The following is a 221,099-nucleotide window of genomic DNA, read 5'->3' as shown; positions in this document are numbered from 1 at the left end:
AGAGGTGTATTGCCATACCTGATTAATGCACATTAACAGCCGAATGGAACTCTGCCCTAAGAGAGGTGTATTGCCATACCTGATTAATGCACATTAACAGCCGAATGGAACTCTGCCCTAAGAGAGGTGTATTGCCATACCTGACTAATGCACATTAACAGCCGAATGGAACTCTGCCCTAAGAGAGGTGTATTGCCATACCTGATTAAAACTTCAATCAAATTTCTTCATATATATATATATATATATATATATTTTTTTTAATATATTTGTAATTTTCCATATCACCCTTCCAAGAATGGAAGAGGTGTAAATTTGATCTCTTAATATAATGAATGCATATAATTAAATAATTGAGGCCAATCAAAGTAAACCTTTGAATGGTTTCTTTCTAGACAGAGAGACATCTGATATTCTGAAGCCCCAGACCAAAGTCAAAAAAACAAACCTCTATTCAACAATGTCTGATGTCAGCTAATGTTACTATTTTGCCATATCCTCCTTGAGCTGACACCTCACAAGTTTAGGCAGAAATGGCAGAACAAAAACTAAACCAAAAAACAGATGGCACCTTTTTAAATGTTGATTCAATGATAATTTAATGTAATCTAAAATGTCCCCTGTAGTTTTCTCCATAATTTCTGTCAAGCACTTTGACCAGTTGGATAGCTCAGCGCCTAGTCTGTCAGCAATACATCTAAATGGTACTGCGATGTAAACTGCAGCTCTCAGCTGTGGGGAGATCAGCAGAACATCACTATGTGACAACATTTCCCACATTGACTCTGCGTGTGTGTGTGTGTGTGTGTGTGTGTGTGTGTGTGTGTGTGTGTGTGTGTGTGTGTGTGTGTGTGTGTGTGTGTGTGTGTGTGTGAATGAGGAAAACTTAGCCACTCAATCTCCTCTTCTTTTCACCTAGTCCTGTGTCAAACCTTGAACTGTCTGAAACAGTGTATTTATGATCTTTCATCTGTAAATAGAGTAATATTTATAAAATGTACATTTGGTATCATTTATATGCACTACCATTACCTGTCAAAACAAGTCAAACATTTGTTCAACTGTATAATTCTCAAGATTTACACGGAACATTCTTAAACAGCCTTTCAGATTCACAATATTCACAATGGTGACATTGTGAATTGTTAAACTGATTGCCAAGAAATGTCAATTGTCAACTTGAATTTCTCAATAAATTGTTTTTGGGAAATACTCTCAAACTAAACAATTCCAGGATTTGAAATTCAAATGGTTGGTTAAGATCTGGAAATCCCTAAATCTACAGTAGTCTATAGTAGTCTACAGTAGTCTACAGTAGTCTATAGTGGTCTTCAGTAGTCTATAGTAGTCTACAGTAGTCTATCGTGGTCTTCAGTAGTCTTCAGTAGTCTACAGTAGTCTATCGTGGTCTTCAGTAGTCTACAGTAGTCTACAGTAGTCTATCGTGGTCTTCAGTAGTCTTCAGTAGTCTATCGTGGTCTTCAGTAGTCTACAGTAGTCTATCGTGGTCGTCAGTAGTCTATAGTGGTCTTCAGTAGTCTACAGTAGTCTATAGTAGTCTTCAGTAGTCTATAGTAGTCTATAGTGGTCTTCAGTAGTCTATAGTAATGTACAGTAGTCTACAGTAGTCTATCGTGGTCTTCAGTAGTCTACAGTAGTCTATAGTGGTCTTCAGTAGTCTACAGTAGTCTATAGTGGTCTTCAGTAGTCTATCGTGGTCTTCAGTAGTCTACAGTAGTCTATAGTGTTCTTCAGTAGTCTAGTAGTCTATATTGGTCTTCAGTAGTCTACAGTAGTCTATAGTGGTCATCAGTAGTCTACAGTAGTGGTCTTCAGTAGTCTATAGTAATGTACAGTAGTCTATAGTAATGTACAGTAGTCTACAGTAGTCTATAGTGGTCTTCAGTAGTCTACAGTAGTCTATAGTGGTCTTCAGTAGTCTATAGTAGTCTACAGTAGTCTATAGTAATGTACAGTAGTCTACAGTAGTCTATAGTGATGTACAGTAGTCTATAGTAATGTACAGTAGTCTATAGTAGTCTACAGTATTCTATAGTGATGTACAGTAGTCTACAGTAGTCTATAGTAGTCTACAGTAATCTATAGTCGTCTATAGATGTCTATAGTAATGTACAGTAGTCCACAATAGTCTATAGTAGTGTACAGTAGTCTACAGTAGTCTATAGTAGTCTTCAGTAGTCTACAATAGTGTACAGTAGTCTTCAGTAGTCTACAGCAGTCTAGTAGTCTACGGTGGTCTATAGTAGTGTACAGTAGTCTACAGTAGTCTATAGTAGTCTACAGTAGTGTTAAGTAGTCTATAGTAGTCTACAGTAGTGTACAGTAGTCTATAGTAGTGTACAGTAGTCTACAGTAGTCTATAGTAGTCTACGGTGATCTATAGTAGTGTACAGTAGTCTATAGTAGTCTACAGTAGTCTACGGTGGTCTATAGTAGTATACAGTAGTCTATAGTAGTCTACAGTAGTCTACAGTAGTCTTCAGTAGTCTATAGTAGTCTACAGTAGTCTATAGTAGTGTACAGTAGTCTACAGTAGTCTACAGTAGTCAAACACATAACATCTCTTGGGCGGTGCTTGGCAGAAACGTAATTCCTTGGTTTTATATTGTCTATAGTAGTCTATAGTAGTCTACGGTGGTCTAAAGTAGTCTATAGTAGTCTATAGTAGTCTACAGTAGTCTATAGTAGTCTATAGTAGTCTACAGTAGTCTATAGTCGTCTACAGTAGTCTACAGTAGTCTATAGTCGTGTACAGTCGTATACAGTAGTGTACAGTAGTCTATAGTAGTCTACAGTAGTCTATAGTAGTCTATAGTAGTCTTCAGTAGTCTATAGTAGTCTATAGCAGTCTACGGTGGTCTATAGTAGTGTACAGTAGTCTATAGTAGTCTACAGTGGTCTACAGTAGTCTATAGTAGTCTACAGTAGTCTATAGTCGTGTACAGTAGTATACAGTAGTCTACAGTAGTCTATAGTAGTCTATAGTAGTCTACAGTAGTCTACAGTAGTCTATAGTAGTCTACAGTAGTCTATAGTCGTGTACAGTAGTATACAGTAGTGTACAGTAGTCTATAGTAGTCTACAGTAGTCTATAGTAGTCTACAGTAGTCTATAGTAGTCTTCAGTAGTCTATAGTAGTCTACGGTGGTCTATAGTAGTGTACAGTAGTCTACAGTAGTCAAACACACAACATCTCTTGGGCGGTGCTTGGCAGAAACGTAATTCCTTGGTTTCTATTGTTTTCCTGTTGTTATCTGGAGCCATATGCATTGTTCCTATATTATGTACGGTGACGGGTCATTGTACAGCTTTATGTTTATTGAAATATTACATTGTTTAAGATGTACTTATATTTCCCATGTATTTCTCAAAAGTCTCACACAATGTATGGTAAGGTATTGTATATTGTGATCATAAATAATTTATATGAAATTATTAAAATGAGCATGAATTTGTCTTGTTTTGTGTCTTAACTTTCTGTAATTGTAGTGTCATATAGGATGTAAGTCAACTTTAGTTTTGAAGTACATTTAAATGAAGTAGACTCTGGTAATAGCATCTAGTCCAGCATTTTTCAAACCTAATCTCCCAGACCTGTGGTTCTGAACTAGCACACCTGATTCACCTATTCAAGGGCTTGAAGTGATTAAGTGACGAGCTGAATCCGGTGTGCTAGGTGATAAATACATAGAGCGTCTCGGGGTTCCCAAGGAGAGGTTTTTTAAATTTATTTGTGTACCTTTATTTAACTAGGCAAGTCAGTTAAGAACAAATTCTTATTTTCAATGACGGCCTAGGAACAGTGGGTTAACTGCCTGTTCAGGGGCAGAACGACAGATTTGTACCTTGTCAGCTCGGGGGTTTGAACTTGCAACCTTCCGGTTACTAGTCCAACGCTCTAACCACTAGGCTACCCTGCCGCCCCAAACAAGGCTTCATTAGTCTACTCAAAAGCCACTGGATCCTTCCTTCCTCCCATCGTTGATGTCATCACAGATCTGACATGACTTGATGGGTAAAAACAACATAGACCAATAGAAACCTTCCTTTCACCTACTATGCGATCATTTGGTGGCAGCGGTGGGGTGTCCCCTGTCCTGCGGTGTCCCCTGTCCTGCAGTGTCCCCTGTCCTGCGGTGTCCCCTGTCCTGCGGTGTCCCCTGTCCTGCAGTGGACTCCAAGGCTCATCCTGTCTAGACCAGAAGTGAGGAGTGCATCACAATGGCTGCAGGAGGCCATCGATGAGCTACACCAGTTGTTGCACGACCTTGGGCAGTATCTGAAATGGCAAAGGCAGGAGCAGAGTATTTGGTGGTTGCATTACACCTCGCCAGTAGCATGATTATACCTCAAGGAAGCAAAGAAGGGAGGATTTATTTTAAAAGTGTTGTGACAAAGGCTTCTCTCCACTGTGATGTTGTTGACTTTGCTGTTAGACTCTGCTGCTGGAAGCAGGAAAGAATGTCAACAGGAACATCGATGCTATGCGTTCGGTCCTGTGGGCGCTAACCTCTCTCACATTGCCACCAGACACAGTATCACAGCCCAGTGAGGCATAGATGGGATCAGGTATACATGGTTGGTAACGTAAGGGCTGAGCCGTTCCCTACAGGGTAGGGTGTCTTTCCAGAGAAACCATCATTATTCATTGTGGTGTTGATGCTGTCACTGTGATACATACTGTAGTAGAACAACTTCCTCTTCTGTTCCTGTAACGTATTGCCTTTCTATTTATTTATCCAGGGAAGTCACATTAACATTTATTCCTCTTTTTATAGTGACTCTCTTCTGCTTTTTCTTCTACTTTCAGAATAATACTAAGAAATAGCTATTCAGTCATCATTTCATTGGGTTAATTTGATGCCTGTCACTCTCTCTTCTACAATAACTATTCATATGTCCTGTAGTCATGGTACCAACTCATCTATTCCTATGTCCTGTAGTCATGGTACCAACTCATCTATTCCTATGTCCTGTAGTCATGGTACCAACTCATCTATTCATATGTACTGTAGTCATGGTACCAACTCATCTATTCATATGTCCTGTAGTCATGGTACCAACTCATCTATTCATATGTACTGTAGTCATGGTACCAACTCATCTATTCATATGTACTGTAGTCATGGTACCAACTCATCTATTATATGTACTGTAGTCATGGTATCAACTCATCTATTCATATGTACTGTAGTCATGGTACCAACTCATCTATTCATATGTACTGTAGTCATGGTACCAACTCGTCTATTCTGTACTGTAGTCATAGTACCAACTCATCTAATCATATGTACTGTAGTCATGGTACCAACTCATCTATTCATATGTACTGTAGTCATGGTACCAACTCATCTATTCATATGTCCTGTAGTCATGGTACCAACTCATCTATTCATATGTACTATAGTAATTTTACCAACTCATCTATTCCTGCTACAATTGTGATATCTTGTTATCGTACTACCTTCCTGCCCTTTGTGCTGTTGTCTGTGCCCAACAATGATTGTACCCTGTTTTGTTCTGCTACCATGTTGTGTTGCTACCATGTTGCTGCCATGCTGTGTTGTCATGTTGTGCTGCTACCTTGTTGTTGTCATGTGTTGTTGCTCATGTTGTGTTGCAACCATGTTGTCATGTTGTTTTGCTTCCATGTTGTCATGTTGTGATGCTACCATGTTGTTGTCATGTTGTGTTGCTACCATGCTGTGTTGTCATGTTGTGTTGCTACCAAGTTGTTGTCATGTTGTGTTGCTACCATGCTGTGTTGTCATGTTGTGTTGCTAACATGATGTTGTCATGTTGTGTTGCTAACATGATGTTGTCATGTGTTTTTGCTACCATGCTGTGTTGTCATGTTGTGTTGCTACCATGTTGTTGTCATATTGTGTTGCTACCATGCTGTGTTGTCATGTTGTGTTGCTACCATGCTGTGTTGTCATGTTGCTACCATGCTGGGTTGTCATGTTGTGTTGCTACCTTGTTGTTGTCATGTGTTGTTTCTACCATGCTGTGTTGTCATGTTGTGTTGCTACCATGTTGTTGTCATGTTGTGTTGCTACCTTGTTGTTGTCATGTGTTGTTTCTACCATGCTGTGTTGTCATGTTGTGTTGTTACCATGTTGTTGTCATGTTGTGTTGCTAACATGCTGTTGTCATGTTGTGCTGCTACCATGTTGTTGTCATGTTGTGTTGCTACCATGCTGTGTTGTCATGTTGTGTTGCTACCATGCTGTGTTGTCATGTGTTGTTTCTACCATGCTGTGTTGTCATGTTGTGTTGCTACCATGTTGTTGTCATGTTGTGTTGCTAACATGCTGTTGTCATGTTGTGTTGCTACCATGTTGTTGTCATGTTGTGTTGCTACCATGCTGTGTTGTCATGTTGTGTTGCTACCATGCTGTGTTGTCATGTTGTGTTGCTATCATGCTGTGTTGCTACCATGTTGTTGTCATGCTGCTACCATGTTGTGTTGCTACCATGCTGTGTTGTCATGTTGTGTTGCTACCATGTTGTGTTGTCATGTTGTGTTGCTACCATGTTGTGTTGTCATGTTGTGTTGCTACCATGCTGTTGTCATGTTGTGTTGCTACCATGTTGTTGTCATGTTGTGTTGCTACCATGTTGTGTTGTCATGTTGTGTTGCTACCATGTTGTTGTCATGTTGTGTTGCTACCGTGTTGTTGTCATGTTGTGTTGCTACCGTGTAGTTGTCATGTTGTGTTGCTACCATGCTGTGTTGTCATGTTGCTGCCATGCTATGTTGTCATCTTAGGTCTCTCTTTATGTAGTGTTGTGTTGTCTCTCTTGTCGTGATGTGTGTGTTTTGTCCTATATTTCTATTAAATGTAATTAAAAATGTAATCCCGTCCCCACAGGGGCCTTTTGCCTTTTGGTAGGCCGTCATTGGAAATAAGAATTTGTTTTTAACTGACTTGCCTAGTTAAATAAAGGTTCAATAAAAAAATGTAATAAATACCAATACACACTATTAAAATGACTGTAGTAGGCCTTTAAATCTGACATGTCTGTTCAGTCTAGTTTGTGTTGTCCCCATCTCAGCAGGATGTATTAGCTGTATCTTGAGACGCTGGAGGAAATTCAAACCCTTTTCCTTTTTCCTGCCGATTCAGAGAAACTCCACTGTTTACCGTACACACGGTCACACAGGCCAGCTTTTTCCATGTTGCCTTGGCAGCGAACTTTGTTTTGAAACTCCCGACAGAGGTCTTGTGGTGTGTGGGTGACTGACGTCAATGGGCTGGGGATGGTCTACTCAACTTCCCAAACCCAGCAGCCAGCCCATCACCAGGGGTTGAAGCATGTGGTGGTGGAGGGGCCTGTGGAGCCAGGGTCCCAGCTGCCAGTCCTCGCGACCCAGGCTTGGGGTCTCAGGGGTCGGGCCAAGGGGGTGGGGATTGGGGGAAGAGAACCACTTCCAGCAAAACAACCTCTGCATTCTCTGGTTCCACATATGAAAATAAATGCATTCATGGAGCTCGCCTTGCGAGTTGAGATGTTAGTTTAGAGTTGGCTTGACAGGAAAGGCTCAAGTCCCCTGTAGTCAGGCAGTGGGACTTCATTGGAATGACTGGTTCAGGAAATGAGTCAGAATTCAAGTCAAGGTTTTGACTCAGAGGAACATCCCTTTCATATCAGGTAGGTGTGTGTACTTTACCCCTCTTTACACTCAGATCCAGGTACAAAGAATAAGATTTCTCCCTCCTCACATCATCAGAGCTATCATGCTGCAATTCCACCTAAGACTTATACCACACCAGTGTGTTGCCAGTGGTTTATGTTAATGTCAGCTCCAGTGTTGTGTTGCCAGTGGTTTATGTTAATGTCAGCTCCAGTGTTGTGTTTCCAGTGGTTTATGTTAATGTCAGCTCCAGTGTTGTGTTTCCAGTGTTTTATGTTAATCAAATCAAATTTATTTATATAGCCCTTCGTACATCAGCTGATATCTCAAAGTGCTGTACAGAAACCCAGCCTAAAACCCCAAACAGAAAGCAATGCAGGTGTAGAAGCACGGTGGCTAGGAAAAACTCCCTAGAAAGGCCAAAACCTAGGAATAAACCTAGAGAGGAACCAGGCTATGTGGGGTGGCCAGTCCTCTTCTGGCTGTGCCGGGTGGAGATTAATGTTCAAATGTTCATAAATGACCAGCATGGTCGAATAATAATAAGGCAGAACAGTTGAAACTGGAGCAGCAGCACGGCCAGGTGGACTGGGGACAGCAAGGAGTCATCATGTCAGGTAGTCCTGGGGCATGGTCCTAGGGCTCAGGTCAGTTAACTGGAGCAGCAGCACGGCCAGGTGGACTGGGGACAGCAAGGAGTCATCATGTCGGGTAGTCCTGGGGCATGGTCCTAGGGCTCAGGTCCTCCGAGAGAGTGAAAGAAAGAGAGAAGGAGAGAATTAGAGAACGCACACTTAGATTCACACAGGACACCGAATAGGACAGGAGAAGTACTCCAGATATAACAAACTGACCCTAGCCCCCCGACACATAAACTACTGCAGCATAAATACTGGAGGCTGAGACAGGAGGGGTCAGGAGACACTGTGGCCCCATCCGAGGACACCCCCGGACAGGGCCAAACAGGAAGCATATAACCCCACCCACTTTGCCAAAGCACAGCCTCCACACCACTAGAGGGACATCTTCAACCACCAACTTACCATCCTGAGACAAGGCTGAGTATAGCCCACAAAGATCTCCGCCATGGCACAACCCAAGGGCGCCAACCCAGACAGGATGACCACATCAGTGAATCAACCCACTCAGGTGACGCACCCCTTCCAGGGACGGCATGAGAGAGCCCCAGTAAGCCAGTGACTCAGCCCCTGTAATAGGGTTAGAGGCAGAGAATCCCAGTGGAAAGAGGGGAACCGGCCAGGCAGAGACAGCAAGGGCGGTTCGTTGCTCCAGAGCCTTTCCGTTCACCTTCCCACTCCTGGGCCAGACTACACTCAATCATATGACCCACTGAAGAGATAAGTCTTCAGTAAAGACTTAAAGGTTGAGACCGAGTTTGCGTCTCTGACATGGGTAGGCAGACCGTTCCATAAAAATGGAGCTCTATAGGAGAAAGCCCTGCCTCCAGCTGTTTGCTTAGAAATTCTAGGGACAATTAGGAGGCCTGCGTCTTGTGACCGTAGTGTACGAGTAGGTATGTACGGCAGGACCAAATCAGAGAGATAGGTAGGAGAAAGCCCATTAATGTCAGCTCCAGTGTTGTGTTTCCAGTGGTTTATGTTTCCAGTGGTTTATGTTAATGTCAGCTCCAGTGTTGTGGTTTATATTAATGTCAGCTCCAGTGTTGTGTTTCCAGTGGTTTATGTTAATATGTTAATGTCAGCTACAGTGTTGTTTCCAGTGTTTTATGTTAATGTCAGCTCCAGTGTTGTGTTGCCAGTGGTTTATGTTAATGTCAGCTCCAGTGTTGTGTTGCCAGTGTTTTATGTTAATGTCAGCTCCAGTGTTGTGTTTCCAGTGGTTTATGTTAATGTCAGCTCCAGTGTTGTGTTTCCAGTGTTTTATGTTAATGTCAGCTCCAGTGTTGTGTTGCCAGTGTTTTATGTTAATGTCAGCTCCAGTGTTGTGTTGCCAGTGGTTTATGTTAATGTCAGCTCCAGTGTTGTGTTTTATGTTAATGTCAGCTCCAGTGTTGTGTTTCCAGTGTTTTATGTTAATAGCAGCTCCAGTGTTGTGTTTCCAGTGGTTTATGTTAATGTCAGCTCCAGTGTTGTGTTTTATGTTAATGTCAGCTCCAGTGTTGTGTTCTATGTTAATGTCAGCTCCAGTGTTGTTTCCAGTGGTTTATGTTAATGTCAGCTCCAGTGTTGTGTTTCCAGTGGTTTATGGTAATGTCAGCTCCAGTGTTGTGTTGCCAGTGGTTTATGTTAATGTCAGCTCCAGTGTTGTGTTGCCAGTGTTTTATGTTAATGTCAGCTCCAGTGTTGTGTTGCCAGTGTTTTATGTTAATGTCAGCTCCAGTGTTGTGTTGCCAGTGGTTTATGTTAATGTCAGCTCCAGTGTTGTGTTTTATGTTAATGTCAGCTCCAGTGTTGTGTTTCCAGTGTTTTATGTTAATGTCAGCTCCAGTGTTGTGTTTCCAGTGGTTTATGTTAATGTCAGCTCCAGTGTTGTGTTTTATGTTAATGTCAGCTCCAGTGTTGTGTTCTATGTTAATGTCAGCTCCAGTGTTGTGTTTCCAGTGGTTTATGTTAATGTCAGCTCCAGTGTTGTGTTTCCAGTGGTTTATGGTAATGTCAGCTCCAGTGTTGTGTTTCCAGTGGTTTATGTTCATGTCAGCTCCAGTGTTGTGTTTCCAGTGGTTTATGTTAATGTCAGCTCCAGTGTTGTGTTTCCAGTGGTTTATGGTATTGTCAGCTCCAGTGTTGTGTTTCCAGTGGTTTATGTTAATGTCAGCTCCAGTGTTGTGTTTTATGTTAATGTCAGCTCCAGTGTTGTGTTTCCAGTGGTTTATGTTATTGTCAGCTCCAGTGTTGCATTTCCAGTGTTTTATGTTAATGTCAGCTCCAGTGTTGTGTTCTATGTTAATGTCAGCTCCAGTGTTGTGTTTCCAGTGGTTTATGTTAATGTCAGCTCCAGTGTTGTGTTTCCAGTGGTTTATGTTAATGTCAGCTCCAGTGTTGTGTTTTATGTTAATGTCAGCTCCAGTGTTGTGTTTCCAGTGGTTTATGTTATTGTCAGCTCCAGTGTTGCATTTCCAGTGTTTTATGTTAATGTCAGCTCCAGTGTTGTGTGTCCAGTGGTTTATGTTAATGTCAGCTCCAGTGTTGTGTTCTATGTTAATGTCAGCTCCAGTGTTGTGTTTCCAGTGGTTTATGTTAATGTCAGCTCCAGTGTTGAGTTTCCAGTGGTTTATGTTAATGTCAGCTCCAGTGTTGTGTTTCCAGTGGTTTATGTTATTGTCAGCTCCAGTGTTGCATTTCCAGTGTTTTATGTTAATGTCAGCTCCAGTGTTGTGTGTCCAGTGGTTTATGTTAATGTCAGCTCCAGTGTTGTGTTTCCAGTGGTTTATGTTAATGTCAGCTCCAGTGTTGTGTTTCCAGTGTTTATGTTATTGTCAGCTCCAGTGTTGCATTTCCAGTGTTTTATGTTAATGTCAGCTCCAGTGTTGTGTTTCCAGTGTTTATGTTAATGTCAGCTCCAGTGTTGTGTTTCCAGTGGTTTATGTTAATGTCAGCTCCAGTGTTGTGTTTCCAGTGTTTTATGTTAATGTCAGCTCCAGTGTTGCGTTTCCAGTGGTTTATGTTAATGTCAGCTCCAGTGTTGTGTTTCCAGTTTTTTATGTTATTGTCAGCTCCAGTGTTGCATTTCCAGTGTTTTATGTTAATGTCAGCTCCAGTGTTGTGTTGCCAGTGGTTTATGTTAATGTCAGCTCCAGTGTTGTGTTTTATGTTAATGTCAGCTCCAGTGTTGCGTTTCCAGTGGTTTATGTTAATGTCAGCTCCAGTGTTGTGTTTCCAGTGGTTTATGTTAATGTCAGCTCCAGTGTTGCGTTTCCAGTGGTTTATGTTAATGTCAGCTCCAGTGTTGTGTTTCCAGTTTTTTATGTTATTGTCAGCTCCAGTGTTGTGTTTTATGTTAATGTCAGCTCCAGTGTTGTGTTTTATGTTCATGTCAGCTCCAGTGTTGCATTTCCAGTGGTTTATGTTAATGTCAGCTCCAGTGTTGTGTTTTATGTTAATGTCAGCTCCAGTGTTGTGTTTCCAGTGTTTTATGTTAATGTCAGCTCCAGTGTTGTGTTTTATGTTAATGTCAGCTCCAGTGTTGTGTTTTATGTTCATGTCAGCTCCAGTGTTGTGTTGCCAGTGTTTTATGTTAATGTCAGCTCCAGTGTTGTGTTTCCAGTGTTTTATGTTAATGTCAGCTCCAGTGTTGTGTTTCCAGTGTTTTATGTTAATGTCAGCTCCAGTGTTGTGTTTCCAGTGTTTTATGTTAATGTCAGCTCCAGTGTTGTGTTTTATGTTAATGTCAGCTCCAGTGTTGTGTTTCCAGTGGTTTATGTTAATGTCAGCTCCAGTGTTGTGTTTCCAGTGTTTTATGTTAATGTCAGCTCCAGTGTTGTGTTTTATGTTAATGTCAGCTCCAGTGTTGTGTTTCCAGTGGTTTATGTTAATGTCAGCTCCAGTGTTGTGTTTCCAGTGGTTTATGTTAATGTCAGCTCCAGTGTTGTGTTTTATGTTAATGTCAGCTCCAGTGTTGTGTTTCCAGTGGTTTATGTTAATGTCAGCTCCAGTGTTGTGTTTCCAGTGGTTTATGTTAATGTCATTAAACAAAGTCGTACCTGCTGGTCTGGTCTGTCTCAGTGTCTATGCTATTGGATAGAGAGCAATCACTGCAGCTGTTCACCCCATGTTAGTTGTCAAATGGACATCCTCAAATCAAAATCCAACCTTCATTTACCAGTTGTGACGCACAGAGGTTTCAAACTCAGTTTTGGACGAGACAGACTTTTATGGCCAAAATTATCCTATTTAGACTTTGTACTCAATTTTGACATTAGAATAAATGTTTCTGACTCATATCGATGCCACAAAGGCTGTTTCTAAAGGGATTAGTTGCTTTTTAAAGGCAGTCCTCTTTAACCCCTAGAGTCGATGACCTGTGCGTCACAAGGTGACATCATTTTGAATATTTAATAGTACCCTATGTGTTTATGGTAGAAGCTTGCCGTTTCTATGGGATACAGCAGTAAATATAAAATTCAATGTTTTATCAAATATATATATTTTTTATACATACTGGTGTCCTATAATTCCAAATCAAATGGCAAAATTATACTTTTTTTATGACCATCTTAAAACAATTGTATATGTTAGCTTAGTAGATATTGCAGTCTAAGGGCTTAAACCTACTTAAAGTTTACATTTAGTTATTGCTTTTGAAATGCCAGCTGAAAAGTATCAGAGGCCTGGCTTTGGCCCCAAGTGAGAGCAGGTCTGTCGGAGCCATGGCCCAGGGAGACACGGGTGCCAGCCCGCGTAGATGGAACAAGAAAAGGTCTGAGCCTTTTGGGTAAAACTCTGGGGAATCTTAGAAAGCTTGTCTGTCTGTAACGAATGTCTCTATGGAATAAAGAGAAGATATCCATGAAAATGACATACAGGGGGATAAAAACGCCAAACAATGAAAACGTACACAAGGCCTGTTCTGTTGCACCAGGCAAAAACACTTGATTAAATGGCTTCGAAGGATAGTCTGTTTGATTCCCATACTAAAGAAACACACAGCTGCAATATAAACAGTCTATCCATCCATCAATGGCTCAAAGCCAGGCTAGATGTAGCTAGCAGTAGCCTGCACTGGAAGTGTGCAGTGTAATCGTTGATTGTGTCATTTCAGTACACTCATTCTTTCAGGTTATTGCACCAGCTTGACAGTTGGAGTTTCTTAGGGGCTTCCTGTCCTCAATCGACAGAGAGTCTGGATGTAGAAGAGAACATCCCTATGAAGATAGAGCAATAGGCACACACACATAGGCGCACACACACACACACACACACACACACACACACACACACACACACACACACACACACTGTCCTGCTCAGTCAACGAGGACTTGACAATGAACATCACCTCTGGGTTTAAGCATATTATGTACACACACACAAACACACACATACAGAACACACACACGTACACACGTACAGAAAACACACAAACACAGACACATACAACTAAAAGGTTGTCAAGGACAACAACCACCCGAGCCACTGCCTGTTCACCCCTCTATCATCCAGAAGGCGAGGTCAGTACAGGTGCATCAAAACTGTGACTGAGAGACTGAAAAACAGCTTCTATCTCAAGGCCGTCAGACTGATAAACACAGAGAGGCTGCTGCCAACATACAGACCTGAAATCATTGGCCACTCTAACAAATGGATCACTAGTCACTTTATTAATGCCACTTTAATAATGATGTTAACATTCCTTGCATTACTCATCTCATATGTATGTATATACTGTATTTTATACCATCTATTGCATCTCGCCTACGCCGCTCGGTCATTGTTCATCCATGTATTTATATGTACATATTCTTATTCCATCCCTTTACTTAGATTTGTGTGTATTAGGTAGATTGTTAGATTACTTGTTAGATATTGCTGCACTGTCAGGAACTAGAAGCTCAAGCATTTCGCTACACTCGCAACAACATCTGCTAACCATGTGTATGTGACCAATAAGATTTGATTTGATTTGACACACACGTACACACACACACACACACGGAAAATGGAGATGATTTGTGACATACGAGGCCGAAGGCCTGTTCTTTAACCTTATAAACTATGGGCAGATTCAGAGAACACAGAGTTTGCTGACAAATGTATACTCAGTAAATTTAAGTGAAAGTATTGTTTTTATAGCACAAAGGCCATGCATTCATGGTAAAATTTTACTTGGAATTGTGATTTCTGCCTACTCAATTTATTTGAAATATGTTATGAAATATTGCCTTGGCTTTGCAGCTAGCCAGACCTGTAAATCGTATAATTTTTTATGACACTATGACGTTTTTTCTATCACTAGCAGATGAATGCTTGGCCTTGTTTCACATTAGAAAAAAAGAGAGAGAGGGGTACTCTGTGTGTGCAGGACATATACATTGCGTGTGTACGCGTGTCTTCGAAAAGTATTCAGACCCCTTGACTTATTCCACATTTTGTTACGTTACATCCTTATTCTACAATGTATTCATTAGTTTTTTTCTCTCATCAAACTACACACAATACCCCACAGGTTTTTAGACAGTTTTGCTAATTTATTAAAAGTTTTAAAAAATGAAATTTTACATTTACATAAGTATTCAGACCCTTTTCTCAGTACTTTGTTGAAGCACCTTTGGGAGCGATCACAGCATCAAATCATCTTGGGTATGATGCTACAAGCTTGGCACACCTGTATTTGGGGAGTTTCTCCCATTCTTCTCTGCAAATTCTCTCAAGCTCTGTCAGGTTGGATGGGGAGCGTTGCTGCACAGCTATTTTCAGGTCTCTCCAGAGATATTCAATATGGTTCAAGTCCAGGCTCTGGCTGGGCCCCTCAAGGACATTCATAGACTTGTCCCGAAGCCACTCCTGCGTTGTCTTGGCTGTGTGCTTATGGTCGTTGTCATTTTGGAAGGGGATCCTTTGCCCCAGTCTGAGGTCCTGAGCTCTCTGGAGCAGGTTTTCATCAAGGATCTCTCTGTACTTTTCTCCGTTCATCTTTCCCTCGATCCTGACTAGTCTCCCGGTCCCTGCCGCTGAAAAACATCCCCACAGCATGATGCTGCATCACCATGCCTCACTGCAGGGATGGTGCCAGGTTTCCTCCAGACTCTTGGCATTCAGGTCAAACTATTTTCAGGCTTGGTTTCATCAGACCAGAGAATCTTGTTTCTCATGTTCTGACAAACTCCAAGCGGGCTGTCATGGCTTGACTGGTGGAGTGCTGCAGAGATGGTTGTCCTTCTGGAAGGTTCTCCCATCTCCACAGAGGAACTCTAGAGCTCTGTTAAAGTTAATATCGGGTTCTTGGTTACCTCCCTGACCAAAACCCTTCTCCCCCAATTGCTCAGTTTGGCCGGTTGGCCAGCTCTAGGAAGAGTCTTGGTGGTTCCAAACATCTTCCATTTAAGAATGATGGAGGCCACTGTGTTCTTGGGGACCTTCAATGCTGCAGACATTTTTGGTACCCTGCACCAGATCTGTGCCTAGACACAATCCTGTCTCGGAGCTCTACTGACAATCCCTTCGACCTCATGGCTTGGTTTTTGCTCTGACATGCACTGTCAACTGTCAGACCTTATATAAACAGGTGTGTGCCTTTCTAAATCATGTCCAATCAATTGAATTTACCACAGGTGGACTCCAATCAAGTTGTAGAAACATGTCAAGAATGATCAATGGAAACAGGATGCACCTGAGCTCAATTTCGAGTCTCATAGCGAAGGGTCTGAATACTTCTGTAAATCAGGTATTTCTGTTTCTAATTCTTAATACATTTTCAAAATGTTCTAAAAGCCTGTTTTTGTTCTGTCATTATGGGGTATTGTGATGTCATTATGGGGTATTGTGATGTCATTATGTGGTATTGTGATGTCATTATAGGGTATTGTGATGTCATTATGTGGTATTGTGATGTCATTATGTGGTATTGTATGTAGATTGCTGAGGATTTTTATTTATTTAATCCATTTTAGAATAAGGTTGTAACTTAACAAAGTGTGGAAAAAGTCAAGGGGTCTGAATACCTTCCAAAGGCATTGTATATGAGGGCTTGTCGCCTATGGAGGCGACTTCACTAGGTAACAGTAAACTTTCTCACTGTTCAACCAGAGTTTCAGCTTTAGTATAAACTTCTGATGCCATCGACATGACAAGCTCCAAAACAAATATGGTATGTAAAATATTATGATGAGATATTGTCTTCTACATGTTCACTGGTGCATTTTCACAGTAAATGATTGAATATGGAGTTACTTCATTGTTTTCTGGTCATACAAAAGATTCACAACATGTTATAAGCCTTTATAATGCCTTGTAATAGAGTACCACAGTATGTGTCATAATACCCATAAAACCTAGCGGTCAAACAGGGAAACGGTTCAATTGTTTTTCCACCATAAAATTTTTCCATAGGGGATTTTTTAGAAACACTTCAAATAAGGGCTGTGTTTTGTGTAGGCTCACCCTGGCATGACGTTTGGATAACCGTGTTAATCTCTCGGACAAGGTGACTTTTCCCCCCCCACGTCACGCCAGGGTGAGCCTACACGAAACACAGCCCTTATTTGAAGTGTTTCTAAAAAATCCCCTATGGAAAAAATGAATGGTGAAAAAAACGATTGGAACCATTTCCCTGTTTGACCGCTAGGTTTTATGGGTATTATGACACCTCCACTGTGGGGCTGTATAAGGCTTATGTTATGTCTCTATGTATTAGAATTTCATCTGATTCAAAATGGCCGTTTTTTTTATTTAATTATGAGATGTATAAGATTAGTTGGGGTTTTCTCATTCTGGTACTTCCCCGTCCACCATCTCTACCAACGTCCATATCCAGCACAGGCTCTAAACGTGGCCCTGGCTGCCCGCTGCTTCCTGGAGTCGATGAGGGATGTAGATTAGATGGTTTGCTGTGACTGGTTCACTCTAAACCCAAACAGATGGAGTCAGATAGCTGTGTGAGTATTCATTCTGTCGTGTGTGTGTGTGTGTGTGTGTGTGTGTGTGTGTGTGTGTGTGTGTGTGTGTGTGTGTGTGTGTGTGTGTGTGTGTGTGTGTGTGTGTATGTGCGTGTGTGTGTATGTGCTTGTATACGTGTGTGTGTGTGTGTGTGTGTGTGTGTGTCAAATCAAATCAAATCAAATTTTATTTGTCACATACACATGGTTAGCAGATGTTAGTGCGAGTGTAGCGAAATGCTTGTGCTTCTAGTTCCGACAATGCAGTAATAACCAACAAGTAATCTAGCTAACAATTCCAAAACTACTACCTTATAGACACAAGTGTAAGGGGATAAAGAATATGTACATAAAGATATATGAATGAGTGATGGTACAGAGCAACATAGGCAAGATACAGTAGATGGTATTGAGTGCAGTATATACATATGAGATGAGTATGTAAACAAAGTGGCATAGTTAAAGTGGCTAGTGATACATGTATTACATAAAGATGCAGTAGATGATATAGAGTACAGTATATACGTATACATATGAGATGAATAATGTAGGGTATGTAAACATTATATTAGGTAGCATTGTTTAAAGTGGCTAGTGATATATTTTACATCATTTCCCATCAATTCCCATTATTAAAGTGGCTGGAGTTGAGTCAGTGTGTTGGCAGCAGCCACTCAATGTTAGTGGTGGCTGTTTAACAGTCTGATGGCCTTGAGATAGAAGCTGTTTTTCAGTCTCTCGGTCCCAGCTTTGATGCACCTGTACTGACCTCGCCTTCTGGATGATAGCGGGTTGAACAGGCAGTGGCTCAGGTGGTTGCTGTCCTTGATGATCTTTATGGCCTTCCTGTGACATCGGGTGGTGTAGGTGTCCTGGAGGGCAGGTAGTTTGCCCCCGGTGATGCGTTGTGCAGACCTCACTACCCTCTGGAGAGCCTTACGGTTGTGGGCGGAGCAGTTGCCGTACCAGGCGGTGATACAGCCCGACAGGATGCTCTCGATTGTGCATCTGTAGAAGTTTGTGAGTGCTTTTGGTGACAAGCCGAATTTCTTCAGCCTCCTGAGGTTGAAGAGGCGCTGCTGCGCCTTCTTCACGATGCTGTCTGTGTGGGTGGACCAATTCAGTTTGTCTGTGATGTGTACGCCGAGGAACTTAAAACTTACTACCCTCTCCACTACTGTTCCATCGATGTGGATAGGGGGGTGTTCCCTCTGCTGTTTCCTGAAGTCCACAATCATCTCCTTAGTTTTGTTGACGTTGAGTGTGAGGTTATTTTCCTGACACCACACTCCTCCCTGTAGGCCGTCTCGTCGTTGTTGGTACTCAAGCCTACCACTGTTGTGTCGTCCGCAAACTTGATGATTGAGTTGGAGGCGTGCGTGGCCATGCAGTCGTGGGTGAACAGGGAGTACAGGAGAGGGCTCAGAACGCACCCTTGTGGGGCCCCAGTGTTGAGGATCAGCGGTGTGGAGATGTTGTTGCCTACCCTCACCACCTGGGGGTGGCCCGTCAGGAAGTCCAGTACCCAGTTGCACAGGGCGGGGTCGATACCCAGGGTCTTGAGCTTGATGACGAGCTTGGAGGGCACTATAGTGTTAAATGCCGAGCTGTAGTTGATGAACAGCATTCTCACATAGGTATTCCTCTTGTCCAGATGGGTTAGGGCAGTGTGCAGTGTGGTTGAGATTGCATCGTCTGTGGACCTATTTGGGCGGTAAGCAAATTGGAGTGGGTCTAGGGCACATATGTCAGAGTCAAGGCCCGCAAGAAGGTTTTTTACGGCCCCTGGGATGATCTTGATTTATTATTAGAACCGGCCCGCAGCAAGCCGGCAGCCCGCAGATCTTTTACACGCACCAATACTACATTTCCCACAATGCAAAGGTGACGCACCGAGCAGTAGGCTGCTTCATTTCAATATTTATTGGCACAGCAGTCGTCAGCATCACAGTAAAATTAACTTTCAGATACCCATCAAAAATGGCAAAACGGAAGGTGGATACTGAGAACCGGGGGTTTCAAACAAGGTGGGAGTCGGAGTATATGTTCACGAAGGTAGCTGGAAAACCTGTGTGTCTTCTGTGTGGAGAAAGTGTGGCGGTACTGAAAGAGTATAATCTGAGACGACATTATGAAACGAAACACGCGGACAAAAACAAGAATATGGACATGGAACAAAGGCTACAAAAGGCAGAGGAATTAAAACGAGGCCTCAAATCTCGACAGGCTCTGTTCAAAAAAGCCAAATCACAAGGCCAGGCTGCTGTCAAGGCCAGTTTTATTTTGGCAGAAGAGATCGCTAAATCAGCCCGGCCATTTACGGAGGGGATTTCATCAAAAACTGCATGATTAAAGTTTGTGACGAAGTTTGCCCAGAAAAAGGCAACTCTTTTTAAATGTGAGTCTGAGCAGAAACACCATTGCCGAGAGAGTAGACCAGTTGTCCATCAATCTAAAAGAGCAGCTTGTGAAAAAGGGAAAAGATTTTATTGCATATTCCTTGGCTGTGGATGAGAGCACCGACATTTCTGACATTGCCCAGTTGTCAATTTTCATCCGGGAGTGGACTCCAACCTAAGCGTGACAGAGGAGTTTTTGGCTTTACGTCCTATGCATGGCACAACTACGGGGCATGATTTGTATGAAGAGGTGTCAAGATGTGTAAATGAGATGGAGCTGCCTTGGGAAAAACTCGTGGGTTTGACAACCGACGGAGCACCTGCGATGTGTGGACACAGGAGCGGACTGGTGGCGAAGATACGGGAAAAGATGCAAGAGGAAAACGCGACAGGTGAGCTGACAGCTTATCATTGTATCATACACCAGGAAGCGTTGTGCGGTAAAGCCTTGAAAATGGAGCATGTAATGAGCATCATCACGCGCACAGTTAACTTTATCAGAGCCAAAGGTTTGAATCACCGCCAGTTCAAGGCATTTCTGACGGAGTTAGAAACGGAGCATGGTGATTTGCCTTATCACACAGAGGTGCGATGGCTAAGCCAGGGAAAGGTGCTTCAAAGATGTTTCGAGCTTCGTGAGGAGATTTGTCTGTTCTTGGACAGCAAAGGAAAGACACAACACAACTCCGAGACGAAATGTTTCTGTGTGAAATGGCTTTTCTGTGTGACATTACGAGTCATCTGAATGCAATAAACTTGCAGCTGCAGGGTCGGGATCGTGTCATCTCTGATATGTACAGTACAGTGAAGGCATTTAAAACCAAACTGACTCTGTGGGAGACGCAGATGCGGAAAGAAAATTTGAGCCACTTTCCCAGCTGCCAGACCATGAAAGAGAAGCTCTCTACCAGTGCGTTCCCGAGCACACAGTTGGCTGATAAAATAGGTATGCTTGCCGCTGACTTTCGACGCCGATTTGCTGACTTTGAAGCACAAAAAAGCAGGTTGGAACTGCTCGGTAACCCATTTGCTGTTGACGTGGAAAGCTCACCACCAAACCTCCAAATGGAGTTGATTGACCTCCAATGCAATGATGCACTGAGGGCAAAATATGCGGCAGTGGGTGCTGCGGAGTTCGCCCGTTCCTCCCCGGCACAATGCCCCAGCTGCGCATCCAGGCTGCTCAAACGTTGTCTATGTTTGGCAGCACATACCTGTGTGAACAACTGTTTTCTTTGATGAACCTGAACAAAACATCACACAGAAGTCGACTTACTGCTGAACACCTCCACTCAATTCTGAGGATTTCTTCAGCTCAGAGCCTTACCCGAACATTGATGAACTTGTGGAAAAGATGGGACACCACCAAGTATCACCCTCAACCTCAAACAAGTGAACATTACTGTGCAATCACATATTTAGAGTTTTTACTCAGTTCAAGTTTAAAAGTTAAAATTTAATATTTGTTTTCACTGCATGTTACTTCTCCTTAAACAAAGTGTTGTTTTTGATTAATAGATTTTTGCACTTTATTTTTTTGTATTTCAATCCAATTATATTTTAAAAATATTTCAGTTGAGTGGATGATAGAAAATTGCTATTATTGTTTTTTCTTTGAAGTAAATTTAGCCCACTTTTGCTAAAATAGAAAATATAGTCTACTGATGGTGCCTTGAATACCGGTTTCTTTCATTTAATGTTCATGTTATGGGGATATTTATATAAAGGAAATTTGTCTTTTGTGTCTGTTGAAAATTAAAGATTACTGACAGAGCCATAAGAAAATATTGCTTTATTTATCTGATCATATTGTAATATATTTGTTAGGTTTTCAGTAGGTTCAATTAGGTTCACTAGACTATATGCGTCATTTAAAAAAATTTCAATGAACATTCGAACAGTCCGGCCCTCGTCTTGTAGCTGATTTTTTTATTTGGCCCTCCGTCCATTTGACTTTGACACCCCTGGTCTAGGGTGTCAGGTAGGGTGGAGGTGATATGGTCCTTGACTAGTCTCTCAAAGCACTTCATGATGACGGAAGTGAGTGCTACGGGGCGGTAGTCGTTTGGCTCAGTTACCTTAGCTTTCTTGGGAACAGGAACAATGGTGGCCCTCTTGAAGCATGTGGGAACAACAGACTGGGATAGAGATTGATGTGTGCTTGTATACGTATGTGTGCGTTGTGTGTTTAAGTGTGTGTGTGTGTGTGTGTGCTTGTATACGTATGTGTGCGTTGTGTGTTTAAGTGTGTGTGTGTGTGCGCACACGTGCACAAATGTATATGTGTGTGTTTGTGCACATATTAATGTGTGTCAGTTGCTGGGTGTCAGTGGGCAGACTGACATACCTGGCAAGCCTATGTGCGGTTCTGAATGCCACTGGAGATGCCCTGTCTCTCCACTCTGCCACAGCAGTCTCATTAGATGACTGACAGCTTACTTTCTCTCTCTCTCTACCTCTCAGTATTTGTAGTGGTTTTTCACAGTAATCACAAGATCTGATGCAGTGGGACCAAGCCCATGTCTGTCAGCTTCTTTGGGAGTCTGGATCACTGGCCCCTGTTCCCTATCCTAATATGTATTACACAAAAATGGTAATTATTATTTTTGGGACGTTCCAAATATTACTTCAATAAGGCCTCAAGTCAAAACAGATATTTGCATTGAATTAATGTAATTATAGTCCAATGAAGTAGACCTGGGGACATATTTTGAGCTTTTTTGTTTCTAGGAGGCCAAAGTGGAACGCATTTTATAATGTCTATTGTGTAATGTTACTGCCCACCAAGTTAATTACAGTCAGCCTTTAATACTGCTGTAACACTCTGTAACTCTCACTGCAGATGACACAAACTACTTTGATCTTGAGGAAATAGTCATATATTTGGTGCCACCTTGTGGCCAATGAAGAAAATGTCATGAAATGGACCCAACGAAGAAAAATGTCCTTCACGCCGCTAAACTTTGCCATTTCTCATTTTCAAATAAGTAATGTAAAATAAACTGTGTTTGAAAGTCACAGCTGAGACGGAAAAGGAATCGTCTCAAAAGTGATAGGACGAAAACAACTGGCCATGTTAGCCAAAGTGGGCACGTTGTCTGCTACCTAAAGCAACCTAATCAAACTGCATCCCCCATCTCTGGCTTACTACAACAGAGTAGACCTATAGGCCTACCTCAATTTGCTAATAAATTATATTCCTTATATATTTACTCAGGGGCGCAACTTTGGTTTTAGAAGTGGGGGGGTTAATATTATATATATATATTTATATTCTTTCCCCAATACATGTTCCTTTATTATTTTTTACCTAACCCTACAATCCCTCCCCTAATTGGAGTAAACTAATGACAACAACACTTAGGCTTCTACTTCCAGCTTATACGTACTATATAAATTTTACGGACAAAGTATATTTTACAATAGTTATCTTTTGTTTGTTTTTTAGTCCCATCCTTCAGCTCCACTCAACCTCTCCCATCTTTTTCTGAACACAAACCAGTTTTGATTTCTGTTTGCCATATATTTTTATAGATAAAAAAAAAAAAAAAAAATTTTTAAACGGAGTTGTGATGTTTCAGAAAAGTTCTGAACCTTTCTATTCTCATAGATTCTACATTTTGTTTTTTTAAAATGGACAAAGGTTTGCTAAGAGTATTATTAAATTATTGATCAATTGACTATGACTTTTTAAAATCACCCAGCAGTGCTATTTGCAGAGGGAGACATAACTTGGCAGGGGGTCTGAGGGTCCTCCCATTTTTGGGGGGCATCTAAAGCACATTTCCTGCATTTCTACACAATCTAATATGACCTATGACCCATGGCCCTTCTAGCCATCTATTTAGAACAACAAAAAGTAAGTAAACATGCCCACAGTCATAAAGCTAGGAAAGAGATGATTAAATATGTTTAAGTGATTGATAAGACTGAACTAGATCCATGATAATTCAATAATCAATATTGTGTTGCACCTTGAACCAATAACCTAACAAAGGAACAAGTCTTACAAATAAAGTACAGACTTAACTTTTGATTGTCTTTAAGTCATCCTCTATTTCAGCCAGACCGCCCAGCCAATCCGAGCCACCTGCACGCCCAAACCCCACAAGTCTAGTCAATAATTAAACTCTCTCCCCAATACAACTTCCTTCCCATCTTTTTTTTTAAATGTCTGATCATTATGAAACCCTTTTGCAATCATATGCACAGCTGAAAACTATTGTTCTGATTAAAGACATAATGAAACTGGCCTTCTTTAGACTAGTTGAGTATCTGGAGTCACAACAAGACCACAACATATGCAAATATGTCTCTTTTTGTGTTTTACACCTCCAGCAGAATAATACCATTTCTGAGTGAATTATATTCAGTTTCACTGGCATATAGTAAATTCTATGGGTGGTCTTAAACTACAGTAATTTATGCCTGAGATTATATGAACCTGGCTGGGCATTCAAACACCTATATTCATTCATCATCATTAATAGCGTCTCCCAGGTCTTCCTCACATTTTTGTTTTACATGTTTTGTGTCATTGGGAAAAGCCTCTATCAAGTTTGGAAATCAACTTTGGAGGTTTGTCAGACCGCCTTAAAATAGCATCTGTCTTGTCCAGTGTTTGCTGCACAGAGAGATTAAAGTCTTGTATCTGCAAAAATTAACCTCACCTCTGTCACAGACTGGTCTTCCCTGGCTGTCTGACCCTGCTGGGACCCCTGTCACCATCTGACCCTCCTAAAATGAGGCATGACAAATAATTACCTTGGTGTACATTGATACATTATATTATTAAAGAATATAATAAATGGTTCCATAATTGAAAGGACCATTATTCCCAGATCCCAGACTGACGCTTTAAGCTTAAACTGCTGTCTTGTAGCTACTGTAGGTCTAGCCATCAACTCAAGATCATTGTGTCATTCACTGAATCTACTGCAAAATTCACCTGAGCTCCGTAGACTGGTCTTCCAGCTGTCTGGCCCTGCAGGAAATGTTCCCACTCCTAAAAGGTAAACAATGCCATTTTTATATGTTTACATACCATACATTACTCATCTCATATGTATATACTGTACTCGATACCTTCTACTGCATCTTGCCTATGCCGTTCTGTACCATCACTCATTCATATATCTTTATGTACATATTCTTCATCCCTTTACACGTGTGTGTGTATAAGGTAGTTGTTGTGGAATTGTTAGGTTAGATTACTCGTTGGTTATTACTGCATTGTCAGAACTATAAGCACAAGCATTTCGCTACACTCCCATTAACATCTGCTAACCATGTGTGTGACAAATAAAAATTTATTTTATTTTATTTGTTGCTCTAGGACCCCTATAGCCTGCTAATCCTAGAAGATACGATCTATGACCCCAACTTGGACTCATGGATAGACGTAACATAGTCAACTTAAATCCGGGACACTCCAATTAGTATGATATGTTATGTTTTGTATGGTATGTATTCATTTGTGGATGTTACGAATTTGCTAAACGTATGATACGTTACAAATTCCAATTTGTTGTGGAATTAATGTCAGCTAGGTGGCAAGGTGGCTAACGCTAACATTAACTAGGTGGCTAACATTAACTAGGTGGCTAATGTCAGCTAGGTGGCTAGGTGGCTAACGCTAACATTAACTAGGTGGCTAACATTAACTAGGTGGCTAACGCTAACATTAACTAGGTGGCTAACATTAGCTAGGGATTACATTTACATTTACATTTAAGTCATTTAGCAGACGCTCTTATCCAGAGCGACTTACAAATTGGTGCTTTCACCTTATGACATCCAGTGGAACAGCCACTTTACAATAGTGCATCTAGGTCTTTTAAGGGGGAGAAGGATTACTTTATCCTATCCTAGGTATTCCTTAAAGAGGTGGGGTTTCAGGTGTCTCCGGAAGGTGGTGATTGACTCCGCTGTCCTGGCGTCGTGAGGAGTTTGTTCCACCATTGGGGGCCAGAGCAGCGAACAGTTTTGACTGGGCTGAGCGGGAACTGTACTTCCTCAGTGGTAGGGAGGCGAGCAGGCCAGAGGTGGATGAACGCAGTGCCCTTGTTTGGGTGTAGGGCCTGATCAGAGCCTGGAGGTAGTGAGGTGCCGTTCCCCTCACAGCTCCGTAGGCAAGCACCATGGTCTTGTAGCGGATGCGAGCTTCAACTGGAAGCCAGTGGAGAGAGCGGAGGAGCGGGGTGACGTGAGAGAACTTGGGAAGGTTGAACACCAGACGGGCTGCGGCGTTCTGGATGAGTTGTAGGGGTTTAATGGCACAGGCAGGGAGCCCAGCCAACAGCGAGTTGCAGTAATCCAGACGGGAGATGACGAGTGCCTGGATTAGGACCTGCGCCGCTTCCTGTGTGAGGCAGGGTCGTACTCTGCGGATGTTGTAGAGCATGAACCTACAAGAACGGGCCACCGCCTTGATGTTATTTGAGAACGACAGGGTGTTGTCCAGGATCACGCCAAGGTTCTTAGCGCTCTGGGACGAGGACACAATGGAGTTGTCAACCGTGATGGCGAGATCATGGAACGGGCAGTCCTTCCCGGGAGGAAGAGCAGCTCCGTCTTGCCGAGGTTCAGCTTGAGGTGATGATCCGTCATCCACACTGATATGTCTGCCAGACATGCAGAGATGCGATTCGCCACCTGGTCGTCAGAAGGGGGAAAGGAGAAGATTAATTGTGTGTCGTCTGCATAGCAATGATAGGAGAGACCATGTGAGGTTATGACAGAGCCAAGTGACTTGGTGTATAGCGAGAATAGAGAGGGCCTAGAACAGAGCCCTGGGGGACACCAGTGGTGAGAGCACGTGGTGAGGAGACGGATTCTCGCCACGCCACCTGGTAGGAGCGACCTGTCAGGTAGGACGCAATCCAAGCGTGGGCCGCGCCGGAGATGCCCAACTCGGAGAGGGTGGAGAGGAGGATCTGATGGTTCACAGTATCGAAGGCAGCCGATAGGTCTAGAAGGATGAGAGCAGAGGAGAGAGAGTTAGCTTTAGCAGTGCGGAGCGCCTCCGTGATACAGAGAAGAGCAGTCTCAGTTGAATGACTAGTCTTGAAACCTGACTGATTTGGATCAAGAAGGTCATTCTGAGAGAGATAGCGGGAGAGCTGGCCAAGGACGGCACGTTCAAGAGTTTTGGAGAGAAAAGAAAGAAGGGATACTGGTCTGTAGTTGTTGACATCGGAGGGATCGAGTGTAGGTTTTTTCAGAAGGGGTGCAACTCTCGCTCTCTTGAAGACGGGAGGGACGTAGCCAGCGGTCAGGGATGAGTTGATGAGCGAGGTGAGGTAAGGGAGAAGGTCACCGGAGATGGTCTGGGGAAGAGAGGAGGGGATAGGGTCAAGCGGGCAGGTTGTTGGGCGGCCGGCCGTCACAAGACGCGAGATGTCATCTGGAGAGAGAGGGGAGAAAGAGGTCAGAGCACAGGGTAGGGCAGTGAGCAGAACTAGCGGTGTCGTTTGACTTAGCAAACGAGGATCGGATGTCGTTGACCTTCTTTTCAAAATGGTTGACGAAGTCATCTGCAGAGAGGGAGGAGGGGGAGGAGGATTCAAGAGGGAGGAGAAGGTGGCAAAGAGCTTCCTAGGGTTAGAGGCAGATGCTTGGAATTTAGAGTGGTAGAAAGTGGCTTTAGCAGCAGAGACAGAGGAGGAAAATGTAGAGAGGAGGGAGTGAAAGGATGCCAGGTCTGCAGGGAGGCGAGTTTTCCTCCATTTCCGCTCGGCTGCCCGGAGCCCTGTTCTGTGAGCTCGCAATGAGTCGTCGAGCCACGGAGCGGGAGGGGAGGACCGAGCCGGCCTGGAGGATAGGGGACATAGAGAGTCAAAGGATGCAGAAAGGGAGGAGAGGAGGGTTGAGGAGGCAGAATCAGGAGATAGGTTGGAGAAGGTTTGAGCAGAGGGAAGAGATGATAGGATGGAAGAGGAGAGAGAAGCGGGGGAGAGAGAGAGCGAAGGTTGGGACGGCGCGATACCATCCGAGTAGGGGCAGTGTGGGAAGTGTTGGATGAGAGCGAGAGGGAAAAGGATACAAGGTAGTGGTCGGAGACTTGGAGGGGAGTTGCAATGAGGTTAGTGGAGGAACAGCATCTAGTAAAGATGAGGTCGAGCGTATTGCCTGCCTTGTGAGTAGGGGGGAAGGTGAGAGGGTGAGGTCAAAAGAGGAGAGGAGTGGAAAGAAGGAGGCAGAGAGGAATGAGTCAAAGGTAGACGTGGGAGGTTAAAGTCGCCCAGAACTGTGAGAGGTGAGCCGTCCTCAGGAAAGGAGCTTATCAAGGCATCAAGCTCATTGATGAACTCTCCGAGGGAACCTGGAGGGCGATAAATGATAAGGATGTTAAGCTTGAAAGGGCTGGTAACTGTGACAGCATGGAATTCAAAGGAGGCGATAGACAGATGGGTAAGGGGAGAAAGAGAGAATGACCACTTGGGAGAGATGAGGATCCCGGTGCCACCACCCCGCTGACCAGAAGCTCTCGGGGTGTGCGAGAGCACGTGGGCGGACGAAGAGAGAGCAGTAGGAGTAGCGGTGTTGTCTGTGGTGATCCATGTTTCCGCGAGAGCCAAGAAGTCGAGGGACTGGAGGGAGACATAGGCTGAGATGAACTCTGCCTTGTTGGCCGCAGATCGGCAGTTCCAGAGGCTACCGGAGACCTGGAAGTCCACGTGGGTCGTGCGCGCTGGGACCACCAGATTAGGTGGCTGCGGCCATGCGGTGTGGAGCGTTTGTATGGTCTGTGCAGAGAGGAGAGAACAGGGATAGACAGACACATAGTTGACAGGCTAGAGAAGAGGCTACGCTAATGCAGAGGAGATTGGAATGACAAGTGGACTACACGTCTCGAATGTTCAGAAAGTTAAGCTTACGTAGCAAGAATCTAATTGACTAAAATGATTAAAATGATAGAGTACTGCTGGGGTAGGCTAGCTGCGTTGTTGACACTACCCTAATCAAGTCGTACCGTTGAGTGTGAAGTTTCTACAATGCTGCTTATCGGGAGCCAGCTGGCTAGCTAGCAGTGTTGGTTACGTTACGTTGCGTAGGAGAACGACAATAGCTGGCTAGCTAACCTAGAAAATCGCTCTAGACTACACAATTATCTTTGAAACAAAGACGGCTATGTAGCTAGCTATGTAGCTAGCTACGATCAAACAAATCACACCGTTGGGACTGTAATGAAATGAAGTGAAAAAGTGATACTACCTGTGGAGCGACGCGGAATGCGACCGGAATGCGAAAGTTCTATTCAGTAGACGTTGGCTGGCTATTGGCTAGCTAGGAGTGTCTCCTACGTTAAGGACGACAAAATAGCTGGCTAGCTAACCTCGGTGAATTAAGATAATCACTCTAAGACTACACACTCTAAACTACACAATTATCTTGGATACGAAGACAGCAAAGACAACTATGTAGCTATCTAATACTACACTAATCAAGTCGTTCGGTTGAGTGTGATAGTTACTACAGTGCTACGGTAGCCGGTGAACGTATGCTAGCTGCTAGGCAGATAGGAGGGCGACGAAATACGATAATAACGCAATTATCACTCTAAGACTCCACACTCTAAGCTACACAATTATCTTGGATACGAAGACAGCAAGGACAACTATGTAGCTAGCTATGTAGCTAGCTAACACTACACTAATCAATCAGTTGAGTGTGATAGTACTACAGTGCTACGGTAGACGGTGAACGTGTTGGACAGATAGGAGACGACGAAATACGATAATTACGCAATTATCTTTGATACAACGACGACTATGTAGCTAGCTAAGAGGAAATTGCTAAGATTAGACAAATCAGACCGTTGTACTATAATGAAATGTAATGAAATGTAATGAAAAAGTTATACAACCTGCAGACCGAAGCGCGGATGCGACCAGATCGCTCCAACCCGGAAGCACCGGGTTAAGGTTAGGGGATGGGTTAGCTAACATGCTAAGTAGTTAAAAAGTACTAAGTAGTTGGTAATTAACTGAAACGTTAAAGTTGGCCTTTAGGAGATTCGAACGCACAACCTTTGGGCTACTAGACGTTAAAACCCGTTATACACCTCCCCATCCACCCCGATCCAACGACCCAACTTTCCTTTTTGCCTTAAGTAACCTTCTGTCTTATGTAACCATACCAAACGTAACATATCATACTAATTTGAGTCTATGAGCCCAGGCTGGTGACCCAAGGATAGCCTGAGATTATAGCCTGGTCTTCCTTATGTAACCAGGTGGTTACTAACAGAGCAGAACCAGTGGCTCGTTGCCAGTCTGTGATGTCGTACGGCAAATTGAATAATCCCTTTAACATGTTACTGAGAGGCTCAGCTATATCATTGTTTATGACCTGACCTGCCGGTGGTTGAGAGGTGAGTGCTGGGTTATATTATTTATTAAGGCTGTTTTAAAATGTTTCTTAATGGAAAGTGAAAACAATCTGTTCATATTGGACAGGTCCAGGTAGTCTCTTCCTGCTTCAGGTCATTTTCTTCAATTTGGTGCCTAATGAATACCATCTTGGTGGTAGTGAGAGAGAGAGAAATGAGAAATGTCCAGTCCCATCCCAGCAGTTTCTCCCCTAGGGTTCTTCATGGGGTCGTCCCGCTGAGGGGTGGGAAAGAGTCTCCTGCGCGGGAGGGGGGGTGAGGAGGAAGGTCCGTGGATGGGGTCCTCCTATGGGGTCCTCCTATGGCATACATCTATACAAGTGGAGGCTCCACCTCAGAGGAAAGGGAGTGCATTTCCTCAGTGAAGTGAATTTCATAAAAGTTAAAATAGTGAAACATTAAAAAACGACATTTATTCACTTCACCAAATAATTGATTAAAATACAAATACAATTGCAATGAATGTCTACAGTAGTCACAACAGCACGCCTGGGGTAGAACCGTGGTGTAGCCAGAGGACAGCTAGTTTCTGTCCTCCTCTGAGTACATTGACTTCAATACAAAACCTAGGAGGCTCCTGGTTCTCATCCCCTTCCATAGACTTACACAGTAATTATGTGAATGCAGCAAGCTAGTTTAGCCTACTGAAACACCCAGCTCAAACAGAGGGGGATGCTATGTTAGCTAGCTGGCTAAGGCTATCCAACAGAGGGGGATGCTATGTTAGCTAGCTGGCTAAGGCTATCCAACAGAGGGGGATGCTATGTTAGCTAGCTGGCTAAGGCTATCAAACAGAGGGGGATGCTATGTTAGCTAGCTGGCTAAGGCTATCCAAAACTGGAACTCTTCCAAGTCAAGGTATTCATTTATTGCCACCAGGGCCCATCGGTGTAACTGCTAAACTACTTGCTGTACTGCATGATTGTAGTGGGGTTTGCTAACTAGTAGCTATGTTGATTATGACATTAGCTAATATGGTGAAAACGATGTAGACTGTGTGTAGTAGTTAGCGGTTATTATAATTTTTTTATTTTATTTTACCTTTATTTAACTAGGCAAGTCAGTTAAGAACAAATTCTTATTTACAATGATGGCCTAGGAACAGTGGGTTAACTGCCTTGTTCAGGGGCAGAATGACAGATGGTTTGGTTTGGTTATGGCTTGGTTATGATTTGGTTATGGTGGGGTTTTTGCTTGGAAAGGTTTATTCGCCTGGTCACAGACAGCTGTTGTTTTCACAAGTGAAGTTCACAAGTGAAGGGAAAAGGTGAGAGGAGGAGAGCGCGAGGAGAGCGCGTAGATGCGAGAAGGAATCATGCAATGAGGCAGAGGGAGATACCCAACCCCCCAGATACCCAACACCCCAGATGACCTCCTCCATCTGTCTCCTTAACACCGCAGAACAATAACGGTCCCCCCACTCCCCACTCCACACCTGTCATATAGTAGTTGTCTGCTAGGTCCCAGTCAACTGATGATTAGTAAGGTGGGTCTTGGTTAATAGGGCAGGTCTTGGTTAGTGGGGTGGGTCTTGGTTAGTAGGGCAGGTCTTGGTTAATAGGGCAGGTCTTGGTTAGTGGGGTGGGTCTTGGTTAGTAGGGCAGGTCTTGGTTAATAGGGCAGGTCTTGGTTAGTGGGGTGGGTCTTGGTTAGTAGGGAGGCTCTTGGTTAGTAGGGCAGGTCTTGGTTAATAGGTAGGGTCTTGGTTAATAGGGCGGGGCTCTTGGTTAGTAGGGCGGGGCTCTTGGTTAGTGGGGCGGGGCTCTTGGTTAGTAGGGAGAGTCTTGGTTGGTAGGGCAGGTCTTGGTTAGTAGGGCAGGTCTTGGTTAGTAGGGCGGGGCTCTTGGTTAGTAGGGCGGGGCTCTTGGTTAGTGGGGCGGGGCTCTTGGTTAGTAGGGCAGGTCTTGGTTAGTAGGGCAGGGCTCTTGGTTAGTAGGGCGGGGCTCTTGGTTAGTAGGGCAGGGCTTTTGGTTAGTAGGGCAGGGATCTTGGTTAGTAGGGCGGGGCTGTTGGTTAGTAGGGAGGGTCTTGGTTAGTAGTGCGGGGTTCTTGGTTAGTAGGGCGGGGCTCTTGGTTAGTGGGGCGGGGTTCTTGGTTAATAGGGCGGGGCTCTTGGTTAGTAGGGCGGGGCTCTTAGTTAGTAGGGCGGGGCTCTTGGTTAGTGGGGCGGGGTTCTTGATTAGTGCTCAGATGGGAGACCTACTAGACACATTTTAATCCTTCTTCTATAGCACCTAATTTGTCCTATTTAGCTAGCTTGGTGTTGCTAGCTAATTTGTCCTATTTAGCTAGCTTGCTGTTGCTACCTAATTTCCTGGGATATACACATTGAGTTGTTATTTTACTTTAAATGCAAAAGGTCCTCTACTCTGGCAATTAATCCACACATAAACTGGTCAACTGAGTCGTTTTTAGTAATCTCTCCTCCTTCCAGGCTTTTTCTTCTTTGGACGTTATATGGTGATTGGCATCTAACTTTCATAATAAATTAGATGTATTACCACAACCGACCAACCGACCTCAGTTCGTCTTCCAATCACTGTAATGAGTGTGTCCTGGCGGCAGAGAAGTCAGGTGCAGGAGAGTAAAGACTGTGTTACAACGGCGCATTTTAATAATAAAAACCACGTGAACGAAAACAATAAATATATACAATGGGGGAAAAAACCTTCGCACGCCAGACATAACGTGCACAAACACTTAGAATAAACAATACCGGACAAGGACATGGGGGAAACAGAGGGTTAAACACACAACATGTAATTATGGAACTGGAACCAGGTGTGTGGGAAGACAAGACAAAACAAATGGAAAATGAAAGGTGGATCGGCGATGGCTAGAAGGCCGGCAACGCCAACCGCCGAATGCCGCCCAAAAAAGGACAGGGACCGACTTCAGCAGAAGTCGTGACAGTACCCCCCCACCCCCCCTATAACAAACCTTGTTCAGTCTCCTCAGGACTTTAAATGGCCCCACAAACCGCGGACCCAGCTTCCGACAGGGCAGACGGAGGGGCAGGTTTCGGGTCGATGGCGATCTGCGGTGGCGATCTGCGTTTTCCTTTTGGCGCAGCACGGCCCGCTGAAGGTGAACACGGACAGCCTCCCATGTCTCTGCGCGCCTGAACCAGTCGTCCACTGCAGGAACCTCGGTCTGACTCTGATGCCAAGGCGCCACACTGGAAGGGGGAGAGGTTAGTGGAGGAGTGGCGAAGCAAGTTCTGAGCCATCTCTGCCCAGGGTACGAGAGCTGCCCACTCCCCGGTAGGTCCTGGTTTACTCTCTCCACCTGCCCATTATTCTCGGGGTGAAACTGGTAAGGCTGATCGAGACCCCCAGACGTTCCATTAACGCTTTCCAGACCCTAGACGTGAACTGGGGACCTCGATCAAACACTATATCCTCAGGCACCCCGTAGTGCCGGAAGACGTGCGTAAACAAGGCCTCCGCAGTCTGTAGGGCTGTAGGGAGACCGGGCAGAGGGAGGAGATGACAGGACTTAGAGAACCGATCTACAACGACCAGGATCGCTGTGTTACCCTGTGAGGGGGGAAGATCGGTAGGAAAATCTACCGACAGGTGCGACCAAGGCCATTGTGGAACGGGTAAGGGGTGTAGTTTCCCTCTGGGCAGGTGCCTAGGAGCCTTACACTGGGTGCACACCGAGCAGGAGGAAACATAAACCCTCATGTCCTTAGCCAAGGTAGACCACCAGTACCTCCCGCTCAAACAGCGCACTCTCCGACCGATCCCAGGATGACCAGAGGAGGGTGACGTGTGGGCCCAATAGATCAAGCAGTCACGAACAGCAGACGGGACATACAGGTGCCCTGCGGGACATTGGACGGGAGCGGGCTCTGCACATAACGCCTGCTCAATGTTCCTGTCCAGCTCCCACACTACCGGTGCCTCCAGGCAGGAGGTGGGGAGTATGGGAGTGGGATCCATGGGAGCTCCTCTGTGTCATACGGCCGGGACAATGCGTCTGCCTTCACGTTCTGGGAGCCTGGTCTGTAGGAAAGGGTGAACACAAAACGGGTGAAAAACAAGGCCCACCTTGCCTGGAGAGGGTTCAGTCTCCTCGCTGCCCGGATGTACTCCAGATTGTGGTGGTCAGTCCAGATGAGAAAATTATGTTTAGCCCCCTCAAGCCAATGTCTCCACGTCTTCAAGGCCCTGACGACAGCCAACAGCTCCCGGTACCCCACGTCATAGTTTAGCTCCGCCGGGCTGAGCTTCTTCGAGAAGAAAGCACAAGGGCGGAGCTTTGGAGGCGTACCCGAGCGCTGAGAGAGCACAGCTCCTATCCCAGCCTCGGACGTGTCCACCTCCACTATGAACGCCAAAGAGGGATCCGGATGGGCCAGCACGGGAGCCGAGGTAAACAGAGTCCTTTACCGTGGTGGGAATCGGCCAATTACGCACGGCTGAAATGCAGTCACTCTCCATCTCCACCCCTGAGGTGGAAATGCGATACCCTAGGAAGGAGACCGACTGCTGGAAGAACAGGCATTTCTCAGCCTTGACGTACAGGTCATGCTCCAACAGGCGATCCAGCACCCTGCGTACCAGGGACACTTGCTCGGCACGTGTAGCGGAGTGTATCAGAATGTCATCAATATACACTCCTACACCCTGCCCGTGCAGGTCCCTGACAATCTCATCTACAAAGGCTTGGAAGACAGATGGCGCATTCATCAACCCATACGGCATGACGAGGTACTCATAGTGCCCTGAGGTGGTACTGAAAGCCGTCTTCCACTTGTCTCCCTCCCCGGATACGCACCAGGTTGTAAGCGCTCCTGAGATCTAGTTTGGTGATGAAGCGTGCACCGTGCATTGACTCAATCGCTGTGGCTATGAGTGGTAGCGGGAAACTATACCTCACAGTGACCTGGTTCAGACCCCGATAGTCAATACACGGGCACAGACCTCCCTCCTTCTTCTTCACAAAAAAGAAAGTCGAGGAGGCGGGTGACGTGGAGGACCGAATGTACCCCTGACGCAGGGATTCAGGGACATATGTTTCCATAGCCTCCGTCTCCACATGTGATAGGGGATACACGTGATTCCTGGGAAGTGCAGCGTCTACCAGGAGATTTATCGCACAATCACCCCGTCGATGGTCTGGTAATTGAGTCGCCTTCTTTATGGAGAAGGCGAGACCCAAACTGGCATATTCAGGGGGAATGCGCACGGTGGAGACCTGGTCTTGACTTTCCAACGGAAACCCCTAAACATCTCCCCGAGCACTCTTGCGACCACCCTGTGAGAGCCCTCTGTGGCCAAGAAACAGTGGGGTCCTGCCAAACTAACCAGGGTAGGCCTAGCACCACGGGAAACGCAAGAGAGTCAATAAAGAAGAGATTCATTCTCTCCTTGTGACCCCCTGCGTCACCATGCCCAGAGGAGCAGTGGTCTCCCTAATCAACCCTGACCCTAATGGTTGACTATCTAAGGTGTGAACGGGGAAGGGCACAGTCACAGGAACAATATGATTTCCAAAGCTATGGGCGAACGATTTGTCTATAAAATTCCCAGCCGCGCCTGAATCGACGAGCACCTTATGCTGGGAATGCGGGGAAAACTCAGGGAAAGTGACATACACAAGCATATGTGCAAACAGAGGGCTCTGGGTGAGAATGGTACCGGCTCACCTGCTGCCTCGATACCTAGAGGAACCAACCCGGCACCGACCGGCAGTGTGCCCTCTGCGGCCACAGATGGAACCCCCTCCGGTCTCCCTGCGCACCTCCCCTCCCAGCTCCATGGGTATCGAAGAGGGGGTACGGTGGGATCAAACCAACAGACCCCGATCTGAACGTCTGCGGGTAGCCAGCAGGTTATCCAGACGGATGGACAGGTCCACCAGCTGGTCGAACGTGAGGGTGGTGTCTCTGCAGGCCAACTCCCGACGGACATCCTTGCACAGACTGCAATGATAATGGTCAATCAGGGCCCTGTCGTTCCATCCCGCGCCGGCAGCCAGGGTCCGAAACTCCAGGGCGAACTCCTGGGCGCTCCTTGTCTCCTGCCTCAGATGGAAGAGGCGCTCTCCCACCGCTCTAGCCTCGGGCGGGTGAACTCCTCAAACTGGTCCAACGCTGCATCTCCCTCTCGCTCCACGGCGTTGGCCCTCTACAGGGCTTTCCCGGTGAGGCACGAGACGAGGGCGGACACCCTCTCACGGCCCGAAGGAGCCGGGTGGACGGTTGCCAGATATAAGTCCAGTTGTAATAGGAATCCCTGGCAGTCCCATCATATTCCTGTGGAAGAGAGAGAAGAATCCCACTGGGACCAGGAGAAGGAGGGGCGCGTAATGGAGACCCCGGTTATATATACAGTGGGGCAAAAAAGTATTTAGTCAGCCACCAATTGTGCAAGTTCTCCCACTTAAAAATATGAGAGAGGCCTGTAAGTTTCATCATAGGTACACTTCAACTATGACAGACAAAATGAGGAAAAAAATCCAGAAAATCACACAATCATTTGGTCACCTACAAACAAGCAAGATTTCTGGCTCTCACAGACCTTCTTTAAGAGGCTCCTCTGTCCTCCACTCATTACCTGTATTAATGGAACCTGTTTGAACTTGTTATCAGTATAAAAGACACCTGTCCACAACCTCAAACAGTCACACTCCAAACTCCACTATGGCCAAGACCAAAGAGCTGTCAAAGGACACCAGAAACAAAATTGTAGACCTGCATCAGGCTGGGAAGACTGAATCTGCAATAGGTAAGCAGCTTGGTTTGAATAAATCAACTGTGGGAGCAATTATTAGGAAATGGAAGACATACAAGACCACTGATAATCTCCCTCGATCTGGGGCTCCACGCAAGATCTCACCCCGTGGGGTCAACATTTTCACAAGAACGGTGAGTAAAAATCCCAGAACCACACGGGGGGACCTAGTGAATTACCTGCAGAGAGCTGGGACCAAAGTAACAAAGCCTACCATCAGTAACACACTACGCCGCCAGGGACTCAAATCCTGCAGTGCCAGACGTGTCCCCCTGCTTAAGCAAGTACATGTCCAGGCCTGTCTGAAGTTTGCTAGAGAGCATTTGGATGATCCAGAAGAAGATTGGGAGAATGTCATATGGTCAGATGAAACCAAAATAGAACTTTTTGGTAAAAACTCAACTCTTTGTGTTTGGAGGACAAAGAATGCTGAGTTGCATCCAAAGAACACCATACCTACTGTGAAGCATGGGGGTGGAAACATCATTCTTTGGGGCTGTTTTTCTGCAAAGGGACCAGGACAACTGATCCCTGTAAAGGAAAGAATGAATGGGGCCATGTATCGTGAGATTTTGAGTGAAAACCTCCTTCCATCAGCAAGGGCATTGAAGATGAAACGTGGCTGGGTCTTTCAGCATGACAATGATCCCAAACACACCGCCCGGGCAACGAAGGAGTGAAGCATTTCAAGGTCCTGGAGTGGCCTAACCAGTCTCCAGATCTCAACCCCATAGAAAATCTTTGGAGGGAGTTGAAAGTCTGTGTTGCCCAGCAACAGCCCCAAAACATCACTGCTCTAGAGGAGATCTGCATGGAGGAATGGGCCAAAATACCAGCAACAGTGTGTGAAAACCTTGTGAAGACTTACAGAAAACGTTTGACCTCTGTCATTGCCAACAAAGGGTATATAACAAAGTATTGAGATACACTTTTGTTATTGGCCAAATACTTATTTTCCGCCATAATTTGCACTTGAATTCTTTAAAAATCCTACAATGTGATTTTCTGGATTTTTTCCCCCTCATTTTTTCTGTCATAGTTGAAGTGTACCTATGATGAAAATTACAGGCCTCTCTCATCTTTTTAAGTGGGAGAACTTGCACAATTGGTGGCTGACTTAATGCTTTTTTTGCCCCACTGTATATATATATATACCTTGTCAGCTCGAATCCCCGAGCTGACAAGGTAAACATTTGTCATTTTGCCCCTGAACAAGGCAGTTAACCCACTGTTCCCCATTAGGCCGTCATTGTAAATAAAAATGTGTTCTTAACTGACTTGCCTGGTTAAATAAAATAACAAATTCTTATTTACAACAGCGGCCTACACTGGCCAAACCCGGACGATGTGCCTATGGGACTCCCAATCACGTCCGGTTGTGATACAGCCTGGATTGTAAACTGGTTACCAACGTAATTAGAGCAAAAAAATACATGTTTTGTCATACCTGTGGTATACGGTCTGATATACCATGGCTTTCAGCCAATCAGCATTTAGGGCTCGAACCACCCAGTTTATAATTAAGCAATAAGGTCTGAGGAGGTGTCGTATATGGCCATTATACCATGGTAAGGTCCGAGGAGGTGTCGTATATGGCCATTATACCATGGTATATTGGCCATATATCACAAACCCCTGAGGTGCCTAATTGCTATTATAAACGTAATTAGAGACGGTTTGTCATACCCGTGGTCTGATATACCACGGCTGTCAGCCAATCAGCATTCAGGGCTCGAACCACCCAGTTTATAATTGTGTGTATAGTACAGTGTGTCTGCTAACGGACCAATCTGTGTGCACAGAGTTTCTAAACCCAGATGCGCAACTTCACGAAACTTCCGGGATCCCGTGCGAAACGGACCAGGCCAGGTTTTGACAAGTCAATGGGAGAACAATTATTCCTTATTTGTTCATTTTCTTGAAATCTAGAGGCACGGCCTAGATTCGAACCAATGTCTTATGTTGTGGAACACGTTATTACTCCAACCTCGTGAAAGTGACAAACTGACAAGGTTTTCAATTTAATATCGAAGGAGTGCCTTTTTGCACATGCGCAGGTCGGCGCCAGACGACTGTTAGACCCGATGACGTATTTATAAGCATGAGCTTAGCAAGCCAAAGTCGCCATGACATCGCCTAGAAGTGTGATCGGGGATTTCTATTGGAGAAGCAGTTTTAGTCTACCTTCATACTGTACTTTATTTGGTAAAGCTAAGGCATCAGGGTACAGAAGCGATAGGACAAAGCAGATGATTACTGGAGTGCCGGGATTGGCTCTGCTCAGGTGTGACATCAGCAAGCTTCCGACTCCCTCCTCCCTTGCGCGCTCTCTCTCTCTCTCCCTCTCTCTCTCTATTCAACGGGCTGTATTGGCATGGAAAACATATGTTTACATTGCCAAAGCAAGTCTGCCTCTCGCTCTCAGTTTTTTTCTCCTTTACCTTTCCTCCTCAGCATCCACTTCTGATGCCGTGTGTCTGTGCTGTTGGGGCGACCGGAGCCTAACGCGCAGGGCCCTTCACCCGATTCGCTGCACCTTCCCTGGGTCTCTGTCTCTTCCACTTCCCCCTGCCTGTCAGCCTGCTTGGATACCTCCCCCACCCCCCGTAGGGAGAAACGACAGTCTGCTTCACTGGGGAGCCGTTCGGGAATTAGCAATGCCCAATCCCGGCATCCTTTAGCCACTTGGAATATCTCGGATTTCTACATCCGTCCGTCTGTCTCGCTATCCATCTGTCGCCGGTCTCCCTCCATCCGTGGCGGGGGACAGAGGAATGAACATCAGCAACTATGATACAAGGTAATTATTTGTACCCCCACCCCATCCCCTCCTCCTATCCTCCTTTCTATCCTCTACATCCTCCCTCTCTTCTCCTACCCTCATGTCCTTCTGAAAGGCAGTATGTTGGGTGCTAGTGCTTGGTAATACGCTTTTGTGGGTATCAAGGCGGTATGTTGGGTGCTAGTGCTTTATAATAGGCTATCTGGCACATCTGTGTGTTTGTTGCTTAGGCTAGCATGTGGGGTGGTTATCATGTGTGTGTGTGTGTGGGGGGGGGGGGGGGGGGGGTATTTGTAAGGGGAGGATAGATGTTCACTTCACAGCTGTCCGTCTTGGCAGGGTTTCTTTTGTGTGTGTGTGTGTGTGTGTGTGTGTGTTGTGTGTCTGGTGATGGTTGTGTGTCTGGTGATGGTTGTGTGTCTGGTGATGGTTGTGTGTGTACTCAATAGTCGTGTCTCAAGGTTATGCCCATTGTTGTGTCTCAATACTAAATGTTCTGGAATTCGGTGAGCTCTAGTGTTTTCTGTTCTATTCTAATGTGTTGGCTGAAATAATGCATTCTGTGAGCTCTAGTGTTTTCTGTTCTATTCTAATGTGTTGGCTGAAATAATGCATTCTGTGAGCTCTAGTGTTTTCTGTTCTATTCTAATGTGTTGGCTGAAATAATGCATTCGGTGAGCTCTAGTGTTTTCTGTTCTATTCTAATGTGTTGGCTGAAATAATGCATTCTGTGAGCTCTAGTGTTTTCTGTTCTATTCTAATGTGTTGGCTGAAATAATGCATTCTGTGAGCTCTAGTGTTTTCTGTTCTATTCTAATGTGTTGGCTGAAATAATGCATTCGGTGAGCTCTAGTGTTTTCTGTTCTATTCTAATGTGTTGGCTGAAATAATGCATTCTGTGAGCTCTAGTGTTTTCTGTTCTATTCTAATGTGTTGGCTGAAATAATGCATTCTGTGAGCTCTAGTGTTTTCTGTTCTATTCTAATGTGTTGGCTGAAATAATGCATTCTGTGAGCTCTAGTGTTTTCTGTTCTATTCTAATGTGTTGGCTGAAATAACGCATTCTGTGAGCTCTAGTGTTTTCTGTTCTAGTCTAATGTGTTGGCTGAAATAATGCATTCTGTGAGCTCTAGTGTTTTCTGTTCTATTCTAATGTGTTGGCTGAAATAACGCATTCTGTGAGCTCTAGTGTATTCTGTTCTATTCTAATGTGTTGGCTGAAATAATGCATTCTGTGAGCTCTAGTGTTTTCTGTTCTATTCTAATGTGTTGGCTGAAATAATGCATTCTGTGAGCTCTAGTGTTTTCTGTTCTATTCTAATGTGTTGGCTGAAATAACGCATTCTGTGAGCTCTAGTGTATTCTGTTCTATTCTAATGTGTTGGCTGAAATAATGCATTCTGTGAGCTCTAGTGTTTTCTGTTCTATTCTAATGTGTTGGCTGAAATAATGCATTCTGTGAGCTCTAGTGTTTTCTGTTCTATTCTAATGTGTTGGCTGAAATAACGCATTCTGTGAGCTCTAGTGTATTCTGTTCTATTCTAATGTGTTGGCTGAAATAATGCATTCTGTGAGCTCTAGTGTTTTCTGTTCTATTCTAATCTGTTGGCTGAAATAATGCCAGCTCATTTCAGAATGTGTGAATCAGTTACCCATTCACCGATGATCCTACCCATCATATCAAGAGGACATTATCAAACCATTTTTATTTATTAATTTATTCTCCCGAAATTCATGGTATTGAATTGGTAGTTACAGTCTTGTCTCATCGCTGCAACTCCAGTACGGACTCGGGAGAGCCGCACTGCTTCTTGACACAATGCCCTCTTAACCCAGAAGCCAGCCACACCAATGGCTTCCGGGTTAAAAAACAACGTACACCTGGCGACCGTGTCAGCATGCACTGCGCCCGGCCCGCCACAGGAGTCACCAGAGCGTGATGGGACAAGGACATCCCTGCTGGCCAAACCCTCCCCTTACCCGGACGACGCTGGGTCAATTGTGCACTGCCCCATGGGTTTCCCGGTTGCGGCCGGCTGCTACAGAGCCTGGACTCAAACCAGGATCTCTAGTGTTCACAGCTAGCAACTGCGATGCAGTGCCTTAGACCACTGCACCACTTGGGAGGCCCCTAAACCATTTTAATTCGTGTTTTCATTGTGACATTTCTCCATTTGTTAAATTTCTATAACCCAAGCCATCATGGTAATGATAATAAATCATAGATATTGAACAATAGAGTTTCATTCATTTACCATCAACTAATGCTAATACATCCCTTTCAGATCAGACATAATGTCAACATGGTAGGCATTGCTAACAAAACACATACATGGTCTAACATGACTTACGTGCAGGTTGCTTAGGCCTGCTGAATGAATGGCCAAGGAGTGTAAAAGGATTAATTGACAAAGATTATTTGTGAAGCATACCATCGATAACATGACGTGTCAGTGACGACTGAACCATTTGTAGACTTGCATGTCAAGCTGGCAGCTCCTAGGCTCTAATACAATTGAGATTTGAGGCTTTCTCGCCATTCATCAATGAGAGCTATGGTAGTAAGCCTCAGTGCCCATGTGCAAGGTGCAGGTCTTAGGTAACAGATCGGCACAATGGACAGAAATAGAGATGGCTGTGAGATACTACCCCTAGTAGACAGAGGAAGGTCTCATGGCTGTGAGATACTACCCCTAATAGACAGAGGGAGGGGCTCATGGCTGTGAGATACTACCCCTAGTAGACAGAGGGAGGTCTCATGGCTGTGAGATACTACCCCTAGTAGACAGAGGATGGGCTCATGGCTGTGAGATACTACCCCTAGTAGACAGAGGGAGGTCTCATGGCTGTGAGATACTACCCCTAGTAGACAGAGGGAGGGCTCATGGCTGTGAGATACTACCCCTAATAGACAGAGGGAGGGCTCATGGCTGTGAGATACTACCCCTAGTAGACAGAGGAAGGGCTCATGGCTGTGAGATACTACCCCTAGTAGACAGAGGAAGGGCTCATGGCTGTGAGATACTACCCCTAGTAGACAGAGGGAGGGCTCATGGCTGTGAGATACTACCCCTAGTAGACAGAGGAAGGGCTCATGGCTGTGAGATACTACCCCTAGTAGACAGAGGAAGGGCTCATGGCTGTGAGATACTACCCCTAGTAGACAGAGGGAGGGCTCATGGCTGTGAGATACTACCCCTAGTAGACAGAGGAAGGGCTCATGGCTGTGAGATACTACCCCTAATAGACAGAGGGAGGGGCTCATGGCTGTGAGATACTACCCCTAATAGACAGAGGGAGGGGCTCATGGCTGTGAGATACTACCCCTAGTAGACAGAGGGAGGGCTCATGGCTGTGAGATACTACCCCTAATAGACAGAGGGAGGGGCTCATGGCTGTGAGATACTACCCCTAGTAGACAGAGGGAGGGCTCATGGCTGTGAGATACTACCCCTAGTAGACAGATGGAGGGGCTCATGGCTGTGAGATACTACCCCTAATAGACAGAGGGAGGGCTCATGGCTGTGAGATACTACCCCTAGTAGACAGAGGAAGGGCTCATGGCTGTGAGATACTACCCCTAGTAGACAGAGGAAGGGCTCATGGCTGTGAGATACTACCCCTAGTAGACAGAGGGAGGGCTCATGGCTGTGAGATACTACCCCTAATAGACAGAGGGAGGGGCTCATGGCTGTGAGATACTACCCCTAGTAGACAGAGGGAGGGCTCATGGCTGTGAGATACTACCCCTAGTAGACAGAGGAAGGGCTCATGGCTGTGAGATACTACCCCTAGTAGACAGATGGAGGGGCTCATGGCTGTGAGATACTACCCCTAGTAGACAGAGGGAGGGGCGCATGGCTGTGAGATACTACCCCTAATAGACAGAGGAAGGGCTCATGGCTGTGAGATACTACCCCTAGTAGACAGAGGATGGGCTCATGGCTGTGAGATACTACCCCTAGTAGACAGAGGGAGGGGCTCATGGCTGTGAGATACTACCCCTAATAGACAGAGGGAGGGCTCATGGCTGTGAGATACTACCCCTAGTAGACAGAGGGAGGGCTCATGGCTGTGAGATACTACCCCTAGTAGACAGAGGAAGGGCTCATGGCTGTGAGATACTACCCCTAGTAGACAGAGGAAGGGCTCATGGCTGTGAGATACTACCCCTAGTAGACAGAGGGAGGGCTCATGGCTGTGAGATACTACCCCTAGTAGACAGAGGGAGGGGCTCATGGCTGTGAGATACTACCCCTAATAGACAGAGGGAGGGCTCATGGCTGTGAGATACTACCCCTAGTAGACAGAGGGAAGGGCTCATGGCTGTGAGATACTACCCCTAGTAGACAGAGGGAGGGGCTCATGGTTGTGAGATACTACCCCTAGTAGACAGAGGGAGGGGCTCATGGCTGTGAGATACTACCCCTAGTAGACAGAGGATGGGCTCATGGCTGTGAGATACTACCCCTAGTAGACAGAGGAGGGGCTCATGGCTGTGAGATACTACCCCTAGTAGACAGAGGGAGGGGCTCATGGCTGTGAGATACTACCCCTAATAGACAGAGGGAGGGCTCATGGCTGTGAGATACTACCCCTAGTAGACAGAGAGAGGGGCTCATGGCTGTGAGATACTACCCCTAATAGACAGAGGGAGGGCTCATGGCTGTGAGATACTACCCCTAGTAGACAGAGAGAGGGGCTCATGGCTGTGAGATACTACCCCTAGTAGACAGAGGGAGGGCTCATGGCTGTGAGATACTACCCCTAGTAGACAGAGAGAGGGGCTCATGGCTGTGAGATACTACCCCTAGTAGACAGAGGGAGGTCTCATGGCTGTGAGATACTACCCCTAGTAGACAGAGGGAGGGGCTCATGGCTGTGAGATACTACCCCTAGTAGACAGAGGGAGGGGCTCATGGCTGTGAGATACTACCCCTAGTAGACAGAGGAAGGGCTCATGGCTGTGAGATACTACCCCTAGTAGACAGAGGGAGGGCTCATGGCTGTGAGATACTACCCCTAGTAGACAGAGGGAGGGGCTCATGGCTGTGAGATACTACCCCTAATAGACAGAGGGAGGGCTCATGGCTGTGACATACTAACCCTAGTAGACAGAGGGAAGGGCTCATGGCTGTGAGATACTACCCCTAGTAGACAGAGGGAGGGGCTCATGGTTGTGAGATACTACCCCTAGTAGACAGAGGGAGGGGCTCATGGCTGTGAGATACTACCCCTAGTAGACAGAGGATGGGCTCATGGCTGTGAGATACTACCCCTAGTAGACAGAGGAGGGGCTCATGGCTGTGAGATACTACCCCTAGTAGACAGAGGGAGGGGCTCATGGCTGTGAGATACTACCCCTAGTAGACAGAGGGAGGGCTCATGGCTGTGAGATACTACCCCTAGTAGACAGAGGGAGGGCTCATGGCTGTGAGATACTACCCCTAGTAGACAGAGGAAGGGCTCATGGCTGTGAGATACTACCCCTAGTAGACAGAGGATGGGCTCATGGCTGTGAGATACTACCCCTAGTAGACAGAGGGAGGGTTCATGGCTGTGAGATACTACCCCTAGTAGACAGAGGAAGGGCTCATGGCTGTGAGATACTACCCCTAGTAGACAGAGAGAGGGGCTCATGGCTGTGAGATACTACCCCTAGTAGACAGAGGAGGGGCTCATGGCTGTGAGATACTACCCCTAGTAGACAGAGGGAGGGGCTCATGGCTGTGAGATACTACCCCTAGTAGACAGAGGGAGGGCTCATGGCTGTGAGATACTACCCCTAATAGACAGAGGGAGGGGCTCATGGCTGTGAGATACTACCCCTAGTAGACAGAGGATGGGCTCATGGCTGTGAGATACTACCCCTAGTAGACAGAGGAGGGCTCATGGCTGTGAGATACTACCCCTAATAGACAGAGGGAGGGCTCATGGCTGTGAGATACTACCCTAGTAGACAGAGGGAGGGCTCATGGCTGTGAGATACTACCCCTAATAGACAGAGGGAGGGGCTCATGGCTGTGAGATACTACCCCTAGTAGACAGAGGAAGGGCTCATGGCTGTGAGATACTACCCCTAATAGACAGAGGGAGGGCTCATGGCTGTGAGATACTACCCCTAATAGACAGAGGGAGGGCTCATGGCTGTGAGATACTACCCCTAGTAGACAGAGAGAGGGGCTCATGGCTGTGAGATACTACCCCTAGTAGACAGAGTTAGGGCTCATGGCTGTGAGATACTACCCCTAGTAGACAGAGAGAGGGGCTCATGGCTGTGAGATACTACCCCTAGTAGACAGAGGGAGGTCTCATGGCTGTGAGATACTACCCCTAGTAGACAGAGGGAGGGCTCATGGCTGTGAGATACTACCCCTAGTAGACAGAGGGAGGGCTCATGGCTGTGAGATACTACCCCTAATAGACAGAGGGAGGGCTCATGGCTGTGAGATACTACCCCTAGTAGACAGAGGGAGGGCTCATGGCTGTGAGATACTACCCCTAGTAGACAGAGGGAGGGCTCATGGCTGTGAGATACTACCCCTAGTAGACAGAGGGAGGGCTCATGGCTGTGAGATACTACCCCTAGTAGACAGAGGGAGGGCTCATGGCTGTGAGATACTACCCCTAGTAGACAGAGGAGGGGCTCATGGCTGTGAGATACTACCCTAGTAGACAGAGGGAGGGCTCATGGCTGTGAGATACTACCCCTAGTAGACAGAGGAGGGCTCATGGCTGTGAGATACTACCCCTAGTAGACAGAGGAGGGGCTCATGGCTGTGAGATACTACCCTAGTAGACAGAGGAAGGGCTCATGGCTGTGAGATACTACCCCTAGTAGACAGAGGAGGGCTCATGGCTGTGAGATACTACCCCTAGTAGACAGAGGGAGGGCTCATGGCTGTGAGATACTACCCCTAGTAGACAGAGGAGGGCTCATGGCTGTGAGATACTACCCCTAGTAGACAGAGGAGGGGCTCATGGCTGTGAGATACTACCCCTAGTAGACAGAGGAAGGGCTCATGGCTGTGAGATACTACCCCTAGTAGACAGAGGAGGGCTCATGGCTGTGAGATACTACCCCTAGTAGACAGAGGGAGGGCTCATGGCTGTGAGATACTACCCCTAGTAGACAGAGGGAGGGGCTCATGGCTGTGAGATACTACCCCTAGTAGACAGAGGAGGGCTCATGGCTGTGAGATACTACCCCTAATAGACAGAGGGAGGGCTCATGGCTGTGAGATACTACCCCTAGTAGACAGAGGGAGGGCTCATGGCTGTGAGATACTACCCCTAATAGACAGAAGGAGGGCTCATGGCTGTGAGATACTACCCCTAGTAGACAGAGGGAGGGCTCATGGCTGTGAGATACTACCCCTAGTAGACAGAGGGAGGGGCTCATGGCTGTGAGATACTACCCCTAGTAGACAGAGGAGGGCTCATGGCTGTGAGATACTACCCCTAGTAGACAGAGGGAGGGCTCATGGCTGTGAGATACTACCCCTAGTAGACAGAGGGAGGGCTCATGGCTGTGAGATACTACCCCTAGTAGACAGAGGAGGGCTCATGGCTGTGAGATACTACCCCTAGTAGACAGAGGGAGGGCTCATGGCTGTGAGATACTACCCCTAGTAGACAGAGGGAGGGCTCATGGCTGTGAGATACTACCCCTAGTAGACAGAGGAGGGCTCATGGCTGTGAGATACTACCCCTAGTAGACAGAGGAGGGCTCATGGCTGTGAGATACTACCCCTAGTAGACAGAGGAGGGCTCATGGCTGTGAGATACTACCCCTAGTAGACAGAGGGGAGAGGGCTCATGGCTGTGAGATACTACCCCTAGTAGACAGAGGGAGGGCTCATGGCTGTGAGATACTACCCCTAGTAGACAGAGGAGGGGCTCATGGCTGTGAGATACTACCCCTAGTAGACAGAGGGAGGGCTCATGGCTGTGAGATACTACCCTAGTAGACAGAGGGAGGGGCTCATGGCTGTGAGATACTACCCCTAGTAGACAGAGGAGGGCTCATGGCTGTGAGATACTACCCCTAGTAGACAGAGGAGGGCTCATGGCTGTGAGATACTACCCCTAGTAGACAGAGGAGGGCTCATGGCTGTGAGATACTACCCTAGTAGACAGAGGAGGGCTCATGGCTGTGAGATACTACCCCTAGTAGACAGAGGGAGGGCTCATGGCTGTGAGATACTACCCTAGAGACAGAGGGGAGGGCTCATGGCTGTGAGATACTACCCCTAGTAGACAGAGGAGGGCTCATGGCTGTGAGATACTACCCCTAGTAGACAGAGGGAGGGCTCATGGCTGTGAGATACTACCCCTAGTAGACAGAGGAGGGCTCATGGCTGTGAGATACTACCCCTAGTAGACAGAGGAGGGCTCATGGCTGTGAGATACTACCCCTAGTAGACAGAGGGAGGGCTCATGGCTGTGAGATACTACCCCTAGTAGACAGAGGAGGGCTCATGGCTGTGAGATACTACCCCTAGTAGACAGAGGAGGGCTCATGGCTGTGAGATACTACCCCTAGTAGACAGAGGGAGGGGCTCATGGCTGTGAGATACTACCCCTAGTAGACAGAGGAGGGCTCATGGCTGTGAGATACTACCCCTAGTAGACAGAGGGAGGGGCTCATGGCTGTGAGATACTACCCCTAGTAGACAGAGGAGGGCTCATGGCTGTGAGATACTACCCCTAGTAGACAGAGGGAGGGGCTCATGGCTGTGAGATACTACCCCTAGTAGACAGAGGAGGGGCTCATGGCTGTGAGATACTACCCTAGTAGACAGAGGGAGGGCTCATGGCTGTGAGATACTACCCCTAGTAGACAGAGGAGGGGCTCATGGCTGTGAGATACTACCCCTAGTAGACAGAGGAGGGCTCATGGCTGTGAGATACTACCCCTAGTAGACAGAGGAGGGCTCATGGCTGTGAGATACTACCCCTAGTAGACAGAGGAGGGCTCATGGCTGTGAGATACTACCCCTAGTAGACAGAGGAGGGCTCATGGCTGTGAGATACTACCCCTAGTAGACAGAGGGAGGGCTCATGGCTGTGAGATACTACCCCTAGTAGACAGAGGGAGGGCTCATGGCTGTGAGATACTACCCCTAGTAGACAGAGGGAGGGCTCATGGCTGTGAGATACTACCCCTAGTAGACAGAGGAGGGCTCATGGCTGTGAGATACTACCCCTAATAGACAGAGGGAGGGGCTCATGGCTGTGAGATACTACCCCTAATAGACAGAGGGAGGGCTCATGGCTGTGAGATACTACCCCTAGTAGACAGAGGGAGGGCTCATGGCTGTGAGATACTACACCTAGTAGACAGAGGGAGGGCTCATGGCTGTGAGATACTACCCCTAGTAGACAGAGGGAGGGCTCATGGCTGTGAGATACTACCCCTAATAGACAGAGGGAGGGCTCATGGCTGTGAGATACTACCCCTAGTAGACAGAGGGAGGGGCTCATGGCTGTGAGATACTACCCCTAGTAGACAGAGGGAGGGCTCATGGCTGTGAGATACTACCCCTAATAGACAGAGGAGGGCTCATGGCTGTGAGATACTACCCCTAGTAGACAGAGGGAGGGCTCATGGCTGTGAGATACTACCCTAGTAGACAGAGGGAGGGCTCATGGCTGTGAGATACTACCCCTAGTAGACAGAGGAGGGCTCATGGCTGTGAGATACTACCCCTAGTAGACAGAGGGAGGGCTCATGGCTGTGAGATACTACCCCTAGTAGACAGAGGAGGGCTCATGGCTGTGAGATACTACCCCTAGTAGACAGAGGAGGGCTCATGGCTGTGAGATACTACCCTAGTAGACAGAGGAGGGCTCATGGCTGTGAGATACTACCCCTAGTAGACAGAGGAAGGGCTCATGGCTGTGAGATACTACCCCTAGTAGACAGAGGAGGGCTCATGGCTGTGAGATACTACCCCTAGTAGACAGAGGAGGGCTCATGGCTGTGAGATACTACCCCTAGTAGACAGAGGGAGGGCTCATGGCTGTGAGATACTACCCCTAGTAGACAGAGGAAGGGCTCATGGCTGTGAGATACTACCCCTAGTAGACAGAGGAAGGGCTCATGGCTGTGAGATACTACCCTAGTAGACAGAAGGAGGGCTCATGGCTGTGAGATACTACCCCTAGTAGACAGAGGGAGGGCTCATGGCTGTGAGATACTACCCCTAGTAGACAGAGGGAGGGCTCATGGCTGTGAGATACTACCCCTAGTAGACAGAGGAAGGGCTCATGGCTGTGAGATACTACCCCTAGTAGACAGAGGGAGGGCTCATGGCTGTGAGATACTACCCCTAGTAGACAGAGGAGGGGGCTCATGGCTGTGAGATACAGAGGGAGGGCTCACTACCCCTAGTAGACAGAGGAGGGCTCATGGCTGTGAGATACTACCCTAGTAGACAGAGGAGGGCTCATGGCTGTGAGATACTACCCCTAGTAGACAGAGGAGGGCTCATGGCTGTGAGATACTACCCCTAGTAGACAGAGGGAGGGCTCATGGCTGTGAGATACTACCCTAGTAGACAGAGGAAGGGCTCATGGCTGTGAGATACTACCCCTAATAGACAGAGGGAGGGCTCATGGCTGTGAGATACTACCCCCTAGTAGACAGAGGAGGGCTCATGGCTGTGAGATACTACCCCTAGTAGACAGAGGAGAGGCTCATGGCTGTGAGATACTACCCCTAGTAGACAGAGGGAGGGCTCATGGCTGTGAGATACTACCCTAGTAGACAGAGGGAGGGCTCATGGCTGTGAGATACTACCCCTAGTAGACAGAGGAGGGCTCATGGCTGTGAGATACTACCCCTAGTAGACAGAGGGAGGGCTCATGGCTGTGAGATACTACCCTAGTAGACAGAGGGAGGGGCTCATGGCTGTGAGATACTACCCCTAGTAGACAGAGGAGGGCTCATGGCTGTGAGATACTACCCCTAGTAGACAGAGGAGGGCTCATGGCTGTGAGATACTACCCTAGTAGACAGAGGAGGGGCTCATGGCTGTGAGATACTACCCCTAGTAGACAGAGGGAGGGCTCATGGCTGTGAGATACTACCCCTAGTAGACAGAGGGAGGGCTCATGGCTGTGAGATACTACCCCTAGTAGACAGAGGAGGGCTCATGGCTGTGAGATACTACCCCTAGTAGACAGAGGAGGGGCTCATGGCTGTGAGATACTACCCCTAGTAGACAGAGGAGGGCTCATGGCTGTGAGATACTACCCTAGTAGACAGAGGGAGGGCTCATGGCTGTGAGATACTACCCCTAGTAGACAGAGGAGGGCTCATGGCTGTGAGATACTACCCCTAGTAGACAGAGGAGGGCTCATGGCTGTGAGATACTACCCTAGTAGACAGAGGGAGGGCTCATGGCTGTGAGATACTACCCCTAGTAGACAGAGGAAGGGCTCATGGCTGTGAGATACTACCCCTAGTAGACAGAGGAGGGCTCATGGCTGTGAGATACTACCCCTAGTAGACAGAGGGAGGGCTCATGGCTGTGAGATACTACCCTAGTAGACAGAGGAGGGGCTCATGGCTGTGAGATACTACCCTAGTAGACAGAGGAGGGCTCATGGCTGTGAGATACTACCCCTAGTAGACAGAGGAGGGCTCATGGCTGTGAGATACTACCCCTAGTAGACAGAGGGAGGGCTCATGGCTGTGAGATACTACCCCTAGTAGACAGAGGGGAGGGCTCATGGCTGTGAGATACTACCCCTAGTAGACAGAGGAGGGCTCATGGCTGTGAGATACTACCCCTAGTAGACAGAGGAGGGCTCATGGCTGTGAGATACTACCCCTAGTAGACAGAGGGAGGGCTCATGGCTGTGAGATACTACCCCTAGTAGACAGAGGGAGGGCTCATGGCTGTGAGATACTACCCCTAGTAGACAGAGGAGGGCTCATGGCTGTGAGATACTACCCCTAGTAGACAGAGGAGGGCTCATGGCTGTGAGATACTACCCCTAGTAGACAGAGGGAGGGCTCATGGCTGTGAGATACTACCCCTAATAGACAGAGGGAGGGGCTCATGGCTGTGAGATACTACCCCTAGTAGACAGAGGGAGGGCTCATGGCTGTGAGATACTACCCCTAGTAGACAGAGGAGGGCTCATGGCTGTGAGATACTACCCCTAGTAGACAGAGGGAGGGCTCATGGCTGTGAGATACTACCCCTAGTAGACAGAGGAGGGCTCATGGCTGTGAGATACTACCCCTAGTAGACAGAGGAGGGGCTCATGGCTGTGAGATACTACCCCTAGTAGACAGAGGGAGGGCTCATGGCTGTGAGATACTACCCCTAGTAGACAGAGGGAGGGGCTCATGGCTGTGAGATACTACCCCTAGTAGACAGAGGAAGGGCTCATGGCTGTGAGATACTACCCCTAGTAGACAGAGGAGGGCTCATGGCTGTGAGATACTACCCCTAGTAGACAGAGGGAGGGCTCATGGCTGTGAGATACTACCCCTAGTAGACAGAGGAGGGCTCATGGCTGTGAGATACTACCCCCTAGTAGACAGAGGAGGGGCTCATGGCTGTGAGATACTACCCTAGTAGACAGAGGAGGGCTCATGGCTGTGAGATACTACCCCTAGTAGACAGAGGGAGGGCTCATGGCTGTGAGATACTACCCCTAGTAGACAGAGGGGGGGCTCATGGCTGTGAGATACTACCCCTAGTAGACAGAGGGAGGGGCTCATGGCTGTGAGATACTACCCCTAGTAGACAGAGGAAGGGCTCATGGCTGTGAGATACTACCCCTAGTAGACAGAGGGAGGGCTCATGGCTGTGAGATACTACCCCTAGTAGACAGAGGGAGGGGCTCATGGCTGTGAGATACTACCCCTAGTAGACAGAGGGAGGGCTCATGGCTGTGAGATACTACCCCTAGTAGACAGAGGAGGGCTCATGGCTGTGAGATACTACCCCTAGTAGACAGAGGAGGGCTCATGGCTGTGAGATACTACCCCTAGTAGACAGAGGAGGGCTCATGGCTGTGAGATACTACCCCTAGTAGACAGAGGAGGGGCTCATGGCTGTGAGATACTACCCCTAGTAGACAGAGGAGGGCTCATGGCTGTGAGATACTACCCCTAGTAGACAGAGGAGGGGCTCATGGCTGTGAGATACTACCCCTAGTAGACAGAGGAGGGCTCATGGCTGTGAGATACTACCCCTAGTAGACAGAGGAAGGGCTCATGGCTGTGAGATACTACCCCTAGTAGACAGAGGAAGGGCTCATGGCTGTGAGATACTACCCTAGTAGACAGAGGAGGGGCTCATGGCTGTGAGATACTACCCTAGTAGACAGAGGAGGGCTCATGGCTGTGAGATACTACCCCTAGTAGACAGAGGGAGGGCTCATGGCTGTGAGATACTACCCCTAGTAGACAGAGGGAGGGCTCATGGCTGTGAGATACTACCCCTAGTAGACAGAGGAAGGGCTCATGGCTGTGAGATACTACCCCTAGTAGACAGAGGGAGGGCTCATGGCTGTGAGATACTACCCCTAGTAGACAGAGGGAGGGGCTCATGGCTGTGAGATACTACCCTAGTAGACAGAGGAGGGCTCATGGCTGTGAGATACTACCCCTAGTAGACAGAGGGAGGGCTCATGGCTGTGAGATACTACCCCTAGTAGACAGAGGGAGGGGCTCATGGCTGTGAGATACTACCCCTAGTAGACAGAGGGAGGGGCTCATGGCTGTGAGATACTACCCCTAGTAGACAGAGGGAGGGCTCATGGCTGTGAGATACTACCCCTAGTAGACAGAGGAGGCTCATGGCTGTGAGATACTACCCCTAGTAGACAGAGGAGGGCTCATGGCTGTGAGATACTACCCTAGTAGACAGAGGAAGGGCTCATGGCTGTGAGATACTACCCCTAGTAGACAGAGGAGGGCTCATGGCTGTGAGATACTACCCCTAGTAGACAGAGGGAGGGGCTCATGGCTGTGAGATACTACCCCTAGTAGACAGAGGAGGGCTCATGGCTGTGAGATACTACCCCTAGTAGACAGAGGGAGGGGCTCATGGCTGTGAGATACTACCCCTAGTAGACAGAGGAAGGGCTCATGGCTGTGAGATACTACCCCTAGTAGACAGAGGGAGGGCTCATGGCTGTGAGATACTACCCCTAGTAGACAGAGGAGGGCTCATGGCTGTGAGATACTACCCCTAGTAGACAGAGGGAGGGCTCATGGCTGTGAGATACTACCCCTAGTAGACAGAGGGAGGGCTCATGGCTGTGAGATACTACCCCTAGTAGACAGAGGGAGGGCTCATGGCTGTGAGATACTACCCCTAGTAGACAGAGAGAGGGCTCATGGCTGTGAGATACTACCCCTAGTAGACAGAGGAGGGCTCATGGCTGTGAGATACTACCCCTAGTAGACAGAGGGAGGGCTCATGGCTGTGAGATACTACCCCTAGTAGACAGAGGAGGGCTCATGGCTGTGAGATACTACCCCTAGTAGACAGAGGGAGGGCTCATGGCTGTGAGATACTACCCCTAGTAGACAGAGGAGGGCTCATGGCTGTGAGATACTACCCCTAGTAGACAGAGGGAGGGCTCATGGCTGTGAGATACTACCCCTAGTAGACAGAGGGAGGGCTCATGGCTGTGAGATACTACCCCTAGTAGACAGAGGAGGGCTCATGGCTGTGAGATACTACCCCTAGTAGACAGAGGGAGGGGCTCATGGCTGTGAGATACTACCCCTAGTAGACAGAGGGAGGGGCTCATGGCTGTGAGATACTACCCCTAGTAGACAGAGGGAGGGGCTCATGGCTGTGAGATACTACCCCTAGTAGACAGAGGGAGGGGCTCATGGCTGTGAGATACTACCCCTAGTAGACAGAGGAGGGCTCATGGCTGTGAGATACTACCCCTAGTAGACAGAGGAGGGCTCATGGCTGTGAGATACTACCCTAGTAGACAGAGGAGGCTCATGGCTGTGAGATACTACCCCTAGTAGACAGAGGAAGGCCTCATGGCTGTGAGATACTACCCTAGTAGACAGAGGAGGGCTCATGGCTGTGAGATACTACCCCTAGTAGACAGAGGGAGGGGCTCATGGCTGTGAGATACTACCCCTAGTAGACAGAGGGAGGGCTCATGGCTGTGAGATACTACCCCTAGTAGACAGAGGGAGGGGCTCATGGCTGTGAGATACTACCCCTAGTAGACAGAGGAAGGGCTCATGGCTGTGAGATACTACCCCTAGTAGACAGAGGAGGGCCTCATGGCTGTGAGATACTACCCCTAGTAGACCGAGGGAGGGGCTCATGGCTGTGAGATACTACCCCTAGTAGACAGAGGGAGGGCTCATGGCTGTGAGATACTACCCCTAGTAGACAGAGGGAGGGGCTCATGGCTGTGAGATACTACCCCTAGTAGACAGAGGGAGGGGCTCATGGCTGTGAGATACTACCCCTAGTAGACAGAGGGAGGGCTCATGGCTGTGAGATACTACCCCTAGTAGACAGAGGGAGGCCTCATGGCTGTGAGATACTACCCCTAGTAGACAGAGGGAGGGCCTCATGGCTGTGAGATACTACCCCTAGTAGACAGAGGGAGGGGCTCATGGCTGTGAGATACTACCCCTAGTAGACAGAGGGAGGGGCTCATGGCTGTGAGATACTACCCCTAGTAGACAGAGGGAGGGCTCATGGCTGTGAGATACTACCCCTAGTAGACAGAGGGAGGGCTCATGGCTGTGAGATACTACCCCTAGTAGACAGAGGAAGGGCTCATGGCTGTGAGATACTACCCCTAGTAGACAGAGGGAGGGCTCATGGCTGTGAGATACTACCCCTAGTAGACAGAGGAGGGGCTCATGGCTGTGAGATACTACCCCTAGTAGACAGAGGAGGGGCTCATGGCTGTGAGATACTACCCCTAGTAGACAGAGGGAGGGCTCATGGCTGTGAGATACTACCCCTAGTAGACAGAGGGAGGGCTCATGGCTGTGAGATACTACCCCTAGTAGACAGAGGAAGGGCTCATGGCTGTGAGATACTACCCCTAGTAGACAGAGGAAGGGCTCATGGCTGTGAGATACTACCCCTAGTAGACAGAGGGAGGGCTCATGGCTGTGAGATACTACCCCTAGTAGACAGAGGAGGGCTCATGGCTGTGAGATACTACCCCTAGTAGACAGAGGGAGGGCTCATGGCTGTGAGATACTACCCCTAGTAGACAGAGGAGGGCTCATGGCTGTGAGATACTACCCCTAGTAGACAGAGGGAGGGCTCATGGCTGTGAGATACTACCCTAGTAGACAGAGGAGGGCTCATGGCTGTGAGATACTACCCCTAGTAGACAGAGGGAGGGCTCATGGCTGTGAGATACTACCCCTAGTAGACAGAGGAGGGGCTCATGGCTGTGAGATACTACCCCTAGTAGACAGAGGGAGGGCTCATGGCTGTGAGATACTACCCCTAGTAGACAGAGGGAGGGCTCATGGCTGTGAGATACTACCCTAGTAGACAGAGGAGGGGCTCATGGCTGTGAGATACTACCCTAATAGACAGAGGAGAGGGCTCATGGCTGTGAGATACTACCCCTAGTAGACAGAGGGAGGGCTCATGGCTGTGAGATACTACCCCTAGTAGACAGAGGGAGGGCTCATGGCTGTGAGATACTACCCCTAGTAGACAGAGGAGGGCTCATGGCTGTGAGATACTACCCCTAGTAGACAGAGGGAGGGCTCATGGCTGTGAGATACTACCCTAGTAGACAGAGGAGGGCTCATGGCTGTGAGATACTACCCCTAGTAGACAGAGGGAGGGCTCATGGCTGTGAGATACTACCCCTAGTAGACAGAGGGAGGGCTCATGGCTGTGAGATACTACCCCTAGTAGACAGAGGAGGGCTCATGGCTGTGAGATACTACCCCTAGTAGACAGAGGGAGGTCTCATGGCTGTGAGATACTACCCCTAGTAGACAGAGGGAGGGCTCATGGCTGTGAGATACTACCCCTAGTAGACAGAGGAGGGCTCATGGCTGTGAGATACTACCCCTAGTAGACAGAGGAGGGCTCATGGCTGTGAGATACTACCCCTAGTAGACAGAGGGAGGGCTCATGGCTGTGAGATACTACCCCTAGTAGACAGAGGAGGGGCTCATGGCTGTGAGATACTACCCTAGTAGACAGAGGAGGGGCTCATGGCTGTGAGATACTACCCCTAGTAGACAGAGGAGGGCTCATGGCTGTGAGATACTACCCCTAGTAGACAGAGGGAGGGCTCATGGCTGTGAGATACTACCCCTAGTAGACAGAGGAGGGCTCATGGCTGTGAGATACTACCCCTAGTAGACAGAGGGAGGGCTCATGGCTGTGAGATACTACCCCTAGTAGACAGAGGGAGGGCTCATGGCTGTGAGATACTACCCCTAATAGACAGAGGAGGGCTCATGGCTGTGAGATACTACCCCTAATAGACAGAGGAGGGCTCATGGCTGTGAGATACTACCCCTAATAGACAGAGGGAGGGCTCATGGCTGTGAGATACTACCCCTAGTAGACAGAGGGAGGGCTCATGGCTGTGAGATACTACCCCTAGTAGACAGAGGAAGGGCTCATGGCTGTGAGATACTACCCCTAGTAGACAGAGGAGGGCTCATGGCTGTGAGATACTACCCCTAGTAGACAGAGGAGGGCTCATGGCTGTGAGATACTACCCCTAGTAGACAGAGGGAGGGCTCATGGCTGTGAGATACTACCCCTAGTAGACAGAGGGAGGGCTCATGGCTGTGAGATACTACCCCTAGTAGACAGAGGAGGGCTCATGGCTGTGAGATACTACCCCTAGTAGACAGAGGAGGGGCTCATGGCTGTGAGATACTACCCCTAGTAGACAGAGGGGGGGCTCATGGCTGTGAGATACTACCCCTAGTAGACAGAGGGAGGGCTCATGGCTGTGAGATACTACCCTAGTAGACAGAGGAAGGGCTCATGGCTGTGAGATACTACCCCTAGTAGACAGAGGAGGGCTCATGGCTGTGAGATACTACCCCTAGTAGACAGAGGGAGGGCTCATGGCTGTGAGATACTACCCCTAGTAGACAGAGGGAGGGCTCATGGCTGTGAGATACTACCCCTAGTAGACAGAGGGAGGGCTCATGGCTGTGAGATACTACCCCTAGTAGACAGAGGAGGGCTCATGGCTGTGAGATACTACCCCTAGTAGACAGAGGGAGGGGCTCATGGCTGTGAGATACTACCCCTAGTAGACAGAGGGAGGGCTCATGGCTGTGAGATACTACCCCTAGTAGACAGAGGGAGGGCTCATGGCTGTGAGATACTACCCCTAGTAGACAGAGGGAGGGGCTCATGGCTGTGAGATACTACCCCTAGTAGACAGAGGGAGGGCTCATGGCTGTGAGATACTACCCCTAGTAGACAGAGGGAGGGCTCATGGCTGTGAGATACTACCCCTAATAGACAGAGGGAGGGCTCATGGCTGTGAGATACTACCCCTAATAGACAGAGGAAGGGCTCATGGCTGTGAGATACTACCCCTAGTAGACAGAGGGAGGGCTCATGGCTGTGAGATACTACCCCTAGTAGACAGAGGAGGGGCTCATGGCTGTGAGATACTACCCCTAGTAGACAGAGGGAGGGCTCATGGCTGTGAGATACTACCCCTAGTAGACAGAGGAGGGGCTCATGGCTGTGAGATACTACCCCTAGTAGACAGAGGGAGGGCTCATGGCTGTGAGATACTACCCCTAGTAGACAGAGGGAGGGCTCATGGCTGTGAGATACTACCCCTAGTAGACAGAGGGAGGGCTCATGGCTGTGAGATACTACCCCTAGTAGACAGAGGGAGGGCTCATGGCTGTGAGATACTACCCCTAGTAGACAGAGAGAGGGCTCATGGCTGTGAGATACTACCCCTAGTAGACAGAGGGAGGTCTCATGGCTGTGAGATACTACCCCTAGTAGACAGAGGGAGGGGCTCATGGCTGTGAGATACTACCCCTAGTAGACAGAGGAGGGGCTCATGGCTGTGAGATACTACCCCTAGTAGACAGAGGAGGGGCTCATGGCTGTGAGATACTACCCCTAGTAGACAGAGGAGGGCTCATGGCTGTGAGATACTACCCCTAGTAGACAGAGGAGGGGCTCATGGCTGTGAGATACTACCCCTAGTAGACAGAGGAGGGGCTCATGGCTGTGAGATACTACCCCTAGTAGACAGAGGAGGGCTCATGGCTGTGAGATACTACCCTAGTAGACAGAGGGGGGCTCATGGCTGTGAGATACTACCCTAGTAGACAGAGGGAGGGCTCATGGCTGTGAGATACTACCCTAGTAGACAGAAGGAGGGCTCATGGCTGTGAGATACTACCCCTAGTAGACAGAGGGAGGGCTCATGGCTGTGAGATACTACCCCTAGTAGACAGAGGAGGGGCTCATGTCTGTGAGATACTACCCCTAGTAGACAGAGGGAGGCTCATGGCTGTGAGATACTACCCCTAGTAGACAGAGGAGGGCTCATGGCTGTGAGATACTACCCTAGTAGACAGAGGAAGGGCTCATGGCTGTGAGATACTACCCCTAGTAGACAGAGGGAGGGCTCATAGCTGTGAGATACTACCCTAGTAGACAGAGGAGGGCTCATGGCTGTGAGATACTACCCCTAGTAGACAGAGGAGGGCTCATGGCTGTGAGATACTACCCCTAGTAGACAGAGGAGGGCTCATGGCTGTGAGATACTACCCCTAATAGACAGAGGAGGGCTCATGGCTGTGAGATACTACCCTAGTAGACAGAGGGAGGGCTCATGGCTGTGAGATACTACCCCTAGTAGTAGACAGAGGGAGGGCTCATGGCTGTGAGATACTACCCTAGTAGACAGAGGAGGGCTCATGGCTGTGAGATACTACCCTAGTAGACAGAGAGAGGGCTCATGGCTGTGAGATACTACCCCTAGTAGACAGAGGGAGGTCTCATGGCTGTGAGATACTACCCCTAGTAGACAGAGGGAGGGGCTCATGGCTGTGAGATACTACCCCTAGTAGACAGAGGAGGGGCTCATGGCTGTGAGATACTACCCCTAGTAGACAGAGGAGGGGCTCATGGCTGTGAGATACTACCCCTAGTAGACAGAGGGAGGGCTCATGGCTGTGAGATACTACCCCTAGTAGACAGAGGAGGGGCTCATGGCTGTGAGATACTACCCCTAGTAGACAGAGGAGGGCTCATGGCTGTGAGATACTACCCCTAGTAGACAGAGGGAGGGCTCATGGCTGTGAGATACTACCCCTAGTAGACAGAGGGAGGGCTCATGGCTGTGAGATACTACCCCTAGTAGACAGAGGGAGGGCTCATGGCTGTGAGATACTACCCCTAGTAGACAGAAGGAGGGCTCATGGCTGTGAGATACTACCCCTAGTAGACAGAGGGAGGGCTCATGGCTGTGAGATACTACCCCTAGTAGACAGAGGGAGGGGCTCATGTCTGTGAGATACTACCCCTAGTAGACAGAGGGAGGGCTCATGGCTGTGAGATACTACCCCTAGTAGACAGAGGGAGGGCTCATGGCTGTGAGATACTACCCCTAGTAGACAGAGGAAGGGCTCATGGCTGTGAGATACTACCCCTAGTAGACAGAGGGTGGGCTCATAGCTGTGATATACTACCCCTAGTAGACAGAGGGAGGGCTCATGGCTGTGAGATACTACCCCTAGTAGACAGAGGGAGGGCTCATGGCTGTGAGATACTACCCCTAATAGACAGAGGGAGGGCTCATGGCTGTGAGATACTACCCCTAGTAGACAGAGGGAGGGCTCATGGCTGTGAGATACTACCCCTAGTAGACAGAGGGAGGGCTCATGGCTGTGAGATACTACCCCTAATAGACAGAGGGAGGGCTCATGGCTGTGAGATACTACCACTAGTAGACAGAGGGAGGGCTCATGGCTGTGAGATACTACCCCTAGTAGACAGAGGGAGGGGCTCATGGCTGTGAGATACTACCCCTAGTAGACAGAGGGAGGGCTCATGGCTGTGAGATACTACCCCTAACAGACAGAGGGAGGGCTCATGGCTGTGAGATACTACCCTAGTAGACAGAGGGAGGGCTCATGGCTGTGAGATACTACCCCTAGTAGACAGAGGAGGGCTCATGGCTGTGAGATACTACCCCTAGTAGACAGAGGGAGGGCTCATGGCTGTGAGATACTACCCCTAGTAGACAGAGGGAGGGGCTCATGGCTGTGAGATACTACCCCTAGTAGACAGAGGAGGGGCTCATGGCTGTGAGATACTACCCCTAGTAGACAGAGAGAGGGCTCATGGCTGTGAGATACTACCCCTAGTAGACAGAGGGAGGGCTCATGGCTGTGAGATACTACCCCTAGTAGACAGAGGGAGGTCTCATGGCTGTGAGATACTACCCCTAGTAGACAGAGGGAGGGCTCATGGCTGTGAGATACTACCCCTAATAGACAGAGGGAGGGCTCATGGATGTGAGATACTACCCCTAATAGACAGAGGGAGGGCTCATGGCTGTGAGATACTACCCCTAGTAGACAGAGGGAGGGCTCATGGCTGTGAGATACTACCCCTAGTAGACAGAGGGAGGGCTCATGGCTGTGAGATACTAGGAAAAGAGACAAAGAGAGGAAGCCATGGGAGGCTATTGAGATCAAATTCACCCCAAGAGGTTCCCCGGTAAACATCCGGGGCTGCAGCGCACCATAATTACTGCATAGCTAGTTAGTTGGCTAGCAGATAGATAGCTAGTTAGTTGGCTAGCAGATAGATAGTTAGTTGGCTAGCAGATAGCTAGTTAGTTGGCTAGCAGATAGATAGCTAGTTAGTTGGCTAGCAGATAGATAGCTAGTTAGTTGGCTAGCAGATAGATAGCTAGTTAGTTGGCTAGCAGATAGATAGCTAGTTAGTTGGCTAGCAGATAGATAGTTAGTTGGCTAGCAGATAGATAGTTAGTTGGCTAGCAGATAGATAGCTAGTTAGTTGGCTAGCAGATAGATAGTTAGTTGGCTAGCAGATAGATAGCTAGTTAGTTGGCTAGCAGATAGATAGTTAGTTGGCTAGCAGATAGCTAGTTAGTTAGTTGGCTAGCAGATAGATAGCTAGTTAGTTGGTTAGCAGATAGCTAGTTAGTTGGCTAGCAGATAGCTAGTTAGTTGGCTAGCAGATAGATAGCTAGTTAGTGTGGCTCTGGTTGTGTGGCTCTGGTTGTGTTAGCTACATGTGGCTAGCACATCAAATAACCACAGAGCTAGCGTGATGTGAAGGTAGAGAAGGATCAGCTTACCTTGTTCACCAGCTAGATAGATACATTTTTATCACAACAACCAACCATATAACTAAACTAAATGAACTGCCATACGAATCCAGTGTTTGACGGTCACATTGTTTACATGAAAAGTTAGCTAGCAGCAGTAATTACCCTGCTATTAACCTTTCTCCCACCTCACCAATCTGTCTCTCCTAGCTCTTCTACTGTTTCCTCCAAAAGGCAATTATATTTTACCCAGGTGTATTGCCCACTTAGTTTCAATGAAGAAACATACTGTCGTTTTAATGAACCTCCAGCTTGTGCTAGGAATGCATTATGAACCTCACAGTACAAGATCTAGCTAGTGGTTTGTTTATATCTAGTAAAGCTAGACTATAATACAAATGATAGCTTTGACACCTTGTGGTGATCATGTTGAAATGCATATTAATTACACCAGGATGATACATTGACATTTTTGTCATTTAGCAGATGCTCTAATTCAGAGCGATTTACAGTAGAGTGCTTTTTTACCTTTCATACTGGTCAGGAATCCAACCCACAACCCTGGCGTTGCACGTACCACGCTCTACCAACTGAGCCACACGGGGCCAATTCAAAACTTTCAAGCAACATGTATTTTAGAAATGAAATCAAAATAACCATCAACTCCTTTCTGCACAGCCTCATGATAGTGATATTTGCTAATGCTATCTGTCTCCTGGGCTTGTCATCCTTAATAAGGCCTACCTTCATTACAAGGGGTAGGGCTAATCGAACCAAACTCCACTCCATGGTGAAGGAAGGTTATGATGAAAGTGGAGTTTAGTCTACTACGGTAGGGCTTGTACTAATACATTTCATGATGACATGTATAAAGTACTGTAGTGTATCTGGAGAAGGAAATCTGGTATCCTTCAACATGGTTAGTGTCATTAATTGTCTAACGAAAAGGTAAAAACCCACACACTGATCCAGTATCAGCTTTTTGTTTTCTTTCAAGTTATTAGCAAATGATTCCCACACACACAAGTTATCCCAGACGTATTAGTGATTTTCCTATTTCTAATAGTGTCATTTCAAATGGAGAAAACATCTCAACCAAATGTAAACAATGTGGCAGGATTTGCTAATCCTGTTTCAGTATAGAAATGACAGGCCACATGTACAAGTGCATTGAACATGCCCACGAGGCCAATACTAATCCCATCACATGTCTGCATTGGGCATGCATGCCATAAATAATCTCACTTCCACTGTAATCAAGAGGGTAGAGCATGGCCACTGGAGGCAAGAGAAAAATATCCTGAAGAGTGACCACAGTGAAAGGTGGAATAACAGACTGCACACCCACACACGCCCAATGGGTCCCCAGCCCACCCTATGGGTCTCCAGCCCACCCTATGGGTCCCCAGCCCACCCTATGGGTCCCCAGCCCACCCTATGGGTCTCCAGCCCACCCTATGGGTCCCCAGCCCACCCTATGGGTCTCCAGCCCACCCTATGGGTCCCCAGCCCACCCTATGGGTCCCCAGCCCACCCTATGGGTCCCCAGCCCACCCCATAGGTCTCCAGCCCACCCTATAGGTCCCCAGCCCAGCCTATGGGTCCCCAGTACTAGGTTTGTCTACCTCTGCTCCAAAGTCACCTCAAACAGGACTGTACCCAACATGGGTGCCCTCTGATGGACATATCCCCTGAGCTCTGGGCTGTGGCTGTGTCCACACATTAAACTGTTTCAGGGTGTTGGTTTTTCCAGTCACTTTGATTACAACACTGTATGATGCCAACTGCCAACCCTGGAGGGGGCTTGGCCTCAGTTTTGGCACAGAACAGCTAGATTCCCCCACAGCACTGGCTCTATGGGGTGTTTCCATTGATCACTACTGGCTTTTCCATTTTGTCTTTGGTTGTACAAATGTGGTGATTGTGTTCCTGTGTCCCGCACTCTCATATACATCATCCTGACCAACCTGCCCTCTAAATACACCTCTGCTGTCTTCAACCAGGATCTCAGCGATCACTGCCTCATTACCTGCGTCCGTAATGGGTCTGTGGTCAAACAACCTCCACTCATCACTGTCAAACCCTCCCTAAAACACTTTAGCGAGCAGGCCTTTCTAATCGACCTGGAAGGACATTGACCTCATTCCGTCAGTAGAGGATGCCTGGTTATTCTTTAAAAGTGCTTTCCTCACCATCTTAAATCTTAAATAAGCCCCATTCAAAAAATGTAGAACCAGGAACAGATATAGCCTTTGGTTCTCTCCAGACCTGACTGCCCTTGACCAGCACAAAAACATCCTGTGGTGTACTGCATTAGCATTGAATAGCCCCCGCGATATGCAACTTTTCAGGGAGGTTAGTAACCAATATACACAGGCAGTTAGGAAAGCAAAGGCTAGCTTTTTCAAACAGACATTTGCATCATGTAACACAACCTTCATAAAGTTCTGGGACACTGTAAAGTCCATGGAGAATAAGAGCACCACCTCCCAGCTGCCCACTGCTCTGAGGCTAGGAAACACTGTCACCACCGATAAATCCACCATAATTGAGAATTTCAATAAGCATTTTTCTACGACTGGCCATGCTTTCCACCTGGCTACCCCTACCCCGGCCAACAGCTCTGCTCCCCAAACAGCAACTTGCCCAAGTCTCCCCCATTTTTCCCTTCACCCACATCCAGACAGCTGATAATCTGAAAGAGCTGCAAAATCTGGACTCCAACCAATCAGCCGGGCTAGACAATCTGGACCCTCTCTTTCTAAAATTGTCCGCCAAAATGGTTGCAACCCCTATTACTAGCCTGTTCAACCTCTCGTATCGTCTGAGATCCCCAAAGATTGGAAAGCTGCCACGGTCATCCCCCTCTTCAAAGGGGGGAGACACTCTAGACCCAAACTGCTACAGACCTATATCTATCATACCCTGCCTTTCTAAGTTCTTCGAAAGACAAGTTAACAAACAGATCACCGACCATTTCGAATCCCACCGTACCTTCTCCGCTATGCAAAATAGTTTCCGATCTGGTCATGGGTGCACCTCAGCCACTCTCAACGTTCTAAACAATATCATAACCGCTATCGATAAAAGACAATACTGTGCAGCCATCTTCATCGACCTGGCCAAGGCTTTCGACTCTGTCAATCACCGTATTCTTATTGGCAGACTCAACAGCCTTGGCTTCTCAAATAACTACATCGCCTGGTTCACCAACTACTTCTCAGATAGAGTTCAGTGTGTCAAGTCAGAGGGCCTGTTGTCTGGACCTCTGACAGTCTCTATCGGGGTGCCACAGGGTTCAATTCCTGGGCAGACTCTTTTCTCTATATACATCAATGATGTTGGTCTTGCTGCTGGTGCTTCTCTGATCCACCTCTACGCAGACAACACCATTCTGTATACTTCTGGCCCTTTTTTGGACACTGTGTTAACTAACCAGACAAGCTTCAATGCCATACAACTCTCCTTCCATGGCCTCCAACTGCTCTTAAATACAATTAAAACTAAATGCATGCTCTTCAACCGATCGCTGCCTGTACCTGTCCGGCTGTCTAACATCACTACTCTGGACGGTTCTGACTTAGAATATATGGACAATTACAAATAACAAGGTGTCTGGTTAGACTGTAAACTCTCCTTCCAGAATCACATTATTAAGCATCTCCAATCCAAAATTAAAATTGGCTTCCTATTTCGGCTTCCTAGAATCCGCTTCCTATTTCGCAACAAAGCATCCTTCACTCATGCTGCCAAACATACCCTCGTAAATCTGACCATCCTATCGATCCTCGACTTCGGCGATGTCATTTACAAAATAGCCTCCAACATTCTACTGTTTTGTCAACAAAGCCCCATATACTACCCACCACTGCAACCTGTATGCTCTCGTTGGCTGGCCCTCGCTTCATATTCGTTCGTCACCAAACACACTGGCTCCAGGTCATCTATAAGTTTGCTAGATAAAGCCCCGCCTTATCTCAGCTCACTGGTCACCATAGCAACACCTACACGTAGTACGCGCTCCAGCAGGTATATTTCACTGGTCACCCCCAAAGCCAATTCCCGCCTTTCCTTCCAGTTCTCTGCTGCCAATGACTGGATCGAATTGCAAAAATCACTGAAGCTGGAGACTCATATCTCCCTCACTAACTTTAAACATCAGCTGCCAGAGCAGCTCACAGATCACTGCACTTGTACATATCCCATCTGTAAATAGCACATTCAACTATCTCATCCCCATATTATTGTTATTTTTTTGCTCCTTTGCACCCCAGTATCTCTACTTGCACATTAATTTTCTGCACATCTACCATTCCAGTGTTTAATTGCTAAATTGTAATTACTTTGCCACTACGGCCTATTTATTGGCTTACCTCCCTAATCTTACCTCATTTGAACACACTGTATATAGACTTTTCTATTGTGTTATTAATTGTACTTTTGTTTATTCCATATGCCAATCTGTGTTGTTGTTTGTGTCTCACTGCTTTGCTTTATCTTGGCCAGGTCAAGGCCTACCTGGTTAAATAAATGTGAAATAAAAAATACAATCCTGTATTGACTGCAATTTAACCTTCCTCCTTAGTAATTCATTTTCTGCAACTTTGTAATGATTACGTCTGACATGGTTGGTTGTACAACACTCCCTTCCGAATGTATTTGGACAGTGATGCTAAAATTGTAAATAACGGCTCTATACTCCACCATTTTGGATTTGAAATCAAATGTTTCATATGAGGCGACAATCCAGAATATCACCTTTCATTTGAGGGTATTTTCATACATATCTGTTTTACTGTTTACAAATGAAAGCACTTTATGTATCTTGTCCCCACATTTAAAGAAGTCATAAGTATTTGGACAAATTCACTTATAGAATTAGCTCCAAAAGTATTGGATCAGTGACACATTATATTGTTGTTTTGGCTCTGTACTCCAGCACTTTGGATTTGAAATGAAACTATGACTATGATGTTAAAGTGCAGACTGTCAGCTTTAATTTGAGGGTATTTTCATCAACTGCTTAGAAATTACAGAATTTTTCTACATAGTCCCCCCCAATTTTAGGGGACCAAAAGTATTGGAACAAATTCACTTAAAATAGTAAAAAGTGAGGTATTTGGTCCCATATTTATAGCACACAATGACTATATCAAGCTTGTGTCTGATTGCTAATGGTAAATAATGTATTATGTTAGAATGTCTGGGGGTATGATATTTGTGTCTGTAACTTTCTCAATCATTATTATTCACGGTTCATTCAGGATAATCCGTAATCATGGTAGCATCCACATTAATGTAGAAGTGTTTAAAATCATATTCTATTGTCATTAACAATAAAAGTGACTCCAAAATGACACAATACATTTATGCAACTCAATATTAGGAAGGTGTTCTTAATGTTTGGTAATACTCAGTGTATAAGTGAATTTGTCCCAATTCTTTTGGTCCCCTAAAATGCATAATTCTGCCTCAAATTTACTCCCCACCCCCTTCACTGTAAAACATGAGTTATATCAACTGAAATTGAACTAATGTTTTACAGTACTTAATTAGCCTACTCTCTCCAACTCACTTTCTCTCCTGCTACCCTTCATTCCTTCTCTTTTAGGACTGAAGAAACGCACCAGGAAGGCCTTTGGGTTACGAAAGAAAGAGAAGGACACAGACTCCACGTGAGTGATCTCCTGTAGACAGTTTAACGTGAGTGATCTCCTGTAGACAGTTTAACGTGAGTGATCTCCTGTAGACAGTTTACCATGAGTGATCTCCAGCAGACAGTTTAACGTGAGTGATCTCCAGTAGACAGTTTAACGTAAGTGATCTCCAGCAGACAGTTTACCGTGAGTGATCTCCAGCAGACAGTTTAACGTGAGTGATCTCCAGCAGACAGTTTAACGTGAGTGATCTCCAGCAGACAGTTTAACGTGAGTGATCTCCAGCAGACAGTTTAACATTGCAGAATTCAGCAGCTACAGCAGGATTTACTTTGTTGACACTTTGGTTATAAGTCCGTAGACCTGCAGTTGGTATGTTGCTCTATGTAGAACATCAATAGAGAGGACATCTAAATTAGTTAATTTATTTTTATTCGATAACTATTTGAGCTGTCATTCAAAACATATTTTTGATCTTATCGCCCATATTTTCTAAGTAGTCTGGTGATTGTGATCTTTCCTCTCTCGTCTCTCTCTCTCCCCTCTCTTCTCTCTCTCCCCTCTCATACTCTCTCCCCTCGTCTCTCTCTCCCCTTTCATACTCTCTCCCCTTTCATACTCTCTCCCCTCTCATACTCTCTCCCCTCGTCTCTCTCCCCCTCTCTTCTCTCTCTCCCCTCTTCTCTCTCTCCCTTTCATACTCTCTCCCCTCTTCTCTCTCTCCCCCCTCTCATACTCTCTCCCCTCTTCTCTCTCTCCCCTCTCTTCTCTCTCTCCCCCTCTCTTCTCTCTCTCCCCCTCTCATACTCTCTCCCCTCGTCTCTCTCCCCCTCTTCTCTCTCTCTCCCTCTTCTCTCTCTCCCCTCTCATACTCTCTCCCCTCGTCTCTCTCCCCCTCTCTTCTCTCTCTCCCTCTTCTCTCTCTCCCCTTTCATACTCTCTCCCCCTCTCATACTCTCTCCCCTCTTCTCTCTCTCCCCCTCTCTTCTCTCTCTCCCCTCTCATACTCTCTCCTCTCTTCTCTCTCTCTCCCCCTCTCTTTTCTCTTTCCTCTCTCGTCTCTCTGTACAGGGGCTCCCCTGACAAAGATGGAGTAAGTAGGAGAAAGGTAGATGATGGGGTAAATAATCCATGTGATGTCATTGATGCTCTTATCCTCACTCTTCTTTGTTTGTTTACTTCACTGTAGTTGAATGTTTCCCATTCGTCAATAGTGCTGTTTTTGTTGTTGATTCAAGCTGTGGATATGCTGTTGAAGTCGGAAGTTTACACACCTCAGCCAAGTACATTTAAACTCAGTTTTTCCACAACTCCTGACATTTAATACTAGTCAAAATTCCCTGTCTTAGGTCAGTTAAGATCACCACTTTATTTTAAGAATGTGAAATGTCAGAATAATAGTAGAGACAATGATTTTTTTTCAGCTTTTATTTCTTTCATCACATTCCCGGTGGGTCGGAAGTTTACATACACTCAATTAGTATTTTGTAGCATTGCCTTTAAATTGTTTAACTTGGTTCAAATGTTTTGGGTAGCCTTCCACAAGCTTCCCACAATAAGCTGGGTGAATTTTGGCCCATTCCCCCTGACAGAGCCGGTGTAACTGAGTCAGGTTTGTAGGCCTCCTTGCTTGCACAAGCTTTTTCGGTTCTGCCCACACATTTTCTATGGGATTGAGGTCAGGGCTTTGTGATGGCCACTCCAATACCTTGACTTTGCGGTCCTTAAGCCATTTTGCCACAACTTTGGAAGTATGCTCGGGCTCATTGTCCATTTGGAAGACCCATTTGCGACCAAGCTTTAACTTCCTGACTGATGTCTTGAGATGTTGCTTCAATATATCCACATCATTTTCCTGCCTCATGTTGCCATCTATTTTGTGAAGTGCACCAGTCCCTCCTGCAGAAAAGCACCCCCACAACGTGATGCTGCCACCTCCGTGCTTCACGGTTGGGATGGTGTTCTTCGGCTTGCAAGCCTCCCCCTTTTTCCTCCAAACATAATGATGGTCATTATGGCCAAACAGTTCTGTTTTTGATTCATCAGACCAGAGGACATTTCTCCAAAAAGTATGATCTTTGTCCCCATGTGCAGTTGCAAACCGTAGTCTGGCTTTTTTATGGTGGTTTTGGAGTAGTGGCTTCTTCCTTGCTGAGCGGCCTTTCAGGTTATGTCGATATAGGACTCATTTGACTGTGGATATAGATATTGTGGATAAATTATGTCAATTAGCCTATCAGAAGCTTCTAAAGCCATTACATAATTTTCAGGAATTTTCCAAGCTATTTCAAGGCGCAGTCAACTTAGTGTATGTAAACTTCTGACCCTCTGGAATTGTGATAGATTATTTCACTTATAATTCACTCTGTCTGTAAACAATTGTTGGCAAAATGTCTTGTGTCATGCACAAAGTAGATGTCCTAACCGACTTGCCAAAACTGTAGTTTGTTTACAAGAAATTTGTAGAGTGGTTGAAAAACTAGTTTTAATGACTCCAACCTAAGTGTATGTAAACTTCCTACTTCAACTGTATAAAATGCTTGATGGTATGAGAGTTTCTCACTGACACGTTCCATTATCACAGAAAAACACCAACGGGGCTCCAAATGGCTATTATGGGGAGATTGATTTGGACCGATATGTAAGTAGATATGTACAGCACAGTGCAGTAAGTGATCCGTCTATAGTGTCAGTAATCAGTAGTAATACAATGGGTTAGGGAATAAACAGCTATAGGGATAAAAGAGGAAGTGCCGTCCTGGTGGTCAAAACTCAAGGTCATGACGTAACTAGTGACTAATGTTTAGTGACTAATAACTCATGAATAGTGACTAATATCTAATGAATAGTGACTAATAACTAATGAATAGTGACTAATATCTAATGAATAGTGACTAATATCTAATGAATAGTGACTAATATCTAATGAATAGTGACTAATATCTCGTGACTAATAACTAATGAATAGTGACTAATGTCTAGTGACTAATATCTAATGAATAGTGACTAATGACTAATGAATAGTGACTAATGTCTAGTGACTAATATCTAATGAATAGTGACTAATGACTAATGAATAGTGACTAATACCTAATGAATAGTGACTAATAACGCATTAATAGTGACTAATAACTAATGAATAGTGACTAATGTTTAGTGACTAATAACTAATGAATAGTGACTAATAACTAATGAATAGTGACTAATAACTCATGAATAGTGACTAATAACTCATGAATAGTGACTAATGTTTAGTGAATAATAACTAATTAATAGTGACTAATAACTAATGAATAGTGACTAATAATGCATTAATAGTGACTAATAACTAATGAATAGTGACTAATAACTAATGAATAGTGACTAATAACTAATGAATAGTGACTAATAACTCATGAATAGTGACTAATGTTTAGTGACTAATAACTAATGAATAGTGACTAATATCTAATGAATAGTGACTAATGTTTAGTGACTAATAACTAATGAATAGTGACTAATATCTCGTGACTAATAACTAATGAATAGTGACTAATGTCTATTGACCAATAATTAATGAATAGTGACTAATGACTAGTGACCAGTGACGACTAACTAATGACTAGTGACGACTAACTAATGACTAGTGACTAATAAGTAATGGCGTAACTAATGACGTGACTAATAAAAATTACGAAAATATATTACAATTTCAGATCCGCTGATGCAATACTTTGCTTATGAAGATGTTTCAACCACAATGGGGAAACAAACCACATTCTACATTCCAACCCCAAACCACATTCTACATTCTAACCCCAAACCACATTCTACATTCTAACCCCAATCCACATTCTACATTCTAACCCCAAACCACATTCTACATTCTAACCCCAAACCACATTCTACATTCTAACCCCAAACCACATTCTACATTCTAACCCCAAACCACATTCTACATTCTAACCCCAAACCACATTCTACATTCTAACCCCAAACCACATTCTACATTCTAACCCCAATCCACATTCTACATTCTAACCCCAAACCACATTCTACATTCTAACCCCAAACCACATTCTACATTCTAACCACAAACCACATTCTACATTCTAACCACAAACCACATTCTACATTCTAACCACAAACCACATTCTACATTCTAACCCCAAACCACATTCTACATTCTAACCACAAACCACATTCTAACCACAAACCACATTCTAACCCCAAACCACATTCTACATTCTAACCACAAACCACATTCTACATTCTAACCACAAACCACATTCTACATTCTAACCACAAACCACATTTTAAACTTTACTACCCACAACCAGACGTCACTTCCACTTCTGCTCCCTACAACTTTCCTGATTATGGCAATCAATCATCCTCGTGTAACATTGAATTTGGAATCAAAATGTGATGTCTCTTTTCAGAATCGTACATTAAGTTTGTGTGTCTTAACAAACAAGCATCTTCAAACCTCTCCAGCTATAAAAACACAGGACTGCAGTTGTTATGTGTGCATTTTTTTACCCACAAGCATGAGAGAAGTGAATGTATTTGTTGTTACACGATGTCACAAACAGTCATTTTACCACTTACATATTTACTTCCTGTTACAGGCCGCTCCAGATGTGGACGCTGATGGCTTCAGTCTCAGACCCGGAGAGGAGAGAGAAAATATCCTTTTAGATGATCAGATGTAGTCCATGTGGAATGGCTAGCTAATTAGCAGTGAGCTAGTAGCGGGCATAGTGCAAGTGACGTCACCTGCCCTGAGACCTAGAGAGATACTGTTGTCCTGCCCTGAGACCTAGAGAGATACTGTTGTCCTGCCCTGAGACCTAGAGAGATACTGTTGTCCTGCCCTGAGACCTAGAGAGATACTGTTGTCCTGCCCTGAGACCTAGAGAGATACTGTTGTCCTGCCCTGAGACCTAGAGAGATACTGTTGTCCTGCCCTGAGACCTAGAGAGGTACTGTTATCCTGCCCTGAGACCTAGAGAGATACTGTTGTCCTGCCCTGAGACCTAGAGAGATACTGTTGTCCTGCCCTGAGACCTAGAGAGATACTGTTGTCCTGCCCTGAGACCTAGAGAGATACTGTTGTCCTGCCCTGAGACCTAGAGAGATACTGTTGTCCTGCCCTGAGACCTAGAGAGATACTGTTGTCCTGCCCTGAGACCTAGAGAGATACTGTTGTCCTGCCCTGAGACCTAGAGAGGTACTGTTATCCTGCCCTGAGACCTAGAGAGATACTGTTGTCCTGCCCTGAGACCTAGAGAGATACTGTTGTCCTGCCCTGAGACCTAGAGAGATACTGTTGTCCTGCCCTGAGACCTAGAGAGATACTGTTGTCCTGCCCTGAGACCTAGAGAGATACTGTTGTCCTGCCCTGAGACCTGGAGAGGTACTGTTGTCCTGCCCTGAGACCTAGAGAGATACTGTTGTCCTGCCCTGAGACCTAGAGAGGTACTGTTATCCTGCCCTGAGACCTAGAGAGATACTGTTGTCCTGCCCTGAGACCTAGAGAGATACTGTTATCCTGCCCTGAGACCTAGAGAGATACTGTTGTCCTGCCCTGAGACCTAGAGAGATACTGTTATCCTGCCCTGAGACCTAGAGAGATACTGTTATCCTGCCCTGAGACCTAGAGAGATACTGTTGTCCTGCCCTGAGACCTAGAGAGGTACTGTTATCCTGCCCTGAGACCTAGAGAGATACTGTTGTCCTGCCCTGAGACCTATAGAGATACTGTTGTCCTGCCCTGAGACCTGGAGAGATACTGTTGTCCTGCCCTGAGACCTAGATAGGTACTATTATCCTGCCCTGAGACCTAGAGAGGTACTGTTATCCTGCCCTGAGACCTAGAGAGATACCGTTGTCCTGCCCTGAGACCTAGAGAGATACTTTTGTCCTGCCCTGAGACCTAGAGAGATACTGTTGTCCTGCCCTGAGACCTAGAGAGATACTGTTGTCCTGCCCTGAGACCTAGAGAGATACTGTTGTCCTGCCCTGAGACCTAGAGAGATACTGTTGTCCTGCCCTGAGACCTATAGAGATACTGTTGTCCTGCCCTGAGACCTAGAGAGATACTGTTGTCCTGCCCTGAGACCTAGAGAGATACTGTTGTCCTGCCCTGAGACCTAGAGAGGTACTGTTGTTCTGCCCTGAGACCTAGAGAGATACTGTTGTCCTGCCCTGAGACCTAGAGAGATACTGTTGTCCTGCCCTGAGACCTAGAGAGGTACTGTTGTCCTGCCCTGAGACCTAGAGAGGTACTGTTGTTCTGCCCTGAGACCTAGAGAGATACTGTTGTCCTGCCCTGAGACCTAGAGAGATACTGTTGTCCTGCCCTGAGACCTAGAGAGGTACTGTTGTTCTGCCCTGAGACCTAGAGAGATACTGTTGTCCTGCCCTGAGACCTAGAGAGATACTGTTGTCCTGCCCTGAGACCTAGAGAGATACTGTTGTCCTGCCCTGAGACCTAGAGAGGTACTGTTGTTCTGCCCTGAGACCTAGAGAGATACTGTTGTCCTGCCCTGAGACCTAGAGAGATACTGTTGTCCTGCCCTGAGACCTAGAGATGTTCTGTTGTCCTGCCCTGAGACCTAGAGAGATACTGTTGTTCTGCCCTGAGACCTAGAGAGATACTGTTGTTCTGCCCTGAGACCTAGAGAGATACTGTTGTTCTGCCCTGAGACCTAGAGAGATACTGTTGTCCTGCCCTGAGACCTGGAGAGATACTGTTGTCCTGCCATGAGACCTAGAGAGGTACTGTTGTCCTGGTCGGCATTATTGTGCTTCTTTTGGTGATGAGTGATAATGTGTGCAGAGGGTCCCTGGTTCACGCCCAACTCAGGGCAGACAGGGGTGGAAGCTAAGCTGTTACACAGGCAACAGTCTTGGGACACTGACTGCTAAGCTATGTTTAGCTAGCTGAGCGACATATTGGCCCAGTGGATCTCTATGTTAAATAGGCCTAATCACTCAGACACCCTCTCTATCTTTATGCTCTACATGTGAGTGAACCTGACCTGCAGGACCGAAAGAGTGAAAACAGTCTCGAGTCACATAAGAGTGTTTCTCCTCACTATCTCTGTTGCATCCTGCCTAGAACGTTTTTAATACCGTTGGTTTCAATTTAACATGTTGGTTTGTGTAACCCCTAGTCACTGGCCTAGGATCAAATCAGCTATTGAGCCTCATGACGAGGTAAGAGGCAGGGTAATATTCAGTGAGATATTCCAGTTTTCAGCAGTGAGATACACTACCGGTCAAAAGTTTTAGAATACCTTTCTTTATTTTTTCTATTTTCTATATTGTAGGATAATAGTGAAGACACTATGAAATAACACATATGGAATCATGTAGTAACCAAAAAAGTGTTAAACAAATCTAAATATATTTTGTATTTGAGATTCTTCAAATAGCCACTCTTTGCCTTGATGACAGCTTTGCACCCTCTTGGCATTCTCTCAACCATCTTCACCTGGAATATTTTTCCAACAGTTTTGAAGGAGTTCCCACATATGCTGAGCACTTGTTGGCTCCGTTTACTTCACTATGCGGTTCGACTCATCCCAAATCATCTCAATTTGGTTGAAGTCGAGGGAGTGTGGAGGCCAGGTCATCTGATGCAGTGCTCCATCACTCTCCTTCTTGGTCAATTATCTCTTACACAGCCTGGAGGTGTGTTGGGTCATTGTCCTGTTGAAAAACAAATGATAGTCCCACTAAGCCCATCCAGATGGGCTGGTGTATTGCTGCAGAATGATGTGGTAGCCATGCTGGTTAAGTGTGCCTTGAATTCTAAATCAATCACAGACAGTGTCACCAGCAAAGCACCCCCACACCATAACACCTCCTCCTCCATGCTTTACGGTGGGAAATACACATGCGAAGATCATCTGTTCACCCACACCACGTCTCACAAAGACACAGCGGTTGGAACCAAAAATCTCAAATTTAGACTCTAGACCAAAGGACAAATTTCCACCGGAAATGCAAACTTGTAATGTATTCAAGATTGAAAAAAGCTTCTAAAGTTTGTAATTTCCACTTTAAAATGTCAGACTTGATTTGTCCTAACGAAAAATGTACAAACCCCTACAACAAATATACATTTATTATAATCCACATAATAATTCACATTTCATGTTGCTGCAGGATTATTTTCCTACTGTAGCAAACTGGCTCAAATTAATATCCTACATCTGTATGTAAAAAGATCTTCTTACTTAATGAGTGTTCACCAGCTCCCAAAGGCAAGCAGCACTTCTCCTCCAGCGACACTGAGGACGAGGACGACAACAGGAAGTTCAAGATTAAGATCAAGCCGTTGCCCTCCGACACTGCCAAGTGTGCCATCCCCTCCATGGATGAACTGAAAGCTTCCGTTGGAGGTTTGGCTTTGTCTCCCTCTTTGGTGAGTCCTTGCTGTTTCTAACTGTATGTAACCGGAATAGGGTAAAGTTGTCCCTAGACGGTGATTATGGGTCAGTTTAGCATTTTTCCCAGTAATTGTTAAGCCTTGTATTAAGGGGAGGGAATGCTGACCCTAGACCTGTACCGAGTGAAGTAGGATAAAGTGCAATGTCCCTGACTGAAGTTGAACTTAAACTTGGGTCATTGTAACTAAGGGCCACGGCCAAAGCTAGCTCTCTCGGGTGTTATATGAAGTATTATGTGAATCGTTTTGTTGAAACTGGAGACAGCTACAGCTAATTCTATCCAGTGATATGATCTGGAATGTACTAAACATCTGAATATCTGTTCCTCCTCTCACTTCCTCCCCCTCTTCATCTCCCCATCTTCCCTTTCTCTCTCCATCTTCCCTTTATCTCTCCATCTTCCCTTTCTCTCTCCATCTTCCCTTTCTCTCTCCATCTTCCCTTTCTCTCTCCATCTTTCCTTTCTCTCTCCATCTTTCCTTTCTCTCTCCATCTTTCCTTTCTCTCTCCATCTTCCCTTTTTCTCCATCTTCCCTTTTTCTCCATCTTCCCTTTCTTTCTCCATCATCCCTTTCTCTCTGCATCTCCCTCTCTCTCTATCGTCCCTTTCTCTCTATCTTCCCTTTCTCTCTCCGTCTCCCCTTTCTCCATCTCCCCTTTCTCTCTCCATCTTCCCTTTCTCTCTCCATCTTCCCTTTCTCTCTCCATCTCCCCTTTCTCTCTCCATCTCCCCTTTCTCTCTCCATCTTCCCTTTCTCTCTCCATCTTCCCTTTCTCTCTCCATCTCCCCTTTCTCTCTCCATCTCCCCTTTCTCTCTCCATCTTCCCTTTCTCTCTCCATCTTCCCTTTCTCTCTCCATCTTCCCTTTCTCTCTCCATCTTTCCTTTCTCTCTCCATCTTTCCTTTCTCTCTCCATCTTTCCTTTCTCTCTCCATCTTTCCTTTTTCTCCATCTTCCCTTTTTCTCCATCTTCCCTTTCTTTCTCCATCTTCACTTTCTTTCTCCATCTTCCCTTTCTCTCTGCATCTCCCTCTATCTCTATCGTCCCTTTCTCTCTCCATCTTCCCTTTCTTTCTCCATCTCCCTCTCTCTCCATCTTCCCTTTCTTTCTCCATCTCCCTCTCTCCATCTTCCCTTTCTCTCTGCATCTCCCTCTCTCTCCATCTTCCCTTTCTCTCTCCATATCCCTCTCTCTCCTACATCTTTTATTCTTGTAGAGGAGAAGTCCGGTAAGCCAGTCTTTATTTATTTATTTATTTAATTTCTTAATCTGTTTCAGTATAAAGAAAAGGCATGGCATGGATTCACTTGGCTGTGGATTCTTTTCTAACTTGGATTCTCTTTCCCCTGAGGAAGCTAAAAAATCCCCAGCGGGCAAAATGAAAAAATCAGATTTTTTCTTCTTCTGATTGCTAAAAAGATGTTTACAAAATGTCATTTTACAAACCATAATGATGTCAGTGATGTCATTACAACCAGTTTGGCTGCTGGGATAGGCTCTTCTATTAGAGTTGTTTAGATATTCCTCCCTCTGCATGTTATGTATGCTTTATGGTACTAACTCATTCACACTGCCTTGAACACATTTTTATTTTGGTTGATAACTTGAATCTCCCTTGCAAAAGCTTGCATGGTATATAATGCACAATCCTCCGCATAACACCTGTTCATAGCCTGTTGATTCTGTTTGACCAAAGCTGATTGGCGCTGGCGTAATACAGCTTCTCTGGACCCCCCGCAAGGTCGGGAACCCCCCCCCCCCCACCCCTTAAAAAAGACAAACGGATGCGTCAGCCAGACAGCCACTCAAAAAGTATAGACTACCGATCTCTGCTCTTGGTGCTGAAATTGCAACAGGTTGATGCGAATCGATTTATAGGCTTTCTGTGGTGCCCGGGCATGTAGCCTATAACTTTTGCTTTAGCTAATGGATAAATGTTTATTAGGCCTAATTGATTGTAATTTTCTCATGTTAAGTCCAACATTTCACAAGGCCATTTGCCATTTAGGCTGCTGTCTGGCAGCGATAATGTCATTATTTCTTCAGTAATTCAAGTTGGAAATTCAAACATTGCAGTTTATGAAATACATGTTCGATACAACAGAATACTAATTAAGAAACCAATTGATTTTAAAATAATAATACAATTGTCCTGTATAGCCTATCTGAGCCTGCATGACATGAGCCGTCCTCATGCTCTCTCCCAGCTTGGATAGGAAGTTGTGTGTAAAACCAGTCTATTAATGACAAATAATAGTCAGCACACCTTCAAAACACTAGTTTACGTTGTTTCATTATGCAGTGTAGCCTACTATCTATACCTATATACAGTATTTAACTACTATTTAGCTGCTATTTATAAACTCTTTATAAAAATTACACATCAAATAGCCTAAACATTTTGGAAAAAAGTAGTCGGCTTGAGGATAAATTTAGCCACAATTTAGCCACTATTTTGTCTGGCTAATAGCCTACACAAATGGTCTGCAGTCAAGCTAAATCAAATTAAATCCAATTTGATAGAATCCCCTGGTCTTCTGAAGTCCTCCTTGCTGCTTCTCTCTCTGTCTCTTTTCCTCTTACGTACTCTTACAGTATGAGCCTGGCCTCTAGTAGCTACAGTATGTGACTGGCCTATAGAAGCTACAGTATGAGCCTGGCCTCTAGTAGCTACAGCATGAGCTGGCCTCTAGTAGCTACAGTATGAGCCTGGCCTATAGAAGCTACAGTATGAGCCTGGCCTATAGAAGCTACAGTATAAGCCTGGCTTATAGAAGCTACAGTATGAGCCTGGCCTCTAGTAGCTACAGCATGAGCTGGGCTCTAGTAGCTACAGTATGAGCCTGGCCTCTAGTAGCTACAGTATGAGTCTGGCCTCTAGTAGCCACAGTATGAGCCTTGTCTTTAGTAGCTACAGTATGGGCCTGGTTTCTAGTAGCTACAGTATGATCCTGGCCTCTAGTATCTACAGTATGAGCCTGGCCTATAGTAGCTACAGTATGATGCTTTTCTCTAGGAGCCACAGTATGAGACTGGCCTCTAGTAGCTACAGTATGAGTCTGGCCTCTAGTAGCTACAGTATGAGCCTTGTCTTTAGTAGCTACAGTATGGGCCTGGCCTCTAGTAGCTACAGTATGATCCTGGCCTCTAGTAGCTACAGTATGAGCCTGGCCTATAGTAGCTACAGTATGAGCCTGGCCTCTAGTAGCTACAGTATGATGCTGGTTCTAGTAGCCACAGTATGAGACTGGCCTCTAGTAGCTACAGTGTGAGTCTGGCCTCTAGTAGCTACAGTATGATGCTTGTCTCTAGGAGCCACAGTATGAGACTGGCCTCTAGTAGCTACAGTGTGAGTCTGGCCTCTAGTAGCTACAGTATGATGCTTGTCTCTAGGAGCCACAGTATGAGACTGGCCTCTAGTAGCTACAGTATGAAACTGCGTCGCCTTGCATGTTTGTGTGCAAATGTTTTCACCACGGCCTGTAGATTCAGGTTGTGGATCTGACTGTTTTCTATGTATTGACAACCCAGTCTTTCCTGAGACATTGTGCATTATATGTCCATTGGGCTGAACACAATTTAAACTTAGTCTTGAATGATGCATGCAAAGTTATACCAGAGTTAAGACTTGATATTGCTACCACACAACTCAAACGCCAGTTCACAGTTAATCACAGTTAATCTATTAATCCGCTAAAGATGATAATGAGTTTGAGTTTATTTATTCTTGCTCACAGATTAAATTGAAGAAATGCAGACTTTACATTACTAATAATAAAACATTAATTTAAAATACATAACACATAATACGTGACATAAATAGAATATTGAACAATTGTAAACATTACAGGACATTTTTTCATGATGGAAAGAAATGTAAATATTGAAATGTGATTTAAAAATGTAGAATTTTTAGGGAGAACCATGGGGGCTGTATTGAGTAGCTTGGATGAATATGGTGCTCAGAGTAAACTGCCTGCTCCTCAGTCCGAGTTGCTAATATATGCATAGTATTAGTATATTTGGATAGAAAACACTATGACATTTTAATGATGTCTGTGAGTATAACAGAACAAAAACCTGAGAAAAAATCCAACCAGGAAGTGGGAAATCTGAGGTTGGTCGATTTTCAACTCAGCCCCTATTGAAGTTACAGTGGGATATTGGTCATGTTGCACTTCCTAAGGCTTCCACTAGATGTCACCCATCTTTATAAACTTGTTTGATGCTTCTACTATGAAGGGGGGCTGAATGAGAGGGGAATGAGTCAGAGGTCTGCCAGCAGTCACGCGCTGGTCATGCGCATTTCACATGAGAGGTATCTCCCGTTCCTTTGCTTTTCTGAAGAGAAAGGAATTCTCCGGTTGGAATATTATTGAAGATTTATGTTAAAAACATCCTAAAGATTGATTCTATACATCGTTTGACAAGTTTCTACGGACTGTAGTGGAACTTTTTGACATTTCGTCTGCAACTAGTGAACGCGCTTCGTGAGTTTTGATTTGTTTACCAAACGCCCTACAAAAGTAGCTATTTGGACATAAATGATGGACATTCTTGAACAAATCCAACATTTATTGTGGAACTGGGATTCCTGGGAGTGCATTCTGATGAAGATCATCAAAGGTAAGTGAATATCTATAATTTTATTTCTGACTTCTGTTGACTCCACAACATGGCGGATATATGTATTTGTTCTCTGAGCGCCGTACTCAGATTATTGCATGGTTTGCTTTTTCCGTAAAGCTTTTTTGAAATCTGACACAGTGGTTTCATTAAGGAGAAGTGCATCTAAAGTTCCATGCATAACACTTGTATTTTCATCAACATTTATAATGAGTATTTTTGTAAATTGATGTGGCTCTCTGCAAAATCACCGGATGTTTTTGGAGCTACTGAACATAGCGCGCCAATATATACTGACATTTTTTATATAAATATGAACTTTATCAAACAAAACATACATGTATTGTGTAACATGAAGTCCTATGAGTGTCATCTGATGAAGATCATCAAAGGTTAGTGATTAATTATGTCTTTATTTCTGCTTTTTGTGACTCCTCTCTTTGGCTGGAAAATGGCTGTGTTTTTCTGTGGCTTGGCTCTGACCTAACATAATCGTTTGTGGTGCTTTCACTGTAAAGCCTATTTGAAATCGGACACTGTGGTGGGATTAACAACAAGATTACCTTTAAAATGGTATAAGATGTGTATGTTTGAGGAATTTTAATTATGAGATTTCTGTTGTTTTGAATTTGGCGCCTTGCACTTTCACTGGCTGTTGTCATATCGATCCCGTTAACGGGATTTCAGCCCTAAGACATTTTTAAGAGGTAGAGTTATTATAGAGTCTGATAGCAGTGTGTAGAGTAGCGTTTCGCAGGCTGTTCGTTCGGGCAGTTATAGTGGACAGTTGGTGGCTGTTTCTCAGGAGCCTGGTGGTGCAGTTACCTCTTTTTGGAGGGAGCAGGTCATTCAGTGGATGGATAAGAGTGTGCATGTCCTTCACCAGATGCACTGCAGCCAGCTCTCCCCTGCTCTGCAGTGAGGGGAGCTGTGGTTGGACTGCTCCACCTCTGGAGATGATCCTCTAGGCCCTCCTCTGCACCCTGTCTAGTTGGGCCTGCAGCTTTTTACTGCATCCAACTAACAGCACTCCACCGTATTCCAGACGAGGCTTGACCAGTGTAGTATAGACTGACCAGATCTTCAGTGGGTAGGCCTTTTCTGGAGAGAACAGTCAAAAAGTGCAGGTGTTTTGAGGTCTTCCTCACTGACTGCTCCACATGTGTGTCACCACTGAGGTTAGATGAAAACCAAGATACTTAGTTGTTGTTACCACTCCAAAATACCAACAATGGTGAGGGTGTTTCTGGCTGATATGTCAAAAGCCTTTGATCACACAAAGCTCCTGAAACATCTGTCTGACATTGTATCCAAGGTTACTAGCCTAGCTCCACAGCTACACTACCAGAAGAAGACAGAGGGTGATGGTTGCTAGCCTAGCTCCACAGCTACACCACCAGAAGAAGACAGAGGGTGATGGTTGCTAGCCTAGCTCCACAGCTACACCACCAGAAGAAGACATAGGGTGATGGTTGCTAGCCTAGCTCCACAGCTACACCACCAGAAGAAGACATAGGGTGATGGTTACTAGCCTGGCTCCCACAGCTACACCACCAGAAGAAGACATAGGGTGATGGTTACTAGCCTGGCTCCACAGCTATACCACCAGAAGAAGACATATGGTGATGTTTACCAGCCTTGCTCCACAGCTATACCACCAGAAGAAGACATATGGTGATGTTTACCAGCCTTGCTCCACAGCTACACCACAGGAAGAAGACATATGGTGATGTTTACCAGCCTTGCTCCACAGCTACACCACCAGAAGAAGACATAGGGTGATGTTTACCAGCCTTGCTCCACAGCTACACCACAGGAAGAAGACATATGGTGATGTTTACCAGCCTTGCTCCACAGCTACACCACCAGAAGAAGACATAGGGTGATGTTTACCAGCCTAGCTCCACAGCTACACCACCAGAAGAAGACATAGGGTGATGGTTACTAGCCTGGCTCCACAGCTACACCACCAGAAGAAGACATAGGGTGATGGTTGCTAGCCTGGGTCCCACAGCTACACCACCAGAAGAAGACATAGGGTGATGGTTGCTAGCCTGGGTCCCACAGCTACACCACCAGAAGAAGACATAGGGTGATGGTTGCTAGCCTTGCTCCACAGCTATACCACAAGAAGAAGACAGAACGTGATGGTTACTAACCTGTGGCTTTCACAAGGGTGGTAGTAGTGCTGGACTTTGGTAGGTAGGCATACTGATTTGTGCACTGTTGGCATGAGTTGTTTTGTTGTTGATGAAGTTTCCTGGATTTTTCCAAGGCATGAAGTTAGAGAGATGGGCCTCCAGTCACCCGTTGTACATGGGTTTGACACTTTAGCTATGGGGACACACATTGGCAATCTTCCAGGCAGCAGGAACAGTCCCCTGCCACTAGGTTGTGTTAACTATGTGTGTGATGACAGGGGCTAGATCTTCTGCATGCTCTTTTAGTACTGTTGGATTCGGGGTAAACTTTGAAGATTGAGATATTAAAGGCATGATAGATCAGAAGCATAGTATATAAAGGAGTGAAAGATATCGATTTTTACGTCAGAAGTTAATGGTCCTCTGTATAAAGACAGATGGCTTTGGAGTGTGTTGGGTGGACGGGAGGAAGTCACAGGATTGCTATAGGGGAAGCGGATGGACATCTGTGGATTAGGCAGACGAAGGAGGGGTTGAGGTCAGGAGGTCAGGTCAGATCCCCTGAAGGGAGTAATAAGGGTTTAGTATCCTGTTACCCTCTTCCTGTGGAACCATAAGATGTAAGGATTGGAGAGAAGGAGGTGTGTCTAAAGTGGAGTATACTGGTAGTGGTGGAAACATGTCTTTGTTTGAATTACAGCTAGAATGACCCTTTGGAAGAATTCAACATCTTTAGTGTCCGTGTGTTATTTACTCTGAAAAATAAGAACCTAACAGTACCCAGGCTGGAATGACCTCAGGCCCACACACTTTACGGGGGGCTCAGTCTGGTCAGAGCTTGCTTTATCTGGCCAATGCTGCACAGCTCAACCTGCCTTGTAGGCATGGGGAAGATGGCAAGAGGTGTGTTGCTTGTCCATGCTTCAGCAAAAAAACATTGTTGTCTTCAATTCCCTCCACCTGTATTCTCCCTCCTGATGTTTTCTGTCATCCCAGTCCTTTGTTAATGAAGTCCCATCATTCCTTTGGGCTTCTCTTCTTTAGGTCCTGGATTTAAGTTTTTATAGTAGTTTGTCTTTGCTTCTTTGATAAGCGTTTGCACCTGTGTTTCTGTATTTTCTCCATTTCATCGTTTTACCCCACCTGTCTTTTCCTGATGGCAGTCTTTTTCAGTCATCCAGGGCTTGTCCAGTGTTGTTGTTTTCTTATTTCTTATTGGCATGTATACATCGAGTGCAGTTAGAATGCAGGAGTTGAACATCTCCACCTTTGCATCAATGCTCTCAGCCTCATATTTGGCAGACCAGTCAGTGCTGGCAATACATCGTGCCAATGCCTCCTTTCTGTTCTGGGTTACCAGACAACCTTTTATCCCGCTGCACCTGGCTTCTCCCTCCTGATGTTGTGTTTGGGGAGAACAGCAGACATTTGTGATCACTGGATCCGACAGGAGCAAGTACAGTGGGGGTGTTGTAGTGATTCTTCATATTTGTAATGATCAGATCTAGGATGGCGTCCCCTCTGGTCTTGTCTTTGACCACTTTCATGTCTGGATGGGAGTTTGTCAGCATATTGATAGGCATGTGATTAAAGTCTCCACACAGGATGAGCCCCATTTGGGGAGAGGACATCCTGATCACATGGACAGTGTTGATGAGATAATCCACAGTGTTATGCTGAAGTGTTTTCTCATAGTGGATGCTCCTTGCTGTCCCCAGTCCACCTGACTGTGCTGCTACTCCAGTTTCAACTGTTCTGCCTTATTATTATAATCTCCACCCGGCACAGCCAGAAGAGGACTGGCCACCCCACATATGCTCTCTCTAATTCTCTCTTTCTTTCTCTCTCTCGGAGGACCTGAGCCCTAGGACCGTGCCCCAGGACTACCTGACATGATGACTCCTTGCTGTCCCCAGTCCACCTGACTGTGCTGCTACTCCAGTTTCAACTGTTCTGCCTTATTATTATTCGACCATGCTGGTCATTTATGAACATTTGAACATCTTGGTCATGTTCTGTTATAATCTCTACCCGGCACAGCCAGAAGAGGACTGGCCACCCCACATAGCCTGGTTCCTCTCTAGGTTTCTTCCTAGGTTTTGGCCTTTCTAGGGAGTTTTTCCTAGCCACCGTGCTTTTACACCTGCATTGTTTGCTGTTTGGGGTTTTAGGCTGGGTTTCTGTACAGCACTTTGAGATATCAGCTGATGTACGAAGGGCTATATAAATAAATTTGATTTGATTTGATTTGATGGTAGAGTACTCCCACTAACAGAGTTGAGACTGAGCTGGGGAGTCGTTTAGGACGGAGCTGAAGCCACATACACTCAAACTCCTCTTTGTCTAGGTCAGTTCTTCTCTTTGCCTGCATACTGTGATCCACATACATAGTCACGCCCCTTCTCATCCCCTCTGGACCCCTCTGGACCTGTCATTTCTGAACAGCTGATAGTTATATATCAAAAGAGATTCATCTGAGATATTTTCGTTGTCCAAAGTTTCAGTGACACATCCAATGTCTGCATTTACTATTTGAAGAAGCAGTTCAAATTCATCCACTTTGTTTATCAATGATCTTGAATTACAAACAAGCACATTCAGAGTCTCTGCGGCATTTCTGGACGTATTTGCGACATCACAAAATTCAGTTAAAATTCTGCATTCACGTGAGCAATTGTGTTTTTTAATGTATTTTAGGTGACCTTCTATTGTCAGTATTTTCCTCCGTCTGCCCTCACCAGCTGTAGTCCCTGTCACCTGGCTTGTTGCGCTCATTATCCCGAAGCACTGAAGTTTGTCTCGGATATGCAGTGCCAGTGGAGGTGCATGTGTTTTGTAAATCCCTTAGAGAATGTGATGAGTATTCCACAACGTTTGTACAGTCCATCGTTGTCAAAGCCATGCTTGGTCCATTAAAAGAGCAGGGGAAAGTATGCAGTGTGACACAACAACAACAACAACAAACACCAACAAACATTTCAAACGTTGTAACACATGTTACTCTCGAGAGGCTGCCTGGAAGCGTCAATGACGACAACTCCGAAATCTTAAGTATAATCTGTTTGAATCTGCCAATTTATTGGCTGTCCGGTATGCAGACGACCTGTCTCCAGAGCTTCCTATACAGTTCATCTCTTTCCGGAACGTCTTGAGGCCGGCAATTAAGGAGAACGAGAGGCTCAATTAAAGATGTTGCAGAACTGCTGTATTTGAATCACCACTCCCAGTTTCCCTGATGTTACTACGGCAATCAAGCTGTTTTTAACTATCTGCAGATAGTTTGTTTTCTAAACTAAAACTCCTAAAGAACTTCCTAAGAAGCATTAGGCTCTCGGTCTGATTTGAGCTTTAAAACACCTGAGGAAGCTCCACTCATTGTACTGGTACCATCATAGCCTTGCCCACTGCATTTGTTCAAAGTCCCCGATATCTCTTTACTTTACAATCAGTTCAATTCTTTGTTTTTCAAGGCCTGAGGCACTTTGATCACGTTCTTGAAGCCCAAGAAACAAACACTTAGCTTCCTAGTACATATGCAAATTAAAAAGGTTTATGAATGACTTTTTGGAGATTTACTGTCAAAATGCTTAATTAAATGTAAAAAAAAAAATTAAAAAGGCTGATTAAAAGGCGCATGGGCCCCCATAGCTGTCTTGACAAGCTGAGGTGACGTAACCTACCAGGTGCTATGTTGTCTTGACAAGCTGAGGTGACGTAACCTACCAGGTGCTATGTTGTCTTGACAAGCTGAGGTGACGTAACCTACCAGGTGCTATGTTGTCTTGACAAGCTGAGGTGACGTAACCTACCAGGTGCTATGTTGTCTTGACAAGCTGAGGTGACGTAACCTACCAGGTGCTATGTTGTCTTGACAAGCTGAGATAATGTAACCTACCAGGTGCTATGTTGTCTTGACAAGCTGAGGTAATGTAACCTACCAGGTGCTATGTTGTCTTGACAAGCTGAGATAATGTAACCTACCAGGTGCTATGTTGTCCTGACAAGCTGAGGTAATGTAACCTACCAGGTGCTATGTTGTCTTGACAAGCCGAGGTGACGTAACCTACCAGGTGCTATGTTGTCTTGACAAACTGAGATAATGTAACCTGCCAGGTGCTATGTTGTCTTGACAAGCTGAGATAATGTAACCTGCCAGGAGCTATGTTGTCTTGACAAGCTGAGGTAATGTAGCCTACCAGGTGCTATGTTGTCTTGACAAGCTGAGATAATGTAACCTGCCAGGAGCTATGTTGTCTTGACAAGCTGAGGTAATGTAACCTGCCAGGTGCTATGTTGTATTGCTGCATTACTATATGTAGGCTTTATTGCACAGTGTTGAAGTAGAGGGGTGTTACATTCTTTTCGGTTCTATTTGCCTGATTTGTCACTCACTCTCTGACCAGGTCTGTTCTCTCTTCCTTTTTGTTGGTCTCAGAGACGCAGCCCGGTAAGTCGCCACCTGGTGGCTCATTTTAAAAGTGTCTGCACCCAAAGCACTTGCATGGAATTAAATTAATTATTAATATTATTGTTTGGAATGCTGTTCATTTCATTCTTTACAGACCCAAACACTCTATTTCATTTCAGTGCGTATGACATTTACTGATGGCCTCACAAAATATTGTATTTTTCCAGTTTCTATATATATACTTCCAGTTTCACTCTATTCTTTCACATTAGCAATTGTACAGGGAGACTAATCCAGGACCTATACTGTAATTATTTGTTGAAGTGTTTACATTCATGTTTTGTATGTTAGGTTACGATTCCTTTTTACTGGTATACTGAAAAGTACTTTGTTTTCGTTGCAGGGCTCAATAAAGAGACACCTGTCTTGTAAGTACATTGTTTGTGGATGTAGTGTAATGCTATTTGTAATTAGTTTTCCAGTCTGTCAGTGTAAACTGCGTACATGTACAGTACAGTATCTTTTCATAGTTCTACACCATCAGTTAAGTTAGTTGTTTGAGGTTGTGATCCATACTGTAGTTTCAATAGTTTGAGTTAAGATGCACATTCAGTGGCTGTCAGTATATATAATATATTATAGTACATTATGATATACAATCTAATATCACTGGTTGTTCTTTCCAGGTGAGGAGATCGCCAGACCCAGACGCTCCACCCCTACGCCAAGCCCCGCCCCCGAGACACAAAGGTCAAAACTCTGCTAATGCTAACATTGCTAACAGACTAGCATATTTTCTATGTACTGTATTGCTATAATTTGTGTTGGGTCTGCTGAATGTTCTGTTTGGGGGGGGGAAATAAAGCTTTTATATTCAATTCAATTACAAAGTATAAGTACATCGCTGAAATCTTGATTATCAGAGTTGTAAAATCATATTTACATTATCTTGACTTTACCATCTCTTGCAGTGAGAGAGTATCCCAGAATCGCAGAGCATCCCCAGCTTTCTTCGGGCCTCCTCCTGAGTCGACCTATGAGACACACAGATACGATAGTAACAGAAACGATGGTAACACTCAGGAGAATAGTCTTTCTGACTGCATGTGTGTGTTGCATGGGTATTAGCTCTGGGTTAGTACAGTCAGTGGTGTGTCGGTTGGTTGCTCCTAATCACAACAATACTATCTGTAGCTGTGGTATCACCAGTGCTTGACTGGGACTGAAATATGTACCGGTGCTCATTTTGAGTGCCGGTACTGTTTAAATACCCCATAATGAAAAGGGAAAACATATTTTATTGAAAATGAAATACAGAAATATCTCATTTACATAAGTATTCAGCTTTGCACACTTGGATTGTACAATATTTGCCCATTTATTATTTTCAAAATTCTTCCAGCTCTGTAAAATTGGTTGTTGATCATTGCTAGACAACCATTTTCAAGTCTTGCCATATATTTTCAAGCAGATTTAAGTCAAAACAGTAACTCAGCCACTCAGGAACATTGTGAAAATGTTATGCAACTTCTGGCGTGTGTTTACTGTGAACACTGAGGCTGTACCCGCTTTAAGTTAGTTTTAACAGTGGTCAAGTAGGCTACTATGGCTATTTGATCATAATACAGGCCTTCCAGAGTGGCCTACCATCAAAAACTATGGAGAAAATGCATCCCTTAACATTTTAGCATGGAAATAGCTGTTCTATCATTCAGCCTACAGTAGCAGCCAATGTGTGCTTTTGGAAAGAAAACATGCAGGGCTTGACATGAACCTGTTTATCCACTTGTCCTTCCGACAAGGAGGTGACTGAAAATGTTGTTGTGTTTGATGCAAGAAACCACTTTACAAAATGTAATGATTTATTATTCTCATACCATTATTACAGAGAATCAGACAAATTGTGCTTCCCTCTGCCTATTGGCTACTTTAAAAAAAAACACGTTTTGATTGAATATCCGAAACATACAATATACTTGCAGTGAAGCTGCTCCACAACTACATCATACCAGTCATCCAATAGACTACACCATACCAGTCATCCAACAACTACATCATACCAGTCATCCAACAACTACATCATACCAGTCATCCAACAACTACACCACACCAGTCATCCAACAACTACACCACACCAGTCATCCAACAACTACACCACACCAGTCATCCAACAACTACACCACACCAGTCATCCAACAACTACATCATACCAGTCATCCAACAACTACATCATACCAGTCATCCAACAACTACACCACACCAGTCATCCAACAACTACACCACACCAGTCATCCAACAACTACACCACACCAGTCATCCAACAACTACATCATACCAGTCATCCAACAACTACATCATACCAGTCATCCAACAACTACATCATACCAGTCAACCAACAACTACATCATACCAGTCATCCAGCAACTACATCATACCAGTCATCCAACAACTACACCATACCAGTCATCCAACAACTACATCATACCAGTCATCCAACAACTACATCATACCAGTCATCCAACAACTACATCATACCAGTCATCCAACAACTACATCATACCAGTCATCCAACAACTACATCATACCAGTCATCCAACAACTACATCATACCAGTCATCCAGCAACTACATCATACCAGTCATCCAACAACTACACCACACCAGTCATCTAACAACTACATCATACCAGTCATCCAACAACTACATCATACCAGTCATCCAACAACTACATCATACCAGTCATCTAACAACTACATCATACCAGTCATCCAACAACTACATCATACCAGTCATCCAACAACTACATCATACCAGTCATCCAACAACTACATCATACCAGTCATCCAACAACTACATCATACCAGTCATCCAGCAACTACATCATACCAGTCATCCAACAACTACACCACACCAGTCATCTAACAACTACATCATACCAGTCATCCAACAACTACATCATACCAGTCATCCAACAACTACATCATACCAGTCATCCAACAACTACATCATACCAGTCATCCAACAACTACATCATACCAGTCATCCAACAACTACATCATACCAGTCATCCAACAACTACACCACACCAGTCATCTAACAACTACACCACACCAGTCATCTAACAACTACATCATACCAGTCATCCAACAACTACATCATACCAGTCATCCAATAGACTACTATCAGCAACTCCACTCCCTCTTGTCTCCAATTCCACATCCCAACCCTCAGCTTCCCTCAGCCCATCCTCAGCTTCCCTCAGCCCATCCCATCTATCTCTACTGGCCACCCTCTTCGGATTTCTACACAACATATATCTTTCAACTATGCTGTGATGTTTAATGTACAATTACAGTTATCTAATCGAATAGAATCCACAGATTGCGAGTTGAAGATAAATACTTTTATTCAGAGTATTAGTATATTAGTAATTGACTGACCCGGTCTCTCCAGATCTCCTAACAGTACTATTTCTAGGGTCAATTTTAGATCAATGCTATGCATTTTCAGCCATTCCTGAACCTGAGACCAGAAACAGGCTACCTGAGGGCAATACCAAAATAAATGCTTGATTCTGTATCCTCACAACAAAATCTGCAGCGCTTCAATGATTTTATGCCCCAAATATTCAACATTTTGTCGGTGGCAAGAATTGTATATAATAACTTTAGCTGAAAAGGACAAAGTCTTGAATCTTGCATTGTCTTATATATCAACTCATACACCCTGTACCATGGAATCGGTACATCAAAAATCTCTTCCCAACTATTTTGCAATCTGTATGGCACAGTTGTCAACATCCTGGTCCTCAAATAGTTTTGATCCTTTACATTGGGCAGACAGACCAGTTCCCTACCTCCTCCCGCAGCCAGCTGCCTTCTCCATTTTTGGGGGTAAATGCTGTAATCTATTGGTTGTACTCTTGGATTGAGCAAACCTTCCCGTACAATTATGATAACTCAATGAATGACATAACTCTACCATTCTAATTTAAAATATAATTTAAAAACAAAATCCAATTTTCATTAAATACAGGTATTTTATCAACCAGCATATTTGAGTTCAGCCATAATATTTGTTGTAATATTTGTTCTATCTTTTCAGGGGGATGAAATTGAGATTGTAGCCAGCTCTGCAATGCTTGTTTGAAAAAGAGAGATGCTTTGAAAAAAGTGTCATTTTCAATTAATCGGAAATTAGACATGGCAATCTGCACAAAGGCAAAAGGCCATTTTTAAACAATGAATGAGCTTTTCTGTCAAGGGTGTATACGGGAGGCGAAGTCAGGTGCCGGAGAGCAGAGTGTAATAAACAGGTGCACTTTAATTCCGGTCCAAAAATGACAGCACATAATAACAATAACGTGCCAAAAACACGGAACATAGGAAAAGTATAGCGCCTGACAAAAATTCACATAAAAATAAACAATTACAATTAAACAACTAAATACATGCAGCAATTTTGGAATGAAAACCAGGTGTCTAATGGAACAAGACAAAACAAATGGATATATGAGAAATGGAGCGGCGATGGCTAGAAAGCCGGTGACGTTGATCGCCGAATGCCGCCAGAACAAGGAGAGGAGCCGACTTCGGTGGAAGTCGTGACATTTTCGTAGTAATCTACTTGAGAACCATTTAGGGTTCAAGTAAAACTTTTGAATAAGTGAAGCTTTTAGAGAGGTGTAGTGCTTTTAGATTTAACAATCTCAAACCACCCAATTCATATTCATTACGTAGATAGGCACTCTTTATTTTGTCTGGTTTAGCATCCTAGATAAAGCAAAATATTTTTTGCTCATATGATTTGAAAAACCATAGGTAAGTGAGTAAACTGAGATATGACTAAGGAGTTAATCAGGTCAATTTTTCCATAAATAGACAGGTATTTACCTCTCCATGGTTGCAGGATCTTGTCTACTTTTACAAGTTTTCTATTGAAATTAATTGTGGAGAGCTTATTTATATATTTTGTGATATGAATACCAAGTATGTCTACTTCACCATCAGCCCATTTTTTTGGTAAGCTACTGTGTAATATAAATGTTGTATTTTTTAAAGATCCAATATGTAATATTGTACACGTAGCATAATTATTGTACACCTATACAGAGAGTCCAGAAAACGTATCTAGATATTCAATGAGACATTGCAGGGATCTAACTTGCGGACTTAATATAAAACTTGAGTCATCGGCATACATGGCCACCTTTGTTTTTAAGCCTTGTATTTCTATTCCTCTAATGTTGTTATTGGATCTGATATTAATAGCTAGCATTTCTATGGCCATAACGAATAGATATGGTGACAGCGGACACCCTTGTTTAACTCCTCTTGACAATTCAAAGCTCTCTGAGAAGTAGCCGTTATTTACTATTTTACACCTGGGGTTGCTATACGTTATTTTTTACCCATTTTATAAGTGAATCACCGAAACTGAAAAAATCCAGGCATTTATAAAGAAAATCTAGTCTTACTTTATCAAATGCCTTTTCAAAATCCGCTATAAATACCAGGCCTGGCTTCTTAGATGTTTCATGATGTTCTATTATTTCTAGTAGTTGTCGTATATTATCTCCAATGTATCGTCCATGTAAAAAACCTGTCTGATCAGGATGAACAATACCTGGTAAAACACTTTCAATTCTGAGTGCTATGCATTTCGCTAGTATTTTTGCATCACAACATTGAAGTGTAAGGGGCCTCCAGTTTTTTAGATAAACTGGGTCTTTATATTTTCCGTCTGGGTCTTGTTATAATAATAGAGAAATCAGACCTTCCTGCTGAGTACCTGACAGACTACCATTTCTATAGGAGTAGTTAAAACAATCTAACAATAGAGTTTATAGTATATCAAAAAGACTTGATATACCTCTACCGGTATGTCATCAAGCCCTGGGGTTTTTCCAGACTGAAAGGATTGAATAGCCTCAACAAGTTATTCCTCTGTTATACCTCTGGCCTTCGCACTGATCTTTCTGTACATTTGTTAACCTTTTTGGGATAGGGGGCAGCATTTTCACTTTTGGATGAATAGCGTGCCCAGAGTGAACTGCCTCTTACTCTGTCCCAGATGCTAATATATGCATATTATTATTAGTATTGGATAGAAAACACTCTGACGTTTCTAAAACTGTTTGAATGATGTCTGTGAGTATAACAGAACTCATATGGCAGGCGAAAACCTGAGAAAAATCCAACAAGGAAGTGGGAAATCTGAGGTTAGTAGTTTTTCAAAGCTTGGCCTATGGAATACACAGTGTCTATGGAGTCAAGTTGCACTTCCTACGGCTTCCACTAGATGTCAACCGTCTTTAGAAACTTGTTTCAGGCTTCTACTATAAAGGAGGGGGGAATGGGAGCTGAATGAGTCAGTGGTCTGGCAGAGTGTCTCAGGCTCGTGACGTGCGCTCCCGACAGAGTTAGCTCTCGTTCCAGTGCTTTTCTTCAGACATAGGAATTCTCCGGTTGGAACCTTATTTATGATTTATGTTAACTTCTTATGGTTAGCGGCACCCCCCCCCCCCCCCCCCCCCCCCAACATTCCGCTGAAAAGGCAGCGCGGGAAATTCATTTTTTTTTTTTTTTAAATATTTAACTTTCACACATTAAAACCTGTTAGATGATGCGAATTTTCGCAGCTTTTTGTAAAAAATCGCGCAACATTTCAATGTCCTGCTACTCATGCCAGGAATATAGTATATGCATATGATAAGTATGTGTGTATAGAAAACACTCTGAAGTCTCTAAAACTGGTTAAATCGTGTCTGTGGCTATAACAGAACATGTTTAGGAGTAAAAATCCCAGGGAAAACTGTTCTCCAAAAACACAAAAAAAATATTCATCTGCCAGTCAATGTATTGTCTAAGGCGACAGACAAAAAACGAGGTCCCCATTACAATGCCTACAGCTTCCACACGATGTCGCCAGTACTGGCATTTTTTGGCTGCTTTATCCTTGGTTAGATGACGTATAGGCACTTCCTGTCTTGGGACTCACCGCAAGATGTTATGAAAGTGAAAACATGGAGTATGATTTCAAGACTTGCTGCTATCGAATACAGATCGCCCCGTGATCAATTTGATAGATTATTAACGTTTATTAATACCTAAAGTTGGTTTAGAAAAGTAGTTTGAAGTTATTTGTAAAAGTTTATAGGCAACTTTTGTAATTTTAAAAAGTGACGTTGCGTCTTGTAAAGTGGAATTTTCCTGGATCAGACAGGCCTTCATGAAATGACATTTTGGGTATACAATGACGGATTTAATCGGGAAAAAGACCCAATTGTGATGTTTATGGGACATATAGGAGTGCCAACAGAGAAGCTCGTCAAAGGTAATGAATGTTTTATATTTTATTTCTGCGTTTTGTGTTGCGCCGGCGACCGCAAAATCTGTTGTTTAGGTGACATTCTGGTATTTTGGGGGGTGCTTGCTATCAGATAATAGCTTCTCATGCTTTCGCCGAAAAGCATTTTACAAATCTGACTTGCTGGCTAGATTCACAACGAGTGTAGCTTTAATTCAGTACCTTGCATGTGTGTTTTAATGAAAGTTTGAGTTTTATCGAAAACTATAGGTGGCGCTCTGAAATTTCCGCTGATTGATGTTCCTGCACTGGGACTACATTCTGCATCATCCCTAACAGCTTTTAACAAGTCCAATACAGCAAATGAAAGATAAACATCTTGTTAATCTACCCATCGTGTTCGATTTTTAAAATGTTTTACAGCGAAAACAATATTTGTTTTATTCCTTTGCCTGTTTGCCTGTGAGCCAATGCCACAGATGTTAGAAAATTGAGACAAGATATTATGTGTGTGGTAAATCTGAGTAGGTTGATGTGTATGATATTGGAGGATGTGATTTAGTGAGAGTGTGTACGATGTCTGTATAAGAGTAAGATGGTTGAGTGTCTATGTGTGTAACGTAGTGCTTATAGCCTTAATATTCAGGATGATAATTGTAATCCATATCGTATCACCGTCATGGTTGCATCATAATTACCTTTAACATCATTGACAAACAATTGACGTATCACATGATCATGAAATAGACCTTGCATATACTATGCCCACGTCCTCTAGTATAGCTGTGGGGCTTAAAGTGTGAATTTATTATAGCCTCATTTGCATGACATCAACAATGTACAGCAACATTTTTAGGTGTCACTGCAGAACACCCTCCACCTTCCAAGACTCGAATTTCATATACTTTTCAAGACATCAATGTAGCAGTGGAACAAACATATCACAATCATTTGATTTGATATCAGAATATACTTCCAATAAAATTTATCAATGTAGGTTACAGCAGAACACATATTATAATGTATTGGCCTCCTCATTATGTGTTAATATGAAGCACATATTCAGATTAACTTCACAGTACAGAACAAGTTTGTAAAAAAAAAAAAAAAAAGATCTTCCTACCTTAGTTTTCCAAAACTTCCCACAACACAGCCATTTCCTCTTGCATCTTCTCCTCCCTATTTCTTGTTTTGCTCCTGGTGTCTGCGACACATCAATCCATGACCTCACATAGGGGACAGGGTTGAATTTGGTCAGGGGTGGGCCGACAAGGTTCAGAAAGAGTAGCCCTGATATGGTGGAGGTATGCAGAGAGGCGCGGGTTGAGGTGCAAATCAGATTCATTTGAGAATGTCCCCGCTCTCATTCTGCACTGTAGATGGGGATGGTGCTGAGCGCCATCAACAGCTCTTTAAGTCCGTCTGGAATGTCCCTTCATCATTACCATCAGTGTCCTTGTATGTGGACTGTCAATGCCAAACCGCTGCCAGAGAGATTGTATTGTACACCTTCAGCTCCTCTATGAATTGTCTGTTTCCTGTATATTCTACACATTCAGCTCCTCTATGAATTGTCTGTTTCCTGTATATTCTACACATTCAGCTCCTCTATGAATTGTCTGTTTCCTGTATATTCTACACATTCAGCTCCTCTATGAATTGTCTGTTTCCTGTATATTCTACACATTCAGCTCCTCTATGAATTGTCTGTTTCCTGTATATTCTACACATTCAGCTCCTCTATGAATTGTCTGTTTCCTGTATATTCTACACATTCAGCTCCTCTATGAATTGTCTGTTTCCTGTATATTGTACACATTCAGCTCCTCTATGAATTGTCTGTTTCCTGTACTGTCCACCGCCCGTCCTCCTTGAGAGAACATTCTAGCCGTGAGCGGGCCTGTGACCTTTAGTCTCCTTCTGAAGACTCTGGCTGTAGTGTCTATGTTTTTATTTCAAGTGTTAACTACAACCTGTGGTGTTCGTCTTTAGCCTTGTCTACAATGCGTGCTGCTGCTAAATGGGCCTTGATTTGGGCATGTTCAGAAACCTTTTTTCTGAGGGCTATTTGTTGCTTTTTTACGGCAGAGGATGTTACTGTACTTTCCACCTACTCTTTTGCTAGTTTTATCCCTCCAGTCTTTTCTGGGCCCAAACTCTCTACCTTTTTGAATGTTGTACAGCCCAGCTTTGAATTTAGCTTGACAAGCCAGGGGTTATAAGTTTGCTTGGTCTTAAACTGAGCCTCCGTCCAAATTGAACTGGGCACTTCGTCGGTGGATGCTCTGTCCCCCTGCTCCCTGACCTCCTGTCCCGCCGAGTCTGACTCGCTAGTAGACCTACTAGCTAGTGGAGGTCCCGGTTGTGATGCTGAACTGGTGGGATAAGCAGCGCTGCTAGCTAAGACAACGCCTCTCACCCGGCACTGTTTTGGGTTCGATTCATCATATTTTTAAGGATTTCTGGACATTTAAAAACTTTATCAAAGTTGATTCCCTTTTCTTATTAATTTCTGATTTGGCTATCCCTCAGTTTACCTAGGGACCTTTTCACTAGCTGACCACCACTGCCAAGACCTGTTTCAAGATCAGTTACTTACCCCATCAACCTGCCCCATAACCTATATGTACAAATAAGAGAGCAGGTCTGAAATTAGAATGATTGCACAGAAGGATCACCGTGCATTTACATGAAGGTTTTTCTGGGAGGCAGGAGAAATAACCAGGAGTCAACTTGATTTAACTCTGGTTGGTGACCACTGCTCTAGAAAGTTGAGTGAAGTTCAATCTCGTGCTTCTCTCTGTGGGCTGATATTTCTGTGAGGCAGTCCTGTGGTGTAAAGACCAACGCTGGAGACGAGAAGCAAGTACAGGGAGGGGGAATAAAACGACATTACGACAATAATGCTGACACGGGGAACAAAACTGAGGAACAGACAGATATAGAGGGGGCAATCAGCAACGTGAAGGAGTCCAGGTGAGTCCAATGAGCACAGATGCGCATAATGATGGTGACAGGTGTGCGTAATGAAGGGCAGCCTGGCCCCCTCGAGTGCCAGAGAGGGGAAGTGGGAGCATGCGTAACATGGGGAGCTACTGCGCTTGCACGCAGCTTGGAGGGAACATTGGTACTCAGTAATGTGTTGTATTGAATTTTCCGCGAACATATACTTTGTATTCAGGACAAAAAGTGAATTGCTTTGCCTCATCAGTTTTCTCCTATCACAGACACTAAACTACTGTTAAAGTCCCCATTGGCCTCATGGTGAAATCCCTGAGCGGTTTCTTTCCTTCTTTTTTTAACCCGATAGGTGACCTTCTTTGCGTGGCATTGGAAAACATCCCTGGTCTTTGTGGTTTAATCTGTTTGAAATTAATTTAAAAAATCATGATAAACACTATTATTGCACGCAGATTGAGTCCATCCAACTTATTATGTTACTTGTTTAGCACATTTTTTGTCCTGAAGATGCCATAACAAAGGGGTTGAATACTTATTGGCTCAAGACATTTCAGATTTACATTTTTAATGAATTTGTAAAAAAATTGAAAAACATTATTATTCCACTTCAACATTATGGTGTATTGTGTGCAGTGACAAAAAAATCTCAATTTAATCCATTATAATTTCAGGATGTATCACAACAAAATGTGGAAAAAGTTAAGGGGTGTGATTACTTTCTGAAGGCATTATACTTCGATGCAAAAACTCCACTATACTTTTGAGCTATTCTATAAGAGATGAAAAACTCAAGCAGTGAAGACCTCAGTACACATATATTAATATATGATACAGTATAATATGATGATATACTGTATATAATCTAATATCACTGGTTGTTCTTTCCAGGTGAGGAGATCGCCAGACCCAGACGCTCCACCCCTACACCAAGACCCGCCCCCGAGACACAAAGGTCAGAGTTCAAAACTGTGCCAACGCTGACACAGCAAACAGGATACCATATTTGCTATGTACTGTATTGATAGAATTTGTGTTGGGTCTGATAAATGTTTTGTTTGGGAAAACAATTAAGCTATTAAATTCAATTAAGTAACAAAATACAAGTACATCGCTGAAATCTTGAAAATCAGAGTTTTAAAATCACATTTACATACCATCTCTTCCAGTGAGAGAGTATCCCAGAATCGCAGAGCATCCCCAGCTTTCTTCGGGCCTCCTCATGAGACGACCTATGAGACACACAGATACGATAGTAACAGAAACGATGGTAACTCTCACAAGAATAGTCTTTCTGACTGGATGTGTGTCTTTGTGTTTTTACATAATGGTATCTAAACGTTTGTGCATCATATCCCACTGAGGTGTGATTAACCATGTTGATATCCTTTGTCTATCATAGTAGTCTGTATAGAGGCTGATGCATGGTGTGACTCCAGACCAGACTCTGACTCCCCTTTGACCAGAAACTTTCCCACAGGAGGTAAGCCCCCTCTATATCATTTATATCAGTCATGATTGTGCTATTAAATCACATTTGCTAACACAACGGTAGGCCTCATTTATATCAGCTTGTTGTCCGCATATGGCCCACAGGCCGCCAGTTTGAGACCAATGTTGTAGTCAATAGTGTGTTACTAAGTGTTAAAGGGGCAATCAGCAGTTTATACATCAATTTTTGGACTTATAAATGATTGATATGTACCCATTGATTATTGAAGAATATAACTTAGAAATGCATCATGAGCTGTAGTTCAACTGTCTAACCACATCAGAACCCCAAATATAAGCTTGTTTTACTCCAATGTTTGTAAACAAAGTAAATGTGAACAAACACTGTATAGACTCAACACATGCTTAAAACTGCACTTCTGATATCGTGGATGGCCAGTCCTTGCATTCATAGCTGTCTTTGAATTTGAGGTTCCATTTCTCCAGCCTTCGACTGAAACAATGGTGTGTAGTACGCGTTGTTATTGTTTCAACTGCTGACTGCTGCTTTAAGTAAGTCTATAGACTGACCTAGTGTCGTTTGACCCAAGTCAAATCAAATCAAATTGTATTTGTCAAATGCACCGAATACAACAGGTGTAGACTTTACAGTGAAAAGCTCACTTACAAACCCTTAACCAACAATGAAATAGAGTTAAGAAAATATTTACTAAATAAACCAAAAAAATGTGAAAAGTAACACGGTACCGAGTCAATGTGCGGGGGTACAGGTTAGTCCAGGTTCATTTGTAAAGTGACTATGCATAGGTAATAAACCGTTAGTAGCAGCAGTGTATAAACAAAGGGGGGGGTTCAATGTAAATAGTCCAGGTGGCCATTTTATTAATTGTTCAGCAGTCTTATGGCTTGGGGGTAGAAGCTGATAATTAAGGAGCCTTTTGGTCCTAGACGTGGCACCCCTGTACCGCTTGCCGTGCGGTAGCAGGGAGAACAGTCTATGACTAGGGTGGCTGGAGTCTTTGACAATTTTTTGGGCCTCCCTCTGACACTACCTAATATATAGGTCCTGGATGGCAGGAAGCTTGGCCCCAGTGATGTACTGGGCCGTACGCACTACCCTCTGTAGCGCCTAACGGTCAGATGCTGAGCAGTTGCCATACCAGGCGGTGATGCAACCGGTCAGGATGCTCTTAATGGTGCAGCTATAGATCTTTTTGAGGATCTGGGGACCCATGCCAAATCTTTCAGTCTCCTGAGGGGGAAAAGGTGTTGTCTTGCCCTCTTCACAACTGTCTTGGTCCGTTTGGACCATGATAGTTTGTTGGTAATGTGGACACCAAGGATCTTGAAACGCTCGACCAGCTCCACTTAAGCCCCATCGATGTTAATGGGGGCCTGTACGCCCCTCCTTTTGCTATAGTCTACGATCAGCACCTTTGTCTTGCTCACATTGAGGGAAAGGTTGTTGTCCTGGCACCACACGGCCAGGTCTCTGACCTCCTCCCTATAGACTGTCTCATCGTTGTCGGTGATCTGGCCTAGCACTGTTGTGTCGTCAGCAAACTTAATAATGGTGTTGGAGTCGTGGGTGAATAGGGAGTACAGGAGGTGACTAGGCACGCACCCCTGAGGGGCCCCAGTGTTGAGGATCAGCGTGACAGATTAGTTGTTGCCAGGATCCAGTTGCAGAGGGTGGTGTTTAGTCCCAGGGTCCTTAGCTTAGTGATGTGGGCACTATGATGTTGAACGCTGAGCTGTAGTCAATGAACAGCATTCTCACATAGGTGTTCCTTTTGTCCAAGTGGGAAAGGGCAGTGTGAAGTGCGATTTAGATAGCGTCATCTGTGGATCTGTTGGGGCGGTATACGAATTGGAGTGGGTCTAGGGTTTCCGGCATGATGGTGTTGATGTGAGCCATGACCAGCTTTTCAAAGCACTTCATGGCTACTGACGTGAGTGCTACGGGGCGGTAATCATTTAGGCAGGTTACCTTCGCTTTCTTGGGTACAGGGACTATGGTGGTCTGTTTGAATATGTAGGTATTACAGACTCGGTCAGGGAGATGTTGAGAATATCAGTGAAGACACTTGCCAGTTAGTCCGCACATGCTTTGAGTACACGTCCTGGTAATCCGTTAGGCCCCGCGTCTTTATGGATGTTGACCTGTTTAAAGGTCTTGCTCACATCGTCTACGGAGAGCGTGATCACACAGTCGTCCAGAACAGTTGATGCTCTCATGCATGCTTCAGTGTTGCTTGCCTCGAAGTAATTATAAAAGGCATTTAGCTCGTCTGGTACGCTCGCGTCACTGGGCAGCTCGCGGATGGGTTTCCCTATGTAGTTCATCATATTTTTTTTATGCCTCGCTACATCTGACGAGCGTCAAAGCCGATGTAGTAGGATTCAATCTTAGTCCTGTATTGACGCTTTGCCTGTTTGATGGTTCGTCTGAGGGCATAGCGGGATTTCTTAATAGTGTCCGGATAGTGTCCCGCTCCTTGAAAGCGGCAGTTCTAGCCTTAGCTCTGTGCGGATGCTGCCTGTAATCCATGGCTTCTGGTTGGGAAATGTACATACAGTCACTTTGGGGACGTCGTCGTCGATGCACTTATTGATGAAACCAGTGACTGAGGTGGTATACTCCTCAATGCCATTGGATGAATCCCGGAACATATTCTGTGATAGTCCAGTCTGTGATAGTCCAGTCTGTGATAGTCCAGTCTGTGATAGTCCTGTCTGTGACAGTCCAGACAGTCCTGTAGCGTAGCATCCGCGTCATCTGATTACTTCCGTATTGAGCGAGTCACTGGTACTGCCTGCTTTAGTTTTTGCTTGTAAGCAGGAAACAGGAGGATAGAATTATGGCCAAATTTGCCAAATGGAGGGCGAGGGAGAGCTTTGTATGCGTCTCTGTGTGTGGAGTAAAGGTGGTCTAGAGTTTTTTTCCTCTGGTTGCACATGTGACGTGGTAGAAATTAAGTAAAGTTTTCCTGCTTTAAAGTCCCCGGCCACTAGGAGCGCCACATCTGGATGAGCATTTTCTTGTTTGCTTATGGCCTTATTCAGCTCGTTGAGTGCAGTCTTTGTTCCAGCATCGGATTGTGGCGGTAAATAGATGGCTATGAATAATATAGATGAGAACTCTCTAGGTAGATCGTATGATCTACAGCTTATCATGAGGTATTCTACCAAGCAATACGTCAAGACTTCTTTAATGTTAGACATTGCGCACCAGCATTTATTGACAAATAGACACACACCAGACGTAGCTGCTCTGTTCTGCCGATGCACGGAGAAGCCAGCCAGCTCTATATTATCCGTGTCGTTGTTCAGCCACTTCTCGGTTAAACATAAGATATTTCCATTTTTAATGTCCCGTTGGTAGGATAGTCTTAATTGTAGATTGTCCGGTTTGTTTTCCAAGGATTGCACGTTGGCCAAAAATCAAATCAAAATCAAATCAAATGTATTTATATAGCCCTTCTTACATCAGCTGATATCTCAAAGTGCTGTACAGAAACCCAGCCTAAAACCCCAAACAGCAAGCAATGCAGGTTTAGAAGCACGGTAGCTAGGAAAAACTCTCTAGAAAGGCCAAAATCTAGGAAGAAACCTAAAGAGGAACCAGGCTATGAGGGGTGGCCAGTCCTCTTCTGGCTGTGCCGGGTGGAGATTATAACAGAACATAGCCAAGATGTTCAAATATTCATAAATGACCAGCATGGTCAAATAATAAAAACCACAGTAGTTGTCGAGGGTGCAGCAAGTCAGCACTTTAGGAGTAAATGTCAGTTGGCTTTTCATAGCCGATCATTAAGAGTATCTCTACCGTTCCTGCTGTCTCTAGAGAGTTGAAAACAGCAGGTCTGGGACAGGTAGCACGTCAGGTCAGGGTTCCATAGCCACAGGCAGAACAGTTGAAACTGGAGCAGCAGCATGGCCAGGTGGACTGGGGACAGCAAGGAGTCATCATGCCAGGTAGTCCTGGGGCATGGTCGTAGGGCTCAGGTCCTCCGAGAGAGAGAAATAAAGAGAGAGAGAGAATGATGATACCCCCGGACAGGGCCAAACAGGAAGGATATAACCCCACCCACTTTTCCAAAGCACAGCCCCCACACCACTAGAGGGACATCTTCAACCACCAACTTACCATCCTGAGACAAGGCCGAGTATAGCCCACAAAGATCTCCGCCACGGCACAACCCAAGGGGGGCGCCAACCCAGACAGGAAGATCACGTCAGTGACTCAACCCACTCAAGTGACACACCCCTCCTTGGGACGGCATGAAAGAGCACCAGTAAGCCAGTGACTCAGCCCCTGTAATAGGGTTAGAGGCAGAGAATCCCAGTGGAGAGAGGGAAACCGGCCAGGCAGAGACAGCAAGGGCGGTTCGTTGCTCCAGAGCCTTTCCGTTCACCTTCCCACTCCTGGGCCAGACTACACTCAATCATATGACCCACTGAAGAGATGAGTCTTCAGTAAAGACTTAAAGGTTGAGACCGAGTCTGCGTCTCTCACATGGGTAGGCAGACCATTCCATAAAAATTTAGCTCTATAGGAAAAAGCCCTGCCTCCAGCTGTTTGCTTAGAAATTCTAGGGACAATTAGGAGGCCTGCATCTTGTGACCGTAGCATATGTGTAGGTATGTACGGCAGGACCAAATCAGAGAGATAGGTAGGAGCAAGCCCATGTAATGCTTTGTAGGTTAGCAGTAAAACCTTGAAATCAGCTCTTGCCTTAACAGGAAGCCAGTGTAGGGAGGCTAGCACTGGAGACTCCCAGTTACACAATAAATGTTCCTTTTGTTCCATAAAGATTATTTTTACATCCAAAATTCCTCCATTTGGTTGGCGCGTTTTGTTCAGAAATCCACAGGCTCGAGCGGTCACGACGGGGTAGACAAAAATTCCAAATTATATCCGTAAAGTTCGTAGAAACATGTCAAATGTTTTTTATAATCAATCCTCAGGTTGTTTTTACAATAAATAATCGATAATATTTCAATCGGATCGTAGCTTTTTCAATATGAGAGAGAGAGAAAATGTCTGCTCCAAGCTGTTGCGCATGCAAAACTCTGCTGGCACCCAGCCATCCACTGACACGATGTGATCGTTCTCGCTCATTTTTCAGAATAAAAGCCTGAAACTATGTCTAAAGACTGTTCACACCATGTGGAAGCCATAGGGAAAGGAATCTGGTTGATATCCCTTCAAATGGAGGGAAGGCATGCAATGGAATAGGGAGATTCATTTCTCTTAGGCACTTCCTTGTTGGATTTTCCGTAGGTTTTCGGCTGCAATATCAGTTCTGTTATACTCACAGACAATATTTTGACACTTTTGAAAACTTTTGAATGTTTTCTATCCTAATCTGACAATTATATGCATATTCTAGATTCTGAGCCTGAGAAATAGGCAGTTTCACATGGGTACGTTTTTCATCCAAACATCAAAATACTGCTCCCTACACTCAACAGGTTAACTGATTTTTGTCCTCTGACGTCCTTGGGTAGGCAGAGAGGGTCTGGAAGGGCATCAAGGAATCTTTGTGTTGTCTGAGAATTTATAGCACGACTTTTGATACTCCTTGGTTGGGGTCTGAGCAGATTATTTGTTGCGATTGCAAACGTAATAAAATGGTGGTCTGATAGTCCGATAGTTCCTCATAGGATTATGAGGAAAAACATTAAGGTCCACAACATTTATTCCATGGGACAAAACTAGGTCCAGAGTATGACTGTGACAGTGAGTAGGTCCAGAGACATGTTGGACAAAATCCATTGAGTCGATGATGGCTCCGAAAGATTTTTGGAATGGGTCTGTGGAATTTTTCATGTGACTATTAAAATCACCAAAAATTAGAATATTATCTGCTATGACTACAAGGTCCGATAGCAATTCAGGGAACTCAGTGGTCCAGGAGGCCTGTAAACAGTAGCTATAAAAAGTGATTGAGTGGGTTGCATAGATTTCATGACTAGAAGCTCAAAAGACAAGAACTTCTTCTTTTTTTTTTGTAAATTGAAATTTGCTATCGTAAATGTTAGCAACACCTCCGCCTTTGCGGGATGCACGGGGGATATGGTCACTAGTGTAACCAGTAGATGAGGCCTCATTTAACACAGTAAATTCATCAGGTTTAAGCCATGTTTCAGGCAGGCCAATCACATCAAGATTATGATCAGTGATTAGTTCATTGACTATAACTGCCTTTGAAGTGAGGGATCTAACATTAAGTAGCCCTATTTTGAGATGTGAGGTATCACGATCTCTTTCAATAATGGCAGGAATGGAGGAGGTCTTTATCCTAGTGAGATTGCTAAGGCGAACACCGCCATGTTTAGTTTTGCCCAACCTAGGTCGAGGCACAGACACGGTCTCAATGGGGATAGCTGAGCTGACTACACTGACTATGCTAGTGGCAGACTCCACTATGCTGGCAGGCTGGCTAATAGCCTGCTGCCTGGCCTGCACCCTATTTCATTGTGGAGCCCTGTCTATGTTGGTAGATAAGATGAGAGCACCCCTTCAGCTAGGATGGAGGCCGTCACTCCTCAGCAGACCAGGCTTGGTCCTGTTTGTGGGAGGGTCCCAGAAAGAGGGCCAATTATCTACAAATTCTATATTTTGGGAGGGGCAGAAAACAGTTTTCAACCAGCGATTGAGTTGTGAGACTGCTGTAGAGCTCATCACTCCCCCTAACTGGGAGGGGGCCAGAGACAATTACTCGATGCCGACACATCTTTCTAGCTGATTTACACGCTGAAGCTATGTTGCGCTTGGTGACCTCTGACTGTTTCATCCTAACATCGTTGGTGCCGACGAGGATAACGATATCTCTATACTCTCTACACTCGCCAGTTTTGGCTTTAGCCAGCACCATCTTCAGATTAGCCTTAACGTCGGTAGCCCTGCCCCCTGGTAAACAGTGTATGATCGCTGGACGATTCGTTTTAAGTCTAATACTGCGGGTAATGGAGTCGCCAATTACTAGGGATTTCAATTTGTCATAGTTAATGGTGGGAAGCTTCAGCGTCTCAGACCCCGTAACGGGAGGAGTAGAGACGAGAAGGCTCGTGCTCAGATTCCGACTCGCTGCTTAATGGTGAAAACCGGTTGAAAGTTTCTGTCGGCTGAATGAGCAACACTGGTTGAGCATTCCTACAGCATTTCCCTCCAGAAGCCATGAGAAAGTTGTCCAGCTGCGGGGACCGTGCGAGGGGATTTATACTAACGTTACTATCTGTACTTACTGGTGGCACAGACGATGTTTCATCCTTTCCTACACTGAAATTACCCTTGCCTAACGATTGCGTCTGAAGCTGGACTTGCAGCTCAGCTATCCTCGCCGTAAGGCGATCGTTCTCCTGTATATTATGAGTACAGCGACTGCAATTAGAAGGCATCATGTTAATGTTACTACTTAGCTTCGGCTGTTGGAGGTCCTGACGAACCACGTCCAGATAAAGCACCCGGAGTGAAAAAGTTGAATGAAAAAAAAGTTGAGTGAGGGAAAAACGACAAAATATAAATGGTAATTAAAAAGTTTAAAAAACGTAAAGTTGTCAGGTAGCAAAGTAAGGTTGGCAATAAAACGCACAGCAACACGTAAACAAGTCTGCAAGTTGTGACCAGAAATGACGAGTCCTCCTGCTACATACATCTTCAATAATAATAATAACCTGGTGGTTTACCTATTCGTCGGCACCCCATCTTCCTCCCCCTTTTCCTCCGTCTTTTCTTCAAATCAAATCAAATCCAATTTTATTTGTCACATACAGATGGTTAGCAGATGTTAATGCGAGTGTAGCGAAATGCTTGTGCTTCTAGTTCCGACCATGCAGTAATATCTAACAAGTAATCTAACCTAACAATTTCACAACTACTACCTTAAACACAAGTGTAAAGGAATGAATAAGAATATGTACATACAAATATATGAATGAGTGATGGCCGAACAGCATAGGCAAGATGCAAGCAGATGGTATAGAGTACAGTATATACATATGAGATGAGTAATGTAGGGTATGAAAACATTATATAAACTGGCATTGTTTAAAGTGGCTAGTGATACATTTATTACATACATTTTTCCATTATTAAAGTGGCTAGAGTTGAGTCAGTATGTTGGCAGCAACCACTCAATGTTAGTGATGGCTGTTTAACAGTCTGATGGCCTTGAGATAGAAGCTGTTTTTCAGTTTCTCGGTCCCTGCTTTGATGCACCTGTACTGACCTCGCCTTCTGGATGATAGCGGGGTGAACAGGTAGTGGCTTGGGTGGTTGTTGTCCTTGATGATCTTTATGGCCTTCCTGTGACATCGGGTTGTGTAGGTTTGCCCCCGGTGATGCGTTGTGCAGACCTCACTCCCCTCTGGAGAGCCTTACGGTTATGGGCGGAGCAGTTGCCGTACCAGGCGGTGATACAGCCCGACAGGATGCTCTCGATTGTGCATCTGTAAAAGTTTGTGAGTGTTTTTGGTGACAAGCCGAATTTCTTCAGCCTCCTGAGGTTCTTCACCACGCTGTCTGTGTGAGTGGACCATTTCAGTTTGTCCGTAATGTGTACGCCGAGGAACTTAAAACTTTCTACCCTCTCCACTACTGTCCCGTCAATGTGGATAGGGGGCTGCTCCCTCTGCTGTTTCCTGAAGTACACGATCACCTCCTTTGTTTTGTTGACATTGAGTGTGAGGTTATTTTCCTGACACCACACTCCGAGGGCCCTCACCTCCTCCCTGTAGGCCGTCTCGTCGTTGTTGGTAATCAAGCCTACCACTGTAGAGTCGTCTGCAAACTTGATGATTGAGTTGGGTGAACAGGGAGTACAGGAGAGGGCTGAGAATGCACCCTTGTGGGGCCCCAGTGTTGAGGATCAGCGGGGTGGAGATGTTGTTATCTACCCTCACCACCTGGGGTCGGCCCGTCAGGAAGTCCAGGACCCAGTTGCATAGGGCGGGGTCGAGACCCAGGGGATGCGGCCGGGGATGCCGTCTGGGCCTGCAGCCTTGCGATGGTTAAAACATTTAAATGTTTTACTCACATTGGCTGCAGTGAAGGAGAGCCTGCAGGTTTTGGTAGCTGGTCGTGTCAGTGGCACTGTAATGTCCTCAAAGCGAGAAAATAAGTTGTTTAGTTTGTCTGGGAGCAAGACATTGCGGTCCGCGATGGGGCTGTTTTTTCTTTTGTAGTCCATGATTGACTGTAGACCGTTCCACATACCTCTCGTGTCTGAGCCGTTGAATTGAGACTCTTTGTCTCTATACTGACGCTTAGCTTGTTTGATTGCCTTGCGGAGGGAATAGCTACACTGTTTGTATCCGGTCATGTTTCCAGTCACCTTGCCCTGATTAAAAGCAGTGGTTCGCACTTTCAGTTTTCCGCGAATGCTGCCATCAATCCACGGTTTCTGGTTGGGGAATGTTTTAAGACGCTGTGGGTACAACATCACCATCTTCATGCTGATGACGGGGATTTGGGCCTTGTCTTGACAAAGCAACATATCCTTCGCGTCGGACTCATTAAATTAAAAATATTTGTCCAGTTTGAAGTGAGTAATCGCTATTCTGATATTACAAACAATGTGAAAAAACAACAAAATAGCACATTTGATTCGGAGCCCGTAAAACAGCAGCAATCCTCTACGGCAACATTATATAACAGTGTCACTCTCTTTGTAGCTCCTCCTCCACTTCCTCCCAAGAACATCCAAGCAGCTAGTCAAGGCTATTCTTCGTCTGATTCTTCCGGTAATATTATTTTGCTAGTAACCATAATTCCCATATGGAAGCAGATTCATGCCAAAACTTCAATGGTTTTATTTGTATTTGTTTTGGCATGAATCATCTTCCATATTCCCATGCCTCGTGCACACTTGCCATTGTTCTTTGGACAGCATTGATAGAAGTGAACTCAGGAAGATCTCTGAACTTTTATTTTCCGACAGTTGATTTACACAATGGGAGAATAGTCTCAAGCCCCGCCCCCATCTACCTGAACGTCCAATCCCCAGCCTCATACAGAGGTTCCCCCGTGCCTGACCTGGAAGATGTGTTCGGCCCCATGGAATCCTGCCGGATCAATGAGGGCATGGCCTCGCCCCGATGGGTCAGCTTCAACAGTGAGAGACCACCCCCACCAGAAGAACCGGCCCCGCCTCCGCCCCCTGCCTATCCTCCTCCTGACTCGCCCAGCTCCCTCTCTTCCACCCCAGACTCCCCCTGCCTCTCCCTGGGCCCTCCTCCGGATGAGCCTCCCCCTCCCCGCCGCCCTTTTCCTCTCCCCCGACTCGCCCATCTCCATCATCTCCATTCCCCCTCCAAATGAACCCGTTCCCCCTGCCTCCAGACTTCTTGCCCCCAGACTCCCCGCCGTGCATCGCCATCAATCCTAGTCTGTTTTTGGATGATGATGAGATACTGGAGTACTCCCATGCTCCCTCTACCCCTGCTGCCCCACTGGAATACTCCCCTGCCCCTACTAGTCCCATCCCTCCCCCCCTGCCTGCGGAGCGCTCCCTTCGGGCAGGCATCCCTTCCCCTCTGGTGTTCCTTAGGGAGGAGCAGCCTGACTGTATGTCCTGGCCCCTGGTGCTGACCCCGGGCTTCAGGGGTGTGCCGTCCCCCCTCCTCCCGCCCGCCTACAGGCCCATGGTGTCTTCCCCCGGACCCTGCCCAGGCAGTGGTGAGTACATAGAAATACAATGGGTAGATTACCACTGTAGGAAAACATAGAAATAGAATGGGTAGATTACCACTGTAGGAAAACATAGAAATAGAATGGGTAGATTACCACTGTAGGAAAACATAGAAATAGAATGGGTAGATTACCACTGTAGGAAAACAGAAATACAATGGGTAGATTACCACTGTAGGAAAACATAGAAATAGAATGGGTAGATTACCACTGTATGAAAACATAGAAATACAATGGGTAGATTACCACTGTAGGAAAACATAGAAATAGAATGGGTAGATTACCACCATAGGAAAACATATAAATACAAGGGGTAGATTACCACTCTAGGAAACCATAGAAAAACAATACAAGTAGAATGGGTAATGCCATCATTGTGAACATGGAATTTGTTGACATTACTCTATTACAATTGCTATTGGATCTAGAGGTCATGGCTGGTCATAATCTTAATAGGGGTCATAGGTCCTCCCTTTTCCTTTTACAGGCCCCTCCTCTCCACCTCGCCCTGCCACGCCCCTGTCAGGAGGTAGTCCAGTCCCTCCCCCTCTTCCTACAAGGCCCTCCTCTCGACCCAAACTGCCCCCTGGGAAACCAATGGGAGACCTGGTATGGCACACTTCTAGACTGAGACTTGTGATAGACACTATTAGAATGTTAGACTTGTGACACTTATTAGTTTTTCTTCAACTGATTTCCACAAAGTTAGAGATACTACTAAACCTAACTGTGGCTGCTCTGCTAACATTACATTGTGTTGGGAAAATGTTTGGTTCAGCAACAGGCTACTGATATCCCCCCCCTCCCCCAGGCTCGGCCCTTCAGCCCCCCAGTCTCCGGCAGCCCCCTCCCTTTGCCCCCCTGGCCCGAGCCGAGAGTTCCTCCTCCATCACCTTGCTGAGCGCAGCCTCCACCCCCACCCTGGGGAGAGAGCTCAACATATCCACTACAGGTACTACCCTCCTCCATAACACCTCCTTCACCTCTGTATGTCTCTGGTGTTAACATATTCAATGGTAGAATGCTCACATTTGAAGCCTATAATATGACTTTTGTGAAACAGGTTTTTTCACCATTAAATCAAATCAAATTTTATTAGTCACATGCGCCGAATACAACAGGTGTACAGTGAAATGCTGAATACAATAAGTGTAGACCTTACAGTAAAATGCTTACTTACGAGAATACAGAGAAATGAAGGAGCAACAGTAATGGGACAAACTGGTTAGTATGATGATTACACACCCCTCCCTCGTCATATTTTAAAGTGTTTTTATTTAACTAGGCAAGTCAGTTAAGAACAAATTCCTTATTTACAATGACGGCCAACTGGGGAACAGTGGGTTAACTGCCTTGTTCAGGGGTAGAACAACATATTTTTACCTTGTCAGCTCGGGATTCGATCCAGCAACCTTTCGGTTACTGGCCCAACGCTCTAACCACTAGGCTACCTGCCACCCCGTCATCTTCACTCTGCTAAACACACAGTCATCTACACCTCCGATGTTCCAATCAGACTCCACAAGACTGCACACATTATTTCTTTCCATCCATCCATCATGCTCCCTCTGGCCTTGCCCTCTGTCTTGTGATGGGGTTATACCTCCAATAACTCATCCACCTCTCCTCTCCTCTTCTTCTGTTCGTCTGCTCCTGCCTGCCTCTCATCCCCCTCTCCCTCCCTCCATGTTCTCTACCTCTCTCCACATGAACATAGGAAAAACAGCCAACCATGGTATGGTTTGACCATGGCCGGTTTTATTTGTCTTTTGAAGGTGAGTCGTACCAGGGTCGTATTCATTAGAGCACAATGCCGGGGAAAATCGTTCTGCAACGGAAACGGAACACTAGCATTTCTTATTGGACAAGTTCAGAGGTAGTCCCTTTCAGTCCGTTTGGTGCCTAATGAACATGACCCAGTACCAGTGCATGGAGGCTATCGTAATGTACTACCCTGGCTGTCCATGTTTCTCTGGTCTCGCTATCTATGATCTCTCCAATCTTCTATCTTGTCATTTCTATGCTCTTCCCTTCTCTCTCCCTTACACATGTCTGCTCATCTGACCACATGTCTGTAGGCCGTTACAGACACAGGAAGGGATATTGCTACTGAGATCGTGCCTTTTATGTGATGATCAACCGTGTGTGTGTGTGTGTGTGTGTGTGTGTGTGTGTGTGTGTGTGTGTGTGTGTGTGTGTGTGTGTGTGTGTGTGTCAGGATGCTCCAGAGGACCCAGCCCACTCACCATGGGAGCCCAGGACACTCTGCCCGTGGCGGCTGCCTTCACTGAGACCATCAACGCCTACTTCAAAGGAGCCGACCCCAGCAAGTAAGGCTAGCATTCCTATCGATGCTAGGCTATTCCTCTCAAAGATAGGCCAATGCTAACACAAGTAGAAATATTGATACTGATATGAATAACAACATTGATGTCAAATTTATATCAAAGTTAATACTGATGTGAATGCAAATTCATGACAACATGATGTTTCAGCCGGCAAAGCGACCCTCATCAGAATAAATGCAACAAGTAAGATGGCTATGATATTGTTGATATATATCATATTGCAACTACTGTATGCCTATTTCATTTCAATTTCAAACTGTATTGTCTCCTTTTGTTGTCCCCACAGGGAAATGCAATGCGCCTAGGCAATATATTGTTCTGTGGATATTTCTGTGGGAAATGTAGATTGTTTGTGGCACCCCTATGGATTCTGGGTACTGTAGTTTTTCTCTTTTTGACTGACCCGTTTCTGAGCACTGAGCTGGCTCTGTTCTCCATGATCCAGGTGTGTGGTGAAGATCACTGGGGAGATGGTGCTGTCTTTCCCAGCAGGCATCACCAGGCACTTTGCCAGCCATCCGTCTGCCCCTGTGCTCACCTTCAGCATCAGTAACTACTGTCGGCTAGAGCAGGTCCTCCCCAATCCACACCTACTTTGCTGGTAAGGCTTATTATACAGGACACTGACTCAATATTGTGTTTTGGGGCAAGGAATTCATATTTTAACATTTTTGGGCATGTTCCAAACGATGTCATAGTGGCCAGGATTGGAGCTACACATTGACTCTTGCTGGATTCCCCTAAACATAGTAGACATTCACAGGACCAATAGCAACATGTTTTAATGATTACATTTAAGCAATAAGGCCTGTGCTTTATCATGAATGTAGTCACAGGAAAATGCGTTGTTCAGCCTGACACGCAGATTGGTTAGGGAGAGACACCCCTGTGATTGGTTAGGGAGAGACACCCCTGTGATTGGTTAGGGAGAGACACCCCTGTGATTGGTTAGGGAGAGACACCCCTGTGATTGGTTAGGGATAGACACCCCTGTGATTTGTTAGGGAGAGACACCCCTGTGATTGGTTAGGGAGAGACACCCCTGTGATTGGTTAGGGATAGACACCCCTGTGATTTGTTAGGGAGAGACATCCCTGTGATTGGTTAGGGCGAGACATCCCTGTGATTGGTTAGGGAGAGACATCCCTGTGATATGTTAGGGAGGGACACCCCTGTCATTGGTTAGGGAGAGACATCCCTGTGATTGGTTAGGGAGAGACACCCCTGTCATTGGTTAGGGAGAGACATCCCTGTGATTGGTTAGGGAGAGACATCCCTGTGATTGGTTAGGGAGAGACATCCCTGCGATTTGAAACCTGGTTAAACCACTTACCAGGATCACCAAACACATTTTTGGAAAACATACACGATAATGTGATAATATACCTGAATCAGATAAAGTCATTGTAATATTGCACCATCAGTAAACCCAAAATGCCCATGTCATGTATTTGTTTTCAGTGACACCACCATGTCCAATGTGGACACCAAGGAGTTCTGGGTAAATATGCCAAACCTGATGAGTCACCTGAGGAGAGTCGCTGACCAGAAGCCTCAAGCAACCTACTACAATGTGGACATGATCAAATATCAGGTGAGACCGTCTGCGTAGTACACATTATTACATGTAATTCCATACAGTGTATAGTCACAATGGAATGTAATTCCATACAGTGTACACTGTATAGTCACAATGGAATGTAATTCCATACAGTGTAAATGTAATTCCATACAATGTACACTGTATAGTCACAATGGAATGTAATTCCATACAATGTACACTGTAGAGTCACAATGGAATGTAATTCCATACAATGTACACTGTAGAGTCACAATGGAATGTAATTCCATACAATTTACACTGTAGAGTCACAATGGAATGTAATTCCATACAGTGTAAATGTAATTCCATACAATGTACACTGTAGAGTCACAATGGAATGTAATTCCATATAGTGTACACTGTATAGTCACAATGGAATGTAATTCCATACAGTGTATACTGTAGAGTCACAATGGAATGTAATTCCATACAATTTACACTGTAGAGTCACAATGGAATGTAATTCCATACAATTTACACTGTAGAGTCACAATGGAATGTAATTCCATACAATGTACACTGTATAGTCACAATGGAATGTAATTCCATACAGTGTAAATGTAATTCCATACAATGTACACTGTATAGTCACAATGGAATGTAATTCCATACAATTTACACTGTAGAGTCACAATGGAATGTAATTCCATACAATGTACACTGTAGAGTCACAATGGAATGTAATTCCATACAATGTACACTGTAGAGTCACAATGGAATGTAATTCCATACAATGTACACTGTATAGTCACAATGGAATGTAATTCCATACAGTGTATACTGTAGAGTCACAATGGAATGTAATTCCATACAATTTACACTGTAGAGTCACAATGGAATGTAATTCCATACAATGTACACTGTAGAGTCACAATGGAATGTAATTCCATACAATGTACACTGTATAGTCACAATGGAATGTAATTCCATACAATGTACACTGTATAGTCACAATGGAATGTAATTCCATACAGTGTAAATGTAATTCCATACAATGTACACTGTATAGTCACAATGGAATGTAATTCCATACAATGTACACTGTAGAGTCACAATGGAATGTAATTCCATACAATGTAAATGTAATTCCATACAATGTACACTGTAGAGTCACAATGGAATGTAATTCCATACAATGTACACTGTATAGTCACAATGGAATGTAATTCCATACAATGTACACTGTAGAGTCACAATGGAATGTAATTCCATACAATGTACACTGTAGAGTCACAATGGAATGTAATTCCATACAATGTACACTGTAGAGTCACAATGGAATGTAATTCCATACAATGTACACTGTAGAGTCACAATGGAATGTAATTCCATACAATGTACACTGTAGAGTCACAATGGAATGTAATTCCATACAATGTACACTGTAGAGTCACAATGGAATGTAATTCCATACAATGTACACTGTATAGTCACAATGGAATGTAATTCCATACAATGTACACTGTAGAGTCACAATGGAATGTAATTCCATACAATGTACACTGTATAGTCACAATGGAATGTAATTCCATACAATGTACACTGTAGAGTCACAATGGAATGTAATTCCATACAATGTACACTGTAGAGTCACAATGGAATGTAATTCCATACAATGTACACTGTAGAGTCACAATGGAATGTAATTCCATACAATGTACACGGTAGAGTCACAATGGAATGTAATTCCATACAATGTACACTGTAGAGTCACAATGGAATGTAATTCCATACAATGTACACTGTAGAGTCACAATGGAATGTAATTCCATACAATTTACACTGTATAGTCACAATGGAATGTAATTCCATACAATGTACACTGTATAGTCACAATGGAATGTAATTCCATACAATTTACACTGTATAGTCACAATGGAATGTAATTCCATACAATGTACACTGTATAGTCACAATGGAATGTTATTCCATACAATGTACACTGTAGAGTCACAATGGAATGTAATTCCATACAATGTACACTGTATAGTCACAATGGAATGTAATTCCATACAGTGTACACTGTAGAGTCACAATGGAATGTAATTCCATACAGTGTAAATGTAATTCCATACAATGTACACTGTATAGTCACAATGGAATGTAATTCCATACAATGTACACTGTAGAGTCACAATGGAATGTAATTCCATACAGTGTAAATGTAATTCCATACAATGTACACTGTATAGTCACAATGGAATGTAATTCCATACAGTGTACACTGTAGAGTCACAATGGAATGTAATTCCATACAGTGTAAATGTAATTCCATACAATGTACACTGTAGAGTCACAATGGAATGTAATTCCATACAATGTAAATGTAATTCCATACAATGTACACTGTATAGTCACAATGGAATGTAATTCCATACAGTGTAAATGTAATTCCATACAATTTACACTGTAGAGTCACAATGGAATGTAATTCCATACAGTGTAAATGTAATTCCATACAATTTACACTGTATAGTCACAATGGAATGTAATTCCATACAGTGTACACTGTAGAGTCACAATGGAATGTAATTCCATACAGTGTACACTGTAGAGTCACAATGGAATGTAATTCCATACAGTGTACACTGTAGAGTCACAATGGAATGTAATTCCATACAGTGTAAATGTAATTCCATACAATGTACACTGTATAGTCACAATGGAATGTAATTCCATACAGTGTAAATGTAATTCCATACAATTTACACTGTAGAGTCACAATGGAATGTAATTCCATACAATGTAAATGTAATTCCATACAATGTAAATGTAATTCCATACAATGTACACTGTAGAGTCACAATGGAATGTAATTCCATACAATGTACACTGTAGAGTCACAATGGAATGTAATTCCATACAATTTACACTGTAGAGTCACAATGGAATGTAATTCCATACAATGTACACTGTAGAGTCACAATGGAATGTAATTCCATACAATGTACACTGTAGAGTCAAAATGGAATGTAATTCCATACAATGTACACTGTATAGTCACAATGGAATGTAATTCCATACAGTGTAAATGTAATTCCATACAATGTACACTGTATAGTCACAATGGAATGTTATTCCATACAATGTACACTGTATAGTCACAATGGAATGTAATTCCATACAGTGTAAATGTAATTCCATACAATGTACACTGTATAGTCACAATGGAATGTAATTCCATACAATGTACACTGTAGAGTCACAATGGAATGTAATTCCATATAGTGTACACTGTATAGTCACAATGGAATGTAATTCCATACAGTGTATACTGTTGAGTCACAATGGAATGTAATTCCATACAATGTACACTGTAGAGTCACAATGGAATGTAATTCCATACAGTGTACACTGTAGAGTCACAATGGAATGTAATTCCATACAGTGTACACTGTATAGTCACAATGGCATGTAATTGTTAAACAAATGCAATGAAGTGCGTGCTTACGTATGTGTGTGTTGTATGCTTATGTGTGTTTACATGTGTGTGTGCTTGTGTGTGTGTCTTAGGTAGCAGCTGAGGGGATCCAGTCTACTCCCCTGAACCTGGCGGTGAGTTGGCGTGGCGACACCACCAGCACGGACCTCAGAATAGACTACAAATACAACATGGAGGCCATGGCCGCAGCCCCCTCCCCCCTCCACAACATCCACTTCCTGGTCCCTGTGGACGGGGGCGTGGCCAAACTCCAAGCCATGATTCCCACTGCCACCTGGTGAGGATAATGAATTGCTGACTGAGATTGGTTTTAAATGTATTTCATCTTAGAATTGTACATTTACAGTGTATTTATCCAGGTTAGTGTCACTAAAATAATCAAGGCAACTATAACTTTATTTAATTTTCTCTGGAAGGAACCCAGAACAGCAGAACATTCTATGGAAGATATCAAGCCTTTCCCAAAGGTCTGAAAATGGAGGTAGGTGATCTTTCTCTTCCTCTTTCACTTTTCCTGTGACTTCTTCCTCCTCTTTCTCCTCTCCTTCCTCCTCCACCTGTCTTCCTCCTATTTCTCCTTCCTCCTCTTTCTCTTCTCATTCTTCCTCTTTCTCCTCATCTTCCTCCTCTCATGTCTTCCTCTTTCTCCTGTCCTGTCTTCCTCCTCTTTCTCCTCTCCTTCCTCCTCTTTCTCCTCCTCCACCTGTCTTCCTCCTATTTCTCCTCTCCTCCCTCCTCTTTCTCTTCTCATTCTTCCTCTTTCTCCTCATCTTCCTCCTCTCATGTCTTCCTCTTTCTCCTGTCCTGTCTTCCTCCTCTTTCTCCTCTCCTTCCTCCTCTTTCTCCTCCTCCACCTGTCTTCCTCCTATTTCTCCTCTCCTCCCTCCACTTCCTCCTCTCATTCTTCCTCTTTCTCCTCATCTTCCTACTCTCCTGTCTTCCTCTTCCTCCTCTCCTGTCTTCCTCCTCTTTCTCCTCTCCTGTCTTCCTCCTCTTCTGTCTTCCTCCTCTTTCTCCTCTCCTGTCTTCCTCCACTTCCTCCTCTCATTCTTCCTCTTTCTCCTCATCTTCCTCCTCTCCTGTCTTCCTCCTCTTTCTCCTCCTCTTCCTCCTCTTCTGTCTTCCTCCTCTTTCTCCTCATCTTCCTCCTCTTTCTCCTCATCTTCCTACTCTCCTGTCTTCCTCATCTTCCTCCTCTTCTGTCTTCCTCCTCTTTCTCCTCCTCTTCCTCCTCTTCTGTCTTCCTCCGCTTCCTCCTTTTTCTCCTCTCCTGTCTTCCTCCTTTTCCTCCTCTTCCTCCTCGTCATCTTTGTTATCATCTGCCTCAACTTTGTCGTAATCTTCATCACCATCAACATCACCATCATCATTATTCTCTCTCCTATAGGAGTGGGGGCTCTACTGGGTAGGTTCCAGTTGACAGAGGGTCCCAGTAAGCCGTCCCAGTTGGCGGTGCAGTTCACCAGCGAGGGCAGCACTCTGTCAGGCTGTGACATCCAGCTGGTGGGGACTGGCTACAGGCTCTCGCTGGTCAAAAAGAGATTTGCAGCAGGTCAGTGTCTGTGTGAGGGAAGCATGAAAATTCTAGCCTGGACCCAGATCGGTTTGTGCTGTCTTGCCTACTTCCATGGTCATTGTCACACGTTCTGGGATCATGGGCCCCGTTTGAAACTGAACTGAAATTGTATTCATTCTAACCCTGAATGTGACGTTGTTGCCTGACCATGAAAACAAAGCAAGACGACAACACTTTGGCAATAGCAAACAGTTGGAATTCCCCTGACTGAATACTCTGCTTGTGTTTCCGTTACAGGGAAATATCTGGCGGACAACTAGTCACCACTGTTGTAAAATGGAACCCTTTCAACCATATGATGGCTTTTGACTGTGAGGATGATGAGAGTCTTTTTATGGATTCTTCATTCGATACAAGTTACCAACTGAGAAACGTCTGAAACCTAACGCTTGAGCAGGGAGGGGTAACTGATGACATAGCAGCAAAAACAGGATGTGATGTAATACGCACTGTCCACCAGGGTTCACCAGGGTATTGCTTTATGTTTTAATACACTCAAATACAGTAGTCGCACTGTTGGAGTTTATGCAAGTAGTCACCCTTTTTTCTTCGTTTTGTGCACCTTGAAGGTCGTTGAGGTCAATTGTAAAGTATTTTGTCTGTAATGTTTTCGTTATGTGTCGGACCCCAGTAAGACTAGCTGTCACCATTGGCGTTGGCTATTGGGCATCCTAATCAATAAAACATTTAGAAATCATAATGAAAGATAATGGATTCGACACATTTACTCCCGTTTAGCAAAGTCAATTATCATTGGCAGCACATACAGTAATCCAGCCGTATCATCTGTGAGAAGAATTCTATGTGAATGGGTGATGGATGGAAGATGCACTGGACAGATTTATGTGAATAGATAGACACAATGTCATTCAATTGATTATGACAAGAACAATTGATTATGACATAACAATTGATTATGACCAGAACTCCACGTGCAGGGTTAGGATGACATTTTGATGTTTTTCTTTTATTTATTGGGTTGATTCAACTGATATGGTACCAGCTGGTACTGCACCAGCACGTTGAGGCCCACAACTTGGAGTTAACGTACAGACAGCGTTATTATGTATGTGGTGATTGTGTGTTTTGCTGGGAGGTCAAGTGGTTCATGTAATGTAATGGTTCATATTGTTTTCCTGATTTGTGGATGACAAAAACAAAGCAGTTGACCTTACAGGCTGAATAGCAGAGTTGCCTTGGACCAGATTACATTTCCTTCTGAATTCTGTTTGTCCCTTAGAGTTGTTGTGTCCAGGAGTCCTAATCAAGAATAACTGGTTGAAATGACATCTTCACAACTGGTTAGGGTGGCAGGTAGCTTAGCGGTTAAGAGTGTTGGGACAGTAACTGAAAGGTCACTGGTTTGAATCCCAAGTCAACTAGGTGGAAAATCTGCAGATGTGCCCTTGAGCAAGGCACTTAACCCTAATTGCTCCTGTAAGTTGCTCTGGATAAGAGCGTCTGCTAAATGACTAAAATGTAAATGCTAGAATTACATCAATTACTGGTTAGAAGTAGGTCTTTATGAGGTCATTTCAACCAGTTTTGCCCGCTGGGAAGTATAACATCAAAGAAGATGGAAAAGTGCTTCAAGAATGATTTATCTAAAATAGAATAATAATGAATATTCAACGGAAGCCCCTAATGTTATGTTTCTTGTTTTTCCACCATGTGGAGTTAATAGATGTTTTATCATTTTCTAATAGCAGTATATTGAAAATCTATTTGTAAAAAAAGTGTAAATATGAAAGAAGCTTCTTCATCTGTCCCTTTGGACATATGGGTGATTCTGTGTTAGTCAAATCAGATATATGTTATACGGTTGGTGATAGCCTTTACAATACATTACAGAACACATTTTTGTTTTGTTTTATTTCTAACGTGGATTTCATGTAAAATACTGACTGTCCAAATCTGCGTTACTCAAAAGTGTTTGTTATTTTTTAAACCTTTTTTTACTCTACAATGCTAGTTCATTTATTTCAAGACATTTAGGATGTCCAACAGCACACAAAAGAGTCCCCCCTCCCCTCCTAATCCAATGCTATTCTGACCTAGACTGGGTAAAGAAAACAGTAGTGAGTGTAGCGTTCAGTCTAATGTAACCAGGTTCATTCAGACCTACGTCTGTTATAGTATGTGTACTATGTGATTGTTTTTACTGTAACTTCTAGTCATGTCATCGTGTTTGACCTTTCACCTGAAGATTTAACCTTTAAACCCTTTGACCTTTGGCATGAATCCACAACAACATTATCAAACTTCCACGATACGATTGCAGTAACGTCCTCCTAGGTTTCCTCCCGACTTGCACACCAACAACAAATACATTTGTGTAACTGTAATTGTTTTGCTCCTGCCCATTTCAAGGAGAAATAATGTTAGTGTATTATTTTCACTTTATGACAATGGTAATAGAATTACCTCACATTATTGTTACTTATTTCCAAATCAGTATATTCAAAATGAGTCGCGACCAATGACAAAAGAGCCTTTTTAATCCTTGATATTATCAATAACTATGGTAAATGTATTTCAACTTTAGTTTTTTTGTCCTGGTTGCAATATTTAATTTATTTGTTTGAGCCTTACTGGCCCTTTAAAAAGTATTCACAAATAAAATGTTTTTTCAGTCAGTATTTTATTCACTGCATAGGACACTGAATATGCAAACATACCATGTACATTTCCCATCCAAAGATTTTAAGAGTAAATATATAAAAAGTTAATATAATGTAATACCTGTTTTACTTGGTAATAAAGAATTGGAGAATATTGGAAATTAAAATGGATGTCTTGATTATTATTTTGTACATTTTCCAATGTTACAGGCGCAGATGAATATACACTACTCTTTTGGATAGTCTATTGAATGTGCATTGCGTTGTTGTTGTTGTTGTTGTTGTTGTCAGTTGTATTGCGCGCGCCAAACGGTACAGAGTCCTTTTAAAAACCCGATGAATGCAGTTGGTGCAGGATAGGAAACCCCTCCTCCAAAACGGACGGTTGTCAGGACAACACAATGCGCTGGATCGCTACAATGTTTCTGCTTTGACTCGTGAATTCTGAATAGGTAAGAGTGTTGTTATTTTCAGCTGAACAAAAATGTTTCAATGTTTCTGCTTGTAGAACTTTGGAATACACAGGTTGCAACATTCTGCTCCTGTCTGTAGCTGGGCTAAAGGGTGAACTTTTGCACTTGGGGTGTATTCGTAACGCAGATTCTGTTGCAAAAAATATATTATGTTCAAAACGTTTTGCAACAAAAACTGTTTACGCCGAAACGGAAAACGTTTTGCAACAAAAACAAGAGTTTATATTGGACAAATTCGGGTAGGTCCCTCCCCGTTTCGGTTCGTTTGTTCTCCTTGCTTCCATTTGGTTTATAACTGTTCGTAAAATCACTCTGGCTATCTACTCCGATTTCAGAGCACTCGTCTGAGTGTGCCAGAGCGCTGACGAATTTACGAACCCCTGTGGAATATGGCCGGTGTTAAACGTCGGCAAAAAAAAATCGTAACTAATCATTGTTGCAAGCAGCACAGTTACAGTCACCGGCGCTCTGGATAACATGAAAACAGCCTAACCAGCCTAACTCTGTTAGGGCAAGTAAAATGGTCAGAGTTAGGTGTTCTTTCATTCGTGTCTGGAAGTAATTCGGATCAAGCGTCCAGTGTGCGCTCTGAACACTCCGAGAGAGAAACGCTCTTAAATGACAAACAGACAATATGAAAACACTCTGAATTTACGAACGCCCAGAGCACACTCTGGAGTGCATTCTGGCACTCCAGATTGAATTTACGAACACACCCTGAATGGTTAGACAGTAAACGGTTTCCGTTGCAAGTCATAATCAATACACTCCTTGATCAGTTGTCTTACAACTGAGCAAGTTTGCCCATTTAGGGAGAAACCATTTTCCAAGTCGGCACAACAGTAGGTCTGTATTGCCCTGTTCAGTGCATTCTGCATTACACACATTCTATCAGGAGACTGAATTCTCCTAATGGCTCATTTAAGCCTATAGCTACTATACTGTTTACTTAGTTGGAACTGATAAATGTCTTGTATGTATTATTATTTATCTGTTTGTGTTGACATGGTTACCATCAACCACACTATATGATACACAAATAATTTTAGCCTTGAATGTGCTTAGGTGCCTAATACAAAGCTTCCCCCTTATGAGTAGCTAGACAACAGGCAGAGTAATGTCTGATTTAGCTAGAGACAAGGCAGCTCGTCTTCTGAAGAAGAGAGGTAGTGTGTCTTCCCTTGCCAGCCATGATGTCAGAGCCAAGGAAACAGGGGGCAAGATCAAGGAGTGAGTACTCTTTTGAAGTTAAGCATTTAGCACAAACTATTGAAGAATTTTCTACTTATTTTATTTATCCAGATCAATTAGTTATTCTATTTTCTCTGACGGGAGATTTTTCCTCATGATATTAAAGTTGCATTCAAATTTATAAGGTAGAAGTTTCCCTAGCCACAGATCTAGGATCAGATCAGTAGATGCCCTACTCCCAATCCTAACCTAATACAACCGTTAGGGAGAGGGAAAACTATCTGACCCTCTATCAGTGGTTGAGAACAACTTCTCAAACACAGACCTTTTCTGTGTTCTTCCACTGTATCTGAATAAGTATCTATCTTGACTTGCAGTTCTATAAGCACCGTATCCTATATCGATGAGCCTGGTCACCATGACGATAACCCTCGACCCGCAGTACAGATGGAGAACACTTTCCAATTGGGTGAGGCCTTTATTTTCACCACATGTTAACCAGTGCTAGCCTGGTCCCAGATCTGTCTCTGTTCGGCATGACAATGACCATATGAGTTGGCAAGATAGCACAAACAGACCTGGGATCAGGCTAATAATGACATTCCCATTTGAAGGAGTGGTTAGTTGGGTTACTATAGCCTTACGTTACCATAATTCGATGTCTCGTTCATCACTCGGTGAGGAAGCCTGGAAGCTACTTGGATTATAATTGACTAATTCCATTGTGGTTACTCAATAACTACATGGAATTAGTGTAACAGTGTATGAAACATTATGCCCCCCCTTTTGAATAGCACCACATAGACGCTTCCCTGTTCTCACGGTCAATGACATCCTGAAGGATGTGCTCGACAGTTACCTGCAAGAAGAGAAGTATGAAGCTGAGCTCTGTCGGCAGATGACAAAGACCATATCTGAGGTAATATTGATTGTCATTAAATAATGCCTTTGCTTATGCAGAGGAACTCATTCAATTATTAGAGTTTTTATTTTGTTATTATTTCAGACAAGAGTGGTATCGGTACAATTTGGGGTAACTGGTAGCCTAGATGCTAGACTGCTTCTACATTCACCAACCCCTATATCATTGCCCTAGCCAGATCTGCTATCTTGCCAACTCCTATGGTCATATCGTAGCAAAAGCTAAAATCGTTGCCCTACCGTTGCCCTACCATGGGACAGCAGGTTGCCTAGTGGATAGAGTGTTGGGCCAGTAACCGAAAGGTTGCTAGATCGAATCCCCGACAAGGTCAAAATCTGTCGTTCTGCCCCTGAACAAGGCAGTTAACCCACTGTTCCTAGGCCATCATTTTAAATAGGAATTTGTTGTTAACTGACTTGCCTGGTAAAATAAAACAATTATGACAAGCTGTCTTAACAAATTATCAGGCACCAGTCTTGCATCTTTTGGCTTGAATTTCCATGGAGTTTTTTTATTGTCATGTATGGTTGATCTTAACATAAAAATAGCTTAATCAACAGCTCTCTGATACACCGTACAGTGTATATGGCCACAGTCATGCCACAAAAAACACCCGCTTGCCAAAAATAGTCCGGCTGAGATTTAAATAGCTGCTAGAGTTCCCTTTTCCCTTTCAGTCTGTGACTCTTCCTTGTCCTGTAGGTGATCAAAGCCAGGGTGAAGGATCTGATGGTTCCCCGTTATAAGATCATTGTTCTGATCAGCATCGGACAGCTCAGTGACCAGAACATGCGCATCGGGAGCCGCTGCCTGTGGGACTCCTCCAACGATACCTTCTCCTCACACTCCTTCAAGAACAGCTCTCTCTTCGCCGTGGCCAACGTCTACGCTGTTTACTTTGAGTGAGTCATCACCATGGTCACAGATGACTGTCTTGGACTGTGGGTACTCAAGTCCTATATAGTCTTATGTAGTCTGTCATAAGGGCTACATAACAGTGTTATAAGCATGCCATAATAGATTCGATTTTTAAAAAATCACGACTGTTGGTGTCTGTTTATGACAACTGTGATGACTCAAATAATGTTTCGATCAGCTAATTGGGCAAGCTTAAAGCTAGCCAACTGGCTTGTGTCGTGACAGTGTTAAGTCGATTGCCATAAAGTGACACCGACTGTAATGTCATTGTCACGACTGTCTTATGTAATCCCTATGACCGAGCTTTCAAGTAAAGTGTACCAAATGACCTATGTTCTATTTCTGTATTCGTACCATAGACTGTGGGTGTTCTAAATGGTCTATCGTGTGTATGATGTTCATTTGCACATCATGGAGAATGGTTGTGTGGAAGTGCTGGGAAACCTTTAAATGAAGGTCATGCCTAGAGCATTGTAGTTTTATCAAACAGACTGTACGTATCAAGGAAGTATCAGAGGCAATAACAATATAGTCTCAGGAAAAAGGAAATAAGTTCATACCATAGTCTGAATATCTTTCTGGAAATGATTCATTTTGGTTACTTATGTTCTTGTCTGTGTAATAATGTATAAATACTGTATAATACAGCATTTCTTGATCCTTTAAATCTCAAATAGCTTTTGCCATCACTGTGGCACATCGTCACACACTGTCTTGTCTTCTAGCATATTTTGAATATTGTTCTCAAATTTGTAGAGCATGTTTTGTATTTTTAAGAAACTTAAGACTAAAAAAAAATTGTCTTAAGTTTCATCCTGAGAGGCAAAGTCTGTTCAATTCTCATATAGACCTCATTCAGTGGAAGTGTTATTGAACTGATGACTTGGGTTTTCAGTTTCATAACTTGTTGAAATAATTTGCTGGTCTTGTCATAACTTTCTGAATAGATTATTGATTTTGTACAGTTGGTCCAGTCAAAATGTCTACTTGCTGAATGTAACCCATTCGCTTTGGTTAGCTAAAATGGCCCATTGTACAACATGTATTGCCTCTTGTTGAATGAATAAAAGTCAGGTCAACCATAATAAAGAAATCTGAAGAGATAGCACAATGGTTACAAGTCCAATTTTTATTGCTGATAAGATCAATGGGGGAATTTCATTGAAAGTCATGATAAAAGTAAATGAAAGTAATTGGAATTAATGATATCTTTAGCTGACATCCATTGAAGCCAAACAACTATATTGAATAAGGACTATTTTCCAACAAACATTAACGCCTTGTCGCCAATGCCTGCGCATTGGCCCCTAGCACATGATTGTAAGGTCGCTCTTCCGACAGCCCAGTTGACAGCACACGGTGGTCAGGGCTTCGTTCAAGTCTCGTCGTCTCTGGTCCATCACAGGCTCAGCCCCCCATGGTTTCAGACCATTCTGGTCCACCCTTCCTGGACAACCAGAACACCAACTGTTATTAATGTTTCATAATATTCTAAACTGTTAATGTACATACTGCAATGGGCAACCAGTGTCTGTTCTTGCTTCATTCTCTGGCAAACTATTATAAAACTTCACAAACATTTAGCACACATCATAGCTGCAGGTTGAATGATGATTTATCATTCAAGTTTACATTATGGCATATAGCAAAAGACTTGAGTTATATTTCTAATTTTGTAACAGATGCTACTGCTATGCCACTAATTTTCAAATAATGAGTACGACCATAGAGATAGAATATCATGCAGTTCTATATAATTCTGTGATACTGACCATTTATGTCCTCTACTGGAAGCCTTCTCCACCTTGACCCTCCACAGGTGTACACCACGGCCCTCAGGAACTCCCGTCCACAGAGCCGCACAGCTCTCACAGTCGCAGCGTCCTCCAATCGAACCTCCCTTACACACAGCACACACAGCAGCAGCAGAGAGAACAACTGGGACTTCATGGTGGCTCCGTGGATCAAGATGCTGTAGATAGTTGATTCAGTACACACCGTTTCTGTCTCTCTGAAGACACCTGTGTGGTCTCCCTTTTTATATAGGCTCTCTAGTCATGCTTTCCTACAGTCTTTCAGATGTGTCATACGTACTGTGATGGTGATGTGCCTCCTGTCTGGTAATCATCATCTGCAGATGACATTTTGTTTTTTGATAGTGAGAGACAGTTTATTGCCATGCTCTGGTAAAGTGTTCCTTAATGAGGGTATCTTGATATAGATACAGATATAGATATCCGGCCATCGTAAAAACAGATTCAGGCAATGGCCTTCCACATAGCAACATAGTGGTATTTGTGGCAATTTTCTCATCACAATGTCAACAATTCCAAGAAAGGACTTGACATCATTTTTGGATCTCACAATATTTGGTCTGTTTTCTGAGTTACTCATGTTTGCTCCTCAATTATTACCTCAATTAAATGCAGGTAATTGTAGGCCATTACATTTTCATAGCAATAAGAAACATAGGTAGAACTATAATCCCTTGAAATTATGACAACCACACTTCTGTGAAAAACGGTCCCCTTTACCACTATTTCAAAGTTTTAGTTAAATCAAGTTTCAATAAAAACAAACGCAATAAACTTGTATTTCTCCTCCAAAAGGTAACAGTCTATGTGAAGCCCTATCAGTATAACATCAAGTTATGGTCTGCTTATTTTGGTGATAGCTAAATTACACCCATGTTTGTAGCTACGTTATTTTTCTTATACACTCTCTTGAAGAAGATTGTAAATCAAGATAGTAACTCTAACTCCTACCTTTACACTTACCCTAACCATTTTAAATTCCAACTTCAATGGGGAAGGGACGTCCCAAGGATCCCAGATAGCACGGCCTGCAGCACAAGTCTATCCGGGAAATCGCTGACCCCCAATGTGACCCTACAGGATTTCAAACATGGCGGAGGTAGGACGCAAAGTCCAATAAATATTCTGGAAAATAAGAATGTTTTTAGGTTTATAGAGTTGATTCTGTCGGGTGCACAGGCCCAAAATGAGAAGCGATAAATATGTACTAAAATACGGAGAAGCGATATACATTTTAAAATATTAAACTTGTCTCATTTCCATAAATTCTATTTTGCAAACTTCAGTTTTAGCGATGATGCCTGGCTAGTTAGCGCGATGGCTATGCTAAGCTAGCTACGTAGCTATTGTTGGGGAAGCTTGGCTGACTACGAGCGTTAACGTTACTCACTCGAAAATGATCAAAGTTCATATTCTCGAATGCTATTGCATTTTTTGTCGTTGACCTGGTGGTATTCTGCGTACTGAAAGCGACACTATGTAGCTAAGTAATTATGTGATTAGTTAACTGAGGCAGTGGGTTAGCAAATAGCTATCTATCATTCAAAGTGTCCACATTCTGAGAGAACAATCCATTTGATTATCGCTCACTTGAAATGTCTGATTTGACTTGTTTCAATGCTGGCCTGATCATCAGAGGTCTCCTTGTTTACAACCACCAAAACAACTACTGTCACCGATATAAATGTTTACGTCGGCGTTAGCCAACGAGGAGCCAGTAGTAAGTTTCAGGCGCGCTTTTACTTTGCCTTCCATCCACTACCCTACTAACGTTAGCAGACGGATGATCCGTTTACTGTGTCGTAGTTCCTATTTATGTTTTTGTTCAGGCCTTTTGTCTGTAGACTACATTGGCCTCGTCCAGAAAACCGCATAATTTACTGAAAATCTCTCTGAACCGAAAAGTTACAGCAAAGTTACAGCTACGTGTGTTGTACTTGTGTATGTGGTTCTGACTAATCTTGAGTTTTGTTTTAGCCCTCCGTTGGGAGTACGAGCCCAGGTAAATATTATTGTGTGTTTTCTAATGAATGTGCCATTTAAAAAAATCCTCATTAGAACATTAACACGTATGAAGTAAAATTGGTCGGAACAAATCCCACTGTCATAATAATATTTTCGTTATAAACCATGAAGCACTATTTCATCGACTATCTCCTCTTAAAATTTCCTGGTGTGTTTTTCCTCAGGAGGTTCAGCAGAGGACCATGAGTTTGATCTTTCAGCAGATATGCTCGTCCACGACTTTGACGACGAACGCACACTGGAAGAGGAGGAGAGGCTCGAGGGAGAGACCAACTTTAGCAATGAGATCGACGACCTTGCCCGGGTGCGTCTCAAAATCATTTAATTTAGTGGTTTGAAAGTTATCCTGGGTTGTATTCATGCACTGGAAGAAGATGAACTGAAACAGGGAGAGACTACCTGAATGTGTCCAAGATGAAACACTTGTTTTTGTTTTATGTTGCAAACCTTTTTGCTACAGTATTCATGCTCTAATGAATATGGCCCTGTGGACAGTAACCTGTTAGTTATATACAGTACCAGTCAAAAGTTTGAACACACCTACTCATTCAAGGGTTTGTCTTTATTTGTGCTATGTTTTACATTGTAGAATAATAGTGAAGACACACAACTATGAAACAACACATGGACTCGTGTAGTAACCAAAAAAGTGTTAAACAAATACAAATATTTTAGATTCTTCAAAGTAGACACCCTTTGCCTTAATGACAGTTTTGCACACTCTTTGCATTCTCTCAACCAGCTTCATGAGATAGTCGCTTGGAATGCTTTTCCAACAGTCTTGAAGGAGTTCCCACATACTATATGCTGAGCACTTGTTGGCTGCTTTTTCTTCACTCTGCGGTCCAACTCATCCCAAACCATCTCAATTGGGTTGAGGTCGTGTAATTGTGGAGGCCAGGTCATCTGATGCAGCACTTCATCACTCACCTTGGTCAAATAGCCCTTACACAGCCTGGAGGTGTGTTTTGGGTCATTGTCTTATAGAAAGACAAAGCAAATAGTCCGGGTAGCCATTTGATGACCTGTTCAGGAGTCTTGTGGCTTGGGGGTAAAAACTGTTGAGAAGCCTTTTTGTCCTAGACTTGGCACTCCGGTACCGCTTGCCATGCGGTAATAGAGAGAACAGTCTATGGCTGGGGTCTGCCTGTCAGGAAGAGCAGGATCCAGTTGCAGAGGGAGGTGTTTAGTCCCAGGATCCTTAGCTTAGTGATGAGCTTTGAGGGTGCTATGCTGTTGAACGCTGAGCTGTAGTCAATGAATAGCATTCTCACATAAGTGTTCCTTTTGTCCAGGTGGGAAAGGGCAGTATGGAGTGCAATAGAGAATGCATCATCTGTGGATCTGTTTGGGCGGTATGCAAATTGGAGTGGGTCTAGGGTTTCTGGGATAATTGTGTTGATGTCAACCATTACCAGCCTTTCAAAGCACTTCATGGCTACAGACGTGAGTGCTACGGGTCTGTAGTAATTTAGGCAGGTTGCCTTTGTGTTCTTGGGCACAGGGACTATGGTGGTCTGCTTGAAACATGTTGGTATTACAGACTCAATGAGGGACATGTTGAAAATGTGTTAGGCCCCGCAGCCTTGTGTATGTTGACCTGTTTAAAGGTCTTACTCACGTCGGCCAACTTAACTGATCATATAATTTAGTTTATGGAACACCACACACTTTCTCATGTTTTCAATACAGTAGATTAAAATGGATATTGCATGTGTTCTCTCTGCCTGAAAGAGATGAATTATGCCAACAAAGGGTATCATGCTCTGCTGGCACATTGTAGAACAGATGTCCACAGGCAGAAAGTGTACAATGTAATAATGTGCAGTGTAGCCCAAAGATATTGCTTTAGTTGCGTTGAACTTGACAGTAACACGTGTGACAGTGAGTCGGGATTATTATTTTTTTTACACATTGAACGTTTTTGCACACAATGTAGCCTTGTGCACTTGATCGACGTCTACTTTAGTGGCCACTATAATAGAGCAAAAATAGAATGCCTGTTTTTCATTCTAGTTCTACTTTAAGGTGTTTTTTCCCAAAGTGCAATAATTAGATGTGTGTTGTCACAAGCATTCCATTATAAACATTCTATTATAAAGGCTGTCATGGTACATTACATTACATTTACATTTAACATTTAAGTCATTTAGCAGACGCTCTTATCCAGAGCGACTTACAAATTGGTGCATTCACCTTATGACATCCAGTGGAACAGTAGTGCATCTAAATTTTTTAAGGGGGGGGGGGGGGGTGAGAGGGATTACTTTATCCTATCCTAGGTATTCCTTAAAGAGGTGGGGTTTCAGGTGTCTCCGGAAGGTGGTGATTGACTCCGCTGTCCTGGCGTCGTGAGGGAGTTTGTTCCACCATTGGGGGGCCAGAGCAGCGAACAGTTTTGACTGGGCTGAGCGGGAACTGTACTTCCTCAGTGGTAGGGAGGCGAGCAGGCCAGAGGTGGATGAACGCAGTGCCCTTGTTTGGGTGTAGGGCCTGATCAGAGCCTGGAGGTACCGAGGTGCCGTTCCCCTCACAGCTCCGTAGGCAAGCACCATGGTCTTGTAGCGGATGCGAGCTTCAATGGGGTTGATCAGATGTAACTGCAATATTACTGTATTGTTTTTTTCTCAGGACTTAAGTGTCATTTGCAGTAAAGTTTAAGCAACAAATAACATTGGATTGCTTTTTTATTTATTTTTTAGCTGTGAGTTAGGTTCATATTAACCACTTTTTATTTTACACACCGAGACTGATCATGTATGTCATATTCTTTGTTGTTTAATTAGTTAAAACCTGCATTTTCCCCCTAGCAGGGATTTTTTTCCGCATGTTTCAGTGCAACCAAAAAAAGTCACATTTTTGGGCCCTCAGCTGTTTGCATCCCTGCTACTCTGCGTCTCACAAAGACAGCGGCTGGTGTAACCAAAAATCTCACATTTGGACTCATCAGGCCAAAGGGCATATTTCCACAGGTTTAATGTCCATTGTACGTGTTTCTTGGCCCAAGCAAGTCTCTTCTTCTTATCGGTGTCCTTTAGTAGTGGTTTCTTTGCAACAATTCGACCATGAAGGCCTGATTCACGTAGTTTCATCTGAACAGTTACTGTTGAGATGTGTCTGTTACTTCAACTCCGTGAAGAGGTTATTAAGGCTGCAATCTGAGGTGGAGTTATTTGCTCATTTCTGAGGCTGGCAACTTTGATGAACTGCAGCAGAGGTAACTCTGGGTATTTCTTTCCTGTGGCGGTCCTCATGAGGGACAGTTTCATCATAGTGCTTGATGTTTTTTCCACTGCACTTGAAGATACTTTCAATGTTCTTGACATGTTCCTTGTTGACGGACCTTCATGTCTTAAAGTAATGATGGACTGTCATTTCTTTTTGCTTATTTGAGCTGTTCTTGCCATAATATGGACTTGGTCTTTTACCCAATAGGGCTATCTTCTGTATACCAACCTTTCCTTGTCACAACACAGCTGATTGGCTCAAACGCTTTAAGAAGGAAAGAAACTTTTAATAAGGCACACCTGTTAATTGAAATGCGTTCCAGGTGACGACCTCATGAAGCTGCAAAACTGTCGAGGCAAAGGGTTGCTACTTTGAAGAATATAAAATATATTTTCATTTGTTTAAAAAAAAATTGGTTACTACATGATTCCATGTGTTATTTCATAGTTTTGATGTTTTCACTATTATTCTACAATGTGGAAAATATTAAAAATAAAGAAAAACCCTGGAATGAGTAGGTGTCCAAACCTTTGACTGGTACTGCATATATAGACTATTTGACTGGTACTGCATATATAGACTATTTGACTGGTACTGTATATATAGACTATTTGACTGGTACTGCATATATAGACTATTTGACTGGTACTGCATATATAGACTATTTGACTGGTACTGCATATATAGACTATTTGACTGGTACTGCATATATAGACTATTTGACTGGTACTGCATATATAGACTATTTGACTGGTACTGCATATATAGACTATTTGACTGGTACTGCATATATAGACTATTTGACTGGTACTGCATATATAGACTATTTGACTGGTACTGTATATATAGACTATTTGACTGGTACTGTATATATAGACTATTTGACTGGTACTGTATTTATAGACTATTTGACTGGTACTGTATATATAGACTATTTGACTGGTACTGTATATATAGACTATTTGACTGGTACTGTATATATAGACTATTTGACTGGTACTGTATATATAGACTATTTGACTGGTACTGTATATATAGACTATTTGACTGGTACTGTATATATAGACTATTTGACTGGTACTGCATATATAGACTATTTGACTGGTACTGCATATATAGACTATTTGACTGGTACTGCATATATAGACTATTTGACTGGTACTGCATATATAGACTATTTGACTGGTACTGCATATATAGACTATTTGACTGGTACTGCATATATAGACTATTTGACTGGTACTGCATATATAGACTATTTGACTGGTACTGCATATATAGACTATTTGACTGGTACTGCATATATAGACTATTTGACTGGTACTGCATATATAGACTATTTGACTGGTACTGCATATATAGACTATTTGACTGGTACTGCATATATAGACTATTTGACTGGTACTGCATATATAGACTATTTGACTGGTACTGCATATATAGACTATTTGACTGGTACTGCATATATAGACTATTTGACTGGTACTGCATATATAGACTATTTGACTGGTACTGCATATATAGACTATTTGACTGGTACTGCATATATAGACTATTTGACTGGTACTGCATATATAGACTATTTGACTGGTACTGCATATATAGACTATTTGACTGGTACTGCATATATAGACTATTTGACTGGTACTGTATATATAGACTATTTGACTGGTACTGTATTTATAGACTATTTGACTGGTACTGTATTTATAGACTATTTGACTGGTACTGTATATATAGACTATTTGACTGGTACTGTATATATAGACTATTTGACTATTTGACTGGTACTGTATATATAGACTATTTGACTGGTACTGTATATAGACTAGACTGGTACTATTTGACTATTTGACTGGTACTGCATATATAGACTATTTGACTGGTACTGCATATATAGACTATTTGACTATTTGGTACTGCATATATAGACTATTTGACTGGTACTGCATATATAGACTATTTGACTGGTACTGCATATATAGACTATTTGACTGGTACTGCATATATAGACTATTTGACTGGTACTGCATATATAGACTATTTGACTGGTACTGCATATATAGACTATTTGACTGGTACTGCATATATAGACTATTTGACTGGTACTGCATATATAGACTATTTGACTGGTACTGCATATATAGACTATTTGACTGGTACTGCATATATAGACTATTTGACTGGTACTGCATATATAGACTATTTGACTGGTACTGCATATATAGACTATTTGACTGGTACTGCATATATAGACTATTTGACTGGTACTGCATATATAGACTATTTGACTGGTACTGCATATATAGACTATTTGACTGGTACTGCATATATAGACTATTTGACTGGTACTGCATATATAGACTATTTGACTGGTACTGCATATATAGACTATTTGACTGGTACTGCATATATAGACTATTTGACTGGTACTGCATATATAGACTATTTGACTGGTACTGCATATATAGACTATTTGACTGGTACTGCATATATAGACTATTTGACTGGTACTGCATATATAGACTATTTGACTGGTACTGCATATATAGACTATTTGATCCCTATTATTGCAACGTTTTGCCAGTGATTTCTATTTTTAAGGGTAATCCACTAAATTCAGTGTGTAACAAAAGGGATTTTTTGTTGTTCCATTTGTGCCATAGGAGGGAGAGATGCCCATTCATGAGTTGTTGAGTATGTACGGATGTGGCGGCGGTTCACCTGCAGATGGAGAGGATGAAGAAGAGGAGGAGGAAGACTTTGAGGATGAAGAGGAGTTGGAGGATGAGGAAGAGGAGGAAGAGGAGGATGTGGACAATGATGAAAGCAGTAGAAACATTGGCGAGCTGAAGAGGAATAAGGTGGGTGCCATGAATCTCCTGAAGTGACAGGATATCAACCAACACAGTCATAAAGAAGGAATGCTTGTTTGCACCTTACTGTTCTAATTTGATTGTTATAAAGCATCACTACATATTTTACAGCCAACATGGTTGACACATTCAGTCAGAATGTATAGTTGTTACAAATTTGCTGATGATAGATACATCTAGTCAGCGTTGATGCTGATGCCTCTATTTCATACATGAGTAATGAATGTTGATTTTGTTGTTTCAAAGGGTAGGATGTCCAATCAAAAACATCTTTTGACCAATGGGTAATATGTTAGTTATACACATAATCAAAAAAACAAAAACAATGGTCCAAACCTCATGTCATAATCTGTTCAAAAGTGATGGAGTTTTTAGCCTTGTAGGATGGCCAACATTGGAGTGACTAGGTCAATGGAGGCAAGAAAATAATGTTGGTCAAAAATCTGGACAATAGCATTGTCAGGTAGGCTGGATGCTGTGCTACAATTAAGGCTAACTGACAGCCTCACCGTTGAACTCCTCTTTCTTCTCAAATCCAGAGGATATAAAACATTTGAGGTAAGATAGATATCGATTTTGAGACATGACCTAGTATTTTTATATTTTAGTATACACTTCACATTAATGGTATTTTTTTGTGTGTAAAATTTATCACAAAAACAAGCATACAGTGGGGCAAAAAAGTATTTAGTCAGCCACCAATTGTGCAAGTTCTCCCACTTAAAAAGATGAGAGGCCTGTAATTTTCATCATAGGTACACTTCAACTATGACAGACACAATGAGGGAAAAAATTGTAGGATTTTTAATGAATTTATTTGCAAATTATGGTGGAAAATAAGTATTTGGTCAATAACAAAAATGTATCTCAATACTTTGTTATATACCCTTTGTTGGCAATGACAGAGGTCAAATGTTTTCACACACTGTTGCTGGTATTTTGGCCCATTCCTCCATGCAGATCTCTTCTAGAGCCGTGATGTTTTGGGGCTGTTGCTGGGCAACACGGACTTTCAACTCCCTCCAAAGATTTTCTATGGGGTTGAGATCTGGAGACTGGCTAGGCCACTCCAGGACCTTGAAATGCTTGTTACGAAGCCACTCCTTTGTTGCCCGTGCGGTGCGTTTGGGATCATTGTCATGCTGAAAGACCCAGCCACGTTTCACCTTCAATGCCCTTGCTGATGGAAGGAGGTTTTCACTCAAAATCTCACGATACATGGCCCCATTCATTCTTTCCTTTACACGGATCTGTCGTCATGGTCCCTTTGCAGAAAAACAGCCCCAAAGCATGATGTTTCCACCCCCATGCTTCACAGTAGGTATGGTGTTCTTTGGATGCAACTCAGCATTCTTTGTCCTCCAAACACGACGAGGTGAGTTTTTACCAAAAAGTTATATTTGCATCTGACCATATGACATTCTCCCAATCTTCTTCTGGATCATCCAAATGCTCTCTAGCAAACTTCGGACGTACCTGGACATGTACTGACTTAAGCAGGGGGACACGTCTGGCACTGCAGGATTTGAGTCCCTGGCGGCGTAGTGTGTTACTGATGGTAGGCTTTGTTACTTTGGTCCCAGGTCTCTGCAGGTCATTCACTAGGTCCCCCCGTGTGGTTCTGGGATTTTTCTTATGATCATTTTGACCCCACAAGGTGAAATCTTGCGTGGAGCCCCAGATCGAGGGAGATTATCAGTGGTCTTGTATGTCTTCCATTTCCTAATAATTGCTCCCACAGTTGATTTCTTCAAACCAAGCTGCTTACCTATTGCAGATTCAGTCTTCCCAGCCTGGTGCAGGTCTACAATTTTGTTTCTGGTGTCCTTTGACAGCTCTTTGGTCTTGGCCATAGTGGAGTTTGGAGTGTGACTGTTTGAGGTTGTGGACAGGTGTCTTTTATACTGATAACAAGTTTAAACAGGTTCCATTAATACAGGTAACGAGTGGAGGACAGAGGAGCCTCTTAAAGAAGAAGTTACAGGTCTGTGAGAGCCAGAAATCGTGCTTGTTTGTAGGTGACCAAATACTTATTTTCCACCATAATTTGCAAATAAATTCATTAAAAATCCTACAATGTGATTTTCAGGATTTTTTTTTCTCATTTTGTCTGTCATAGTTTAAGTGTACCTATGATGAAAATTACAGGCCTCATCTTTTTAAGTGGGAGAACTTACACAATTGGTGGCTGACTAAATACTTTTTTGCCCCACTGTATCTCTGTCAACAGAGCTTGGTGCTTATTATCGGATGTAAACTCAGCAAAAAAAGAAACGCCCTCTCACTGTCAACTGTGTTTATTTTCTGCAAATATTTGTATGAACTTAAGATTCAACAACTGAGACATAAATTGAAGAAGTTCCACAGACATGTGATTAACAGAAATGGAATAATGTGTAACAGTCAGTATCTGGTGTGGCCACCAGCTGCATTAAGTACTGCAGTGAATCTCCTCCTCATGGACTGCACCAGATTTGCCAGTTCTTGCTGTGAGATGTTACCGCACTCTTCCTCCAAGGCACCTGCAAGTTCCCGGACATTTCTGGGGGTAATGGCCCTAGCCCTCACCCTCCGATCCAACAGGTCCCAGACATGCTCAGTGGGATTGAGATCCGGGCTCTTCGCTGGCCATGGCGATTAGCTGTCCGTCCTTTCTCCCTGTAGCGCTGTCTTAGGCGTTTCACAGTAAGGACATTGCAATTTATTTCCCTGGCCACATCTGCAGTCCTCATGCTTCCTTGCTGCATGCCTAAGGCACGTTCACGCAGATGAGCAGGGACCCTGGGCATCTTCCATTTGTGTTTTTCAGAATCAGTAGAAAGGCCTCTTTTTAGTGTCCTAAGTTTTCATAACTGTGACCTTATTTGCCTACTGTGTAAGCTGTTAGTGTCTTAACGAGTGTTCCACAGGTGCATGTTCATTAATTGTTTATGGTTCAGTGAACAAGCTTGGGAAACAGTGTTTAAACCCTTTACAATGAAGATCTGTGAAGTTGTTGGGAGTTTTATGAATTATCTTTGAAAGACAGGGTCTTTTTTTTTTTGCCGAGTTTATTAGGTTATGAAATCAGACTTTTTGGATATACTGTTAGTGATATGTTAGAGATTTAGATAATTTAGAATCATATTTGTCTTGGTAAAATGTATTTTATAACATAAGGATAAAAAAAAACAAGCTGGCGCCCACCCAGAAAATTACTTTGTGTGGAGTTGCTGACTATCGGCGAATAAACTATAAAAATTGTCGCACTCTCCATATATATATATATATATAAATAAACTCTCAGTCATTTATTGGGTAAATCGCCAACGTTTCGGCATCACTGCCTTCTTCAGTGCCCTTTTTATAGTTTATAACATAAGGAAGGGAAAGTGTTTTCTCCCACTCTGGGCAGAGTGGGTGGACACCCTTGCAAAGGGGCTTCTTTGAATGTACCATTGGGGGGGAGAAATTGTGTGTAATGCTTTGGGGTGTGTGTTCAGACCGAGAGGGTGAAGATCTCGTCAGGAATGGGGAACGAGAACCAGTTGTCCAGCGAGGGTCGCACGCGCTCCGTCAAATCCCACTGCACGGCAGAGCTGATACGCGGATCACAGACCCTCAAGTACTTCGAAAGTATGCATCTTTGTTTCCATCACCGAGATACGCTTTTTATATTGGATTGTTTGTGAGATCTTGTTCTACAGTGCCTTCAAAAAGTATTCATACCATTTGAATTATTCCACATTTTGTTGTTACAGCCTGAATTCAAAATGGACTAAATAGATTTTCACCCATCTACACACAATACCCCATAATGACAAAGTGAAAAAATGTTTCTAGAAATGTTGGTAAATGTATTGAAAATGAAGTACATAAAGTACCAGTCAAAAGTTTGGACACACCTACTCATTCAAGGGTTTTTCTTTATTATTTTACTATTTTCTGCATTGTACAATAGTAGTGACATCAAAACTATGAAATAACACATATGGAATCATGTAGTAACCAAAAAAGTGTTATACAAATCAAAATATATATTTTATTTTTATTTTAGATTCTTCAAAATAGCCACCCTTTGCCTTGATGACAGCTTTACACACTTGGCATTCTCTCAACCAGCTTCATGAGATAGTCACGTGGAATGCATTTCAATTAACAGGTGTGCCTTTTTAAGTTCATTTGTGGGACTTCTTTCCTTAATGTGTTTGAGACATTTTCAGTTGTATTGTCACAAGGTAGGGTTGGTATACAGAAGATAGCCCTAGTTGGCAAAAGACCAAGTCCATATTATGGCAAGAACAGCTAAAATAAGCAAAGATAAATGACAGTCCATCATTACTTTAAGACATGAAGGTCCGTCAACAAGGAAAATGTCAAGCACTTTGAAAGTATCTTCAAGTGCAGTCTCAAGAACCATCAAGCACTATGATGAAACTGTCTCTCATGAGGACCAACACAGGAAAGGAAGACCCAGAGTTACCTCTGCGGCAGGGGATACGTTCTTTAGAGTTACCAGCCTCAGAAATCAGCAATTAACTCCACCTCAGATTGCAGCCTTAATAACCTCTTCACGGAGTTGAAGTAACAGACACATCTCAACAGTAACTGTTCAGATGAAACTACGTGAATCAGGCCTTCATGGTCGAATTGTTGCAAAGAAACCACTACTAAAGGACACCGATAAGAAGAAGAGACTTGCTCAGAAATCAGCAATTAACTCCACCTCAGATTGCACCTCAGAGTTCAAGTGAAGCACATCTCAACATCAATTGTTCAGAAGAGACCGCATGATGCAGGCCTTCGTGGTTGAATTGCTGCAAAGAAACCACTACTAAAGGACACGAATAATAAGAAAATACTTGATGGGACGAAGACACATGAGCAATTGACATTAGACCGGTGGAAATCTGTCATTTGGTCTGAGTCCAAATTTGCGGTTTTTGGTTTCTACCGCCGTGTCTTTGTGAGATGCAGAGTAGGTGAACGGATGATCTCTGCATGTGTGGTTCCCACCGTGAAGCATGGAGGAGGAGGTGTGGGGGTACTTTGCTGATGACACTGTCTGTAATTGTATTTAAAATTCAAGGCAAACTTAACCAGCATGGCTACCACAGCATTCTGCAACAATGCACCTTCCTGTCTGGTTTGGGCTTAGTGGGACTATCATTTGTTTTTCAACAGGACAATGACCCAAAATACACCTTCAGGCTGTATAAGAGCTATTTGACCAAGAAAGAGAGTGATGGAGTGCTGATATCAGATGACTTGGCCTCCACAATCACCTGACCTCAAACCAATTGAGACAGTTTGGGATGAGTTGGACCGTAGAGTGAAGGAAAAGCAGCCAACATGTGCTTAGCATATGTTGGAGCTCCTTCAAGACTGTTGAAAATGCATTCCAGGTGATTACCTCATGAAGCTGGTTGAGAGAATGTCAAGAGTGTGCAAGGCTGTCATCAAGGCAAAGGGTGGCTACTTTTGAAGATTCTAAAATATATTTGGATTTGTTTAAAACTTTTTTGGGGGGGTTTATTACATTATTCCATGTGTTATTTCATAGTTTTGATGACTTCACTATTATAATACAATGTAGAAAATAGTACAAATAAAGAAAAACCCTTGAATGAGTAGGTGTGTACAAACTTTTGACTGGTACTATAAGTATTCACTCCCCTTACTCTGTACATGTTAGAATCACCTTTGGCAGCGATTGCAGCTAAGAGTTTTTTGTGTCTCTAAGAGCTTTGCACACCTGGATTGTACAATATTTGCACATTCATCTTTTTTAAATTCTTCAAGCTCTGTCAAGTTGGTTGTTGGTCACTGCTAGAAATCCATTTTCAAGTCTTGCTATAGATTTTCAAGTTATTTTAAGTCAAAACTGTAAGAATTAGGCCACTCGGGAACATTCCATGTCATCTTGGTAAGCAACTTTTAGGTTATTGACCTGCTGAAAGGTGTATTTTTCTACCAGAGTCTGTTGGAAAGCAGACTGAAACAGGTTCTCCTCTAGGATTTTGCCTGTGCTTAGCTCTGTTCTGTTTCTTTTTATCCTAGAAAACTCCCTAGTCCTTGCTGATGACAAGCATACCTATAACATGATGCAGCCACCACTATGCTTGGAAATATGGAGAATGGTACTCCGTGATGTTAGATTTTCCCCAAACATGACCCTTTGTATTCAGGACATAAATTACATTTTTGTGCCACATTTTTGGCAGTTTTACTGTCGTGCCTTATTGCAAACAGGATGTATGTTTTGGAATACTTTTATTCTGTACAATATTCCGTTTCGCTGTCATGTAGGTTAGTATTGTGGAGTTACTATAATGTTGCTGATCCATCCTCAGTTTTCTCCTATCACAGCCATTAAACTATGTAACATGTTTTAAAGTCACTATTGGCCTCGTGGTGAAATCCCTGAGCGATTTCCTTCCTCTTCGGCAACTGAGTTAGGATGAACGTCTATCTTTGTATTGACCGAGTGTATTGATACTCCATCCAAAGTGTAATCAATAACTTCACCATGCTCAAAGGGATATTCAATGTCTGCTTTTTTTTTTTTTTTTACTCATCTCCGTGGTCTTTGTAGTTCAATTTGTGTTTGAAATTCACTGCTTGACTGAGGGACCTTGAGATTATTTAATGTCGGGTACAGAGATGAGGTAGTCATTCAAAAATAATGTTAATCACTATTATTGCGCACAGTGAGTCCATGCAACTTATGTGAATTGTTAAGCCAATTTTTCTTCACTCCTGAACTTATTTAAGATTGCTGTAACAAAGGGTTTGAATACTTATTGACTCCAGACATTTCAGCTTTTCATTTGTTATTAATTTGTATTAAAAAGAAACATCTAAACATAATTCCACTTTGACATTATGGGGTATTGTGTGTAGGCCAGGGACACAATCTCAATTGAATCCATTTCAAATTCAGGCTGTAAGACAACACAATTTGGGAAAAGTCAAGGAGTGTGAATACTTTCTGAATGCACTTTATGCATTTTAACCCAGTGGTTCAAAATGAGAGCTGATGTGTGGAAACGGTGAGACAGAGTCAAACTGTCAAATGTTGTTTCAGATAAGGATGCAGAGGAAGAGTCGGAAGAAGATGAAAATTATGTCCCTTCTGAGGATTGGAAAAAGGTAAATATATTGTTTAATCATTCGTTAGATATGGTAGTTCCAGTGGCGATTTTAGCATGTAAATCTCGATGTGGCGAACTCAACTTTTTGTTTTTAAATGCATCAAATCAAATTTATTTATATAGCCCTTCGTACATCAGCTGATATCTCAAAGTGCTGTACAGAAACCCAGCCTAAAACCCCAAACAGCAAGCCATGCAGGTGTAGAAGCACGGTGGCTAGGAAAAACTCCCTAGAAAGGCCAAAACCTAGGAAGAAACCTAGAGAGGAACCAGGCTATGTGGGGTGGCCAGTCCTCTTCTGGCTGTGCCTGTTGGAGATTATAACAGAACATGGCCAAGATGTTCAAATGTTCATAAATGACCAGCATGGTCCAATAATAATAAGGCAGAACAGTTGAAACTGGAGCAGCAGCACGGCCAGGTGGACTGGGGACAGCAAGGAGTCATCATGTCAGGTAGTCCTGAGGCATGGTCCTCCAAGAGAGAGAAAGAGAGAATTAGAGAGAGCACACTTAAATTCACACAGGACACCGAATAGGACAGGAGAAGTACTCCAGATATTTCAAACTGACCCTAGCCCCCAGACACATAAACTACTGCAGCATAAATACTGGAGGCTGAGACAGGAGGGGTCAGGAGACACTGTGACCCCATCCGAGGACACCCCCGGACAGGGCCAAACAGGAAGGATATGCATGCCAGCAAAGCCACTACACCAATGTTCCCACCTAATTGTTTGGGGGCTCTGAGCAAATTTCAGATCTGCTGAGGGCAAACATAAACGTTGTGAAAATCCTGTGGAACTTCCAATGAGCGTTTACTGTGAACACTGAAGCTGTAACTGCTTTTAACAGTGGCCGAGTAGGCTACTGTGGTTATTTGGTCATAATGTAGGTCTACCAGAGTGGCCTACTATAAAAAAAATAAAGAAAAAACTATGTCTGGATGTCGCATATGGAATACAGTACGACAAAAGTAGTCTGTATTGAAAACATTACGACGGCAATCCCTAGCCGCTGGGCTTGCTAAGGCCTGGCCCCGGGGGTTTGCTGTACTCTTGTTATTCTGGGCTTAACCTAACACACCTGAAACCAATAATGAATGTTTCTCTAAGATACTAAAGCTGAGTGGGGTGTGTTGGGTTGGGGCGATACAGGGCTGTGGACCCCTAGAGACAGGATGGGGCAACCCAGCTATATTGTGTGCAAGTAAGAAGAGCTCTACAGTACCTTTAGGTCTATGAGATGAATTATATGGAGGATCTGCTGTTTGTCTGTTAATATATATTTGAGGTGTATGTGTTATTTTTTTATGTTATTTGTACTTTTGTTTCCAAGCCTTTCTCTTGGGAATAAAAAGGGGGGGGATTGTTGGGAGAGTTAAGTTATGTACTAGACTGGTGGGGTTCGGGCGTGCAGGCGGCTCGGGCTGGCTGGGCGTTCTGGCTGAAATTTGATATCGAGGTCTTAATAAAAACTATCAAAAGTCTCTCTTTTTTTATTTTTTTTATTCTGTTTTCTTAAGAGTTCATGTGTTAGGCTATTGGTTCAAGGTGAGACACCATATTGATTATTGAATTATCATGGATCTAGTTCAGTCTTATCAATCACTTAAACATATTTAATCATCTCTTTCCTAGCTTTATGACTGTGGGTATTTTTACTTACTTTTTGTTCAAAATAGAGATGGCATATTGGATTGTGTAGAAATGCAGAAAATTAGCTTTAGATGGCCAAAACAATTCTGGGGGGGGGACTCCCAGACCCACCGCCAGGTTATGTCCCCCCCACTTCTAAAACCAAAGTTGCACCCCTGCTGCATCTGATGGTCAGTCAGCATCCCTCCACTCTCCTCCACTGACACTGACAATAGAGGAACACTGTCTTCCAGTTGTGGTGAAACTTTCTGCCTCATGCAAAAGTCATGGTTTTAAACATTTTGAAATCTCAAGTATCACATTTGCTGTATCCGCCTTTTATGCCTGCTACGTTACTGCAGACACGGTAATCTGAGCCATCCGATTGGCCAGCGTTAGTCCTATAGTGCACTTGATTTCTCGGCCGGCCCGGAGACACGTGTAATGGTTCAAAATGGCAATAGTTGCTTACCCGGTGCGCAGGGCAGCTGAATCGGATGCACCTACCGAAAACAGCCCGAGATACAAATAGGAACACAAGGCTTTATCATTGTTTGTTTTTTACAGAAATGTTTGGCTATCGACTAGGAATGCCTTGGAGATACAACGGTTGGTGACCACTGCTCTAGAAAGTTGAGCGAAGTTCAATCTCGTGCTTCTCTCTATGGGCTGATACAGTTGAAGCCGGAAGTTTACATACACCTTAGCCAAATACATTTACACTCCGTTTTTCACAATTCCTGTCATTTAATCCTAGTAATAATTCCCAGTTTTAGGTCAGTTAGGATCACCACTTATTTTAAGAATGTGAAATGTCAGAATAATAGTAGAGTGATTTATTTCAGCTTTTATTTATTTAATTACATTCCCAGTGGGTCGGAAGTTTACATACACACAATTAGTATTTGGTAGCATTGCCTTCAAATTGTTTAACTTTGGTCCAACGTTTATGGTAGCCTTCCACAAGCTTCCCACAATAAGTGGGGTGAACTTTGGCCCATTCCTCCTGACAGAGCTGGTGTAACTGAGTCAGGTTTGTAGCCCTCCTTGCTCACACAAGCTTTCTCAGTTCTGCCTACACATTGTCTATAGGAATGAGGTCAGGGCTTTGTGATGGCCACTCCAATACCTTGACGTTGTTGTCCTTAAGCCATTTTGCAGCAACTTTGTAAGTATGCTTGGGGTCATTGTCCATTTGGAAGACCCATTTGCGACCAAGCTTTAACTTGCTGACTGATGTCTTGAGAGGTTGCTTCAATATATCCACATAATTGTCCTTCCTCATGATGCCATGTATTTTGTGAAGTGCGTCAGACCCTCCTGCAGCAAAGCACCCCCACAACATGATGCTGCCACCTCCGTGCTTAACGTTGGGATGGTGTTCTTCAGCTTGCAAGTCTCCCCCTTTTTCCTCCAAACATGGCAATGGTCATTATGGCCAAACAGTTCTGTTTTTATTTCATCAGACCAGAGGACATTTCTCCAAAAGAAGTACGATCTTTGTCCCCATGTGTAGTTGCAAACCATAGTCTGACTTTTTTATGGTGGTTTTGGAGCAGTGGCTTCTTCCTTGCTGAGCAGCCTTTCTGGTTATGTCGATATAGGACTCGTTTTACTGTGGATATAGATACTTCTGTACCTGTTTCCTCCAGCATCTTCACAAGGTCCCTTGCTGCTGTTCTGGGATTGATTTGCACTTATCGCACCAATGTAAGTTCATCTCTAGGAGACAGAACGCGTCCCCTTCCTGAGTGGTATGACTGCTGCGTGGTCCCATGGTGTTTATACTTGCGTACTATTGTTTGTACAGATGAACGTGGTACCTTCAGGCGTTTGGAAATTGCTTCCAAGGATGAACCAGACTTGTGGAGGTCTACAATTGTTTTTCTGAGATCTTGGCTGATTTCTTTAGATTTTTTTCCCATGATGTCAAGCAAAGAGGCACTGAGTTTGAAGGTAAGCATTGAAATACATCCACAGGTACACCTCAAATAATGTGAATTAGCTTATCAGAAGCTTCTAAAACCATGCCATCATTTTCTGGAATTTTCCAAGCTGTTTAAAGGCACAGTCAACTTAGTGTATGTAAACTTCTGACCCCCTGGAATTGTGATAGATTATTTCACTTATAATTCACTCTGTCTGTAAACAATTGTTGGAAAAATTACTTGTGTCATGCACAATGTAGATGTCCTAACTGACTTGCCAAATCTATAGTTTGCTAACAAGAACAAGTTTTAATGACTCCAACCTAAGTGTATGTAAACTTCCGACTTCAACTGTATTTCTTCTGCGTGGGAGTCTCAGGGCTGCTGCGTGCCCTTGTGCAGATTAGAGGGAACATTGCATGATACAACACTAAACAATACATTATTTGCACTATAACGGTGACAAACGTTGCCCACAAACTGTTAGGGCCGACATAAAGCTGTCCCAACAGCAGAGCTTTCTTTTCAGCACTGTGGACTGAATCCTTACTACCTCTACACCTGGCTATCAGCGGAGCCTTGTCTGGCAGCCAAACAGTTAATTCACCATGGACTGAATCCTTACTACCTCTACACCTGGCTATCAGCGGAGCCTTGTCTGGCAGCCAAACAGTTAATTCACCATGGACTGAATCCTTACTACCTCTACACCTGGCTATCAGCGGAGCCTTGTCTGGCAGCCAAACAGTTAATTCACCATGGACTGAATCCTTACTACCTCTACACCTGGCTATCAGCGGAGCCTTGTCTGGCAGCCAAACAGTTAATTCACCATGGACTGAATCCTTACTACCTCTACACCTGGCTATCAGCGGAGCCTTGTCTGGCAGCCAAACAGTTCATTCAGCCTCATTTACTGCCTTTAAAAAAATATATATAACTGACTTGGCTGAATGGCTTATTTATATATGGTTTCTGCTGACTCCTTGTGGATTTGTGTAACTCGGTAAAAAACGCATTGTCCTTGAATAATACTAATGAATGTCGACATGAGTTTTGACTTTTGAACAATACACAAACATTACATTTATTTTTCAGTAGATTCATAATGTTTGTTCTTGTCATAAACAGTTACAGTACCAGTCAAAAATAAAGGGGACACCTACTCACTCCAGGTTTTTTCTTTATTTTTACAATTGTCTACATTGAAATAACACATATGGAATCATGTGGTAAGCAAAAAAGTGTTAAACAAATTCTTCTAAGTAACCACCCTTTGCCTTGATGACAGCTTTGCACGCTTTTGGCATTCTCTCAACCAGCTTCATGAGGTAGTCACCTGGAACGCATTTCAATTTTTGAAGAATCTCAAATATATTTATTTTGCACTTTATTAGTTTTGATGTCTTCACTATTATTCTACAATGTAAAAAATAAAAAACCCTTGAATGAGGTAGGTGTGTCCTAACGTTTGACTGGTGCTGTAGCTCCTAATTATAAGCAAACGAGCTGCGACGAGGTAGGCCATCATTCAGCACTTTCAAAATGGACACCGACCAGAGATTCAGATGGGATGTTCAGATAAATTCAGCAAGATGGTGAGACCTAAACTTTACTCTGTAAGACACCACAGAGGAAGAGCACAAGAAAGATGCAGATAGCCCTAATAAAATAGTTAATGGTAAGGCTATGTTGTTTAAAAAAATAAGGAAAATACAATCACGAGGATACACTTTAATAGACAGAATACCAACGCACAGACAGCGTATTGCGCAAACAAAACAACCCTTGTCAACTGGAATTACACGGGTCTACTAAACTTTTTGGAGAAAAATAATTACAAGAAAATGAATGTGAAGAGGCTGTCGCATTATATGGTATCCCCTCGTGGAGAAAAGCACACGAGCAAATTTAGAAACAATGAAATGCATCATTCCAACATTACCTAAAAAGATAAATAAGATACTGATTAAGACATTAATGAGCGAGTGAAGCCGGACATAGTCGATATGCCTATTTATTCAGCCCGTTTGAAATGGACAGCGACGGAATTCAGAACATGGGCCGTTCTTAGTGTTCTCCCTGTACACCAAGTCAGAACTGTAGGATAAATAATGGAGGCATATAAGCAGACAATGAAAGCTCTTACACTATTCAATGATGACATTTCTCCAAAACAGGCTATAGGGCTACATGTGCAACCACCAAGTCAGAACAGTAAGCTAAGGTCTGAGGGGGTGCGGGACCAAATTCTTAGGGTGAAACACATGGTCTAATAACGGCTTACTACACAACATACACTTAGTATTACTTTCTTAGCTACTGTATACATATCTCCCTGGCATATTACATCATTGTTGAAGCAGTATACAAGACATATTTTTGGACTCACTGTTTATGGCCCATGGTGTGAATGTTTGTTATTTTAAGGTTGGACAAGAGATTGTTTCAGACCTATGTTTTAAATCCTTCAACCCAGACTTGGACCACACACCCTCTCCACCAAATAGCAGGCAGTGGAAGCACAATAGTTATTGTTTTGCAATGCTTGCAGTTAGCCGCTGATTCCTTGCAAACCACTCATTGTTGAATTTGCTATTTCCGACTTGTGTTATGTTTATGGTCGATGAGCACTGGGCTGTTTTATCTATAATGAACAAAAGTATTGGTCCCGTGCTTCATGAGCTGAAATGAAAGATCCCCGAAATGTTCCATATGCACAAAAAGCTTATTTCTCTTAAATTTTGTGCAAAAATTTGTTCACATCCCTGTTAGTGATATTTTCTCTCTTGCCAAAATAATCCATCCACCTGAACGGTGTGGCATATCAAGAAGGTGATTAAACGGCATGGTCATTACACAGGTGCACCTTGTGCTGGGGACAATAAAATGCCGCTCTAAAATGTGCAGTTGTGTGACAGACAAAAAAAATCTTCAGACGTCTCAAGTTTTGGGGGAGCGTGCAATTGGCGTGCTGACTGCATGAATGTCCACCTGAGCTGTTGCCAGAGAATTGAATGTTCCTTTCTCTACCATAAGCCGCCTCCAACATCGTTTTAGAGAATTTGGCAGTATGTCCAACTGGCCTCACAACAGCAGACCACGTGTAACCACAACAACCCAGTATATCATTTCACTAAGGATTTGCCAGTAGATTGTCGACGTGATTCATGAGGATGACTGCCTGTTTAACTTGCTAGCTATCAAAACTACGGTAGATATTACGTGACTTTATATCATTTTATCTGTGGCCAATGACGGTGAGACACCTTGGACGGGCATGTAATGTAAATCTATGGCAGCACCCAAAGGGTCTTGAACTGCCTAGCTCTCCCTGTTGATTCTGCAGTGATGTAGTGTCCCCATGGGTGACAGAACATTGAGCCAATCACGGTGCAACTAGAGAAGATTGCCAACACCAAAACTGTGTTTTCGCTGGCTGCCCCTCCACCACAGAAAGCACTGAGCTAGGCTGAAACACCTGCATTTTGCTGCTGCTTTACTCAAGAGACCATGTTTGTATGCGGCTTTATTAACTCAAGGGATTATTTCATTTTAGCTAAACTGCCCTGAATGATGGGTCGCAACTGGGTAGTTCTAACCTTAAAGACATGCTATTCATTTGAAGCACACTTTTGATTTGTGAAACTAAATAAAGTGTGTGTTTGATCTGGACAGGAAATCATGGTTGGGTCCATGTATCAGGCTGAAACACCGCCTGGCCTTTGTAAATATAAAGACTATGAGAAAGGTAAGGCATTCTGTTTGCAATTGCGATGCACTAAATTAAGTTGAAGTGAAATATCTTCCAATCACAGAGGTAAATAAGAAATAAAATGACTTTCTCTCTCTGCTTTCCCCCCTCTCGCTCCTTTTTCCTCTCTCCTTCCAGTATATGAAAACGATGACCAGCTTTTATGGGACCCCGAGTTCCTTCCCGAGGGCAAGGTTGTGGAGTTTTTATCTCAGGCGTCAAAACGAACAGGAGAGGAGAAAGGAGTGGATGCCATCCCTGAGGGATCCCATATCAAAGACAATGAGCAGGTATGAAGACCAACACAGTCGAGCAGATCAGACAGACTGGCGTCCAGAGTCGTGTTCAGTTAGCCTGGAGGCAGTTTGTTAATGCAATATTCACTCAGAAATTGTGCGACGGGTTCTCTCAAAGGTTTGTTTTTTTCCTCGGGGGTTGAGAACACATTGTTTTGGATTTGAAAACCATTGTAATGGAAGAGGGTGGCGCTGTGTGGCTGTAGGTGTTCGAGAGAGACAGAGGAGAGTCAACCAGTAAAAGCACAGCCCCCTTCATTGTTGACGCATTGTGCCGCATGATCAAAGAGCCATTCCAGACTCTGAAGTCAGGATGACTTTGAGAGTTAGGTATTACTTGTTTTCATATGCTCAAGTAGTACCTCCGCATTTCACTGTTTCAAAATGCCACCTACTGAACACAAGCCATTACCGTAAAGACTGTAGTATAGTACCTACACATTTCACTGTTTCAAAATGCCACCTACTGAACACAAGCCATTACCGTAAAGACTGTAGTATAGTACCTACACATTTCACTGTTTCAAAATGCCACCTACTGAACACAAGCCATTACCGTAAAGACTGTAGTATAGTACCTACACATTTCACTGTTTCAAAATGCCACCTACTGAACACAAGCCATTACCGTAAAGACTGTAGTATAGTACCTACACATTTCACTGTTTCAAAATGCCACCTACTGAACACAAGCCATTACCGTAAAGACTGTAGTATAGTACCTCCACATTTCACTGTTTCAAGATGCCACCTACTGAACACAAGCCATTACCGTAAAGACTGTAGTATAGTACCTCCACATTTCACTGTTTCAAAATGCCACCTACTGAACACAAGCCATTACCGTAAAGACTGTAGGATAGTACCTACACATTTCACTGTTTCAAAATGCCACCTACTGAACACAAGCCATTACCGTAAAGACTGTAGTATAGTACCTACACATTTCACTGTTTCAAAATGCCACCTACTGAACACAAGCCATTACCGTAAAGACTGTAGTATAGTACCTACACATTTCACTGTTTCAAAATGCCACCTACTGAACACAAGCCATTACCGTAAAGACTGTAGTATGCACTTTTGTCTGTGACCGTCTTCTTCACAATCTCAATGTTGTCTTTCCACAGGCACTTTATGAGTTGGTCAGGTGTGAATTTGACACAGAGGAAGCTTTAAGAAGACTGAAGTTTAATGTGAAGGCAGCTAGAGGTAACACCTGCAGTGAACTAGTGTTGACTTTCGCTCTTGATTTCACTCATATCTGGCATATTTTTTCTCAATATCTAACCAGTCATGTTTTGTGTATTTTGATGATAAAAACTGTCCTTGACTTATATGGGTCCTGGCTTGTGTCTGTGTGTTGTTGGATGGTGTCTGGGACCTGTAATACGGTCATAGTTTTATTGTATTTGAATGGAGTAGTGGTTGTGGTACTTAATAACCATTTGCCCTCTGTCACAGAAGAGCTGTCTGTGTGGACAGAAGACGAATGTAGATATTTTGAGCAAGGACTAAAAGGTTATGGGAAAGACTTTCATTCAATACAAGCCAACAAGGTAAGCTATGTCTATCTTATACAGTGCTTCCCCTATATTAATTTAGCAGCGGCAGGCCTCCGCAGTCATTGCCCCCACTCCAAAATATATGTAAAACATACAGTGCATTCGGAAAGTATTCAGACCCCTTGACTTTTTTCTAAATTTTGTTACGTTACAGCCTTATTCTAAAACTAATTAAATCAATGTTTTTCCTCATCAATCTACACACAATACCCCATAATGATGAATAAAAAACAGGAACACCTTATTTACATAAGTATTCAGACCCTTTGCTATGGGACGCGTAGTTGAGCTCAGGTGCCTTCTGTTTCCGTTGATCATCCTTGAGATGTTTCTACAACTTGATTGGAGTCTATGATTTGGAAAGGCACACACCTGTCTATATAAGGTCCCACAGTTGACAGTGCATGTCAGAGCAAAAACCAAGCCATGAGGTTGAAGCTCTGAGACAGGATTGGGTCGAGGCACAGATCTGGGGAAGGGTACCAAAACATGTCTGCAGCAAGGTCCTCAAGAACACAGTGGCCTCCATCATTCGTAAATGGAAGAATTTTGGAACCACCAAGACTCTTCATAGAGCTGGCCGCCCTGCCAAACTAAGCTATCGGGGGAGAACGGCCTTGGTCAGGGAGGTGACCAAGAACCCGATGGTCACTCTGACAGAGCTCTAGAGTTCCTTTGTGGAGATGGGAGAACCTTCCAGAAGGACAACCATCTCTGCAGCACTCTACCAATCAGGTGGCCAGACGGAAGACACTCCTCAGTAAAAGGCACATGACAGCCCGCTTGGCGTTTGCTAAAAGGCACCTAAATGATTCTGACTATGAGAAACAAGATGAAACCTAGATTGAACTCCTAGGCTTGAAAGCCAAGTGTCAAGTTTGGAGGAAACCTTGCTCCATCCCTACAGTGAAGCATAGTGGTGGCAGCATCATGCTGTGGGGATGTTTTTCAGTGGCAGGGACTGGGAGACTAGTCAGGCTCGAGGGAAAGATGAATGGAGCAAAGTACAGACAGATCCTTGATGAAAACCTGCTCCAGAGCGCTTATGACCTCAGACTGGAGCAAGGTTCACCTTCCAACAGGACAACAACCCTGAAAATTACAGGCCTCTCTCATCTTTTTAAGTGGGAGAACTTGCACAATTGGTGGCTGACTAAATACTTTTTTGCCCCACTGTATATATATATTTGTAATAATGACAATTACAAAACTGCATGAACAATTTATTTTAACTTAATATAATACATAAATAAATGTAGTCTCAAATAATGAAACATGTTCAATTTGTTTTAAATCATGCAAAAACATGTTGACTGTACCTACCTTTTGAAATGTGGTTACGGGATTTAGGGAATGTAATACATATGGAAAACATTCTATGCAATACTTCCAATGGAAATCCAATGTTTTACAAAATATGGCAGCCGATACTGGATACATGGTCTAGTCCCTCTTCATAACTGGGTTGACGATCGGCTGCTACTCTGTGCTGTACTCCACTCAATATTGATTTTTGGCTTAACTACGCTGCTTGTAATGACTACAGTGCCTTGCGAAAGTATTCGGCCCCCTTGAACTTTGCGACCTTTTGCCACATTTCAGGCTTCAAACATAAAGATATAAAACTGTATTTTTTTGTGAAGAATCAACAACAAGTGGGACACAATCATGAAGTGGAACGACATTTATTGGATATTTCAAACTTTTTTAACAAATCAAAAACTGAAAAATTGGGCGTGCTAAATTATGCTGTCTTATACATGTACCACCTAATAGGATTTAGTTTTATTTTGTGTATGTGTGAGATAAGTTTTGTTTTGTCCTCTAAATTGGCCATCCCATTCAACAGTGCAGTGAATGTCAATGTTTGTATCGCTGTCTTTTAAAATTTTTATTGGAAAATAATGAACATATTATAAACAAACAAACAAATAAATAGTGCAAAAACACAGTGTTGGAGTGTAAAGTAAAAGTGCAATATGTGCCATGTAAAAAAGCTAAAGTTTAAGTTCCTTGCTCAGAACATGAGAACATATGAAAGCTGGTGGTTCCTTTTAACATGAGCCTTCAATATTCCCAGTTAACAAGTTTTAGGTTGTAGTTATAGGAATTATGACGCGTCGACTATCTCTATACTTTAGTATTGCCAGACTAATCTCGAGAGTTGATAGGCTTGAAGTCATAAACAATGCTGTGCTTCAACCATTGCTAAGAGTTGCTGGCAAACGCAGTAAAGTGCTGTTTGAATGGATGCTTACGAGCCTGCTGCTGCCTACCACCACTCAATCAGACTGCTGTATGAAATATCAAATCATAGACTTAATAATAATAAACACACAGAAATACGAGCCTTTGGTCATTTAATATGGTCAAATCCAGAAACAAAACGTTTATTCTTTCAGTGAAATACGGAACCGTTCCGTATTTGATCGAACGGGTGGCATCCCTAAGTCTAAATATTGCTGTTACATTGCAAAACCTTCAATGTTATGTCATAATAAATAAATTAGGATCTTTGTTAGGATGAAATGGTCTTCACACAGTTCGCAACGAGCCAGGCGGCCCAAACTGCTGCATATACCCTGACTCTGCTTGCACTGAACTCAAGAGAAGTGACACAATTTCCCTAGTTAATATTACCTGCTAACATGAATTTATTTTAACTAAATATGCAGGTTTAAAAATATATACTTCTGTGTATTGATTTTAAGAAAGGCATTGATGTTCATGGTTAGGTACATTTGTGCAACGATTGTGCTTTTTTCGCGAATGCGCCATCAGGCTGTGATTTGATGATAAATTAACAGGCACCGCATTGATTTTATGCAACGCAGGACAAGCTAGTTAACCTAGTAATATCATCAACCATGTGTAGTTAACTAGTGATAACGTGAAGATTGGTTGTTTTTTAATAAGTTTAATGTTAGCTAGCAACTTACCTTGGCTCCTTGCCGTCTTCTCGTGAATTGCAATGTAATCGGCATCCAAAAAGGCCGATTACCGATTTATGAAAACTTGAAATCGGCCATAATTAATCGGCATTGACCTCCAGTGCCAGGCTTGTAGCGTCATACCCAAGAAGACTCGAGGCTGTAATCGCTGCCAAAGATGCTTCAACAAAGTACTGAGTAAAGGGTCTGAATACTACTCATGTAAATGTGACATTTCAGTATTTTTTCTTCAAAATTTGCAAAGAATTCTAAACCTGTTTTTGCTTTGTCATTATGGGGTATTGTGTGTAGATTGATGAGTTAAATTATTATTATTTTTTATCCATTTTCGAAGGCTGTAACGTAACAAAATGTGGAAGTTATAGTGTCTGGATGCTTTACGGGTGCATTGTATATATTTATTTATTTTTTGAAAATGTCTCTCTGCACATGGCAAAATGTGTAGAATTGCAGGAAATTAGCTTTAAAACGACAAGACCACGACATTGGCCATGCCCACTACCAAGTCCCTCCCACAATAACTTTTCCACCGCTGCTGAAAATAATCCTAGGGGAAACACTGTATTATATATCAGATTGTATTAAATACTATGGTATCTGATTAAAGAAGTATGTTTTATTTTCTGAATATTTATGTTGATTTAGCATGTGTTTTGAAGAGATCAGGGTTGAGGTCAGTTCCATTTTAACCTCCAAATCTCGGGAGGATTTGAAATTCAGTTCATGAATTGAAAAGCAAAAAAAAAAGTATTTTTCAATTCACAAATTGCATTTTGACTCATCCCTCGTAGACTTGACTGGGGAGTTCAAATTGAATTGAGTTCAACTCTGGAAGGCGATGGTAATAATGTCTCTCGTTGTCTGCTGATATTACATTTTTCAGGTGAGAACTAGGTCAGTAGGAGAATGTGTGGCCTTTTATTACATGTGGAAGAAGTCTGAGCGTTATGATTTCTTTGCACAGCAAACCAGGCTGGGGAAAAGGAAATACAGCCTTCACCCTGGGGTCACGTAAGTCTCTTTTCACAAGACCAAGCTAATTGTTTTGAATATTGAATTCCGTCAACAAATATGTTATGTTATACAAATGTTTTTTTATATATATAAAAATTATATATATATTCTAGATATTTGCTTACCTGATTTTGAAATGTATTTTAAAATTGCAATCAGCAGTAGACAAAATGAAGCGTAGTCCCCGCCCCGTTTCGGTAAAAAGCTGAGGGATGGGGCTGGAGAAATGTAACCCTTCTCAAATCCATAGACCGAGCTATGCATGCAAACTGACCATCCATGATACCAGATGTATAGTTCTAACCATGTTTTGAGGCCATATAGTGTTTGGTTACACTGGAGTAAAACAAGCTTATATTTGGGGTTCGACTGTTGAACATCGGTTATATTCTTCAAAAAATCATTGTGTACATATCATTTAATTTATAAGTCCCAAAAAACGATGTAGCAACTCTGATTGTCCCTTTTTTTAAACGTATAACAAATATTATTGAAATGAAATGTAACTTGTCATGAACGTGTATTCCATGTGACCAATACACACTCAATATGTATTCCATGTGACCAATACACACTCAGTATGTGTGATCACCTTTGTTCTGGGAACCATAGCTACTGTTGACACTATGTTCCAGGGGTGTGAATCTAGTACCCTGTTATCACCATCTTGCCAAGCTGATCTGTACTATGCGGTCTTGTACGTTTCTTTTCACATGGTCCTGGAGGTCGTAACCAGACCGGCCCAGTATGGCTCAGTAGTGTGAACAGGGTATACATGTGCTGTGATTAGTGTACGGGCTAAACTGGCAGGCTGTAGTTAGTGTTTACATTTACATTTTACATTTAAGTCATTTAGCAGACGCTCTTATCCAGAGCGACTTACAAATTGGTGCATTCACCTTATGACATCCAGTGGAACAGTAGTGCATCTAAATCTTTTAGGGGGGTGAGAGGGATTACTTTATCCTATCCTAGGTATTCCTTAAAGAGGTGGGGTTTCAGGTGTCTCCGGAAGGTGGTGATTGACTCCGCTGTCCTGGCGTCGTGAGGGAGTTTGTTCCACCATTGGGGGGCCAGAGCAGCGAACAGTGCTGACTGAATTGTTTAAAATAATGTTATTTATCTTATCCCTGTGTGTCTCAGGGACTACATGGACCGGCTGCTGGACGAGACGGAGAGCGCCACGTCCAGCCGGGCAGCCTCGCCCCCTCCCACCACCTCCAACAGCAGCACCAGCCACTCTGAGAGGGAGGACGGCAGTAGCAGCCACAATGGTAAGGGAACACACACAATCCCTGAGTGATTGTGGAAGGGAGAAATACACTCAGGGAACATCAATTCGAGTAGCTACATGAAGTGCTGTTAGAATGACTAATAAACATTTCTCATGTGAATTCTAGTGGAGACCCTTGTGTGCCTCTATTGACAGTACCTTACATGATTCATGACGTCTCAGCTCACTCGGTTTATCTTTCCTCCAACAGGTTGAGTGAGTCACAGCTCTTTATCTTTCCTCCAACAGGTTGAGTGAGTCACAGCTCTTTATCTTTCCTCCAACAGGTTTAGTGAGTCACAGCTCTTTATCTTTCCTCCAACAGGTTGAGTGAGTCACAGCTCTTTATCTTTCCTCCAACAGGTTTAGTGAGTCACAGCTCTTTATCTTTCCTCCAACAGGTTGAATGAGTCACAACTCTTTATCTTTCCTCCAACAGGTTGAGTGAGTCACAACTCTTTATCTTTCCTCCAACAGGTTGAGTGAGTCACAACTCTTTATCTTTCCTCCAACAGGTTGAGTGAGTCACAACTCTTTATCTTTCCTCCAACAGGTTGAGTGAGTCACAGCTCTTTCCTCCAACAGGTTGAGTGAGTCTTTCCCTCCAACAGGTTTAGAGTGAGTCACAGCTCTTTATCTTTCCTCCAACAGGTTTAGTGAGTCACAGCTCTTTATCTTTCCTCCAACAGGTTTAGTGAGTCACAGCTCTTTATCTTTCCTCCAACAGGTTTAGTGTCACAGCTCTTTATCACAGCTCTTTATCTTTCCTCCAACAGGTTGAGTGAGTCACAGCTCTTTATCTTTCCTCCAACAGGTTGAGTGAGTCACAGCTCTTTATCTTTCCTCCAACAGGTTGAGTGAGTCACAACTCTTTATCTTTCCTCCAACAGGTTTAGTGAGTCACAGCTCTTTATCTTTCCTCCAACAGGTTGAGTGAGTCACAGCTCTTTATCTTTCCTCCAACAGGTTGAGTGAGTCACAGCTCTTTATCTTTCCTCCAACAGGTTTAGTGAGTCACAGCTCTTTATCTTTCCTCCAACAGGTTTAGTGAGTCACAGCTCTTTATCTTTCCTCCAACAGGTTTAGTGAGTCACAGCTCTTTATCTTTCCTCCAACAGGTTTAGTGAGTCACAACTTGGGCTCGGGAGAAGCTTCCCAGTCATCCACGGTGGCGAACGAAGTCAAAGTAGAATCCGTCCAGTTCAACGGGCTCACCTCCCCCCACCCCTCTCTGGATGTTCTCCCTCCTCCCACTGCCCCCCACCCCTCTCTGGATGTTCTCCCTCCTGCCCCCCACCCCTCTCTGGATGTTCTCCCTCCTGCCCCCACCCCTCTCTGGATGTTCTCCTCCTGCCCCCCACCCCTCTCTGGATGTTCTCCTCCTCCCACTGCCCCCCACCCCCTCTGGATGTTCTCCTCCTCCCACTGCCCCCACCCCCTCTGGATGTTCTCCCTCCTCCCACTGCCCCCCACCCCCTCTGGATGTTCTACCTCCTCCCACTGCCCCCACCCCTCTCTGGATGTACTCCCTCCTGCCCCCCACCCCTCTCTGGATTCTCTCCCTCCTCCCACTGCCCCCCACCCCTCTCTGGATGTTCTCCCTCCTGCCCCCCCCTCTCTGGAGGCTCTCCCTCCTCCCACCACCTCGGACAATGAGTCCAGGGGCTGCGAGGCAGTGGCCGCCACTCCCAGCCACGACAGGAACGGCTCCCTGGAGCCCCATTGTGGCAACAGTCACTACGATGACAGGCCGGCCAAGAGGTGCCGGACAGAGGCGGAGCCACCAGAACCCTCCAGAACATTGACGACCCTCCAGCAAGAGGACAAATGATAATGATGACCCCTTCTCAGAGAGGTCAAAGCGCACAGAACCAAACCTAAAAAAAATAACATGGTTGTATTCATTAGTGCACACCGCAGCAAAACATTTTGCAACAGAAAAATAAAACTAGATTTTCTTATTGGACAAGTTCAGGTAGTCCATCCCTGTTGGTCTGTTTTTTTTTCTCGTTTCGGGCCTAGTGAATACGACCTATTCCAACCAACCAAACACGGCTGGGCCACACCAGCAAACGGAGGGAAGGCAGCGGCCTGATTGTAAAGGGGCACAACATACAGCCCTGCCTCATCCCCCATCCAGCAAAACCTCGTCACCCATCCAGCATAACCTCCAACGCTCCACACATCCAAAGTACCACAGTTCCTGAACCCCTCCCTTCCCCCTACCTGCTACCACCTCATTATAATTCATGCTGATTCTTCTACTCATTCTCCTTATTCACTTTTTTGGAGACCGATCTCGAAGATTTCTACGGAAAGAAAATGTTTTTTCCCCTATTTGTATTAGAATTTAAAAATCTCCTGTGGTATTTTTTTACTTGAAAAATATGTATATATTTTTTCAATAAATGTACTATGATTGATGGGTATTTTGCTTTCCAAGCCATTTGAAACAAAGAAATGAAAGGGGCGATGTTGAGGGTCTCTAGGTCTTCGACGGGACGATCGATATGCAGGCAGATTGGCGCTGTTGCAGGCACACTATAAAGCCTCGTTTTTACCTGGCGCTAACATACATTCTTTATTCTGATCTTGTCCAAATTCAGATTCAGATTGTGGCCAGATTTTCAGATATGCATCTACACATAGTATTAAAATGGGATAATGATTTAAACGTTTTCACTGTCCAGATCTGTCTACACTTTAAGATATTCAAACACAATGGGTGCCTGACTCTCTCCGGAGGTGGTCAGGAAGATCTGTTCACAATCTGTCTTTTAATCATCTACAGCTGTCCAAAAATGTTGGCACAATCAGAATGTGGACAAGATCACAGTATACCACCCTGCATCCCACTGCTGGCTTACCTCTGAAGCTAAGCAGTGTTGGTCCTGGTTGGGAGACCAGATGCTGCTGGAAGTGGTGTTGGAGGGCACTCTTTCCTCTGGTCTAAAATATACCAACGCCCCAGGACAGTGATTGGGGACATTGCCCTGTGAAGGGTGCAGTCTTTCGGATGGGACGTTAAACGGGTGTCCTGTCTGTGGTCACTAAAGATCCCATGCCACTTATCGTAAAAGTAGGGGTGTTAACCCTGGTGTCCTGGCTAAATTCCCAATCAGACCCACATACCATCATGGCCACCTAATCACCCCCAGCTTCCAATAGGCTCATTTGTCCCCCCTCTCCCCTGTACCTATTCCCCAGATCGTTGCTGTAAATGAGAATGTGTTCAGTCAACTTACCTGGTAAAATAAGGGTTAACATAAAAATCTGATCTGAGAACCAGGTATAAACGGGGCTTATGTTGCGCTTTCACCCTTTGTTTTCTTTCTTTGGTGATCGAGTGGAGAGAAAGCAACACTGCTGCATGACATCATTGCTTATTTGAAACCTGTAGTGTGTTCAGTTCGATTGAAGTTTGCTATGTTGCGTAACGGTTTGTACTGAACGACACGTTTCCCCAAAAACATTCCAATGTTCTTTGAATGGATTTTGAGGTACGTTTGCTCCGTTTGGTGGGTGTGGCTTGAAGCAATGAGGGACATATTTAACGAGCAGCGGACATGCTGATCCCCAACCTCTTGTTGTTGTTTTTGAGCTGGCCGTTCAGAACAGCACCGTTTCTGTTTAATTGAATGTTGCACTGTTGTTTTTTTCGTACTGAACGTAGCCCTGACCATGGAAACATTTTAATTGCAAGAAATGAACTAATGGGGAGTGTCTGTCCCTGAGGTTTGTGTAAAGTGTCTGACATCAGTGATGTCTTGTATTATAACTCATTGGTTAGAACGCTGTATTTTTAATAGCCAGCGTTTTGCTATTGTTTCGTTTCTCTTCTTTTTGCTAGACAGTACTTCTGTGACTTTGTGTAAAGTTTGTAAAGATTTTCTTGTTCACTTCTTACACTTTTTTGATAAGTCTCTTTAATCTGTGTATTTTACCATCTTTCTTGTGAGCTTTTGTTAAAGGATTTATTTCCTCTAGGTGTTCCCGAGTGGAGCTGTTCTAAAAGGAGTCTTATTTCCCTGACCCATTTGGAAATGTATTTGCAGCAAGAATATGTTTGATTACTTGATAATGATTCCATCTAAAAAGAGAGACGCGGTGTAGTGACACTTGGTCTTTTAGGTTGAAAACGCTTTTTTTATGGAAATTGGAGACGTTGTGGTACCAGTAACGTTTCTTGTCACCGGCGAGCTCTCATTATTAGGAATGAAAGAACCGTACGCTTCAATGTGAAGAACCTTCATTAGTTCCAGTGGAGGCTTAGTAACAACGCATCGTTTTGACAATTGTGTTACTGTAGCTTTTTTAATTTTTTTAATGTCTCAACGTTTTACTTTTGTAAGCTACTCCTGCTTTGGTCTACATTCACAAATGGTTTGTAAAACTAAAAAGCAGTTTTTTTTTGTTCTTTAAAAGCACAGCCTCAAATAATGTTGATTTCAAGTAGTTTATTTGTATTATTTTATGATGTGCTGTAAGTAGTCATCTGAAAATGACAACATTTAATAAAAGTGAAGCGTATACCAAGACTGGCTGTGAATAAATAATGGTGACTAGATTTAATACATTTAATACATCACACTGATGTTCTGTTATGTCATGTTTTTAGTGTGCCTTAACTGCAAAATATGCACTTTATCAATGATTTGAGGGCGGGTTAATGATTTTAAATGGTTTTACTGTCCAGATCTGTCTACACTTGTAAGTTATCCAAACACGTGTGCCTGACTACTGTCTAAGAGAACTGATCAAGATCAGAATCCATATTTTAATTGCCACCTGTCTAAACATGGGGCACGATCAGAATGTGGACAAGATCAGGACACATTAGGCATATTAACACCATGTATAAACAGGTATTTTGACACAATGTACTGACATAGTTTTACGCAATTATGTGAGGACAAATCTGTCATTCTTATATTGACAAGGATAACAGTGGTGGAATTTTCATACATTTTTCATCAGTATGGCAGGAAATGGAATCTAGACCATATTTCAACTTACATTTGAGGTTGAAATATTGGACCTTACAAAATGTTGAACAAACTATTATTTTATTTTTTAAGAACTTTGCTTAGAAATTAGATTCCCAAAATAAACAAAAATAATGCATAAAACAAATATCTAATGACTCATTTCCATTGAAGAATTCAAATATGTGAAAACATAAGGTCGGGAATCAGAGGCACATCCGACAATGCGCCTTTTAAAGGCAATTTCCATATTTGCAGAGATTGCATAGTAAGTGCTGCAGATGTTGGCTCAAGCGGAAATAGCCTTTACAGAGCTACAACACCCCTTTGATTTAATTGCCATTCCCTTTCCAACAGTTTAACTTACTACTAAAAACTTTGCAATGGTAACAGACTGAACCTGCTGGGCGAGACACGGTGCTTATCCTTAGAGCCTGACACGTTGTGTCCCTTGGTGTTTGTTCCATCAATCACAGTGTATTCAGTAACCTGGCCTAGACCCCAAAAGACCAAGCAAGGAAAACTTACCTTGCAGCTACAAAAAGTGCTCCAAAGACCATGGCAAACCTGGTTGCCTCGACAGGCCCAGAGAATGGATTTCTGTGGGGAATGAACGTTATCCACAAAATGAGACATCTAATGTAATCCATTTAAAAAAAAAATTATATTTGTTTCTGAAATTTGAAGAAAACTTACTTCGGTAGGATTCCCTCAGCCAAAATGGTTAACAAAATAGAGAATCTTCTTAAAAGTGTAAGCATGGGATAGACTGGAAGAGATTAGAGGACGCACCATCCACAGGACATGACATACAATCATACCACTGTGATCTCTATGCTTCACATGCATTGATCATAGAAATAAAATGGTGAATACTCAATATTGCGGTCAATGAACAAGAAAGAGGTCATACTTGAGTCGTTTGGTTCCTAGAAGTCCTGATACCTGATTCCAAACGTACAGAAGAGGTAGTGGAAGCATCTGCAGACTGTAGACATATATTATCATGTTGAAACAGGAACACTGTTTTCATTGCTGGTGAAAGCAACTCGGGGCTCCCCACTTCCATTTTCACTAGAGGTCTCTTTACCATTCTCTAAATTCGACGTCGGAGGGGTTGAGCTCTAAAGGGCAGAACTTTTACGAACTGACTTGTTGGAAAAGTGGCATCCTATGGCGGTGCCACGTTGAAAGTCACTGAGCTCTTCAGTGAGGCCTTTCAACTGCCAATGTTTGTCTATGGAGATTGCATGGCTGTGTGCTCGATTTTATACACCTGTCGGCAAAGGTTGTGGCTGAAATAGCCAAATCCACTCATTTGAGGGGGTGTCCACATACTTTTGTCATATAATAGCACTCACAGCTTTCAAAGACAACAAAATCTGAGACATTATCGTCTGTTCACATTTTCCATTATATTTATACTGAAACGTGTATTAAAACCTGTATAAACCATATTTATTATTATATGATAATATTTTAGGATGACTAAGAACTGATATAATCACATGCGTTACTTTTATTTTCCTACATTTAGTAAAATCAGGAAATGCATCACCTATGCCTCTACTGCTATTCATTCCAACTAGACTGGTTTTGGGATTTCCCCCTGACCGAGATGGCTGCCATTTTGGCCCCATTATGGAACTTTGAGGGTTTATAACATAGCTCCTACAGTAATTTAATAGGATCTCTATGGACATAACATTGAAATAATGCCAACGTCACACAGCTTAGAAAAGCAATAGTCCATTATTTTTCCTTTTAAATCACAGTAATGATTTCACACAACTCACTTCCGTGGGCAGAATACATTTAACACCTCTTAAGTAATTTATTAGAACAGGGATGTTTGCAGAGAAGTCTACCGTCAAGTGGCTCAAACAGTCCTACAAAAGGCTTGCGCCAGTCACCTGTGTCAGTGCATTACCAGCAAGTCTTTCCAGAGCACTGTAATATAAAGCTTTCAGTCACTCACAATATTCGCCTTAAATGTACCTATTCCCCAACCCAAATGTGTGAAGCACAGGAGGTGGGTGACAGCTTGAGGAGAACGGGCTCATGGTAATGACTGGAGCGGAATCAGTGGAATTAAATCCATCTAACTGATGGTTTCCATGTTGTTTTATGCCATTCCAGTAGTTCCGCTCCAGCTGTTATTAGGGGCCGTTGTCCCATCCTGTGGTGTGAAGTATACCCACTTTGGTCAAATAAATCCTCTACTGGAAATGCTAGACACAGATGACTATACGCAGGGTGAGCAGTCATACATTCTGTAGCACTCGATTGCTCCACATTGAACGGACCATTTCTTTCAGACAAATTATGCAGTAGTGCTGCTGTAGTAATAATAATAATAATAATAACAACAACAACAATAGAACAGTAACAGCAAAGATGATCACGAGGAAAAATAAATAAAATAAACAAGTTTCAGAGTACTGGTGCTGATGGAAACAAGATATGTGCACAGTCGACCATCTTCCCTAGTATGAAACAACTATGTTCTCAGAAATAACAACTACTTCAGGCAAAAGAGAGCTGCTTTTGAACTTGTGGTCAAGTGCCCGGAAGAAGGCAAGTTCATGACAGAGGAATTCTTTAAGTCCTATAAGTAACTATTGTTCACGTTCACAATGAACCCAATCAATTTCGCATGCATGCACGCACACACACAAAGATTTGGTCACGCAAAAAATACAATATATTCGTATAGTGGTCCTATGGTTATTAGTAGTAAAGCCTGTACGACCTTCAAGGACCAGCCTAGAAATACATTTGGAACCTGGCTGCCCTGAAGACACAGGCAGTTAAGGACCAGGGACATGAACCACTGGTCGAGAAAAATAAGAGCAACAGGAAAATAAAGGAAATTCACTTTCACTGCATGACAAGCAGAAGAATATTAAGCTCAAGGGGTCACTAGAATACAGGTACATTTTTAAAACACAGTAAAAGATTTAGTACAAAGGTACTCAAATGTATTGAGTTTAACATCAGAGTAATACATGACTTAAAAGTCACCCTTTCAAAATAAAAGCTTGTCTAAGATGACCCCAAAATATTCAGATAAAGTCATGAGGAAAAGCCAGCCAAAGCCTCGGGGTTAAAACACACACACACACACACACACACACACACACACACACACACACACACACACACACACACACACACACACACACACACACACACACACACACACACACACACACACACACACACACACACACACAAATTGAAATGCATTTTTTTAAGCAGCAATACAGCATAAAGTATGCATAATATCTGAAGAAAAGAAACATACTGTATGAAAACATCCCTGCTATCATGTCTCTAAATACAAAACTTTTACCAATAATTTGCTTCAGTTCAACAAGAGATGTCCTTTTTCCGCTTTTTTTGTCTTTTGTCTGTCATTTTAAAACAGGTTAAAATTTCAGTCCTTAGGTGTGATGACAGTCTTTTTTTTCTCGTATACTTGAAGAAGTTGTAAGCATGCAAGCCTCGTAGAGGAGGGGCCCGGAGGGGCGGGGCTAATGCCCGGAGGGGCTGATGGGGCGGGCTGGTAGTGGTGCTAGAGTATTAAGCCAGGGCTGGGAAGGCCTCTGGGTCGTCAACGTTGGGAACGGACACTCCACCCGGCTGGGGACAAAAAGAGAGAGATGTTTTGATTTATTATACAAAATCAGAGAATACTGGGTCGTGTTCAGTAGGGATTGGGAGGTACTACATGAACAACACAACTCAACACAACAAGTAGAACAATGATCGCAGTCAGCTTGAGCACCCAATTTGACTTTTTGTGGTCAGTGAAAACAGCTTTATATGGTCAGTAACCATAAAGTTTGAATGGTAGGAACCCGGTTACCGAAATGTACCAACCAAAACCCCTCCCTTTATACCCAGGAAAAATGACTGCGAGAAACTGGTATAATCTAGTAAATGATTTATATGAACACCAAGGCGTGAAACGGAACTATTAAAATATATGCAATGTGTAAATCTGGCTTCTCTGTGGACTGTTCATGATGAATCAGGGTGGGGACAGACCATCTCTGTATGGAGCACAGTTCTCAATGCATGTAGACCTATCATCTCATCTTGGTAACTTGTTTTCTTGTGACCTAGGCCTAAATTTGCTGCAGCATACTACAGTAATATTAAGACCGAATGCATGTCTAATTTACCCGTCTTCAGTTGGCTTTCAGTCACCTTTTTTTTTATTTGTAAAGATTATAATTTTTTTGAATTCTCCAGAGTTTTAAAAACATCCTATCACTGGAATATTGTTGCTTTAAATCAGTGCATGAGCACTCTCTAAGTCTTTTTCTCTCGCTCTTTATCAACTCCATTCAAATTGCATCCAAAATAGATCATCCTGAATCTAGATTGATATATAGCCCTATATATAGGATGTCCTAGCCTACCTCTTTCAGGTAATACATTTAATGCAGTATTAGCCTTATATTTAGCTAATTACTGATGGTTTATGCATAACAAGCTTCTAACTTATAGCCTCTGTCTTTTGCGCAATTCGCAGTCCACCTGTGCTCCGCTGGCCTCTCCTTAAAAAAACGTTCCTTAGCTCTTGGAGTTCCATGCAGGAAAAGCTAGACTAGAATAACTTGTTGCACATCATTTTTTAGAAGAGGAGCGGAAACTCTTTTTTGTTGAATACAGCAGCCAAGAGAACTCACGGATAGTTTGATAGAAGAGCGAACGCACGATGGCGGTCAGCTATAGCAGTTATTTATTCAGACCCGGAAGCATTCAATCTTTGTGAAGAGAAGTGAAAGCCTTCTACATCTAATTCTAGTCCAACATTACTAAAAGACGCCATTAGAATGATGACGAGTTGAACGCGAGGAAGGAATGACGCAATAGAGACAGAAAGAGGAGGTAGATAATAACATCAGGGGAAATATTATAAAAGGTATATATGAGTCAGCCTACTAATTATACAAATAGGCCCCATTATATTTCAAAATTAAAATCAAATTCAGTAGCTTGTAACTTTGTAGGCAGCTTGTGCTGCACCAGAATCACATGTTCTCTTCTGTTATTATCATGGTTTGAACGATGTGCGTAATTCCAGTCCGTATAAAACAGTATTATACAGTACAGTAATACAGTTCACACTCAAAAAGATTAGCCTACTGGTGCTAGATTCATTTATTTACCCAAGAGAGCATATAGCTAGCTACATCTATTGTTTTTTATGTTTTTCTGTCGTGCGTAATGTGCAGTAGCCTATATCATATATGTATTGGATAATGGCACAATCATTTGGGCATTTTGGGGCTTCGGTTCATTAAACGTGGTTAATGTAAGGCTCATTAAATGTATTTAATATATGTCTCATCAGGCTCAGGGAGCATCAGGTTTGAATTTTCATGCTGATCAAAGCCATAATCAAATCCAGATTTCTATGCTTTATAATGCCACTTCCGGCTTTGGAGGGAAATACCGGGTTACCTGGGAGAAAAGTGATTTATTCTTGGGATGGAACATTTGTACAATACCGGGAAAGTATTCAACCCTAGTAACCATAGCCTTTTGTGATCAACATTTACATCTATTTGTGTTCAGTGACAACAGCCTCAATTAGTGTTACCTTTTCAGATCTACCTCCTCCCGCACCGCGGCCTCCCCTTCCTCCACGGGCTCCCCCCCGCCCGCGCCGGCCCAGGTCTCCAAAGTTGATCTCCAGCTGGGCTGTGATGTCATTGGCGGGCTTGCGGAAGTGGTGGTCCGGGCCAACTTCGTCAGGATTGCCCTTATGGGGGAACAGTTGACGTTGTTTACATTTAGCCAGAGACTACTGATAGCCACCATCTCAACTCAAATAGCCAACATGCTAACTACTGTTTGACATCATTTAACTCTTGATATACTATGCCAATGTGTATGAGTGTGTAGATAAAGGGTTGTTTTATCAGAATTGTATAGGGGTGAATATGTGAAACAACAGGCACCTTGAACAGAGAGGTTGTGTCTGCTTCAATCTCCGGGGCATCAATCACAGCTGGTCTCTGCAACAACCAAGAGAAAGGACCAACAAGAAGGATAAGCACTTCAGTCACATTTGTAATGACATAGCCTCTTCGGGAGGGTTGTTAGCTGGTTAACATTCTGGTTTATATCAGCCCTTTTGTTGGCAAATACAGACCACCACAGTTATTTAATACCTTACAGATTGTTTAGTATTGATCCGTTGACAGGAATCAATCATCAACCTTCTTTCTGACTTAAAACTTTTTTCCCCAAAACTTGAAATGACACAGTTCACCAATATCACTTGAGTAGAGTACTGTATATCTGAAAATGTTTTGTAACTTAAATTGAAATCAAATTGATTTGAAATTAAAAAACAAATTATTTAATTGATTCCGTCACATCCTAAATGTAAATAAAACAGACTTTTCTCAACTGAAAACTTAATGAAATATGCAAAACACAACTAGGGCTGTCACCCAGTCAAAACTGTTCGCTGCTCTGGCCCCCCAATGGTGGAACAAACTCCCTCACGACGCCAGGACAGCGGAGTCAATCACCACCTTCCGGAGACACCTGAAACCCCACCTCTTTAAGGAATACCTAGGATAGGATAAGTAATCCCTCTCACCCCCCCTCCCCCTGAAAAGATTTAGATGCACTACTGTTCCACTGGAGGTCATAAGGTGAATGCACCAATTTGTAAGTCGCTCTGGATAAGAGCGTCTGCTAAATGACTTAAATGTAATGTAAATGTCACAATTACTGTATAACTGACGGTAATGGATGAAGACACATGTATACATATATATATATATATATTTTTTTTTTTCATGACAGTCTTCATCTATTACCGTCAGTTATACAGTAATTGTGACAGCTCTAGTTGTGTTTTTTGGGGGAGTGAACAGCTGATTGAAGACTTTCTGCGATAACATGGACTCTTAACCATTTAGGGATAGGGGGCAGCATAGGGGGGGGGTTCCGTTAGCGGAACCTGTGTCCTAGACAGGTTAACAACGTGATGAAACTTTGTTGCCCTAAGGAACCTCTAACCCTGGCAATAGATGCAGTAAAGAGGTCAATAGCCCTTATGCACATTCCATGATCGAACGTTCTAAACACACTTCCTATCGGTTTGGCACACTTCCGGTCAGTCTAGTTGTTATCGACGATATAACGTTACTACCACTATGTCACAGTTCTTTTTACTAGGTGTCTTCAGGACTTGCCTCAAATTAATATTAATGATGTACATCAAATTGTTACATCAGCCTCCGAGACTCCAGCTAGCAAGAATGAAAAGGGGTTCAAGATGTGTATAGGAAGCTACATAGATAACTATGAAGGTGAATACCAAGTCAATTACAGATATGACGTTAGCTAGCTACAATCATTAGCTAGCTAATTTAACTATTAACTGTAGCTAGCTAGTTACTTCGTAAAATTATGTAACGTTGACAGAATCTACCTGAGAATGTGTGTATTTTCGTTAGCTTGGTTAAGTTATGCTTGCTATCTATATTTGCTAACTAAAAATAATTGTTATTCATGTCTTCCACACAGTATCTAACAAAGATACAATGACAGGGGAGATCACCGTGACGGCTGCCTGCCACAGGTCCATGAGGAAGAGTGAAAAGCCGCACAGCATGAGAGTAGGGAAAGGTTATAGATGGCTACTAGGGACCTTGTTAAACATCTCCTGTGAGACACTGTCATCATGGTCAAAATGTGTTGGAGACAGTGTCAACGTTTAATCTTATCAGTAGATAGATATTAATGATGGGTCCCAATCCCAATTTAGAATTGCCCACTTAACAGGTTATTTGGTAAAGATCTGTTGATGCAGTGTTTGGTAATTGTGTTACTGAGACACAATGTATTCCTGTATAGTTAAATGAGCTCCTAGTTAAGAAGACTAGACACTACTATGTTTATTGTTATTTATGGGCCGCATCATTCTTGTTTCTCACTTCAGTCTTCCATCACACTTATCTTCACAGATGGTGTTAAAGCACTCCGTACCAGTGATAGTGGTCCAAAGCCACTGCTCCTGTGTTGCAGGAAGTGCTCTGTGCAATCATCTGGTGGCCCTTCTTTACCAGACAGTGCACTACTCTCAACTAAACATTCCTGCTGCACCACCAGTTCACAGCTGCACAGACACAGAACAGCGTTGGCACAAGCCAAGAACACTTGTGAGTCTGTCAATATCCATTAAAAAATGCACCTGAAAAGTATTCAGTCTATGTAACAGTAAATCCTTGTTAATTAGGGTGTGAAGACAAGTCCGGTTGATGGGATAGAGTTCTGTAAACCTACTAACTCGTGTGCTGATGGAATAAGGTAAGTTGGAGGTTCCTAGAATTGAAAGATGTTAGAAAACATTTTCTTGTGATTGTATCCAGATGATAAGCCTAAACAGTGGCGTCTTGACGCTGTAATGACAAATGTTTGGGACAAAGACTGGGGGGAAATATGAACAATGTTCAATAGCACCTCCTTCGCTGGGCTGTAAATTAAACGTAGTCATTGCGAACTATTTCAGTCAGAAATGCATCGACGATAGCTAGTAAGCTAATGATAAAAACAATAGCAGAACTCGCTCCGGAAGTCATCAATCCGGTCGGAAGTAAATTAGAACATTGGAGGCGGATTAATGCATAGAGCCTATTCGACCAAAACAATGGAATTGCCATGGAAACGAGTAGGGGGAAATGCCTTGGGAGAAAGATCCAGAGTCTCCTATTGCCCCCCAACAACATTAGCCTCTATGTTGAGGTAAAAAAAGATATATAATGTATGGATGTCAACCCCAATACATGTTCATGTCATCGTTACTAGTCAACTGCATTACAGTTAAAACTACCACCACTCATTTCTGTATGCTAGCTGTTCTAACCAGCTTATATGAACGGGAGCATTTAGCAGGCACTTCTTCTAAACCTAAAAAAGGGACATCCTCTACATGTTTTGCTGCGAAAACTTCCAAATATATCCAAATCGGACTTAAGTAACCACAGTGGCCTGTTCATTACATAAATCATGAAGGATTTGACAAATGTCCACTTTGTTAGATCAGATTTGTTGAACGTGAGACAATCTGGTCATTCAATTGACTCCTTCACCCCATATAGTTGAATGGTAAACTCTTGGGTACACTGGCAATGGCTGCCTGCTATTGTAATGCAATCATTTCCATGGAAATGTAGAATGTTCACTCAAATGATAACTGAGGTGGCTCATGCTATGGAATATATTTTTTGTCATGTAAATTACAAATTACAAATCACAGCACATATTGATGAGTACACTTCCTGTTTTGCTCCTATAGGTACACTTGTAACGGCCAGTCCACCCATTATGCCTTCATTGGCTTGAATAGGGATGCCTGTTCTATTCATTCTATTTCTATGGCAGCCATGCAGTCAGGAGTGGAGGAAAGCAGAAAATGTGGGTCCATTTTTTTTACAATAATAATAATAATACAAAAAATATTCCTATTCGAATGGTTATTACGGAGACCGCGGTCATTTGGCTGGACAATTACAGTCACCCAAAATTCCATGACCATCACAGTCCTAAACACAACCAAATACAATGGCAAAACATCTATATATACCTAACAGTGCAGTGCACAACTATAGATAAGAAAAAAATATATATATATATTGTCTGCTTGTGTCACTTACATCTTTCAGCTTTTCGTCACTGACATCTTCGCTCTTGGACTTGTGCAGAACGTAGCCTTTGTTCCACTTGCTGTCGGCACCCTCGTTGGGCTTGCGGATGTTGAACTCCACTTTGGCGCGTTCCTTGTCCTGCATGGCTTTCCATTCGTCCAGGGTCATCTCCTTGGGGCCCTCCTCCTTTGGTTCCTCCACCTCGTTCTCCCTGGAGGAGACAGAGACACACATTTGTTATTGAAAGCTATTACCATACATTGTCTGTTAGCTTTCACATTTCTGTTGTTTTGGAATTCTTCTAGCTGCTTGCATTGTGGACCACGGGATGAATTGAACGTTGAGAGCAGCACAAATCAGCATGAATGCAGCACCATAGTGAACCAATACAGTGATGTTAACTCCAAGAACAGGTCTCACTGGCAAAAATTAGACTCCTTTAAATTGTTTAACTTGGGTCAAACGTTTCGGGTAGCCTTCCACAAGCTTCCCAAAATAATTTGGGTGAGTTTTGGCCGATTCCTCCTGACTGAACTGGTGTAACTGAGTCAGGTTTGTAGGCCTCCTTGCTCGCACACAGTTTTTCAGTTCTGGCCATCAAATTTTTCTATAGGATTGAGGTCAGGGCTTTGTAATGGCCACTCCAATACCTTGACTTTGATGTCCTTAAACCATTTTGCCACAACTTTGGAAGTATGCTTGGGGTCATTGTCCATTTGCAATATCCATTTGTGACCAAGCTTTAACATCCTGACTGATGTCATGAGACTCCAACCTAACTGTATGTAAACTTCCGACTTCAACTGTATATGTATAAATACAGGTGAGATGAAACAGAGCGAAATGGGTTGGTTGTCCCGTTTTACAGAGCAGCAGTCCTGGGGTGTTTTGCACTGAGGTGTGCAGGGAAGTTAACTGGACAGGTCCAGGAAGGTGCTCACTTGTTCTCAGAGTCAGCAGGGGGGTGTTCCACTCCCTCAGGTGTTCCCTCGGGGGCAGCAGTCTGTTCAGCATCACCACTGGGAACAGAAATTCAACACAGCGAAGGAACAAACCAGTCAATATCAACAAAGGACCTGTGTCCTTGCCTACACATAATGGTCATCTCATTTGAGTAGGTAATGATGGTTTGAACCACCAACCTTGTTTCGTCCTTGGGGTTCCCCCAGTTGTGAGAGCCACTCCCACCACGCTTCTCCTCGGATTTCTGACTGTTGAGGAAAAAAAATGGAAACCAAAAGCTCCACCAATCCTACCACTAATCACAGAGCATCTGAAGATTTAATCATTCCAAAAGACCATCACTACAACTAGTCCTTTAAGGACTCGGGGCAGAAATTACTCACGGTTTGTCACCGCCGCCACTGTGTCTGTCGAAGTCCCGTTTGCCACGGGAGTCGAAGCCGTCACCCCGGCCCATGCCCCGGCCCCGTCCACCACGCCCACCTCGGCCGCCGCCACGCCCTCTGGGGGGCCGGTCTACGAAAGGTCTAAGGAGGCACACACACACAGGCTCAGCATCAAGCAGCCCAGATACAGAATGAGCAGCTCAGAACTATGAAAACGACTTTATTGAACGTTTTAAAAACATGCAAAGATATATACAGTGCCTTCAGAAAGTAGTCATATACCCCTTGACTCATTCCACATTTTGTTGTCTAACAGCCAGAATTCAAAATGGATTAAATAAAATAAAAAATCTCACCCATCTACACACAATACACAATTATGACAAAATTGAAAACATGTTTTGCATGAAAATGAAATGCATAAATATCTAATTTATTTCTGTATTACTAAAAACATGTAACAAGTACTCACACCCCTTTTCTATGACACTCCAACTTGAGCTCAGGTGCATCCAATTTCTTTACATCATCCTTGAGATGCCACTACAACTTGGGAGTCCACCTGTGGCCAATTCAATTGTTTGGACATGACTTAGATAGAAAGAAATACACCTGTCTATATAAGGTCCCACAGTTGACAGTGTATGTCAGAGCAGAAACGATCCCATGAAATCCGAGGAACTGTCCCTAGATCTCTGAGAGAGAATTGTAATGAGGCATATATCTGGGATATAAAACTATTTCTATAGTATCGATAGTATAGAGAACTGTGGTCTCCGTTAGAGGTCGACCGATTAATCGGAATGGACGATTAATTAGGGCCGATTTCAAGTTTTCATAACAATCAGAAATCGGTCTTTTTGGACGCCGTTTTTTTTTACACCTTTATTTAACTAGGCAAGTCAGTTAAGAACACATTCTTATTTTCAATGAAGGCCTAGGAACGGTGGGTTAACTGCCTTGTTCAGTGGCAGAACGACAGATTTGTACCTTGTCAGCTCGGGGATTCAATCTTGCAACCTTACGGTTAACTAGTCCAACGCTCTAACCACCTGCCTCACGAGGAGACTGCCTGTTACGCGAATGCAGTAAGAAGCCACGGTAAGTTGCTAGCTAGAATTAAACTTCTCTTATAAAAAACAATCAATCAATGAATCATAATCACTAGTTATAACTACACATGGTTGATGACATTACTAGTTTATCTAGTGTTTCCTGCGTTGCATATAATCGATGTGGTGCGCATTCGCGAAAAAGGACTGTCGTTGCTCCAAGGTGTACCTAACCATAAACATCAATGCCTTTCTTAAAATCAATACACAGAAGTATATATTTTTAAACCTGCATATTTAGCTGAAAGAAATCCAGGTTAGCCAGCAAATTGTGTCACTTCTCTTGCGTTCATTGCACGCAGAGTCAGGGTATTTGCAACAGTTTGGGCCGCCTGGCTCATTGCAAATTCATTTGCCAGAATTGTACGTAATTATGACATAACATTGAAGGTTGTGCAATGTAACAGGAATATTTAGACTTATGGATGCCACCCGTTAGATAAAATACGGAACGGTTCCGTATTGTTTTCGAGATTATAGTTTCTGGATTCGACCATATTAATGACCTAAGGCTTGTATTTCTGTGTGTTATTATGTTATAATTAAGTCTATGATTTGATAGAGCAGTCTGACTGAGCGATGGTAGGCACCAGCAGGCTCGTAAGCATTCATTCAAACAGCACTTTCGTGCGTTTTGCCAGCAGCTCTTCGTTGTGCGTCAAGCATTGCGCTGTTTATGACTTCAAGCCTATCAAGTCCCGAGATGAGGCTGGTGTAACCGAAGTGAAATGGCTAGCTAGTTAGCGGGGTGTGCGCTAATAGCGTTTCAAACGTCACTTGCTCTGAGACTTAGAGTGGTTGTTCCCCTTGCTCTGCATGGGTAACGGTGCTTCGAGGGTGGCTGTTGTCGTTGTGTTCCTGGTTCAAGCCCAGGGAGGAGCGAGGAGAGGGACAGAAGCTATAATGTTACACTGGCAATACTAAAGTGCCTATAAGAACATCCAATAGTCAAAGGTTAATGAAATACAAATGTTATAGAGGGAAATAGTCCTATAATAACTTCTTACCTGGGAATATTGAAGACTCATGTTATTAAAAGGAACCACCAGCTTTCATATGTTCTCATGTTCTGAGCAAGGAACTTAAATGTTAGCTTTCTTACATGGCACATATTGCACTTTTACTTTCTTCTCCAACACTTTGTTTTTGCATTATTTAAACCAAATTGAACATGTTTCATTATTTATTTGAGGCTAAATTGATTTTATTGATGTATTATATTAAGTTAAAATAAGTGTTCATTGAGTATTGTTGTAATTGTCATTCTTACAAATAAAAATGTTTTTAAAAATCTGCCGATTAATTGGTATCGGTTTTTTGGTCCTCCAAAAATCGGTATCGGAAAATTCATAATCGACCGACCTCTAATCGAGAGCATCCTGTCGGGCTGTATCACCACCTGGTATGGCAACTACTCCGCCCACAACCGTAAGGCTCTCCAGAGGGTAGTGAGGTCTGCACAACACATCACCGGGTGCAAACTACCTTCCCTCCGGGAGACCTACACCACCCGATGTCACAGGAAGGCCAAAAAGATCATCAAGGACAACAACCAGCCGAGCCACTGCCTGTTCACGCCGCTATCATCCAGAAGGCGAGGTCAGTACAGGTGCATCAAAGCTGGGACCGAGAGACTGAAAAACAGCTTCTATCTCAAGGCCATCAAACTGTTAAATAGCCATCACTAACATTGAGTGGCTGCTGCCAACATGCTGATCATATCTAGCCACTTTAATAATTGAAAATTGGATGTAATAAATGTATCACTAGCCACTTTAAACAATACCACTTTATATAATGTTTACATACCCTACATTACTCATCTCATATGTATATACTGTACTCTATACCATCTACTGCATCTTGCCTATGCTGTTTGGCCATCGCTCATCCATATATACATATTCTTATTCATTCCTTTACACTTGTGTGTATAAGGTAGTTGTTGTGAAATTGTTAGATTACTTGTTAGATATTACTGCATGGTCGGAACTAGAAGCACAAGCATTTCGCTACACTCGCATTAACATCTGCTAACCATGTGTATGTGACAAATAAAATTTGATTTGAGAAAACTTAAACTGGGGTGAAGATTTACATTCCAACAGGACAAGCATACAACCAAAGCAACACTGGAATGGCTTCAGAACAAGCATGTGAAAGTCCTTGAGTGGCCCAGACTTGAATCCCATTGAAAATCTGTGGAAAACTTGAAGATTGTTGTTCACCGTCGCTCCCATCTAATTTAACAGAGCTTGAGAAAATCTCCAAGGAAGAACGGGAGAAAATCCCCAATCCAGATGTGCAAAGCTGATACAGACATACCCCAGACGATTCAAAGCTGATACAGACATACCCCAAGACGACTCAAAGCTGATACAGACATACCCCAGACGAATCAAAGCTGATACAGACATACCCCAGACGACTCAAAGCTGATACAGACATACCCCAGACGACTCAAAGCTGATACAGACATACCCCAGACGACTCAAAGCTGATACAGACATACCCCAGACGATTCAAAGCTGATACAGACATACCCCAAGACGACTCAAAGCTGATACAGACATACCCCAGACGACTCAAAGCTGATACAGACATACCCCAAGACGACTCAAAGCTGATACAGACATACCCCAGACGACTCAAAGCTGATACAGACATACCCCAAGACGACTCAAAGCTGATACAGACATACCCCAAGACGACTCAAAGCTGATACAGACATACCACAAGACGACTCAAAGCTGATACAGACATACCCCAGACGACTCAAAGCTGATACAGACATACCCCAGATGACTCAAAGCTGATACAGACATACCCCAGAAGACTCAAAGCTGATACAGACATACCCCAGATGACTCAAAGCTGATACAGACATACCCCAGATGACTCAAAGCTGATACAGACATACCCCAGAAGACTCAAAGCTGATACAGACATACCCCAAGACGACTCAAAGCTGTAATCGCCCCCAAAAGTGCTTCTATTTCATTTACAATAAATGTACTATAATTTCTAAAAACATATTTTCACAAATTTGATCAATTTTGAATACTGGCTGTAACAACAAAATGCGGAATAAGTCACGCTGTATGAATACTTTCTAAAAGCACTGTATGTTATAGGTTGTCAGGATAATAGGTGTGATTTGAATTTTGACTGTTTTTTTTGCATTGCTTTAGCTAGTAGTGAGCACAAACTACAGTCAAAGCCAAGTGAAAAAATAATTTTAAAAAAAAATAACAAACTGAAGCATACAGTGTGTCCCGGACATCTGTCTATCCCACGATTCCAAGACATCCATATTTCATCAACGATAATAATAATGAACAAAACATTTGCTCTAAGCATTGTCATTTAGTACAACAACTACTCACTTGTCTGCAGAGAACTCTCCTCTCTCTCCGACGTCGGGCTTGTCCTCGATGGGTTTATCGAAGCGGCGCTCACGTGGGGGTCTCCTGTTGTCTGGCCTCCTCTCGCCGGCGGGCCGCCCCTCGCCCTGCCCGGCCTTGTGCTGGGAGCCAGGTTGGCCCTGCTGGTCCGGCCTTCGGTCCACCCGCCTGATACCTGCCACCAAAACAACACATGGAGGCTTTAGAGGTGGACACTGATATGACTACAGAGACTAATTAGGAGGGTGATGCAGCCAAAATCCACATGAGCACCACTCTTTCAATAATACTTTTTGATCAAATTATTTTATTTGTCACATGCGCCGACTTCACTAGGTAGGGGGCAGCATTCGGAATTTTGGATGAAAAGCGTGCCCAAATTAAACTGCCTGCTACTCAGGCCCATAAGCTAGGATATGCATATAATGAGTAGATTTGGATAGAAAACACTCTAAAGTTTCTAAAACTGTTAAAATAATGTCTGTGAGTATAACATAACTGATATGGCAGGCGAAAACCTGAGAAAAATCCAACCAGGAAGTACTATTATTTTGAAAGCCTGTTTTTCCATTGAAAGCCTATCCACCATACAAATACTTAGGACCCAGTTCACGAGCTCTGTGGCTTCCTCTACATGTGGCCAGTCATTAGGCATTGTTTCAGGCTTTTACTCTGAAAAATGAGGGAGATACACTGCTTTCAATGAGAGGACAGTGGAAATTTCCATCAATGAAGCAAGCATGTGATCAGGAGCGCACATTTCTTGTTTACCTTTTCCATTGACGAAGCTTTTGTCCGGTTGAAATATGATTGATTATTTATGACAAAAACAACCTGAGGATTGATTTTAAACATCGTTTGACATGTTTCTACTATCTTTTATTGTACTTTTTTTACTTTTCGTCTTGGTTTTGAGAGTGCGCATTGTGCCTTTGGATTTCTGAACAAAACGCATCAACAAAACGGAGGTATTTGGACATAAAGATGAACTTTATCGAACAAAACAAACATTTGTTGTCTAACATGGAGACCTGGGAGTGCCACCAGATGAAGATCATCAAAGGTAAGTGATTCATTTTAATGCTATTTCTGACTTTTGTGACACTCTCCTTGGTTGGAAAAGGGCTGTATGGATTTCTGTGGCTAGGAGCTGACCTAACATAATTGCAAAGTGTGCTTTCGCTGTAAAGCCTTTTTGAAATCTGACACAGTGGTTGCATTAAGGAGAAGTTTATCTGTATTCGTATGTTTAACACTTGTATCTTCTATCAATGTTTATGATGAGTGTTTCTGTTATTTGATGTGGCTCTGCACTTTCACCAGATGTTTGTTTGAGACAATGCATTTCTGAACATAAAACACCAATTTCAAATGAGGTTTTTGGACATAAAGATGAACTTTATCGAACAAAACACACATTTATTGTGTAACATGAAGTCCCCTGAGTGCCATGTGATGAAGATCATCAAAGGTTAGTGATTAATGTAATCGCTATTTCGGACTTTGTGAGCCCTCTCCTTGGCTGGAAAATGGCTGTATTGTTTTCTGTGACTAGGTGCTGACCTAACATAATCGTTTGGTGTGCTTTCGCCGTAAAGCCTATTTGAAATCGGACACTGTAGCTTAGCATCTGCTTCATCTGGCCACTTTTATATTAACCGAGTCACTGCTTTAATTTTTGCTTGTAAGTAGGAATCAGGAGGATAGCATTATGGTCAGATTTGCAAAATGGAGGGCGAGGGAGTGCTTTGTACGTGTCTCTGTGTGTGGTGTAAAGAGCACGTAAAACATCAGCCATCCTCTCCGGTGCCATTCTACTGAAGTTTGCGTTGATTAGAGCTTGCGGTGTCTGACACTAGAGCTTTATTTATGAAAGTTTGCGGTGGAACACGTTAAAATGGCATGTATTTTCAGAATTGTTTGGCGAACAACTCATAGGTGGGCTGCGAGCTACTGGTAGCTCATGATCAACCTGTTGGAGACACCTATAGTAAAGACTAGTGAGCTGTATCCGTCCAAATAACAGCTCTAACATTCTTCTGCATTTATATATTTACGCAAACCTGGAGATTTCACCATGTAGGTGTAGATATCATTATATACTATTTTGATTTGGGCCATTAGGTAGAGTTGTATCTTGTGCTGTCCCCAACAAAACAAAAATGTTGGTCGACCCGAGTCATCGGTTCTTAATTTTAAAACGTGTATTTTTCCATATACAGACAAACCCTATGTGTTTGAATAAAAACATCTATTACTGATCAAAAATATAAACGCAAAATGTTAAGCGTTTGTCCCATGTTTCATGAGCTGACTTTATATTTCTCTCTCATTTTGTGCAAAATGTTGTTTACTTCCCTGTCATTTCTACTTTGCCAAGATAATCCATCCAGCTGACAGGTGTGGCATATCAAAAAGCTGATTCAACAGCATGATCATGACACAGGTGCACCTTGTGCTGGGGACAATAAAAAGCCACTCTAAAATGTGCAGTTGTCACACAACACAATGCCACAGATGTCTCAAGTTGAGGGTGCATGCAATTGGCATGCTGACTGCAGGAATGTCCACCAGAGCGTTTGCCAGGGAATGTAATGTTAATTTCTCTACCATAAGCTGCCTCCAATGTCGTTTTAGATCATTTGCCAGTACGTCCAACCGGCCTCACAACCGCAGACCACGTGTAACAATGCCAGCCCAGGACTTCCAAATCCGGCTTCATCCCCTGTGGGATCGTCTGAGACAGCTGATGAAACTGAGGAGTATTTCTGTCTGTAATAAAGCCCTTTTATGGGGAAAAACTCATTCTGATTGACTGGGCCTGGCTCCCAGTTGGTGGGCCTGGCTCCCAAGTGGGTGGGCCTATGCCCACCCATGGATGTGCCTCCACCCAGCCATGTGAAATCCATAGATTAGGGCCTAAAGAATTTATTTAAATTACTTAAATACCTAATTTGTTTAGAAAAAACATTCCCTCAACCCTTGCTCTCTTTACATGAAACATCAATGCATTGCATGCACGTGAACAATAGGGCCTGACCTGTAGCCTATCATAATCACATCAATAAACTTATAACAAACTCCGAACACTGTAACAGCTAATTGGATGCAGAGGTCGGATGACGTGAAAATGAAACTCGAAACGTAGAATGTTCACTGGTTGCTCAGGAAGGAAAGGGGAAGTCAGATGTGTGGAAGACATTTGACTTAGTTGTGTAAACTACTGGAGATTCAGAAAAAGGAGGGAGCAAGCACTGTGTGAATATTGTGTGCCAAACAGGTGCTGTAAGATTACAATATTATACGAACAGTGTAAATACTAAATAATTTATAAATGTACGAAAAATGATGTTCTACCGGAAAATGAAATAAATATATAAAGACTTTATTAAAGCAAAGACTAAAAAAGTTGCATCACAAATTTCAGTTTATTTATTGTTTAGGCTAATCATCCCATCAGCTCCCTTTGATATTTCATTTTAAAACTAAAATTATTTGATTGCATTTCAAAGCATGAATGACTCGTATGCTGTGTGATGACGTGAAGGAATGAATGATTGATTGATACAGTAGCCTATATATCGAAATATAAGCCCAAGTAAGTTACGGTATTAAGAAGACTAAACACAGTACACACTCTTTGACCTACAGCTCGATGGTGGTTGTACAAGACTCCTAATACTATAAGAAGCCATATACTGATAATGACATTACTAATGATGATCATAATAATAACCGTAATAGCAATAAGGAGATCAAGAAAGAGGGAGCGAGAGCTGCGTGCATATTATGACTAACAAACAGGTGCTGTTAGATTAAAATATTATTTTATGCACCTTTGGAACAGTGTTAACACTAAATAAATTTAGTAACACCACTGTTCTAATGAAAACAATATTGAAAAACCCTTTATTAAGATTAAAGACTTTAAAAAAGCAGAATTTGTGACATTGCTTTATCCGACATGTGGTTGCGTGAGACTTGGTGCTCACAGAATCAGTAGGCTATTAAACAAACATTCAAACTGGCAACAGAAGCAGGATATGTCTTATTTCTGTAGATATACAGTACCCGTCAAAAGATTGGATACAGCTACCCTTTCATGTTTTTTTATGTTTTATTATTTTCTACATTGTAGAATAATAGTGAAGACACCAAAACTAATAAAAAACACATAGAATCATGTAGCAACCAAAAAAAAGTGTTAAACAAATCTAAATATATTTTATATTCTTCAAAATAGTCATCCTTTACCTTGATGACAGCTTTGCACACTCTTGGCATTCTCTCAACCCGCTTCATGAGGAATGCTTTTCCACATATGCTGAGCACTTGTTGGGCTGCTCTGGGTCTTCCGTTTCTGTAGCGGTCCTCATGAGAGCCAGTTTCATCATAACACTTGATGGTTTTCCGACTGCACATGAAAGTAATGATGGACTGTCGTTTCTCTTTGCTTATTTGAGCTATTATTGCCATAATATGGACTTGATGTTATCTCTATTTCTGCTTTTTGTGACTCCTCTCTTTGGCTGGAAAAATGTATGTTTTTACGTGACTTGGCAGTGACCTAACATAATCGTTTGGTGTGCTTTCGCTGTAAAGCCTTTTTGAAATCAGACACTGTGGTGGGATTAACAACAAGATTACCTTTAAAATGGTATAAAATACTTGTATATTTGAGGAATTTTAATTATGAGATTTCTATTGTTTGAATTTGGCGCCCTGCACTTTCACTGGCTGTTGTCATATAGATCCCGTTAAGCCATAAGAAGTTTGAAAACAATTCAAAAGCAATGCTACCAAATACTAATTTAGTGGTGTAAACTTCTGACCCACTGGGAATGTGATGAAAGAAATAAAAGCTGAAATAAGTAATACTCTCTACTATTTTTCTGACATTTCACATTCTTAAAATTAAGTGGTGACTAACTAACCTAAAACGGGGAATTTTTACCAGGATTAAATGTCAGGAATTGTGAAAAACTGAGTTTAAATGTATTTGGCTAAGGTGTATGTAAACGTCCGACTTCAACTGTAAATATTGCACTTGGAAAAAAACATCTTAAAGTAGAAATAGAATGAAACAAACAGGCATTCTATTTTTTGCTCTATTATAGTGGCCACTATAGACATTGATCAAGTGGCACAAGGCTACATCTGTGCAAAAATAACGTTCACAGAGTAAATAATTTAATAATCCCCCCCCCCCCCCCCCCACACACACACTCACGTGTTACTGTCAAGTTCAACACAACAAAATAAATCTCTTTGGGCTACACTGCACATTATTACATTGTACACTTTCTGCCTGTGGACATCTATTCTACAATGTGCCAGCAGAGCATGATACCCTTTGTTGTTATAATTGATGTCTTTCAGGCAGAGTACACCTGGCATACCCCTTTTTATCCACTGTATTGAAAAAGAGGACAAAGAGGGGAAAGTGTGTGGTGTTCCTTTCACCTCTATAGTAGCATCCAGCTTAAGCCAGGCCCAGCTCCAGCTACACTTGATCTCTGAATCCACTTGTTTAACAAGCAATGCCTCATTTTCACCTAATTCTCTAATTCAGAAAATGAACCACATACTGTAGAGGGAAAGCATTAGTACTGTAGTTAGTTCGCTAACTTGTAAACATGTCACAGATTGCCAGGGTCCAGTAAGCAACTAATGTGTTATAACTTGAGGAACGGTGTTGTGCCGAAAATCTCCCCCTGCCAGAACCTCCCCCACCCCTTCGCGTGAACGCACACACACTCAACTCTTCATTGCTGCGACTTGCTTGCTCGTTGACATTTCTGCTCTTCACGCCGTTGTCAGTTTAGCCTACATTTCATTGATCTTAGTAGCAGAAAGCATTGTTTATTTGTGTCCTTCAAGGAGCTGTCTGTGATCACGTTAGGCTGCGTTTCATTTACATTTTTTTATGGCGGTTTGATCGTTGGGGAGGCACTAGTAATGTCTGCAGTTTTCGGTTTGGCTGTTTGTGTATTAGTCCATAAATAAATCTCTTTGCCAAAATTCGTCATCTCTCCCATGTCTTAAATCGACTAGTAGTTCTGAAATGTTTATTGCTTGCCTACATTTTACTCCCTCCTCTATGTTTTATATAACACACATACATTCATTATTCATTTCGGTTGCCTATCCTGACATGAAGTTTGTTCTATAGAAAGTATTTGACTCTGATGTGTGCGACCGAAAGTATTTGACTCCTAGTTACAAAATTAAGGAAATTAGAAGGGGGAGGATTTCGACAAGACCATTTTCTTGCCTGCCGAAATCCCCCCGATCCAGCTACTGTAGCAATATACTTTAAAATGCTACTAATACTTGTTCCACCACACTTTCTCCCTCACCTCAAACTTTCCAAATGCCAGTTGTTTTTCGGTTACATCTCATTATTAAGTACGGTTCATCACCTTCTCACTCCCGTCTCCTGGTCAGGCTTCTCACCAACAGTACCTCTTCGTTATCGATCAGGGGAGGCGCTGCTGTAGCTGGCAAACTGCCATTCCACTCCCAGCTCTTTCAGCGCGCGTTTATACTGTAACTAGCACATTGGTTGTCTCTTCTCTCTTCAGTCGCGTGCTGCATTCTATTGTTCTGTGAACGATTGGCTGAACCTTGGATACAGCCAGTATTGCTCCAAAGGCACATCACTCGTTCTCATACAGCCAGTATTGCTCCAAAGGCACATCACTCGTTCTCATACAGCCAGTATTGCTCCAAAGGCACATCACTCGTTCGCATACAGCCAGTATTGCTCCAAAGGCACATCACTCGTTCGCATACAGCCAGTATTGCTCCAAAGGCACATCACTCGTTCGCATACAGTCAGTATTGCTCCAAAGGCACATCACTCGTTCGCATACAGCCAGTATTGCTCCAAAGGCACATCACTCGTTCTCATACAGCCAGTATTGCTCCAAAGGCACATCACTCGTTCTCATACAGTCAGTATTGCTCCAAAGGCACATCACTCGTTCTCATACAGCCAGTATTGCTCCAAAGGCACATCACTCGTTCGCATACAGCCAGTATTGCTCCAAAGGCACATCACTCGTTCTCATACAGTCAGTATTGCTCCAAAGGCACATCACTCGTTCTCATACAGACAGTATTGCTCCAAAGGCACATCACTCGTTTGCATACAGTCAGTATTGCTCCAAAGGCACATCACTCGTTCGCATACAGACAGTATTGCTCCAAAGGCACATCACTCGTTCTCATACAGCCAGTATTGCTCCAAAGGCACATCACTCGTTTGCATACAGTCAGTATTGCTCCAAAGGCACATCACTCGTTCGCATACAGACAGTATTGCTCCAAAGGCACATCACTCGTTCTCATACAGCCAGTATTGCTCCAAAGGCACATCACTCGTTTGCATACAGTCAGTATTGCTCCAAAGGCACATCACTCGTTCTCATACAGCCAGTATTGCTCCAAAGGCACATCACTCGTTTGCATACAGTCAGTATTGCTCCAAAGGCACATCACTCGTTCGCATACAGCCAGTATTGCTCCAAAGGCACATCACTCGTTCTCATACAGTCAGTATTGCTCCAAAGGCACATCACTCGTTCGCATACAGTCAGTATTGCTCCAAAGGCACATCACTCGTTTGCATACAGCCAGTATTGCTCCAAAGGCACATCACTCGTTTGCATACAGTCAGTATTGCTCCAAAGGCACATCACTCGTTCGCATACAGCCAGTAGTCATTCAAAGCCCCATCCCCCTCGCCCAAACTTTTCTCATCGGATCTACACGAATCACGTAGGTCACCTAACCTGTCCATGTGTATCTAGTTAAAGATGCAATATGCAGAAATTTGCCTAATTTATGTGACAAAACAAGCAAGTATGTTTTAGAGACACAATGTGGCATCTAAACCATTGAGAAATATATTTTCCATAACCAAAAATATTGTATCCAGCTGTTTAAAGCTAGTGTGCAAAACCAAAAGTAAAAGGAGCATAGAAAAAGCATAGCAATAAAGCACATAGCAAATGTATGTTGTTTTTAAGACTTGATTTCAATGTAATGACAGATCTATAACTAATATTATTTCGATGGTCCTTAGCTAACTAATGTTACTTTGGTTGTGGTGGACATCTGGCCAGATGCACTCGTTTACAAAAAACATTGCGCATGCACGTCAGGGAAATAGTAGCTTGTTAGCTATAAAGTGAAGTACAGTAACATTATCTGTTTAGAAAAGCGTATGCGCAGATGAAAACAAACGCCAACACGCTATTTACACTGTCATAACACTTCAGTGAATAAGCTACGTACATGAAAACAGTCCTATGCAATAACTTGATAGCCAGCTTGTACCGTTGTTATCCACCTGCACCGGACAGGTCGCGCGAACTACCTAGCTTGCTAATGATGTAGTTGTAGCATCACGCACGGGCCTCATTCAACTCGATATTTCTAACGGTTCAGTAGCATCCGTGTTGTTTTGAAGAATAGCTAGCTAACTACGCAGCAAGCCAGCTTGTCCCGAGAATCCCTAGAAGAGCCAGATAGCTTTGTATTCGGCTAAGAAAGAAGATAGATAACTAGGCTAGCTATATTATGAATATGTGCACTAAGCTCGAGTTGTTTCACAACAAAAACATTACCCTGCGCAGCAACCACAGCGCCATCATTTACAACGTCCACATCCTGCAGGTGGAATGGACTTCAGCGAGAGGCGGGCCAGAGTGCACAGGTGGAATGGACTTCAGCGAGAGGCGGGCCAGAGTGCACAGGTGGAATGGACTTCAGCGAGAGGCGGGCCAGAGTGCACAGGTGGAATGGACTTCAGCGCCAGAGTGCACAGGTGGAATGGACTTCAGCGAGAGGCGGGCCAGAGTGCACAGGTGGAATGGACTTCAGCGAGAGGCGGGCCAGAGTGCACAGGTGGAATGGACTTCAGCGAGAGGCGGGCCAGAGTGCACAGGTGGAATGGACTTCAGCGAGAGGCGGGCCAGAGTGCACAGGTGGAATGGACTTCAGCGAGAGGCGGGCCAGAGTGCACAGGTGGAATGGACTTCAGCGAGAGGCGGGCCAGAGTGCACAGGTGGAATGCTATCCAATGCATGATTCAACTGTCTAATAATGCATTGGATATGTGCATGTTTGCAATGGGTTCTTCTGTTGCCCTCTACATTGATCGCAACAGGACAGAACCCATGTTGACTCTGACCATGTTGTTGTTAGCAAACTGTCTAGGTTTTGACCACCAATCTATCAGCGTGCACCTTACCTTCTTTCTTCAGAGGTACTGCAGCCTGTGTTTCATCTTTCTTGTCAAGGAGCGGATTCTTCCTGTCCTTCTGTGACTCCTTCTTGGGCTGCTTGGCGGCTTGGGCTGCAGACTTGGTGATACCAGCTGCAGCCGCCTCTTTCTTCTTATTCTCCGCCGCCTTTAACACCTCGAAAGGGTCTGATTCATCGTCCAATAGCTGGTCGAACCGATTGGTTACGACGCAGCCGAAGCTTTCTTGTAGATGCCCGGGCATGATCGCGCCCCTTCAGCGGAATTCACCTCCGATTCTACGAGGCTTGGCGCGAACAATTCGCTAAATACTGCCACAAGATGGCTGGGAAATGTACCTCTTCTCTTCCGGCGCGAGGAATATCCGTTATATTCAGTAGCGCGATACGGGGAATGTAGTCGTCAAGCCCAGGATTTCCCAAACTCGGTCCTGCTTGTAAACAAATGCAAATGATATCGTGTAAGGTGACAACTGTTTGATGATTCATTAATGCCATTAGTCATGAAAAACTATTGCTATTAAAATGTATGTTAATTGACAAAACAAAATGATGACTGGTTAAGAAATCAATTCAAACGTTATTTGTCACATGCACTGAATACAACAAGTGTAGGTAGACCTTACCGTGAAATGCTTACTTACAAGCCCTTTTAACCAACAGTGCAGTTCAAGAAGAGTTTAAGAAAATATTCACCAAATAAACTAAAGTGAAAAAGAATAAAAAAGTAACACAATAAAATAACAATAACGAGGCTATATACAGGGGGTGCGAATCGGTGTGTGGGGGTGCAGGTTAGATGAGGTCATTTGTACATGTAGATAGGTTACCAATACATATTTTTATTGCGTTATCTTTAGAACAAAATAATACATGCTTTTTATGCAGTTAATGCTTTTCACAAAATTTTGAGAGAGGAAGAGGGTGTGTGAGAGAGAGAAAGAAAGAAAGAAAGAAGTAAGAAGATGAAGAGAGAGATAGAAAGAGAAAGGGGACCTTCCAAGTGAAGCATTTCCATTTCCACATTCCAATATACAGCTGCTCTGTGTGTGGGCTAGTGCACATCTGAAGATTAAGGAGGATTTGTCTGTTTATAAAAAGCATTAAATAAAAGTGTGTGGGGAGGGCAGGCAGGGGTCATATAGTAAAACAGCTGGTAGTGTCTTACTGTGGTCAATCGGACAAGTCACTTCTGTTGTAGCCTATCAGCATGGGAAGTTAGGGAACTAAACCATCAAGCCATATATACACCTGTAACGCCCAACAGTGGTTTCAATGGAATTAGAGCCGTGCACAATATCAGTGACAATTAACGTATTGGAAGTATCTGTGTCATGTTGGAACCATCATTATAGTTCATGTGTTTCTCTGTAGACCTACTGTATATGGTGCACACCTGTTTTAGTACAGGGAGGGACATTACTCATAGATCAACTTCACTGTTCATTCGTTGAAAGTGAGACACCATCCATCACCACAACTATTCTTCATCTTTTATGATTGAAGTAACACGACAAAAAGAAACGCAAATTAAAACTGGCTTGAAGTAATTGGTGTTGGCAAAAGCAAACCACACCTCAAATGGCACAGCGCCACTACAGATCCGGGTTCAATCCCGGGCTGTGTCGCAGCTGGCCGCGACCAGGATACCCATGAAGCGGCGCCCAATTGGCCCAGCGTTGTCCGGGTTAGGGGATGGTTTGGCCGGGCAGGGTTGTCCGTGTCCCATCTCGCTCTAGCGACTTCTTGTGGCGGCCGGGCGCATGAACACTGACTTCGGTCTCCAGCTGTACGGTGTTTCCTCCACAAATTGGTGCTGCTGGCTTCTGGGTTAAGCGAGCAGTGCGTCAAGAAGCAGTGCGGCTTGGAGGGGTCATGTTTTGGAGGACGTACGGCTCTTGACCTTCGCCTCTCCCGAGTCCGCATGGGAGTTGCAGCGATGGGACAAGACTGTAACTACCAATTGGATATCACGAAAGGGGTAAAAAGTACCCCCAAAATGAAATAATAAATAATAAAATAATTAATGTTCTATAAGGCCACACCGTAGCAGCCTGTGTGTATCATGATGAAGCTATCAGGTAAAGAGACATGGCTGGTGTCTTAGTTACACCAGTAAGCTAGGCTATTCCAACTCACACACTTAGCAATACAGACAACACCAACATTTTAGTTCTAACAAATGAAACGAGATGGGCAAAAATCATTCATTTTAAACGTATATTTTAATAAAAGTTCAACAACTCACAAGTAGCTCTTCATCTTACCATAAGGCAGCACCTGTGAACATAACACTCACAGAAAATGAATGCTTTCACATCATTTATCTAATTTTGGTCAAGTTATTACCATGTGCGCTTTATAATTCACAAAACATCTTCATAGTATAGAGCCACCACATTTAGATCAATGAGTTAGCAGCAGGAATTTACAGCCTAGTCCCTTTCAAAGTGACGATAACAAATGTCCCCCATTGAATTCAATTTGAATAGCGTTTCAGTATAGGTGTTATTTGGAACCTGAAAGAGACCCATGTGATCTTTGTTAGAGGGTTCCTCCATTCTCTTACGTCAGATAGCGTAGTAGTGACGCCATCTGACGTAAGACAATGAGAGTGTAGTGCCTCATGGCGATGGTCAATGTATACAGAGCACACGGTTTCCTTCCATTCACATTGTGAGTAAAACCGTTTCATCCATGTAGATTCTATCTTATAGAATAAAAGTCAAGTGGTTTTAAACTAGGTCAGTTGAGGAGAATAGCCGGACAAAAGACGACTGTCTGGTGGAGGTACTTTTTGTAAGCTTGTTTATCATCATCCTCCTCTTTTAATTTCTTATGAGAAGCTTTTTCCATTTCCAGCAGTTTCACATACAGGGCCTCTGACACGTCGTCATCAACGTCCATCTGAAAAACATCATGGAGTCATGGAAGTCATGGAAGAACGGCCTAGATAACTTTCCCTTTTAAACGCTATAACATAATATGACATAACATGAAAATGTCTAGATAAGCTTTTTTCTTTCAAATATAATTTGAATTAAATCCCCTTGTATTTGTATTTATGATGGATTCCCATTAGTTCCTGCTACTCTTCCTGGAGTCCAGCAAAATTAAGGCAGTTATACAATTTAAAAATATTTAAAAAACAGGCCCCTACTCTACTACCACATATCTACAACACAAAATCCATGTGTATGTGTGTATAGTGCGTGTGTGAACGTAAAGCATCAACCCTTATCAGACTGAAATATTCATATAGAACCTGTTCACACCTTCACAGATGTTTATCTTGGGCCTAGCTTTCCCAAAACGTTTTACGAGACACACTCACTTGTCGAGGTTGTGTGTAGTTGCTCCCTATGCCTGACGTCAAACTGTGGTACTTTGCTCTTGAATCCAGGGACTCCGGTTGTTGCACAAACAGCGAGTGCTATAAAAGACAGGATTACATTTCCGATTATGAAAAATCACTCAAAGGAATTAGTCTGAAAACAGTTTAAGCTGTTGAGACACATTCAACTGTAAAAGCAGCTTCTGTATAAACCAACATCACCAGATAAGCATGTGATAATGCAGTAATCCCATGAATGCCCAGCGCCCTCTGAATGCCCAGCGCCCTCTGAATGCCCAGCGCCCTCTGAATGCCCAGCGCCATCTGAATGCTGAATCCCCAGCACCGTCTAAATGCCCATCGCCGTCTGAATGCTGAATGCCCAGCGCTGTCTAAATGCCCAGCGCCGTCTGAATACCCAGCGGCGTCTGAATACCCGGCGCCGTCTGAATGCCCAGTGCTGTCTGTACTGGTGCATCAAGGCTCAGACCAAAAGACTCCTAAACAGCTTATATTTATATATTCCTGCTATCAGTCACTTTTCAGCCCTGTTTACATGTACAGTGCATTCGGAAAGTATTCTGACCCTTGGACATTTTCCACATTTTGTTAATTTAAAGCAGGGGGCCAGTCCTCGAGGGCCTGATTGATTAGATATCATCCTGACTAACCTGCCCTCTAAATACACCTCTGCTGTCTTCAACCAGAATCTCAGCGATCACTGCCTCATTGCCTGCGTGCGTACTGGGTCCTCGGTCAAACGACCACCCCCCGTCAGTGGAGGATGCTTGGTTGCTCTTCAAAAGTGCTTCCCTCTCCATCTTAAATAAGCATGCCCCATTAAAAAAATGTAGAACTAAGAACAGATATAGCCCTTGGTTCACCCCAGACCTGACTGCCCTTGACCAGCTTCCCATTGCACTGAGGATAGGAAACACTGTCACGACCGATAAACCTACGATAATCAATAATTTCAATAAGCATTTTTACACGGCTGGCACGGCTGGCCATGCTTTCCAGCTGGCTACCCCTACCCTGGCCAAGATCTCAGCACCCCTGCAGCAACTTGCCCAACCCCCCCCCCGCTTCTCCTTCACCCAAATCCAGACAGCTGATGCTCTGAAAGAACTGAAAAATCTGAATCCCTACAAATCAGCTGTTCTAGAAAATCTGGACCCTCTCTTTCTAAAATGATCCGCCGAAATTGTTGCAACCCCTATTACTAGTCTGTTCAACCTCTCTTTCATATTGTCTGAGATCCCCAAAGATTGGAAAGCTGCCACGGTCATCCCCCTCTTCAAAGGGGGAGACACTCTAGACCTGAAGCTGGAATCTTGTATCTCCCTCTCTAACTTTAAGCATCAGCTGTCAGAGCAGCTTACCGATGACTGTACACAGCCAATTTGGAAATAGCACACCCGACTACCTCATCCCCATATTATTACTTACCCTCTTGCTCTTTTGCACCCCAGTAACTCTACTTGCACATCATCATCTGCACATCTATCACTCCAGTGTTAATGCTAAATTGTAAATATTTTGCCTCTATGGCCAATTTATTGCCTACCCCCCTACACTTCTACATTTGCACACACTGTACATACATTTCTTTATTGTGCTTTTGACTGTACGTTTGTTAATGTGTAACTCTGTGTTGTTGTTTTTGTCACACTGCTTTGCTTTATCTTGGCCAGGTGGCAGTTTTAAATGAGAACTTGTTCTCAACTGGCCTACCTGGTTAAATAAAGTGGTGTCACACTGCTTTGCTTTATCTTGGACAGGTGGCAGTTTTAAATGAGAACTTGTTCTCAACTGGCCTACCTGGTTAAATAAAGTGGTGTCACACTGCTTTGCTTTATCTTGGCCAGGTGGCAGTTTTAAATGAGAACTTGTTCTCAACTGGCCTACCTGGTTAAATAAAGTGGTGTCACACTTGTTCTCTATCCCTAGCAAACACAGCTGATTGATCAAACTGATTTCCAAACTGAAGATCATGATTAGGTGATTATTGGTGTGTTAGTTGGGTCTAGGGGCAAAACTGTGACACCAATCAGGCCCTCGAGGACTGGAGTTGACCACCCCTGCTTTAAAGCATTATTCTAAAATTGATTAAATATACGTTTTCCCTCATCAATCTACACATAATACCCCATAATGACAAAGCAAAAGCAGGCTTTAAGACATGTTTGCAAATGTATATAAAAATATATATAAATACCTTATTTACGTAAGTATTCAGACCCTTTGCTATGAGACTCGTAATTGAGCTCAGGTGCCTCCTGTTTCCATTGATCATCCTTGAGATGTTTCTACAACTTGATTGGAGTCTATGATTTGGAAAGGCACACACCTGTCTATATAAGGTCCCATAGTTGACAGTGCATGTCAACTGTGGATTGTGTCGAGGCACAGATCTGGGAAAGGGTAACAAAACATGTAGCATTGAAGGTCCCCAAGAACATGGTGGCGTCCATCATTTTTAAATGGAAGAAGTTTGGAACCACCAAGACTCTTCCTAGACCTGGTCGCAATCTGTGGAGAAGGGCCTTGGTCAGGGAGGTGACCAAGAACCCGATGGTCACTCTGGAGAGCACCAGAGTTCCTCTGTGGAGATGGGAGAACCTTCCAAAAGGATAACCATCTCTGCAGCCCTCCACCAATCAGGCCTTTATGGTAGAGTGGCCAGATGGAAGCCACTCCTCAATAAAAGGCACATGACAGCCCACTTGGAGTTTGCCAAAAGGTACCTAAAGGACTCAGACCATGAGAAACAAGATTCTCTGGTCTGATGAAACTCTTTTGCCTGAATGCTAAGCGTCACACCTGGAGGAAACCTGGCACCATCCCTACGAGGAAGCATGGTGGTGGAAACATCATGCTATTGGGATGTTTTTCAGTGGCAAGGGACTGGGAGACTAGTCACGATCAAGGGAAAGATGAATGGAGCAAAGTACAGAGAGATCCTTGATGAAAACCTGCTCCAGAGCGCTCAGGACCTCAGACTGGAGCGAAGGTTGACCTTCCAACAGGACAACGATCCTAAGCACGCAGCCAAGATAACGCAGGAGTGGCTTCGGGACAGTGCGGAATGGAAACAAAATGGACAAGATGGAAACAAAGACGTTTAATAGTTAATGTTGTGAGTCTCCAGATCACTGTAACGTTACTACCTGTTACAGTGAGCTGGGTATCAATTTACCTTTGGCTGTGAACAGCAGCTGGGTTTCTCAACGTTTCCAATATCTCGGTGCTTTTGGCTTTCTTCGCTATGTGACCATGAGACATGACCTAACCAGGAAGAACTCAAGGCCCTATACCCTAGCTGTACCTGGAGATAGGGGAAAACTCCAGGCCATATGCCCTAGTTGTAACTGGAGTCCTAGTCAGGTTACGTGGGTAAGGGAAAACTCCAGGCCATATGCCCTAGTTGTAACTGGAGTCCTGGTCAGGTTACGTGGGTAAGGGAAAACTCTAGGCCATATACCCTAGTTGTAACTGGAGTCCCGGTCAGGTTACGTGGGTAAGGGAAATCTCTAGGCCATATACCCTAGTTGTAACTGGATTCCTGGTCAGGTTACGTGGGTAAGGGAAAACTCCAGGCCATATGCCCTAGTTGTAACTGGAGTCCTGGTCAGGTTACGTGGGTAAGGGAAAACTCCAGGCCATATATCCTAGTTGTAACTGGAGTCCTGGTCAGGTTACGTGGGTAAGGGAAAACTCCAGGCCATATACCCTAGTTGTAACTGGAGTCCTGGTCAGGTTACGTGGGTAAGGAAAAACTCCTGGCCCTTATGTTTGAATTTCCAGGCTCTGTTTCCATTTGAGACAAACCTCTCTCTGTTGAGAAATGTTACGATAAGATCAGATAAGACGTGACTCACCAGCATGAAATGACCAAAGAGGTTTGTGGCGAACACTTCCTGTAGTCCGTCTTTGTTGACGAGGTCCTGCTGGGTCAGGAGGCCCTCTGCTGTGGCAAACATGTTGACAGCATTGCTGCAGCACAAAGATGACATCACATCATAGCCAGTGGTGTAAAAATAACCAATTATCATACTTGAGTAAAAGTATCGATACCTTAATAGAAAGTTACTCAAGTAAAAGTGAAAGTTACCCAGTAAAATACTACTTAAGTAAAAGTATCAATACCTTAATAGAAAGTTACTCAAGTAAAAGTGAAAGTTACCCAGTAAAATACTACTTGAGTAAAAGTATCAATACCTTAATAGAAAGTTACTCAAGTAAAAGTGGAAGTCGCCCAGTAAAATACTACTTGAGTAAAAGTCTAAAAGTACTCGGTTCTAAATATACTTAAGTATCAAAAGTGAAAGTAAAAGTATAAACATTTCAAATTCCTGATATTAAGCAAAGCAGAAGGCACCATTTTCTTGTTTTAAAAATGTACGGATAGCCAGGGGCACACTCCAACACTCAGACATTATTTACAAAAGATACATTTGTGTTTAGAGAGTCCGCCAGATCAGAGGCAGTAGGGATGACCAGGTATGTTCTCTGCTTAGTGAGTCCGCCAGATCAGAGGCAGTAGGGATGACCAGGTATGTTCTCTTGATAAGTGCGTGAATTGGACCATTTTCCTGTCCTGCTAAGCATTCAAAATGTAACAAATACTTTTGGGTGTCAAGTAAAATGCATGGATTAAAAAGTATATTATTTTCTTTAAGAATGTAGTGAAGTAAAAGTACAAATTTGTCAGCAATATAAATAGTAAGGTAAATTACAGTACCCCCCCAAAAAACGTATGTAAAAAATAACTTAAAGTACTACTTAAGTACTTTACACCACTGATCAGAGCACTTAATGGACATGGTGTCTGAAGAAGGGTTCAAACGTTGTTTTGATGGGGTCATTTTACAGGTCAAATGGAAACTGATTTGTACTTGAGGAGTGTAGTTTTGCAGTAGTTAAGAAATTAAATAGTGTGTGTGTTTAAGTTGAGAGATGGCTTGAAGGTTAATTTGAACACATTACCTAGAAAATAGGCCCTTGAAAAAAAAGCATTGATGTCAATCTGTGGATTGGGCATGATCCCGGCATTAAGGTATAGGTAGTCCAGTCTGGTGTACCTGTGGAATGAATATTAGTAAAAGTATTTATTGATGTCACATCGAACAGGATGTAGAGTGTGTATAACGCCTCGATCACTGCATTTTGGAAGTGGTACCAGAAGTACATTCAAGTACATGCATTGCATAGCATTGCAGAGGCAGTTGCAGTGTGTTCTGTGTGGTTCATACAGTATGTTGGATTTATCGAACGTATGCATCAAACTGTATGTGTAGACGGCTTGACAGAAATGGTAGCAGAAGGTGAATGTTGAACTTTTGTTGCACACATCCAGATGATGCTGCGTACCATTTTGCGCAATGACGCTGTCGGTGTGATCGAGTCGTAAGGTTGTGTGTGTGTGTGTCTATAAGTATGTGTGTGTGAGGGGGTAATCACTAATACTCCCAATGTGTGGCAGCGCAGATCACCAAGCAGACAGAGCCCACATCCAGGCCTGTGCGTGTACTGTGTGTGTATGTCTGTGAGGGGTTAACAGGTCAATGGTCTGATGGTCTATACCTAGACTTGACCTCGTGGGCGGCGCAGAGCACCGAGCGGACGGAGCCAACGTCCAGGTGCAGCAGATCTATGTGGGCGATACCACTGTGGAGATCACATAGGAGAGGACATCGGAAATGACATAGGAGAAGGATATGGACTTCTACTCTCCAACGGGCACACACACACACACACACCACACACACACACTTATGTACACGCTGCACACATGCATACACACACACTCACATTCTCATACTCACACTGCTACATAAATTCTTATTTCAATTCTATAGGTTAACTGTTATTACACAGTCAGTGGACAATCAGTGTATCACCGTCAGTTTATGGATTAGACTGAATGACGATAAACCATGTATATATATATATATATAACGTTATATATATAGCTTGTCGTTGCTGTCATTCAGTCTAATCCATAAACTGACGGTGATACACTGATTGTCCACTGACTGTAATAACAGGAGTATGTGAGGGCTTGTGATTTACAGTGTAAACGTGCCAGTGTATTGCTATAGTTTCACTACATGTGAAAGAAGCTTGCCAGTTGCCCCTCACAGCAACTCTCTGTCATTACAACGTCATCTATTACAACATATGAAGTAGACACACGTTCTTTTGAAAAAATCTAGACTTTTAGACTTTTCTCAACAGATATTAATTCGCTGATATGCAGTGATTTGCAACAGTGTATCACTAATAATGAACTTATCGTAGGGGTCGTAATATTCATAACCTGACAGTGACGGTCAGCCTATTTAGAAATAATGTACGTACCTGTTCGCACCAGTCACTAAAATCACTTTCTTCATGATGGCTTTTCTTCAATAGTGCAAAACTGGTAAAGGGTGAACGATAGCAGACAATAATGCAAGTAAATGTACAGCCCTCTGGTCCGATGATATGAACATAACCGTAGCCTATGCATACACCGCAACGTGGTGAGATTGTCCAATCAGATTTAAGTACAGAGATCGAAGAGGATTGTGGTTCCCAAGCAGCGGAAGCTGGAGCTCTGTCAGAGTGACCATCGGGTTCTTGGTCACCTCCCTGACCAAGGCCCTTCTTTCCCGATTGCTCAGTTTGGCTGGGCTGCCAGCTCTAGGAAGAGTCTTGGTGGTTCCAAACTTCTTCCATTTAAGAATGATGGAGGCCACTGTGTTCTTGGGGACCTTCAATGCTACAGAAGTGTTTTGGTACCTTTCCCCAGACCTGTGCCTCGACACAATCTTGTCTCTGAGCTCTACAGACAATTCCTTCGACCTCATGGAATTGTTTTTGCTCTGACATGCACTATCAACTGTGGGACCTTATATAAACAGGTGTGTGCCTTTCTAAATCATGTCCAATCAATTTGATTTACCACAGGTGGACTCCAATCAAGTTGATTTACCACAGGTGGACTCCAATCAAGTTGTAGAAACATCTCAAGGATGATCAATGGAGACAGGATGCACCTGAGCTCCATTTCAAGTCTATATGTACATACACTACCGTTCAAAAGTTTGGGGTCACTTGCTAAAAAGCACCTAAAATATCGATATCAATATAGGACTCGTTTTAGTGTGAGAACCGAGTTAGGGAAACCCTGGCCTAAAGGATAAGGATTAAGATAAACCATATTACCTCCACCTGCCAAGTCCTGACAGATCAATGACGAAGCAGAGAGAAAAGGACACAGGGAAAGGTAGTGCATTCAGATCGACTGCTATTGAATTGGTCTAATACTATAACACCTAAAGTGTTATGTCCTAAAGAGCTCATATCCTACCTTTGCAATGGCCACTTCTGTGACAGAATGCGCAGTGCCATTGAGGAATACCTTTAATTGAATAAAGTAGTCAATTTCTTATTTTTCTACTTCTATGATTGTATTGGCAGTTTGTAAATGACCTGCTGTGCTGGAGTGTGGGCAGTCCAAACAGGTATAAAACCAAGGTTGGTGATTTACTGCCACCTGCAGTTATGGAATGCTAGCCAAGTTGTATAATTCATTGGCCGACCCTCCTGCTGACCTGGATGGATTTGTGTGATCCTTCCTTAACCTATAGCAAGTCCCGCCAGATATATTCATAAAAGGAAGATGCTGGCGATGAATGGAGAAAAGCAGGAAACTCAGAGCATGGGGATTCTTGACCAATCACATTCACGCTGTCATGCTGTGTCATGCAGTACCTTCTAGAAAGTCAAGGTATGAGTTGAGAAACGGTTCCTTTTTTATGTCAAGAAAACACAAAGAACAAGGTAATAATCTGTGTTTCAGGTTTTTGGGGGTCTCTGGATATGCCACTTATCACTCTTATTCTCAACCCCAAAGTATTTGAAAAAACTCCCATATTTCTATTAGGATCATGGATCTGTGAAACTCACTCCTCAGCCTGAATAAGGCCTTTTGCAATAGAGCACTGGGTAGGAACGCTTCATTAGGACCATTTGAAAGGATTAGAGGGTTAGTTTAAGAGTTAGGGAGAACAGGGCAGCTACAGGGCCATGAGATATATGCCGTTTTTGGGAGTGGACACCTTTTAACCTCCAACACCTGTTTTGAGGGGTGATACAGTTTGGTAATTTATGTTTTTACCAAAAGCATTATGACCCAGACATTTATGACGCATGAACATGACATCACGTGTAATGGTAGCAGATAGACTTATGGGTAACGCAGTCATTCTACAGTTTCCAAATTTGCCTACAAATGGCTACAGCATATGCATTGTGACGTCATTGTTGCTCTGGGTCATCAAGATTCCAATAATGAAAAAAAAAAAAAGGAAAATAAACAAAGATACAAAGCACAGCGGAATATAAAGTGGCCAATGGCATGTTCCTGGACAACACACTTATTTTTGAACCACCTCTGACTCTGCCCCTCTTGGCCTTGAGGAAATAAGAACTCTACAAGTACATTAGACCATGCCGGGATCAGAAGTCATTATCACTTTTCGGAAGAAAGGAGTACTCCACAAACAACTGGCCCACTCTTTCCCAAACTGAATTCCATGAACTCTGAAAGTCCCTGGTGTGGTGTGAATGCATCAATGACATAACACCGGTCATTATCAGTATCTGCACCATAAAGCCATGTGTGTCTGAGGCATAATAAAGGGTTCAACTTTAGCCTGTGTCCTGTTCCATCATTGTGCTTTTACCCAGGAACCCAAAGCAATTTACCCTTATCTAAACTGACACCTTATTATTCGGAGTCCATCACCAGTTGATGGTGCGCTGTTAATTCATTTGTCATGTTGAAGAATCTGCAGGGTGCTGCTAGTATGTTTTATTTGTCAAGTTGAAGATTCTGCAGGGTGCTGCTAGTATGTTTTATGTGTCAAGTTGAAGATTCTGCAGGGTGCTGCTAGTATGTTCTATTTGTCATGTTGAAGATTCTGCAGGGTGCTGCTAGTATGTTCTATTTGTCATGTTAAAGATTCTGCAGGGTGCTGCTAGTATGTTCTATTTGTCATGTTGAAGATTCTGCAGGGTGCTGCTAGTATGTTCTATTTGTCATGTTAAAGATTCTGCAGGGTGCTGCTAGTATGTTCTATTTGTCATGTTAAAGATTCTGCAGGGTGCTGCTAGTATGTTCTATTTGTCAAGTTTAAGATTCTGCAGTGAGCTGTTTCTTTGCATTGACAAATTGTATAACTTAAAGCAACCTAGTCTGGTCCCAGATCTGTTTGTGATCTTGCGTACTCATATGCTGTCAATGAAGCCAAACGTTTAGCAGGACAATGAGTGAAGGATTTGGCATGATAGCACAAACAGACCGGCACTCAGACTTAAAGCTACCAGCATGATTCACTTTTTAAAGTCGGGTTACTAAAGGTCGTACTCAGGCTGATTGTTGTAAACATTGGCCTATTAAATATAACTTGGCTATTAAAATAAAAACTTGTGTAATGTTTATATTAAGTGGGAATACAAGGAATCATACAATAACAAGGCGACACCCAGCCTATTTTTTGGGGGTAAACAGCTGAGGTATAGACCTAGAGAAATGTAACCCCTCAAATTCATAGAAGGACCTAATGGATACACGGACTGGAGATCAATATTATAGATCAGCCGTCATTTAAAGCTATTCAGCATTTGTTTACAGGAGGCGGCGGAAACATTTTAGTAAATGAGGTGGCAGATTTGCATGTGAACAACAGGCACAGCTGAGATACAAAGAAAATAAAATGTAATGTAAGACTGCACCTTCATTCGTAACAACAACCTAAACATGAGGAAACGTTGGTTATAGGCCTCACGCAGGCCCAGCTCCAGGATGACATGCCTGGCAGGCCCAGCTCCAGGATGACATGCCTGGCAGGCCCAGCTCCAGTATAACATGCCTGGCAGGCCCAGCTCCAGGATGACATGCCTGGCAGGCCCAGCTCCACGATGACATGCCTGGCAGGCCCAGCTCCAGGATGACATGCCTGGCAGGCCCAGCTCCAGTATAACATGCCTGGCAGGCCCAGCTCCAGGATGACATGCCTGGCAGGCCCAGCTCCAGGATGACATGCCTGGCAGGCCCAGCTCCAGGATGACATGCCTGGCAGGCCCAGCTCCAGTATAACATGCCTGGCAGGCCCAGCTCCAGGATGACATGCCTGGCAGGCCCAGCTCCAGGATGACATGCCTGGTAGGCCCAGCTCCAGGATGACATGCCTGGCAGGCCCAGCTCCAGGATGACATGCCTGGCAGGCCCAGCTCCAGTATAACATGCTTGGCAGGCCCACCTCCAGGATGACATGCCTGGCAGGCCCAGCTCCAGGATGACATGCCTGGCAGGCCCAGCTCCAGGATGTCATGCCTGGCAGGCCCAGCTCCAGGATGACATGCCTGGCAGGCCCAGCTCCAGGATGTCATGCCTGGCAGGCTCAGCTCCAGGATGTCATGCCTGGCAGGCCCAGCTCCAGGATGACATGCCTGGCAGGCCCAGCTCCAGTATAACATGCCTGGCAGGCCCAGCTCCAGGATGACATGCCTGGCAGGCCCAGCTCCAGGATGACATGCCTGGCAGGCCCAGCTCCAGGTTGACATGCCTGGCAGGCCCAGCTCCAGTATAACATGCCTGGCAGGCCCAGCTCCAGGATGACATGACTGGCAGGCCCAGCTCCAGGACGACATGCCTGGCAGGCCCAGCTCCAGGATGACATGCCTGGCAGGCCCAGCTCCAGGATGACATGCCTGGCAGGCCCAGCTCCAGTATAACATGCCTGGCAGGCCCAGCTCCAGGATGACATGCCTGGCAGGCCCAGCTCCAGGATGACATGCCTGGCAGGCCCAGCTCCAGGATGACATGCCTGGTAGGCCCAGCTCCAGGATGACATGCCTGGCAGGCCCAGCTCCAGGATGACATGCCTGGCAGGCCCAGCTCCAGTATAACATGCTTGGCAGGCCCACCTCCAGGATGACATGCCTGGCAGGCCCAGCTCCAGGATGACATGCCTGGCAGGCCCAGCTCCAGGATGTCATGCCTGGCAGGCCCAGCTCCAGGATGACATGCCTGGCAGGCCCAGCTCCAGGATGTCATGCCTGGCAGGCTCAGCTCCAGGATGTCATGCCTGGCAGGCCCAGCTCCAGGATGACATGCCTGGCAGGCCCAGCTCCAGGATGACATGCCTGGCAGGCCCAGCTCCAGGATGTCATGCCTGGCAGGCCCAGCTCCAGGATGACATGCCTGGCAGGCCCAGCTCCAGGATGTCATGCCTGGCAGGCCCAGCTCCAGGATGACATGCCTGGCAGGCCCAGGTCCAGGATGACATGCCTGGCAGGCCCAACAACAACGCTACATTGGCAAAACTGGGCATTGCAATTCATATACCATTTCTTATGTTTAAGGGGAAACAAAACTGGGGGGGAATTTCTATCTGGGGGGTTCCATGCCCAGCTTTGCCACCTCATAAAGTGCTGTAGACATCACGTGGCAAATAAGCAATACATTTTCATGCTGACCAAATTATCCCATTGCCTTTCTTTTAAAAAAGTCTGAAGAAATATACACTGCTTCACGCTTTAGTCAGAGCCCTCTGATTTGACCATGAGAGGGCAGTAGAAGTCCGTGATGATCTCATATGGGCTTGTCTTGTGCAGAACAACACCAAATATGAATGAGAGGGCAGTAGAAGTACGTGAGGATCTCATATTGGCTTGTCTTGTGCAGAACAACACCAAATATGAATGAGAGGGCAGTAGAAGTACGTGAGGATCTCATATTGGCTTGTCTTGTGCAGAACAACACCAAATATGAATGAGAGGGCAGTAGAAGTCGGTGATGATCTCATATGGGCTTGTCTTGTGCAGAACAACACCAAATATGAATGTATCTCAATAATTGTCTTACATGGCTCCTTCTCCTGTCGCCACTCATTCATCTTCACTTCTAACAAAGATGAAATAAATAATGGACAGGTGAAAGCATTATGGTGGATCCTTACCCGGAATTGAATTCACATGCCCACTTTCTTTCCCATCAGTGCAGATTAAGGTAAGGACAGGAGAGGAAACCACTTTAAAATAATGAACACAGGAGAGGAAACCACTTTAAAATAATGAACACAGGAGGGGGATCCACTTTATGCTACTATAATGAACACAGAAGAGAAATCCACTTTATTCTACTATATTGAACACACAATATGACTTATCATGCCAACATACGTCACAGGTTCATTTATGAGACAGAGTTCCAAAGATTACAGCTGCAATTTAGAGAAAGAAAGTTGAATCACTATGTGCACAGGTCTCCCATCTCAGTATAACACATTTACATTTAAGTCATTTAGCAGACGCTCTACACATGTTGCTCTGTATGAAACATGCCATGTCTCAGTCACCATATTATCATGGAATGAAAATAAGTGACGCTTGCATGTAAGTGAGGGGTGTCAAACTCATTTCACGGAGGGCCGAGTGTCTGCCGGTTTTGGGTTTTTCCGTTCAATGACCAACACAACCAGGTGAGGGGAGTTCCTTTTCTAACTACTGACTTTAATTCATCAATCAAGTACAAGGGTGGAGCGAAAAATCACAGACACTCGGCCCTCCGTGGAATGAGTTTGACACATGATGTATGTGAAGTACAACAAGCTGTAATAAAATGTACATTTTTATCTGATATAAAATTGATGAATACATAATATATGAAGAACATGCAGATTCTCGCACGCGGGTAGAATACATGAACAACAACAGCTAAAAATAGGATTCAGATCATGTAGGATTCAGAACATGCAGATTCTCACACGCGGGTAGAATACATTAACACCAACCAAGAAATAACAACAACAGCTACAAATAGGATTCAGATCATGCAGATTCTAGAATACATTAACACCAACCAAGAAATAACAACAACAGCTACAAATAGGCAGATTAACACCAACCAAGAAATAACAACAACAGCTACAAATAGGATTCAGATCATGCAGATTCTCACACGCGGGTAGAATACATTAACACCAACCAAGAAATAACAACAACAGCTACAAATAGGATTCAGATCATGCAGATTCTCGCACGCGGGTAGAATACATTAACACCAACCAAGAAATAACAACAACAGCTACAAATAGGATTCAGATCATGCAGATTCTCACACGCGGGTAGAATACATTAACACCAACCAAGAAATAACAACAACAGCTACAAATAGGATTCAGATCATGCAGGATACAGATCATGCAGATTCTCACACGCGGGTAGAATACATTAACACCAACCAAGAAATAACAACAACAGCTACAAATCGGATACAGATCATGTAGGATACAGATCATGTAGGATTCAGCTCATGTAGGATAATGATAACATAGGATTCAGCTCATGTAGGATACAGCTCATGTAGGATTCAGCTCATGTAGGATACAGATCATGCAGGATTCAGCTCATCTGGGATTCAGCTCATGTAGGATTCAGCTCATGTAGGATACAGATCATGCAGGATTCAGCTCATGTAGGATACAGATCATGTAGGATTCAGCTCATCTGGGATTCAGCTCATGTAGGATAGAGATCATGTAGGATAATGATAATGTAGAATAACCACAATGTAGAATACAGATCACGTAGGATAATGATAATGTAGCATAAAGATAATGTAGGATACAGATCATGTAGGATACAGTGGTCTAAGTATTGGAGTCACAAAGCAATATACCTTCCCAGTTTCCATAATCAACTTAATAATCAAATCAAATTGTATTTGTCACATGCGCCGAATACAACAGGTGTAGACCTTACAGTGAAATGCTTACAGACGCAAAGACAGTGTCCTCATGTTCAGTACAGTGATGAAATGTGCTACAAGGCTTGGAGTCATTAAACTACATTAGGTGACAGAGAGCGAAAGAGCTACTGTAGAGTTACCAAGTGCCCAATTTCTCCATGATCAACTTAATGAATACTATCATGAAAAAGTGGTGGAAGCAATTGACTGTATATGGAGTGTGGTCATTATCACAAGGCTTGGAGTCATAAAAAGTTGTAGACAGCGAGCTACTGTAGAGTTCCAAGTGCCCAACTTCTTCATCAGATATAGTTCAGGAGTCGTACAGGAGGCTTCAAAAATCACAGAAGTTACGTAGGGGGTTGATATGATTTTTGAATGACTACTCCTTCCTCTGTCCCCCATACATACTGTACAACAACTGTAAGTTCCCTCAGTTAAGTTTAGAGTTTTAAGCACAGATTCAGCTACAAAGACCAGGGAGCTTTTTCTAAAGCCTTATAAAGAAGGGTAGTGATTGGTGGATGGGTAACAATAGCACATCAGACATTGAATATATATTTAAGCATAGTCAAGTTAAGAATCATTTTGTGGATTATGTATTAAACCCCCCAGACACATAAAATATGTAGTCGTCCTGCTGATCTGAGCTGTAGGACAGGAAGGAAACTACTTAGGTATGTCACCATGAGGCCATTGTGGATTTTAAAAACAGTTACAGAGTTCAATGGCTGTGATGGGAGAAAACTGAGGACGGATCAACAATGTTGTAGTGACTCCACAATAATGACCAAAATGAGTGAAAATAAGAATAAAAATATACAGAATAACAAAGTAATACTTGAAAAAAAAAACAGAAAATAAAAATCCCCTTTTTGGCCTAAATGCAAAGCCTTATGTTTGGGGAAAATCCAGTACAACACATTGCTGAGTAATTGCCTCCTTATTTTCAAGCATGGTGCTGGCTGCATCATGTTATGGGTATGCTTGACATCGGCTAAGACTGGGGAGTTTTTCAGGATAAAAAGAAACAAGATAGAGCTAACCACAGGCAAAATCCTAAAGGAAAACCTACTTCAATCTGCTTTACACCAGACACCGTGACAGAAATGCACCTTTCAGCAGAACAATAATCTACAAAACAAGGCCAAATTTACTTTGGGGACATTATTCAGAATTCTGATGTGATATGAATGGTTGACTATAGGAAAAAAGAACTGTCTCTATAGATACAATGAGCTTTTAAACCTTCCACCGTAGACAATAACAACAGCTCAGACAGGTGTGAGTTCATGTCAAATATAACACAGCTATTAGATATAGCCTAGGCTGCTTATCCATGTTCTTAAACATGAAATAGTCACAAGCTGCTGCTACTAGCCTAATAGAATTGGGATCATTTTCTTCAGTCTTCTCACTTGAGAACTGTAACAAAAACAGTAGCTAAATGGAATGGATGTCCTGTTCTGATTAAAGTCATGTTTTTCCTGTTGAAATAAAGGATAAATATGTATATATTTTTTAATTGTGGGAAGTTAGTTGAATCAAGAGGCATTCAGACAGTTTTCAAGATATGTAACTTTCAAAATACAGAAATTATCCTTGCAAAATGCATCATATGGGGATGATTTCTGTATATTGAAAGTTACATATCTTGAAAACGTAATTGTTAACAAGCAAAACATTTTGGGACTATGTCAACAATGGACTAATGAAACAAATAGCAAAAGATAGTTGTTGGGTGGAGTTTTCCTTTAAGAAGTCATATAGGGACCTTATTACTGTTGGAACTAAACTAAACAAGACTATCATACCTGGTGTTAAATGAAATCACATTGTATTTGTCACATGCACCAAATACAACAGGTGTAGTAGACCTTACATTGAAATGCACCAAATACAACAGGTGTAGTAGACCTGACAGTGAAATGCTGAAAACAACAGGTGTAGTAGACCTTACAGTGAAATGCTGAATACAACAGGTGTAGTAGACCTTACAGTGACATGCACCAAATACAACAGGTGTAGGTAGACCTCACAGTGAAATGCTGAATACAACAGGTGTAGTAGACCTCACAGTGAAATGCTGAATACAACAGGTGTAGTAGACCTTACAGTGACATGCACCAAATACAACAGGTGTAGTAGACCTTACAGTGAAATGCTAAATACAACAGGTGTAGTAGACCTTACAGTGAAATGCTGAATACAACAGGTGTAGTAGACCTTACAGTGAAATGCTGAATACAACAGGTGTAGTAGACCTTACAGTGAAATGCACCAAATACAACAGGTGTAGTAGACCTTACAGTGAAATGCACCAAATACAACAGGTGTAGTAGACCTTACAGTGAAATGCTGAATACAACAGGTGTAGTAGACCTCACAGTGAAATGCTGAATACAACAGGTGTAGTAGACCTCACAGTGAAATGCTGAATACAACAGGTGTAGTAGACCTTACAGTGAAATGCTGAATACAACAGGTGTAGTAGACCTTACAGTGACATGCACCAAATACAACAGGTGTAGTAGACCTCACAGTGAAATGCTGAATACAACAGGTGTAGTAGACCTTACAGTGACATGCACCAAATACAACAGGTGTAGTAGACCTTACAGTGAAATGCTGAATACAACAGGTGTAGTAGACCTTACAGTGAAATGCTGAATACAACAGGTGTAGTAGACCTTACAGTGAAATGCTAAATACAACAGGTGTAGTAGACCTTACAGTGAAATGCTGAATACAACAGGTGTAGTAGACCTTACAGTGAAATGCTGAATACAACAGGTGTAGTAGACCTTACAGTGAAATGCACCAAATACAACAGGTGTAGTAGACCTTACAGTGAAATGCACCAAATACAACAGGTGTAGTAGACCTTACAGTGAAATGCTGAATACAACAGGTGTAGTAGACCTCACAGTGAAATGCTGAATACAACAGGTGTAGTAGACCTCACAGTGAAATGCTGAATACAACAGGTGTAGTAGACCTTACAGTGAAATGCTGAATACAACAGGTGTAGTAGACCTCACAGTGAAATGCACCAAATACAACAGGTGTAGTAGACCTTACAGTGAAATGCTGAATACAACAGGTGTAGTAGACCTTACAGTGAAATGCACCAAATACAACAGGTGTAGTAGACCTTACAGTGATATGCACCAAATACAACAGGTGTAGGTAGACCTCACGGTGAAATGCTGAATACAACAGGTGTAGGTAGACCTCACGGTGAAATGCTGAATACAACAGGTGTAGTAGACCTTACAGTGACATGCACCAAATACAACAGGTGTAGTAGACCTTACAGTGAAATGCTGAATACAACAGGTGTAGTAGACCTTACAGTGAAATGCACCAAATACAACAGGTGTAGTAGACCTTACAGTGAAATGCACCAAATGCAACAGGTGTAGTAGACCTTACAGTGAAATGCTGAATACAACAGGTGTAGTAGACCTCACAGTGAAATGCTGAATACAACAGGTGTAGTAGACCTCACAGTGAAATGCTGAATACAACAGGTGTAGTAGACCTTACAGTGAAATGCTGAATACAACAGGTGTAGTAGACCTTACAGTGAAATGCTGAATACAACAGGTGTAGTAGACCTTACAGTGAAATGCTGAATACAACAGGTGTAGTAGACCTTACAGTGAAATGCTGAATACAACAGGTGTAGTAGACCTTACAGTGAAATGCACCAAATACAACAGGTGTAGTAGACCTTACAGTGACATGCACCAAATACAACAGGTGTAGGTAGACCTCACGGTGAAATGCTGAATACAACAGGTGTAGGTAGACCTCACGGTGAAATGCTGAATACAACAGGTGTAGTAGACCTTACAGTGACATGCACCAAATACAACAGGTGTAGTAGACCTTACAGTGAAATGCTGAATACAACAGGTGTAGTAGACCTTACAGTGAAATGCACCAAATACAACGGGTGTAGTAGACCTTACAGTGAAATGCACCAAATGCAACAGGTGTAGTAGACCTTACAGTGAAATGCTGAATACAACAGGTGTAGTAGACCTCACAGTGAAATGCTGAATACAACAGGTGTAGTAGACCTTACAGTGAAATGCTGAATACAACAGGTGTAGTAGACCTTACAGTGAAATGCTGAATACAACAGGTGTAGTAGACCTTACAGTGAAATGCTGAATACAACAGGTGTAGTAGACCTTACAGTGAAATGCACCAAATACAACAGGTGTAGTAGACCTTACAGTGAAATGCTGAATACAACAGGTGTAGTAGACCTTACAGTGAAATGCTGAATACAACAGGTGTAGTAGACCTTACAGTGAAATGCTGAATACAACAGGTGTAGTAGACCTTACAGTGAAATGCTGAATACAACAGGTGTAGTAGACCTTACAGTGAAATGCTGAATACAACAGGTGTAGTAGACCTTACAGTGAAATGCTGAATACAACAGGTGTAGTAGACCTTACAGTGAAATGCTGAATACAACAGGTGTAGTAGACCTTACAGTGAAATGCTGAATACAACAGGTGTAGTAGACCTTACAGTGAAATGCACTGAATACAACAGGTGTAGTAGACCTTACAGTGAAATGCTGAATACAACAGGTGTAGTAGACCTTACAGTGAAATGCTGAATACAACAGGTGTAGTAGACCTTACAGTGAAATGCTGAATACAACAGGTGTAGTAGACCTTACAGTGAAATGCTGAATACAACAGGTGTAGTAGACCTTACAGTGAAATGCTGAAATACAACAGGTGTAGTAGACCTTACAGTGAAATGCTGAATACAACAGGTGTAGTAGACCTTACAGTGAAATGCACCAAATACAACAGGTGTAGTAGACCTTACAGTGAAATGCTGAATACAACAGGTGTAGTAGACCTTACAGTGAAATGCTGAATACAACAGGTGTAGTAGACCTTACAGTGAAATGCTGAATACAACAGGTGTAGTAGACCTTACAGTGAAATGCTGAATACAACAGGTGTAGTAGACCTTACAGTGAAATGCACCAAATACAACAGGTGTAGTAGACCTTACAGTGAAATGCTGAATACAACAGGTGTAGTAGACCTTACAGTGAAATGCTGAATACAACAGGTGTAGTAGACCTTACAGTGAAATGCTGAAATACAACAGGTGTAGTAGACCTTACAGTGAAATGCACCAAATACAACAGGTGTAGTAGACCTTACAGTGAAATGCTGAATACAACAGGTGTAGTAGACCTTACAGTGAAATGCTGAATACAACAGGTGTAGTAGACCTTACAGTGAAATGCACCAAATACAACAGGTGTAGTAGACCTTACAGTGAAATGCTGAATACAACAGGTGTAGTAGACCTTACAGTGAAATGCTGAAATACAACAGGTGTAGTAGACCTTACAGTGAAATGCTGAATACAACAGGTGTAGTAGACCTTACAGTGAAATGCTGAATACAACAGGTGTAGTAGACCTTACAGTGAAATGCTGAATACAACAGGTGTAGTAGACCTCACAGTGAAATGCTGAATACAACAGGTGTAGTAGACCTTACAGTGAAATGCTGAATACAACAGGTGTAGTAGACCTTACAGTGAAATGCTGAATACAACAGGTGTAGTAGACCTTACAGTGAAATGCTGAATACAACAGGTGTAGTAGACCTTACAGTGAAATGCTGAATACAACAGGTGTAGTAGACCTTACAGTGAAATGCACAATACAACAGGTGTAGTAGACCTTACAGTGACATGCACCAAATACAACAGGTGTAGGTAGACCTCACAGTGAAATGCTGAATACAACAGGTGTAGTAGACCTCACAGTGAAATGCTGAATACAACAGGTGTAGTAGACCTTACAGTGAAATGCACCAAATACAACAGGTGTAGTAGACCTTACAGTGAAATGCTGAATACAACAGGTGTAGTAGACCTTACAGTGAAATGCACCAAATACAACAGGTGTAGTAGACCTTACAGTGAAATGCACCAAATACAACAGGTGTAGTAGACCTTACAGTGAAATGCTGAATACAACAGGTGTAGTAGACCTCACAGTGAAATGCTGAATACAACAGGTGTAGTAGACCTTACAGTGAAATGCTGAATACAACAGGTGTAGTAGACCTTACAGTGAAATGCTGAATACAACAGGTGTAGTAGACCTTACAGTGAAATGCTGAATACAACAGGTGTAGTAGACCTTACAGTGAAATGCACCAAATACAACAGGTGTAGTAGACCTTACAGTGAAATGCTGAATACAACAGGTGTAGTAGACCTTACAGTGAAATGCTGAATACAACAGGTGTAGTAGACCTTACAGTGAAATGCTGAATACAACAGGTGTAGTAGACCTTACAGTGAAATGCTGAATACAACAGGTGTAGTAGACCTTACAGTGAAATGCTGAATACAACAGGTGTAGTAGACCTTACAGTGAAATGCTGAATACAACAGGTGTAGTAGACCTTACAGTGAAATGCACCAAATACAACAGGTGTAGTAGACCTTACAGTGAAATGCTGAATACAACAGGTGTAGTAGACCTTACAGTGAAATGCTGAATACAACAGGTGTAGTAGACCTCACAGTGAAATGCTGAATACAACAGGTGTAGTAGACCTTACAGTGAAATGCACCAAATACAACAGGTGTAGTAGACCTTACAGTGAAATGCTGAATACAACAGGTGTAGTAGACCTTACAGTGAAATGCTGAATACAACAGGTGTAGTAGACCTTACAGTGAAATGCTGAATACAACAGGTGTAGTAGACCTTACAGTGAAATGCTGAATACAACAGGTGTAGTAGACCTTACAGTGAAATGCACCAAATACAACAGGTGTAGTAGACCTTACAGTGAAATGCTGAATACAACAGGTGTAGTAGACCTTACAGTGAAATGCACCAAATACAACAGGTGTAGTAGACCTTACAGTGAAATGCTGAAATACAACAGGTGTAGTAGACCTTACAGTGAAATGCTGAAATACAACAGGTGTAGTAGACCTTACAGTGAAATGCTGAATACAACAGGTGTAGTAGACCTTACAGTGAAATGCTGAATACAACAGGTGTAGTAGACCTTACAGTGAAATGCTGAATACAACAGGTGTAGTAGACCTTACAGTGAAATGCACCAAATACAACAGGTGTAGTAGACCTTACAGTGAAATGCTGAATACAACAGGTGTAGTAGACCTTACAGTGAAATGCTGAATACAACAGGTGTAGTAGACCTTACAGTGAAATGCACCAAATACAACAGGTGTAGTAGACCTTACAGTGAAATGCACCAAATACAACAGGTGTAGTAGACCTTACAGTGAAATGCTGAATACAACAGGTGTAGTAGACCTTACAGTGAAATGCTGAATACAACAGGTGTAGTAGACCTCACAGTGAAATGCTGAATACAACAGGTGTAGTAGACCTTACAGTGAAATGCTGAATACAACAGGTGTAGTAGACCTTACAGTGAAATGCTAAATACAACAGGTGTAGTAGACCTTACAGTGAAATGCTGAATACAACAGGTGTAGTAGACCTTACAGTGAAATGCTAAATACAACAGGTGTAGTAGACCTTACAGTGAAATGCTGAATACAACAGGTGTAGTAGACCTTACAGTGAAATGCTGAATACAACAGGTGTAGTAGACCTTACAGTGAAATGCTGAATACAACAGGTGTAGTAGACCTTACAGTGAAATGCTGAATACAACAGGTGTAGTAGACCTTACAGTGAAATGCTGAATACAACAGGTGTAGTAGACCTTACAGTGAAATGCTGAATACAACAGGTGTAGTAGACCTTACAGTGAAATGCACCAAATACAACAGGTGTAGTAGACCTTACAGTGAAATGCTGAATACAACAGGTGTAGTAGACCTTACAGTGAAATGCTGAATACAACAGGTGTAGTAGACCTTACAGTGAAATGCACCAAATACAACAGGTGTAGTAGACCTTACAGTGAAATGCACCAAATACAACAGGTGTAGTAGACCTTACAGTGAAATGCTGAATACAACAGGTGTAGTAGACCTTACAGTGAAATGCACCAAATACAACAGGTGTAGTAGACCTTACAGTGAAATGCTGAATACAACAGGTGTAGTAGACCTTACAGTGAAATGCACCAAATACAACAGGTGTAGTAGACCTTACAGTGAAATGCTGAATACAACAGGTGTAGTAGACCTTACAGTGAAATGCTGAATACAACAGGTGTAGTAGACCTCACAGTGAAATGCTGAATACAACAGGTGTAGTAGACCTTACAGTGAAATGCTGAATACAACAGGTGTAGTAGACCTTACAGTGAAATGCTGAATACAACAGGTGTAGTAGACCTTACAGTGAAATGCTGAATACAACAGGTGTAGTAGACCTTACAGTGAAATGCACCAAATACAACAGGTGTAGTAGACCTTACAGTGAAATGCTGAATACAACAGGTGTAGTAGACCTACAACAGGTACAGTGAAATGCTGAATACAACAGGTGTAGTAGACCTTACAGTGAAATGCTGAATACAACAGGTGTAGTAGACCTTACAGTGAAATGCTGAATACAACAGGTGTAGTAGACCTTACAGTGAAATGCTGAAATACAACAGGTGTAGTAGACCTTACAGTGAAATGCTGAATACAACAGGTGTAGTAGACCTTGCACCAAATACAGTGAAATGCACCAAATACAACAGGTGTAGTAGACCTTACAGTGAAATGCTGAATACAACAGGTGTAGTAGACCTGAAATACAGTGAAATGCTGAATACAACAGGTGTAGTAGACCTTACAGTGAAATGCTGAATACAACAGGTGTAGTAGACCTTACAGTGAAATGCACCAAATACAACAGGTGTAGTAGACCTTACAGTGAAATGCTGAATACAACAGGTGTAGTAGACCTTACAGTGAAATGCTGAATACAACAGGTGTAGTAGACCTTACAGTGAAATGCTGAATACAACAGGTGTAGTAGACCTTACAGTGAAATGCTGAATACAACAGGTGTAGTAGACCTTACAGTGAAATGCACCAAATACAACAGGTGTAGTAGACCTTACAGTGAAATGCTGAATACAACAGGTGTAGTAGACCTTACAGTGAAATGCACCAAATACAACAGGTGTAGTAGACCTTACAGTGAAATGCTGAATACAACAGGTGTAGTAGACCTTACAGTGAAATGCACCAAATACAACAGGTGTAGTAGACCTTACAGTGAAATGCTGAATACAACAGGTGTAGTAGACCTTACAGTGAAATGCTGAATACAACAGGTGTAGTAGACCTTACAGTGAAATGCACCAAATACAACAGGTGTAGTAGACCTTACAGTGAAATGCTGAATACAACAGGTGTAGTAGACCTTACAGTGAAATGCTGAATACAACAGGTGTAGTAGACCTCACAGTGAAATGCTGAATACAACAGGTGTAGTAGACCTTACAGTGAAATGCTGAATACAACAGGTGTAGTAGACCTTACAGTGAAATGCTGAATACAACAGGTGTAGTAGACCTTACAGTGAAATGCTGAATACAACAGGTGTAGTAGACCTTACAGTGAAATGCACCAAATACAACAGGTGTAGTAGACCTTACAGTGAAATGCTGAATACAACAGGTGTAGTAGACCTTACAGTGAAATGCTGAATACAACAGGTGTAGTAGACCTTACAGTGAAATGCTGAAATACAACAGGTGTAGTAGACCTTACAGTGAAATGCTGAATACAACAGGTGTAGTAGACCTTACAGTGAAATGCACCAAATACAACAGGTGTAGTAGACCTTACAGTGAAATGCTGAATACAACAGGTGTAGTAGACCTTACAGTGAAATGCACCAAATACAACAGGTGTAGTAGACCTTACAGTGAAATGCTGAATACAACAGGTGTAGTAGACCTTACAGTGAAATGCTGAATACAACAGGTGTAGTAGACCTTACAGTGAAATGCTGAATACAACAGGTGTAGTAGACCTTACAGTGAAATGCTGAATACAACAGGTGTAGTAGACCTTACAGTGAAATGCTGAATACAACAGGTGTAGTAGACCTTACAGTGAAATGCTGAATACAACAGGTGTAGTAGACCTTACAGTGAAATGCACCAAATACAACAGGTGTAGTAGACCTTACAGTGAAATGCTGAATACAACAGGTGTAGTAGACCTTACAGTGAAATGCTGAATACAACAGGTGTAGTAGACCTTACAGTGAAATGCCAACAGGTGTAGTAGACCTTACAGTGAAATGCTGAATACAACAGGTGTAGTAGACCTTACAGTGAAATGCTGAATACAACAGGTGTAGTAGACCTTACAGTGAAATGCACCAAATACAACAGGTGTAGTAGACCTTACAGTGAAATGCTGAATACAACAGGTGTAGTAGACCTTACAGTGAAATGCACCAAATACAACAGGTGTAGTAGACCTTACAGTGAAATGCTGAATACAACAGGTGTAGTAGACCTTACAGTGAAATGCTGAATACAACAGGTGTAGTAGACCTCACAGTGAAATGCTGAATACAACAGGTGTAGGTAGACCTTACAGTGAAATGCACCAAATACAACAGGTGTAGTAGACCTTACAGTGAAATGCTGAATACAACAGGTGTAGTAGACCTTACAGTGAAATGCTGAATACAACAGGTGTAGTAGACCTTACAGTGAAATGCTGAATACAACAGGTGTAGTAGACCTTACAGTGAAATGCACCAAATACAACAGGTGTAGTAGACCTTACAGTGAAATGCTGAATACAACAGGTGTAGTAGACCTTACAGTGAAATGCTGAATACAACAGGTGTAGTAGACCTTACAGTGAAATGCTGAATACAACAGGTGTAGTAGACCTTACAGTGAAATGCTGAATACAACAGGTGTAGTAGACCTTACAGTGAAATGCTGAATACAACAGGTGTAGTAGACCTTACAGTGAAATGCTGAATACAACAGGTGTAGTAGACCTTACAGTGAAATGCTGAATACAACAGGTGTAGTAGACCTTACAGTGAAATGCTGAATACAACAGGTGTAGTAGACCTTACAGTGAAATGCTGAATACAACAGGTGTAGTAGACCTTACAGTGAAATGCACCAAATACAACAGGTGTAGTAGACCTTACAGTGAAATGCTGAATACAACAGGTGTAGTAGACCTTACAGTGAAATGCTGAATACAACAGGTGTAGTAGACCTTACAGTGAAATGCTGAATACAACAGGTGTAGTAGACCTTACAGTGAAATGCTGAATACAACAGGTGTAGTAGACCTTACAGTGAAATGCTGAATACAACAGGTGTAGTAGACCTTACAGTGAAATGCTGAATACAACAGGTGTAGTAGACCTTACAGTGAAATGCACCAAATACAACAGGTGTAGTAGACCTTACAGTGAAATGCTGAATAAAACAAGTGTAGTAGACCTTACAGTGAAATGCTGAATACAACAGGTGTAGGTAGACCTCACAGTGAAATGCTGAATACAACAGGTGTAGGTAGACCTTACAGTGAAATGCACCAAATACAACAGGTGTAGTAGACCTTACAGTGAAATGCTGAATACAACAGGTGTAGTAGACCTTACAGTGAAATGCTGAATACAACAGGTGTAGTAGACCTTACAGTGAAATGCTGAATACAACAGGTGTAGTAGACCTTACAGTGAAATGCTGAATACAACAGGTGTAGTAGACCTTACAGTGAAATGCACCAAATACAACAGGTGTAGTAGACCTTACAGTGAAATGCTGAATACAACAGGTGTAGTAGACCTTACAGTGAAATGCACCAAATACAACAGGTGTAGTAGACCTTACAGTGAAATGCTGAATACAACAGGTGTAGTAGACCTTACAGTGAAATGCACCAAATACAACAGGTGTAGTAGACCTTACAGTGAAATGCACCAAATACAACAGGTGTAGTAGACCTTACAGTGAAATGCTGAATACAACAGGTGTAGTAGACCTTACAGTGAAATGCTGAATACAACAGGTGTAGTAGACCTTACAGTGAAATGCACCAAATACAACAGGTGTAGTAGACCTTACAGTGAAATGCACCAAATACAACAGGTGTAGTAGACCTTACAGTGAAATGCTGAATATAACAGGTGTAGTAGACCTTACAGTGAAATGCTGAATACAACAGGTGTAGTAGACCTTACAGTGAAATGCTGAATACAACAGGTGTAGTAGACCTTACAGTGAAATGCTGAATACAACAGGTGTAGTAGACCTTACAGTGAAATGCTGAATACAACAGGTGTAGTAGACCTTACAGTGAAATGCTGAATACAACAGGTGTAGTAGACCTTACAGTGAAATGCTAAATACAACAGGTGTAGTAGACCTTACAGTGAAATGCTGAATACAACAGGTGTAGTAGACCTTACAGTGAAATGCTGAATACAACAGGTGTAGTAGACCTTACAGTGAAATGCTGAATACAACAGGTGTAGTAGACCTTACAGTGAAATGCTGAATACAACAGGTGTAGTAGACCTTACAGTGAAATGCTGAATACAACAGGTGTAGTAGACCTTACAGTGAAATGCTGAATACAACAGGTGTAGGTAGACCTTACAGTGAAATGCACCAAATACAACAGGTGTAGTAGACCTTACAGTGAAATGCTGAATACAACAGGTGTAGTAGACCTTACAGTGAAATGCTGAATACAACAGGTGTAGTAGACCTTACAGTGAAATGCACCAAATACAACAGGTGTAGTAGACCTTACAGTGAAATGCTGAATATAACAGGTGTAGTAGACCTTACAGTGAAATGCACCAAATCCAACAGGTGTAGTAGACCTTACAGTGAAATGCACCAAATCCAACAGGTGTAGTAGACCTTACAGTGAAATGCACCAAATACAACAGGTGTAGTAGACCTTACAGTGAAATGCTGAATATAACAGGTGTAGTAGACCTTACAGTGAAATGCTGAATACAACAGGTGTAGGTAGACCTTACAGTGAAATGCTGAATACAACAGGTGTAGGTAGACCTTACAGTGAAATGCTTACTTACAAGCCCTTAACCAATAATACAGTTTTAAGAAAATACCTAAAATACAAATAATTAAAGAGCAGCAGTAAATAACAATAGCGTGGCTATATACAGGGGGTACCGGTAGAGAGTCAATGTGTCAATGTGTGGGGGCACTGGTGTCGAGGTAATTGAGGTAATCATGTACAGTTCATGTAGGTAGAGTTATTAAAGTGGCTATGCATAGTTAATAACAGAGAGTAGCAGCAGCGTGTCTGGGTAGCCAGTTGATTAACTGTTCAGGAGTCTTATTGCTTGGGGGTAAAAGCTGTTTAGAAGCCTATTGATGCTCCGGAACCGCTTGCCATGCGGTAGCAGATATAACAGTCTATGACTAGGGTGGCGGTAGTCTTTCACAATTTTTATGGCCTTCCTCTGACACCATGCCTGGTATAGAGGTCCTGGATGGCAGGAAGCTTGGCCCGGTGATGTACTGGGCCGTACGCACTACCCTCTGTAGTGCCTTGCGGTCGGAGGACGAGCAGTTACCATACCAGGCAGTGATGCAAGGCACCACACGGTCAGGTCTCTGACCTCCTCCCTATAAGCTGTCTTGTCGTTGTCGGTGATCAGGCCTACCACTGTTCTGTCATCGGCAAACTTAATGATGGTGTTGGAGTAATGCCTGGCCGTGCAGTCATGAGTGAACAAGGAGTACAGGAGGGGACTGAGCAAGCACCCTTGAGGGGCGCCATGTTGAGGATCAGCGTGGCGGATGTGTTGTTTCTTACCCTTACCACCTCGGGGCAGCCCGTCAGGAAGTCCAGGATCCAGATGCAGAGGGAGGTGTTCAGTCCCAGGGTTTTTAGCTTAGTGATGAGCTTTGAGGGCACTATTGTGTTGAACGCTGATCTGTAGTCAATGAATAGCATTCTAGGTGTTCATTTTGTCCAGGTGGAAAAGGGCAGTGTGGAGTGCAATAGAGATTGCATCATCTGTGGATCTAGTGTTTCTGGGATAATGGTGTTGATGTGAGCCATGGCCAGCCTTTCAAAGCATTTCATGGCTACAGACGTGAGTGCTACGGGTTGGTAGTTATTTAGGCAGGTTACCTTAGTGTTCTTGGGCACAGGGACTATGGTGGTGTGCTTGAAACATGTTGCTATTACAGACTCGGACAGGGAGAGGATGAAAATGTCAGTGAAGACACTTGCCAGTTGGTCAGCGCATACATAGAGTACACGTCCTGGTAATCCGTCTGACCCTGCGGCCTTGTGAATGTTGACCTGTTTAAAGGTCTTACTCACATCAGCTGCAGAGAGCGTATTCACACAGTAATCCGGAACAGCTGATGCTCTCGTGCATTTTTCAGTGTTATTTGCCTTGAAGGGAGCATAGAAGTTATTTAGCTCGTCTGGTAAGCTCGTGTCACTGGACAGCTCTCGGCTGTGCTTCCCTTTGTAGTCTGTAATAGTTTGCGAGCCCTACCACATCCGAAGAGCGCCAGAGCCAGTGAAGTGCGATTCAATCTTAGTCCTGTATTACGCTTTGCCTGTTTGATGGTTCGTTGGAGGGCATAACAGGATTTCTTATAAGCTTCCGGGTTAGAGTCCCCCTCCTTTAAAGCGGCAGCTCTACCCTTTAGCTCAGTGCGGCTGTTGCCTGTAATCCAAGGCTTCTGGTTGGGGTATGTACGTACAGTCATTGTGGGTACGACGTCCTCGATGCACTTATTGGTAAAGCCAGTGACAGATGTGGTTTACTCCTCAATGCCATCGGAAGAATCCCGAAATATATTCCAGTCTGTGCTAGCAAAACAGTCCTGTAGTTTAGCATCTGCTTCATCTGACCACTTTTCAGGAGGATAGAGTTCTGGTCCGATTTGCCAAATGGAGGGTGAGGGAGATCTTTGTACGCATCTCTGTGTGTGGAGTAAATGCGATCTAGAATGTTTTACCTCTTGTTGCACATTTAACCTGCTGATAGAAATGAGGTAAAACTGATTTAAGTTTCCCTGCATTAAAGTCACCAGCCATTAAGAGCGCCGCCTCTGGATGAGCGTTTTCCTGTTTGCTTATGGCGGAATACAGCTCATTGAGTGCGGTTTTAGTGCCAGCATCGGTCTGTGGTGGTATGTAGACAGCTACGAAAAATACAGATGAAAACTCTCAAGGTAGATAGTGTGGTCCACAGCTTATCATGAGATACTCTACCTCAGGTGAGCAAAACCTTGACACTTCCTTAGATATCGTGCACCAGCTGTTGTTTACATATATGCTTAGGCCCCCACCCCGTGTCTTACCAGAGGCTGCTGTTCCATCCTGCCGATAGAGTGTATAACCCGCCAGCTGTATTTTATTAATCTCATCGTTCAGCCACGACTCAGTGAAACATAAGATATTACAGTTTTTAATGTCCCGTTGGTAGGATATACGTGCTTTCAGTTTGTCCCATTTATTTTCCAGCGATTGAACATTAGCTAGCAGAACGGAAGGCAAGGGCAGATTAGCCACTCGCTGCCTGATCTTTGCAAGGCATCCTGATCTCTTTCCGCAAAACCTACGTTTCCTTTTCCAGTGAATCACAGAGATCTGGGTCTGGTCGGGTGTCTGTAGAATATCCCTTGCGTCCGACTCATTGATGAAGAACTCCTCATCCAGTTTGAGGTGAGTAATCCCAGTTCTGATGTCCAGAAGCTCTTTTCGGTCATAAGAGATGGAAGCAGTACAAAACAAATTACGAACAAGATAAAACGGTAGTCCTACCCTCCGGCGCCATCTTCTCCAAATTTGCTTGTGTGTGTGTGCTTGTGCATGTGTTTACATTTGACCTTTAGGGACTTCCACACAGAAACCTCTAGAATCTCTGAAAGGTTCCTCTCTCTCTCTCGCTCTCTTTCTCTCTCTCTCTCTCTCTTTCTCTCTCTCTCTCTCTGTGTCGTACTTAATCAGGGCGTACGACCAAAATAACTGCAAACAGACAACTACAACGACATACCAAACACCATGAGAAACTCCAGTTGTAGCTAACCTGGTTCAGCTTATTTTAATTTGATTTAAAACGTATTTTAACTAGGCAAGTCAGTCAAGAACGCATTTTTACAATGACGGGCTACGCCGGCCAAACCCTAACAAATGTTGATGTGTTGTTACATTAACTGGTTAAAGACATGTTTAATTTGAGAAATGTTCAAATGTTACATGTTTTTAATCTGTTAACGTAGGCCAAATGAAGCCAAGAATATAGGATTTGTTGCACAAGCATCACAACTATTTTCTTAATATTCATGTCACTATTGGCTGAAGCGCTGAAATTTGTGATTTAGAAATGAGCGTTTGAATCAGCTTTATGAAGTCAACAATCAGACAGTGAAACATACGCTCAAAATGATTTTGTAACTCTGATTATCAAGGCACAAGGCGAGACCCAGATGCAGACACAGGAGGCAGATGGTTGGAGTCTTACAATGTTTATTAATCCAAAGGGATAGACAAGAGAATGGTCGAGGACAGGTCAAAGGTCAAAACCAGATCAGAGTCCAGGAGGTACAGAGTGGCAGACAGGATCGTGGTCAAGGAAGGCAGAATGGTCAGGCAGGCGGGTACTAAGTCCAGAAACAGGCAAGGGTCAAAACCAGGAGGACTAGAAAAAGGAGAATGCAAAAAGCAGGAGAACGGGAAAAACGCTGGTTGACTTGGAACATACAAGATGAACTGACACAGAGAGACAGGAAACACAGGGATAAATACACTGGTACAGAGAGACAGGAAACACAGGGATAAATACACTGGTACAGAGAGACAGGAAACACAGGGATAAATACACTGGTACAGAGAGACAGGAAACACAGGGATAAATACACTGGTACAGAGAGACAGGAAACACAGGGATAAATACACTGGTACAGAGAGACAGGAAGCACAGGGGAAAATAAGCGACACCTGGATGGGGTGGAGACAATAATGAGGACAGGTGAAACAGATCAGGGCGTGACACTGATGATGAGTCAAAACACTAGATTCCATATTCAGCAAATGTGTTTTAGCATGTCCAACATGTATGTGCTGTACCGCGTTAGCTACCCAGGAAACAGCCATGTCAGTATTCTTGTCACATTGAGCTTAATGAATGCTCCCACAGGTGCTGATCCCATCCGAAGACCAGCGCTGTTGGGCTCTTGCTCTCCCAGTCAGGCCAGCACCTTTCAAAATGCTCTCAACACAGTCCACTGTGTCCAGACAGCTAATGGCTATAAATACCGACAGAGAAAGACATTTTGAAAAGGTCAATGTTAGTTGGAGCACAGAAAGTCGTTACCAGAGAAGAGCCGGTGCGGAATATGATAAGAGGAGACCTGGGTTCAAATAGTATTTGAAATCATTTCAAATACTTCAGCTGCGTTTTATTTGAGCTTGATTGAGTTTGCCTGTTGCAATGAAACTAATAGAACAGTCCCAAAAGTGCACCTGGCACTCCAGGCAGGTTAATGCGATTGCTCAAAGTATTTAAAATATTTGAAATACTATTTGAACCCAGGTCTGGATAAGCGCTTCACAGGAGGATGAGGCAAACTAACGATGCATCCCAAATGGCACACTATTCACTACGTAGTGCACGACTAGTGAATAGGGTGCCATTTTGGATGCATTCTAAAACAGCAGGCTATTTATCATTCCTTCACATGATCTAAAAGAGGAGATATATTGAACATGGCATTTGAGAAAGGGCATTTAATTCAACGAGGAGAGCACCAGTGACATCACGTCAAAATAGTGCACTTCCACTTGTACACTTTCATATCAGAAAAGACATGATAGAGAGAGGGGGAGAGAGAGAGGGGAGAGAGAGAGAGAGAGAGAGAAGAGGAGGGAAAGAGAGGAGAGAGAGAGAAGAGAGGGAAGAGAGAGAGGAGGGGGAAAGAGAGAAGAGAGGGGGAGAGAGAGAAGAGAGGGGAGAGAGAGAAGAGAGGGGAGAGAGAGAAGAGAGAGGGGAGAAGAGAGAGAGAGGGGGAA

General features: G+C 43.4%; 4 protein-coding genes and 2 pseudogenes across 8 annotated transcripts in view; 4 read left to right on the top strand and 2 right to left on the bottom strand.

The window, feature by feature from the left end:
* LOC115103335 (3',5'-cyclic-AMP phosphodiesterase 4B-like) overlaps positions 1-3,476 on the top strand; it is an 80,851-nt gene extending 77,375 nt beyond the window's left edge. Inside the window, exon 17 of the mRNA XM_065006092.1 lies at positions 1-3,476. This exon is cut by the window's left edge and continues 1,473 nt beyond it. The gene's annotated coding sequence lies outside the window, so the exon portion shown is untranslated.
* Positions 3,477-38,144: 34,668 nt separating this feature from the next.
* On the top strand, positions 38,145-121,298 carry LOC115117255 (SH3-containing GRB2-like protein 3-interacting protein 1; annotated as a pseudogene).
* Positions 121,299-121,471: 173 nt separating this feature from the next.
* Positions 121,472-125,740, top strand: dynlt5 (dynein light chain Tctex-type family member 5). Of its 5 annotated transcripts, XM_029645722.2 has the most exons (6): positions 121,474-121,583; positions 122,384-122,450; positions 122,703-122,834; positions 123,173-123,264; positions 123,590-123,714; positions 124,420-125,740. In XM_029645722.2, exons 3-6 carry the CDS (start codon positions 122,722-122,724, stop codon positions 124,621-124,623), a joined length of 534 nt encoding a protein of 177 aa, XP_029501582.1. In that variant the 5' UTR covers positions 121,474-121,583; positions 122,384-122,450; positions 122,703-122,721; the 3' UTR covers positions 124,624-125,740. The 5 variants fall into 5 exon arrangements, with proteins under 5 accessions (XP_029501581.1, XP_029501578.1, XP_029501582.1 ...); XM_029645721.2 differs by having other exon boundaries at positions 121,472-122,450; XM_029645723.2 differs by lacking the exon at positions 122,384-122,450.
* A 10-nt stretch (positions 125,741-125,750) lies between these two features.
* LOC115117257 (relaxin-3-like) lies at positions 125,751-127,453 on the bottom strand. Its single transcript, XM_029645724.2, has 2 exons — positions 126,408-127,453; positions 125,751-126,082 (listed from the first exon to the last, which is right to left on the bottom strand). Exons 1-2 carry the CDS (start codon positions 126,583-126,585, stop codon positions 125,943-125,945), a joined length of 318 nt encoding a protein of 105 aa, XP_029501584.1. The 5' UTR covers positions 126,586-127,453; the 3' UTR covers positions 125,751-125,942.
* Positions 127,454-127,478: 25 nt separating this feature from the next.
* LOC115117258 (mesoderm induction early response protein 1-like) lies at positions 127,479-160,658 on the top strand (annotated as a pseudogene).
* A 2,265-nt stretch (positions 160,659-162,923) lies between these two features.
* On the bottom strand, positions 162,924-186,293 carry LOC115117259 (SERPINE1 mRNA-binding protein 1-like). Its single transcript, XM_029645726.2, has 9 exons — positions 185,921-186,293; positions 176,644-176,836; positions 172,143-172,286; positions 171,939-172,007; positions 171,738-171,815; positions 170,806-171,007; positions 167,092-167,148; positions 166,731-166,892; positions 162,924-164,758 (listed from the first exon to the last, which is right to left on the bottom strand). Exons 1-9 carry the CDS (start codon positions 186,174-186,176, stop codon positions 164,699-164,701), a joined length of 1,221 nt encoding a protein of 406 aa, XP_029501586.2. The 5' UTR covers positions 186,177-186,293; the 3' UTR covers positions 162,924-164,698.
* Positions 186,294-221,099: the final 34,806 nt, after the last annotated feature.

This window comes from Oncorhynchus nerka, linkage group LG20 (genome assembly GCF_034236695.1).
Source record: "Oncorhynchus nerka isolate Pitt River linkage group LG20, Oner_Uvic_2.0, whole genome shotgun sequence".
Classification (NCBI taxonomy): domain Eukaryota; kingdom Metazoa; phylum Chordata; class Actinopteri; order Salmoniformes; family Salmonidae; genus Oncorhynchus; species Oncorhynchus nerka.
This window is presented reverse-complemented; position numbering and strand designations above follow the sequence as displayed.

Bases quoted from the DNA above. Each gene is read 5' to 3' on its own strand.
- LOC115117257 (XM_029645724.2), bottom strand. From the start codon at position 126,585: ATGAAGTCCCAGTTGTTCTCTCTGCTGCTGCTGTGTGTGCTGTGTGTA. The intron at 126,083-126,407 runs GTCAGTATCACA...CTGGTTGTCCAG, and splicing joins TCCAGTAGAGGACATAAATG to GAAGGGTGGACCAGAATGGT.
- dynlt5 (XM_029645721.2), top strand. From the start codon at position 122,722: ATGTCTGATTTAGCTAGAGACAAGGCAGCTCGTCTTCTGAAGAAGAGA. The intron at 123,265-123,589 runs GTGAGGCCTTTA...CCTTTTGAATAG, and splicing joins GGAGAACACTTTCCAATTGG to CACCACATAGACGCTTCCCT. The intron at 123,715-124,419 runs GTAATATTGATT...CTTGTCCTGTAG, and splicing joins TGACAAAGACCATATCTGAG to GTGATCAAAGCCAGGGTGAA.
- LOC115117259 (XM_029645726.2), bottom strand. From the start codon at position 186,176: ATGCCCGGGCATCTACAAGAAAGCTTCGGCTGCGTCGTAACCAATCGG. The intron at 172,008-172,142 runs GTGAGTAATTTC...TTTCCTCAACAG, and splicing joins AGTGGCGGCGGTGACAAACC to TCAGAAATCCGAGGAGAAGC. The intron at 171,008-171,737 runs GTGAGCACCTTC...TGTCTCCTCCAG, and splicing joins CCTGCTGACTCTGAGAACAA to GGAGAACGAGGTGGAGGAAC.